The following is a 288,358-nucleotide window of genomic DNA, read 5'->3' as shown; positions in this document are numbered from 1 at the left end:
ACTGTGATCAGCCATATGCCTCCCCCCTCCCCAGGCCAATATCAGACGGGGGCCCATCCTTCAAAGCCTGGCCTAAACATTTAATTTTTGGGGGGAAATGGGCTACAGCCTCCCTCCCCAGGCTGATCACAGCCCTGGGGACACCATCTTCTGAGGCCTTGCCTAAATATTATTTTTTTAGACAATGGGGGCCATGCGGCCCTCCGCTCCAGGCCAATCTTGGCCCTGGGGAACCCCATCCCCCAGGGCCTAGTCATATGACCAGGGTGCCCTCCAGTGCACCCAGTCACAATGATGGGGACCATAGGGGGAGCCTGAAGGCCTCCACGGTCTCAGCTGGCTTCCCACCTCCTGCGGGATCCAGCATTGCTTTCATTGCTGTTTGCCTCAAAACATGGCTATTTGACCAGTAATTTCCACCGCGCCTTGAGACCCTAACGGGTGAGTAGCGCGCTTTATAAATTACGTGATTGTTTGATTGATTGACAGAGAGTGAGCTGCTGCAGCTGCTCCCTCTCTGTGAGTGCAATGTTTCATCTATCTCCCTGCCTGCATTTTTTCAGGCAGGGAGACAGAGATAACCTCTGCTCGCAGCAAGGCAGAGCTGTTTGACAGCTCTCCCTCACTGCGAGCAGACTGTTTGCTTTAACTTGATGGCTGCTGTAAAGCTGCTGCAAAGCCTACTGCTAACCGTGTGCCCCTGGGGCACAGCAGGAGCTGGCCCCGGGGTTGGCAATCCCCAGGGCCATCATTGGCTCCTCGAGGGGGGCCATGCTGCCCCTCTCCAACAAATATCCCTGGGAAGGTGGTGGGTCCCAGGCTGACATGCAGTGAGGTGGGGTTTCCCGGGGCTGCGGGGGCTGCACCGCCCCCCCGCACTGAATTTTAAAAGTGCCTTGGGGAGGTGGTGATCCAGAGGGTTGCAGGGGGCCAGGGAAGGCGGTTGTTCCAGGGGCTGTATGTGCCCCCCCACATTACTTTAGTGTTTGTGCCCCAGGGTGGTGGTTCCTGGGGCTGCAGAGCGCTGGGCCACCCCAGCATATATAAATCAATGCCCCTGGGACCTTGCCCATACCGGGAGCAAGCACTTGTGTTTTTCTTTAATTTTCACAGGATCTGTGGATCTATCATGAATTGTGGCAAATTAAACAATTAAAATGCTCTTTAACTCAGAGGGGGTCCCTCTGAGAACTCATCACCAGAGCTAAGGTGACATAAGGTCTCTAACCTGGACCCTTTTTGTTTTTACATTCTTTTCTGGCACTTAGCTGAAGTCGAGTCCCAATCAAAACTGTGCATTTGCCATGCACAAGCTTCTATTCTTTGCGAAATTGTCACGGCCAGAGATATACAAACTAGTTTTCCCCTAGATATCTCAAAAACTCCTTAACTAAATTTACACCAAATAAGAGGACGCACAATCTGCACACCAGAGGCTACCTTTCTGCCGAAATTGGTGTAATTCAGTCCAATGGTTCAGGTTGTAGATTTGTTAAGGTCCTACGAGAATTAACATGGGAAACTCAAAATGTTTGCCCCCTTTTTTCCGGTTCCCGCTTGACAGATCACCCCAAAACTTTCCATGCGAAAGCAGAATCACCGGGCACTTTTTTCAGAAAATGTTATGAAGATTCATCAAATGATGTCAAAGATATAGGCAAGTTAAAAAAAAAAAAATCTTTGGAAACATGGTCCTAACTATAACTATCTAGCAGTGACTGCCACTAGGTTATATATATGTGTATAGTATAGAGGCTATCGCCTCTAGGTAGTTATTGTTAGGGCCAAAAAAAGGGGCCAGGATAGAGATACCCTCACCCCTTAGCTCTGGTTCCAGGGTCCAGGGTTTTATAAATGGCCCCCAGGTGGGACAGGCCCCAGAGACAATGCTATTTCAATTCTGGGAAGCCATCTGGCCCCTGCAGGGACAGGGACCACCACCTCTCCGGGACTTTCATCAAATAAATACAGGGGGTGCCCGGCCCCTCTGCAGCCCCAGGAACTGCCACTTCCTGGGTCTTTAAACTAATTTGATGCAGGGCTACACAGCCCCCCTGCAGCCCTGTGGACCGCTACATCCCCAGGGCTTTAAACAAATATGATGTGGGGGCTGTGTGGAGCCCCTGAAGGCCATGGGGACCACCACTACCTTGGAATTTAAACTTATACAGTGCAGGGGGCCACACAGCCCCCTACATTCTCAAGGACCACCACCGCCCTGGGGCTACAATAACAAAAGTGAAGAGAGTTCATTGGGGACCTCAGAGCTCCAGGGACCTTCATCTCCCTGTGGAAAAAGTCATTTGAGGGGGGCTGTGTGGCCTACCGTGAGAAGCCAATAAGGGCCCTGGGGACCAACACCTCCCCAGGGCCAGCTACTGCTATGTACCGGGTATCCAGCCCTGGGGCATAACTGTTTTGCTTTTGCTCACCAAGCAAAAGCAAACAAAGTCCGCTTTCTGACAAAACAACTCCTGCTGCCAGAAAGCTGAGTTTTCATCTGTTTCTCTGCATCCAAATATGTGTGCCGGAAAGACTGAGTAAAATATTGCTCCCGTAAGCAGGGAGCTACAATTAAAAGCAGGTCCATGCTTGTGGGAGCAATGCCAGCTCCCACAGAATGTAGGAGCTGGCTAGGACCATGGGGTCTTTGGGGCTCCCCCTGCGGTCCTTTCTCTTTCTCTCTCTCTCTTTCTCTCTCTCTCTCTCTCTTTCTCTCTCTCTCTTTTATCCTATAATGGGGTGGAAGAGAGAGCGAGGGAGAGTCATTGCAGTGGTCACTCCATGCAATGACTTCTAATAAAAACCACAAGAATGAGTCAACTGTGGCATAATGGTTAAGGTCACAGACCCTCACACTGAAAGTTGAGGGTTCAAATGCTAGTACTTTTATGGTAATTTTATTTACTTTAATTCATTTTCTACTTCATAAGTTTATGGTTCATAATAAAAGGTGATTTCACTCTTTTTAATTGACAAATAAATTTTTATATTCAATTTTATCCAGAAATATCTCATTCTAAGGTCATTCTTCAAAGCCTTAAAAACTCTCTCACTCTCTTTCTTTCTCTCTCCTTCAATCTCTATCTCCCACTCACACCTATGCTGAGATACTTATGCACTCACACACAGACCCACTCAGACACTCATGCACCCCTCACAGACCCAGTTAGACCCTTGTGCATCCACTCGCTGCCGCACTCAGGCCTTCATACACTTACTCACAGACCCACTCAGACAACTCAAACATTTGCTTTTTGCCCCTACCAACAATGCTACAGGTCACAACAGGGTTGCGTCTCACCATCTAGCCATCAAGCTTGCTTCCACTTGGTGTGCACCAGTAATGTGACAGTACCAAAAACAAACACTTATGACCACACTTTGCTCAGATGCAACTGTCCTTTATTCTTCCATCGTGACACAGCAACAAACCCAACACGTTTCAGAGAACTTTTCTCTTTGCTCGTGTGTGAAACTTTCACTTGTTTAACTTACATTTTAAATATCCATAGTGTTTTTTTGACAATCAATATAAAATATGGACTACAGTTTGCAGTGACCTGTCACATAGCCAAACCTTGGCAGCTATCTTTGAAAAGGCAAATTATTTAGTAATACAGCATGTTATTGCATTAGTATCATCATTATTTTACCTTAAAATATATTTCCCAATGAAAACAAACTGTGAATCTAAATTCAAAGTCCACCATTCACCTAATTTGGTGTACTGAAACCTGCTTACTTAAAGACATTATCATCATAATGACTTCTTCTTTACCTTTCAACATCTCAGGTTTTAGCCTCATTATATTAAAAAAGAAAATCATAAATATGGCACACAACTGGCGCTCAGGAATGGTGCAAGTAGGTGCTAAACATTTTGATGCAAAACTGCATTAGTGCAGTTTTGGATCACAAAGTCTAAATATGCCCCTCAGACTGAAACATTCAACACCAGCAGCAGAATGCCATTTAACTCCCGGGTGGTGAGCAACTAAAGTGCTTACGTTCTAAATTTATACCAAAAGTGTAGCATATCTGAATGCATTTTGATGGAATCGAAGTGGAAAACTGAAAGCATTTTCTACTGAGAATACCTCAGTAACAGAGGATATTAGGCAACTTCATAATAGATAAACCTCTCAGGATGGCCACCAGAGAAAAAAGAGCCCAAATGTAGCACAGATATTTCCCAAATGTAGCCTAATTATAGTTCAAAGATGAAAAAGTGCAAAACACTTAGGGGCAGATTTATGGAAAATGGTTCTTCACCGAGTGCAGTGCAACTTTCCCTGCGCCCCTTAGGGCCCACCTACCACCACCATGTGGGCACTGTATTTAAAATATGGCACACCATGGCACAGGGTAGGGGGCAATGGCGTCATTCAATGTAACGCTATTGATGTACTCCGCAGGACTAGTGTCAAAATGTTGGTTCTACTTCTGCAGGGTACATAGGGGACATTCTAAATAATGAAAGGCCATTTTGTTAATAAAAAATGACGAGAGGAAAATCTCATAGATTTCCTTACGCCATTTTTTCGCCTCCCTAATGGGGGAGCGCCCTCTTTGCATACATTATTCCTGGGGCAGGCATAATGTAGCGCAAACAGTTACAGAGTGGTGCAATGCATGCATTGTGCCACTCAGTAAATACGACACAGGTATTTCGGCCTTGTTGAGCCACATTAATGTCAAAAATAATTATGCTACTGTGGTGTAAGATGGCACTAGGGGACTATAAATATTCCCCTTACTTTTTCTGTCATTTTGCAGTTTGATATAGAGGAGACTAGACCCAAAGGTGTTGGAGTGCTTTACATGACCATCTGTTACATTACACAAGGACCTATTCATTTTGGTTTTAGGCATGCGTAGATTAAGTGATTTGTTCAGAAACACAGGATGTTGTAATGATGCCGAAACTCCAACTTAGTTCCCCAGTTGCAAAGTCTGCAGCTCTGGCTATAATGCCACATCCTCTCCCCTAAGTGTAACTTATAATCAAGTGACCGACTGGATTAAAACACATAAAAATAGCCAATCATTTAAAAGTGCTTTGTCACTACTTGGGAACTCAGAAGATATGTTCTAATTTAATTTTTTAGACTACAAACCACAATTGCTATGGGAGTAAGACCCTCTCATGTTTATAATTTCTAAATGAAATACTTTCGGTATTACAGTTTCAATAACATCAAGATGATGTAATGCGTGCCCACTTTTATAACACATGCAGAATATAATCATTCCTGTTGTTCATTAGAATACTGTGGGGAGGCAGATGTCAGGGGCACAGATTCAGGTAATTGAGGGCAGGGAGGAGGTTACAGAGGCAACAAATTTAACATGTTGGGCAGGCAAGAGGAGCACTGGCAGTATAACAGACCATGGAGCGCAGTGAATCTGTAATGGACCTGCAGCTGAAGAGCCCTGTTAAAAAAATGCACCCACTCACACACCCACTCACACACCCACTTACACACCCTCAGAACCACTCACACACACATGCAGCCACTCACACACCCACTAACAGACCCACAAAGCCACTTGCACACCCACTCACAGACCCACAAAACCACTTGCACACCCACTCATAGACCCACACAGCCAGTCGTACTCATTCACAAACTCACTCCCAGACTTACAAAACCAATACTACACACAGTTACAGAACCACACAGCACTCGCACACTTGCTCACACACCCACTCACACACTCACAAACCCATTCACACACCCACTCACGCACCCATACAGCCCCTCACCCACCCATTCAGAGACCAACCTCCTGTCATGCTTTGCTGAAGGCTGTGCCCAGCGTGGGATTGGCTGTAAGTAGGGAGTTGGCTATAGGACCTGGCAGTAGGCCAGGCCCTACTGTCAAATCCTCTCTGTGAATGGCTGAAGGCCATATGCATCTTATGTTGAGTGAATGAGGGGGAACTCTGGAAATTCACTAAGAAAATTATTACAAGGACATTACAGTTAGGAAATAGAATTGAAAAATCTTACAAATTCACTAAAAAACACAAAGGTTTCAGGGACCCTATAGCTATGTTTAGGTTTCACATACAGCAGCACACTGAAATTCAGCAGTTATAGTTATACTTATCTAAGCAAGCTGTAACTCATGCCCTAAGGAACTATAACTTCTCCCTCACCATGCACATCTCACAAATTACATGTTATGTAATCTTTTATGACATCATTGAAAATATCACTGCAACATTTGCAGTATAATTATTGATGAGAAAAGTGTACATGATGGGGGTAGAATTGTAGTTACCTTAGGGCATGAGTTATAGTTTCTTGAGCAAGTATAACTATAAGTGCTGAATTTCTGTGGTTTTGTGTATGTAAAATCTGAACCTAACTCTAATGTCCCTGTACCCTTTCCTGTAACCACTGAAAAAGGTTAAACTAGCATTATAGTTAGATGGAATTTTCAGTTTTAAACTCTAAAAAACACTGAAATACACCGGTTATTGTTAGAGTGATCTCAAGTAACTATAGCTAGTGCCCTATGGTAACTATAATGTGTGGGCCACCATCCACAGTTATATTATGGTCATGAGTAATGTAATATACAGGGCAGTTATCAGTGCATGGTGAGGGTGCGAGTTATAGTTACCTTAGGGCATAAGTTAAAGTTACTTGAGATAACTATAACTGACAAAAAGATTGATAGATAGATAGACACAATTAATACACATATGTAGTATACATTTTTAAATAAATAAACACTTTCACATTATATATAAATATATTAAATTTCTATTTACTTACTCGCATCATGAATACTGAATTTCACACTTAAGAGATGTAAAATATAGTGATAAATACAAAAAAATAAAATCGCGTATTACATTTTGACTAAATATATAATCATCATTTTAACTTCACCTACCTGTGATCATGTGCTTGAAAAAAACTAATGTTACAAATTTTAGAAAAAAAGAAAAAAACTCACCAAGCATTGCATCTCAGTCCCCAGCAGGCCGAGCAGATCCTGTCCCTGTCCCTGTACAGGATGTCTCCTCAGGAGTGCATCAGCTGCTGTTAGAGGCCCTGGATTCCAGTGCTGTGGTGCAGACAATGCCACACTTGCCCCCAGAGCACTTGGCACTCCTGCAGGGTGTGACCTTACTGGGCCTGCTGCTAACAGCTTGAAGTGGCGCTGCACCCAGAAGATGAGTGTGGCCACCTCCTTCTCGCTGAAGATGGTGCAGGGCTGCACCTTGCTCATCTGCAATGCCCACGGGGAATGGATAGCGCTGTATGTGTATGTCATGATTCAGGATGGTAGAGAGTCAAGCTGTGATGGTAAAGAATTAGGAAGACAGAGAGGACAGGTCAGGAAAGCAAAACAAAGAACAATGTGCAACAAAGTCACAAATAATACACAGAAATGTAACTATACACATGGAAAGTTAGACAGTAATAAAAGTAAATAAATAAAAGGTGGGATTGTTAAGTGGGTAATCGGATGAGGTGAATTAGGTTGGATTGGAAAGTAGGGAAACAAAAGCAACATGGAGAAAGATGGTCAGGAGCAGGCAAAATAGATGGCCACATGCTTGCACATGGCTTGCTGAAATTCACGCTGTTTTTTTCAGTGGAGAAAACTCTACTGGTGATAAATAGCAGCTCGATGTGCACTTTCTGCAGTTTGGTGGACCACAACAGAATCTTATGGAGTTCTTATGTACTGTTGCAAAATTCTGCGAGTTATGGCCACCCCTAGTTTAGGGAAGTGAGCACAATCACTTTAGCATTGGTTAGCAGTAGTGAAGTCTACAGAGTCCTAAGGCCAACAAAATAAATGTATCAAAAATGGGAGGGGTGAAGACAAACATTTTGGAGGTTACCCAGCAGAGAGGTCCAAGTCTAACAGTGGCTAACAAAGCATGCAAACCTATTTGTCACAACGCATACATGTATATGCATCACAGTGCACACGTTTGCATCAGCTGTCATTTTGCAATAGATTTTATGTGATAGAAAATTCAATATAAGATGTCATCCTGCATGTTTTTGCATGCATTTACCTATGAAAAAAATTGAAAAAAGCAAATAGCTTGCCGTTTCAGAGCGAAGAACTATTAACTATGCAATTTAATTTAGCTGCTCCAGCCGGTGTCTCTTTGGGTGCTCTGTCCCTTCTGTGGAGCACTTACTACTTGCACCTTTGGGCCATGCGGGCACTCATTTTGGGCCATATAGCCCCAAATATGCCACATGTCCAGGCTCTGCCTGGAAAGGAACATGGGAAAGCAACATGGACTGAAATATCATAATTAAATCAAACGTTCAAATTATAATTCTCTGTTTTCCACATTATGCCAATGCAAAACTCTTCAGAATTGGCACCAGATGTGGCATCACCAATCGTGGGGTTATTTTATATTTAGCACTAAAATAAGCTTTATTTTCACAGCAAGAGCCGTAAAAGCACAGCACATACACACAATAAAAGAACCAATGTTTCATCTGCATAACAACAGATTAAAAATACAATAATAAAATACATTGCACTGTGATCAGATCCCAAAACATGAGATCTGCACACAGAGGACTGAAACACCATACACAGATAGCTAAAAAATGTCAGTTAAAAGTTATAAATTTGTGCAAATGTTTTTTTTTCGAAGTGGAAACCAAATACAGTACTGGAAAAAGATCAAGAGCATCAAGAGCTTTACAAGATAAATTAGGGGATCAATTACATAATTTCACAACTTAATCCTTGTTTAATCACCTGAACCACAAAGCCTTTCAAGTCACTACACTCTGTCCCTTCTGGGACTTTTAGAATCCTCAGATTGTTCCTTCTCTGGTGATTCTCCAAAGTGTTCAGCTTGCTCCTAACACTCTCCACTCCAGCTTTCAAGCTTTGGATAACCTCCTTATTTTTCTTCAGAGATAACTTCAAGCCACCTACTTCCTCTTCGAGTACAACCGTCCTACCTGCCAAGTCATCAATTTTTTCCCCCAGATTCTTGCATAGGCCTCTAATCTCTCATTGATTGACACTTGATTTTTCAAATCCCTCCTTAATTTCCAGCACCAAGTTTTTCAGCATTTTTTAAATAGATTGATTTAGAGGGCTATCTGCCTCTGTTTGATGCTGGTTTTCCTTGGTTCCAGCTGAGACCGGAGGCTCGTCCGACAGAGACACTTGCTCTTGAGTTCCCCCCAGATCTGCTAGTTCCTCCTCTGTTAATTCCAGGGAGATATTGTCCGGAGCCCAGCTACTCTCTGACACGGAAGGACTTTCCTCATCCATCTCCATCCTTTCCTTATCAGCCAGAGGTAAAAATCTATTTGAAGTAGATCCAATCAGGGTGTTACCCAGATGCCTAGGATTCTCATCGCCTATAAAGGTACCGACTTCCATGCCAGCAACACTTTGCCCTGCTTGGTCTAGGAGGCCCTGCTCATCCACTTGATTCCTAGGTAGCACCCTGAAATATGTTCTTGGTGAGGGAGTGACTTTTGGCCTATTCAAGCTAATAGGGTGTGCTCTCACACATTTTGACCAAAAGGCATTTCGCCCTTGTCACTATTCTTATCACTAATGCCTTTTGGGACCTCACATGTTTTGCCCAGTGTCTCTTTTACAGGGGGGTCACACCGTTTCCCCTCAACCCCATAAACTTTCTTAACACTCCTCAAAGAGTACATAGGTTTCCTTCCAAACCTCCCCCTTGCCACTACCTCCCCTTTTAATTTTATAGGTGCCAGCCTCCCTGTGGGCCTTGCTGTACTCTGCCCCCCAATAGATTCAGTGTGCCCAAAACACAGCTCCCCAAGACACTCAAGGGGTTGTATAGTACCTTGACCATCCAGCAGAGAGCTTCCAGTCTCTCCAGCCTTCCTCAATCTCACACACGCACTAGAGCTCTTTTTAATTGACAAATACATTTTTATATTCAATTTTATCCAGAAATATCTCATTCTAAGGTCATTCTTCAAAGCCTTAAAAACTCTCTCACTCTCTTTCTTTCTCTCTCCTTCAATCTCTATCTCCCACTCACACCTATGCTGAGATACTTATACACTCACACACAGACCCACTCAGACACTCATGCACCCCTCACAGACCCAGTTAGACCCTTGTGCATCCACTCGCTGCTGCACTCAGGCCTTCATACACTTACTCACAGACCCACTCAGACAACTCAAACATTCGCTTTTTGCCCCTACCAACAATGCTACAGGTCACAACAGGGTTGCGTCTCACCATCTAGCCATCAAGCTTGCTTCCACTTGGTGTGCACCAGTAATGCAACAGTACCAAAAACAAACACTTATGACCACACTTTGCTCAGATGCAACTGTCCTTTATTCTTCCATCGTGACACAGCAACAAACCCAACACGTTTCAGAGAACTTTTCTCTTTGCTCGTGTGTGAAACTTTCACTTGTTTAACTTACATTTTAAATATCCATAGTGTTTTTTTGACAATCAATATAAAATATGGACTACAGTTTGCAGTGACCTGTCACATAGCCAAACCTTGGCAGCTATCTTTGAAAAGGCAAATTATTTAGTAATACAGCATGTTATTGCATTAGTATCATCATTATTTTACCTTAAAATATATTTCCCCATGAAAGCAAACTGTGAATCTAAATTCAAAGTCGACCATTCACCTAATTTGGTGTACTGAAACCTGCTTACTTAAAGACATTATCATCATAATGACTTCTTCTTTACCTTTCAACATCTCAGGTTTTAGCCTCATTATATTAAAAAAGAAAATCATAAATATGGCACACAACTTGCGCTCAGGAATGGTGCAAGTAGGTGCTAAACATTTTGATGCAAAACTGCATTAGTGCAGTTTTGGATCACAAAGTCTAAATATGCCCCTCAGACTGAAACATTCAACACCAGCAGCAGAATGCCATTTAACTCCCGGGTGGTGAGCAACTAAAGTGCTTACATTCTAAATTTATACCAAAAGTGTAGCATATCTGAATGCATTTTGATGGAATCGAAGTGGAAAACTGAAAGCATTTTCTACTGAGAATACCTCAGTAACAGAGGATATTAGGCAACTTCCTAATAGATAAACCTCTCAGGATGGCCACCAGAGAAAAAAGAGCCCAAATGTAGCACAGATATCTCCCAAATGTAGCCTAATTATAGTTCAAAGATGAAAAAGTGCAAAACACTTAGGGGCAGATGTATGGAAAATGGTTCTTCACCGAGTGCAGTGCAACTTTCCCTGCGCCCCTTAGGGCCCACCTACCACCACCATGTGGGCACTGTATTTAAAAGATGGCACACCATGGCACAGGGTAGGGGGCAATGGCGTCATTCAATGTAACGCTATTGATGTACTCCGCAGGACTAGTGTCAAAATGTTGGTTCTACTTCTGCAGGGTACATAGGGGACATTCTAAATAATGAAAGGCCATTTTGTTAATAAAAAATGACGAGAGGAAAATCTCATAGATTTCCTTACGCCATTTTTTTGCCTCCCTAATGGGGGAGCGCCCTCTTTGCATACATTATTCCTGGGGCAGGCATAATGTAGCGCAAACAGTTACAGAGTGGTGCAATGCATGCATTGTGCCACTCAGTAAATACGACACAGGTATTTCGGCCTTGTTGAGCCACATTAATGTCAAAAATAATTATGCTACTGTGGTGTAAGATGGCACTAGGGGACTATAAATATTCCCCTTACTTTTTCTGTCATTTTGCAGTTTGATATAGAGGAGACTTGACCCAAAGGTGTTGGAGTGCTTTACATGACCATCTGTTACATTACACAAGGACCTATTCATTTTGGTTTTAGGCATGCGTAGATTAAGTGATTTGCTCAGAAACACAGGATGTTGTAATGATGCTGAAACTCCAACTTAGTTCCCCAGTTGCAAAGTCTGCAGCTCTGGCTATAATGCCACATCCTCTCCCCTAAGTGTAACTTATAATCAAGTGACCAACTGGATTAAAACACATAAAAATAGCCAATCATTTAAAAGTGCATTGTCACTACTTGGGAACTCAGAAGATATGTTCTAATTTAATTTTTTAGACTACAAACCACAATTGCTATGGGAGTAAGACCCTCTCATGTTTATAATTTCTAAATGAAATACTTTCGGTATTACAGTTTCAATAACATCAAGATGATGTAATGCGTGCCCACTTTTATAACACATGCAGAATATAATCATTCCTGTTGTTCATTAGAATACTGAGGGGAGGCAGATGTCAGGGGCACAGATTCAGGTAATTGAGGGCAGGGAGGAGGTTACAGAGGCAACAAATTTAACATGTTGGGCAGGCAAGAGGAGCACTGGCAGTATAACAGACCATGGAGCGCAGTGAATCTGTAATGGACCTGCAGCTGAAGAGCCCTGTTAAAAAAATGCACCCACTCACACACCCACTCACACACCCACTTACACACCCTCAGAACCACTCACACACACATGCAGCCACTCACACACCCACTAACAGACCCACAAAGCCACTTGCACACCCACTCACAGACCCACAAAACCACTTGCACACCCACTCATAGACCCACACAGCCAGTCGTACTCATTCACAAACTCACTCCCAGACTTACAAAACCAATACTACACACAGTTACAGAACCACACAGCACTCGCACACTTGCTCACACACCCACTCACACACTCACAAACCCATTCACACACCCACTCACGCACCCATACAGCCCCTCACCCACCCATTCAGAGACCAACCTCCTGTCATGCTTTGCTGAAGGCTGTGCCCAGCGTGGGATTGGCTGTAAGTAGGGAGTTGGCTATAGGACCTGGCAGTAGGCCAGGCCCTACTGTCAAATCCTCTCTGTGAATGGCTGAAGGCCATATGCATCTTATGTTGGGTGAATGAGGGGGAACTCTGGTAATTCACTAAGAAAATTATTACAAGGACATTACAGTTAGGAAATAGAATTGAAAAATCTTACAAATTCACTAAAAAACACAAAGGTTTCAGGGACCCTATAGCTATGTTTAGGTTTCACATACAGCAGCACACTGAAATTCAGCAGTTATAGCTATACTTATCTAAGCAAGCTGTAACTCATGCCCTAAGGAACTATAACTTCTCCCTCACCATGCACATCTCACAAATTACATGTTATGTAATCTTTTATGACATCATTGAAAATATCACTGCAACATTTGCAGTATAATTATTGATGAGAAAAGTGTACATGATGGGGGTAGAATTGTAGTTACCTTAGGGCATGAGTTATAGTTTCTTGAGCAAGTATAACTATAAGTGCTGAATTTCTATGGTTTTGTGTATGTAAAATCTGAACCTAACTCTAATGTCCCTGTACCCTTTCCTGTAACCACTGAAAAAGGTTAAACTAGCATTATAGTTAGATGGAATTTTCAGTTTTAAACTCTAAAAAACACTGAAATACACCGGTTATTGTTAGAGTGATCTCAAGTAACTATAGCTAGTGCCCTATGGTAACTATAATGTGTGGGCCACCATCCACAGTTATATTATGGTCATGAGTAATGTAATATACAGGGCAGTTATCAGTGCATGGTGAGGGTGCGAGTTATAGTTACCTTAGGGCATAAGTTAAAGTTACTTGAGATAACTATAACTGACAAAAAGATTGATAGATAGATAGACACAATTAATACACATATGTAGTATACATTTTTAAATAAATAAACACTTTCACATTATATATAAATATATTACATTTCTATTTACTTACTCGCATCATGAATACTGAATTTCACACTTAAGAGATGTAAAATATAGTGATAAATACAAAAAAATAAAATCGCGTATTACATTTTAACTAAATATATAATCATCATTTTAACTTCACCTACCTGTGATCATGTGCTTGAAAAAAACTAATGTTACAAATTTTAGAAAAAAAGAAAAAAACTCACCAAGCATTGCATCTCAGTCCCCAGCAGGCCGAGCAGATCCTGTCCCTGTCCCTGTACAGGATGTCTCCTCAGGAGTGCATCAGCTGCTGTTAGAGGCCCTGGATTCCAGTGCTTTGGTGCAGACAATGCCACACTTGCCCCCAGAGCACTTGGCACTCCTGCAGGGTGTGACCTTACTGGGCCTGCTGCTAACAGCTTGAAGTGGCGCTGCACCCAGAAGATGAGTGTGGCCACCTCCTTCTCGCTGAAGATGGTGCAGGGCTGCACCTTGCTCATCTGCAATGCCCACGGGGAATGGATAGCGCTGTTTGTGTATGTCATGATTCAGGATGGTAGAGAGTCAAGCTGTGATGGTAAAGAATTAGGAAGACAGAGAGGACAGGTCAGGAAAGCAAAACAAAGAACAATGTGCAACAAAGTCACAAATAATACACAGAAATGTAACTATACACATGGAAAGTTAGACAGTAATAAAAGTAAATAAATAAAAGGTGGGATTGTTAAGTGGGTAATCGGATGAGGTGAATTAGGTTGGATTGGAAAGTAGGGAAACAAAAGCAACATGGAGAAAGATGGTCAGGAGCAGGCAAAATAGATGGCCACATGCTTGCACATGGCTTGCTGAAATTCACGCTGTTTTTTTCAGTGGAGAAAACTCTACTGGTGATAAATAGCAGCACGATGTGCACTTTCTGCAGTTTGGTGGACCACAACAGAATCTTATGGAGTTCTTATGTACTGTTGCAAAATTCTGCGAGTTATGGGCACCCCTAGTTTAGGGAAGTGAGCACAATCACTTTAGCATTGGTTAGCAGTAGTAAAGTCTACAGAGTCCTAAGGCCAACAAAATAAATGTATCAAAAATGGGAGGGGTGAAGACAAACATTTTGGAGGTTACCCAGCAGAGAGGTCCAAGTCTAACAGTGGCTAACAAAGCATGCAAACCTATTTGTCACAACGCATACATGTATATGCATCACAGTGCACACGTTTGCATCAGCTGTCATTTTGCAATAGATTTTATGTGATAGAAAATTCAATATAAGATGTCATCCTGCATGTTTTTGCATGCATTTACCTATGAAAAAAATTGAAAAAAGCAAATAGCTTGCCGTTTCAGAGCGAAGAACTATTAACTATGCAATTTAATTTAGCTGCTCCAGCCGGTGTCTCTTTGGGTGCTCTGTCCCTTCTGTGGAGCACTTACTACTTGCACCTTTGGGCCATGCGGGCACTCATTTTGGGCCATATAGCCCCAAATATGCCACATGTCCAGGCTCTGCCTGGAAAGGAACATGGGAAAGCAACATGGACTGAAATATCATAATTAAATCAAACGTTCAAATTATAATTCTCTGTTTTCCACATTATGCTAATGCAAAACTCTTCAGAATTGGCACCAGATGTGGCATCACCAATCGTGGGGTTATTTTATATTTAGCACTCAAATAAGCTTTATTTTCACAGCAAGAGCCGTAAAAGCACAGCACATACACACAATAAAAGAACCAATGTTTCATCTGCATAACAACAGATTAAAAATACAATAATAAAATACATTGCACTGTGATCAGATCCCAAAACATGAGATCTGCACACAGAGGACTGAACACCATACACAGATAGCTAAAAAATGTCAGTTAAAAGTTATAAATTTGTGCAAATGTTTTTTTTTCGAAGTGGAAACCAAATACAGTACTGGAAAAAGATCAAGAGCATCAAGAGCTTTACAAGATAAATTAGGGGATCAATTACATAATTTCACAACTTAATCCTCGTTTAATCACCTGAACCACAAAGCCTTTCAAGTCACTACACTCTGTCCCTTCTGGGACTTTTAGAATCCTCAGATTGTTCCTTCTCTGGTGATTCTCCAAAGTGTTCAGCTTGCTCCTAACACTCTCCACTCCAGCTTTCAAGCTTTGGATAACCTCCTTATTTTTCTTCAGAGATAACTTCAAGCCACCTACTTCCTCTTCGAGTACAACCGTCCTACCTGCCAAGTCATCAATTTTTTCCCCCAGATTCTTGCATAGGCCTCTAATCTCTCATTGATTGACACTTGATTTTTCAAATTCCTCCTTAATTTCCAGCACCAAGTTTTTCAGCATTTTTTAAATAGATTGATTTAGAGGGCTATCTGCCTCTGTTTGATGCTGGTTTTCCTTGGTTCCAGCTGACACCGGAGGCTCGCCCGACAAGGACACTTGCTCTTGCTCTTGAGTTCCCCCCAGATCTGCTAGTTCCTCCTCTGTAATTCCAGGGAGATATTGTCCGGAGCCCAGCTACTCTCTGACACGGAAGGACTTTCCTCATCCATCTCCATCCTTTCCTTATCAGCCAGAGGTAAAAATCTATTTGAAGTAGATCCAATCAGGGTGTTACCCAGATGCCTAGGATTCTCATCGCCTATAAAGGTACCGACTTCCATGCCAGCAACACTTTGCCCTGCTTGGTCTAGGAGGCCCTGCTCATCCACTTGATTCCTAGGTAGCACCCTGAAATATGTTCCTGGTGAGGGAGTGACTTTTGGCCTATTTAAGCTAATAGGGTGTGCTCTCACACATTTTGACCAAAAGGCATTTCGCCCTTGTCACTATTCTTATCACTAATGCCTTTTGGGACCTCACATGTTTTGCCCAGTGTCTCTTTTACAGGGGGGTCACACCGTTTCTCCTCAACCCCATAAACTTTCATAACACTCCTCAAAGAGTACATAGGTTTCCTTCCAAACCTCCCCCTTGCCACTACCTCCCCTTTTAATTTTATAGGTGCCAGCCTCCCTGTGGGCCTTGCTGTACTCTGCCCCCCAATAGATTCAGTGTGCCCAAAACACAGCTCCCCAAGACACTCAAGGGGTTGTATAGTACCTTGACCATCCAGCAGAGAGCTTCCAGTCTCTCCAGCCTTCCTCAATCTCACACACGCACTAGAGCTCTTTTTAATTGACAAATACATTTTTATATTCAATTTTATCCAGAAATATCTCATTCTAAGGTCATTCTTCAAAGCCTTAAAAACTCTCTCACTCTCTTTCTTTCTCTCTCCTTCAATCTCTATCTCCCACTCACACCTATGCTGAGATACTTATACACTCACACACAGACCCACTCAGACACTCATGCACCCCTCACAGACCCAGTTAGACCCTTGTGCATCCACTCGCTGCTGCACTCAGGCCTTCATACACTTACTCACAGACCCACTCAGACAACTCAAACATTTGCTTTTTGCCCCTACCAACAATGCTACAGGTCACAACAGGGTTGCGTCTCACCATCTAGCCATCAAGCTTGCTTCCACTTGGTGTGCACCAGTAATGCAACAGTACCAAAAACAAACACTTATGGCCACACTTTGCTCAGATGCAACTGTCCTTCATTCTTCCATCGTGACACAGCAACAAACCCAACACGTTTCAGAGAACTTTTCTCTTTGCTCGTGTGTGAAACTTTCACTTGTTTAACTTACATTTTAAATATCCATAGTGTTTTTTTGACAATCAATATAAAATATGGACTACAGTTTGCAGTGACCTGTCACATAGCCAAACCTTGGCAGCTATCTTTGAAAAGGCAAATTATTTAGTAATACAGCATGTTATTGCATTAGTATCATCATTATTTTACCTTAAAATATATTTCCCCATGAAAGCAAACTGTGAATCTAAATTCAAAGTCCACCATTCACCTAATTTGGTGTACTGAAACCTGCTTACTTAAAGACATTATCATCATAATGACTTCTTCTTTACCTTTCAACATCTCAGGTTTTAGCCTCATTATATTAAAAAAGAAAATCATAAATATGGCACACAACTTGCGCTCAGGAATGGTGCAAGTAGGTGCTAAACATTTTGATGCAAAACTGCATTAGTGCAGTTTTGGATCACAAAGTCTAAATATGCCCCTCAGACTGAAACATTCAACACCAGCAGCAGAATGCCATTTAACTCCCGGGTGGTGAGCAACTAAAGTGCTTACATTCTAAATTTATACCAAAAGTGTAGCATATCTGAATGCATTTTGATGGAATCGAAGTGGAAAACTGAAAGCATTTTCTACTGAGAATACCTCAGTAACAGAGGATATTAGGCAACTTCCTAATAGATAAACCTCTCAGGATGGCCACCAGAGAAAAAAGAGCCCAAATGTAGCACAGATATCTCCCAAATGTAGCCTAATTATAGTTCAAAGATGAAAAAGTGCAAAACACTTAGGGGCAGATGTATGGAAAATGGTTCTTCACCGAGTGCAGTGCAACTTTCCCTGCGCCCCTTAGGGCCCACCTACCACCACCATGTGGGCACTGTATTTAAAAGATGGCACACCATGGCACAGGGTAGGGGGCAATGGCGTCATTCAATGTAACGCTATTGATGTACTCCGCAGGACTAGTGTCAAAATGTTGGTTCTACTTCTGCAGGGTACATAGGGGACATTCTAAATAATGAAACGCCATTTTGTTAATAAAAAATGACGAGAGGAAAATCTCATAGATTTCCTTACGCCATTTTTTCGCCTCCCTAATGGGGGAGCGCCCTCTTTGCATACATTATTCCTGGGGCAGGCATAATGTAGCGCAAACAGTTACAGAGTGGTGCAATGCATGCATTGTGCCACTCAGTAAATACGACACAGGTATTTCGGCCTTGTTGAGCCACATTAATGTCAAAAATAATTATGCTACTGTGGTGTAAGATGGCACTAGGGGACTATAAATATTCCCCTTACTTTTTCTGTCATTTTGCAGTTTGATATAGAGGAGACTTGACCCAAAGGTGTTGGAGTGCTTTACATGACCATCTGTTACATTACACAAGGACCTATTCATTTTGGTTTTAGGCATGCGTAGATTAAGTGATTTGCTCAGAAACACAGGATGTTGTAATGATGCTGAAACTCCAACTTAGTTCCCCAGTTGCAAAGTCTGCAGCTCTGGCTATAATGCCACATCCTCTCCCCTAAGTGTAACTTATAATCAAGTGACCAACTGGATTAAAACACATAAAAATAGCCAATCATTTAAAAGTGCTTTGTCACTACTTGGGAACTCAGAAGATATGTTCTAATTTAATTTTTTAGACTACAAACCACAATTGCTATGGGAGTAAGACCCTCTCATGTTTATAATTTCTAAATGAAATACTTTCGGTATTACAGTTTCAATAACATCAAGATGATGTAATGCGTGCCCACTTTTATAACACATGCAGAATATAATCATTCCTGTTGTTCATTAGAATACTGAGGGGAGGCAGATGTCAGGGGCACAGATTCAGGTAATTGAGGGCAGGGAGGAGGTTACAGAGGCAACAAATTTAACATGTTGGGCAGGCAAGAGGAGCACTGGCAGTATAACAGACCATGGAGCGCAGTGAATCTGTAATGGACCTGCAGCTGAAGAGCCCTGTTAAAAAAATGCACCCACTCACACACCCACTCACACACCCACTTACACACCCTCAGAACCACTCACACACACATGCAGCCACTCACACACCCACTAACAGACCCACAAAGCCACTTGCACACCCACTCACAGACCCACAAAACCACTTGCACACCCACTCATAGACCCACACAGCCAGTCGTACTCATTCACAAACTCACTCCCAGACTTACAAAACCAATACTACACACAGTTACAGAACCACACAGCACTCGCACACTTGCTCACACACCCACTCACACACTCACAAACCCATTCACACACCCACTCACGCACCCATACAGCCCCTCACCCACCCATTCAGAGACCAACCTCCTGTCATGCTTTGCTGAAGGCTGTGCCCAGCGTGGAATTGGCTGTAAGTAGGGAGTTGGCTATAGGACCTGGCAGTAGGCCAGGCCCTACTGTCAAATCCTCTCTGTGAATGGCTGAAGGCCATATGCATCTTATGTTGGGTGAATGAGGGGGAACTCTGGTAATTCACTAAGAAAATTATTACAAGGACATTACAGTTAGGAAATAGAATTGAAAAATCTTACAAATTCACTAAAAAACACAAAGGTTTCAGGGACCCTATAGCTATGTTTAGGTTTCACATACAGCAGCACACTGAAATTAAGCAGTTATAGCTATACTTATCTAAGCAAGCTGTAACTCATGCCCTAAGGAACTATAACTTCTCCCTCACCATGCACATCTCACAAATTACATGTTATGTAATCTTTTATGACATCATTGAAAATATCACTGCAACATTTGCAGTATAATTATTGATGAGAAAAGTGTACATGATGGGGGTAGAATTGTAGTTACCTTAGGGCATGAGTTATAGTTTATTGAGCAAGTATAACTATAAGTGCTGAATTTCTATGGTTTTGTGTATGTAAAATCTGAACCTAACTCTAATGTCCCTGTACCCTTTCCTGTAACCACTGAAAAAGGTTAAACTAGCATTATAGTTAGATGGAATTTTCAGTTTTAAACTCTAAAAAACACTGAAATACACCGGTTATTGTTAGAGTGATCTCAAGTAACTATAGCTAGTGCCCTATGGTAACTATAATGTGTGGGCCACCATCCACAGTTATATTATGGTCATGAGTAATGTAATATACAGGGCAGTTATCAGTGCATGGTGAGGGTGCGAGTTATAGTTACCTTAGGGCATAAGTTAAAGTTACTTGAGATAACTATAACTGACAAAAAGATTGATAGATAGATAGACACAATTAATACACATATGTAGTATACATTTTTAAATAAATAAACACTTTCACATTATATATAAATATATTACATTTCTATTTACTTACTCGCATCATGAATACTGAATTTCACACTTAAGAGATGTAAAATATAGTGATAAATACAAAAAAATAAAATCGCGTATTACATTTTAACTAAATATATAATCATCATTTTAACTTCACCTACCTGTGATCATGTGCTTGAAAAAAACTAATGTTACAAATTTTAGAAAAAAAGAAAAAAACTCACCAAGCATTGCATCTCAGTCCCCAGCAGGCCGAGCAGATCCTGTCCCTGTCCCTGTACAGGATGTCTCCTCAGGAGTGCATCAGCTGCTGTTAGAGGCCCTGGATTCCAGTGCTGTGGTGCAGACAATGCCACACTTGCCCCCAGAGCACTTGGCACTCCTGCAGGGTGTGACCTTACTGGGCCTGCTGCTAACAGCTTGAAGTGGCGCTGCACCCAGAAGATGAGTGTGGCCACCTCCTTCTCGCTGAAGATGGTGCAGGGCTGCACCTTGCTCATCTGCAATGCCCACGGGGAATGGATAGCGCTGTATGTGTATGTCATGATTCAGGATGGTAGAGAGTCAAGCTGTGATGGTAAAGAATTAGGAAGACAGAGAGGACAGGTCAGGAAAGCAAAACAAAGAACAATGTGCAACAAAGTCACAAATAATACACAGAAATGTAACTATACACATGGAAAGTTAGACAGTAATAAAAGTAAATAAATAAAAGGTGGGATTGTTAAGTGGGTAATCGGATGAGGTGAATTAGGTTGGATTGGAAAGTAGGGAAACAAAAGCAACATGAGAAAGATGGTCAGGAGCAGGCAAAATAGATGGCCACATGCTTGCACATGGCTTGCTGAAATTCACGCTGTTTTTTTCAGTGGAGAAAACTCTACTGGTGATAAATAGCAGCACGATGTGCACTTTCTGCAGTTTGGTGGACCACAACAGAATCTTATGGAGTTCTTATGTACTGTTGCAAAATTCTGCGAGTTATGGCCACCCCTAGTTTAGGGAAGTGAGCACAATCACTTTAGCATTGGTTAGCAGTAGTAAAGTCTACAGAGTCCTAAGGCCAACAAAATAAATGTATCAAAAATGGGAGGGGTGAAGACAAACATTTTGGAGGTTACCCAGCAGAGAGGTCCAAGTCTAACAGTGGCTAACAAAGCATGCAAACCTATTTGTCACAACGCATACATGTATATGCATCACAGTGCACACGTTTGCATCAGCTGTCATTTTGCAATAGATTTTATGTGATAGAAAATTCAATATAAGATGTCATCCTGCATGTTTTTGCATGCATTTACCTATGAAAAAAATTTAAAAAAGCAAATAGCTTGCCGTTTCAGAGCGAAGAACTATTAACTATGCAATTTAATTTAGCTGCTCCAGCCGGTGTCTCTTTGGGTGCTCTGTCCCTTCTGTGGAGCACTTACTACTTGCACCTCTGGGCCATGCGGGCACTCATTTTGGGCCATATAGCCCCAAATATGCCACATGTCCAGGCTCTGCCTGGAAAGGAACATGGGAAAGCAACATGGACTGAAATATCATAATTAAATCAAACGTTCAAATTATAATTCTCTGTTTTCCACATTATGCTAATGCAAAACTCTTCAGAATTGGCACCAGATGTGGCATCACCAATCGTGGGGTTATTTTATATTTAGCACTCAAATAAGCTTTATTTTCACAGCAAGAGCCGTAAAAGCACAGCACATACACACAATAAAAGAACCAATGTTTCATCTGCATAACAACAGATTAAAAATACAATAATAAAATACATTGCACTGTGATCAGATCCCAAAACATGAGATCTGCACACAGAGGACTGAACACCATACACAGATAGCTAAAAAATGTCAGTTAAAAGTTATAAATTTGTGCAAATGTTTTTTTTTCGAAGTGGAAACCAAATACAGTACTGGAAAAAGATCAAGAGCATCAAGAGCTTTACAAGATAAATTAGGGGATCAATTACATAATTTCACAACTTAATCCTCGTTTAATCACCTGAACCACAAAGCCTTTCAAGTCACTACACTCTGTCCCTTCTGGGACTTTTAGAATCCTCAGATTGTTCCTTCTCTGGTGATTCTCCAAAGTGTTCAGCTTGCTCCTAACACTCTCCACTCCAGCTTTCAAGCTTTGGATAACCTCCTTATTTTTCTTCAGAGATAACTTCAAGCCACCTACTTCCTCTTCGAGTACAACCGTCCTACCTGCCAAGTCATCAATTTTTTCCCCCAGATTCTTGCATAGGCCTCTAATCTCTCATTGATTGACACTTGATTTTTCAAATTCCTCCTTAATTTCCAGCACCAAGTTTTTCAGCATTTTTTAAATAGATTGATTTAGAGGGCTATCTGCCTCTGTTTGATGCTGGTTTTCCTTGGTTCCAGCTGACACCGGAGGCTCGCCCGACAAGGACACTTGCTCTTGCTCTTGAGTTCCCCCCAGATCTGCTAGTTCCTCCTCTGTAATTCCAGGGAGATATTGTCCGGAGCCCAGCTACTCTCTGACACGGAAGGACTTTCCTCATCCATCTCCATCCTTTCCTTATCAGCCAGAGGTAAAAATCTATTTGAAGTAGATCCAATCAGGGTGTTACCCAGATGCCTAGGATTCTCATCGCCTATAAAGGTACCGACTTCCATGCCAGCAACACTTTGCCCTGCTTGGTCTAGGAGGCCCTGCTCATCCACTTGATTCCTAGGTAGCACCCTGAAATATGTTCCTGGTGAGGGAGTGACTTTTGGCCTATTTAAGCTAATAGGGTGTGCTCTCACACATTTTGACCAAAAGGCATTTCGCCCTTGTCACTATTCTTATCACTAATGCCTTTTGGGACCTCACATGTTTTGCCCAGTGTCTCTTTTACAGGGGGGTCACACCGTTTCTCCTCAACCCCATAAACTTTCATAACACTCCTCAAAGAGTACATAGGTTTCCTTCCAAACCTCCCCCTTGCCACTACCTCCCCTTTTAATTTTATAGGTGCCAGCCTCCCTGTGGGCCTTGCTGTACTCTGCCCCCCAATAGATTCAGTGTGCCCAAAACACAGCTCCCCAAGACACTCAAGGGGTTGTATAGTACCTTGACCATCCAGCAGAGAGCTTCCAGTCTCTCCAGCCTTCCTCAATCTCACACACGCACTAGAGCTCTTTTTAATTGACAAATACATTTTTATATTCAATTTTATCCAGAAATATCTCATTCTAAGGTCATTCTTCAAAGCCTTAAAAACTCTCTCACTCTCTTTCTTTCTCTCTCCTTCAATCTCTATCTCCCACTCACACCTATGCTGAGATACTTATACACTCACACACAGACCCACTCAGACACTCATGCACCCCTCACAGACCCAGTTAGACCCTTGTGCATCCACTCGCTGCTGCACTCAGGCCTTCATACACTTACTCACAGACCCACTCAGACAACTCAAACATTTGCTTTTTGCCCCTACCAACAATGCTACAGGTCACAACAGGGTTGCGTCTCACCATCTAGCCATCAAGCTTGCTTCCACTTGGTGTGCACCAGTAATGCAACAGTACCAAAAACAAACACTTATGGCCACACTTTGCTCAGATGCAACTGTCCTTCATTCTTCCATCGTGACACAGCAACAAACCCAACACGTTTCAGAGAACTTTTCTCTTTGCTCGTGTGTGAAACTTTCACTTGTTTAACTTACATTTTAAATATCCATAGTGTTTTTTTGACAATCAATATAAAATATGGACTACAGTTTGCAGTGACCTGTCACATAGCCAAACCTTGGCAGCTATCTTTGAAAAGGCAAATTATTTAGTAATACAGCATGTTATTGCATTAGTATCATCATTATTTTACCTTAAAATATATTTCCCCATGAAAGCAAACTGTGAATCTAAATTCAAAGTCCACCATTCACCTAATTTGGTGTACTGAAACCTGCTTACTTAAAGACATTATCATCATAATGACTTCTTCTTTACCTTTCAACATCTCAGGTTTTAGCCTCATTATATTAAAAAAGAAAATCATAAATATGGCACACAATTGGCGCTCAGGAATGGTGCAAGTAGGTGCTAAACATTTTGATGCAAAACTGCATTTGTGCAGTTTTGGATCACAAAGTCTAAATATGCCCCTCAGACTGAAACATTCAACACCAGCAGCAGAATGCCATTTAACTCCCGGGTGGTGAGCAACTAAAGTGCTTACATTCTAAATTTATACCAAAAGTGTAGCATATCTGAATGCATTTTGATGGAATCGAAGTGGAAAACTGAAAGCATTTTCTACTGAGAATACCTCAGTAACAGAGGATATTAGGCAACTTCCTAATAGATAAACCTCTCAGGATGGCCACCAGAGAAAAAAGAGCCCAAATGTAGCACAGATATCTCCCAAATGTAGCCTAATTATAGTTCAAAGATGAAAAAGTGCAAAACACTTAGGGGCAGATTTATGGAAAATGGTTCTTCACCGAGTGCAGTGCAACTTTCCCTGCGCCCCTTAGGGCCCACCTACCACCACCATGTGGGCACTGTATTTAAAAGATGGCACACCATGGCACAGGGTAGGGGGCAATGGCGTCATTCAATGTAACGCTATTGATGTACTCCGCAGGACTAGTGTCAAAATGTTGGTTCTACTTCTGCAGGGTACATAGGGGACATTCTAAATAATGAAAGGCCATTTTGTTAATAAAAAATGACGAGAGGAAAATCTCATAGATTTCCTTACGCCATTTTTTCGCCTCCCTAATGGGGGAGCGCCCTCTTTGCATACATTATTCCTGGGGCAGGCATAATGTAGCGCAAACAGTTACAGAGTGGTGCAATGCATGCATTGTGCCACTCAGTAAATACGACACAGGTATTTCGGCCTTGTTGAGCCACATTAATGTCAAAAATAATTATGCTACTGTGGTGTAAGATGGCACTAGGGGACTATAAACATTCCCCTTACTTTTTCTGTCATTTTGCAGTTTGATATAGAGGAGACTTGACCCAAAGGTGTTGGAGTGCTTTACATGACCATCTGTTACATTACACAAGGACCTATTCATTTTGGTTTTAGGCATGCGTAGATTAAGTGATTTGCTCAGAAACACAGGATGTTGTAATGATGCCGAAACTCCAACTTAGTTCCCCAGTTGCAAAGTCTGCAGCTCTGGCTATAATGCCACATCCTCTCCCCTAAGTGTAACTTATAATCAAGTGACCAACTGGATTAAAACACATAAAAATAGCCAATCATTTAAAAGTGCTTTGTCACTACTTGGGAACTCAGAAGATATGTTCTAATTAAATTTTTTAGACTACAAACCACAATTGCTATGGGAGTAAGACCCTCTCATGTTTATAATTTCTAAATGAAATACTTTCGGTATTACAGTTTCAATAACATCAAGATGATGTAATGCGTGCCCACTTTTATAACACATGCAGAATATAATCATTCCTGTTGTTCATTAGAATACTGTGGGGAGGCAGATGTCAGGGGCACAGATTCAGGTAATTGAGGGCAGGGAGGAGGTTACAGAGGCAACAACTTTAACATGTTGGGCAGGCAAGAGGAGCACTGGCAGTATAACAGACCATGGAGCGCAGTGAATCTGTAATGGACCTGCAGCTGAAGAGCCCTGTTAAAAAAATGCACCCACTCACACACCCACTCACACACCCACTTACACACCCTCAGAACCACTCACACACACATGCAGCCACTCACACACCCACTAACAGACCCACAAAGCCACTTGCACACCCACTCACAGACCCACAAAACCACTTGCACACCCACTCATAGACCGACACAGCTAGTCGTACTCATTCACAAACTCACTCCCAGACTTACAAAACCAATACTACACACAGTTACAGAACCACACAGCACTCGCACACTTGCTCACACACCCACTCACACACTCACAAACCCATTCACACACCCACTCACGCACCCATACAGCCCCTCACCCACCCATTCAGAGACCAACCTCCTGTCATGCTTTGCTGAAGGCTGTGCCCAGCGTGGGATTGGCTGTAAGTAGGGAGTTGGCTATAGGACCTGGCAGTAGGCCAGGCCCTACTGTCAAATCCTCTCTGTGAATGGCTGAAGGCCATATGCATCTTATGTTGAGTGAATGAGGGGGAACTCTGGAAATTCACTAAGAAAATTATTACAAGGACATTACAGTTAGGAAATAGAATTGAAAAATCTTACAAATTCACTAAAAAACACAAAGGTTTCAGGGACCCTATAGCTATGTTTAGGTTTCACATACAGCAGCACACTGAAATTCAGCAGTTATAGTTATACTTATCTAAGCAAGCTGTAACTCATGCCCTAAGGAACTATAACTTCTCCCTCACCATGCACATCTCACAAATTACATGTTATGTAAACTTTTATGACATCATTGAAAATATCACTGCAACATTTGCAGTATAATTATTGATGAGAGAAGTGTACATGATGGGGGTAGACTTGTAGTTACCTTAGGGCATGAGTTATAGTTTCTTGAGCAAGTATAACTATAAGTGCTGAATTTCTATGGTTTTGTGTATGTAAAATCTGAACCTAACTCTAATGTCCCTGTACCCTTTCCTGTAACCACTGAAAAAGGTTAAACTAGCATTATAGTTAGATGGAATTTTCAGTTTTAAACTCTAAAAAACACTGAAATACACCGGTTATTGTTAGAGTGATCTCAAGTAACTATAGCTAGTGCCCTATGGTAACTATAATGTGTGGGCCACCATCCACAGTTATATTATGGTCATGAGTAATGTAATATACAGGGCAGTTATCAGTGCATGGTGAGGGTGCGAGTTATAGTTACCTTAGGGCATAAGTTAAAGTTACTTGAGATAACTATAACTGACAAAAAGATTGATAGATAGATAGACACAATTAATACACATATGTAGTATACATTTTTAAATAAATAAACACTTTCACATTATATATAAATATATTACATTTCTATTTACTTACTCGCATCATGAATACTGAATTTCACACTTAAGAGATGTAAAATATAGTGATAAATACAAAAAAATAAAATTGCGTATTACATTTGAACTAAATATATAATCATCATTTTAACTTCACCTACCTGTGATCATGTGCTTGAAAAAAACTAATGTTACAAATTTTAGAAAAAAAGAAAAAAACTCACCAAGCATTGCATCTCAGTCCCCAGCAGGCCGAGCAGATCCTGTCCCTGTCCCTGTACAGGATGTCTCCTCAGGAGTGCATCAGCTGCTGTTAGAGGCCCTGGATTCCAGTGCTGTGGTGCAGACAATGCCACACTTGCCCCCAGAGCACTTGGCACTCCTGCAGGGTGTGACCTTACTGGGCCTGCTGCTAACAGCTTGAAGTGGCGCTGCACCCAGAAGATGAGTGTGGCCACCTCCTTCTCGCTGAAGATGGTGCAGGGCTGCACCTTGCTCATCTGCAATGCCCACGGGGAATGGATAGCGCTGTATGTGTATGTCATGATTCAGGATGGTAGAGAGTCAAGCTGTGATGGTAAAGAATTAGGAAGACAGAGAGGACAGGTCAGGAAAGCAAAACAAAGAACAATGTGCAACAAAGTCACAAATAATACACAGAAATGTAACTATACACATGGAAAGTTAGACAGTAATAAAAGTAAATAAATAAAAGGTGGGATTGTTAAGTGGGTAATCGGATGAGGTGAATTAGGTTGGATTGGAAAGTAGGGAAACAAAAGCAACATGGAGAAAGATGGTCAGGAGCAGGCAAAATAGATGGCCACATGCTTGCACATGGCTTGCTGAAATTCACGCTGTTTTTTTCAGTGGAGAAAACTCTACTGGTGATAAATAGCAGCACGATGTGCACTTTCTGCAGTTTGGTGGACCACAACAGAATCTTATGGAGTTCTTATGTACTGTTGCAAAATTCTGCGAGTTATGGCCACCCCTAGTTTAGGGAAGTGAGCACAATCACTTTAGCATTGGTTAGCAGTAGTAAAGTCTACAGAGTCCTAAGGCCAATAAAATAAATGTATCAAAAATGGGAGGGGTGAAGACAAACATTTTGGAGGTTACCCAGCAGAGAGGTCCAAGTCTAACAGTGGCTAACAAAGCATGCAAACCTATTTGTCACAACGCATACATGTATATGCATCACAGTGCACACGTTTGCATCAGCTGTCATTTTGCAATAGATTTTATGTGATAGAAAATTCAATATAAGATGTCATCCTGCATGTTTTTGCATGCATTTACCTATGAAAAAAATTGAAAAAAGCAAATAGCTTGCCGTTTCAGAGCGAAGAACTATTAACTATGCAATTTAATTTAGCTGCTCCAGCCGGTGTCTCTTTGGGTGCTCTGTCCCTTCTGTGGAGCACTTACTACTTGCACCTTTGGGCCATGCGGGCACTCATTTTGGGCCATATAGCCCCAAATATGCCACATGTCCAGGCTCTGCCTGGAAAGGAACATGGGAAAGCAACTTGGACTGAAATATCATAATTAAATCAAACGTTCAAATTATAATTCTCTGTTTTCCACATTATGCCAATGCAAAACTCTTCAGAATTGGCACCAGATGTGGCATCACCAATCGTGGGGTTATTTTATATTTAGCACTCAAATAAGCTTTATTTTCACAGCAAGAGCCGTAAAAGCACAGCACATACACACAATAAAAGAACCAATGTTTCATCTGCATAACAACAGATTAAAAATACAATAATAAAATACATTGCACTGTGATCAGATCCCAAAACATGAGATCTGCACACAGAGGACTGAAACACCATACACAGATAGCTAAAAAATGTCAGTTAAAAGTTATAAATTTGTGCAAATGTTTTTTTTTCGAAGTGGAAACCAAATACAGTACTGGAAAAAGATCAAGAGCATCAAGAGCTTTACAAGATAAATTAGGGGATCAATTACATAATTTCACAACTTAATCCTTGTTTAATCACCTGAACCACAAAGCCTTTCAAGTCACTACACTCTGTCCCTTCTGGGACTTTTAGAATCCTCAGATTGTTCCTTCTCTGGTGATTCTCCAAAGTGTTCAGCTTGCTCCTAACACTCTCCACTCCAGCTTTCAAGCTTTGGATAACCTCCTTATTTTTCTTCAGAGATAACTTCAAGCCACCTACTTCCTCTTCGAGTACAACCGTCCTACCTGCCAAGTCATCAATTTTTTCCCCCAGATTCTTGCATAGGCCTCTAATCTCTCATTGATTGACACTTGATTTTTCAAATCCCTCCTTAATTTCCAGCACCAAGTTTTTCAGCATTTTTTAAATAGATTGATTTAGAGGGCTATCTGCCTCTGTTTGATGCTGGTTTTCCTTGGTTCCAGCTGACACCGGAGGCTCGCCCGACAGGGACACTTGCTCTTGCTCTTGAGTTCCCCCCAGATCTGCTAGTTCCTCCTCTGTAATTCCAGGGAGATATTGCCCGGAGCCCAGCTACTCTCTGACACGGAAGGACTTTCCTCATCCATCTCCATCCTTTCCTTATCAGCCAGAGGTAAAAATCTATTTGAAGTAGATCCAATCAGGGTGTTACCCAGATGCCTAGGATTCTCATCGCCTATAAAGGTACCCACTTCCATGCCAGCAACACTTTGCCCTGCTTGGTCTAGGAGGCCCTGCTCATCCACTTGATTCCTAGGTAGCACCCTGAAATATGTTCTTGGTGAGGGAGTGACTTTTGGCCTATTCAAGCTAATAGGGTGTGCTCTCACACATTTTGACCAAAAGGCATTTCGCCCTTGTCACTATTCTTATCACTAATGCCTTTTGGGACCTCACATGTTTTGCCCAGTGTCTCTTTTACAGGGGGGTCACACCGTTTCCCCTCAACCCCATAAACTTTCTTAACACTCCTCAAAGAGTACATAGGTTTCCTTCCAAACCTCCACCTTGCCACTACCTCCCCTTTTAATTTTATAGGTGCCAGCCTCCCTGTGGGCCTTGCTGTACTCTGCCCCCCAATAGATTCAGTGTGCCCAAAACACAGCTCCCCAAGACACTCAAGGGGTTGTATAGTACCTTGACCATCCAGCAGAGAGCTTCCAGTCTCTCCAGCCTTCCTCAATCTCACACACGCACTAGAGCTCTTTTTAATTGACAAATACATTTTTATATTCAATTTTATCCAGAAATATCTCATTCTAAGGTCATTCTTCAAAGCCTTAAAAACTCTCTCACTCTCTTTCTTTCTCTCTCCTTCAATCTCTATCTCCCACTCACACCTATGCTGAGATACTTATACACTCACACACAGACCCACTCAGACACTCATGCACCCCTCACAGACCCAGTTAGACCCTTGTGCATCCACTCGCTGCTGCACTCAGGCCTTCATACACTTACTCACAGACCCACTCAGACAACTCAAACATTCGCTTTTTGCCCCTACCAACAATGCTACAGGTCACAACAGGGTTGCGTCTCACCATCTAGCCATCAAGCTTGCTTCCACTTGGTGTGCACCAGTAATGCAACAGTACCAAAAACAAACACTTATGACCACACTTTGCTCAGATGCAACTGTCCTTTATTCTTCCATCGTGACACAGCAACAAACCCAACACGTTTCAGAGAACTTTTCTCTTTGCTCGTGTGTGAAACTTTCACTTGTTTAACTTACATTTTAAATATCCATAGTGTTTTTTTGACAATCAATATAAAATATGGACTACAGTTTGCAGTGGCCTGTCACATAGCCAAACCTTGGCAGCTATCTTTGAAAAGGCAAATTATTTAGTAATACAGCATGTTATTGCATTAGTATCATCATTATTTTACCTAAAAATATATTTCCCCATGAAAGCAAACTGTGAATCTAAATTCAAAGTCCACCATTCACCTAATTTGGTGTACTGAAACCTGCTTACTTAAAGACATTATCATCATAATGACTTCTTCTTTACCTTTCAACATCTCAGGTTTTAGCCTCATTATATTAAAAAAGAAAATCATAAATATGGCACACAACTGGCGCTCAGGAATGGTGCAAGTAGGTGCTAAACATTTTGATGCAAAACTGCATTTGTGCAGTTTTGGATCACAAAGTCTAAATATGCCCCTCAGACTGAAACATTCAACACCAGCAGCAGAATGCCATTTAACTCCCGGGTGGTGAGCAACTAAAGTGCTTACATTCTAAATTTATACCAAAAGTGTAGCATATCTGAATGCATTTTGATGGAATCGAAGTGGAAAACTGAAAGCATTTTCTACTGAGAATACCTCAGTAACAGAGGATATTAGGCAACTTCATAATAGATAAACCTCTCAGGATGGCCACCAGAGAAAAAAGAGCCCAAATGTAGCACAGATATCTCCCAAATGTAGCCTAATTATAGTTCAAAGATGAAAAAGTGCAAAACACTTAGGGGCAGATTTATGGAAAATGGTTCTTCACCGAGTGCAGTGCAACTTTCCCTGCGCCCCTTAGGGCCCACCTACCACCACCATGTGGGCACTGTATTTAAAATATGGCACACCATGGCACAGGGTAGGGGGCAATGGCGTCATTCAATGTAACGCTATTGATGTACTCCGCAGGACTAGTGTCAAAATGTTGGTTCTACTTCTGCAGGGTACATAGGGGACATTCTAAATAATGAAAGGCCATTTTGTTAATAAAAAATGACGAGAGGAAAATCTCATAGATTTCCTTACGCCATTTTTTCGCCTCCCTAATGGGGGAGCGCCCTCTTTGCATACATTATTCCTGGGGCAGGCATAATGTAGCGCAAACAGTTACAGAGTGGTGCAATGCATGCATTGTGCCACTCAGTAAATACGACACAGGTATTTCGGCCTTGTTGAGCCACATTAATGTCAAAAATAATTATGCTACTGTGGTGTAAGATGGCACTAGGGGACTATAAATATTCCCCTTACTTTTTCTGTCATTTTGCAGTTTGATATAGAGGAGACTTGACCCAAAGGTGTTGGAGTGCTTTACATGACCATCTGATACATTACACAAGGACCTATTCATTTTGGTTTTAGGCATGCGTAGATTAAGTGATTTGCTCAGAAACACAGGATGTTGTAATGATGCCGAAACTCCAACTTAGTTCCCCAGTTGCAAAGTCTGCAGCTCTGGCTATAATGCCACATCCTCTCCCCTAAGTGTAACTTATAATCAAGTGACCAACTGGATTAAAACACATAAAAATAGCCAATCATTTAAAAGTGCTTTGTCACTACTTGGGAACTCAGAAGATATGTTCTAATTAAATTTTTTAGACTACAAACCACAATTGCGATGGGAGTAAGACCCTCTCATGTTTATAATTTCTAAATGAAATACTTTCGGTATTACAGTTTCAATAACATCAAGATGATGTAATGCGTGCCCACTTTTATAACACATGCAGAATATAATCATTCCTGTTGTTCATTAGAATACTGTGGGGAGGCAGATGTCAGGGGCACAGATTCAGGTAATTGAGGGCAGGGAGGAGGTTACAGAGGCAACAACTTTAACATGTTGGGCAGGCAAGAGGAGCACTGGCAGTATAACAGACCATGGAGCGCAGTGAATCTGTAATGGACCTGCAGCTGAAGAGCCCTGTTAAAAAAATGCACCCACTCACACACCCACTCACACACCCACTTACACACCCTCAGAACCACTCACACACACATGCAGCCACTCACACACCCACTAACAGACCCACAAAGCCACTTGCACACCCACTCACAGACCCACAAAACCACTTGCACACCCACTCATAGACCGACACAGCTAGTCGTACTCATTCACAAACTCACTCCCAGACTTACAAAACCAATACTACACACAGTTACAGAACCACACAGCACTCGCACACTTGCTCACACACCCACTCACACACTCACAAACCCATTCACACACCCACTCACGCACCCATACAGCCCCTCACCCACCCATTCAGAGACCAACCTCCTGTCATGCTTTGCTGAAGGCTGTGCCCAGCGTGGGATTGGCTGTAAGTAGGGAGTTGGCTATAGGACCTGGCAGTAGGCCAGGCCCTACTGTCAAATCCTCTCTGTGAATGGCTGAAGGCCATATGCATCTTATGTTGAGTGAATGAGGGGGAACTCTGGAAATTCACTAAGAAAATTATTACAAGGACATTACAGTTAGGAAATAGAATTGAAAAATCTTACAAATTCACTAAAAAACACAAAGGTTTCAGGGACCCTATAGCTATGTTTAGGTTTCACATACAGCAGCACACTGAAATTCAGCAGTTATAGTTATACTTATCTAAGCAAGCTGTAACTCATGCCCTAAGGAACTATAACTTCTCCCTCACCATGCACATCTCACAAATTACATGTTATGTAAACTTTTATGACATCATTGAAAATATCACTGCAACATTTGCAGTATAATTATTGATGAGAGAAGTGTACATGATGGGGGTAGACTTGTAGTTACCTTAGGGCATGAGTTATAGTTTCTTGAGCAAGTATAACTATAAGTGCTGAATTTCTATGGTTTTGTGTATGTAAAATCTGAACCTAACTCTAATGTCCCTGTACCCTTTCCTGTAACCACTGAAAAAGGTTAAACTAGCATTATAGTTAGATGGAATTTTCAGTTTTAAACTCTAAAAAACACTGAAATACACCGGTTATTGTTAGAGTGATCTCAAGTAACTATAGCTAGTGCCCTATGGTAACTATAATGTGTGGGCCACCATCCACAGTTATATTATGGTCATGAGTAATGTAATATACAGGGCAGTTATCAGTGCATGGTGAGGGTGCGAGTTATAGTTACCTTAGGGCATAAGTTAAAGTTACTTGAGATAACTTTAACTGACAAAAAGATTGATAGATAGATAGACACAATTAATACACATATGTAGTATACATTTTTAAATAAATAAACACTTTCACATTATATATAAATATATTACATTTCTATTTACTTACTCGCATCATGAATACTGAATTTCACACTTAAGAGATGTAAAATATAGTGATAAATACAAAAAAATAAAATTGCGTATTACATTTGAACTAAATATATAATCATCATTTTAACTTCACCTACCTGTGATCATGTGCTTGAAAAAAACTAATGTTACAAATTTTAGAAAAAAAGAAAAAAACTCACCAAGCATTGCATCTCAGTCCCCAGCAGGCCGAGCAGATCCTGTCCCTGTCCCTGTACAGGATGTCTCCTCAGGAGTGCATCAGCTGCTGTTAGAGGCCCTGGATTCCAGTGCTGTGGTGCAGACAATGCCACACTTGCCCCCAGAGCACTTGGCACTCCTGCAGGGTGTGACCTTACTGGGCCTGCTGCTAACAGCTTGAAGTGGCGCTGCACCCAGAAGATGAGTGTGGCCACCTCCTTCTCGCTGAAGATGGTGCAGGGCTGCACCTTGCTCATCTGCAATGCCCACGGGGAATGGATAGCGCTGTATGTGTATGTCATGATTCAGGATGGTAGAGAGTCAAGCTGTGATGGTAAAGAATTAGGAAGACAGAGAGGACAGGTCAGGAAAGCAAAACAAAGAACAATGTGCAACAAAGTCACAAATAATACACAGAAATGTAACTATACACATGGAAAGTTAGACAGTAATAAAAGTAAATAAATAAAAGGTGGGATTGTTAAGTGGGTAATCGGATGAGGTGAATTAGGTTGGATTGGAAAGTAGGGAAACAAAAGCAACATGGAGAAAGATGGTCAGGAGCAGGCAAAATAGATGGCCACATGCTTGCACATGGCTTGCTGAAATTCACGCTGTTTTTTTCAGTGGAGAAAACTCTACTGGTGATAAATAGCAGCACGATGTGCACTTTCTGCAGTTTGGTGGACCACAACAGAATCTTATGGAGTTCTTATGTACTGTTGCAAAATTCTGCGAGTTATGGCCACCCCTAGTTTAGGGAAGTGAGCACAATCACTTTAGCATTGGTTAGCAGTAGTAAAGTCTACAGAGTCCTAAGGCCAATAAAATAAATGTATCAAAAATGGGAGGGGTGAAGACAAACATTTTGGAGGTTACCCAGCAGAGAGGTCCAAGTCTAACAGTGGCTAACAAAGCATGCAAACCTATTTGTCACAACGCATACATGTATATGCATCACAGTGCACACGTTTGCATCAGCTGTCATTTTGCAATAGATTTTATGTGATAGAAAATTCAATATAAGATGTCATCCTGCATGTTTTTGCATGCATTTACCTATGAAAAAAATTGAAAAAAGCAAATAGCTTGCCGTTTCAGAGCGAAGAACTATTAACTATGCAATTTAATTTAGCTGCTCCAGCCGGTGTCTCTTTGGGTGCTCTGTCCCTTCTGTGGAGCACTTACTACTTGCACCTTTGGGCCATGCGGGCACTCATTTTGGGCCATATAGCCCCAAATATGCCACATGTCCAGGCTCTGCCTGGAAAGGAACATGGGAAAGCAACTTGGACTGAAATATCATAATTAAATCAAACGTTCAAATTATAATTCTCTGTTTTCCACATTATGCCAATGCAAAACTCTTCAGAATTGGCACCAGATGTGGCATCACCAATCGTGGGGTTATTTTATATTTAGCACTCAAATAAGCTTTATTTTCACAGCAAGAGCCGTAAAAGCACAGCACATACACACAATAAAAGAACCAATGTTTCATCTGCATAACAACAGATTAAAAATACAATAATAAAATACATTGCACTGTGATCAGATCCCAAAACATGAGATCTGCACACAGAGGACTGAAACACCATACACAGATAGCTAAAAAATGTCAGTTAAAAGTTATAAATTTGTGCAAATGTTTTTTTTTCGAAGTGGAAACCAAATACAGTACTGGAAAAAGATCAAGAGCATCAAGAGCTTTACAAGATAAATTAGGGGATCAATTACATAATTTCACAACTTAATCCTTGTTTAATCACCTGAACCACAAAGCCTTTCAAGTCACTACACTCTGTCCCTTCTGGGACTTTTAGAATCCTCAGATTGTTCCTTCTCTGGTGATTCTCCAAAGTGTTCAGCTTGCTCCTAACACTCTCCACTCCAGCTTTCAAGCTTTGGATAACCTCCTTATTTTTCTTCAGAGATAACTTCAAGCCACCTACTTCCTCTTCGAGTACAACCGTCCTACCTGCCAAGTCATCAATTTTTTCCCCCAGATTCTTGCATAGGCCTCTAATCTCTCATTGATTGACACTTGATTTTTCAAATCCCTCCTTAATTTCCAGCACCAAGTTTTTCAGCATTTTTTAAATAGATTGATTTAGAGGGCTATCTGCCTCTGTTTGATGCTGGTTTTCCTTGGTTCCAGCTGACACCGGAGGCTCGCCCGACAGGGACACTTGCTCTTGCTCTTGAGTTCCCCCCAGATCTGCTAGTTCCTCCTCTGTAATTCCAGGGAGATATTGCCCGGAGCCCAGCTACTCTCTGACACGGAAGGACTTTCCTCATCCATCTCCATCCTTTCCTTATCAGCCAGAGGTAAAAATCTATTTGAAGTAGATCCAATCAGGGTGTTACCCAGATGCCTAGGATTCTCATCGCCTATAAAGGTACCCACTTCCATGCCAGCAACACTTTGCCCTGCTTGGTCTAGGAGGCCCTGCTCATCCACTTGATTCCTAGGTAGCACCCTGAAATATGTTCTTGGTGAGGGAGTGACTTTTGGCCTATTCAAGCTAATAGGGTGTGCTCTCACACATTTTGACCAAAAGGCATTTCGCCCTTGTCACTATTCTTATCACTAATGCCTTTTGGGACCTCACATGTTTTGCCCAGTGTCTCTTTTACAGGGGGGTCACACCGTTTCCCCTCAACCCCATAAACTTTCTTAACACTCCTCAAAGAGTACATAGGTTTCCTTCCAAACCTCCCCCTTGCCACTACCTCCCCTTTTAATTTTATAGGTGCCAGCCTCCCTGTGGGCCTTGCTGTACTCTGCCCCCCAATAGATTCAGTGTGCCCAAAACACAGCTCCCCAAGACACTCAAGGGGTTGTATAGTACCTTGACCATCCAGCAGAGAGCTTCCAGTCTCTCCAGCCTTCCTCAATCTCACACACGCACTAGAGCTCTTTTTAATTGACAAATACATTTTTATATTCAATTTTATCCAGAAATATCTCATTCTAAGGTCATTCTTCAAAGCCTTAAAAACTCTCTCACTCTCTTTCTTTCTCTCTCCTTCAATCTCTATCTCCCACTCACACCTATGCTGAGATACTTATACACTCACACACAGACCCACTCAGACACTCATGCACCCCTCACAGACCCAGTTAGACCCTTGTGCATCCACTCGCTGCTGCACTCAGGCCTTCATACACTTACTCACAGACCCACTCAGACAACTCAAACATTCGCTTTTTGCCCCTACCAACAATGCTACAGGTCACAACAGGGTTGCGTCTCACCATCTAGCCATCAAGCTTGCTTCCACTTGGTGTGCACCAGTAATGCAACAGTACCAAAAACAAACACTTATGACCACACTTTGCTCAGATGCAACTGTCCTTTATTCTTCCATCGTGACACAGCAACAAACCCAACACGTTTCAGAGAACTTTTCTCTTTGCTCGTGTGTGAAACTTTCACTTGTTTAACTTACATTTTAAATATCCATAGTGTTTTTTTGACAATCAATATAAAATATGGACTACAGTTTGCAGTGGCCTGTCACATAGCCAAACCTTGGCAGCTATCTTTGAAAAGGCAAATTATTTAGTAATACAGCATGTTATTGCATTAGTATCATCATTATTTTACCTAAAAATATATTTCCCCATGAAAGCAAACTGTGAATCTAAATTCAAAGTCCACCATTCACCTAATTTGGTGTACTGAAACCTGCTTACTTAAAGACATTATCATCATAATGACTTCTTCTTTACCTTTCAACATCTCAGGTTTTAGCCTCATTATATTAAAAAAGAAAATCATAAATATGGCACACAACTGGCGCTCAGGAATGGTGCAAGTAGGTGCTAAACATTTTGATGCAAAACTGCATTTGTGCAGTTTTGGATCACAAAGTCTAAATATGCCCCTCAGACTGAAACATTCAACACCAGCAGCAGAATGCCATTTAACTCCCGGGTGGTGAGCAACTAAAGTGCTTACATTCTAAATTTATACCAAAAGTGTAGCATATCTGAATGCATTTTGATGGAATCGAAGTGGAAAACTGAAAGCATTTTCTACTGAGAATACCTCAGTAACAGAGGATATTAGGCAACTTCATAATAGATAAACCTCTCAGGATGGCCACCAGAGAAAAAAGAGCCCAAATGTAGCACAGATATCTCCCAAATGTAGCCTAATTATAGTTCAAAGATGAAAAAGTGCAAAACACTTAGGGGCAGATTTATGGAAAATGGTTCTTCACCGAGTGCAGTGCAACTTTCCCTGCGCCCCTTAGGGCCCACCTACCACCACCATGTGGGCACTGTATTTAAAATATGGCACACCATGGCACAGGGTAGGGGGCAATGGCGTCATTCAATGTAACGCTATTGATGTACTCCGCAGGACTAGTGTCAAAATGTTGGTTCTACTTCTGCAGGGTACATAGGGGACATTCTAAATAATGAAAGGCCATTTTGTTAATAAAAAATGACGAGAGGAAAATCTCATAGATTTCCTTACGCCATTTTTTCGCCTCCCTAATGGGGGAGCGCCCTCTTTGCATACATTATTCCTGGGGCAGGCATAATGTAGCGCAAACAGTTACAGAGTGGTGCAATGCATGCATTGTGCCACTCAGTAAATACGACACAGGTATTTCGGCCTTGTTGAGCCACATTAATGTCAAAAATAATTATGCTACTGTGGTGTAAGATGGCACTAGGGGACTATAAATATTCCCCTTACTTTTTCTGTCATTTTGCAGTTTGATATAGAGGAGACTTGACCCAAAGGTGTTGGAGTGCTTTACATGACCATCTGATACATTACACAAGGACCTATTCATTTTGGTTTTAGGCATGCGTAGATTAAGTGATTTGCTCAGAAACACAGGATGTTGTAATGATGCCGAAACTCCAACTTAGTTCCCCAGTTGCAAAGTCTGCAGCTCTGGCTATAATGCCACATCCTCTCCCCTAAGTGTAACTTATAATCAAGTGACCAACTGGATTAAAACACATAAAAATAGCCAATCATTTAAAAGTGCTTTGTCACTACTTGGGAACTCAGAAGATATGTTCTAATTTAATTTTTTAGACTACAAACCACAATTGCTATGGGAGTAAGACCCTCTCATGTTTATAATTTCTAAATGAAATACTTTCGGTATTACAGTTTCAATAACATCAAGATGATGTAATGCGTGCCCACTTTTATAACACATGCAGAATATAATCATTCCTGTTGTTCATTAGAATACTGTGGGGAGGCAGATGTCAGGGGCACAGATTCAGGTAATTGAGGGCAGGGAGGAGGTTACAGAGGCAACAACTTTAACATGTTGGGCAGGCAAGAGGAGCACTGGCAGTATTACAGACCATGGAGCGCAGTGAATCTGTAATGGACCTGCAGCTGAAGAGCCCTGTTAAAAAAATGCACCCACTCACACACCCACTCACACACCCACTTACACACCCTCAGAACCACTCACACACACATGCAGCCACTCACACACCCACTAACAGACCCACAAAGCCACTTGCACACCCACTCACAGACCCACAAAACCACTTGCACACCCACTCATAGACCCACACAGCCAGTCGTACTCATTCACAAACTCACTCCCAGACTTACAAAACCAATACTACACACAGTTACAGAACCACACATCACTCGCACACTTGCTCACACACCCACTCACACACTCACAAACCCATTCACACACCCACTCACGCACCCATACAGCCCCTCACCCACCCATTCAGAGACCAACCTCCTGTCATGCTTTGCTGAAGGCTGTGCCCAGCGTGGGATTGGCTGTAAGTAGGGAGTTGGCTATAGGACCTGGCAGTAGGCCAGGCCCTACTGTCAAATCCTCTCTGTGAATGGCTGAAGGCCATATGCATCTTATGTTGAGTGAATGAGGGGGAACTCTGGAAATTCACTAAGAAAATTATTACAAGGACATTACAGTTAGGAAATAGAATTGAAAAATCTTACAAATTCACTAAAAAACACAAAGGTTTCAGGGACCCTATAGCTATGTTTAGGTTTCACATACAGCAGCACACTGAAATTCAGCAGTTATAGTTATACTTATCTAAGCAAGCTGTAACTCATGCCCTAAGGAACTATAACTTCTCCCTCACCATGCACATCTCACAAATTACATGTTATGTAATCTTTTATGACATCATTGAAAATATCACTGCAACATTTGCAGTATAATTATTGATGAGAAAAGTGTACATGATGGGGGTAGAATTGTAGTTACCTTAGGGCATGAGTTATAGTTTCTTGAGCAAGTATAACTATAAGTGCTGAATTTCTATGGTTTTGTGTATGTAAAATCTGAACCTAACTCTAATGTCCCTGTACCCTTTCCTGTAACCACTGAAAAAGGTTAAACTAGCATTATAGTTAGATGGAATTTTCAGTTTTAAACTCTAAAAAACACTGAAATACACCGGTTATTGTTAGAGTGATCTCAAGTAACTATAGCTAGTGCCCTATGGTAACTATAATGTGTGGGCCACCATCCACAGTTATATTATGGTCATGAGTAATGTAATATACAGGGCAGTTATCAGTGCATGGTGAGGGTGCGAGTTATAGTTACCTTAGGGCATAAGTTAAAGTTACTTGAGATAACTATAACTGACAAAAAGATTGATAGATAGATAGACACAATTAATACACATATGTAGTATACATTTTTAAATAAATAAACACTTTCACATTATATATAAATATATTACATTTCTATTTACTTACTCGCATCATGAATACTGAATTTCACACTTAAGAGATGTAAAGTATAGTGATAAATACAAAAAAATAAAATCGCGTATTACATTTTAACTAAATATATAATCATCATTTTAACTTCACCTACCTGTGATCATGTGCTTGAAAAAAACTAATGTTACAAATTTTAGAAAAAAATAAAAAAACTCACCAAGCATTGCATCTCAGTCCCCAGCAGGCCGAGCAGATCCTGTCCCTGTCCCTGTACAGGATGTCTCCTCAGGAGTGCATCAGCTGCTGTTAGAGGCCCTGGATTCCAGTGCTGTGGTGCAGACAATGCCACACTTGCCCCCAGAGCACTTGGCACTCCTGCAGGGTGTGACCTTACTGGGCCTGCTGCTAACAGCTTGAAGTGGCGCTGCACCCAGAAGATGAGTGTGGCCACCTCCTTCTCGCTGAAGATGGTGCAGGGCTGCACCTTGCTCATCTGCAATGCCCACGGGGAATGGATAGCGCTGTATGTGTATGTCATGATTCAGGATGGTAGAGAGTCAAGCTGTGATGGTAAAGAATTAGGAAGACAGAGAGGACAGGTCAGGAAAGCAAAACAAAGAACAATGTGCAACAAAGTTACAAATAATACACAGAAATGTAACTATACACATGGGAAGTTAGACAGTAATAAAAGTAAATAAATAAAAGGTGGGATTGTTAAGTGGGTAATCGGATGAGGTGAATTAGGTTGGATTGGAAAGTAGGGAAACAAAAGCAACATGGAGAAAGATGGTCAGGAGCAGGCAAAATAGATGGCCAAATGCTTGCACATGGCTTGCTGAAATTCACGCTGTTTTTTTCAGTGGAGAAAACTCTACTGGTGATAAATAGCAGCACGATGTGCACTTTCTGCAGTTTGGTGGACCACAACAGAATCTTATGGAGTTCTTATGTACTGTTGCAAAATTCTGCGAGTTATGGCCACCCCTAGTTTAGGGAAGTGAGCACAATCACTTTAGCATTGGTTAGCAGTAGTAAAGTCTACAGAGTCCTAAGGCCAACAAAATAAATGTATCAAAAATGGGAGGGGTGAAGACAAACATTTTGGAGGTTACCCAGCAGAGAGGTCCAAGTCTAACAGTGGCTAACAAAGCATGCAAACCTATTTGTCACAATGCATACATGTATATGCATCACAGTGCACACGTTTGCATCAGCTGTCATTTTGCAATAGATTTTATGTGATAGAAAATTCAATATAAGATGTCATCCTGCATGTTTTTGCATGCATTTACCTATGAAAAAAATTGAAAAAAGCAAATAGCTTGCCGTTTCAGAGCGAAGAACTATTAACTATGCAATTTAATTTAACTGCTCCAGCCGGTGTCTCTTTGGGTGCTCTGTCCCTTCTGTGGAGCACTTACTACTTGCACCTTTGGGCCATGCGGGCACTCATTTTGGGCCATATAGCCCCAAATATGCCACATGTCCAGGCTCTGCCTGGAAAGGAACATGGGAAAGCAACATGGACTGAAATATCATAATTAAATCAAACGTTCAAATTATAATTCTCTGTTTTCCACATTATGCCAATGCAAAACTCTTCAGAATTGGCACCAGATGTGGCATCACCAATCGTGGGGTTATTTTATATTTAGCACTCAAATAAGCTTTATTTTCACAGCAAGAGCCGTAAAAGCACAGCACATACACACAATAAAAGAACCAATGTTTCATCTGCATAACAACAGATTAAAAATACAATAATAAAATACATTGCACTGTGATCAGATCCCAAAACATGAGATCTGCACACAGAGGACTGAAACACCATACACAGATAGCTAAAAAATGTCAGTTAAAAGTTATAAATTTGTGCAAATGTTTTTTTTTCGAAGTGGAAACCAAATACAGTACTGGAAAAAGATCAAGAGCATCAAGAGCTTTACAAGATAAATTAGGGGATCAATTACATAATTTCACAACTTAATCCTTGTTTAATCACCTGAACCACAAAGCCTTTCAAGTCACTACACTCTGTCCCTTCTGGGACTTTTAGAATCCTCAGATTGTTCCTTCTCTGGTGATTCTCCAAAGTGTTCAGCTTGCTCCTAACACTCTCCACTCCAGCTTTCAAGCTTTGGATAACCTCCTTATTTTTCTTCAGAGATAACTTCAAGCCACCTACTTCCTCTTCGAGTACAACCGTCCTACCTGCCAAGTCATCAATTTTTTCCCCCAGATTCTTGCATAGGCCTCTAATCTCTCATTGATTGACACTTGATTTTTCAAATCCCTCCTTAATTTCCAGCACCAAGTTTTTCAGCATTTTTTAAATAGATTGATTTAGAGGGCTATCTGCCTCTGTTTGATGCTGGTTTTCCTTGTTTCCAGCTGACACCGGAGGCTCGCCCGACAGGGACACTTGCTCTTGCTCTTGAGTTCCCCCCAGATCTGCTAGTTCCTCCTCTGTAATTCCAGGGAGATATTGTCCGGAGCCCAGCTACTCTCTGACACGGAAGGACTTTCCTCATCCATCTCCATCCTTTCCTTATCAGCCAGAGGTAAAAATCTATTTGAAGTAGATCCAATCAGGGTGTTACCCAGATGCCTAGGATTCTCATCGCCTATAAAGGTACCCACTTCCATGCCAGCAACACTTTGCCCTGCTTGGTCTAGGAGGCCCTGCTCATCCACTTGATTCCTAGGTAGCACCCTGAAATATGTTCTTGGTGAGGGAGTGACTTTTGGCCTATTCAAGCTAATAGGGTGTGCTCTCACACATTTTGACCAAAAGGCATTTCGCCCTTGTCACTATTCTTATCACTAATGCCTTTTGGGACCTCACATGTTTTGCCCAGTGTCTCTTTTACAGGGGGGTCACACCGTTTCCCCTCAACCCCATAAACTTTCTTAACACTCCTCAAAGAGTACATAGGTTTCCTTCCAAACCTCCCCCTTGCCACTACCTCCCCTTTTAATTTTATAGGTGCCAGCCTCCCTGTGGGCCTTGCTGTACTCTGCCCCCCAATAGATTCAGTGTGCCCAAAACACAGCTCCCCAAGACACTCAAGGGGTTGTATAGTACCTTGACCATCCAGCAGAGAGCTTCCAGTCTCTCCAGCCTTCCTCAATCTCACACACGCACTAGAGCTCTTTTTAATTGACAAATACATTTTTATATTCAATTTTATCCAGAAATATCTCATTCTAAGGTCATTCTTCAAAGCCTTAAAAACTCTCTCACTCTCTTTCTTTCTCTCTCCTTCAATCTCTATCTCCCACTCACACCTATGCTGAGATACTTATACACTCACACACAGACCCACTCAGACACTCATGCACCCCTCACAGACCCAGTTAGACCCTTGCGCATCCACTCGCTGCTGCACTCAGGCCTTCATACACTTACTCACAGACCCACTCAGACAACTCAAACATTTGCTTTTTGCCCCTACCAACAATGCTACAGGTCACAACAGGGTTGCGTCTCACCATCTAGCCATCAAGCTTGCTTCCACTTGGTGTGCACCAGTAATGCAACAGTACCAAAAACAAACACTTATGACCACACTTTGCTCAGATGCAACTGTCCTTTATTCTTCCATCGTGACACAGCAACAAACCCAACACGTTTCAGAGAACTTTTCTCTTTGCTCGTGTGTGAAACTTTCACTTGTTTAACTTACATTTTAAATATCCATAGTGTTTTTTTGACAATCAATATAAAATATGGACTACAGTTTGCAGTGACCTGTCACATAGCCAAACCTTGGCAGCTATCTTTGAAAAGGCAAATTATTTAGTAATACAGCATGTTATTGCATTAGTATCATCATTATTTTACCTTAAAATATATTTCCCCATGAAAGCAAACTGTGAATCTAAATTCAAAGTCCACCATTCACCTAATTTGGTGTACTGAAACCTGCTTACTTAAAGACATTATCATCATAATGACTTCTTCTTTACCTTTCAACATCTCAGGTTTTAGCCTCATTATATTAAAAAAGAAAATCATAAATATGGCACACAACTGGCGCTCAGGAATGGTGCAAGTAGGTGCTAAACATTTTGATGCAAAACTGCATTAGTGCAGTTTTGGATCACAAAGTCTAAATATGCCCCTCAGACTGAAACATTCAACACCAGCAGCAGAATGCCATTTAACTCCCGGGTGGTGAGCAACTAAAGTGCTTACATTCTAAATTTATACCAAAAGTGTAGCATATCTGAATGCATTTTGATGGAATCGAAGTGGAAAACTGAAAGCATTTTCTACTGAGAATACCTCAGTAACAGAGGATATTAGGCAACTTCATAATAGATAAACCTCTCAGGATGGCCACCAGAGAAAAAAGAGCCCAAATGTAGCACAGATATCTCCCAAATGTAGCCTAATTATAGTTCAAAGATGAAAAAGTGCAAAACACTTAGGGGCAGATTTATGGAAAATGGTTCTTCACCGAGTGCAGTGCAACTTTCCCTGCGCCCCTTAGGGCCCACCTACCACCACCATGTGGGCACTGTATTTAAAAGATGGCACACCATGGCACAGGGTAGGGGGCAATGGCGTCATTCAATGTAACGCTATTGATGTACTCCGCAGGACTAGTGTCAAAATGTTGGTTCTACTTCTGCAGGGTACATAGGGGACATTCTAAATAATGAAACGCCATTTTGTTAATAAAAAATGACGAGAGGAAAATCTCATAGATTTCCTTACGCTATTTTTTCGCCTCCCTAATGGGGGAGCGCCCTCTTTGCATACATTATTCCTGGGGCAGGCATAATGTAGCGCAAACAGTTACAGAGTGGTGCAATGCATGCATTGTGCCACTCAGTAAATACGACACAGGTATTTCGGCCTTGTTGAGCCACATTAATGTCAAAAATAATTATGCTACTGTGGTGTAAGATGGCACTAGGGGACTATAAATATTCCCCTTACTTTTTCTGTCATTTTGCAGTTTGATATAGAGGAGACTTGACCCAAAGGTGTTGGAGTGCTTTACATGACCATCTGTTACATTACACAAGGACCTATTCATTTTGGTTTTAGGCATGGGTAGATTAAGTGATTTGCTCAGAAACACAGGATGTTGTAATGATGCCGAAACTGCAACTTAGTTCCCCAGTTGCAAAGTCTGCAGCTCTGGCTATAATGCCACATCCTCTCCCCTAAGTGTAACTTATAATCAAGTGACCAACTGGATTAAAACACATAAAAATAGCCAATCATTTAAAAGTGCATTGTCACTACTTGGGAACTCAGAAGATATGTTCTAATTACATTTTTTAGACTACAAACCACAATTGCTATGGGAGTAAGACCCTCTCATGTTTATAATTTCTAAATGAAATACTTTCGGTATTACAGTTTCAATAACATCAAGATGATGTAATGCGTGCCCACTTTTATAACACATGCAGAATATAATCATTCCTGTTGTTCATTAGAATACTGTGGGGAGGCAGATGTCAGGGGCACAGATTCAGGTAATTGAGGGCAGGGAGGAGGTTACAGAGGCAACAACTTTAACATGTTGGGCAGGCAAGAGGAGCACTGGCAGTATAACAGACCATGGAGCGCAGTGAATCTGTAATGGACCTGCAGCTGAAGAGCCCTGTTAAAAAAATGCACCCACTCACACACCCACTCACACACCCACTTACACACCCTCAGAACCACTCACACACACATGCAGCCACTCACACACCCACTAACAGACCCACAAAGCCACTTGCACACCCACTCACAGACCCACAAAACCACTTGCACACCCACTCATAGACCCACACAGCCAGTCGTACTCGTTCACAAACTCACTCCCAGACTTACAAAACCAATACTACACACAGTTACAGAACCACACAGCACTCGCACACTTGCTCACACACCCACTCACACACTCACAAACTCATTCACACACCCACTCACGCACCCATACAGCCCCTCACCCACCCATTCAGAGACCAACCTCCTGTCATGCTTTGCTGAAGGCTGTGCCCAGCGTGGGATTGGCTGTAAGTAGGGAGTTGGCTATAGGACCTGGCAGTAGGCCAGGCCCTACTGTCAAATCCTCTCTGTGAATGGCTGAAGGCCATATGCATCTTATGTTGAGTGAATGAGGGGGAACTCTGGAAATTCACTAAGAAAATTATTACAAGGACATTACAGTTAGGAAATAGAATTGAAAAATCTTACAAATTCACTAAAAAACACAAAGGTTTCAGGGACCCTATAGCTATGTTTAGGTTTCACATACAGCAGCACACTGAAATTCAGCAGTTATAGTTATACTTATCTAAGCAAGCTGTAACTCATGCCCTAAGGAACTATAACTTCTCCCTCACCATGCACATCTCACAAATTACATGTTATGTAATCTTTTATGACATCATTGAAAATATCACTGCAACATTTGCAGTATAATTATTGATGAGAAAAGTGTACATGATGGGGGTAGAATTGTAGTTACCTTAGGGCATGAGTTATAGTTTCTTGAGCAAGTATAACTATAAGTGCTGAATTTCTATGGTTTTGTGTATGTAAAATCTGAACCTAACTCTAATGTCCCTGTACCCTTTCCTGTAACCACTGAAAAAGGTTAAACTAGCATTATAGTTAGATGGAATTTTCAGTTTTAAACTCTAAAAAACACTGAAATACACCGGTTATTGTTAGAGTGATCTCAAGTAACTATAGCTAGTGCCCTATGGTAACTATAATGTGTGGGCCACCATCCACAGTTATATTATGGTCATGAGTAATGTAATATATAAGCAGTTATCAGTGCATGGTGAGGGTGCGAGTTATAGTTACCTTAGGGCATAAGTTAAAGTTACTTGAGATAACTATAACTGACAAAAAGATTGATAGATAGATAGACACAATTAATACACATATGTAGTATACATTTTTAAATAAATAAACACTTTCACATTATATATAAATATATTACATTTCTATTTACTTACTCGCATCATGAATACTGAATTTCACACTTAAGAGATGTAAAATATAGTGATAAATACAAAAAAATAAAATTGCGTATTACATTTGAACTAAATATATAATCATCATTTTAACTTCACCTACCTGTGATCATGTGCTTGAAAAAAACTAATGTTACAAATTTTAGAAAAAAAGAAAAAAACTCACCAAGCATTGCATCTCAGTCCCCAGCAGGCCGAGCAGATCCTGTCCCTGTCCCTGTACAGGATGTCTCCTCAGGAGTGCATCAGCTGCTGTTAGAGGCCCTGGATTAAAGTGATGTGGTGCAGACAATGCCACACTTGCCCCCAGAGCACTTGGCACTCCTGCAGGGTGTGACCTTACTGGGCCTGCTGCTAACAGCTTGAAGTGGCGCTGCACCCAGAAGATGAGTGTGGCCACCTCCTTCTCGCTGAAGATGGTGCAGGGCTGCACCTTGCTCATCTGCAATGCCCACGGGGAATGATAGCGCTGTATGTGTATGTCATGATTCAGGATGGTAGAGAGTCAAGCTGTGATGGTAAAGAATTAGGAAGACAGAGAGGACAGGTCAGAAAAGCAAAACAAAGAACAATGTGCAACAAAGTCACAAATAATACACAGAAATGTAACTATACACATGGAAAGTTAGACAGTAATAAAAGTAAATAAATAAAAGGTGGGATTGTTAAGTGGGTAATCGGATGAGGTGAATTAGGTTGGATTGGAAAGTAGGGAAACAAAAGCAACATGGAGAAAGATGGTCAGGAGCAGGCAAAATAGATGGCCACATGCTTGCACATGGCTTGCTGAAATTCACACTGTTTTTTTCAGTGGAGAAAACTCTACTGGTGATAAATAGCAGCACGATGTGCACTTTCTGCAGTATGGAGTTCTTATGTACTGTTGCAAAATTCTGCGAGTTATGGCCACCCCTAGTTTAGGAAAGTGAGCACAATCACTTTAGCATTGGTTAGCAGTAGTAAAGTCTACAGAGTACTAAGGCCAACAAAATAAATGTATCAAAAATGGGAGGGGTGAAGACAAACATTTTGGAGGTTACCCAGCAGAGAGGTCCAAGTCTAACAGTGGCTAACAAAGCATGCAAACCTATTTGTCACAACGCATACATGTATATGCATCACAGTGCACACGTTTGCATCAGCTGTCATTTTGCAATAGATTTTATGTGATAGAAAATTCAATATAAGATGTCATCCTGCATGTTTTTGCATGCATTTACCTATGAAAAAAATTGAAAAAAGCAAATAGCTTGCCGTTTCAGAGCGAAGAACTATTAACTATGCAATTTAATTTAGCTGCTCCAGCCGGTGTCTCTTTGGGTGCTCTGTCCCTTCTGTGGAGCACTTACTACTTGCACCTTTGGGCCATGCGGGCACTCATTTTGGGCCATATAGCCCCAAATATGCCACATGTCCAGGCTCTGCCTGGAAAGGAACATGGGAAAGCAACATGGACTGAAATATCATAATTAAATCAAACGTTCAAATTATAATTCTCTGTTTTCCACATTATGCCAATGCAAAACTCTTCAGAATTGGCACCAGATGTGGCATCACCAATCGTGGGGTTATTTTATATTTAGCACTCAAATAAGCTTTATTTTCACAGCAAGAGCCGTAAAAGCACAGCACATACACACAATAAAAGAACCAATGTTTCATCTGCATAACAACAGATTAAAAATACAATAATAAAATACATTGCACTGTGATCAGATCCCAAAACATGAGATCTGCACACAGAGGACTGAACACCATACACAGATAGCTAAAAAATGTCAGTTAAAAGTTATAAATTTGTGCAAATGTTTTTTTTTTCGAAGTGGAAACCAAATACAGTACTGGAAAAAGATCAAGAGCATCAAGAGCTTTACAAGATAAATTAGGGGATCAATTACATAATTTCACAACTTAATCCTTGTTTAATCACCTGAACCACAAAGCCTTTCAAGTCACTACACTCTGTCCCTTCTGGAACTTTTAGAATCCTCAGATTGTTCCTTCTCTGGTGATTCTCCAAAGTGTTCAGCTTGCTCCTAACACTCTCCATTCCAGCTTTCAAGCTTTGGATAACCTCCTTATTTTTCTTCAGAGATAACTTCAAGCCACCTACTTCCTCTTCGAGTACAACCGTCCTACCTGCCAAGTCATCAATTTTTTCCCCCAGATTCTTGCATAGGCCTCTAATCTCTCATTGATTGACACTTGATTTTTCAAATCCCTCCTTAATTTCCAGCACCAAGTTTTTCAGCATTTTTTAAATAGATTGATTTAGAGGGCTATCTGCCTCTGTTTGATGCTGGTTTTCCTTGGTTCCAGCTGACACCGGAGGCTCCCCCGACAGGGACACTTGCTCTTGCTCTTGAGTTCCCCCCAGATCTGCTAGTTCCTCCTCTGTAATTCCAGGGAGATATTGTCCGGAGCCCAGCTACTCTCTGACACGGAAGGACTTTCCTCATCCATCTCCATCCTTTCCTTATCAGCCAGAGGTAAAAATCTATTTGAAGTAGATCCAATCAGGGTGTTACCCAGATGCCTAGGATTCTCATCGCCTATAAAGGTACCCACTTCCATGCCAGCAACACTTTGCCCTGCTTGGTCTAGGAGGCCCTGCTCATCCACTTGATTCCTAGGTAGCACCCTGAAATATGTTCTTGGTGAGGGAGTGACTTTTGGCCTATTCAAGCTAATAGGGTGTGCTCTCACACATTTTGACCAAAAGGCATTTCGCCCTTGTCACTATTCTTATCACTAATGCCTTTTGGGACCTCACATGTTTTGCCCAGTGTCTCTTTTACAGGGGGGTCACACCGTTTCCCCTCAACCCCATAAACTTTCTTAACACTCCTCAAAGAGTACATAGGTTTCCTTCCAAACCTCCCCCTTGCCACTACCTCCCCTTTTAATTTTATAGGTGCCAGCCTCCCTGTGGGCCTTGCTGTACTCTGCCCCCCAATAGATTCAGTGTGCCCAAAACACAGCTCCCCAAGACACTCAAGGGGTTGTATAGTACCTTGACCATCCAGCAGAGAGCTTCCAGTCTCTCCAGCCTTCCTCAATCTCACACACGCACTAGAGCTCTTTTTAATTGACAAATACATTTTTATATTCAATTTTATCCAGAAATATCTCATTCTAAGGTCATTCTTCAAAGCCTTAAAAACTCTCTCACTCTCTTTCTTTCTCTCTCCTTCAATCTCTATCTCCCACTCACACCTATGCTGAGATACTTATACACTCACACACAGACCCACTCAGACACTCATGCACCCCTCACAGACCCAGTTAGACCCTTGTGCATCCACTCGCTGCTGCACTCAGGCCTTCATACACTTACTCACAGACCCACTCAGACAACTCAAACATTCGCTTTTTGCCCCTACCAACAATGCTACAGGTCACAACAGGGTTGCGTCTCACCATCTAGCCATCAAGCTTGCTTCCACTTGGTGTGCACCAGTAATGCAACAGTACCAAAAACAAACACTTATGACCACACTTTGCTCAGATGCAACTGTCCTTTATTCTTCCATCGTGACACAGCAAACAAACCCAACACGTTTCAGAGAACTTTTCTCTTTGCTCGTGTGTGAAACTTTCACTTGTTTAACTTACATTTTAAATATCCATAGTGTTTTTTTGACAATCAATATAAAATATGGACTACAGTTTGCAGTGACCTGTCACATAGCCAAACCTTGGCAGCTATCTTTGAAAAGGCAAATTATTTAGTAATACAGCATGTTATTGCATTAGTATCATCATTATTTTACCTTAAAATATATTTCCCCATGAAAGCAAACTGTGAATCTAAATTCAAAGTCCACCATTCACCTAATTTGGTGTACTGAAACCTGCTTACTTAAAGACATTATCATCATAATGACTTCTTCTTTACCTTTCAACATCTCAGGTTTTAGCCTCATTATATTAAAAAAGAAAATCATAAATATGGCACACAACTGGCGCTCAGGAATGGTGCAAGTAGGTGCTAAACATTTTGATGCAAAACTGCATTAGTGCAGTTTTGGATCACAAAGTCTAAATATGCCCCTCAGACTGAAACATTCAACACCAGCAGCAGAATGCCATTTAACTCCCGGGTGGTGAGCAACTAAAGTGCTTACATTCTAAATTTATACCAAAAGTGTAGCATATCTGAATGCATTTTGATGGAATCGAAGTGGAAAACTGAAAGCATTTTCTACTGAGAATACCTCAGTAACAGAGGATATTAGGCAACTTCATAATAGATAAACCTCTCAGGATGGCCACCAGAGAAAAAAGAGCCCAAATGTAGCACAGATATCTCCCAAATGTAGCCTAATTATAGTTCAAAGATGAAAAAGTGCAAAACACTTAGGGGCAGATTTATGGAAAATGGTTCTTCACCGAGTGCAGTGCAACTTTCCCTGCGCCCCTTAGGGCCCACCTACCACCACCATGTGGGCACTGTATTTAAAATATGGCACACCATGGCACAGGGTAGGGGGCAATGGCGTCATTCAATGTAACGCTATTGATGTACTCCGCAGGACTAGTGTCAAAATGTTGGTTCTACTTCTGCAGGGTACATAGGGGACATTCTAAATAATGAAAGGCCATTTTGTTAATAAAAAATGACGAGAGGAAAATCTCATAGATTTCCTTACGCCATTTTTTCGCCTCCCTAATGGGGGAGCGCCCTCTTTGCATACATTATTCCTGGGGCAGGCATAATGTAGCGCAAACAGTTACAGAGTGGTGCAATGCATGCATTGTGCCACTCAGTAAATACGACACAGGTATTTCGGCCTTGTTGAGCCACATTAATGTCAAAAATAATTATGCTACTGTGGTGTAAGATGGCACTAGGGGACTATAAATATTCCCCTTACTTTTTCTGTCATTTTGCAGTTTGATATAGAGGAGACTTGACCCAAAGGTGTTGGAGTGCTTTACATGACCATCTGTTACATTACACAAGGACCTATTCATTTTGGTTTTAGGCATGGGTAGATTAAGTGATTTGCTCAGAAACACAGGATGTTGTAATGATGCCGAAACTCCAACTTAGTTCCCCAGTTGCAAAGTCTGCAGCTCTGGCTATAATGCCACATCCTCTCCCCTAAGTGTAACTTATAATCAAGTGACCAACTGGATTAAAACACATCAAAATAGCCAACCATTTAAAAGTGCATTGTCACTACTTGGGAACTCAGAAGATATGTTCTAATTTAATTTTTTAGACTACAAACCACAATTGCTATGGGAGTAAGACCCTCTCATGTTTATAATTTCTAAATGAAATACTTTCGGTATTACAGTTTCAATAACATCAAGATGATGTAATGCGTGCCCACTTTTATAACACATGCAGAATATAATCATTCCTGTTGTTCATTAGAATACTGTGGGGAGGCAGATGTCAGGGGCACAGATTCAGGTAATTGAGGGCAGGGAGGAGGTTACAGAGGCAACAACTTTAACATGTTGGGCAGGCAAGAGGAGCACTGGCAGTATAACAGACCATGGAGCGCAGTGAATCTGTAATGGACCTGCAGCTGAAGAGCCCTGTTAAAAAAATGCACCCACTCACACACCCACTCACACACCCACTTACACACCCTCAGAACCACTCACACACACATGCAGCCACTCACACACCCACTAACAGACCCACAAAGCCACTTGCACACCCACTCACAGACCCACAAAACCATTTGCACACCCACTCATAGACCCACACAGCCAGTCGTACTCATTCACAAACTCACTCCCAGACTTACAAAACCAATACTACACACAGTTACAGAACCACACAGCACTCGCACACTTGCTCACACACCCACTCACACACTCACAAACCCATTCACACACCCACTCACGCACCCATACAGCCCCTCACCCACCCATTCAGAGACCAACCTCCTGTCATGCTTTGCTGAAGGCTGTGCCCAGCGTGGGATTGGCTGTAAGTAGGGAGTTGGCTATAGGACCTGGCAGTAGGCCAGGCCCTACTGTCAAATCCTCTCTGTGAATGGCTGAAGGCCATATGCATCTTATGTTGAGTGAATGAGGGGGAACTCTGGAAATTCACTAAGAAAATTATTACAAGGACATTACAGTTAGGAAATAGAATTGAAAAATCTTACAAATTCACTAAAAAACACAAAGGTTTCAGGGACCCTATAGCTATGTTTAGGTTTCACATACAGCAGCACACTGAAATTCAGCAGTTATAGTTATACTTATCTAAGCAAGCTGTAACTCATGCCCTAAGGAACTATAACTTCTCCCTCACCATGCACATCTCACAAATTACATGTTATGTAATCTTTTATGACATCATTGAAAATATCACTGCAACATTTGCAGTATAATTATTGATGAGAAAAGTGTACATGATGGGGGTAGAATTGTAGTTACCTTAGGGCATGAGTTATAGTTTCTTGAGCAAGTATAACTATAAGTGCTGAATTTCTATGGTTTTGTGTATGTAAAATCTGAACCTAACTCTAATGTCCCTGTACCCTTTCCTGTAACCACTGAAAAAGGTTAAACTAGCATTATAGTTAGATGGAATTTTCAGTTTTAAACTCTAAAAAACACTGAAATACACCGGTTATTGTTAGAGTGATCTCAAGTAACTATAGCTAGTGCCCTATGGTAACTATAATGTGTGGGCCACCATCCACAGTTATATTATGGTCATGAGTAATGTAATATACAGGGCAGTTATCAGTGCATGGTGAGGGTGCGAGTTATAGTTACCTTAGGGCATAAGTTAAAGTTACTTGAGATAACTATAACTGACAAAAAGATTGATAGATAGATAGACACAATTAATACACATATGTAGTATACATTTTTAAATAAATAAACACTTTCACATTATATATAAATATATTACATTTCTATTTACTTACTCGCATCATGAATACTGAATTTCACACTTAAGAGATGTAAAATATAGTGATAAATACAAAAAAATAAAATTGCGTATTACATTTGAACTAAATATATAATCATCATTTTAACTTCACCTACCTGTGATCATGTGCTTGAAAAAAACTAATGTTACAAATTTTAGAAAAAAAGAAAAAAACTCACCAAGCATTGCATCTCAGTCCCCAGCAGGCCGAGCAGATCCTGTCCCTGTCCCTGTACAGGATGTCTCCTCAGGAGTGCATCAGCTGCTGTTAGAGGCCCTGGATTCCAGTGATGTGGTGCAGACAATGCCACACTTGCCCCCAGAGCACTTGGCACTCCTGCAGGGTGTGACCTTACTGGGCCTGCTGCTAACAGCTTGAAGTGGCGCTGCACCCAGAAGATGAGTGTGGCCACCTCCTTCTCGCTGAAGTTGGTGCAGGGCTGCACCTTGCTCATCTGCAATGCCCACGGGGAATGGATAGCGCTGTATGTGTATGTCATGATTCAGGATGGTAGAGAGTCAAGCTGTGATGGTAAAGAATTAGGAAGACAGAGAGGACAGGTCAGGAAAGCAAAACAAAGAACAATGTGCAACAAAGTCACAAATAATACACAGAAATGTAACTATACACATGGAAAGTTAGACAGTAATAAAAGTAAATAAATAAAAGGTGGGATTGTTAAGTGGGTAATCGGATGAGGTGAATTAGGTTGGATTGGAAAGTAGGGAAACAAAAGCAACATGGAGAAAGATGGTCAGGAGCAGGCAAAATAGATGGCCACATGCTTGCACATGGCTTGCTGAAATTCACACTGTTTATTTCAGTGGAGAAAACTCTACTGGTGATAAATAGCAGCACGATGTGCACTTTCTGCAGTATGGAGTTCTTATGTACTGTTGCAAAATTCTGCGAGTTATGGCCACCCCTAGTTTAGGAAAGTGAGCACAATCACTTTAGCATTGGTTAGCAGTAGTAAAGTCTACAGAGTCCTAAGGCCAACAAAATAAATGTATCAAAAATGGGAGGGGTGAAGACAAACATTTTGGAGGTTACCCAGCAGAGAGGTCCAAGTCTAACAGTGGCTAACAAAGCATGCAAACCTATTTGTCACAATGCATACATGTATATGCATCACAGTGCACACGTTTGCATCAGCTGTCATTTTGCAATAGATTTTATGTGATAGAAAATTCAATATAAGATGTCATCCTGCATGTTTTTGCATGCATTTACCTATGAAAAAAATTGAAAAAAGCAAATAGCTTGCCGTTTCAGAGCGAAGAACTATTAACTATGCAATTTAATTTAACTGCTCCAGCCGGTGTCTCTTTGGGTGCTCTGTCCCTTCTGTGGAGCACTTACTACTTGCACCTTTGGGCCATGCGGGCACTCATTTTGGGCCATATAGCCCCAAATATGCCACATGTCCAGGCTCTGCCTGGAAAGGAACATGGGAAAGCAACATGGACTGAAATATCATAATTAAATCAAACGTTCAAATTATAATTCTCTGTTTTCCACATTATGCCAATGCAAAACTCTTCAGAATTGGCACCAGATGTGGCATCACCAATCGTGGGGTTATTTTATATTTAGCACTCAAATAAGCTTTATTTTCACAGCAAGAGCCGTAAAAGCACAGCACATACACACAATAAAAGAACCAATGTTTCATCTGCATAACAACAGATTAAAAATACAATAATAAAATACATTGCACTGTGATCAGATCCCAAAACATGAGATCTGCACACAGAGGACTGAACACCATACACAGATAGCTAAAAAATGTCAGTTAAAAGTTATAAATTTGTGCAAATGTTTTTTTTTCGAAGTGGAAACCAAATACAGTACTGGAAAAAGATCAAGAGCATCAAGAGCTTTACAAGATAAATTAGGGGATCAATTACATAATTTCACAACTTAATCCTTGTTTAATCACCTGAACCACAAAGCCTTTCAAGTCACTACACTCTGTCCCTTCTGGGACTTTTAGAATCCTCAGATTGTTCCTTCTCTGGTGATTCTCCAAAGTGTTCAGCTTGCTCCTAACACTCTCCACTCCAGCTTTCAAGCTTTGGATAACCTCCTTATTTTTCTTCAGAGATAACTTCAAGCCACCTACTTCCTCTTCGAGTACAACCATCCTACCTGCCAAGTCATCAATTTTTTCCCCCAGATTCTTGCATAGGCCTCTAATCTCTCATTGATTGACACTTGATTTTTCAAATCCCTCCTTAATTTCCAGCACCAAGTTTTTCAGCATTTTTTCAATAGATTGATTTAGAGGGCTATCTGCCTCCGTTTGATGCTGGTTTTCCTTGGTTCCAGCTGAGACCGGAGGCTCACCCGACAGGGACACTTGCTCTTGCTCTTGAGTTCCCCCCAGATCTGCTAGTTCCTCCTCTGTTAATTCCAGAGAGATATTGTCCGGAGCCCAGCTCGTCTCTGACACGGAAGGACTTTCCTCATCCATCTCCATCCTTTCCTTATCAGCCAGAGGTAAAAATCTATTTGAAGTAGATCCAATCAGGGTGTTACCCAGATGCCTAGGATTCTCATCGCCTATAAAGGTCCCCACTTCCATGCCAGCAACACTTTGCCCTGCTTGGTCTAGGAGGCCCTGCTCATCCACTTGATTACTAGGTAGCACGCTGAAATATGTTCTTGGTGAGGGAGTGACTTTTGGCCTATTCAAGCTAATAGGGTGTGCTCTCACACATTTTGACCAAAAGGCATTTCGCCCTTGTCACTATTCTTATCACTAATGCCTTTTGGGACCTCACATGTTTTGCCCAGTGTCTCTTTTACAGGGGGGTCACACCGTTTCTCCTCAACCCCATAAACTTTCTTAACACTCCTCAAAGAGTACATAGGTTTCCTTCCAAACCTCCCCCTTGCCACTACCTCCCCTTTTAATTTTATAGGTGCCAGCCTCCCTGTGGGCCTTGCTGTACTCTGCTCCCCAATAGATTCAGTGTGCCCTAAACACAGCTCCCCAAGACACTCAAGGGGTTGTATAGTACCTTGACCATCCAGCAGAGAGCTTCCAGTCTCTCCAGCCTTCCTCAATCTCACACACGCACTAGAGCTGCTTGTGCTGGCTCTGCGACTTTTCCTCTCCTAACGTCTGTGGCTGTTCTCCCCAGAGCTCTGCTCGCCCTGGACCTCCATGGCTCCAAGCCCCCTCCACCATGGCTCCTTTACTGGCACCTCCTCGAGTTAAGGCTCCCTCCTGCAGTAACGTCGCTGTCCGGCTCGCTCTCCCTTCTTTCCCTCCCTAGCTCACGTCCATGGCCTGCTAACTAACAACCGTCATGTTCTCCCCTCATTACGCTACAATTATCCCTACAGTTAGAGGAGGCAGAAGTTGACATTATAAAGGATATACAAAGAGTGCACCGAGACCCCTGTAAATAATCACCAAATAGAGAGACTTTGAGGAAAATTCTGGTCTGTTGCCATACATACTCAATTAAAGAAAATATATTGATAACAGCGTTGAAAAAGAAAGTAATCATGGCAGAGGGAGTTTCATTTGAATTCATGTCAGATCTTTCAAGAACATTTTTAAACAGGCAGTGGAAGCTTGGCAAGGGAATTGATGCCCTTAGGAGATTAGGAACTACTGCCCAGTTAAAATTCCCAGCCTTATTGAGAATGATGTCGAACAACAAAATGTATAACTTTAAAGAGGCAAGAGAGGTCAGTGACCTGATAAAAACGTTGGAGGAAACCAGTTAAACTAGGGGTTTTTGTTGCCCACTTTATTCGGCCTTCCCTTCCACACTTGCTCAGTTGATGTTTTTTGTTTGTATGTAGACAGTTTTAAAGTCCCAGCAGAGCCCCCCACCGAGGCATTATGCCTAGAAGAAGTAGTTTGGGGGTTCTCCCAAAAGGGTTTGGGGGGGGAAGTGAGAGGTAGGGAGGGGAGGGAGGAGAACGGGGTACATGGTGGGGAGCATGTGGGAAAAAAAGAAAAAAAATGTCCTCAGAGTGATGATAGTTAGGGAAGCATAAGAGGGATACCTGCTCTTACACTAATAGGGGGGAATGATGGGGTAAAAGGAATTGAGGCTGCTAACTTGGAATGTGTATGTCTTACGGGTGGTAAATAGACAAAGAAAGTTGTTGCAATACTTGAAAGATGTTAGAGCAGATGTAGTAGTGTTGCAAGAGACCCACCTCTCTAGACAGGAGAGTTTTGAGCTGTTCAAGACATGTAGATGGGTGCAACAGATAATATGCTCAGGCAAGACAGGAGGAAGTGAAGGGGTTGTGGTTCTTATCAAAAGTCACCCTAATATCTCCCTTCAGGAGGGACCGGTAGACAGGACTGGAAGATGAGTCATAGGGAGACTGGTTGCATTCAATAGGTCATTTATGGTGGTGAGCTACTATGGGCCTAATAGGGATGATTTTGACGCTTAGTACAATTATTTCAGCATTTATTGCTCATGCCAGATCCTATTATTTGGATGGGGGATTTTCATGTAGTGTTAAATTATGATTAAGATAGGTCATCAGGGAGTAGATCTAGAAATAATGGGGAAATGCGATGCCAGGTACTGTTTATAATGTCCCAGTTGGGAGTATGTGCTATTTGGAGAGAAAGGATGGGGATAACTTGGGGGTACACATTTAACAACAAAAAATACAGGCATCAATCCAGGATCAACTATAATCTAATAGACTTGGCATGAAGTGTGAAAGAGAAACCTCATATGAGAGCTCATTTATCCGATCACTCCACCATCTGGACGATTATTAGTCTAACAGGGTATAGGGATCGGGTTAGGTGGGTGCTCGATAGAACCTTGCTATTAGATGAGGAGGTGGTTGCAGAATTACAATCTGAGGTAAAGAATTTCTTCACCATGAACGTTGGCTCAACCTCCCTGCCTTTAAGGCATTTTTACGTGGAAGACTGATAAGAATGGCCTCATTTAAGAGGCGATTGTATAATGAAGGGATTGATAAGCTAGAAAAACAGATACAACAAAAAGAAGCAAAATTGATACAGTTTGGGCTTAAGGAAGAAGTGAATCAGTTGTATAGGGTAGATTGAAGGTCCCGATCTGAATGCTGTGATTGAGAACAGGATTAAGAAAAGATGTGAGGCAAATAGGCTGGCGCATTTTGAGTATGGTGAGAATTGTGGTAAACTTTGGCCTGGAAATTAAAAGCTAATAAAGAAAGTAACAGGGTGGTTGAGCTATGAGATCTGGTTTCAGGAAGTTTGAATAGAGGTGATGAGGAGGTAGGAGAAGTGTTCTGAGTCTTTTTTTCAAAACAATATGCAGAAGACCTAGAGGTACCCCTAGGAGCGGTTAAGGCTTGGCTAGAAGAGTTAGGCCTCGACTCCTTGAGTGAGGAAGGTTGCAGATGCCTTAAAAAGCAAGTTGGGTTGGAGGAATGGGATCGGGTTTTAAAATCTTGAAAGGCCGGGAAGGCTCCAGGCCCGGGCTGTCTCCCATTGGAAGTATATAAGGCCCTGGGAAGTAGTGTAAATAATTTATTTGTGGGGTTGTGCAATGACATCCTAGAAGGCAGGAGCATGATGCCTCCACCCTGGAAGGAAGCAAGTATTACAGTGATTTTGAAGCCAAGGAAAGACCCGAGAACCTGTGACTCGTACAGACCAATTTCCTTATTAAATAGTGACTACAACATTTTTGCAAAGATTATGGCAGATAGAATAAGTGGGATTCTAGGTAAGCTTATTCATATGGATCAAAAGAGCTTTATGAAGGGCAGACTGATGGAGGAGCTTATGCACATTTTGATTGGCTCTATCGATTTGGCCACTACGTGCCAGGGCCCAATGGTGGTAGTAATGGTAGACACAACTAAAGTATTTGATAGGTTTAATTGAGTTTATTTAAAAGCAGTCTGCGAGTTTCTTAAATTGAGCAGAAATCTTAACATGGTGCTGCAGAAGCTTTACCAAGATCCTGTTGCAAGATTCTTGCTTAATGGTGTGTTAACTCACCCTTTTAAAATTCAAAGTGTAACTAGACAAGGATGTCCATTGTCCCCATTACTTTTTAATATTTATATAGAGCCCCTGGCGTGTAAGCTTAGGAAAGACCAGAGGATACTCCCTTTTCAGTGTGGGAATTAGAGTAAAAAGATTTATGGTTATAGTATGTGGGCGGATGGGATTCCTGTTAAGAAAGAGGTGAAATATTTAGGGATCACAATAACCCAAGATAGAAGCAGAATTGCTGAAATTAATTTCACGAAGGTTTTGAGAGAGTCCACCCAGTTAATGAAGAAATGGGTTAGTCTCCCTCTTACTATGATAAGACGGATTAACTTAGTCAAGATGGTGATCCTGCCAAAGTTTTTATTCATACTTAATGCAATTCCTTTGTGCTTTGGAAAAGAATAGTTGAGCAAACTTCAAGGAGAAATTAGCAGCTTCCTTTGGGCCTCAAATGGGGTTTGCATTACGTGGAAAAAGTTGAGAAGAAAGCGAGAGAAAGGTGTGCTGGCTTTACCAGACATATAGTATTATGCGGGGGCCTTCGTTCTGAAGAATTCAAGGGAGTTAATGAAGGAGCCTTGGGAATCCGAGAAAGGACAAATCTTTAAAGCTATGAAGAAAATAAACAATGTATCCCAGGAAGGCTTTTTATATAATTTTGGTATTCCTAAATTTTTCAAAAAATCAATTTTAATATGCGTTAGGACTCTGTAAAAATCTGGTGGAGTGTGAGCAAAGCCACTAAGTTACCATACTACATCAAGTATGCACCAATGTGGAATTCTCCAGCCTCCCCTGAATGGACGAGGGATAAGTTGGCTCTTCCGTTGAGGGAGGTGGATGGGAGTTTGGTTACTTATCAGTTCCCAGTGGGGAAGTGGGGGGCAATCTTTCAAGCTTTAAATACCTTCAAATAACCAACTGGCTGCAACATGTGAAGGAGAAGGTAGGGGTCTTGAAAGATCTGGAGGAATTTCTACACCTAAGTCCCCCCTCGTCCCCCAGAAAGGAGGTCACACAATTGTACTGGCTGTTCGTAGCAGTTGTATCTGACACTCTTCTATATGACACAGTTCGGCCTGCGTCTTTAAGAAGAAATCATCTGTTTTCAATCCATGGGGCCTATTGGACTCTGGCTAAGTTAATCAAGATGGGGCATGGAACAGCTCAATGGCATAGAAGTGCGGGATGCCTGAAGCAGATGACCTGCACATGTTTTCGAGTTGCTCCCAGATTACCAATTCCAGAGACAGGCTAGAATATCATATGTTAGCATCTTGTGTTTGTTTGAAGGCGTGTGGAAGCTTGGAGCCTGTCTCCAATGATTAGGGATCATTCCTCTATTCTATTACATGTGTATTTTAGATTACAAGTAGAAGGAATAATAGAAAGGGTTATAGAACACTTCAGATAGATTCATTCAGTGTGAGGGAAATGGAAAAGTATATGGGGTTCCCTGGGAGATAAATGAAAGATCTGCACTCCATAGGGATAAATTAGGGTGCTTTCAATGCAGGTTTACGTGCACTGGCAGTAAAATCTACAATAGAAAAAGGCTAGTGGGAGAGCTAAAGTGGATCATAGCACAATGTTTAGTTAAGAACGGTTTAGGAAAAAAATATCAAAATTCAGTGTGACCATGGACTTTGAAACCGTTAATCTTGGAGGTGATTCAGTAGTACAGAAATACTTTGAGGAAAGCATCATGTTTGTACAAGTTCTAGCCTAGCAGGTGAAGCCAGACAAATGATTACGTAACCAAGCTTGCTCATACTAAAAGGGGTAACAGTAGGACTCAGGTAGAAGTGTTTAAAAAAACGCCTTGCACAGTTTTAAGGTTCTAACACGAGATGGCTATCCCAGCACGATGGGAGCTGAAAAGATTATTTGTAAAACCATTTACTCTCAGTCATTACGTCCGTGTGAGAGAAACTAATGGTGGAAATGTCACAGCAAGACGTTAATGAGGCGATCCAAGCTTTACCAAATGGATAGGCGGCAGGCCTTAACATGTCCCTGAATGAGTTGGGCAACAATATCATTTCCAACGTTTGGCAATAGTGTAATAAATAAGACATGTTCATTTCCCTCCATTTCATATGGTAACATGTTTTGTATCCAGGATAAAAGTACCAATACATTCACTTCATATAGATCTACAGGTCTGCTTGTAGCATTGGTATTTATTATTATTTGTATTCATGTATTGTTTGCATTTGCCTGTGCTTATTGCCTCTTTTCTCTTTTACCTTTTGTTAGTATTTAACTCTGTTAGTTCCATTCCGTTCCTTTAATAGAACTCCTATGTTAAGGTTCTGTATTCTGTTGTGGGGCAGTTGGAGGCTGACTTTCATCCGTTTCAGGTCGCTTCTCTGCCTGCCGTGGATCCCTGATTAAACCTTACACTAAACACGCTTCGTTGGTGAAGGATTTGTCTTTCGTTACCCTACATATTTTGGTACCAGGAGTGGGGTAATCCCATGCAAAGTAATTCCAAGGATCAAGTTTTTGTTTCCCGTCATCAGTAAGGATTGGATGTTCCTGATTTATCCTCGTTGGTTGGTCCAGCTGTAGAATCTCTACATACACGCTGCCATAGAATTGTTAAACTTCCGTCGAAATACAGTGATTATTGCTTATATTAGTATATGTATTAGTATATTTATTATTATTTGTATTCATGTATTGTTGCACTTGCCTCTGTTTAGGTATTATTTGTATGTACCTTTGTTTAGCTGCTGTTTCCTTCCATTGTTAATATGTTTTTCTTTTGCATTGTGAAGGAGGAAGATGATGTAGCATTGGTATTTATTATTATTTGTATTCATGTATTGTTTGCATTTGCCTGTGCTTATTGCCTCTTTTCTCTTTTACCTTTTGTTAGTATTTAACTCTGTTAGTTCCATTCCGTTCCTTTAATAGAACTCCTATGTTAAGGTTCTGTATTCTGTTGTGGGGCAGATGGAGGCTGACTTTCATCCGTTTCAGTCGCTTCTCTGCCTGCCGTGGATCCCTGATTAAACCTTACACTAAACACGATTCGTTGGTGAAGGATTTGTCTTTCGTTACCCTACACTGCTACATTCTGACCACAAATTATGAAAAAAATCGAATTGAACCAGATGTCAAACTTGGCTAGCCCCCTTATAATAATGAAGAACACAAACGTTTTATACAGAGGTGACTTTTAGCTACTAAGAATCTCTACATATCAGAAGCTACAGGTTATGCAGTGAACAAAACGTTCCCTGAAAGTTCAATAACTGCATGCAGAAAAGTTATTTAAATTGGTGAAATTACACGTCCTGTGAGGTACACTTCAGTTAATTGGGGTTCCCCCTAACTTATCCGGGTTGCTTTGGTCCTCTGTGAGATGCTAGATTGATGTTGTTTTATATCGGAGAGTATGTGGAAAAATTGCTATTGGAAGCCACAAAAGCATAATACAACCCCATTATTTATTTTTCATATTGGCCCACTGACTAGTAAGAGAGAAGGGTACCCTTTCTAGAACAGTAGCCCACATCTAGCTACTGGTTCAAAAATTAATCTTTACTTTGACAACGTTGCCCATTACTGTTTGAAATTACAGCAAATGTGTCAAGCGTGTCTACATACAGAATAAACAACTGAAAGGCCACTGTGATTCTTCTGAACTCTAGATAGAAAGACCTTTCTGAATGCGTACTTAAGAGGAACCCCAACAAACCTGGAAGATACCTGGATGTGATGCTTAATAAGCAAATGAGAGATTTATACACCCACAGTCAAAACATTAAAGATGGATATGAAGTGGAAATTAAGGCTCTCTTCAATTTGAAAGGTGATATTGTATCTCTAAGTCTTATCTTTGGATAAATTACTGTCTTGCTTAGGATCACTTTTAATTATGGCAAATCAACTTTAGAATACTTCTGAAGTAACTTGGTATGCACGTTATGTATCTATAGGTTTGACACTCTGAGCTAATTACTAAATATAACTGAAAAAATCTTAAAATGCTTCAAATTATGAATTTCAATGGAAGCATTATTGTATTAAGGCAATGTGTAGCAATAAGATAAAATATACTCTTCGTTCTTCTCCCTCATAGGAAGGATAATAATAGTATAACAACAAATAATTCAAGGAAAATCATGAACTGTATTAATCAATTGAAAGAGTACATTTCCGTGACAATATTAAAAAGAACCACCTTTATTCACTGCTCTATTTAGATTCTGGGAAATTGCTGAGATTACATCAACTGACCCTCAGCTGGCTTTGCCATCACAAAAGACTAGCCTATTAGCCCACCCACTACTAGGATGCCAGATCACAGTGACATTCTCCCCATCCCATTTATCCACCCCTACCATCACTTGTTTTTACTACCCAGGACTGCTGTTCAAGGCATGACAGCCCTAGGCAAAGAAGATTCACAATGACCCATACTCACAGGCACAAAATTACCTGCCACTGAGGACCATTTATTTGAATAAATAACTCCAATGTTGGGAGTTTGTTTTCAAATAACGCTAAAACTTTGCTGGTTGAGTAAATGAAATATCTCCATGGAGACACTGTTGGACTTGCCTCCGAGGAAGGGTATGCACACTTAACAATGTATCCCTTTAAATAGAGGTAGGTAGCTAGTGAGCTTGTGGCTTTAATGAAAGGTAAACCTTGAGCAGTTAGCAACTTACCGTCATCAAAGGCGCAGGTTCACGAAGATACACTTTTCTTTAAAACGTTTGGCTCCTTGTTCCAAACGTGCATAATTTGCACTCTTTTTTTGTGTAACTAATAAAATTAGGTGAAAATACACATTTTTAATCAATCTAAACAAAGCACTGTGAAGAACAGATGCCCACATTCTCTTGCTTGCAAGTATTTGTGGTAAACTGTTATGCAGCAAACTATGCAAAGTGGCGTAATGGCATGAATTTTGGAAGTTGGCATAACGAGCATTACTCGAAATTCCCAAATTATATGATTTGTGCTGGCATATTTTAAACAAAATTTCACTCAGGCCTAGTCTGAAACACCAGATGCCTAAAAATTAGATCATCTCACTTTTTGAAACTCAAAAATCATGTATTGTCCACGGATTCCTGGATTCTAGAGGAAACTTCTAGGGTCCAGTTTCTCTCCACTGAAAATTTGCACAACATTCGGTAGGTCCATACCTAGTTCTCTAACACAGATGAGCTCTTCCTCAGCGTCTTGTGCCCTAGAAACAGTAAGTGCAAGCAGCTAGCCAACTATCCAGTTATTAGTGGCCTTCCTTGTGCTAATCACTACAGTAGTAGTTTGCCTTTTTAGCCATATATAGTAAAGTTAGATTTTGTTTTTGTCCTAAAGTTTTTAATTTTTTTACGTTTTTTATATTTCTGTGCTAATATTTTTTTTATATAGAATGTTTTAAAATAAAACAGTTTTGTCCCTTTGAGAAACACAGCACCAATGTTTATAACATCCAGTGCCAGGAATTGCCAAAAGTACACATTCAAGAGAAGGGAATGTCAACATTCCAATTGTTGAAATGTTTGCCTATAATACTATATATAATATATGTCTCAGTTATCAGCATGATTATATCCAAGCCATGTAGCTAATGCCAATTGTTTTGTTTTATTGATAGAAAGGTTATAAATGACCAAATTCACACCCATAAAACGCTTGTAATTTGGGGTAAAGTCAAAAATCATGACCTGCAAGGTATGGCCTATAATTTATTACTATAATTTATTACTCTTTTGCACAATGCTGAAAAGTGTAAGTCAGGCCAACACAGCTGTCAGGGTAGGGGACATGGATGAAATAGAGTAAAATGCGTGAAATTATTAACATTAGCTCCCACGAAAAACAAGAAAATGCAATGGGAAAAAGTAAAAATGTTTTAGACGGGTATGTCAATGTTTTTTTTTGTTTACCAAAATATGACTGTTGTTCTGCCTGCCTTCATCTACATTTCCTTGACCTATCAAAGGGATGTTGGTAGGCACCAGCTTGGGTACACATTTACCACAGCAAGATATAGTAGTGTTCTAGCCGCTGAATTTAGCTCACCGCTATTTTCAGTAGCGCTATCTCCGTGCAAGAGCACCAAATTTACCATAGTTTTCTTGACTGAAATACTTTGCATAGGACTCCGAAGATCTCAGAATGAATCTTATCTGCACATCAGGTACACTTGCAGTGTGGATACTCGATTTGTGAGGAATGCTTGATGATACATATTACTACATTTTGTGGAGCCAAGTCTAGCATTCTGCACATTTTCCACTGAGATGGCTCTTGCCATGTCAGTAGTAGCAACCACTTGAGAAGCTGCAAACTAATTGCGCATTTCAACACCTCAAAAGAGGTTTCAGCCCACTTGCAAAAGAAATTTAGGGGCATATTTATACTCTGTTTGCGCCGGAATTGCGTCGTTTTTTTTTACGCAATTCCGACGCAAAACTAACTCCATATTTATACTTTGGCGTTAGACTCGTCTAGCGCCAAAGTCCATGGAGTTTGCGTAATTTTTTAGCGTGGACACCTACTTTGCGTTAATTATATGCAAGGTAGGCGTTCCCGTCTAAAAAATTGACTCCGCGGCATGTGCGCCGTATTTACACTCCCGGGCAAAATTCACGCCCGGGAGTGGGCGGGTCAAAAAATATTACGTTCGGCCGCTTTTGCGCCGTTTTTTAGCGCCTGTAAAAGGCAGCCGTTAAGGGACCTGTGGGCTCGGAAGGAGCCCAGAGGTGCCCTCCCATGTCCCTAGGGACACCCCCTGTCACCCTTGCCCACCCCAGGAGGACACCCAAGGCTGGAGGGACCCATCCCAGGGACATTAAGGTAAGTTCAGGTAAGTATAATTTTTTTTTTTTTTGTGGCATAGGGGGGCCTGATTTGTGCCCCCCTACATGCCACTATGCCCAATGACCATGCCCAGGGGACAGAAGTCCCCTGGGCATGGCCATTGGGCAAGGGGGCATGACTCCTGTCTTTGCTAAGACAGGAGTCATGTCAATGGGGGTTGGGAGTAAAAAAAAAAGGGCGCAAATCAGGTTGCGGCGCAAATTTTGTCTCAGCCTGACTTGCCCCATTTTTTGGCGCCCAAGCTCCATTTTCCCCTACGCCGGCGCAGCCTGGTGTACGTCATTTTTTTTAACGCACACCAGACAGCGCCGGCGGCTAACGCCGGCTAACGTCATTCAATAAATACGGCGCCCGCATGGCGCTTCAGAATGACGTTAGCCGGCGCTAATTTTTTTGACGCAAAAACTGCGTTAGCGCAGTTTTGCGTCAAAAAGTATAAATATGGCCCTTAGTCCGTAATGGACTCTTTCTTCTTCATGAATGTAAAGTGTAGGTTTGTTGATGGAGATGGGCGTCCAGTGGGACACTGTCTACTTCCAAACAAAGTTGTTGTTTTTTAAACACAGCCCCATTTATTTTACGGAAAATGGACTACAATAAAAATATGTATGTATAAAGTGCTTACAGATATGGTGGTCTGCTGACCCCAGCAGGCCACTATCCCTGTGAAAGCATTGTGCTACCTACCTGATGAATATTGAAGAAGCCATTTGCATTCTTATCACAATTAGTGACCCTTATTTTCAACTAGTATTTCGTACATCTGGACCTAAATGAGAAATGAAAAATCCCGTGGGGCTGGGTGAAGTCATGTATGTTGTTCTTGATAAATTTCATGAAATTCCAGGAAACCTTCATGAAATTACACTTTCCAGGTACCTCACATAATGTTTTAACACAAACATGCATCACAAGATACCAGTAGGAAACAATTTCAAATACAAAACTTCTCTCAGCAAGACATCCTTAGTCTGAAGTAGGTGTCTGAGCCATTAATGTTATTCTCTGGTCTGGAGTCAGGGTTTTACATAGGACTCTCTTTTCAAAGTCATGCTGGTAATCAATTCAATTCAATTCTCTTTATTCGGTAAAAATTTAGACCATTAGAGTACAATCAACCATACATCAGTACATAAAAAAAAGAAAAACGAGAAAGAAATAATAAAAAAGCTCTTAATAAATACTAAAAACAGGAACAACCTTTGGTTTCTTCATAGTCTAAGAGAAATAAATAACAGGAAACCTCCTTCCCTATGTAAAAAATGATTGTCAGCACATTTCAGCAAGCTCCTGCTAGAAGATATTGGATTCCCATTCACAGCTATTTGAAATGAGATGTGCTTTTAACCATTAATACATGTATAAATACATAAAACCAAGACTTCAGTATAAAAATAATTTCAAGACTACTAAAATAAGGTTCACTATACCATTAGCCTAAAAAGGAAAAACACACTTTGTAGCCAAAACTACTCTTATTAAAATAATTCAGATACTAACAGTCTAAAGTGCAATGTACTATCATACGGTAAATAGATTTATGAATTGATGTGACATCTCAGCCGTAAGTCATTAAAACTGTTTTGATCGTAACAATCTAAAGTGCAGTGTGCTATAATACAGTAAATAGATTGACAGATAAGTGTTTTATCTCAGCCATTGACCATGAAAACTAAAAATAGTCAAAACAAATGCTGTTGTTATCATAATAATGTCACTATAAGTTATAGTAAGATTTAATGAGAAAATGTAATCTCCAAAACCATTAAATAGAAACAGGAAAAAGGGGACAAACCATCGAAAAATCATAACCATCTGTTGTTCCACGCTATACCTGCTATAGAGCTCAACATTGGAAGTCAAACACTGAGAGTGGCTGAAGAGACCAAGCTGCTGTCAAAAATTTAGTGACCATGCTCACAACTAATGTAGACGAGTCATATTTACAAATTCTATAGGCGTTAGCTCGGTCATATAATAGCAAAGCTTTACACAATGCAATAATCCATTTTCCCCTAGGACTCTTATTTAGATGGCAAAAAAACAGGACATGTTCAATTGATTCCTCAAATGTATTACATTTTGAGCATTTATTTGCCTCTGAACTGTTCTTCGACCATCGAGCAGTAAAGCTGTTGACTGGTAAAGTTCCATATCTAAACTGGAGGAATAGAGCACGGGCATAAGCTGGTATTGGAAGGTCAAGAAATTGCACAGGCGATGGTTCTTGTTTTACAAGCAGGAACTCAGAAGTTTATCGACCCACCCCGTTACTATGAAGGATCTCCGCATTGGCCCTCTCCCAGTATCTCTGTTTAACTAATGAAATTAGTGGGGATCGACTCAGGTTTCTCCAAGAAATGGGGGAAGGCCAATTCGTCCAAGGCCAATTTCATCTCCCTCAGCCAGCTGACATTCTTCCAGCTATTCTGGGTCTTTATGAGATCTTTTATTGCCTCTCGAAAATATTCCAGTTCTTCAATTTTCCATATGCGGATCCAATATAAGACAGGTCTCGGACCTGCTACATCTTTAATGCTATTTGTTCCGAGATCAAGTCTGAGAGGGATCATCGGTGTACCTTTCCCCAACCTGGTTATATACCTGAGAAAATAGTTCTCTTTAATTTGGAGAACATCCAACTGCCTTTGAGAAATCCATGGCTCTGCCCCATACAGTGCAGCACCTCAGATTTGAACTTTTTATATTTCAAGGATAGGATTCAAGGGCGGTCTGGCTACAGTCCTAGCTTTACATCCTAGGGCCCCCCTCTTTGGCATATTATATGAGCTTCTTTTCTGATAGCTGCGACCCAACTGCCCGAATCCATTAATCTGATCCCCAAGTAATCATACTCAGTGACCCTTTCCAAAGGAATGGAATTCATTATAATGGTTGCTTTAGCTTTTGTTCGCCTGGAGCTACATATCATAAGCTTGGTTTTATTAGCGTTAACTTCCAAACTGAAATCTTTGCAGAACAAACAGAATTGGTTAGCAAGGTTTTGCAATCCCATAGGAGTTTTGGCTAGTAGGATGGTGTCATCCGCATAGAGCAGTCCTGGAATTTTCTTGCCTGCCAACTTGGGTAAATCATTATTACAGTTGGTTAAATATTTAATACAATTGTTTATATATAAAAAGAAGAGGGTGGGTGCTAAGACGCAGCCCTGCCTAACTCTTCTTAGATTGCAACTGGGTCAGATGATTCACCATCCTTACCGCTCCTGATTTGACCAAAGGTACTGTCATGAAGTCGAACTATAAGGTTTAGAAGACCTTTAGGGACACCCATATTAGATAGTGTCAGCCAAAGTTTGTTCCTAGGTACCAGGTCAAAAGCCGCTCTGAGATCAACAAAAGCCACATATAGATTTCCACCTCCAACATCCACGTCATACTGGTACTTAATAATCCACTGAATGGGTTTTTCAACTTTAAATGTAGGTTCTGTGAAACGTGCATCAATGCTCATTTAATCATAATCAATGTTTATTTAATATTTAGGGTAAGAATTTATGTTTTACTGCAAAAAGCCCGGTTCTCTTGCTACTAGACCATATGCTGTAGCTAGTGTCCACCTAATCCAGTGTAATCCCCCAATAACTCTATGTTAAAATGTTTAAAATGAAAGCTCTAATACCAGTCTATTAAAATGAGCTCAGATGTTGTGCAGCTGGAGGTGAGGAGCTCTGTGCAGACGTTTCTTAAACAGGTCCTCACACAAGCAGACACACATGCAGGTCTAGAGAGGACATCTTTTATTTTATTGTCTCAGTCATCTGCAAATATGTATCAGCCTGGCAGGTGGTGACTAAAATTAATATGATTCCGTTGGTGACCAAGCAAGACAGCAGCATCCCGTTTTGGGTATAGTGCAACATGGGTAATATATTTTCTGACCACAGCTTAAATTGTGTTTTATAGTATATCTGGATTGGCTTATAGTATTAAGGTCACAGTTGCAGCCTTGTATATACATTTTTGGGTGCAAAATCCAAATAGGTGGTTTGTTTGGACACATCTTGATTCTGTCCTATAGTTTATGATTTGGAAGATTGTTGTGAGCACGCAGGTATAAGAGATGTGTGCTTTGAGCTGATTGGCTGAGAGATTTAGTTGCTCCCCTGCCGAGTGAGCAGATCAAAACCCTGACCACCATAGGATTAGTCCAGAGGGATTATTCTTCCAAGATGGACTGAGGGGGAGGGGTAGGAAATATTACAATTGTTTGCCTCAACTGTTGCCAATTAGCTTGGATGATATTCAAACAAGGAAAAAAGTGACAGACAAAACATTGGCTTCAGTCGCTACAGGAGTTTTCAGTGTAATCTTGGGGCAAAGACACCAGGTGAGACTGTACAGCACTTGACTAAAAGAAAAACATATATTATTGTTAGACGTATCAGCCTTAGGGTGGTTTTCCTCCAAATTGTTGCCTTCAAACCTCCTATATTTGCTGCTATCATTTTGTGAGCATTGCCTCTCTGTGCACTTTACCACTGCTAACAAATACTAAGGTTCATATGCTTTCTCCAGTAAATAAGGTAGAATTTGCTTGTGCCTGATTTGCGCATTTAACTCAATTGTATGACCATAGTAAAGTGGTACCCTGTGTACCCAGGACCTGTGAATTACATGCTATTAATAGGCCTGCATAACTGATAGTGCCACCCTATTAAGTAGACCTGTAAAACATCTCTCATGCCTGCCATTGCAGCCTGTGTGCACAACTTTAAACTGCCATTTCGATCTGGCAAAATAAGTATTATGCCAGGTCCAAACCTTCCTTCTTAATACATATATGTCACCCCTTGGGTAGGATCTGAACAACTCAGAGAACAGGTGTGCATTGTACTTAATGATATGGGCATGTACCTTTAGGTATTGTATGACCTAACAGTGAAAAACTCTTAAATGTGTTTATCACTACTATTGCAAGTCCCACCTCTCCCATAGGGAGAACACTGATTACATTTTAAAAGCGCTAACGTTCAATAAGTAGCAGGTAGACAGGTCTAGTTTTATGACTAAAGAATTGTAATTAAAATCCCTCTGTAATGGCGAAGTTGTGTTTTAAGTCACAATTCTGAAAATGCCCCTTTTTGAAAGTTGCAGGTTTCCTGTCATGATCATCTGTTGCCTGCAGCCTGTCCCTTGGTCACATGACTTGGTGTACCTGACAGTTGCTCCTTGTATACTGCAACCAGCGAGTGAAAGACAAAGAAAATAGGTGTTGGCAGGAAGGGCCACTTTGTTTTAACGTGGGGGCATAGGTGTCACCTACCATACTTGCACATCACAAAGGCCCTGTCTGAACACATTCACAAATGGCTTGTCACTATTCTTGTGTGTTCCCAGACAAGCTGGAGGCCTAGACAGGGAGGAAAGGGATGCCTGAAACCTCGGCGGTGGAAACCTCCAGAACCTTTAACTACTTCAAAGTTGTCACCAGGTATAAATAATAAACAGGGAGGAGAAGTGAGACTTGGACCAAGTAGGCAAAGAGGAATCATGTTATTCTTGATTAATGTGTGCCTACACGGGCATGTCTCTCCCTTTTTCCCTGAGGCTAGTGGCTATTAGGAAGAGGGAATCCAAGAGGGGAACTTGATCAACAGTAATGGCACTATTATCCTTTGTTTATGCCAGATATGTGTTGTGCTGACAAAGTGAGTTATGTTTAACTGACAAATATTTCGGGGCATATTTATACTCCGTTTGCGCCGAATTAGCGTCGTTTTTTTCGACGCAAATTCGGCGCAAAACTAATGCCATATTTATACTTTGGCGCTAGACGCGTCTAGCGCCAAAGTATGAGTAAAGAGCGTCATTTTTTAGCGTGAACGCCTTCCTTGTGTTAATGAGATGCAAGGTAGGCGTTCCCGTCCAAAAAAATGACTGCGACGCAAATGCGTCGTATTTATACTCCCGGGCAAAAATCACGCCCGGGAGTTGGCGGGGCAGAAAACCCCGCATTTGCGCCACTTTTTAACGCCTGGGTCAGGGCAGGCGTTAAGGGACCTGTGGGCTCAAAATGAGCCCACAGCTGCCCTCCCATGCCCCCAGGGACCCCCCCTGCCACCCTTGCCCACCCCAGGAGGACACCCAAGGATGGAGGGACCCACCCCAGGGACATTCAGGTAAGTTCAGGTAAGTATAAATATTTTTTTTTTATATTTTTTTGTGGCATAGGGGGGCCTGATTTGTGCCCCCCTACATGCCTCAATGCCCAATGACCATGCCCAGGGGACATAAGTCCCCTGGGCATGGCCATTGGGCAAGGGGGCATGACTCCTGTCTTTATTAAGACAGGAGTCATGTAAATGGCGTCTGGGCGTCGTTAAAAATGGCGCAAATCGGGTGGAGGCGATTTTTTGCGTCAACCTGACTTGCACCATTTTTAAGACGCCCTAGCTCCATTTTTCCCTACACCGGCGCTGCCTGGTGTACGTGGTTTTTTTCCACGCACACCAGGCAGCGCCGGTCTGCTTGCGCCGGCTAACGCCATTCAATAAATACGGCGCCCGCATGGCGCTTCAGAATGGCGTTAGCCGGCGCAAAATTTTTTGACGCTAAACTGCGTTAGCGCAGTTTAGCGTCAAAAAGTATAAATACGGGCCTTCATTCCTAAGCACAGTTATTAAGCCCTGATGAAATTCCTGGACCCGATCACCACCTTGACATAGGGCTGAAACATGTTGATGTTTAAAATTAAGATGTAGCACCATTACCTTCATAGACACCCCCTGTTTCAGGTTTTAAATATACTGGGAACACCATGAATAAAAGGAATACATTGGTGTTCTGAAGCATTTTTAACCTAATATCCGGGCAGGATAAATTATCCAAAGTGCTCCCTGGAATATGACTGAGCCAGTCCTGTTTTTTGGGAACAATGATGAGACCTAATGATGAAGCATGACACCAATAGGGTGTGTGTGGAGGTACATAACAAAACAACGTGATGTCCTGGATATGGGTATAAATTTACTCTAGATTGTGATCTGGCATGATTCACAGGAGAATCAGTTAAACATATAGGATACCTTTTTGTGGAGATAAATAATGAATCCTCAGACCCAGTTCTGTAGTACACATCTGGACCTGTGGAAGACTCAGAAGAAGGACTGCTAGGCTGCTTTGCTGCAAGAAGGACTGCCACTCTGCCGTCCTGCTATGCTTCTGTGCTGCCCTACTGCCCTCCTGCCTGAATGAGAAGGAATGGACTTGCATCCTGAATGCATGACCACTAGAGTGACTTTAAGGGCTAATTGGCTGGCCTCCCGATCAGGGCCTCAGGGACACAACAGGCTACAACAGCCTTGAACCTAGCACCTGGACTCTGCAAGCTGTGAGTCCTGCCCTCCCAAGTGGTGCCACCCCAGTCCTGGACTCTTGGAAGTGGGCCTTAGTATGCTCTTCACCCCTAAGAAATCCATGTAGGAACAGCTGTGTGAAGCCTCGGAACTGCTGCTGCATGACACATCCTCAATGCAGATCTTCACACTGCAAGGCCCTCATTGATGGCATCCTCAACAACAACACACAGGACTCTGCATCGCAAGCCCCACAGCCTGTTCGTAACCAGTGGTGTGCAATGCATATTTGAAAGCACAACCTCACATTATAAGCCCTTCTTTGATGACTTCCTCAACAAAGATGCAGGACCTGACATTCAGGCTTCTCAGCTTCTTGAAACCGATGCTGCACATTGCACCTCCACACCAGAACTTCTCACCGACTCAGCTGCACGATGCATCCTAGACGTGGGACCTTGCAACACTGCGCAACCATAATTTAAGGTCCTATTGTTAAGCAGGCCCAACTTGGTCCATGTGTCCGGCTCACAGTCAGCCTGAACTTGTGGCTTTGGTATCCATCACGTTTGTGACAAGGGTAATCCCCTCTGCCAAACTCTAAATCAGGCACATTGTCTTGGTCTGGCACAACCAGTTAAGCACATGTCATATTGCCTGTTACACTGACTGGGCTTTTGTTGGTTTGGCTTTAAATTACATATTCAATTTTCCTCTGTTTTCTAAACTGGTGAGGGGCTTTTGTAGTGTTGTGTTTTACTTTATTACTCTTTGACTCACTATAAAATACTTTAGCCATTGCCTTTAAGTTAAGCCCAACTGCTCTATGCCAAGCTACCAGAGGGTTGAGCACAGATTGATTTGGGGTTTGGTAGTAACTTCACCTTGACAAGGATTGAGGTATGCTGCTTGAACAGGGTTTCACTCTCCCTCAACCAGTAACCCACTTTCTTGCAGCCATAATTGAGTAGAGAGCTGCAGCCATGAGGCCTTTGCGAAGTACATAATTAGAATAGGACAGACCATGGGTTAATACCTATGAGTAACAGTAAGGGTTGGAGGAATTAAGTTGCACCACAAGGTTGTATTAGAACCTCACTGTCCTCAGGAAATTCCATCTTCCTTTTCCAGTTATTTTGCACTGCCAAGAACCTAGGGTCCCTCACTTTACTACTGACTGCTTTGGACTCTCCCCAAGACTGGTTTAATCACACCCCTTGTTCTCTTTCACACCAATGACAGGGTGATTTTTAAAGTTTCATGGACTTCTGTGGATCCTTCCTATTGCAGATGTGCCTGATGATAAAATGGTATACTTTTGCTAGACATACATCCACCCTGCATGTGACTGATGGTCTGGGTAGCTGGTAAGTGCAGAGAAGAAGGATGAACTACTTAGGAATACCTTGGGGGGTGCTGGCATGAATTCTGGTTAATAGGCGACAATCAGGGTTACATCGGAGAGCAGTTCTAAGTCCTGAGAACAAATTTCACCCAAATAAGAAAGATCAACAGTGTCAGAGACTAGTAAAGACAGCAAAGAATTCTCCAGCATATGTCTAGTGATGAGGAGGTTCCAGAAAAATACTCCCAGTGGCTGGAGCACACCCACTCAAGCACAGCAATCATAGCCCCATATAAAACAGAGCAGCAGGGCCCACAATACTTAAACAAAGGCTATCAGCTAATGTGCAGCATTGTGAGGTCTGCCAAGGTCCCCCTGGAGCTGACTGCACATGCAACTACATGAAAGTCAAAGCTTAACCCAGGGATTCCTCATGGAGAGCTTTATTAGTTGGACCATAGTGATAGAGTTCTTATGTTAAAAATTGTCTGTTGATAAATGAGTAGGGCCTTCCTGAAGGCACTGAGCTTCTGCCCACAGGGAGTTTCTGAGCCTCCTCACCCTGGTCCTCCTTTCAAGATCCGTTTGTTTGGGTGGATCTCCTCAGAATCCCTGTACATGCCCCTTCAGATAAGGAGAGGACAGAAGTTCATGTGGTCACAAAGACCTCTACCTAATTGAAAAACAAGCATGTCTATTGCTTCATCAAAAAAGACAAGAAAGAAAGAGTGAAACTACTTTCTGCAAAGGAGCTCCTCATGTCCATTGCAGGTAAAATGTTTGTAATTTTCTCTGGGTGCTCCTTGACGGACAGGAAGCACCAACATTGTAGTGCATCGGTCCTGAATCTCACATCAAATAACTGAGAGCTCCTAATATTCTTAAGGGTCTCAGCAATGGGAATGGAGGGTCCACAAAGAAGCTGTGTTCTTGTTCGTTCATCCCCAGGGCTGAGCATTTGTGAAGTTCCGGTGGGGATTAATGCAGTATTTGGGTACCGATACTGGATACTTGACTTTGTCAGTTCAAAATCAGGAATTATTGCTAAATAATCTGGTGTAAAACAAAGTAAAGTTCATTTTAAAGGCTGTAGGCCTCATTCTGTGATTATAAAGGTGGAATGAAAGATGGTGTGTGTCTCACTTTTTGTGAATGACAAAGGGTATTTCTGCTTTTTAAAACCATGAGTTGTTTTTTATTAATACAATAGACGTTGTCAAAGGGTTTAACCCAGATATTGTAATTTTGATTAACCAAGCAATGCCAGTAGGCTTGAAATGTTAACACTGTGTATTTCTGAATGTTTTGATGTAGGTATATATATAGTGGGATTGTGATTTTAGGGTCTTCGGCCTACTAGTGTATAGCTGGGACAAGATAACTAAAAAACTAATGACTCTAGTTTACTTTTACAAGGTCAGTCTCTTATTCTGACCTTTCTTTAGAGTGTGTAATTGTTATCTCTGTTGTGAAGCTACTATATAAGGAGTTCAATTAGTGTTTCCATGGGCCGTTTTGCTAATATTTGCAAATATAAGTGAATAGCATTCACTTGTCCTTGTATTAAAGTACAATTACTTTTTAAAGAAAGATAACTACCTACATAATGATTTATTGATTGCTATTTTGCGATTACACAAGTTCTGAGTTTTCAGCACATAGTATCTCCTTCAGTCACATTGAAATGCTGTGCCTCACTGCTTTAATACTCATGTACTAAAAGGGGCCTTTGTATCTCAGTTTGAGGATACATTTTAAGGATGTCCCAGGAAACTAGGAATCCTTGTTGGCACATTTTCTAAATTACCTTGGCTCTTCCAAATTGGATTCTTTGTCATATTTGAGTTATTTTGCCTGATTAAATGCCACCAAAACTTTGGTGGGTACTTTTGATATCACCTAAGATGACTGGTTTAGTGGACATGTGGTATGCCCATGATCTAATAGTAAGCCTGCCATATGGGGCAGGAATGATCTTTGGGAGACCTCTATTTTCTGCAAGGACAATCACACTGAGATTTAAAATGGTAGCTGGCATAGCCCATCATCAAAGGGATTTCCTTTTCTTTAATCGGGCTGTGGAGTACTTGAGGCCTGCTGGTGAGCCTGTGGGCTAGAATTCAAATTAAACTTGGCAGACCAATATTCTCTGGGATCCTACAACACCTGAGTCAGCGAAGGGAAACCAACACAAACAATCATCATTGCTGCAAAAATGAAGATTAACTTGACATCATCAGTGACAGAGATGCAAGGATGAAGCAAGCGCCAGGGGCATGCTGGTCCACTGCCCATTGGGGGACAGAAGAAGCCAGATTGGGCTCCTATTTACCTTCGTGATTATTTGTACTTAATACACTGGCCTTTGTCTTTATTCAGTGCCCAATGGACAAAAGAATGGCCCATTCTGACCAAATAAGTAAAAGGCAGTAATTGTGTGTGGTGATTGAATGCTTTCTTTGGTGTGCACTGAAGGCCAATAATGAAAACATCACACTTACTGGGATCTGCATTATTGCTGCATATGCATTTAGGAGCTGGGTGGATATCTGTGTAAATAGTTCCAATAATAATGTGAAATACCAAATTTATCCTGATCTAGTGAGTGTTACTATCCTTGCACATAAGGCCTCCAATGTAATTCAGGCCACTTTGCCTCCACTCTGGTTGCAGGCCCTGCCCCGATAGCACTTCAAGCACATAAGTCTGCACCATGTGTGATTGCTGTGCTAAGCAGAAGGGGTCATTTAAACAATAGTTCTGCTTAAAACATTGTCATTTGTTGCACATATTAATTATGGTATCCTTACAGAACACTCACTGGCATATTAAAAGCTTTATAATACTGCTGAGGATAGACTGTCTGCAATTGAATTCAAGATTTGCTTTGTTACACACTCTGCTGAATGCCTGACTTCAATTCCAACTTGTACCTGAAGAACATGTCTACACGCTCCTTCAATCTGTCAATCGTTTGCCTGTCCTAACAGCAATGGGAAATGGTATATTATTGGTTAATAATGACCAATCATCCTGTGTATATAGTTTCACTCCATCACCACTTCTGCAATTTGAAATTGCCCAGTGAAAACCTAAATGTAAAAACTGATGTTCAGGTCCTCCTCCTGGATGCTTCTCACCCCAGAACTATCTGTGCCCCACCCTTCTCTTATCCTCCTTGCCTTAAAGAATAATCAGTGGTTCAAGTCCTGAATTTTGTCTGTTTCTTCCACACTGCCCAAGAGGGGCCTGCTTTATATAGTTGTCAATTAGTGACGTCCCTCCTCTACCTGATTCTTTCTTACTTATGTTAGAGTTAAACAGTTTATTTTGACAAAACCACTTGTAAATGCTTTCCCTAATGTGTAATTTTCCTATCCCCCTTGCCCTTTCTGTCAGCACCCCTGTCATTTTTTAGAATTGTCTTATTGTCTTATCAGCATCAGGTGTGGCAGGCTGTCAACTGACTTATTCAGCCTCTTAATCTCTGCTCCATACCTTACAGCCCCTGGACTGCAATCCCCAACTCCCACGCAGATTGTGCCATGTTTGTTTAACTCTTGTGCACCCAGTCCCAATACAAGCTCCCTAGGGACTGTAGATCCTACCTGCCTGATTCTCATCTTCTTTTTTGGCAATTTGTCCTGTACCTGCTCCTCCAGTAAAGGTGCATCAGGGCTTTCCACCACCAGTTCTGCTTCTCTCGGGAAGCTTGTCAGCTCCGGCCATCATCTTAGTGGTCTTGTTTTCCTTAGGTTCGTCCTCACATTGTCTACACAGTATACCTATCATTCCATTACATCTTCAGGCCACTAATTTTGTTATGGTCCTGGAAGAGTTCTGAACTTTTTATGGACATTCTGAAGGAAGACTTGGCCCAATTGAATAATAAAACTAAGAATTTGCTGCATGCCAACATGGGAGGGATTAGGATTTGGTTTGAGGCTGACAAAATGGTGAGAAAAATTTAATAGACTTGTAACACACATAAAATTGTGTATCGGCAGCTGACCCTTGTTGGAAAAACATCTGAACACATTTACAGTGGAAAATATACTCCTTGCAAATGTAATGCAGTTGAGTTTGGGTTATTTTATAGTCCCCAATGTCCTTAACTCCTGAACGAATCCATCCATATCACCTTACCATTATTCACTGACCATTTTTTCTTCCGTTGCCCCTATCTAACAGACCTTTCCTTTTATCTTCTGTTGATTCAAACAATTAACTGTTTTCTGATGTGTCTGTTGTGGTAATGACAATCGTTGGGAAATGACACAAGTTTAAATAATCATTAGGTTGCCCTACATGATTCTACATTTTAGTCTGTTCCTGCTGCTGTGGCAAACTTATCATGTGAAAAGATTGTGCATTCTTCTCATAGCATGGTTGCTCCTGCTGTTCTTACAACTAACACCGCTCCTGGGACTATACAATTCTTTCCTGGATTATTGCTGCTATACAAATCAAAAAACTAAACATTAGCTAGATTCATTTAATCATAAAATTATTCCTTTCCAAGAGAGGCGGGGCATTGAGAATGTTACTCGGATGGTTTGACCCCTTTTTGTACTTTAGTCACTCTTTTTTCACTGGGAAGGCAACAATTGGGTTAAATTTGAGGGTGGTGAGTACTCTTAATTGTCATCTAGGAGTAAACAAGACTGGGTGTTTTAATTTAAGTGGCCCAGTATTTAGGGTCTTTCATCAAGATTAAGGACAATCTTACCAGAAGGTTTGTTGACACTAGAGATGTGTTTACTGCTTTTAACTTCTTTGTGTTGCCTATGTATGCTTTTGTATGATCATTTATTTTATGCGTGCATTCTTTTAAACTGTGATAAACTGAGTTCAATATAATTGAAATGATTGACATCCAGCAAGGTCTAAAATGTCTGGATTTTTTTAGGAGGGAGGAATCCCCATCCACAGTAGACCACACTTTTGCTTGGAGTAGTACGCTCTGCCTCTAAACCAAACAGAGCTGCCACGTGTAAGCTCATTTATACTGGACATTCATGTCCTACCCTCTCCTTGAAAATTGGGTTAGCCTGTTTGAACTAATTAGGCTCTTCCACGAGGTAATGCCAATTGGTTCCCTCAGATGGTACTAAAGTTGTAGTGACACTATAGATCCCTAACCTCTGGAATGTATTACTTTGAACTGAAATTAACATTTAAGTGTGGGGAATACATAGCTTGTATTGGTAATTTCATTAAGAGCAATATAAAGGTACTCTGAAGTCATACCTTTCAGAATTTGGAAGCCCCATCTTTACTGAAAAACGAATTAGCTCTAAGTAAAGAGGGCACATAAATGTTTAGTTTTTGGAGTATGTTTGACGGCTGGGAAATGAAACTAGCACCTAAAGTTTGACAAAGGTCTAATACAAAACATATTCATCACAATGCTCAACATCTTGACAGTTTCAGATGGATGCTTCCTCATAAACGATATAACCTCCAATTTATGCTGCTTTTGCCAGTAGTGTCTTTGTTGTCAACCCACCACCATGTCAGTCCAGGGTGAGAAACAAAACATTTGTTGATATTTTCTCTGCTACTCAGGGGTCAAAGCAAACTCTTCTATTTGCCATTTTTTTGTCATGCCACAGATTAGGACGCACCCCATGGTTCTCCACTTCCTCTTTAGTTGCCACAAGAAGCAAAATCATACCCTCAATGTCAAAGCAGAGTTTTTTGTTCTTTTGTTTTAAAAAAAGAACTTGCATACACATTTGGGGTTACTAAGGGGCATTAAATTCAAAGAGAATACTCATATCATTGATTTTCTCTTGTACTGTACAGGGTGTACACCAGTCTGCTTAGTTTGGAGGAATCCATGGAATGCATGTTCGTCTTCAGGTTTGCATATGTCTGGGTGATTTCCTCATCATGTCAGTGCTTCATCAACTTCTGAATGCCTTCCAGGTTCCTGGCAAGGCTTTTCATGTATTGGACTGCTTTGGACCTGAGGCATAGTACACAGTCAAGCATGGAAGATGAAGGTAGGTATGGATTTGTTTGCCATCCTTTTTCCAGAAAACTAAATGCATTTTAGATTGTATGCACAGAGAAGGCATCAGTGCCTTCAGTGGCACATCCCTGTGTGAGGGGAAACATCATGAAGAAGGATATCTCAGTTCCTCTCTGGTGATCTGTTTTAGGTTCTTATTAGAGACCTGTAAGTAAATCAGATCCCATCCATTAAGAAATTCAGTTACACCAGTCTGTTCATCCCTGTATCTGGGAATGGTTCCTTACAAAAACCCACACATGTGCAGAGGGTAATCTGAGTCCAGACTACTACAAACCTAAATAATTTGTTTGCAAAGTTTGAGGGTTCTGTCTACTAGACCAGATGTTTGTTTTTAAGGCCCAATGGATGGTCAATGTCAGTATCTACCCTTTCAAATTGTTTCCATATCACTGTTTGGAATATAAGGGATACCTTAGGGCCTAATTGAGAATTCAAAGGATAGGTTACTCTGTCACAAACATGACAGATGTCCCATCTGGCATATTACAAGTGCTTTATATCTAATGACACTTGTTATTCAGCAGATAGGATATCTGTCATGTTTTTGATGGAGTAACCCACCTGCCAAACTCTTAATCAGGACCTTAGTCACAACACCAATCATCTCTCTGTTTGGAAAGTTAGACAAGAACAGTTGAATTATTTTATTCTATCATCAATCTAGAGCCCCCAAAAAATAGGTACCTGGCAAATCTCAGGGCCAGCATTTTGTATTGCCAAAGAACTTTCAGTTGTCAAATCCAACACAAACCTCTTTACCATTAAGACATTTCCATTGTTCAAGTAGTTCAAACGTGCAGCCATTCATCCATTGTATTCTATAATGAACTTGTGTTTTGCCCTGTAAATAGTGAGGGTTATTCTTCTGAATCCTTCTTTTCTAAAAACTGCCATGTCAACAACAGCCTGGACGGGGAGCCCTCATTACGGCAACTGAGTTGCTTTAGATGTGTCCTACTAGAAAAAAATTATATCTTTAGCCATCAGCAACACTCTTGTAATATAACCCCTGGATTGATTTTACCCAATGAAAGTTCATTTGCCAGCATCTAATTTCTACTGTATGTCTTTATATTATATTATATTATATCATATTATATTATATTATCTATTATATCATATTTCCCTCTCTCCTAAGGAGAAAGCGTCTAATTTTCTCTTGAGTTACAGGTTAGAGCCCCAGAGTCATTCTCTACACATTGAAGTTAAGTAGATCTTTGTCAACAAGGAATCATTAGAAGAATCTAGTCGGTTTTTAAATATCCTTTGACCAATGCCCTTTATATTCCAATTATATGTCAATGTAATATTTTGTGGTCCCCTTAGAGTTGCTTTGAAGGAAGTTAAGTTCCTGGAAAGCTACTTAGGCTTCACCAGATTTACTTGCAACTATCCTAGCATGCATGCCCATGGTAAAGTGGACCTCAGAGATGCCCTGTAGTAAAAGTGTCACTTAGTTATGTAATGATATTAGGAGGGACATTTTCCAGGAAATCATGATTTCCTGCCTCCGGATCATCCCTGCAAACTATAGGAATGTATTTTCCTCCTTCTCCCAATTATCAACAGCTACCTGAAAGCCTACATCATTTGGCTATAAAATATATCTTGTGGGTGAGGTCCTCAAAGTCCCACTGTGGCCCTCGACCCATTTGAAATAGGGTGTTTCCCTTCCCCAGATGCTTGCTTCTTTCCAAAGCAATGCATTTTGACATTACTTTAATCATTAATGTATTTACTTAGCTCTGTATTTCAGGTAAAACTTTAGGATATAACCCATATTTGTGTTGCTCTTTTTCCATCTTCCTATGTGCACTCTTGTTAGCATGACTATGAGCTGTATTAACTGAAGCCCTAGGAATTCTCCACATCATACCAGCCAAACGCTAGTGCAGCTTCACAAAGGACTGGGCCTGGTTTAGAATTTGGTGGGTGGGTTTCTCAGTCATAAATGTGACGGATATCCTGTCTGCCATATTAAGATGTCCACTGGATCATCACATTTGTGACAAAGTAGCCCCATCAGCCAAACTCTAAGACAGGGCCAATGTCTCTTTCTAATGTCTGCAGCAATTAATCCGTACAGGCTTTATGCTTGGTTAACATTAATCAACAATTCACTGATTTCAGTGCATTAGCCAATCATGCATCTCATGTCTGGTTATCCTTCTCTGTACCATCGCCAAGGTTTACCTAAAAAGCTCTACAGCTACACTAAGCTTTCTTCAAAGAACATCCTTCATGTGCTAATAAACTTTTTTTTCTCTCTACAAATCTAAAATACTATATTTTCTCTCTGCAAGAACTATGCAATCATAGTACCATGTTGTTGAAAAGTGGATTACTGGTAAGAGCAGGTAAGTACCTACACATAGCAATAGGCCACTAACCCCCAACTTAGGTCAAGTTAGGTCTCAATAAATGAAACCCAGCTTACCCCTTGGTAGCTTGGCATTGTGCGACAAGGCTTAACTTAGGAGACAAGTGTGTAAAGCATCTAAAAATCACAAAAAAGTGAATAAGTAAAACACAAAACACAATAACAATCCAACACCAATTTATAAAAAATGATTATATTTGTATCTTTAAAATTACACCAAAATGATTAAAATCCGATAAGAGGAACCAGAGATATGAATGATTAAGGAATTAATGTTTTCTAGAACATAGAAGCAACGAGCGCTCAAAAGTTTTAAAAAAAGGGTACACTAGACAGGGACAAAGTCCAGAGTTCGTACCACCCATGAGTTAACACAGTCACACTTACTTTCAGAAGTGTTTCTTGATTCAGGAAAGTGGTCCACAGCACCAGCCAAGGGTTCAGAGGCTCTGGGTTGCCTCTTGGGGTCTGGGACCACAATGCACCTCTTCAACTTTTGGAGTTGCTCCAAACGTCTCCCAACTTCTGGATCTTCTTCCAGAGATCCCTTTTGGTTCCTTGAAGTGTCCACAACTGAATCCAAGGTTCCAGAAGCTCTGAGATGATCCTTGGGAATTGGGACTACAATTCCCAGAATGCACCTAGTCAGGATCCTTGAATGGCCACTGGACACTGGTCAACTGGGCTCTGCTTGCTGGACATGATGCAGGGGACTCTAGGCAGCTCCTTTGTACTTATAGCAAACAGGGAGTCCCTTCTTGAAGTAGAAGACCGGCAAAGACATTTTAGAGGTGAAGCACAAGTATGAAGCAGGTGCAGTCCTTCAGAGTGCAGTGTCCTGAGGCAGGTCAGGGGTCAGCAGGGCAGTCCTTCTTCTTTGTCTTGTTCCTTGTAGGGATCTGACTTGTGGGTGCAGCTCTGCCATATTTATCCTTGCTCCTAGTTGGAAAGCCTGGGGTTTCTGGATATCCAATCCCAGTCAGGCTCCTTCCCCCTTTGATGACCACTTCCTGTGAAGTGTGGCAAAAATCAATCCGAGAGAGCCATATTCCTAAAAAATCCAACATGGCTGAAACTGATTTTTGGAAGTTAGACCTTGCAAAGACCACCCACTGGTGTGGCTAAAAATCCTAAACACCCCCCTCTCCTGCCCTCTCCTAATCTAATGAAGAGGGCACGGGGGCTGCAGGATGTGAGGCAGGTGCCGGGCTGCTCCAAATCTCCTTCCCTGCCTTTGAAGACCGGTTTGGCCGCCCTCCCCTCTTCCTGCTTCCCCATCTGCTGAGGCAGATCTCCTCCCCCAGGCACATCCTTTGTGTTCAGTCCAGGCCACTTCACACCTCATCAAGGCAGCCTGGCCAGGCTGCCAGAGGCTGGCCAATCAGAGACGGGCACTACAGAGCCGAAGCTGGCAACTTTCTAGTAGAGTTTTAAAACTCTTTATCTGAAATAGTTATATTAAATCCAACAATTGTAAAATAAAGTCTGCCCATTTTAGCCTATGGACGACATTCACTATAGTGAGGGAAAAATGAATCTGGCTATTTTACCTCACCAGGGTTTATATAAATATTTTATAAGGCCCCTGCTTATAGTTACATGACACCCAACAGGACACAGCTGAGGGGTGACTTATATGTAAATATAAGGTTTAAGACTTTGGAGGTACTTTTAATTCCAAAAATTCTAATTTGCCCATAGCTTTAATTTAAAAGCAGCCAGCAAGGCAGGCCTGCCTTTAAAATGACTCTAGGCACCTCAGCAGTGCACCTATGGGTGCAAGACCTATGCTGTGGTCCCTAAACCTGCGTGCCCTACCATATAATAGGGACTTTAGGTAGGTTGACATAAGCAATTATAATTAGCCTAATTTGCATACTCATTTTACATAGAGCACAGGCCCTGGGACTGATCAGCAGGAGCCAGGGCACCATTAGAGACAGGAAAACACCAGCAAAAAGTGAAAAATGTGTGCAAAATGTTAGGGGGCCTTTGCAATCAGCCCTGCTTTCTCACACATGTATACATTTTTTACTCACTGTGCTATATAACTCAGTGAAACTGGGCTAACCATGGCTGCTACAAAGATGTCTTGAACAGCTTTGTCAAGGTGGGACCTAAGCTTGGTTAGCTGAAGATACACTTTTCTGTTCTCTGCTTCCTTTTTGTTAGATATTTGACTGTTGACCTTATTTGTTTCATACATAAGGTAGCTCTCTATATAGAATATTTTCTCTCTGGTTATCTGATGTTCAGAATCTCTGATGGTTTGAGGGTCAGGCTACTTTTGCTCTTTCATGTTTAATTCCTTCTACCCTAACTCTTCAGGTGTGATATATTTGAAAGACCCCACAATATTGAATTTAGAGAGTTCTTTTCAGAGTTCTTCTCGGAGATTCCTTGGGAAAAATAATCTTACTTATGAGAACAAGTAGTCAGGTAGGTTGCTGGATTAGGCCTTGTAAAAAAACATACTCTCCAATGTCAAAATGTTGTGTGATATAAGAGGAGTGTCTTTCTGCATGTATTGTCTGACATTTCTGATTTTAGAAATCACACATATATGTACATTTACATCAATTAAATCATGCAGTATTTTGACAGCATTGAGGCAATGGTCTTTCAGTTCACGCAAAAAATGTTTCTTTCACAATGCTGCTATGGATATATGATGAATAAGTGGAAAAAATGATGATAACATTTTGTTAGCTTCTCTGTAAAGTGTATTAAAAGTTATATTGGTAAAGATTTCTACATTCAGACCTAGGGCCTGATTACGATCTTGGCTGATGTGATACTCTGTCACAAATGTGACGGATATCCTGTCTACTGGATAACAAGTTCCATTATACCCTATAAAATGTGTAATGCAGAGGATGGGATACCTGTCACGTTTGTGATAGAGTATCCCATCCACCAAGATCGTGATCAGGCCCTTAGTCTCTTTTATGAAATCATAAAATATCCAGTAGGATGAAGCTGCAGGCTGTAGCCGACAAGGGCTCCATGAGGCCAAACAGTCCTACCGCAATGAACTGTTAAACAGGGTGTGTTGCTGCAAAGAAGAAGTAGCAAGAGCTACTATGAAGTAATTTTTTATCAGTGATGCACCTTGGGTGGGCCATTAAACAGGTGGGTACTGGTCTCCTCTTGGCTCTATGAGCACCTTTTGGCCAATAAAGTCTAACATTTGGGATTTGATCTATCTAGGCACCTTTATCATCACTTCCAATGGTCAAGTACCATAAGGACACTGATTGGAGGGTCAGGACTCACTCAGGTATAATCCAGGTGCGGGTTTAAGATAGGTGGAGCCCTTTTCTGTCCATGAGGCTGTGTGTTCAAGCAGAAATGCAGGTATCAAGCAGCATGATAGACCTCTAAGGGCACAAGGGAGGGTTCAGGCAGCAGGGCAGTCCTCTGAAGTCCACAGTGGGCTACAGGCAGCAGGGTAGTACTCTAGAAGTACTCTTCCATTTCAGAAGTGAACTTAAAATTAAATCTAAGTGTTTACAAGCCCCTAGTGCCACCGGAGCGTCACTTTCAGCGTTGCTCTGGTGGCACTGTGCCCATGTCCACATTTACAAGGTGGTGCTAAGCCACTTTGCATGGCTTAATGCTGCCTTGTAAATATAGCCACCCCCAGCACATTTTTCTACAGCAGAGTGGCATGCAATGGGTTTTGTGGTGGACATTTCCAAGCAACACCCATTGATTTTGTCACTGCCCAGATTTACGTGAAAACATAAACCTGAGGCAGCGCCAAAACTAACGCCACCCCACGGGCAGAATTGGAGTAATGCAAGAGGAAAACTACTTTTATTTCTCCTTATTTGTGCTTTTTCTATGTGTGCTGCATTCTGCAACACACATAGAAGAAGTAAAACCCAATTTATGATTGTTTTTGTGCAGGATGGTGTCCCTTCATGCACATAAACAATCATTGAGTAATGATGATTTGCTGTTTCGAGGGGTTCTGCATTCTGCAGCACACATATGAGTAACACCTTGCCATTAATGACTGTTTATGTGCAGGAAGGAATACCTTCTTACACATAAAGAAATCAATCCTGCAATGTAGGCACCTTTGTACTATGGTGCAAGGGTGCGTGCGTTGGTGCTAGGCAGCGGATTTTAGCTCTAGCGCAGTGGGCAAGGACAGAAATGTGGTGTATCTTGTAGATACAGTGCATTTCTGCCCTTTCCCAGTGGCGCAGGGTGGTGCCGCAAGACACTTGCTGCATCACCCTGCACCACATGGGCTTGTAAATAAGCACCCTAAGAGTCCTCATTTAGGGCCATATGTATGAATACATTTTTCCCATAGACACAGAATGGGCAAATCTGTTTGATACATCTGGCCCTTAATTCCTTGTGTCAGCTTTGAAGTGGAAGACATATCTGGAGTTTACCTCCCACAGAAGGGTTTGGAATTTCATGTCTACTTGCCCTGGCCCCAGGAGGTTTAGGGCACATCAGGCAAGTGTGAAGTTCTTTGTTTGAAGGCTTTGGCAGCTGCTTTGAAGTGTAAGTGGGGCTGTGCACTGTTCTGTCCTCCATCCTACATGTACCCAGTCCCCTTTTGATGTGCCTGTCTGGGAGGAATACACAGAGATCAACTGCCACCTTAACCTTGTCAGGTAACCTATTAATGGGCTACAGACACCAAATGGGTAGGAAAAGAAAGTGCTAACTATCAAGAAGTTTAATTTTCAGAATTGTGAATTAGAATCTGCCTTTACCATTAAAGAGAATTTTAAATTACAATTCCTTAGACACCAAACTTGAACTTTCTACCTGTTCCCAAACAAAGTTATCATGTATTAAATGTAATAAGGTAACCCTATGTCATCCTAAGGGAGAAGTTAGGCCCCACAGTAGTGAAAAACAAGTGTGAGAGTTTCACTACCAGGCATGTAAAATGTAAAAGTCTGTGTCCAACCTGTTAAATGCAATTCACACTGCCTAACGGTCTGTTTAGGGTCTTCCCTAGAGGTGACCTATATCTATTGAAAAGGAAGTTTTAGGCCTGGCAAAATATTTATTTTTTCAAGTGGAATAGGCAGTTTACAACTGTGCACAGGCTGCAATTAGAGGCATGAGAGGTGTTTTAAGGGGCTACTTAGTGGGAGTCACAATAGATGCTGCATGCCCACTAGTAGCATTTAGTTTTACTGGCCCGGGTATATAGTATACTACTTTACCAGGGCCTTATATGTAAATTAAATATTCTAATAAGGTGTAAGCTAATCTTACATTGTTTAGTGGTTTGAGCACCATCATTCTAGCACTGGTTAGAAGTGGTAAAGTGCACAGAGTCCCAAAGCCAACAAAAATTTATTCTGCAAACTAGAAGCAGAGAAAAAAGGTTTAGGGCTATGCTGGAGAGTGGGCCAAAACAAGATAGTGTTACAGTTATTTAACAGCTATATCCATACTGATATCATGTATACATCTATGTTGACTCTGACCTTAATTCTAACCGTAACACTAACTTTCACTCAAATGTAAAGCTTAATCTGTTCTATCCCTTAGTTTAACTCTTACTACAGTATAATACTAACCCTAATTTTAGCTATTTTAATTTTAACTCTGAAAATAAACAGTACCTATAAATTAAGTCTATTCCCATATAACAATTCAATCTCAAGCCTCAGCTTAACAGTAACCACATTTCTAACCCTTAAGGTTACCAAACTCTAGACGTAACCTTGAATTTACCCTTAACCTACCCCAAACCTAAATAAACACAGATTTTAACCTAATTCTAACCCTTAGCTTAATAATATAATTTGCGCACATTCTTTTGAAATAGTAGTATTTCCCATATCTAGGATGAATAGAAGCAGTGTCTCTGATGAAATTATAGACCTTGGTGGTTTTTTCAGTGAATGGATCTGGTTGTTTGGCCAGTACTGGATGGCCTTATGCCTGGGTTGGACCTGAAACCTGGCATCAAGAAATTGGAATTGTTTGGTGATAATCCTGCTATGAAACATGATATTTCCCCTTGAATTCTGTGGATTCCTTGATACAGGCACAATATGCTTCTTGAGATCCCAGTGACATTGTTAAATGTGCATAGCAAGCAAATATATACATGTGATAGTATATTTTTTCTTTTCTCTTAGATCCTAGCTGAGTTGTAGAATGCCATCTTGAAACTGTCCTTGATGGATTGAAGCTGAATATCTTGAGTTTTTGGGGAGTGTGCATACACATGTGTGCGTGTATGTGTGAGCATGAGTGTGTGCATGTGTCCTTGCACCTTAATAGTGTGAAATTTGTGTAGGAGAATGACTCACATGTTCAGCCAAAGGTCCTATATCTGTGTCTTCGCAACACTCTGATCACCACTCTCCTTGAATCCAGGACCAACAAGTTGTCATCTCTCCAAAATCCAAGTAAGTATTTGGAGCCTGCATGGATTTGTATGTCATATCCAATATGTGTTAGGACTTGTATAAAGATTCCAGTTTAAAGTGATATCTCTGTAGCCTCTTGATTGCATAGTGTGTGGAGTTACTTTTAGCTTCTAGGACAATAAGTTACCACTTACATTGTCTCTCTGGAATGTTGTTATTTTTTGCAGTAAATGGTTAATGGTGATATGGTTAGAAATATGGAATTGGTGCACTTCTGTGACTTGGCAAAGTGCAGCATGCAGAGGGATGTAAGATAGCATCACTGAATTAATACATGTTTCTGGGGTTTCACCATAAGTAGTAGTTATTGATGTTGTCCATGACCAGTAAGGATCTGTGCAGATATTTGTGGTATGTATAGTCACTTAGGGCCTGATTTAGATCCCAGTGGAGGGGTTACTCCATCCTAATGGTAATGCATATCCTGTCCACCAAAATCTAAATACAATTGTTGTCCATGGTATTCAGATTTCAACTGATGGGATATGTCACTATTGCAATGAAGTAAATCCTCCGCCGAGATCTAAATCAGGAACTTTGAATTCTTTTTGTAATCTGCTTCTATGGACTCTCCTCCTTATGACCTCTCTGATGAATGTCCACTCTTTTGCCAGCTTAAGAGCATTGCCATAGCCAAATGAAAACAGGTACCGCTCTACTTCAAATATCACAGTTTGTATCTTTTAAGTTGTTTTTGGCATTCAGAGTTTACTTGTTTACACTTCTATTGCCTTCCTTGTTTTGTTGTACATTTTGCAATACACACTTTATTTTGCTTGTATTTGTATGCAACGCTGTTCAATATTCAATATACATTGAGATTTGTGATTTACTTGTTGTGCAATCTTTGGCCCATATTTATACTTTTTGGGGGGATGCATTTGCGCCGCTTTTTGACGCAAAAACGGCACAAACTTACAAAAATACAATTGTATTTTGCAAGTTTGCACTGCTTTTGCATCAAGAAATGACGCAAATGTGGCGCTAAAAAAGTATAAATATGGGCCTTTGTTTTTAATGTACTTCAATTTTTGGCAGTGGAGTATGTAGGTTTTTACTTTTGCAATATTTTGGTATTTGCTTTAGTAAGCCTTTATGGTCATTCAAATTTGTTGGTAATACTAAAACGTAGTGTGTTGTGAATGTTATTTGGCAAAGGTGGATCGTTTGTCATTTTGGCATTTCACGTGTCTGCCGTGCTGGTATTGGGAAAAGTGCCGAATTTAGAGTTCTCCGCCATGGTGTTAGTGGTCCATAACAAGTCCATGGTATGAAAGGAGCCACATTGACTCGAATCTCTTACCGACAATCTGCTAATGCTCTGGTTGTGTGGCAGATTATCTTCTCTTGATCGGGTGGCAAATATGCCATAATTTATGGTTTGTTTTCCTCTATACTTTGGCAGAACCAATTAGGCCTGTAAGAGTCTCCATGAGCAAGATGCCTGCCTCTGCGAATCTCCCAATGTAATGACAAGATCACTCCAGAGGAACATTTTTTCTGGTCAGTGAATCCCCAGTCATATGGTCTGTTATTGTATGGTTAAAAATGTTTTAACAGGAAAAAACTAATCCATTCTCTCTTCCTTCTTATTTCTCTCCTTAGATCATATTGAGTTTCAATCTCTTTAGTGTAAGGGCCAGAGGAAGAACCAAACAATTTTCAGATGTTTTGCAGATTTATCAGACATAAAGAGGCACTTTCTAGGTTGAAAACGTTTACAGACTTACGGTAGTGTGCACTATGCTGCATGGGGATACGGAGGCCCTTATTTATACTCCGTTTGCGCCGAATTAGCGTCGTTTTTTTCGACGCAAATTCGGCGCAAAACTAACGCCATATTTATACTTTGGCGTTAGACGCATCTAGCGCCAAAGTATGAAGAAAGAGCATCATTTTTTAGCATGAACGCCTTCCTTGCGTTAATGAGATGCAAGGAAGGCGTTCCCGTCTAAAAAAATGACGGCGACGCAAATGCGTCGTATTTATACTCCCGGGCAAAAATCACGCCCGGGAGGTGGCGGGTCAAAAAAACCCGAATTTGCGCCTGAATTTAACGCCTGGGTCAGGGTAGGCGTTAAGGGACCTGTGGGCTCAGAATGAGCCCACAGGTGCCCTCCCCTGCCCCCAGGGACCCCCCCTGCCACCCCTGCCCACCCCAGGAGGACACCCAAGGATGGAGGGACCCATCCCAGTGAAGTACAGGTAAGTTCATTTAAGTATAATTTTTTTTAATTTTTTGATTTTTTTTGTGGCATAGGGGGGCCTTATTTGTGCCCCCCTACATGCCACTATGCCCAATGACCATGCCCAGGGGACACAAGTCCCCTGGGCATGGCCATTGGGCAAGGGGGCATGACTCCTGTCTTTACTAAAGACAGGAGTCATGAAATGGCGTCTGGGCGTCGAAAAAATGGCGCAAATCGGGTTAAGACGATTTTTTAGCGTCAACCTGACTTGCGCCATTTTAAGACGCCCTAACGTCATTTTTTCCCAACGCCGGCGCTGCCTGGTCTACGTGGTTTTTTTCCACGCACACCAGGCAGCGCCGGTCTGATTGCGCCGTCTAACGCCATTCCATAAATACGGCGCCCGCATGGTGCTTCAGAATGGCGTTAGACGGCGCAAAATTTTTTGACGCTAAACTGCGTTAGCGCAGTTTAGCGTCAAAAAGTATAAATATGGGCCGGAGTTCTTGCAATGAAGGAAATCTTAAGAGCTGTGAAAAGAAGTGTCTGTCAAGTTTGCAGTCCTATGTGTTAGGGATAGAGAAGGCATAATTAATCTGCACTGCAGAGAAAGCATATTTTTTGTAACCTGGGGCCAATCAGAATTACCTGCAGGGAGAGCAACTTCCATTGGAAATCAAGATTAAGTATCCCTGTGAAGAGAATAATAGAATTTAGAGAGCTGGCATGTCTGCTGTTGCCTTGAGTGGATCAGTGTTTGTGTCGATGTCAAATCGCGTTATTTTGAATGCTTATTAGCTCTGAAGCCCAGGACTTTTAAGTCTAAAATGGTAAGAAATATTTCTAAAACCTGATATACGCTCATTGATTTATTTGTAAAATAGGCTTTTTAAAACTTGAAAAAAATACAGTCTGGAACTCTAAACATTCATGGTCACAAGTCTTGTGAGCCACCCGTTCCACGGTTAATTTAATTAACAAATAGGGTGAGCAAGTAAAGCTGTGGACGTTTAACAAGCTGGCTAGACAGTATGATTTAAAAGAGTCAAATGCAGATCCAACTATTTGATAAAAATATATAAGAGTGGAACAAAAACAACTGCAATGGCCCTGATACAAATACATTGGTGTTAAAATGCTTATCGCAAGCGCGTTTTTGCTGTAGACGTTTAGATGGAGGAACAAAGGTATACTTTGGAATTTTATTCGGAGGTGAATGTTTCTCCCATCAGATTTTCCAGAGACCCAGGTTTTTGAGAAACGTTTTATATAGAAACTTGAGTTTTATTTTCAATAAATGTACATTTTGGACCTTTCAGGAGCCTAAGTTTAACACTCCAAAGCAATACTATTATGTTAATTGATTAGCAGAGACAGTATGCCTATGCCACGTCCAAAGCGCTGTGATACAACTTCTAAGTGACATTCTGAGCGTCTTTCTGCAAACTTTATCAAGCAACATTCTGGCATATGTCTGTTCTTTAGGGACGTTCTTTCCCTCTTTACTTGATAAACTCAGGAAACATTGAATCTCAGGTGTCTTAGGACATGTAATTGGATATAACCCAACATTCCAGTGTTTCACAATATTTCCTTGACTGATTGTGCCCTCGTTTCGAACCTCTGCTGAAGCTTTGGACATTGTTTTTTTCCTAAGACATAATTGGATGTCTCACATAAAGTGAGCAGTCAACGTGCGAATACAAGGTTAGAGGATATATTATATAATTTAAGATGTGGTCTGTGCCAATGGCGTAAATAATTGGTGAGCTTGAGAAATGCTATTTATCCACCTTGGACAATGCTAAAGGGTTCTCTGTCACATGACATTTAAAGGTATATGCGGCTTGTGTCTGGAAATGTGGTACTTATTTACATATTTAAAGTACACAACAGAATAGAACATAACAATTTACACCAGCATAACAGATACAACATCACAAAGTAGTCAAAAGACAATGCAACACGAGATCCACAGTACATCAAAACAACATTACATTTAAATAATGCAGCACAAAAAAACAGGATCATAAAAATAAACAAATACACCCCATCTGAAGGAAAACTAATATACACAAACCTTCTTGTAACACATTACCACCTCCAGGGCCAGGATCATAATAAAGAGGTGAAAGGTGTTTAGAGAAAGTGCTGCCTTAGTAATCAACAGGGACACGAATACCTGTCAGTCAAAAAAGTTTTGAATCGTGGCCCTAGTTCCCCGACATGGTTTTGGATTGACTAGTGTCTTAATTAGTTGAGGACTGGAGCAGAGACAGACTACCACTTTCAAAGTATATAAAGGCTAGATGTCTCTAAAACCACTTTCTTATTTCTTTAAACACATATTAATCTCAACGATGTCACATTGGTACTTGGATGTGATGTATGTCATACAAATAAACGATGTTTCATTTTCAAACATGAATGTCATTAAAAATTAAAATGTGTTCCCTATCTCTAAGCAACTCATACATAGCCTAATCCCATTTAAAATGTACATTAGCACTGTAGCATGAAAGTAAATTGATGCATTTGAATGGAAATGAGGCAGCATTTGCTTGATGTTACTAAAGTAACTACTGTGCTCAGCAGAAACGATAACAAAAGAAAGGAAACCAACAAGATATCGAACAAATAACAAGGTACAACACAAAAAATAGCCACAGCAGTAACAATAAGGGCCAGATGTATCAAGCTCCCAGTTTGCATTTCTTAAATAGCGAATTTTAAGAAATCAATATTTTAGAAATGCAAAATGGGATGTATGAAAACTGCGAGTTGGTAATAACGATTTAATAAAATTCGTCATCGCAATTTGCAAGTTGCAAATACTGAATCACAAAAAATAGCAAATTGCAAAAACGGCAAACCAGAACAGCCTGATGACATCACAACAAGGAAGTGAGTCAGCCCATGCTGCTTCCAGAAGCCCCACCCACAGGAGCAGTCTGAGAGACACAACCCAGCACCAGGGAGGCAGCCTTGGGAGCCAGCCAGGACCAAACAGGAACATGGCTACTGATGGGAATTTGAAGGAGAAAGGTGACAGGACGCGCAAATTCAAATTTAGGGAGCAGGAATTGAAGCTGCTCACTGAGGAGGTGGTCAGGAACCACAACAAACTTTTTGGGAAGAACTCACTCCAGGTAACTGAAAGTGAGAAGAGGAAACTGTGGTCAGACATCCAGACCAAAATATGCGCAGTGGGTGTTGTGTAGCGCTCTGTTGAGGAGATGCGTAAGTGATGGAATGACTTGCGTTCACGTGCCAAGGAGAGGGTAGCCAGCAGACCAAATGAGGCAAGGAGCACCAGAGGAGGACCACTCACCCAGACACTGTCCATACCAATGGAAGGCATGGTGGAGTTGACACTGCTTCCTGAAGCTGTCAGTGGTGTCACTGACATTGACACCTCAGGCACACCCAGCACCAGCAAAGGTAAAGGCAGGAAAGATGTGTCTCCCCTTATGTGCATGTACAAATGCCCCATAGAAAATAGCTATTGGCACTATGCAGTGTGATAAGTAGTCCATGTCACATCTTACATACAACACAACAATGCTTATGGGAGTGGTAGTCCACAACCTCCTAAAGTGCAAATACCACATAAATATCAAGATAGTGTTAAGCCAAATAGAGAAACAACACAAATGACTCTTAGTGATACTATACCAGTGTACATTTAATACTATTATGCAACTATTTGAGTACTAATCAAAAATTACATACATGCTGCACATTGTTGTTGTAGATGTTCTGGGCCCTGATGCAGCAGAAGGTGTGAATGTGGGGGATGGAGAAACTCAGCCACAGTCCAACTCAAACACCAGTGAGTCCTTCATAAATGCACCAACCAGACACAGGGCATGAGTGCTACCTCTCCCAGAGTATAACCTGGACTCTGATGAAATGCCGGATGGAAAACCCACACCACCCCCAGAGGCTAGAAGCACAGTAAGACAGCAGTCCCTGCCCCAGTGTCAGTCCACTCACCTCAGAAGGCGCAGCCAAGCAGGCAGACAGTGCACAGAGGAAGGTGAGGGCCCATCACTCTTTGGCGGCCTTGAGGCTTCCATGGTGAAAGTGCAGTGCCTGCAATGTAAACACATGAGGTCAATGCGCAGGCAGTTGGTGTCAATTGATCATGACATGGGAGCAATACACAGGAATTTTGGGAACAATGCACAAGCAGGTGGATGCACTCAATGAAAACATGGGAAAAATGCACAAGCAGTTCAAGTCTCTTAATGAAAACATGTGCAACCTGCATGAAGGACAGCAAACAGCAGCAGAAAATGCTAGGGAGATGACAAACGCCTTTAGGGAACTCTGCACTGTGATGCAGCAGGAGCATGTCAGCCACCATAGGCGGCATCGCCAATTGAATGGGTTCTGCAGATCTGTCAAGACGCTCACTACCACTACCACTACTGCCTTGATATCACAATGTGATGTGAGCATACAAGTGGAGATGGCACATTGCAGTTGGGACATTGCACAAGGATTGATGCAAAAAACCAATGTTTTGGAGACAATGCAGACAGCACAGAGTGCTACAAACAGCAACATGGGTGGTGGGAATAGTGTGGAGCTCTCCAGCGTCAGCAGTCTCACAGCCCCTGTGATAGATTCTAGGCGTCGCAGTACCAGACACAGTACTGTCTTTGAACCCGCTACAAGAGGTGCCACCGAGGCCATTGAGCACTCAAGTGGAGTGCATGGACATAGGAAGCTACGTTGAGGGGTACAGGGGACTAGCTTAACATGTAGCAAAACAGTTATATTATGATGCCAATAGTGTGACACTGTTACTCGCACCTGTTTGTCCATAGTGCATAGCTTTGTCCTAATCACACATATATTACCTGAAGTCAAGGCAATAAAGATGCTACGTACAGCAATACATAAAATAGACATGGTATTGTCATTACTTACGTCAGAAATAGTTGTGAGTGATCTCAGCACGTCTTTGTCTGCCTTCTGCTGTACTGAAGGGGTGGCAAGGGATCATCATCCTCATCTGATTCCAGCTCGGTGGGTTCTACAGGTATGCCCCTCATTGTAGCAAAGTTGTGCAACATAGCACATATAGCCACGATTTTGCATGTTGTTTCAGGGCTGTATACCATCACTCTTGTGTATGCATCTGAAGCGGCTCTTCAGCAGGCCAAAGGTCATCTCCACAACCCTTCAGGTTGCCCGATGAGCAGCATTATGCCTCCTTTCGGCTGGCATTGCAGGACTCAGGTAGGGAGTCAGTATGAATGACCTCACGGCGTGGGCACTGTCTAGTGGAATGACAGGAGAGTAAAATGAGCAATTGTTATCAGTGATATCACATATGCATTAATGTGACATTGTCAACTATTACATTACCCAGCAGGTATCCTTTGCCAAGCTCCCCAGCAAGTAGTCTTGTGTCAATTCCACTGTGCTGAAAGATGTAGGAGTCATGTGTGCTACCTTGGTATCTGGCCACAAGATTGGTTAGAATGTTGGAGGCATTGCTAATTACTTGTATGTTAATGGAATGTGTACTTTTACGGTTCTGATAAACATACTCTGTGGGCGATGGTGGACAGATAGCTACATGTGTCCCATCGATTGTGCCTATTACATGTCGGATTTGGGCAATCTGGTAGAAATTTTATTTTGTCTGTGGTAATTCCTGTGGGGTGTTGGGGAATCTTATGTACTGTCGAATTTTGCTCAACATGGCATTGAGAAATGCATTGAAAAATCTTGAGAGAGCACTCTGTGAGACCCTTCCAACTGCTGCTATGACCCCTTGATAGCTCCCAGAGGTTAATAGGTGCAGGGAGCATAATACCTGCACATGGGTGGATATTCTATTGGTCCTGTGTGTGTTGTTCTGCAGTATGGGTTGTAGATCAGCTATCAGGTCAAGTATCATGGATGAGCTTAACCTGTACTTTTCATATGTCCCCTCCTCTGTCTCTTCAAAAAGGGTAATGCGCACTCTAAAAATACGCTCCTCTTTCCTCCTCCCTCTCCTCAAACCTGCCATGATCCTCATCCTCCTCACCATCACGTAGAGTGCAGCCATTGTGGAAAAGAGGTTGAGTCATTCTTGGTCTCTTTATATAGGTTGCACCTGTTTACCACCTGATTTCACCTCATGGTAAATTGCATGTGCAAAAGGCCATTCTGCGAATATTCGCTATTTGCGAATTGTTGATGCATTGCATTGCGAGAATGAATTTGCGATTCGCTTTCTGCGTATCGCAAATAGCAATATGATTTTGCAATTCGCATTCTACGATTCGCAAATCCAGGTCGCAATTCTGCATATCGCAAAGTCATTTCACTATTTGCGATTCACAGAATGTGACCCGCAAATTCATGTTGCAGTTACAAGGAATTGCAATTTTTGCGATTCCTTATATTTCTCACTGCGAATGCCTTTCATACATCGTGAAAGGTGATTTTGCATTCCAAATGGTAAATTTACTGATTTGGACCGTTTGCAAATGCAAACTCCTTTGATACATCTGGCCCTAAGCAACATGCCACCGCAAAAAAAATAGAAATACAACTGGGAAATTTACCCCAGCACAACACATATGAATGCTATACAAAAACAGCACAATGGCACACCACAAAACAACACAGTAACATCTTAAAACAGGCCAGTATTAATAGTAAAAGCAGACCATCATAATAAATGCTGCAGCAAAGTGTACTCCCATAACAAAATATCACACTTTTAGAACTGCCCAAGATTGTGTCAAAAAAGAATACACCTCACTTAACTGAACAAAAGCGCAACCACAGCATTTGCTTTTTATAGATATATCTTTTTGCTGCTATGTCTTTTTAAAGAAAATCTGCTCACACACCATTTGGAAGTCTGCAAATATCTATTAACTAAAGAAAAAATCTATCTGAGAATTACAGAAATTGGAAACAAGGGCATCCCTCAGTGCACGAAATGAGCATCAATTGCACAAGCAGAGACACAACATACATTTATAGGTTTCAATATACAGGTTCCTAGTGTGGATTATATGATGAAACTGAAAGAATGGGACAGGATTTAGCACAATGGGAGAGTTTGCAGAAGGCCTCCATACAGCAATTCTTACAGCATTGGAAATGTAATCTTTCTGCCCTGTGCAAGCTAATCAGTAGATCCTCACTTGCTATGCCTGGTACGGAAATATGTGGCTTTACAGGTCCGAAGCATGCACACCTTGAAGGAATGGTCAGCACTGAGCAGAAGATAGCTGCAGTAGTACATTTATGCTAAGGCAAAATTTAAAAATCACACAGCTGGCATGCTGTCCCTTGTACTTGTGTTTTATACTTTTGCAACAATTATGTAACATGATATAGAAGAGCCTTTGTGATTTTTTGGCACATGCACGTATGGCTCACCATGCCAATGATTTGCTTAACCACTTTGCAGCCAAGGACGTAACTTGCGGTCGGGATGTAGCCCTACCTCCTCCCCAAATAAATGGGGCCAAAGTTGTTCTACCCCCGATCCACACCCCGGGGGGGGGGCAGAAAGTTTACTAGATGCCAGGAAAAAAATATATATAGTGGTGTAGTGGATACCAACCAGTATGGGCCTGGTTATGCCCCCACCCCAACTGAAGGGGGTAACAGTTCTCTGCCCCTGCACACTAAAACATCTTATCCCACGGCAAGCAAGAGGACATATGAATGTTTTGGATTTTAGTTTTACATAGGGGCCATGAGAGCTGAGCTAACTCTCAAAATCGTCCCACTTCGAATGGTGAGGATTGCACTTTTTGGACTTTGGGATGCTGCCATGTAGAAAAATCCACAAGACCTAGACACATCTGAAAACTAAACATCTGGGTGAGTCCAGGGTGGTGTGCTTCACATGTACCCCATATCATTTTCTTACCCACAATGCCCTGCAAACCTCCAACTTTATTGGAAATCACACATTTTCCCACATTTTTGTGATGGAACCTTCCGGAATCTGCAGGAGTCCACAAAAATTCTACCACCCAGCATTGTGTCATCTATACCAATACAAATTCTGCTCCACTTGTCAGCCTAAAACAGTTTTTTTCAAACTGCCCTTTTGGACCCGCTTTGGTTCCCCCTCAATTTCAACATGTTTTTGGCTCTTCCCTGTCACAGGCACTTGGCCCACCTATACAAGTGAGGTATCATTTTTACCAGGAGACTGAGGGGGACGTTGGGTGGGAAATTTGTGAAGGTGCGGTGATCCCACAGAGAAATGTGGGAAAAATTAGATTTTTGTACCTGGATTTGAGGTTTGCTGAGGATTCTGGATAAGAAAACATTGGGGGATACACGCAAGTCACACCTCCCTGGACTCCCTTGGGTGTCTAGTTTTTTAGAAATGTCTGAGTTTGGTAGGTTTTTCTAGATGGCTGCTGAGCCCAGGACCAAAAACGCAGGTGCCCCCCCCCAGCAAAAATCAGGTAGTTTTGTACTTGATCATTTTGATGTGTCCACATACTGTTTTGGTGCATTTCCTTTCGCGGGCACTAGGCCTATCCACACAAGTGAGGTACCATTTTTATTGGGAGACTTGGGGAAACACTGGTTGGAAGGAAATTTGTGGCTCCTCTCAGATTCCCGAACTTTCTGTCACCAAAATGTGAGGAAAAAGTGTTTTTTGGCCACATTTTGAGGTTTGCAAAGGATTCTGGGTAGCAGAACCAGGTGAGAGCCACGCAAGTCACCCCATCATGGATTCCCCTAGGTGTTGAGTTTAAAAAAATGCACAGGTTTGGTAGTTTCCCTAGGTGCTGGATGTGCTAGAGGCCAAAATCTACAGCTAGAGACTTTGCAAAAAACACGTCAGATGTCAATGTAAAAATATGATGTGTCCATTTGCATTTTCTGTTGCGAGCATTAGGCCTACACAAGCAAGTGAGGTACCATTTCTTTCTGGAGACTTGGGGGAACACAGTATTGCAAAACAGGTGTTATTGCCCCTTGTCTTTCTCTACATTTTTCCTTCCAAATGTCAGACAGTGTGTAAAAAAGGCATCTATTCGAGAAATGCCCTCTAATTCACATGCTAGTATGGGCACCCCGGGATTCAGAGATGTGCAAATAACCACTGCTTCCCAACACCTTATCTTGTGCCCATTTTGGAAATACAAAGGTTGTCTTGATAACTATTTGCACTCTTTACATTTCAGCAAATGTATTGCTCTATACCCGGTATAGAATGAAAACCCATTGCAAGGTGCAGCTCATTTAATGGATCTGGGTACCAAGGGTTCTTGATGAACCCAAAAGCCCTTTATATCCTCGCAGCCAAAAGAGTCCAGCTGACGTAATGGTATATTGCTTTCAAAAATCTGACATCGCAGGAAAAAGTTACTGAGTAAAACGTGAAGAAAAATGGTTGTTTGTTTCCTCAATTTCAATATTTTGTGTAGGAAAAACTTGCAGGATCTACACAAATTGGCTGAATTACGAATTGTGTCTACTTTTCAGAAATGTTTAGCTTCCTGGGATCCAGTATTGGTTTCACACCCATTTCTGTCACTAACTGGAAGGAGGCTGAAAGCACAAAAAACAGTAAAAATGAGGTATGTTACAGTAAAAAGCCAAAATTGTGTTGAACAATTGGGTTTACTGATTTAAGTCTGCCTGTTCCTGAAAGCTGGAAAGATGATGACTTTAGCACCACAAACCCTTTGTTGATGCCATTTTCAGGGAAAAAAAACACAAGCCTGCTTCTTTAGACCTTTTTTCCCATTTTTTTGAAAATACTAAATTTTTGCTGTATTTTGGCTAATTTCCTGGTCTCCTCCAGGGGAACCCACAAAGTCTGGGTACCTCTAGAATCCCTAGTATGTTGAAAAAAAAGATGCAAATTTGGCGTGGGTAGCTTATGTGGACAAAAAGTCATGAGGGCCTAAGAGTGAACTGCCCCAAACAGCCCAAAAAAGGCTTGGCACCTGAGGGGGAAAAGGCCTGGAGGCGAAGGGGTTCAGTAATAAGTAATTATCCAGGCATTTCCCTCCACATAGTTGGAGATAACGCATATCAGGCATTTAACAATGTCAAAGGCTGTCAGGCTTATTTATTCATTATTTTTAGTTATGTCATCCCTTCAGCACAAATGCATACAACAAAAAATCCATACTATATTATTTAAAGTCTGTTGTAGTTTTGGTAAAGCATAAATGAAACAAAATCTTTTTCAGAGATCAATGAAATCACAGTGACTGCATGAACAAGTGCCTATTCAAGAAGCATTGCAAGCAGTACATCATAATTAGGATCAATAGTTCCAAAAAATAAACTTACAATTATATCTGTACTTCATTTACATTTGTCCAGTTTGCAGGGCTGTATGAAAAACACGGCAGAGTTTTGACTATGTGGTAAAATATGTTATGAGACAATTTGAAAGGGCATTGGAGTTGTGCATTTCTGCTGGTGGACTATCAAAGTTCTAATCTCTTTGCTAAACCTCTCTGATGAGCAATGATAATAGCAAAACACTTTCAGGAATTTATTTTGTTCACTTCTGGTTGGCTTTTATGCCATTATACCAATCAAAATCTATAATACTAAGCTTGAAGTTGTGAAAGGCTTTTGTAATTTTATAGCTCAGGGAGGAAGGCACTGTGCCAATCCTATGCTCAAAGATTTTGCTGTGCAAATGGCAAAAGACTTTGGGGCATATTTATACTTGTTTTGCGACAAATTTGCATCATTTCTTTTTAAACAAATTCAGTACAAAACTAACTTCATATTTATAATTTGGCACTAGACCCGTCTAGCGCCAAATTTCTGGAGTTAAAGGCATTTTTTGACGTGGAAACCTACTTTGCATCAATGCAATGCAAAGTAGGTGTTCCCATGCAAAAAATTACTCTATGGCCTTAGCATCATATTTATCCCCCATGCTAAAATCACGCATGAGAGGGAGAAGGGGTCAAAAAATGGTGCAAAGCTTGCTTTGCACCATTTTTAACACCTGGGTCAGGGCAGGTGTTAGAGGGTTAGAGGACCTGGGGCCTATTTCCATGTTGGAACACCATGGAATAAGCCCAGAGGTGCCCTCCCCAGGCCCAAGGGACACCCCCACCCGCACCGGGACAGCAGCGGATGGGGGACCCCATCCCAGGTAAGTATAGGTAAGAAAAGGTAAGTATTTTATTTATTTAAGTGCCGTTGGGGGCCATGAAATGGGCCCCCCTACATGGCACTGGGTGCAGTGGCCATGCCCAGGGGACCCTGGTCCTCTGTGCTGGCCATTAGGGTGGTGGGCATGACTCCAGTCTTTTCTAAGACAGAAGTCATGTGCTATGGAAGGTTTTGCCTAAGAAAATGACTCTAGGCAGGTTAGAGTCTTTTTTTTTTTTTGCTCTAACCTGCCTAATGTCATTTTTTGGTGCAAATCGCTCTTCTTCCATACCGCCAGCCCCACCTGACTAATGTCATTTTTTCACCTTAGCTCACCCTTTGCATCGGCTTGCACCATTCCATAAATATGGTGCCCAGCTGGTGCACAGAAATGGTGTAAGCCAGTGCTAAACCTGTTGGTGCAAAACTGCGTTAGTGCAGTTTTGCACCAAAAAGTATAAATCAGGGCCTTTGTCCCTTTCTAGATGACCACCACCTCCCTGGGGCTAAATTCTAACAATGTAGAAGGGCTATGGGGCTCTAGTTGTGGAGTCATGGATGGCCCTGGGGGACCCCAGGGCAAGCTCCAGCTGACAGCTTCCACTAAGAAAAAGAAAACATGAGTCTGTATTCTACAAGTGGGAACTGCCAAGTATCTGTTTCCCTGGATGTAAATAAGTGTGCAGAGAAAAGAAACAGATGAAAACATTGCTCCCTACTTGTGGAATCAATGCCTACTCCTGATGGGCTAGGGCTACATGGGCCTTGAGGCTCTCCCCGCGGTCCCCAAAGGCATTTACTTGGTGTTCTTCACTAAGCTGAGGTGTAGGAGATGCATTATATATATATATATATATATATATATATATATATATATATACCCAATTAGGTGACACACACTAGTTAGCCAGTAGGAATTTTTGCAGTTATGTAGACATTTTTCACAAAATTGTGGCTTCTTCATAGATAAAGACTCATTACAAGATTAATTTTGGTACGATGGTCATTTTACACAAATTAAACGTTTGATGTTTAATTTCTGAAAAATGACCTGTATAATAAAGCAGGTGCTCACGTTGAAGCTCCACTTCTGTACTAATTGGCCTAATTTTGTGTGACTGGCCAAGGCAAAGCAATTGTGTTTTCATTGCAATTCCACCTTGAAAAGTTATCTGTAATCCTTGATGGAGGTGCTTGTATCCTTGCCTTTTTCGAGCACAATATTTCCCCTAGTGACTGTGATGAGTGGGTTCTATCTTGTCATTGTCAACTGCTGTTGAGAACCAACCCAGCTTTGCGAACGGCCTTGGACCATGTGCGACGTGAGGCTGGGTGAGGCCATCCCCTGCTGCAGACAAACTTTGGCTGTGCTTACTTGGGGTTGGGTGAAATATTGTATAGTAATCGTATTACGAAGGTCATGCATGGTGGCTGTTGAATTAATGCATAGTAATTTCAATTACTTTATGTTAAATAAAACATTGAAATTCACTGAGAAAAAAAAACTTACAGGGAGATTATAGTTAGGAAACAGAATAAAAAAAGCATTGAAATTCACTTAAAAAACCAAAGGTTTCGGGGAAGTTATGGTTAGGCTCCATTTTAAACATACAAAAGCATAGAAATTCACATGTTATAGTTGTATGTAGTTATAGTTATGACCATGTTTCCATAGCATTTGACATGCCTATATCTTTGGCACCGTTTGACAAATGTGAGAAAACAGGGATTTTGCCCCCATTTTCCACTTTTTGCTGGTGTTTTCCTAAGCAGTCCCAGGGTCTGTGCTCAGTGTAAAATGAATATGCAAATTAGGCTCATTATAATTGAATCACTGAAAAATCCAAAGGTTACAGGGCCTATGCACTGCTAATTAACCCACAAATTACGCCACTCATAACATCTTTGATAATAATATTGATAATAGCAATGCAATATTTGCAGTAAAACTTTTGACGAAAAAACTGTGCCTGACGGGGCTGCGAGTTACAGTTACCTTTGGGCATGAGTGGTGAATTTCTATGGTTTTGTGCATTTAAAATGTGAGCCTAACTATAACATCCCCGTAACCTTTGTTTTCTCAGTGATATATACACATATATATATATAGGACCCAGTTTGCATAGGAGAAGCATTTTTTGTTCTGCATATAATTGTGACGCCATTAGATGATTCTTCACAAAGTTTTCAAAATTGGTTTGCCACTCACTTCAGCTGCTATCTTGAAAGTTTTGGGATAATCTGTCACACAGGGGCCAAAAAAAAAGTGAAGTCTCAAAACACATTTTTCTGATGCAATTTCCTATAGGGTCTTATAACATGACTACAGCCCGAGATCCAGAACAGAATTACACCAGATTTGGGAGGAAGCTACATGTTGATGTGCAGATCGTGCTTTTAGTCATTTGGTGTAAATCCATTAAGTAGTTTTTGAGATATTAAAGGAAAAAGAAATATAGTCATCTGGAGAGTTGGTGTTCAAGCATGCTCGGTTTGGCCAATTTTAAAGAGACTAGTCAGTCCTGATTAGTTGATGAGAACCTGTACAATATATTTGGGGAGCCATTACAGGACTCAGAGACTTGGTCCACGTGCCCTAAAAATGAATAAAAAAATATGTACGTGGGCAGGGTGAACACACTCAGAACCCATTGTGTATATTTGTGGGTCGCAAATGGATCCACCCTTTGTTGTCTGTTGTGACATTTACAGGACTCTGAGGAACAGTCCTATTGAAATGTATTGTAGTGAATGACAGATTTTGAGGGTCACAAAAGGAGAACGTACAAAGGATGATGATAGATTTTAGTTACAATAAAATCATTTGGTGATGGTACCATATTCATTTTAGGAATTGTGGTGTGTTGTCTAAGGTAATTTTACCCAGTGAAAAAGCCTTTTTATGGGATTTCACAAATCATGTTTGAGAGAAAAGTATTTTCTCATGACTTTCCCATAGAGGTAATGGAAGGTGCTCCAGAAGCTAAACTGAGAGCACATATTGTGTAAATTCACATTATCTTTCTCAGGCATATGAGAATTAATTCTGACAAAACCTACTTCCAAAAGAGCAGCATGTCATCCGGTTCCCTTGTTGTCTAATACAGCCTCCCAGACTGTTCTAAACAACAACTAGAGCACTAACAGCCTTTCTTATGACAAAGGTGAAGCCTGAAGCCATCCTGATTGAATTGAACTGGTAAATCTTAAAAATTCATTTTAGAAAGGAACAAAATGAGTGGGTTCATTTTGTCATAGAAATGACGGCTAGTGCTGTAGAAAAAAAATTGGGATACATTCAAAGTGAGTTTTCGAATATCTTCCTCTTCTTTATCATTACAACACCCTGACATGCCGATTGAAACATTTGCTTTCAACATAAGCAGCAGACTACAGTTAACTCCCTTGTAATCATCAGCTTTACTACAGTGTCCTAATGAGCAACTAGAGTGCTAATATTCAGAATTTATGTCAAACGTGTTGCACATCTGAACACCATCTCAATGTAGTGTAGTACAAATATCACCTAAGTGTATCTCAAGTATAATTCAGTGAGAGAAATGTGCAGTTTTATGTAGCACAGACCCTCTCATTTGTATAAGTGCTAAAGGAAATACTCTAGGTATTACAGTTTTGAAAACAGCAAGATGAAATCAAGAATGCCAAACGTTTGTGATAAATATAGAATGTTAGAAATCTAGTTCATTATAGTACTATGGGGAGGCAGATGTCAGGGGCATACACTCTGATAATAGAGTGCAGGAAGGAGGGTGGAGAGGGGGCAAGTTGATCATGCTGAGAAGCAGGGAAGGGCAATGGCAACACAAGAGACCATGAAGGGCAGAGGGACGGGGGCAGGAGCAACAAACAAACGATGCAGGACGGACAAAAGAGGCTGCAGCAATATAACATACCATTGACAGCAGAAGGAAGATGAAGTGGTAGTACAACCGTGCATGCCAAAAGACTCAATTCAAGACTCAAAATCATTTTTAATGTAAGTAATTGGGGAAAATCAATTCCCAGATTTTTTCTTCAAAATCTCTCTTTTACCAATTTCAAAATGTTGACAAGTATGTTACACTGGATCATGGAAGGTAGGAGGAATGGAATAGGGGCATGGACTCAAATAAAAGGGGGAAGGAGGGAGATGGGCAGGTGCTCCAAAGTGACCTTGTAGGTGAAGGGTCAGGGGTTGCAGCGGCACAGTACACATCACAGGTTAAGCAAGATGGCAGTGCAGCACAACGGACAATGGAAAGTAATAGGGTGGGGACAGGGCCATGCACATGGACAACAGAGAGCAGAGGGGAAAGGAGCAAGCGCAATAAGCTGACCATACCGGACAGACAGGAGGGACAGATGCAGCTAAATAGACTATGAAGGTCAGGAGGGAGGGGACAGGGGCACGACAACTGACCAGACAAGGTAGGAGGGAGGGAATAGAGGCATGCCCATGAAAAACAGAGGGCAGGGAGCAAACAGCAGAGCAGGAGCAACAAGCTGAAAATGGAGGGCAGGCAGGATGGTCGCTGGAAGCACAACACACTGTCAATGGCACCAGTGAGATTATAATGCCATAAACACAGACAACGAAGGGAAAGTCGGAGGGTTCAGGGGCAGCAAGCTGACCACACTGGGCAGGTGGGAGGGGCTGTGTCAACAAAGAAAACCATGTGTGGCAAGCAGGAGGGTTAATGGCAGTACAGTGGCCATGGTGGGCAAGAGGGTGAAGCCACGGGCATGCACAAAGGACCATGGATGACAGAAGGGAGAGGAAGGGGTTGAACACAGGCAAGAGATAGCAGGGGAAGGGGCTTCAAAAAAGACCATGCAGGACAGGCAGTAGAACATTTGTGCACAGCAAAGCATGGAGGGCAGAAGGGGTGGCAGCACATGCGCAATGGAGGACAAGAGGGGTGGGATAGGACATAGAACTTGGACAAGCAGGGCGGAGGTGGCAGGGACAGGTGGCAGCCACCTGACCATGCTAGGCAAGTGAAAGGTGGCAGTCACAGTTGAAAGGAATACTCAAGTAGATGGGATTGGCAGTGGAGGGTCCATGGAACACGTAGGGCAAAAAGGAGGGAGCATTGGCATGCATCAGAGGGTAGGATGAAGGAGGGTAAGAGCAAGAAGCTAAGCACAGAGGCTACGCAGGAGGGCAATGATGGGGCATATGATTGGACAATGGAGGGCAGGAATAGTGGGCAGAGACATCAAGATAAATGGACGGCAGTGGTAGCACATTGATGCTGGGCAGGAGGAAGAGGGCTGGTTCATGGACTCTGACAACAGAGGGGAGGGAGGAGCTAGATAGGGCAGTAAGCCTACTGTTCAGGGCAGGCAGAAAAAACAGTGATAGAACAACAGCAGCACAGGGCTGTAATGTGGGAGAAGGAGCATGAAATTGATCAATGGATAACAAGGAGGAGGGGACAGGAGTAGCACGTTTAGGTGGGGGCAGCACAGTGCCAGCCAGGCCTAGAAGTTCACTGAGAACACTAAAGGTTAAAGGGACATTATCATTAGATTCAGATTTTAAACACACAAAACAATTGAAATTCAGCTTTTATCGTAAGAGTTATTTCAAGTAACTATAACTCATGCCCTAAGGTTACTATAACTCCCGGTATGTGGGTACCTCACTTCTGCACCAGGGTACCCACCTGTGACCCTTGAGTATGGTGTCTCCGGGGCCTATAAAGGTCTGGGAAGTGGCCTGCATGGCTTCCCCCACCTTTTAAATTAGGTATGGCCCTGGTGGATGGGTTCTCTGTGGCCTAATGAGGCTCATTGAAGGGGTCCAACTTTTTAAGTGTATTCGCCCCCAGGGTATGGGGTTCCCATAGCCCAAGAAGGTACACACCCTTGGCTGAATAGCCATTCTCAGGCCACCTTCCCTGGACTGGTGGGAAAGAAAGTTGAAGAAGGGTGCTTAAAACCTGTGGCTGTTGCCCCCTACTGTGAGAAATCTCAGAGAACTCTGGATGGTCTGGGTCCTGGCTTGTGTCAATGACAACTGTCAGTGGTATCTTTTGATTACTGTCCTTCTAAGGCAGCAATTTCCTTGGGTTGAGGGCAGAAGTCTGATCCAAGGGTTGGAATTGGCCACATCTGTTTGTTGGCCATAGTGGTGGTGTCTATCTAATGAAAAGTGTTCCCCATTGTTTTGGTATTAACTTTGGCATTATTTTATTGTTTACAGAATCTGCACAACATTCTCCAAAACAAAGGTTCAATCACCTGGGCTTTTCAGGTTGAACTGGCCAAGAAAATGAGGAAGGCCCAAAAGTGCAATTTCCCATGGTAGGTCACATAGAAGGCTTTCTAAAAATGAAAAATCTCCAATCTTATGATTGGTCAGGGGGGTTGTTTCTTCCACTGGCCATTTCAGTCAGTTCTGTTTATATGATACAATCTGATTGAATGCCAATGCAAATCTTGGGACTCAGCCCCAGAGTCCTGAATCAAATTTGAAAAGGCCATATGTGGGCAAACAGGGGTTGACTGACTATGGCAGGTAGGGCTCTAGGCTTACAGCCAACCCTTCACTGGGCACGACCAAAGGCCACTGCAGTAGGGATTGGCCCCGCCTAATGGGTTGGGTGCAGGACCTACCCGTAGACCTGCAGCAGGAAGGCTTGAACAAAACATAAAACAACTCCTTTATAATAAACACAACTTTTTTACAATCTTCAGGTCCTGTAGTAATGCAGCAGGACCCACAAAAAGAACTCAATGCCCTATGGGAGTAATGCTGCACTCTGTCAATAGCACTGTGGATCTTTCATATGCGCAGGGTACTTATAGGTCCTAAAAAAATAAATAAAAATACAGTACAATCAGCCGTCTGAGTGGCTACTCAAGGAGTAATAGTCAACTAAGCCTGCCTGAAATAATTCTCCTTACCAACATTACTGGATCGACAATTTAAAGAGGCAGTATTGTAAATAGAAGTTCATTCCTTCATGGTCTCAGAGAGAACTTAACACCAAGAGACTCCAAACACACCATCCACCAGGTTAAGCTCAGGTGCAGAATCACAAGATGACAGCATTATTGATATTTAAAGCGACTTGATTACAAGATGCAGCTTTTTGTAATGTATTCCAGGTACTGACTGAAGGTGGCAGCCTCTGGAGAAACAAGCTAAATAATATTTTCTGTGGCTATGAACAGACACCTTAACCCCCTCGGTGCCTTGGATGAACTGGTCTCATCCAGGCACACGGTGCTCGTGTGCCCTGGACGAGACCAGCTCGTCCTGCACCCCGCCCACGGGGGGAGCGCTAGCGCTCCCCCCATGGGCCTCCCACCCACACACCCAAGTTGAGGATGGAAGGGGAATCCCTTCCCCTTCAACCCCTGACCCCTTCTAATTTTTGCCCCCCTGGGGCAATATCGGCCATGTTTTTGGCCGATCTCGCCCCCAGGGGTGCCGAAACCCTCTAGTCGTCAGGAATTGTGTGGTGTCTGTGTGTGTTTTGTGTGTTTGGGGGCACCCCTTGGGCAAGGGTCACCCCCCTAAAGGGGGGAACATTAATATTGGCCATTTCTGCCCCCCTTGGGGACAGATCGGCCTATTCTTTTAGGCCCATCTGCCCCGAGGAGGGCAGAAACCAACAACACGCCAGGGTTTTTTTTTTTTTTTTCCTGGTTTTTGTTTTGTGCTGGGGGTTCCCCCTTTTGGCCCCTTTGGCAAGGATCACCCCATAAAGGGGGCATGGAGCTGTTGGCCATTTCTGCCACTAGGGAGCAGTTCGACCAATTATTTTTCCCCCCATCTGCCCCCAAGGGGGGCAGAATCCACTTAGGCACGAGGGATCCTGTGTGTGTGTGCGTCTTGTGTGGGGGGCGGCACCTTTGGCAAGGGTCGCCCCCCAAAGAGGGCACGTTACTGATGGCCATTTATGCCCACCTTGGAGGTAGACTGGCCTATTTTTTTGGCCCATCTGCCCCCAAGGGGTGCAGAAGGCACCAAGATGTCAGGATTTGTTTTTTTTTTGGTTCCCTTTGTTTTTTGTGTGTGCTGGGCTGCCCCCTTTGACAAGGGTCGCCTCCCCCCGAAGGGGGCACAGAGCTGTTGGACATTTCTGCCCCCCTTGGGGGCAGATTCGCCTATTTTTTTAGGCCCATCTGGGCAGAATCCACTTAGGCAACAGGGATCTTGTGAGTGTGTATCTTGTGTGGGTGGGGAGGGCGGCCCCTTTGGCAAGCGTCGCTCCCCAAAGCGGGGCACATTACTGATGACCATTTCTGCTCCCCTTGGGGGCAGATCAGGCTATTTTTTTAGGCCTATCTGCCCCACCAAGACATGAGGGGATTTTTTGTTGTTGTTGCTCCCATTAGTTTTTTTGTCCTGGGGCACCTCCATTTGCTCCCTTTGGCAAGGGTCACCCCCCCCAAAGAGGGGACAGAGCTGTTGGCCATTTACGCCCCCCTTGGGGCAAATCGGCCTATTTTTTTGTAGGCCCATCTGCCCCCAAGTGGGGCAGAAGTCACTTAGGCACCAGGGACAATTTCTAAGTTCTTGGGGAGCAGGTGTTTGTCAACTGGCGAAGTATTTGTATTTGTGATTATAACAGTTTATTTCTTCTTTTTGTTCTAGTTCAAAGCTTTTGCTTCCTTTGCTGTGGATCCTTGCGGTTTTGGCAGTAGTTGTCCAGCGGTTTGCATAGTTGCATGTTTTAGGTAAGTGAAAGCAATTTACTCCAAAGGACTATTGTTGACATGCATGAATGACATGTTCATTGGGTGTGTACTAAATGCAGTATTGTGTGTGGAATTGTTCTTAGATTTGAGCACAATCATATTTGTGTTGTCATATGTCTAATTTGCTTTATTCTTTTTTCTTTTTAGTGGGATATCATTGGTGATTGCTGTGTCTGTGCAGAGTAGTTGCTGGTAAGTAGCTTTTTCAGGTAAGTGAGTGGTATAGTTTTTTAGTACATAACTCTTTGTGATAAAGCTACACTTTGTTTATTACTTATTTTAGTGCTGGTTGTTGTTGGCAATCCATTTATTGTTAGCAAGGATCATGGCTAGCCACAGAGTGACTGCTCAGCAGGTTGTTGGCAGCTTTTTGAGTCGTCTTCAGACCATGATTACAAGACGGACTCTGCATCTGAGGCAGAGGAGGATGTGAGACATTCTGGCAGTATGTTTTTTGTGTCCGAGAGGATTCCTCTGATGAGGAAGCCACTCTCAGTGCAGATGAAGGGCCTGTTTTAGAGGAGGACATTTATGTGCCAAGAGTGCAGCATCCTGGGGTTTCCCATTAGAAGACCTGACACCTGAGTTGCCCCAAACATGGAGCAGCCACAGTTACCTGCATTTACTGGTCTCCCAGGTTGTAGAGTCAATATGGAAAACGTTTTGCCTGTCAATTTCATTCACTTGTTTATGGACAATGTATTTTTGGAAGAGATTGTGGAGCAGACTAATTTGTATGCCAAGCAATATTTGAGGGACAATGCTGCCAGACTTAGGTCTCAGTCTAGAGCTACTCAGTGGGTTCCCACATATCTGGAAGAGATTAAAAAGTTTTTAGGTTTGACTTTTTTGATGGGGTTGATAAGGAAGCCGTCACTGGCTTCTTATTGGTCTACTAGTCCCTTGATGGCAACGGCTATATTTCCTGCAACTATGACACTCAATTGCTATTTGCTTCTTCTTCGTATGCTGCATTTTGTAGACAATGCTTTAGCCTTGCCACAAGATCACCGTGATTGTGACCGTCTTTTTAAGATAAGCCTGTCCTTGATCATTTTGTAGATCGGTTTTCAGAGGTCTATGTTGCAGGCAAAGAGATAAGTGTGGACGAGTCTTTGCTCCTTTTCAAGAGGCGTTTAGTTTTTAAGCAGTACATTCCTAGTAAGAGGGCACTGTATGGGATTAAATTGTATATGCTGGCAGAAAGCAGCACAGGATATATGTATAATTTCTGGGTCTACACTGGTAGGGATTCCAGTATTGACCCTCCTGGTTGTACGGCCACTTTTGGAGTTAGCGAAACAATTGGGTGGGAACTTAGTAGACGACTGTTTAATAAAGGTCACCATTTGTACATAGATAATTTCTAAACTGGAGTGCAGTTGTTCAAGGATTTGTTTAGAGTGGACACTGTTGCTTGTGGCACAATCTGTTCTCATCGGAAAGGCTATCCAAGGGAGCTTGTCTGTAAAAAACTTGAGAGTTGTGCAGTGCCTTGCGGAGTAATGAGCTGCTAGCTCTGAAATTTTCATACAGGAGGGATGTGTACATGCTATCTACTATCCATGATGAGAGTACTTCCCCTGTGACTGTTTAGGGTCAGGTTGCCGAAGTGCGCAAACCTGCATGCATTTTGGAGTTCAATAGGCACATGGGTGGTGTTGAAAGAGTAGATCAGAGGTTGGAACCTTACACTGCTCTTCGCAAGTCTTACGTGTGGTATAAAAAGTTGGCCCTACATTTATTTCATTTTGCAACTTGTAATGCTTTTATTGTGTTCAAGGATTGTTCACCTGAGTCAAAGTTGACATTTGTTAAATTTCAGGAGTCAGTGATAAAGAGCCTTATTGTGGTGGAACAGGCAAGAGTTCCTAGACTAGCAGTGGTGGAGGATGTGGCTAGATTGAAAAATCGCTACTTTCCAGATCACATTCCTCCCAATCCCCCAAAAAACGTACCCACTAAGAAATGTAGAGTATGTGCCCGAAGAGGTATCCAGTGGGAGAGCCGGATGTACTGCCCCGATTGCCTTTCAAAGCCTGGGCTGTGTATGCCCGGCTGTTTCAGAAATTACCACGCAAAGAGAATTTTTGGGGAAATACCGTGAGCGTAAACTGCCTATTCTATATTTTCATATGTTCAGCTTCACGATTGGCATTACTGTCATGTACTTAGTTAGAGCTTTTGTGTTTGTAGTTGTGTGCGTATTTTACAATTAGTTAGCGGTTCCTTTGATGTTTATAAACAAAAAATTGATGGTGGTGTGCATGGGGTGGCGCTTGGCTGGTGGTGTGCTGGGGTGGCACTTGGCTGGCGGTGTGTGTGGGGTGGCACTTGGCTGGCGGTGTGCTTGGGGTGGTGCTTGGTTGGTGGTGTGTGTGGGGTGACCCTTGGCTGGCAGTGCCAGCCAAACGTCAGTCCACACACTCCCATCAGCTAGTGTGACTGCTGTATCAGGTATGTGGACGTATGTAAGTGATGGGCCCTTGAGTGGCGCTGTCTGTCGATGCAAGTGTTGTAATGTGCTTGGCCCGTGGCTGGCGGCGTCAATGGTCTTGTGCATGTCACGTATCAAAGGTGTGTGAATGGACTGCAAAACGGTTGATGCCTTGACGCGGCTTTACAGCTCACGAGCTGTGAGTCATTGGTTCAGTTTTTGGGCCTTTCAGTTATAAACAGTGCATTTCAATTTTGTGAAATCTCTACTGAACCATCACTCACCCTTGTGCCAAATCCAACCCGTATGTGTAGTAAAAATGGCAAAACCTGCTCCGCCGTAATCAGGTGTCGCAGCACACTTGTGACACGCTAGGTGTCTCAGGTGGGACCCCGATGATGAACCATGCCACCAACTTGGTTGGTGGGTGAGGAGTCTTTTTCACATAACCTAAGTGTGTTTCTTTTCACAATTTTAGTGTTTGGCACATCACGGACGTACGTGGACACATCAAAATGATGTATTGCAAAACTACATGTGTTTAGAGGGGAGGGGCACCTATGTCTTTGGTTGTGGGTGCGGCCTTCATCTAGGAAAACCTACCAAACCCAGACATTTTTTTAAACTAGACACCCCAAGGAGTCCAGCGAGGTGTGGCTTGCGTGGATCCCCCAACATTTTCTTACCTAGACTCCTCTGCAAACCTCAAGATTTGCTTAAAAAAGCATATTTTCCGGACTTTTCTTAGTAGGATCACCGCACCAGCACAAATTGCTACTCCCCAGCATTCCTCTCAGTCTCCCAAGTAAAATGACACCTCACTTGTGTGGGTCCCCAAAGCAGAGTTAGCCTAAAGATGTATAAAAGAAGAATATGTCCTTATCAACGCACTGTGCTATCCCCTCTATCTCTACAAGTTTTGGGCCTTTTTCTGTGGCAGGCACCTGGCCCACCCACACAAGTGAGGTATCATTTTTATCGGGAGCCTTGGGGGAACGCTGGGTGAAAGTAAATGTGAGCGAGAAGTGATTTTTTAACCAAACTTTGAGGTTTGCAAAGGATTCTGGGTAACAGAACCTGCTGGGAGCCCCACAAGTCACCCCATCTTGGATTCCCCTAGGTCTCTAGTTTTCAAAAATGCACAGATTTGGTAGGTTTCCCTTGGTGCTGGCTGAGCTAGAGGCCGAAATCCACAGGTAGGCACTTTGCAAAAAACACCTCTGTTTTCTTTGAGAAAATGTGATGTGTCCACTTTGTGTTTTAGGGCATTTCCTGTTGCGGGCACTAGGCCTACCCACACAAGTGAGGTACCATTTTTATCGGGAGACTTGGGGGAACGCTGGGTGGAAGGAAATTTGTGGCTCCTCTCAGATTCCGGAACTATCTGTCACCAAAATGTGTGGGAAAAGTGTTTTTTTAGCCAAATTTTGAGGTTTGCAAAGGATTCTGGGTAAGTGACAAGTGAGGTAAAAATTTTATCGGGAGACTTGGGGGAACATAGAATAGCAAAACAAGTGTTATTGCCCCTTGTCTTTCTCTACATTTTTTCCTTCCAAATACAAGACAGTGTGTAAAAAAGACGTCTATTTGAGAAATGCCCTGAAATTCACATGCTAGTATGGGCACCCTACAATTCAGAGATGTGCAAATAACCACAGCTCCTAAAAACCTCATTTTGTGCCCATTTTGGAAATACAAAGGTGTTCTTGATACCTATTTTTGACTGTTTATTTTTCAGCAAATGAATTGCTGTACACCCGGTATAGAATGAAAACCAACTGCAAGGTCCAGCTCATTTATTGGCTCTGGGTACCTAGGGTTCTTGATGAACCTACAAGCCCTATATATCCTCGCAACCAGAAGAGTCCAGCAGACGTAACGGTATATTGCTTTCAAAAATCTGACATTGCAGGAAAAAGTTACAGAGTAAAACGTAGAGAAAAATTGCTGTTTTTTTCACCTAAATTTCTATATTTTTTTATTTCAGTTGTTATTTTCTGTAGGAAACCCTTGTAGGATCTACACCTATTACCCATTGCCGAATTCAGAATTCTGTCTACTTTTCAGAAATGTTTAGGTTTCTAGGATACAGCATTGGTTTCACATCCATTTCTGTCACTGACTGGAAGGAGGCTAAAAGCACACAAAAAATCGTAAAAATGGGGCATGTTGCAGTAAAATGCCAAAATTGTGTTTAAAAATTGGGTTTTGTGATTCAAGTATGCCTGTTCCTGAAAGCTGGTGATTTTAGCACCGCAAAGCCTTTGTTGATGCCATTTTCAGGGAAAAAACCACAAGCCTTCTTCTGCAGCCCTTTTTTTCCCATTTTTTTAAAAAAAAACGACATTCTTACTGTGTTTTGGCTAATTTCTTAGTTTCATTCAGGGGAACCCACAAAGTCTGGGTACCTCTAGAATCCCTAGGATGTTGGAAAAAAAGGACGCAAATTTGGCGTGGGTAGCTTATGTCGACAAAAATCTATGAGGGCCTAAGCGCGCCCTGCCCCAAATAGCCAAAAAAAGGCCTGGCACATGAGGGGGGAAAGGCCTGGCAGCGAAGGGGTTAACAATGAACACAAAGACTTGTTGAAAAACAAGATGTAAAAATAAGCTGTTAAAATTGTAAAAATTAAAACACTAAAAGAATTACAATAAAGAAATAAGAAAAAACTTGTGGAAAAAACTAACCACAAACACTGTTTTTGAACTCCTCTGTGAAAAAACAAGGGTTATGTACAGAGGGAATCAGGTTTGATGCTTACACAAAATTGGGGGAGTCATCAGACCTACTGCTGAACTCCTTAATGCATATAGACATCCACGAAGCAGAAGGTTAAAGTGGCATTCTAGTTACATGACAAGGTCACACAAATAGCTAACATTTACAAACCAAACAAAATTGAAATTTGTCAGTTATAGTCCAGTGAGCTAGTTATAGTTTACACCCACTGTCATGCTCTTCTTATGATGTTACATATTGCATCACATATGACATGTTGAATGAAATCATTGATTGCATGACTGATATCTCAAATGGCATCATTGATGGTATCACGGAGGACACCATTCACAAGAGTGCTATTCACATTTCACCATAAAACCTTAGACGGTTTCTGATTTGGTAGTAAAGGGTCTACAACAATATCTACAGCATAGATTTACTGTGTGTATATGAATACAGTAGAAACATTATAGCCCTGTATTCCGTTGCTTTTAATTGAACCTAGGATCTGGATCGACTGCAAACAGTGACCTGTGATTGGTGCTTTACTTTTTGCATTGTGCTTTATTACTAAATCTTTAAAAAAATCACACAAATTCACATCTTGTAGCTTGTGGGATTCATGTTGTGTGGTACTTTGACTTTTTAGTTGTTTTTGATACTGCTAAATACTTTGGACACTTTTAATCTACACCCGTCTTATTTATGTCATATCTAAGAGAGGTTTAGTTTATTTATGTATTGAACCTAACAGAGATTTGTGGTTTTGAACGTATACATGGGAAGGACTTACATCTCCTCCTTAACTAGGAACCCATATTTGTATGCATAGAAATGTATATGTGTGTGTGTGTGTGTACACACATAATTATATATATATATATATATATATATATATATGTATATATATATATATATATATATATATATATATATATATATATATATATATATAAACACTTTAAAAAAACAAAGTTTACAGGGATGTTGTAGTTGTGAATAGGAATTCAGCAGTTATAAGTAGAGTAACCTTAAATAACTGTAGTTTGTGCTTTCAGGTAACTATAACTTGGGCAACCTCCATGCACAGTTTTTTCCACAAACATTTACTCCAAATGTTGCATTGATTTTAGCAATGATGTTATCAAAGATGTCATGAGTGCTGTAATGTGTGGGGTATTTAGCAGTACATGGCAAGGGTGCAAATTACAGTTTTCTTAGGGCACTAGTCATAGATATTTGAGATAACTCCAACTGATGAATTTCTATAGTTTTGGTGAGTCAATTATGAACCGCGTTAAAAATCACATAATAAAATGCAAACATATCAATAAAAACTACACTTAACGTCGATTCTTTCACATGCACCACCGCACGACACCCAGAATACCTTAAATTATCATCTAGATGATTTATGACTATGGTTGACCAATCGCGCCATAGTTTATTTACATAACACAGTGAACAATTTAATGGTGGCATGATGAAACCTGAAACCTAAAAATTAAATGACTTTATCCTGGCACTAATCATTCGGGGCCATTTAGTACGACCCTCCAGTTTAATAACGTCCCAGGAAACTATCCCTGTTACACCTCGTCCTGCACCAATTTCCCCAGGCTGATGAAACCTATAGAACACCACAAGTTGTTATTCTTATGCGAAAAACTGCAGGTGCATTGACGATCGTAACTTCCATGCCTCCAAGATGTATGTTGAAACCATCATCACAATGTGTTTTTCATCTGAACACATACATACGACTTCAGCTTCTTTACACTTCCTGACACCGTACATTTTAAAAAGTGGTTGTAAGTACAGTTTACAAAGTTCAAGCGTAAAATGACATAATAAAAGGAAATTAGATAGTGTTTCTTGGCCACCATGAAGGCAAGGGCAGCAATCTAATCTCCCCGGGGGAACAAGCTGCCACTTATTAGTAACCGAGATGACCGGTAGTGTGCCCATGCAAAATTTTAAATAGAGAGCTCTTTTTTTCCTCTGGGTATATGATTCAAGTTCCTCTTTTGTCCAAATGTGAATCCAGTTGGAGTCAATGTAATATAGTCCTCAATTTTCCTCATTTTTAAGTCTATTCTTATCACTTTCATCGGTATGCCGTTGCCTAGACAAAGTAATCAGCGTATGAATTTATTTTCAGTTACTTGTATTGGTGGAGTCTTTTTGAATCCCCAGATCTCTGCACCGTGTACAGCTGCAGCCCTTGCTTACGTTTTATACACAAGCAGTGCAGAACTCACAGAGTGATTGCCTGTGGCTTCTGCAAATCTGAGTAAAGCTCCAGCTTCTTGGGACAGGAAGATGTTACTTTTATAAAGTTGCAGATTCCATGTAAATTTATCATCCAGCCTGCAGCCCAGGTAGTCGTAGGTCGCCGCTTGGTCCAAAGATTATTTATTTACCTTAAAGGTCACTCGCATATTCTGTTTTTGATTGAGAACCATAAACTTTGTTTTACCCTCATTAATCTCCATGTTCCTCAAGGCACAAAATGATTCAAATCTCTTTAGTAGACAATGCATTGATATCTCTGTTCTTGCCAATAGTACAGCGTCATCTGCGAAGAGCAAAATAGGTATGCTTTCGTTAGATAATTTCGGCACATCCACATTTAAATTCCTCAGATTTTGGCCTACTTCATTTATGTAGCAATTAAATAGAGTTGGGGCCAAGACACAACCTTGTTTAACACCTCACTGGATTGGAATCTCTGCTGTATAGTAATTTCTCAAGCTGTATCTGACCCTGGCGGTATTACCTGTATGCAGTAATATTAACATCCTTGAGATCTTTCCTGGGATTCCTATTTCTGACAGTAGCTGCCATAATATTTGGCGATCCATGCTGTCAAATGCTGTTTGAAGATCCACAAATACCAGGTATAGTGGGGATTCCATTAAGGAGACATATTTCGTGCAAATCAAGTTCAGCTTAAGGAGTTGATCTGTTGTACTTTGACCCCTCCTAAAACCAGCTTGATATAGCGATAATAGATCTTCTTCCTCTAACCACTGGTCTAGGCACAACTGAATCAGTTTAGCGGAAAAAATTCCAACACTGTCAAGCAATGAGATTGGCCTGTAATTACACACCATACCCCATGGCCCTTTTTTGTGTATTGGAACAATAGTGATTTTCTCCATGAAATCAGAATTACCTCAAAGTGCCAAACACTATTATATAGGGGAGTTAGAACTGGTAACCATAAGGATAATTAGTTACGATAGACGTCAGAGGGAATACCATCTGGGTCAGCAGCCTTGTACGGCTTTTGGAGAAGGATAGCCTCTTTAATTTCTTTCTGACTGAATTTGAGCACTATCTCCATGGCGTGCAGTACAGCATAGATTATTTGCATAGAGTTTGCACAGAGAGGGATGTTGAGAACTGATTCATCCTGTGTTTCGTGTTCTGACACAATGGGCCACTTTGTTGCTACCACGTAAGTCTCTCTGAGTGATAATGCCTTACTGGGTTTGTAGTTGCTGCCATCTGACCCTTGACTGAGGCTTTTTGAGTTATTATTACTCCCAGGTACGATCTTATCCTCTTCTTGATACAGGGCAGTGAAGTGCTTTACCCAAAGTTGTGGGTTGATGTTCAGCCTTAATTTTTTTGGAGGGCCTTCGCATTCCCACCTGATTATCTCCCAAAACCTTTTAGAGTTTCCAGCTGAGATTACATACAAGAGATCTTTCCAAAGCTTGTGTGGAGAAGTCTTCTTATATCGCAGTAATTCCTTGTATTGTTGCCTGCAATCAAAAAAATGTTGCTCTTTAGAGTTATTCATATGCCGTTTCTTTAATGCTTGTGATAGCGCCTTTTTTAATTTTAAGCACTCGCCATCAAACCAACCCTCAGTCACTTTTGGGTTGATTTTAAAATGCATAGTGATAATAGATTATTGAAATTTTGCAGAAGGAGAGAGGCCTTGTTACCTGGTAGATTCAGGAACATGGAGAGTGATGACAACCAGGTCTCACTGGGTGCACCTAGCTAATGTTAGGCTGTTTCCTTTATATAGAGGAACAGGTTTCCTGGAGCTCGTATCGGGGTGGACCATCTCCATTAGCAGCGGGTCGTGATCACTCTCAATCCTGTGCCCTATTTCCATGTCTATAATGTAGTGCCAGGCTTTGATGTTTATTGCCATATAGTCAATAATACTTTGCCTTTTTCCAACTCGGAAGGTGGATTTTAAATCTTTATCTGAGATTGTTCTTCCATTTAGTGTAAGAATCCCTCCTTCTATTAGAGCTTCAAAAATGAACTCTCTTTTCTTAGAGTCTTGGCAACGTTCAATAGGGAGGATCTGAATATTCCGTGCGTGAACACTTGTTCATCCCCGAGGGTAGAATGGGAATTGGTGTTAAAATCACCACATATTAGTAGGAAGCTTTTACAGAACTGGGGAGGGTGTCCATTCATGTAACCAGTCACAGGATTCCACAAGCTTCCAGATCTTTTATTTAAGATCTGTTCCTTGAACAGCCGCACTCCTGGCTTAACCTGAACCCAACTGATAGGTGGGAAGTACACATTCACTATTTCAAGGGACCACACCTCGTGTTTTACTACTAACATATGAATATCCATGTCTAATACAACGTGGGTTGCTACAGCATTTTCCAGTAGTGAAGTTCTAACCCAGATGGTCAAGTTGGTCTTCCTTTATTGTGTTTAGTTGCTGGTAGATGAAAAGTGGAAAACCCATCTAGGTCGATGGCATTGATTGACCAAGTATCCTGGAAGCAGCTGATATCTTGTTGTTTGATAAATTCTACACAGTCCTTATCCTCGGTTTTAGCTTTTAGGCCTACAATATTCCAGTTTAAGATTTTTAGTGGTGATCTAGTTCTATCTTTTATGCTTAGGCGGTCCATTTTTTGCTACAGGCTTCTGTATGACTGTTCTTCATATGTCTGTGGCAGTGAAGTGTTACCCATGATGTTTCTTGGGGAATTGACTAGCAAGCGGAACCTCATGTTGCTCAAGTTTGTTCGTTCAGGTAGTTGTTGTTTGGAGCTAATTGCTCCCTGCAATATCAAGCCGAAGTTGTCTTTTAGCTCGTACCTGCTTGATGCATTTTGTTTTTGAGCTTTTTCAAGAAATATTTATGAATACAGTTCCTTTTGCAGAATGGCAGTGGTTATTCCCCAGGTCTTCATCAGACTGGACCATTTTAGGATCTGTTTCACTATCCATGACGAAGCCCAGACTGTTTCCGATGGTACTCCACTTTCTGACCCTTTTCTTTGTATGAATCTTACTGAGAGCAAATCTTTAGTCGTTACATTCTGCAGGCCTGGCAAGGAGTTAGGCAGATATAAAATATTACACCTGTTTAGAATACCTTGGCTCCCTCTTGAGGAATACTCAGAGGTAAACATGATCATATCTTCATGCTCTTTATTTCTTTCAGTATGGATCTCGATATGCTCGCAGCCTTCCTGCGACCATCTTCCTTGGAGTCGATTTTCTTCTTTCTCATTACTATTGCTGATAGCTACAGGTCATGTGGATGCTGGCTCTTCCTAATCTTTTATCCTTCAGTTATTTGTTCCTGCATGCTTCATGTATTTGACTTTTTGACTTTTTGAGGGCCAGAATTCCATTTTTACTTTAGTTTCCCAGTCAAGTGCTGGGCGTGATAGAGCAGGCAGGGTGTTAACATATCCCAGCTGGCTACTGTAATTTTCTAGCCTGGCCTGAGAACAATATTTTATTTTTTTCAGAGGTACAGGAGCCGGAGCTATTAAATTGTCATTAGTTTCCACACGTGTGGTTATTTTTATACTTTGTTCGCTTTCTGTGGGGTCAGTACTCTTTGGCCTCCTGATTTCCTTTTTACTATTTACTTGTGGTATGCCATCGATGGTGGTGTTTGGCAATGGATGACAATTTCCATTATAATTACCCACTACGTTTGGGTGATGTACTTGGGCTAGATGTTCTATTTTTGTAACTACGGGATGCTTGTGTTTGCTAGAGCATAACTTTAGTTTTTATGTCTCTGGGCTCCATTTGTATATTCCATTGACTAAGGCATCACTTGCCTCGTTTAACCCTGGACTTACTGCTGGGTCTGTTTCTGAGCTCTTTTTGTTCCCTAAACCATGGCTAAGTACTTTACTAGCCTTAAGTCCAGTGGGTATGCGATTTATGTGAGAATGGTAGGTGCAGCTTTTATCACACAGCAAACCTGAGTTTTTATTAGTAAAGTTGCTATCTTTATCCATTGCTTTTCCAGGGCTCTCTGTCTTGACATTTTGGTCTATATACTGCTGTTGGGCTGGCTGAACATTTTTTTTAATTTGCCCCAGTGGGCTTGACTGCCGCATCGGATATTGTGCCTTTTTTGCTGTAACTTTTTGATTTCCCCTATATTTTTTCCACTTGCTTTTCTGTTTCCTTATTTGTTGAAGCCTTTTATTATGAACCCTCTTTCCTGCTATACTTGAAGCTTCAGCTCCTGATGCAAAGCTTCCGTTCTTTCCCTCTATCTCATCTATGCAAATGTTCACGTCTGGGGAGCCTGCTCCAACTAGGCTTCGCGAGCCTACTCTGTCTGTTGGCATTCTTGGGGTTCTTGACTCTATTTCTGTGGGCTCACTGTTGCACACATATGAGTTTTTGAGGCTATGTTTACAAACTTCAATTATATTTTTAATTATCTTTGGGACTTCCATTAGTTTCTCCAGCAGTGCTCCACAAACTTGCCTATCTGCCTTATCAGCCACTACCTGTTGCTGCAGAATTTCCTCTTACAGCACCCTCTACCAGGGCCATCCTATGATCTAATGTCTTTATTGATGCTGTAAGTTGTTTGGTCAGCTCAAGTTGATTATCAAGTTTAAGGGACTGGGCCATGATCATAGTTGCAATTGAGTCCAATGTTGTGCATATAATTTTCATGATACTAAGAATTGGTTGGTTGATCTAATGAAAAGTCATCTATATTTTCCCAATTTTGCCCATTTTGCTTATTAGTTATTTGGCCTTCCAAGGCCTTGTCATCCTTGTCCCTGATGTCTCTTATTAAATTGCCACCCAAAAAATGTAAGTCCTCCGATGTTATGCTGTCTAATTGGGTTTCTATATTACCTATTAAAGAGTTATCAATTGAGGAGAGCTCTAAACTAAATGAACTAATATCATATCTGCGTAGTGCTGAATTGTTTTTTCCTACTTGGCTTTCAAAATAGGACTGCAGTGCTCAGAGCTTTCGGGACTGCTTTATTGATGGTTGTTCCATTTTGGACCTCTTCTCATTTATATTCTGATGTACTATTGACTCCACTTGGATGCTTTCTGTTGGGGTTGTTTGTAAGGAATTCCCGAGTTTTTGTAATCCTAATTGGACTCGAAAATAATTCCTATATAGTTCATGACTCTTTCTTTGCTCCCTGAGGAATGATCCCATTCTGGTGGCTTGTTTATTTCCAATTCACTGCCCTTTGAGGAGTTATTCATTGGTTGGGATGATTGCAGTTGAGATAGAAGTACTGTATATCCTGCTGCCAAGCCCTTAATTGCTCCAGTTCAGCCCCCATCACATTAGCGTCACCTTTCTCCCGCAGTGACTGTGCTGTGGGATCACTAGTCATGGAACATTGCATCTGCAGCCAGTCAGCGCTTGAGTTAAGATAGTTATAGTAGTTGGTTATAGTGTTTGCTTTTGATTTAGCTTTCCTTGTCTCCTTATTCCCAACTAATTCCAAATGCAGCAATGTGTTCTGTTGTTTCCTAATTGGGGGACTTGTAGGGCCCCACTCAATTTCTCCTGCATTCGATGTTGCTCGCCCAGTACCACAGGTCAAGCCCTGAACCGGCCCCCCACTGGGTCCCTTATCCTCCATATCATCTGAGTCAGCATGGACTGGCAGAGAAGGTTCCAAATCGGACACCCTACCCTTCTTCTCTACTGATTCGCTTTCATCACCGGGGCTTCTGGATTGAAAACCTCCAGCTGCGGCCTCTACTTGTCTTGTGGGTTTCCCTCGGGTTAGCTGTATGGTTCTGGGATCCTGATCTAGCCGTAATCGTGCTCATTATAAGGTTCCTGCTTTGAACATTGGAATTTTGTTGGGCGGGCTAATGCCACCTTAGCCCTCTTTGTTTTTCCCCCTTGTTCTGAACATCTTGGGAGTACGGAACTTCTCCTTAGTTCCTTGCAAGATCTTTGTAAATGACTTTGGTTGGGCTCTCGCCGCCTAGAAAAATTTAAACAGTTTTATTTTACGGAGATATAATGACTCCTTTGCCGTCATTAGCGTATTGCTCCTATTCCTCGCCTCTCCTTTTCCTTCTCCTCTTCTTCTCCTCTCTGTTGTTGCTGTTGTTCTCTCCACAACTTAAATATACATAGTTAAAATATGAGCTTACTTGCGTTTACTTTACTTCACTTGTGTCTACTGCCTGCTGTTCGGCATCTCCTCTCCCCCTCTGGGTACACTTGAAATATCCTTGAATTGCCTTGCACCACACGAGGCTCACAGTCCACATAGACCTCCCGGGAACAGCAGCCAGATGGCAGTCGGGCAATCAGGCTGTCAACAAGCGGTTGGCAGCAGCAGCAGGAAGCAGGCAGTAGCAGACAGCCAGCAGCCGGAACTAGAACTGCTGCTAAATCTCAAGTGGAAACAAGGGGTGGTGAGGAATGGTCGCCCCCCCCCCCCCCGTCTGAGGCTAGTACCGCCAACAGCACCAATGCAGGGGCCAACACAGAGGCCAACACCTGGACTGACCCAGCCCGGACAGCAAAACCAGCAGCAACACCGCCGATGGAATATGACAATGCAGCAACACCGCACAATCTGTGGCACGATCTGCCTCAAATCGCCATCAGCCACCCGGCACCAGCGTCAACGTCAGCATCCAAGACAAAACCAGCTCTTTACTATCCTCAAGTCTCCAGTTACTGGAAAAAACCTAATTATAACATCCCTGCAACGTTTGTTTTTGTCAGTGAACTTTTATAGTTATCCCGTCCACCATATTAAAAGTTCCATAGGCTATAACTGAGCTGTAATACAGCTGATGGGATACCTGTCATGTTTGTGGGAGAGTAACCCCCTCCGCCAAACTCTAAATCAGGGCCCTTGTCTTGTGTGCTTTACATGTACATTTTAAATGCATTTTTTAATTTTGCACATGGATACCACCAAGTCCAACTTGGTGGTAATTAGCGATTCCTAAGGAATCCTTATTTGCGATTTCTAATTTAGAGAGTCGCAATTTACGACTCTCTATACAGGGTCGCAATTTTAAGGAATCGCTATTTTAGTGATTCCTTAAAATTGCGTTCAGAATGTATTTAATACATTCAGAAATGGTATTTTGCATTCGCAAACGGGCATTCGCACCGTTTGCAAATGCAAAATGCTTTCACACATCTGGCCCTTATTTCCCATAGGAAGAAGCACAATATGGCATGTCTAGTATCACATTTAAAGTTATCATAAATCCAACAACTTGCCACTGTTGAATTTAATATAACTTGCACCTAGAAAGATTTATAGAACTCTTTCTAAAAGTTACCAGTTTCAGTTCTATAATGCCCTTCTCTGATTGGCCAGCCTCTGACAGCCTGACCCAGCTGCACTGATGAGGTGTGAAGTGGCCTGGGCTGAACAGAAAGGAAATGCCTGTGGGAGGAGAATTGTCTCAGCAGACGGTGAAACAAAATCGGGGGAGAGCAACCAAGCTGTACTTAAAAGGAGGGAAGGGCATTTGGGCCAGCAAGTGGACATCCCCATTTCCTGCAAAACCTGACAGCCAGGTGCCCTCCCATTAGATTAGGAGTAGGCTGGAAAGGGGTGTGTTAAGGGAAACATAGCCACACCAGTGGGTGGGTGTAATGCTATCTGTATTTCAACACCGGCTCCTTCTTGAGCACTGACTCCATGTTGTGATTATCTTAGCTTCAAACACTGTCACATCAGTGGCACAGGTATTTCTCCATGCACAGCTTGTTTTGTACACAAACTGTGTTTATGCTCTTCTTCCTAGCACAATGTTACACCGTGTTGGAACAAAACATGGGGGTTGTGGAAGGTACATGATAAGAGAAGGCTTCAGACTGGGAATGTTTCCATCAAGGAAAAGTACAGCTTCTCTTTCTTTAGAATACGCATTGGGGCAGTGCCCCTTCCTTTGTGTTTTCGATGCAGAGGAGCACAGCCAGCACTTGAATTTCATAACTTATGCAAAGGGAGAGGGAGGTTGCCAGAACCTTTTTCTTGGGTTTGTTTAAAGTATATAAGGTGGGGAGGCTTGGCACTGACTTGGAAGGAGTTCTGAACGTGGACACCTGGTCCAGGTTAAAATGTCCCATGTTGGAAGGATCTTCTACTGCCTCAGCTATCCTTGGTGTGATGTTGACAAGGATGAAGAAGCCAACCCCCATGGTGATGCATTTTTAATTCTTAATTATCTAGCCTGACTATGCTTATATACTGATTCACTGCACTTATTCATTGTTGATGTATTGCACATTTTTCTGCCTATCATTGTTTAACTGCTATGATTATTTTGGCATCTACACATGTTTTACTACATCCAAGTTAAATGCTCATGTTCATTGTTGTGTGCTTTTGTTTGAGATGTGGGAAGTGTCTTAATAAACTCATTACTCAGAATAAGAGTGCTGAATTCTTTGGTTTTGTTTCCTCTTAGTTTGAAGCTAAGCAGAACAATTTGGAATAGTCATTCGCAGGATACGAAGTGAAAGATTTAAAAATGAAAATGTTTGGCCAAAAGTCAAAGGCAGTTTCCAATGACATACCAGGGTGGGAAAAAGCACTGTGACTTGTAAGTAATAGTTCAGGATACTTCTCCCTTTTTATCTGAATTTCGAATAACTTTTTGCACCAGTATATTAAGGTTCATTGATGTATGTGTTTATTTCTTTTCTCTCTTTCCTTATTTTCTAATCCAAATTTCGGTATATTCTACGGTCTTTCTTTGTCCTTCATTTCTCCTTGCGAGTCTCTCATGTATTTTCCTTCTGTTCTTCTCCCAGGTATGAGATTCAAACGCTCCAGAATCTCGTCCACATCAGGAGAGGGAGAGAAAAAAGAAAACATGAACCCTGTATTAGGTAAGTGGGTGGGTAGCGTAATATTACTTTCTACTTTTCACTTCCCAGAAAGATTTATTTTCCCATCTGTACCTTTTGTGAGTTGTGAATTAATAATTCCTGGTTTCTCCTTGATTTTTGTGTAAGTTGTGTGGCCTGGATTGTTTTCTCTCCTTTTTTTGTCTTTTCTTGTATGATGTGTCTCACCCTTTATTCCCCTTCACCTTGAGCTATTTACCTCTTATAAGTGCTCTAATTCTTTTCTCTCTTTTTTTTTTCAGTCGGTTAGTGCCTAACGCGTCACCCTCCTGCTCCCAGAATTTCTCTTCCCTCCCCTCCGATGGTTTCACCTCCTTCCCCTGCCCATTTTCGTACCTGTATAAGCCACGCACCTCTAGGAACGTGGCTGGATTCCTCGCCTGTTACTCTCTCCCTCGTCTTCCTGTCGGTGGACGAGCTCTGCTCTCTGTGGTGTCTTCATCCCGTTGTCTACTTCTCTTCCTTGTGTGCCGTCATCTCCGGCACAGCTTTCCTAGGAGGAAAGACGCCCTGCTCCTTTGTGACTAGCGACTTCCTCTTTGCTCTCCCCACGTGGCTCCTTCCCTTCTGGGTCCTTGCGCGGCTTCTACCGGCTCCTCTCTGACATCATGCCATTCTGGACGAAGATATACTCTGGCACTCATCAGAATGCCCCAGGGGTACTCAGCATCTGCCCCCATTTCTCCTGTTACTCATGAACGGCCATTAGCTGTTGGGGCTAAGAATTGGTGGGATACCAGGATAAGAAATCAGCATTGGATAGTAAGGAGCCTGGGGAATGATTCACCTGAAACATAAAAGGTTGCAACAATAAGAACCACGTAGTACCCTGATGTTTGTATCCTTATGTCTTGATAACCAATTCAAAGGAGTGTGATCAGTGAGAAGTGTAAAGGGTCTCTCTAACAGGTAATATTGATGGGATTTGATGGCCCATTTTATAGCTAAACATTCTTTCGTCACTGTGGGATAGTGTCTCTCTCTAGGTAATAGTTTCCTACAGATGAACAACACCGGATGGAACTGCACATCCTCCCCTTCCTGTGACAACACAGTCCCTAGTCCCTGTTCGGAAGCATCTGTTTGTAATTAAAAGGGATTCTGAAAGTCAGGGCAATCTAAGATGGGTTCTGTGGTAAGAAGCTTTTTATGGGACATAAATCGTTGATGTTGTAGATCAGACAGTTTGGCTATGTTGTTCTGCTGTCCTTTTTCTAGTAAACCTGTGAGAGGAGCGGCTATGGTAGAAAAATGGGAAATAAATTGTCTATTTTAACCAACCTTTCCTAGTAAGGCTCTTACATCTTTCTTATTCTTTGGGATGGGAATCTGTCTAATAGCGTCCACGTTATCCATTTGTGGTTTGATCAATTCTTTCTCTATCACATAACCCAGGTAATTAATTGAGTTTTCCCTATGTTACATTTTTCTGGGTTAGCGGTTAGTCCGGCTTTTTGTAGGGTCTGTAGGACTTCTAAAAGCTGTTCTAGATGGTTCTCCCAGGTAGTACTGTATATCGCAATATCATCCAGGTATGCGGCTGCAAATTCTTGATGAGGTTTTAAGACACTGTCTATTTGCCTCTGAAATGTAGCAGGGGCCCCGTGTAACCTGAATGGTAAGACTGTGAATTGATATAGACCCAAGGGGGTAGAAAACACAGTTTTTCCCTGTCTGATTCCTGAAGCAGAATCTGGCAATATCCTTTTGTTAAATCCAATGTGGTGAGATACTAGGCTTGTCCTAATCGTTCAGTTAGGTCGTCTATGCGAGACATAGGACAGGTATCAAAATAGGAATTTAATTCTCAAAAATCTATACAAAAACATATAGATTCATTGGGTTTGGGGACCAAAACTACGGGAGAACACCAAGGACTGGAAGAGGATTCAATAATGCCTGCTTTTAACATTTCTGTAACTTCTTTCTCTACTAGTTGTTTTCTAGCTTCGGGTATACGATATGGTCATTGTCGTGCCACCTTTCCATCTATTGTGCGGATGTGATGTTTTATTTGGTGAGACCTACCAGGATTTTTTAGAGAATACTCCTGGTGTGTCTGTACTACCTCTTCTACCTGTTTTCTTTGGGATGTGGTTAGTTCTAAGGCGTAATGAGGTTCCACTACTTGGTCTGATTTGACTAGGGAGTACCAGAATATCCAAGGTTTGGGTTGTAGTAATACATAGGTTCAACCCATTGTCCTTATTAAGTTCATCATTCTCATACCAGGCTTTCAACAAATTAATGTGTTAAATCTGCCTCTTATTGGACCCTGCCGGGACTTCTATCCAATAGGTCACCGGGGTCACCTTCTCTATAATTGTGTACGGTCCCTGCCATCTGGCTAGTAATTTGTTCTCTATCGTGGGTAACAGTATTAACACCTTCTAGCCTATGGGTAAATCATGTATCCTGGTTCCCACGTCATAATGGGACTTCTGGGTCTCTTCCAGCTGGGAGTGCACTTCTTCCCACATTGAATGTGATGTTTCTTTCAGTTCCATAGTGTAGGTAAGAATGTCTTTAGTCTCTTCCTCGGTTTCTTCCCACTGTTCGGCCGCAATGTCTAAAATGGTCCTAGGCTGTCTTCCAAATAGTAGTTCAAAGGTACTATATCAGTGGACGATTGTATATGTGTTCGTATAGCATATAACACCAAGGTCAACTTTATATCCCAGTCTCTCCCAGCTTCGTTTACGGCTTTTCGTAATAAGATCTTGATTGGTTTGTTGTAGCGTTTTACAAGTCCATCAGTTTGTGGATGAAAAACTGATGTTTGTATTTACTGGATGTCCAAAATTTGACATATTTCAGTCATTAATCTTGATATAAAAGGAGTCCCCTGGTCCGTCAGGATTTTTTTGGAAAACCCGACCCGGGATGAAAACCAATCATAGCCTGAGCTACACTTTTAGTCATCATGCTGGACAAAGGTACAGCTTCAGGATATCGGGTAGCATAACCAGTAATAAGATATACTGAGGACCCTTGGAGGAAGGCATTAGCGGACCCACCAAATCCATTCCTACTCATGAGAATGGTGGATCTATGATGGGTAAAGAGAGGAGATGAACTTTGGGTTCTGTTGGAGCGTTTAGGAACTGGCTTTTGGGACATTGCTGACAATGTCTTTGTATGTCCCCATATACCTGTGGCCAGTAAAACCATCTCAATATGTATTCCTCAGTCTTCTCCTGTCCGAGCTGTCCTCCCCCAGCCTGCCCATGTGCTAAATGTAGAACCTGAGCTTGGTATTCCTTAGGTACTACTAACTGTGTTTTCTTGCTCCCTTGTTGGGTAAAAGCTTGGTATAACAAATTGCTTTGGATCAGGAAATAAGGACCTATCGTATGACTTGTATCCATGAGGATAGCATGCCATGCATTTTTCAGGGTAGGGTCATCCCGTTGGCACTGTCAGAATTCTCCCGCGATGGATAATACCCTCTCCATTTGGTTAGTAAGTCCTTCTTCCTTTTTACTATGTTCTATTTAATATGTTTTCTTCTGTGCTCCCTTCTGGACCTTGGTCAGTCGTTTCTTACACAGATTACATTCTATTTCTTCTTCAGAGAACACGGCTTCAGCCCACCAGGATTCTAAATTGTAATTTGATTTTAGGCTATCTAGAAGATCCTGAAATGCCACATAATCAGTCCCTATGATGAGCTCTTCTACTAGATCTGGGATTCCCCTACTACAACTTGCTCTTCTTTTCCCCACCACCTAACCAGTATGGCAGCCACTGGATAGGTTTTACTATCACCGTGTACAGAGGTGATGACTAAATTTTCTCCCTTCAAACACTGATCCGGTTGTACGTATTTTTGGTTTATCACACTTTGACTGCAGCCCGAGTCTACTAATATCCGTCGGACTTGTAGGTTTATGATCAGGTTTGTGGTATACCAAGTAGTTGTATTACCCGACCACAAAACCTTCCCTTTGGCAATCCCTATTTCCATTGGTTCTACCTGGTTCAATTTCTGTGGGCAATAACGTGCAATATGTCCCTACTCCGGGCATTGAAAACACTGGGGTTTGGTCATTGGTTCCTTCAGCGACAGGCGGAAAGGATAGCTTTTGTCAGGATTTGATCCTGTCATGTGTCTTTTAGCGGGTGGATGACAAGTGGGTTTAGGGAGTAGCGGGACTGTTCTTGTCATAGTACCCCTAATTTCTGGAGCCCTATGGTAAGCACAGGATAATTCGATAGCCGATGCGTTGTCCATGCCGGGGTGTTGTCTAACCCAATTACGAGTCGCTGCCGGTAAGTATTGTTCCAGCACTATGGCCTGGAACATCTCGTCTTTAGTGGTCGCGGCAGGAGTCAGCCATTTACAGGATTCATGTTGAACTCAGTAATAGTGTCCGTGGGTTCTCAGCGTTTATCCACTTAATGCATCGGAACCGTAGCCTATAGCTCTCCTGATCTAGTCCTACCCGTTCCAAGATAGCCTTTTTAATGTCAATATATGGGGTTATCCCACCCGAGTTTACTGCTGCCTGTATATTGACCCCCATCGCTCTTGTGGCCAGATAGCCAAACTCAATACCCTCTCACAATCTGTGAAAAATGCATCCTCCTGATACTTCTATAATACGGTGCTAGGGACAGTAAGGTGGACTCGAGTGGTAGCAATGGTATCAGTGAGTTTTCCCAGTGCTGTTTCATGTACAAGCTGATTGTTTTCTATAATTGTAGCCTGGCTTTTTAATACCCTTTGTAGAGCATCTCGGTCTCACCTTGCCTCTTTTCTCTTTTCCTCCCATACTATTTGTAGGTGTCTCTGGCCCTCCACCAATTGGGCTATCATGTCCGCAACGCATGGTTGGTCCTCCATATTATCTTCCTGTCTGGGGTATTTCTTTATCCCACTTCTGACACCACTGTGACAGGTAAGTAATATGTCAGGATACTTCTCCATTTTTATCTGAATTTTGAATACATTTTTGCACCAGTATATTAAGGTTCTTTTATATACTTGTTTATTTTTCTCTCTGTCCTTATTCTCTAATCAAAATATCGGTGTATTCTACAGTCTTTGTTTGTCCTCGGTGTGCTTCTTTTCTCCTTGCGAGTCTTTCACGTATATTTTCCTTCTGTTCTTCTCCCCAGGTAAGTGGTTCAAATGCTCCGGAATCTCATCCACATCAAGAGAGGGAGAGAGAAAAGAAAACATGAAGCCTGTATTAGGTAAGTGGGTGGGTAGCATAATATATTCTTTCTACTTTTCCCTTCCCAGAAAGATTTATTTTCCCCTTCCGTGCCTTTGGTGAGCTGTGAATTAATAATTCCTGGTTTCACCTTGATTTTTATGTTAGTTGTGTGGCATGGGTTGTTTTCTCTCTTTTTTTCTTTTCTTGTAAGATGTGTCTCACCCTTTATTTCCCTTTACCTGGTGCTATTTACCTCTTATAAGTGCTTCATTCGTTTCTTTCTTGTTTTTTTAGCCAGTTAGTGCCTAGCGCGTTGCCCTCCCACTCCCAGAATTTCTCTTCCCTCCTCTCCGATGGTTTCACCTCCTTCCCTTGCCCGTTCTCGTACCTGTATAAGCCACGCTCCTCCAGGAACGTGGCTGGCTTCCTCGTCTGTCACTCTCTCCCTCGTCTTCCTTTCGGTGGATGCTCTCTGCTCCCCGTGGTGTCTTCGTCCCATCGTCTCCTTCTCTACCTCGTCTTTCGTTGTTTCTGGCATGGCTTCCCTCGGAGGAGAGACGCCCTGCTCCTCCGTGACCTACGACTTTCTCCTTGTTTTCTCCACGCCGGCTCCTTACCTTCTGGGTCCTCGTGCGGCTCCTCCCGGCTCCTCTCTGATGTTAGCCCGCTCTTGATGAAGGTATGCTCTGGCACTCATCAGAGTGCCCCATTTCTCCTGTGACTCGTGCCCTGTCACAAGCACCTTATGATGTTCTTGCAGCAGAATGGTCTTGTGGTGCTGGGTTATGTGAAAATTAGCGCAAATGTCTTGTTGATGCTGAACCGAAAACAGTTTTACTCCTTTTACAGAAAGTGACAGTAGATAGGGGACGTGATTTATCTATTTTAGGCATACGGGCTGGATCCTGTTATTTTGTTATAGAAAAATGAATGAGAAATGTGCTCAATTAGAATGAGGAAATCAGCAATTGAAGAGGCAGCTAGCTGAAGATAAAAATAATACAACCATGCTGCTTGTCAGCATAAGTTACTGCAGAAAAGGCAGCCGTTCGCCTTGCCATAAAGATACCATAAATGTAGGGGTAGAGTCAATCAAAAGAAAGGTCATTTAGCCGTTGCCAAATGAGGGTTAAATCGGATCCCAGGCCAATATTTGGGATTCCACTGATTTGTCCGATTCCAGTGATGAGTCAGTTAAGAAAGGTGGTAGCCTGCTTGAGACAGACAAACAGAAAGTGGTTCATGCACGGCCTATATTCAGACAGAAAATCCAGGTCACTCTATAAAACCTGGGCGGGCTGATATGACTCCTTAGAAGATTATTCTAAGCAGGAAATGAATATTATTATGCATAAGTTTTGCCAAAAACATGGGGAAGCATTGCTTATGTGTATGGTGTGGTTGTTTGACACTGGAGCTTCTGGGGTGGCACTGGATGAGGGAGATGCATGGAAGTTTTGCACTCTTAGCACTGACCCCCTCATTCAAGAGCAGTTTAGAGGTTATGGGAATGAACGAGTGACTAACTTGTTGCAATTGGCAGTTGTAGGATGTAGACAGAAATACCATACTGTATCAGACTGGCCATCAAATGATAAGCCTTGGTACACGTTGAGAGATGCTATGTAATGAATTAAAGAAGAAAGTATAGAAAGTGTTATTTTCTTTGATGAGGCTCAAAAGTTTGTTAGATGCACCACTGAACATTTCAGTGTGAAACAAAATCATTATGTTAGCTCCCCCAGCTTACAAGCAGGTATTAATGACTCTCCTAGTTAATCAAACAGTGCAGGCATTAAACGATGTACTGGAGGCAGTTCACGAGGTAGGAGAGCTTCGTGACTGGACAAAACCTGAGAGAGCCTCAAGGTCTGATGGTCGCACACACAATACCAGAGTATCTAGGAGAGATATGTTTATGGAGTTGTTGAAGAATGTTTTTAACAAAGAGCGGATAGATGGAATAGATACTAAGGAGGTCATTACGACTACGGCGGTCTTAAGACCGCCAGGGCTAAGGTGGGAGTCAGACCACCACCAATGTGGCGGAACAACCACCACATTACAACTGTGGCAGTAGCGCCAAGGCTGGACCAACAGCACCGCCAGGTAATGAGATTTGGTTGGTCTGCCGGTGCTGGCAGTTCTAATCCACAATGGGGATTACAAGTCCCTTTTCCGCCACTGATTTCAGGGCGGTAGCACCGCCATGAAAAGGCTGGCAGAGACAGGGTCCAGGGGGCTTCATGGGGGCTTCTGCACTGCCCGTGCACTTGGCATAGGCAATTCAGGGTCCCACATCCAGCCCTGTTGCGATGTTCACTGACTGCTTTGCTGACAGTGAACATCTCAACGGGTGCTAGTGCACCCTAATGCACTACAGCATTGCCACTTGCTCTATTATGAGCCGGAGACAATGCTGTATGCTCTTTTCCAACTGCTAACCCAGTGTGAAACTTGTAATGGGGCCCGCAGAAGGCAGCTGCACTGGTCCTCCTAGAGTATATACTGGAAATTGGCATTCTGAAGGGGATACCTCTATACTTGGATGATGGTTGTTATCAATTTTAATCAAAGCAATACATTTTAGTGGCAGCAGTGAGGGTGGGTCATCTGAAGATACCCCCAGTGAAGGTGCCCTCAGCAACCAAGGTGGTTTGTGTGAAACAATACCAAATTCAGGGAGGGCACAAGGAAATAAGTGAGACTATACAGGAGTTGATGGAGGCAGGAGTGATGGCTCTAGTCATGACTTAGTGGAACAACCCTTTGTGGTCTGTGCGCCGAGCAGATGGGAGCTATATAATGACAATAGATTACCACAAATTGAACAAATATAGGCCCCCTTAGACTGCTGCAGTCCCCAACACCATCACTTTGATTGAGAGGATACAAACACATAAAGGGAGCTGGTATGCAACTACTCATATTACTAATGCTTTCTTTTCCATACCATTGGCCCCTGAGAGTCAGGAGCAATTTAGTTTCTTGTGGAATGGCAGACAATTCAAGATGTTAAGACTCCGCAAAGGTTATGTACATAGCCCCACCATCTGTCACCTGCTTGTAGCAGAACACATGGATGAAGTATTTGTCATTCCAGGGGTACAATTGTTTCATTATATCGATGATGTGATGATTCAGGGAGAGGCACCAAAACAGGTGCAGACTCAGTTGGACAGAGTTGTGGAACTTTTGCAGAGCAAAGAGGGGATAATCCATCCAGATAAGACACAAGGACCTTCTCAAAATGTGAAGTTTCTAGGAATCCAGTTGAATCGGGGACATAGAGAGGTGTTGTGGCACGCAGAACAAAAGATATTAGAATTTGTCAAAGCCTGCAATAAGCAGGAGATTCAGCAAATCATTGGACTTTTTGTTTTTTGGTGACAGCATATCCCTCTCTTGAGTCAGATTTTTGCCCCTTTGTACAGAATGACAAGAAAGAAGTAAGAGTTTGAATGGGGCGAACAGCAGCAGTGTGTGTTTGAATTGGCAAAGGAGGCAATTTAACAGGCTTTAGACTTATGGCCTGTACAGGAAGGAGTAATCCTGAATGTGGATACACAGTTTATGTTAAAATATCCCACGTTGGAAGGATCTCCTACTGCCTGAGCCATCCAGGGCTCCTCGGCTTGATGTTGGCAAGGATGAAGAAATCAGCCCCCATGGTGATTCATTTTAATTGTTAATTATAATGCTTTACTATGCATATATACATATGCACTGAACATTTTCATTGTTGATAGATTGTACATCATTGTTTAATTGCTCTGATTATTTTGGTATCTACATGTGTTTTACTGTATTCAAGTAAAATGCTCATGTTCATATTTTTGTGTGCTTTTGTTTGAGATCTGGGAAGTTCCTTAATAAATTCATAACTCAGACTAAGAGTGTTGCATTCTTTGGGTTTATTTTCTCCTAGTTTAAAGCTAAGCAGACAGAGGCCTTAGCCAGACCTAACCTTTGAGACAGAATTTTTGCCATGTTGTATTTTTGGAGAATGTTGTTCCCTGGGATAAATGTTTGCCACACTTCCAGGGAAGTGGTAACTCAAAAGGGTGGTGGTCTACATGTGATTGGACAAAGGTCCCCCCTGCTTTCCACCCTAGGAGCAGGAATAAAACTGGCAGAGCTGCACCCCACCTCAGATCCCTACAAGGAAAAAGACAAGAAGACGAAGGACTGCCCTACTGGACCCCTGACCTACACCTGGACACTTCACTCTGAAGGACTGCACCAGTTGCACACTTGTGCTTTACCACTGAAAGGACTTTGCCTGTCTTCAACTGCTTTAAGGAAACTCCCAGTTCTCTACAGGTAGAAAATATCTGACCAGAGTCCCCTGCATCAAGCCTAAAGACACTGACTAGCTGACCAATGGTCATTTCTGGATTTGAGCCAGGTGCATTCTGGGAGTTGGACATGTAATACTCAAGGAGCATCTCAGAGCTTCTGTAACCTTGGGGTGAGTTGTGGACTCCTGAAGGACCTTCAAAGATCTTCTAGAAGATGATCCAGAAGTTTGGAGTAGTTTGGAACAACTTTGAAAAAAAACTCCATAAGTGGACAGACCGGACGTCATGAGTCAAGCCAGCTTACGTTGACTGCGACTAGGCCTGACTTGCAGGTTCGTACCACTGAAAAGTTCCAGAGCCTCAAACCTCCATGATTTCAACAGTGGCTCATGGAAAGGCAATCTGATGATGACTTGAAATCAGCTTGCTGTGGAGGATCATCCAACTTCAGAGGCAAAACGCTCCCAAAAAGTTTCCAAGTTGGAGTGTAAAAAGCTGACTGAGGCTTCCTGTGCAGCGTATCTGAAGAGGGCTTCAGAGAGGCTGGCTTCAATTTCAAGTTTATCCCAAACAAAGATTTCCATCATGAAAATTGTCTAATTCCGAAGGTAGAACTTTTCACCGAAATCTCCTGTGACACATATCCATAGAGGGCTCCAGGGAGGACGGATCCAACTTGTGACTTGGTCCTGGTGAAGAAACTCTTCAAGAAAAAGACTAAGTGGCTTCCTTGCACAGTATCTGAGATTCAGTGCACTTTTGGGTGCAGGGTAAGGGGAAATATGTTTCAAAATGTTTAGTGCTATTGCTGTACTGTACAGAGGTCCCCATTGTTAACAATGGTGTGTTCCATTTTAACTTTTGCTCTGAGCAGGCATTAAAATTGCCGAAAAAATTATTCAAAGGAATCTCTTAGATTTCTTTGCACCATTTTTTCAGCCCCCAATGCAGAAACGCCCCCTTTGTATACATCATGCATGGCACATGAATAATGCAACACAATGGTTTACAAAGTTGTGCAATGCATGCATTTGGCACAGGGAAAAGGCCACCTTAGCAATAAAAAATGACACTAAGGTGGCTCTAAACTGGTGCTATGACCTCTTAAATCTGGGCCCAAGTCCGAAGGTAAAACTTTGCCCGAGGCCTCCCGCTCACTATAGCCAAGTAGGGCTCCTTCACAGTTGACCTCAAATTTTGACTTCTCCCAGGTCGAGTGTGACCAGATGTCCAGATTGGCACTTTTAGTTTCTATGCGCTAAAAAATATTAAATTTTAAAAAATTCCTATCTTCAGTTCCCTTTATTGGATTTGTGTTGTTTTAGTGTCATTTACAGATAAAAATATAATCTATTTTTATGAAGTGGTGTTGGTTTTTTATTGTGCTTTGTGTTTTACCTATTTACTGTTTTATGATTTTAAATGCTTTACACAGCAGTCTCCTATATTAAGCATACCTGCTCATTTCAAAGCTACTAAGGGATGAGCTGGGATTAATTTATTGAGACTTAACTGACCCTAATGAGGGTTAGTGGTCTATTGGTAAGTGTAGTTACTTACCTGCCCTTACCAATAATCCACTTTCCAACAAACGGTTTAGTAGACATGTGGAGTGCCCATGGTGTGTTGGTGAGCCTTCTGTCTGGGGAAGAAATTATCTTTGGAAGAAGGAGGATCAGGTATGGCAGACTCTCAACTGACTTATCCAGCCTCTGCCCTACACCTTACACTCCCTGGACTGCAATCCCTATTGTGCTACATTTTCTTGACTCTTGTGCACCATTCCAAAGGCAAGCTTCCTGGGGAGTGTAGATCCTAACTGTGTGCCTCTCAACTTCTCCTGCTTTAAAGGTGCATCAGGGCTTTCTATCCAAACCCACCAGTTCTGCTTCTCTCAGTGCCTCTTGTCATCTTCTGCCATCACCTCAGTGGTCTTGTCTTCCTCAGGTACATCCTCACGCTGCCTACACAGTTCACCTATCATTCCATTATATCTTCAGGCCACTCCTGGGAGAGTTCTGAACTTTTTATGGACTTTCTGAAAGAAGACTTGGCCCAATTGGAAAATGAAACTAAGATTTGGCTGCATGCCAATATTTGAGGCTGACAAAATGGTTAGAAATAGTTCATAGATTGGTAACACACATACATTTGTGTCTAAATGATGGTGTTGTGCCTAATTTTGACAGTTGACCCTTGTTAGAAAAACGTCTGAACACATATACAGTGGAAAATATACTCCTCGCAAAATGAATGCAGTTGAATCGGGGTTCTTTAACAGCCCCCCAATGTGCCTCCTTGCTGAAAGCATTCACTTGTGCCACCTTACCATTATTTATTAACCATTTTATTTCAGTTGCCTCTCACAGACCTTCCCCTTTATCTTCTATTGACTCAAACAATTAACTGTCCTCTGATGTGTCTGTTGTGGCAGTGACAATCGTTGGGTAATGACACACCTTTTATCGAACATTAGGTTGCACTTGGTGATTGTATATTTCACTCTGTTCCTGCTGCTGTGGCAAACTTATCATGTGAAAAGATTATGCATTCTTATCATAGCCTAGTTGCTCCTGCTGTTCTTACAACTAACACCGCTCCTGGAACTGTTAGGATTCTTTCCTGGAATATTGCTGGGATATGAATAAAAAAACTGAACATTTAATAGATTAATTTAATTATAAAATGATCCCTTTCCAAGAGAGGTGGGCACTAACGAAATGTTACTCCAATGGTTTTATCCCTTTTCCTACTTTAGCCACCCTTCTACTGGGAAGGCAACATGTAGTTTATATTTGAGGGTGATGATTACTCTCGAGTGTCACATAGCAGTAATTAGGACTGGGTGTTTCAATTGTGACTTGTTACCCAGTGGCACAGTATTTATGCTTTTTCATTATCATTAAGAACAATGTAGCTTATTGAATGTTTGTTGATACTAGAGATGTGTTTACTGCTTTTAACATCTATCTTAACATAAAAAGTGACGGCCATCTTCGATGGTGTGTGGTTTGAATACACAAAGTGGATTGAGCCTGGTCTCCGAATACGTTTGAACTTGGAAGAAACTTTGAAGAAAAATATCTAAGAAAGTAAAGTTAAGAAGGGCAAGTCAGTCGGCGTCGACTGAGGAGGAGACGTCATTGGGAAGCAGCTGGAAAATGTTGTAGTGAAGATTTCTACATTGAGACTTACAGCCAGACTTATGTGATGATGCACCACTTTTCTTGCACCCCCTTGTGCCCTCTAATGCCACCATGTGTGCACCACATTTATGATATGGCGCACCAGTGCGAACGTTAGGGAACTAGCGTCAAAACTTTTGTTGCTGGTTTGCCGCTTTGCAGGATTGGCGCCAAAGGTTTTTATGCTAATCCTGCAAAGTGAAAGGAGGCCTATTGAAAACCTTAGGCAGGTGTTAAAAATGAAGCTAGAAATGGTGCGGTGGAATCTCATAGATTCCAGTGTGTTATTTTTCTGTGCCTTCTAACACCGGAAGGCCCCCCTTGCATACATTATGCCTAGCTCAGGAATAATGTGAAGCAACGGTTTACATAGTAGCACAATGGTTGCCCCACTTTGTAAATATGGCCCATGGTTTTTGCCAACCTAACACCACATTAACGTAAAAAAATGATTCTAGTGTGGCACAAGACGGCGTTAGGGCCTTTGTGAATCTGGCCCTTAGTCTCTTTCATGAAAGTTTAAAATATCCAGCAGGATAAAGCTGCAGGCTCTAGCTGTCAAGGGCTCCATGAGCCAAATGCCCTTCTGCAATGATCTCCTGAAAAGGATGTATTACTGCAAAGAAGAACATAACAGGAGCTACTATGAAGTCCGCTCAATCAGTAATGCACCTTGGGCGAGCCATTGAGCAGGTGGTACTTGCCTCCTCTTGGATTTCTGAGCACTTTCTGGTCAATAAAGTCCCAAGTTTTGGATTTGGGCTATCTAGGCACCTTTATCATCACTTCCAATAGTCCAGTATTTTAAGGACACCACTTGGAGAGCCAGGACTAACTCAGACTTGGTCCAAGTGTGGGTTTAAAATAGTTGGAGCCCATTTCTGTCCCTGAGGCTATGATGAGGAAGTCAGCTAACTAGCTGTTGAAGTCACTCTGGAAGGCCTTGGTTCAAGTGGAAAAAGCAGGTATCAAGCAGCATGATAGTCCTCTGCGGGCACAAGGGGGGGGTCCATCAGTCCTCTGAAGTCCACAGCCGGCCACGGGAAGCAGAATAGTCCTCTGAGAGTCCTCTTCTGGTTCAGAAAAGAACTGAATATTAGGTCCAAGAGTCCTAATTTAATACCTCATGTAAGCTTTGAAGTGGAAAAAACATCTGGAGTTTTCCTCTCATGGAAGCATCTGGGATTTTGGGTTTACTTGCCCTGGCCCCAGGAGGTCTGGGGCACAAGAGGCTAGTGTGAAGTTTGTTGTGTGAGGGCTGAGGCAGCTGCTCTGAAGTGCAAATGAGGCTGTGCACAGTGCTGCCCCCCCATCCTACCTACACCGAGTCCCCTTATTACATGGCTGTCTGAGAGGAATACACAAAGACCAACTGACAACTACATCTTGTCACATAACCCAGGAATAGGCTGCAGACACCAAATGGCTAGGATTAGAAAGTGCCAACCTTCTAAAAGTGCAATTTTCAGAATTGTGACTTAGAATCTGAATTCACATTAAACATGGTTTTAAATTGTTATTCCTTAGACACCAAAAATGACCTTTCTACCTGTGATCACTTATTAAATGTAATAAGGTGACCTGCTGTTATCCTATGGTTGAAGTTAGGCCCCACTTGAGTGATTTTTTTCACTACCAGGACATGTAGAATGTAAAAGTACATGTCCAAACTTTTAAATGCAATGCACCATGCCTCATGTGCTGTTTAGGTTCTTCCCCAGAGGTGACGTATATGTATTAAGAAGGGAGTTTTAGGCCTGGCAAAATATTTTTTTTCCAAGTCGAATAGGCAGTTTACAACTGCACACAGGCAACAACAGGAGGTCTGAGGAGTGTTTTAAGGGGCTACTTACTGTGTGTCACAATAGGTGCTGCAGCTCCACTAGTAGGAATTAATGTTACTGGCCCTGACTATATGTATTCCACTTTACTATGGGCTCATAAGTAAATTAAATGTGCTAATAAGATAAAAGAAAATCATACTATGTTGAGAGGAGTGAATACAATCATTCTAGCACTGGTTAAAAGTCTTAAAGTGCACAGAGTCCTTAAGCCAACACAAATGTATTCAGCAAAGCAGGAATCAGGAGACAAATAGATTGAGAGTGATCTTGAAGAGAGGGACAGGTCCAACAAGATAGTATTACAGTTATTTAACCACTATACCTATACCAATATAATTTATACATATGTTTTGACTCTAACTATAAGTCTAACTCTAATGCTAACTTTTACTCAATTCTAACCCTGACTCTGTACTACCAATTGCAGTCACCCACATATAAACTTAACCCTGGATTTACCCTGAAACTACCCCAAATCTAAATAGACAAAGACTTAAGTCTAATTCTAACCCTTAGCTTAATAATACCCTTTGTGCACATCCTTTTGATATAGTAGTATTTCCCAGGTGTGGGATGTATAGAAGCAGTGTCTCTGATGTAATTGCAGACCTTGGTGGTGATTTACAGCAATAGGATTGCATCCTCATTAGGTATTCTTCTGTGAATGCATCTCGGTGTTTGGTCAATACTGGATGGCCCTTTGCCTGGGCTGGGCCTGAAATCTGTCATCAAGAAATTAGAGTAGTTTGATTATAATCCTGCTATGAAACAAGATATTTCCCCTCGGCTTCTGTGGATTCCTTGATGCAGACACAGTATGCTGTTTGAGACCGGATTGACATTGTTAAATGTGCATAACAAGCAAATATATGCATGTGATTGCATCTTTTCTCTTAGATCTTAGCCCAGTTGGAGGATGCCGTCTTGAAATTGTCCTTAGTGGACTGAAGCTGGATATCATGAGTGTGCATGGGGAGTCTCTAATATTTGCCTTGAAGCTTTTGAAAAAGAAACTGTCTGGTTCATCCTACAGTCATCTATTAAAAGTGATGGTGGGCTAATTCCTACCTTCTTTGACATACAGTCTTGAACTATGGCATGGCAAGGAAACCACCATTGTAAATCAGCTTCAAACAAAGGCCTATTAACAGTTTTTTTGTGTTCCCAAAGCATTCTCTCCTGTACAGGGATGATCAGAATTAGGCCTCCAACATCAAAAATTCCAACAATTAAATTATTTTGTGAAACTGTATTGGTGACTTTGTGCTACAGAAAGTGGAACATTGAATAGGTTATGTTGGCTCGAGATAAAAGCCCAAATGGAGAAAAAACAAGCCAACTCATGAGATACCTACCTTGAGAAAGAGCTGATAAAACTAGAACTACAAGATGCATGGGTCAGCAAGATGGGTCAGGCGACATTTGCCAAGAACAGGAACTTCTCATCAAAGAAGCAGCCATTCATTTTAGATAGGAGGACTCTTGCAAAGAGGCAGCATGCATGGGCTGTGCTTAACCCCTACACCAGCTTGAAACCTCAAACATATATTGCTATGCACTTGCATCAAGCCACAAAACAGTGATTCATGCATTTTTGATTTAGCTTTTTTGACCCCAAGGACCATCTTCCATCATGGAAGGGCAAGATGATGGAACTAAATTTCCGCTTATGTGAATCACATCAAGTGAATCACTTTGTCATCTAATGTGCATGAGCCCAAGAGTCTTGGATTAATGAAAGCAACTTTTAAAACCAACTTTTTTGGAGCTGAACATACACACTTGTAGGCAAGCTGTTATTACTTGGATTGCCGCCTCATCAATCCCACTGGTGCGCAGACGAGTATAATTTGTCACCATTGTAAATAACCTCCTCCAAAATCCCTCCTTAGTACATCCTTGGCAACATACTCCACAGACACATGCACAGTCAACACTAACAAAGAGGTAAGCCAAGAAAACAAGGTTTGGGAGTCGTCCACCCACAATAACTGCCAACAACTCAGGTTTTAATGTACTCAAGTAATTTTAACTGATTGCCTGTACGACTGATTCAGAATTTTAATGAATAGAGACCCCAAGTTTTAAAGGGTGATCTTAAGATCTTTTTGCTTTTTATTATATGCACTTTCCGGTGGGTCATAAAAAGTGATTTTAAGTTAATCCACGTTTGATCGAAGCACATTAGGGTTGAATGCAATCAATTTTTTTGTAACGATTGTGACATTTATTGTAGTTTTATGTTTAATTACTGCACTTTATGGTGGAAAAAAATTAAACTTTATTTGTATGTTATGTCTAATCTATGCACTTTATGGTTGGAAACAAACAAATAAATTTATATTGACTGTGTGTGACAGTGTGTGTGTATGAGTGTGTGCATGTGTGCACCCACCTAAATAGTGTGAAGTTTGTGTGGGAGCATGACTCACCTGTTCAGTCGAAGGTCCTACATCTGTGCCTTCGCAACACTCTGGCCACCACCCTCCTTGTTTCCAGGACCAAGTTGGAGTCATCTCTCAAAAATCCAAGTAAGTATTTTGAGCCTGAAACTAGAAACCACATCGCATCCAAAAAACATCCGTCAGACTTATCCTGAACATTCCCTGCCGCAAACACATCTTCAACCACATAAGAGACCTCCACTGCCTTCCTATCGAGAAAATAATTAACTTCAAACTCCTTGTCCACAGATACAAGGCCCTCCACTACCTAGTACCTGCCTACCTCAACCACTACATCAGCTTCTACTCCCCTACCAGACCCCTCCGCTCTGATCAACAAGCAGTAGTCACCATACCCGGCATATGGAAGAACTCAGCTGGTAGAAGACCTTTTGCCTACCCTGCGGCAAAAAGCTGGAACACTCGGACCCTGCACCTCAGGAAGACACCATTGCTACCTCATTTCAGGGAGGCCCTTAAAACCTGGAGCTTCAACTGAAGCCCATAGAACAAACCCCCTCAGCGCCTTCATACCCTTATGGGTAAGTAGTTGTGCCCTAGAAATCCTGATTTGATTTGATTTGAGTTACTTGTAGCTTCTAGGACAATAGGTTACCACTTATTTTGTAGAAGTCTCTCCGGAATGTTGTTCTCTTTTGCAGTACATGGTTAATGGTGATGTGGTTAAAAATATGGAATTAGAGCACTTCTGTGACTTGGCAAAATGCAGCATGAAGAGGGATGGTTGTAAGAGAGCATCACTGAATCAATACATTTTGGAGCCTGCATTGATGCATATGTCTTACGTATCTAATATGTGTTAGGGCTCATATAAAGATTCCAGTTTAAAGTGATATCTCTGAGGCTTCTTGATTGCATAGTGTGCAACGCCCTCTATGCCGGCTTCACCCAGAAGAACCTGAAGAAACAACAGCGCATCCAAAACGCCTCTGTCGGACTTATCCTGAACATTCCCAACTGCAAACACATCTCCAACCACCTAAGAGACCTCCACTGCCTTTCTAGCGAATAAATAATTAACTTCAAACTCCTCGTCAACAGATACAAGGCCCTCAATGACCTAGTGTTGTGTAGCCATTTTAGTTATAGCTTCATGCACGTTATTTTAACATACTAGGCCTGCCTCTGTGCACTTTAACCTCGATATAGGTTATTCGGCTTTGCTTTATTATTGTTACAGTAGCCACTTTTACGGTCTTGTTTTATGTTCTCTCTATCTGACTGTTTTTGCCTAGGCCAGCACTCTGTTTTCAAACAAGACATTCTTGGTCAATCTGTGATTCTTCCAAGTCTGCAGTAAGATAGGTTGACGGTGAACGTGGTATGAGTTTAGTCTCTGACATTCATAAAAAATACATCTCCTTACGTAGGGACATTTCCTCAGAACATCAGCTGTTTTATTATAAAAACACTTCCCTGTCACTTACAAATTAGAGGGAGATTCCAGCCAGAGAACCACGACTGTATGCTGATTGCCGAATGCTTCGCTACAGCTGTTTTGCAGACTTCAGGCCTTTGCTCAGGTATGGGGGATAATGTCTTTGCAGGGGAACCTGAAGGGCAGAATTAGAGATCAACATGCTGTGCTCTATCAAAACTTAGGTAGGAATTAGTCTGTTGACTCTAGTGACAATATGTTAGCATTAATTTTACTCTCCTTGTCACAATATTAATCTTGTCATGCTATTCGTCCTTGATATTGCAGTCCATACTTTGCTATCTAAGATGCAGTCGCTTTATTAAAGCACTATTGAAATATATACTGCCTCTGTTTGTCATTGTGCATGTGAGACTAATGTAACTGAGAGAAACGGATGAGACATGAGTGACCACGGCTTCCCTGAGAAACCAGTTAAGTCATGCGCTCGGCTGCTCAATCATCCCTGCCCTGGGGTAGAGATGAGGCACTGCTAGTTAGTCGGAGCAGACCCCGGATTGGAGCAACAGGTGTCAGCTATAGTGGGTTAGACTCAGTCTCCCACATGGCAGGCGGTTCTGCTACTAGAAATCCAGTAGTCTCATTAGAATAATGAGAGCCTATCCAACACGAGTACCTGCCAACCTGTCTACCTCAATCACCACATCACCTTCTACTCCCCTACCAGACCCCTCCGCTCTGGTCAACAAGCAGTAGTCACCATACCCCGCATACAGAAGAACTTGTTTTGGGGAAAACCTTTTGCCTACCTTGCGGCAAAAAGCTGGGACATCCTGCCACTGCACCTCAGGCAGTCACCATCACTACCTCATTTCAGGAAGGACCTTTAATCCTGGCGCTTCAATTGAAGCCCAGAGGACAAACCCCCTCAGTGCCTTGAGACCTTTATGGGTGAGTAGCTGTGCCCTATAAATCCTGATTTGATTTGATTTGAGTTATTTGTAGCTTCTAGGACAATAGGTTATCACTTATTTTGTAGAAGTATCTCCGTTATGTTGTTCTCTTTTGCAGTACATTGTTAATGGTGATATGGCTAAAAATATGGAATTAGTGCACTTTTGTGACTTGGCAAAGTCATGAAGAGGGATGGTTGTAAGAGAGCATCACTGATTCGATATATTTTCATAGGATTTTGCCATAAATAGTAGCTATTGATGCAGTCTATGAACAGTCCGGATCTGTGCACATATTTGCAGTATGTATAGCCACTTAGGGCCTGATTTAGATCTTGGAGGAGGGGTTACTCCGTTGCAATGGTAACAAATATCCGTCCTCCAAAATCGAAATACCATTGTTTTCTATGGTATTTAGGTTTCAACTGACGGGATATCATTCACTGTTGCGATGGAGTAACCCCTCCATTGAGATCTAAATCAGGCCCATAGTGGGTTTTTTGGAATCTGCTCCTATGGACTCTTCTCATTGTGACATCTCTGATGAATGTCCACTCTTTTGCCAGAGAGAGAGCACTATCATAGCCAAAGGCAACCAGGTACTACTCTATCTCTAATGTGACAGTTTATATTTTTTAACCCTTTGTTGATACTCAGAGGTTACTTGTTTACATTTCTATTGCCTTCCTTATGTTGTTGTATATCTTGCAATGCACACTTTATTTGCTACTATTTGTATGTAGCACTGTTAAATATTCAATATAAATTGTGTTGTGGGTTTTTGCTTCCAGAGAAGTTTGATTTGCAATTTTTTGCACTAGTTTGCTATTTGCTTTAGTTACCCGGGATAGTAATTCAAATTTGTTGGTTATAGTAACACTTAGGGGCATATTTATATGGACCTGGTGCAGGGCAGCGCTGCACCAAAATTGGAAGAGCCCACTGTGTCAGTTCTAAAAAGCAGGGATATGCCGTAAATATAAAAATATGGTGCACCTCTGTGTCTCCCCTACCACTGGTGCTAAATTTAGCTGCCAGCATCAACACAGGCATCCTTGCACCACTGTCAAAGAGTATCAGCATTCAAGGGAATGATTGTGTCCCTTCCTGCACATAAACAATCTACAATGGTGATTTGGCACTTCTATGTGTGCTCCAAAGTGCAGGACACATAGAAGTAGCAAATGGTCGATATTGACTGATTGTTGATGTGCAGGAAGAGACACCTTCCTGCACATAAACAATAATTAATGGTGTTTTGTTCTTTCTATGAGTGCTGCAGAATGTTGCACGCATAGAAAAAAGCAAAATGAGGAGAAATAAAATAATTTCTCCTCGTTGCACCATGCTAACACTAGCACTTGGGTGGCTTTATTTTTTGCCACTGCCTCAGATTTACGATTCCTTGTAAACCTGGGGAGGCATCAAAAGCAAGCAATGGGTGATGTGTAGAAACGCTCACAGCAATACCAATTGCATGCCCCTTTTCCTCAGAAAACTGCGTTGGATGGGCCCACATTCACAAGGAGGCGTTAAGCCACAAAGAGTGGCTTAGCGCTGCCCTGTCAAATGGCGCAGTGCACGGAGCCACTGGAGTGGCTCTAAAAGTGATGCTCTGGTGGCGCTTGTAACTCTGCTCCTTAGTGTGTGTTTAGTGTTATTTGCTAAAGATGGATTACCCATTATTTTGGCATTTCACGTATCTGCAATACTGGTATTGGAAAAAGTGATGCATTTAGATCTCTCTGCCATGGTGGTAATGGGTCCATAAAATGCCCATGCTATCCACATTGACTAGAATATCTTGCCCAAAATCTGTTAATGTTCTGGTTGTGTGGCAGATTATCTGCTCTACATCGGGTGGCAAACGTCATTTTTTATAGCTTGCTTTTTTCTAGGCTTTGGCAGACCCAATTATGGACTGTAATAGTCTCCACGAGCAAGATGCCTGCCTCCATGAACCTTCCAATGTAATGACAAGACCACTCGTGAGGAACATAAAGAATAAGTTGCTTTTTGATGCAGTTCCAATAATCCAACGGCCCCCTTTAATTCACGCCTGTCAGAGTTATAAAAAAAAAGTGCCTTCTCAACCACTAGCAATGTCTGGTGGTGTCAAAGGCACTGTTCCATGACAATTTGGTGGATTTTCTGGCCAGTGAGTCCCCAGTCACATATTTCGTTATTGCATGGTTAAAAATGTTTTGACAGGCAAAAATCAAATCCATTCTCTCTTCCTTGTTATTTCTCTCCTTAGATCATATTGAGTTTCAGAGTTTTTAATGTAGGGGCCAGAGGAAGAACCAAACAATTTTGAGCTGTTTTCGGCTTTATAAGATATAAGGAGGCACTTTCTAGGTTAAAAATGTTTACAGAGATACCATAGTGTGCACTGTGTGTGGTGAAGATTGGGAAGGGATGCTGCAGGGAGATACGGAGTTCTTGCAGCGAAAGCAATCTTAATGCCTGTGAAAAGAAAAGTGTCTTCCAAGTGTGTAGTCCGAAGTGTTCGAAATACGGAAGGCATAATTCATCTGCACTGCAGAGAAAGCATATTTTTCGAAGCTTGAGACCAAACAGAGTTAACTGCAGGGAGAGCAACTTCCACTGGAAATCAAAACTAAGAATCCCTTCGGAGAGATTAATTGGATTTGGAGAGCTGGCATGTTTGCTTTTGCCTTGGGTGGGTCACTGTCTTTGTTGATGTCAAATCGAGTTATTTTAAATGTTTATTAGCCCTGACATTCCGGACTTTTATGTCTAAAAAGTTAAGAAATATTTCTAAAACCTGATTAACTCGTATTGATTTATTTGTAAAATAGGCCTTTTAAAACTTGAAAAAACAGATTGGAACTCTAATTATTTATGGTCTCAAGGCTTGTGGGTCGCCCCTTCCACAGTTTATTTAATAATAAAAAAACAAGAATACTGCGAGCAAATAAAGCTGTAGACATTTAACAAGCTGGCTAGACTATATGATTTAAAAGATTCAAATGGAGATCCAACTATCTGATAAGAATATAGGACTGATACAAATATATTGGTGATAAAATGCTTATTGCAAGTGCATTTTTGCGGCAGACATGTTTGGACGGAGGATGAAATGTCTCCTTAGGAATTTTGGCCCATATTTATGGAAGTTAGCGTCGCCTTGGCGTTAAATTAACTCCATATTTATATTTTGATGCTAGACCCATCTAACGTCAAAATATTTGAGTTAGCGACAATTGTAGGGCCAACATACCTTGTGTCTCTTGCGACAAGGTAGCCGTTACCGTCCCAAAAATGACGCTAGCCCTCTATTGCCATATTTACCTCCTGATGCAAAAAACGGTGCATACCAAGGAAGTGGACTACAAATCAGTCTGACCAGGCATTGAAAAGAGGCCTACACACCACCACTGGAGCATTTGCAACTGCCAGGACACATAAAAGTGGGAGTTCTCCAGCTTGGCACACGCCAAAGACGTCAGTGAAGACAGCAGGTCCCAACAGCAGGCCCTAAATTAACTCCATATTTATATTTTGATGCTAGACCCATCCAGCGTCAAAATATTTCAGTTAGCGCCATTTTTAGGGCCAACGTACCTTGCATCTCATTTCGACAATGAGATGCATGGTAGCCATTCCCATCCTAAAAATGACACTAGTCCTCTAGCGCCATATTTACCTTATGATGCAAAAAATGGCACATATCAAGGAAGCGGACTGCAAACCAGTCAGACCAGGTGTTAAATAGCAGTCTACACACCATCACTGGAGCATTTGCAACCTCCAGGACAACATGGAAGTAGTACTGCTCCAGCTTGGCACATGACGCAGACGACGTCAGCGAAGACAGTAGGTCCCTCCACCACCACCGCAGCAAACTGTCCTGGATGCAATCGTACACCATACACCCCCCCACATATACTTACCAAACACCTAGCAACTGCAGCAGGAGACCATGCAAGGTTTCTACCTAATTGTTGGGTTCCCACATGTGCTGGGTCAATCGACTACACCCATGTCCCACCAGTGCCACCTGCAGCAAACAAACATCTATACAGGAACTGCATGCACACCCATTTGATTAATGTGCAGGCCATTGTGGACCACCGTGGGCTTGGGCTCTTCACTAACATCCTAGCAAAATATCCTGGCAGTGTCCATGATGCCTAGGTATGCCGCCATTCCACAATCAACAAGTGGTTCCAGGATGGGCAATATAGCAATGGCCTACTAATAGGTAAGCCACCATACCAATCATCACACACACAATACACCAACCATGTAGGACAAACAAGACGTACACCACACTAAATACTCATGGACAGTTAAACACAGATGTACAGGCAACAACACATATACAACATGCCACACTACACCGTAATCATTGCACATAACAAACACATATACCCACATGTACATAACACAACCACTACCTATAAAAAAGAGGCCTAGCCCCTGAGTGTCTATCACACGTCCACAGGCATTTTTTCATGCACAGTGTGAAAAAAATCGACTTGTGACTATCATGTGTAAAAAAAAAAATAACGTATGACTGGAAACTTGACACACAGGCCCAGAAAGTTATGAAACAGGACATCCTGTCTACGTACATGGTACAGTGAGTCCACTTTGACCTCACAGTCCCATTGTCTGTGACTGTGTGAGGGTGTGTGGAGCTGGTGCTGTTGGAGTTATGGAGTATTTGGAGTGTTTTTGTGCTGTGTCCTGTAGCTGTTGTGTAATTTCTGTCTTTAAATCTGTCTTTTGTATTGTGATTGTTTTGTATCTGTCACTGTATTGTGGGGTGTGTGTCTGGGGTACGATAGTTTGTTGTGTATTTGGGGTAATTGGGCTAGTATTAAGGCATTTTTTTCTGTCAACTGCATTTGCAGTGCATGATCTCAGGGAAAGGGAGGATGGGCAGTATGTCAGCCATGAGCTGGGGGTCTTCACTTGCCTGGAGTTTTTACCACCGGAAGGAATGACCACCAATTGAAACACTGTTGGGCTGACCTCATCACAAGGGAGCTAGATCTGCTGGATCACCTGGGCATCGAGATTGGTGGAGCAATTGGAAGGTGTCCCACTTCCATACCAAGTCCATTATTTACATGAACATGTGCTCCCCACCCGCTGCCCTCCTTTTCACACCCCACCCTTGGAGAACCCCCCTCGAGTGATGGACCAATGGAGGACCATGTTTTGATCCCACAAGGTTCCTGGGCAGGACCAGTCTTATTAATTTCCTATGGCACTGACAAGGGTAGGAGCGATAGGAAGGCCATCTAGCTGTAATAACTCTAGATGCAATGAAGGCCTTCGATAGAGTGAACTGGAAGTTTTTAGGTCAGATTTTGAGCCTGTACAGTTTGGGAGAGAATGTTTGTAGAACAATAGGTCTTACAGACAATGCTTCCATTGCAAGAGTTTTAGTAAACTGTAATCTTACAGAGCCTTTGAAGATAATTAGGAGTACTAGGTGGGGTTGCCCTCTCTTTCCTTTATTGTTTGATCTCTATATAGAACCGTTTGCGAGGAAAATAAGGGAGAACTCGTTTATGGTACCTTTTACTTGCAATGGCTGTGTGAAAAAGTTAGCCTTATATGCGGATGATCTTCTAGTATATACAGCTGATCTATCATCAGCTCTTCCCACAATGTTGGCTTTAACAGAGGACTTTGGTAGAGTGTCCGGTTACTGCGTGAATGCTGGGAAAACAGAGATTATGGCATAAAATCAGAAGGTACAAATGAGGATGGAAATTAGATACTTAGGGATTCTATTAATATAGGAAATTGAGCATCTGGTAACAAGGAATTTAAAGCTTTTGTTAGACAAGTGCTGTAAGTCACTAAGGAGATGGACGTACCCCCCCCTGACAATTGTGGATAGAGTTAATGTGGTTAAGATGATGATCTTGCCTGAATTGAACTTTCTGTATAGCTCCATCCCACTCTCAATGCACAAGTATTACTTAGGAAAACTCCAGCAAGCCATAATCTCCATTTTTTGGGCATCAAAAGGGCCTGGGATCTCCTGGAAAAAATTGAGGAGGAGAGAAAAGGGGGTGCTGTCACTCCCAGATTTAAAATATTACGCTTGTGATTTCAATTTAATAATACAAAAATACTCTTTTCAGCCCCTGATTCTTCGGCAACTGGTGACATGTTTAAAGCTGTGGTTGCTATCGTTAAATGGGCTTCTAAGGGATTTCTTTGTAAATTCATAGACCCAAAATTTTTCAAAAAAATTAAATTGAAGACTTTAGGTGACCTCACAGCAAGTTGGTACCAGTTAAGATTAGCAGCTAGTGTTAGCTATTACAGTCAGCACGCCCCATATGGGATTCACCAGGCACCCCCGAGTTCCCAAAGGATGTTTTAGCATTACCTATTAGGAAGGCTCGCAAATAACTTGAGGATAAGACGAGTGGGGCCTTTTCAATTCTGAAATATTCCCAATTAAAAGGTTGGTTGTTGAAGCCCCCAGCAACTCCCTGGGCGGTACATTTCTTTGAGGATAGTGTACTATCTGAATCCCAAAGACTTAAGATGGTTTTGGGTTGGTATTAAGGAATTTTAGAAGGGTTGGATGGTGAATTTGCATAGGCTGGCACCCTCTGGGGGAATGTTATGACCCAGGATCAGGTGACGATATGGTGGGAGTCATCCAAGAGCACTTTGTTTAAGATAGTAAATCCTGCGTCTCTTCGGAAGAACCATTTCTTCTCTATATATAGAGCTTACCTCTCACCAGAAAGAATCTCGAAAATAAGGATAAGCGAAGTGATAAACTGTCCCAAATGCAATCTACAGGGTGCTTCTGACATTCAAATGTTTCTAGAATGTCCAGAGGTTGTCCCCTACTGGGAAGAAGTGTGTAGATCTCTCTCAAGTATGTTGAGGAGAGAAATTAGGGCAAGTTTACCTTTGATTATATTTGCCAATCTACAGGAACAAGACTTGTGGGGAAGAAATGGTGGGAAAGGTGACAAGAATTTGATTTTTTAATCTATTTTAGTGGCTAGAAGAGAAATATGTTGAAAGTGGATGGCGAAAGATCCCCCCCATTATCTGGAATGGCTCGATGCTCTGTTTTATATTGCAAGAATAGATTTGGAGGCCGGTGGTTCAAACAAGTGGAAGGAGGAAATGTGGAACCCTTTGGTAAAATGGAGAAAGGATCAAGAGAGGTGGTAAAAGCGTAAAAGGACTTCAGGTGTTCATAGTCCAATGATTATAGTCCCTCTCCCCCTTCTTCATCTTTGTCGGTGAAGGTGTCCACCCACCGTGGGATGGCTGAGTGAGAGAAAAAGGGGGCTCCATGACATGGGTCAGATCCATATTTGAGAGGGTGCAAGGTAAGAGATTGGAGTTGATTTAGGAGTTTTAGGTGTATGAAGACAAGAAAAAGTAACCACCAGTATCTGTCCATAAAGCTTGAGAGTGACCAGGGCAAAAAGGTGGACTTTCCTACAAGTAGTATTACGATAGTGTAGGTTAGGCATAGGTGAGATTAAGTATGGTTGGGGGTGGTTTTTTTTACATTTTGTATTGGGGGTATTGGGTGAGTGTTGTGTTACATGTGAAAGATAAGTTTAGAATATGTTATATAGGTGTAGTTGTAAGTTAAGTTAAGTTACTTTAGGTTAGTTTTGTGTAGGGTAGTTTTTCGGTTAGTAGTAGGTATATGGTTGTTAAAATTTTACAATAAATCCTCTTTCTATTAAACTGGGGATTCTCATGGGTGCACTGGCCAAGTTGGAGGAATGGCCAAGGCTATGCTTACAGTTTTGATTTCCAACGATTACCATGTGCATCCTCTATAACCAAGTAGCTGTCAGATTTTCTGCTAAATACCATCAACTAGTCCATACATTTGCCATCCACTGCTCTAGCCATTCACAATGTGGATGTATACTTTATCTTGGACAGGTAAGAATGGAATTTCAACTGTCATTGGTGGGGTCTTGCGGTTTCATTGATGGCAAGTGTGGCACATCTGACAGCAGGCAAAATTGGAACTGTATCCTGCAACCCTGACAGGTGCCCATCACTGATAAGGTTAGCTTTTTCTGTATCACACACATTAGTTATACTGGTACTCCCACCTGGGTAAATTACCATTGACTTGATTCTGAGCCATACACGCCATATGTCAACTTCAGAGGATATCTGCTCAATATTTATATATAATATTCAGTAAGTTGGTTGTAGCCGACAGCACCATCATTCATCTTTCTCATGTTAGGATCCCAGTGTCTGGCTTTGTGTCAGACAGTAATACTCTTATGTACTGATTTTCTGTACATGACATGCATTCACACAATGCAATCTTTTAGCTGAGTAGATGGATCACAGTAAACAGTAAACATAGAAATTATACATGTATTCAAGGTGCTTTATTTACAGGTGCAAGTGTATTTTCAAATGCTATAAAATGTCCAGTTCACAGACCCCATAAGTGAACGTTAGCCATATGTAGCACAATCAGAGTCCAGGGTTGGGGGACATGTCATGAGACATGGTTAGGTGTAGTGTGCATTACTGAAGAGGTTAAAAATTGCCAATTGGTAAGAATGGATACATGACAGTACATAGCAGACAAGTCAACAGCGGTTGGGTGAAGAGAGCACATTTCCTTCTGTCACAATACTGGCATGATCTTAAGGCCAGAAATAAAGAGATACTATCCATGTGGCACAGACTAGTGCCACCGGGTGCCTTTTGTTGTGAATGTTGTTCCTTTCACATCTTCATCCTCTGATGTGGGTTGTGCCTCCTGTGCCATGGCCGGTGCTGTTGTAGAGATAGAGGGGTCCACACACACTTCAGAAGATAGAGATGTGGAGTCAAAGGTCCCGGAAGCTGCCATTTGTGGGAACACATAAGGCATCTCTGCTACAAGGAGAAAATGCTAATTTTTCAACACTGCAGCAGCATCACAGTGGTAGACAGCCATGTTCTCCCCGAGGGAGGCCACTCCCTGCTGTATGGACCCCAGGGTATTCAGCATAGATCCCTGACTGTTTTCTGTTATGCTGCTGCCAGTTTGGATGGGCAATTGTTGTAGCCTCGGTCACATGAAAGCAGCTATGTCAGCCAGGGACTGCTGGAGTCCACGTAGCGGGGCTTGGATGCCTCTGATGACAGCGGAGTTGTCCTTATTTGGACTGAGGCACCTCTGCACTCCCTCTAGGCTACCTGCCATGGTCTCCATCCCCACCTGTACCTGCTTGTCCAGCTCCCGCTGGGTTCCTACCACTGTCCTCTAAAAGGTGATCTGTAGGTCCTCGGAGTCCAGGGCTGTGTCAGTACTGGCTGGTTGATGTGTGCTGGTAGCTGGGTGGTTCATGTGGAGACCCCACAATGCTGTGTGTCCTCCTTGTGACTGGAGGTGGTGTCTGGAGGGATCCTTGCACATCCTGGAGAGTCTGTTCATTGATGGTTATCAGCTAGTCATCCATGTCATCTGTAAAATCCAGGACAGGAAACTCGGCAGGAGGTAAGCCATCATTCTCTGCAATGAGATAGTGTAAGGACAATGTTAGATTGTTGTTTCTGTTGACATGGCACATCATTTATTTGCTACTGGAGGCTCAGTGACATGTTACTGCCCAAGGCTGTACTTGTACATTATGGGCCTGATTCTAACTTTGGAGGACGGTGTTAAACCGTCCCAAAAGTGGAGGATATACCACCTACCGTATTACGAGTTCCATAGGATATAATGGACTCGTAATACGGTAGGTGGTATATCCGCCACTTTTGGGACGGTTTAACACCGTCCTCCAAAGTTAGAATCAGGCCCTATGTGTTGCTTTGTGCATCACAGATGGGTCAAACTCACAAGGTATTTTGGGGCATATTTTGGTGCCCAAAGTGACACCTAAGTATCACTTTTGGTGATGCTCCGGGGGCACAATGCCTTGCGCTGAATTTACAAGGTGGCCTAAATCCACTTTTTGTGGCTTAATACCACCTTGTAAATATGGCCCCTTAACATGCAGCACTTTGCATGGAAGGTGCATGCATTGGGTGTTGCTGTGGATCTGCCATAGCAACACCCATTGCGTTTTGACACTGCCTCAGATTTACAAGTTTTCGTAAACCGGAAGCAGTGCCAAATTCTAAAGGGGTAGCTTTAGCATGGCAAAACAAGGAGAAATGCTTACATTTCTCCACTTTTTTTGCTACTTCTTTGTATGCTGCACACACATAGAAAGAACAAATCGCCATTTAAATTTGTGGGTGCACAACAACTAATTTACTGGTGGTGCAGGGGGAAACAGAGGGGTGTGATGTATTCTTCTAAATACAGTGCATCCCTGCGTTTTGAAAATTATGGTGCATGATGCTGCCAAATTTAGTGCAGCACCATGCACTGTCATTTCCTGCTTCATCTGGGTTTCTATAGTGTCAGATGGTGAGATTGCAGATTCTTGTACAGCTGCACACATGATGTTCACAGGCATGCTCCATGTGTTGTATGTGTTTTATTCTGTGACCATTCCCATACAGGGCATATGGTTGTCTCTTAGTTGTTGTAGGTTCACCCTGTGTGGGTTGTGTTCCACAGGTTACAAACTTTAGAGCAAATTTTTTCTCAAGTGGCATGGCTCAGGACAACAGCAATATGTGTTGCACAACACTGCACCACCTTAGATATGCAGGGATGGGCATTGCTTACTTGAATGCGGTACAGCCCTGCAAATCCGCCTGCACCTGCACAGATGTGTTCGCCCTGCACCAACACAGGCATTGTTACATCATGATGAAGGGGTGCTCGCCTTTAGGGGATGATTTGTTTATGTGCAGGGAGGTGTCCCTTCCTGCACATGTACAAGCTATTTTTGCTAAGGTGGCATTTCAATGTGTGCTGCAAGATGCAGCACACATGAGAAGGACAATGCAACAAGGAGAAAGGAAATCATTTTGGCCAGATTCACCACCTTGACACCACCCCTGGGGTGGCATTGACTTCAGTCCTTGTCTGTGATGTCTAAGTTGTGTAGGTACAGGGGCTTTGACAATATGCAATGGCTGTTGTCATGGCACAGCCATAGCTACACTATTTGCATGTTCTGCATATTTGCATGGTGGAGTATATTCATAGTGAGTGGCCTATATCCACATTGTGCATATGTTAAAAAAGTGCATAGCATAACCAAAGCGTCAGTACAGGAGTGGCTTGGGTGGGAATGGCACATCTTGATTAAGGGCCTATGTGTTATGTTGCAACACTTTAGCATGCATTGAGTGTGTCATATGTGCCTCCACTTTCTGCCATTTGTGGAATTCCAGATATTATTCCCTTGAAAATTACCCTGCATTTGTGGTACTTCTTGGTAGTCTGCACTGTCCTGTCCTGCGATTCCAGTGACCAGCTCCTCGGGGATGACCACTGCAACCATCTCCTCCAGCTCATCCAGGTCCTCCTGTGGTGCAGGACTTCCACTTCAAGTCTGCAGTGCTGCCTTTCGGTTCTAGACAGTTTCTCCTTAATCCTGAGCTTGCAATCGTGACAGTCCTCTTCACCTCTGCCACACTGTTGACTTAGTCCACTATTGCCTGCCATATTGCGTCTCTCCTACCAACTGGCAATTTGGAGTTGACGAAGAGCTGGTGTTGGTGCTCTGTCACCTCTCTGACCAGGATGTCATGCTTCTCCTCACTAAACCAACACATTGGGGCATATTTATACTCCGTTTGCGCCGAATTTGCGTCGTTTTTTTCGATGCAAATTCGGCGCAAAACTAACGCCATATTTATACTTTTGCGTTAGACGCGTCTAGCGCCAAAGTATGAGGAATGAGCGTCATTTTTTTGCGTGAACGCCTTCCTTGCGTTAATGAGATGCAAGGTAGGCGTTCCCGTCTAAAAAAATGACTGTGACGCAAATGCGTCGTATTTATACTCCCGGGCAAAAATCACGCCCGGGAGTGGGCGGGGCAAAAAACCCCGCATTTGCGCCTCGTTTTAACGCCTGGGTCAGGGCAGGCGTTAAGGGACCTGTGGGCTCAAAATGAGCCCACAGCTGCCCTCCCATGCTCCCAGGGACCCCCCCTGCCACCCTTGCCCACCCCAGGAGGACACCCAAGGATGGAGGGACCCATCCCAGGGACATTCAGGTAAGTTCAGGTAAGTATAATTTTTTATTTTTTTTATATATTTTTTGGCATAGGGGGGCCTGATTTGTGCCCCCCACATGCCACAATGCCCAATGACCATGCACAGGGGACATAAGTCCCCTGGGCATGGCTATTGGGCAAGGGGGCATGACTCCTGTCTTTACTAAGACAGGAGTCATGTAAATGGCGTCTGGGCGTTGTTAAAAATGGCGCAAATCGGGTGGAGGCGATTTTTTTGCCTCAGCCTGACTTGCCCCATTTTAAGACGCCCTAACGCCATTTTCCCCAACGCCGGTGCTGCCTGGTGTACGTGTTTTTTTTCCACGCACACCAGGCAGCGCCGGTCTGCTAGCGCCGGCTAACGCCATTCAATAAATACGGCGCCCGCATGGCGCTTCAGAATGGCGTTAGCCGGCGCTAATCTTCTTGGCGCAAAACTGCGGTAGCGCAGTTTTGTGTCAAAAAGTATAAATATGGCCCATTGTCTTTCTATTCTCCTTCTGCTGGGACTTTTCTGGACTCTCCTGGCTGGTACTTGGGTAATTTGGGTCTACCTGGGGTCTCTCCTAAACTGAAAACTCCATCTTCTCTTCAAACTGCAATTTTTCCTGATTGTGTGTTTTGTTTTGATGCTAATGCTATAAAAAATGGCGCTAACCTGTTTTGCGACATATGTATACGTGCCGCAAAATGGTCTAGCGCCACTTTTGCAGCATTAGCGTTATATTTCCTTACGGCATGTCGGAATGGTTTTTAAAAAAAGACTTACGCCAAACATTATTTAGCGTCATCATGCGTAATTTCTTAAATAAAGCGCATGGGTGGTGCTAGGGAATAATGCTATCTTGTGTTAAAAAATAATGCACAACTGCGCTATTTTTCTTAAATATGGGCCTTTATTTAGAGGTGAACGTTTCTCCCGTCAGATTTTCCAGAGACCCATGTCAAAATGTGACAATTCTTAATACAACATGAATATTTTATGAAGAAGGCTCGTTTCGACCCTCTGCTGAAGCTTTAAACATTGTTTTTTTTCTAAGACAAAATGGGATGTCTCATATAAAGTGAGCAATCAACGTGCTAATACTAGGTTAAAGGATATATCATATAATTTAAGATGTGGTATGTGCCAATGGCGTAAATAATTGGTGAGCTGGAGAAATGCTACTTATACACCTTGGACAATGCTAAAGGGTTCTATGTCAAAGGAAATTTAAAGGTACATGCGGATTGGGTCTGGAAATGTGGCACTTGTTGACACATTTAAAGTACACCGCAGAACATAACATAATTACATACACCAAGCGACATAAAAAATAAAAAAAAACTATTAAAGCATAAGAGGCACAACATCACAAAGCAGTCAAAAGAGAATGCAACATGAGATCCACAGTACAGCAAAACAATATCACATGTAGGTAATGCAGCATAAAAACACGGGATCATAAAAACAAACAAACACACCCCTACTGCAGGAAAACTTATATACATAAACCTTATTGTCACACATTACCACCTCCAGGGCCAGGATCATAATAAAGTGGTGAAAGGTGTATAGAGCAAGTGCTACCTTAGTAATCAACAGGGACACGAAAACCTGTCAGTCAAAAACATGTTGAGTGGTGACACAAGAACACCGACATGGTTTTGGATTGACTAGTGTCTTAAATAGTTGAGAACAGGAGCAGAGATAGACTACCACTTTCGAGAGTAGTTAAAGGCTAGTTGTCTCTTAAACCTTTTTCGTTTTTTTTTAAACATATTAACGATGTCATATTGGTACTTGGTTGTGATGCATGTCATACAAAATAAACGATGTTTCATTTTCAAACAATGTATCAGATACTGAATGCCATTAATGACTGAAATGTATTCCCTATCTCTAAGCAACTCATACATTGCCTAATCCCATTTAAATTGTACATTAGCACTGGGACATGAAAGTAAATTGATGTATTTGGATGGAAATGTAGCAGCATTTGTTGATGACACTTAAGTAACTATGGTGCTCGGCAGAAACGATAACAATACAAAGGAAACCAACAGATATAGAAAAAATTACAGAGTATAACACAAAAAACATCCACAGCAGAACACAACACGATCACAGTACAATACAACAATATTACTAAAAACAAGGGCACACAAAAACACATCACAAAAAACAACACAACACATCACCACCTCATTATAATGTAACGCAGTAACACTAAGCAACATTCCACCGCAACAACCCAGAAATACAACCGGGAAATTTACCACGAAACAAGACATAACAATGCAATACAAAAACAGCACAATGGCACAGCACAAAACAACACAATAACATCTTAAAACAGCCCAGAATTAATAGAAAAAAGCAGAGCACTGCAATAAATGCTGCAGCAAAGTATACACTCATAAGAAAATAGCACTTTTAGAGCTGCCCAAGATTGTGTCAAAGATGAATACACCTCACCTAGCTGAACAATAGCCCAACCACAGCATACGCATATGCTGTTGTGGTCTTTTTATAGACATATCTTTCTGTTGCTATGTATTGTTAAAGAAAATCTGCTCACACACCAATTGGAAGTCTTCAAATATCTATTAACTAAAGACAAACTCTATCTGAGAATGGCAGAAATCGGCGACAAGGGCATCCCTCGGTGCACGAAATAAGCATAAACTGCACAAGCAGAGACACAACATACATTTATAGGTTTCTATATACAGGTTTCCAGTTGGATAATGTGATGAAACTTAAAGAATGGGGCAGGATTTGGAGTAATGGTAGAGTTTGCAGTGGCCTTCGTAGAGGAAGTCATACAGCAGTGGAAATGTAATCTGTCTGCGCTATGCAAGCTAATTAGCAGTTCCTCACCTGCTATGCCTGGTACGGAAATATGTGGCTTTACACGTCAGAGGCAGGCACACCTTGAAGGAATGGTCAGCACTGAGCAGAAGATGGCTGCAGTAGTACATTTATGCTAAGGCAAAATTTAAAAATCTCACAACTGGCATGCTGTCTGTTGTACTTGTGTTTTATACTTTTGCAACCATTATGTAACATGATATAGAAGAGCCTTTGTGATTCTTTGGCAAATGCAGGTATAGCTCAACGTGCCAATGAATTGCTAAAGTAATACGTAATTATCCAGGCATTTCCCTCCACATAGTTGGAGATAATGCGTATCGGGCACGTAACAAAGTCAAAGGCTGTCAGCCTTATTTATTTATTGTTGTTAGTTATGTCATCCCTTCACCACAAGTGCATACAACAAAAATCCATGCTAAATTATTTGAAGTCTTTTTTATTTTCAATAAAGCATAAATTAAACAAAATCTTTTTCAGAGACCAATGAAATCGCAGTGACTGCATGAACAAGAAACGTATTTTGATCATCCCTAACTTCCTATTCAAAAAGCGTTGCAAGCAGGACATCATAATTAGGATCAATAGTTCAAAAAAATAAACTTACCTTCATATCTGTACTTCATTTACATTTGTCCAATTTGCAAGGCTGTCTGAAAAACATGGCAGAGTTTTGACTCTGTTGTAAAATATGTTATGAGACAGACAACTTTAAATGGCATTGAAGTTGTGATTTTCTGCTGGCTGGAATATCAAGGTCCTGGTCTCTTCACTAAACCCCTCTGATGAGCTTTAATGAAAGCAAAAGTGGTGAAAGGCTTTTGTCATTTTACAGCTCAGGGAGGAAAGCACCATGCCAATCATATGCTCAAAGATTTTGATGTGCAAATGGCAAAAGGCTTTGCCCCTTTCTAGCTGACCAGCAGGTCACTGGGCCTAAATTCTAACAATGAAAGGGGGTTGTGCAGCCCTCCTTGTGGAGTCATGGATGGCCCTCGAGGCCCCCAGGGCAAGCTCCTGCTACCTGGGGTGATAGCTTCCACCAAGCAAAGGCAAACATAACTCTCAATTCTACAAGCGGGAGCTGTCAACCATCTATTTTCCTGCATGTAAATAAGCGTGCAGGGAAACAGAGGAAAACATTGCTCCCACAAGCAGCTGCTATTTAAAGCAGCTCCCTGCTTGTGGGAGCAATGCCTGCTCCTGGGGAGTCGGGAGCCAGCTGGGACTACGTGGGCCTTTAGGCTCTCCCTGCAGTCTCCAAAGGCATTGACTTGGCATCCTTCACTAAGCTGTGGTGTAGGAATTGCACTATACATATACTCAATGAGGTGACACACACTAGTTAGCCAGTAGGAATTTTTGCAGTTGCGTAGACATTTTGCACAAAATATTGTCTTCTTCATTGGTAAAAACACATGGCAGGATTCATTTTGGTACGAAGGTTATTTTACAGAAATTAAACCTTTGAGGCTACCGATGTTTAATTTATGAAAAATGACCTGTATAACAAAGCAGGTGCCCATGTTGAAGCTCCACTTCTTTCAAATACTAATCTGCCTAATTTTGTGTGACTGGCCAAGGCAAAGCAAGTGTGTTTTCTTTGCATGTTCACCCTGAAAAGATATCTGTAATTCTTGATGGAAGTGCTTGCATCCTTGCCTTTTTCGGCGCAATATTTCCACTAGTGGCTGTGATGAGTGGGTTCTTTCTTGTCAACTGCTGCTGAGAACCAACCCAGTACTGCGAACAGCCTTGGACCATGTGCGACGTGAGACTGGGTGACGCCATCCCCAGGTGCACATGGCCTTTGGATGTGCTCACTTGGGGTTGGGTGAACTATTCTATAGTAATTGTATTAGTAAGGCCATGCACGGTGGCTGTTGAATTAATGTATAGTTGTTAGACCTGCCATCATTGGCATGGTCTCCCCTAACATTTTGCCTCTACTTCCCAGGTTGTTTTTGTTTGCTGTGCTGGACTCTGTTTTCGTTGTTTTTGTTTGCTTTGGATACTTTACCACTGCTGACCGATGCTAAAGTGTAAGTGTTTCCTGTATAAATTATATGTGTACATTGGCTTATCTATGATTGGCATATTTGATTTACTAGTAAGTCCCTAGTAAAGTGCACTAGAGGTTCCCAGGGCCTGTAAATCAAATGCTACTATTGGGCCTGCAGCACTGGTTGTGCCATCCACATTAGTAGCCCTGTAAACATGACTTGGGCCTGCCACTGCAGTGTCTGTGTGTGCAGTTTTAAACTGCCAATTCGACTTGGCAGGTGTACCAACTTACCAGGCCTAAAGCTTTCCTTTTTAGACATGTAAGGCACCGATAAGGTAGGCCCTACGTAGCCCCGTGGGCAGGGTGCAGTGTGTGTTAAAGGTGGGACATGTGCTTATGTGTTTTGCATGCTCTGACAGTGAAATACTGCCAAATTTGTTTTTCACAGTTGAAAAGCCTATCTCTCTCATGAGTTAACATAGGGGCTGCCTTTAAATATTATTAAAGCGCGGATTCCCTTTGGGAGCAGACAGACATGTGGGGTCTCTGAACTCACTATCTAAAAATACATCTTCTAGTGAAGTTGGTTTTTAGATTGTGGTTTGAAAATGCCACTTTTAGAAAGAAGGCATTTTCTTGATTAAACCATTCTGTGACTGTTTTTTTGCGGATTTCCTGTCTGGGTGAATTTGACACTTGGGCTGTTTACATTTCTCCTCTAGACAGTGACACAAAAAGAACTGGGGTGTAGCCTGCATATCATAATGGGCCATGTGGTATGAGGGGATGGGGAGGAGTGGTCACTTACACCTGAAAGGGCTGTGCCTCCCCTCACACAATGCAGTCTCCAACCCCCTGGTGTGTGTCTGGGGCCTAGCCTGGGCATGGCAGGATCTTGAAAACAACAGAGGCTTCTCTTTGAATTAGTTGTACTTCAAAGGCAGGAAGAGGTATAAGAAGAGCACAAAAAAAAACTGAAAATCAGAGTACGTCTGGAACCAAGAGAAACCTCTGCCAAGGAGATGGGCTGGAGAAGCTGGAGGAGGAGTACTGCCCCTTTGCCTGTGACTGCACTTTGATGGGTTGGCCTGCAGTAGCTGCTTCTACCTGAGAGAGGACAAAGACTGACTTCTGTGTGACTTCCCACTGGTGAAGAATCTCCAAAATCTTGAACTGAGCTTGCCTCCTGTTGTTGAAGTCTCAGGGACAACAAAGACTTCTGTCTTAAAACACTTGGGCTTTCTGCTGAGAGTCCTGCCTGCCAAGTGGTGCCCTAACATGTCTTTGGGCCATTGAAAGGTGCAGCCACTGGAAAAGGACAAAAGTCCATGGAAAGACTGGAGTGCAGGGAAACTTTTGATGCACCACCCGGTGAGTGGCTGGCAAAAGACACGCCGCCAGCCTCGTGGCTAAAATCGACACTCCAGCTGCATCACGGCTGGGAGATTGACGCACCGTGGCTGGAGAAACGACATGCAACACCAGCAGCGCCTGCTGTTAACAACGCAAGCCCCAACGCAGCACGGTTTCTTGACACCGTCTGACCTGATTTCAACGCAACATGACGCGCAGAAAATCGACACAAAGCCTGCCTGGACCCGAGGTGCCCGTCTGGGTTGACGCATCGCTGTCTTGCGGAAGAGAAGAAACAATGCAAGCCAACCCAACAGGAGGAGGAATGACACATGTTCTCGCTTGCAGGTGAGAAATCAACACATCGCTATCCTTTTCTAACACATGCTCACATGTGCGGCTTTCATTGATGCTAACAAGGTACTTTGTTTAACAACAGCATTCTCACTATTTTCTTAGGATTAAGACTCCTAATTTTTTGAAAATCCATAACTTGGCTTGTGTATGTTGGATTTTTGTTGTTTTTGTCTTGTTTTGTTTAGATAATTATTAACTGTTTTTCTAAACCTATGCTGTGTCATTTTGTAGTGGTTCAATGTATTACTGGAAGTGTTGGTACAAATACTTTACACATTGCTTCTGAAGTTAAGCCTAGCTGCTCGTGCCAAGCTACCATAGGGGTGAGCGGGGGTTAACTGAGTCAATTCCCCTTTTCTCTGACTAGAGTGAGGGTCCTTGCTTGGACAGTTGGTAACCTGACTGCCAACCAAAGACCTAATTTCTAACAATAGTAATTTCTATTACTTTATGTTAAAAAAAATAGAAATTCACTGAAAAAAGGAAAGGTTATAGGGACACTATAGTTAGGAAATAGAATTAAAAATGCATTGAAATTCACTTAAAAACCATAGGTTACAGTAAAGTTATAGTTAGGCTCCATTTTAAACATACAAAACCATGGAAATTCACGTTATAGTTAGAATTATCTCAAGTAACTATGGGCCAGATGTACGTACCATTTTTCCTGTCACAAATGGCCCGATTCGCAGAATCAGACCTTTTGCGACAGGAAAGAAACATTGTGGTATGTACAGACCCTATTTTGAGATTCGGTAATCTATTTACCGAATCGCAAAATAGGTCTGCGAGTCGCAATTGGGAAGGGGCGTTCCCTTCCTAATTGCGAGTCGCAGTGCGATGTAGGATTGTTTTGTGACAGTGAATAGGGTCACAAAATAACTGCAGTTAGCACCAGTTTCAAACTAACCCCATGGGATCCCTTCCCCTTTGTAAATGGTAGTGAAAATATTTTTTCAGAGCAGGCAGTGGTCCCACCGACAACTGCCTGCTCTGAAAAATGAAAAGAACACTTTTCATTTTTGTTTTTGAAATGCATTTAAAAAAAAAACAAAAAAAAAACTGCTTTATTTAAAAGCAGTAACAGACATGGTGGTCTGCTGTCTCCAGCAGATCACCATCCATGTGAGGGCGGCCAATCCCAATGAGATCGCAAATTGCGACCTACCTCATGAATATTTATGAGGTAGGTCATTTGCGACCTCATTGGGAATTGCAAACATTGTCATTGACACTGTTGTACATCAGGTTTTGTGACTCGCAAATTGCGAGTCGCTATGACTCTCTATTTATACATGTGGCCCACTTACTCTTGCCCTAAGGTAACTATAACTTGCTTCCTCGCCATGCACTGTTAAATATCCCACAAATGACAGCACTTATCTTATCTTTGATACCATCATTGTGATAATATCAATGTAAGTTTTGAAATTAAGTTTTTCACAAAAAAAGGACAAGGTGGGGGTGCTAGTTATATTTACCTTAGGGCAAGAGTTATAGGGCCAGATGTAGGAAGGTACCCTTTTGCGAGTTGCAAATTGCGATTCCCAGCAAATCGCAATTTGCAAATCGCAAAAGGAAATGCAGAAAGGTGTCTCAGACATCTTCTGCGACTCGCTATGGGGTCGCAAAGACCCACCTCATAAATATTTATGAGGTGGGTCGCAGTTTGCGACCCCATAGCGAGTCTAGGCACTCACGGGGATGGTGGCCTGCTGGAGACAGCAGACCACCATGTCTGTGACTGCTTTTAAATAAAGCAGTTTTTTTTTTCTCTTTGCAGCCCGTTTTCCTTAAAGGAAAATGAGCTGCAAATAGAAAAAATACCGAAACCTTTTTGTTTCGTTTTTTTTCTGAAAAAATATTTTTGTGAGCATTCACAAAGGGGAAGGGGTCCCATGGGGACCCCTTCCCTTTTGTGAATAAGTTACCATCCGCTTCAAGTGGATGGTAACTGCGAGTTGATTTGCGACCGCTTTCGCGGTCACAAATCAACTCTACATCGTGATGCGGTCGCAAATAGGAAGGGAACACCCGTTCCTATTTGCGAGTCGGAATCACATTTTGCGAGTCAGTACCGACTCTCAAAATGTGATTCTGCATCGCATAAGGGCTTTTGCCGTTTGCGAGTCGCAAAAGCCTTACTACATCTGGCCCATAGTTACTTGAAATAACTCTAACAGGTGCATTTTGTTGATTTTGTATGCTTAAAAAGTAAGCCTAACTATAACAGCCCTGTAACCTTTGTTTTTTGTAATATATCTATCTATTTATATCTATATAGTTAGGACCATGTTTTTGTAGCATTTGACTTGCCTATATCTTTGGCACCATTTGGCAATTGTGAGAAAACAGGGCTGATTGCAGAGGCCCCCTAAGTTTTTGCTCCCATTTTTCACTTTTTGCTGGTGTTTTCCTGACTGTGTGGTCCCATGAGAATTGCTAAGCAGTCACAGGGCCTGTGCTCAGTGTAAAATGAATAGGCAAATTAGGCTACTTCATTATCTAAGCTCGCTTCATTTTTTATTTTTCTTAATTGTTCTGATCAATTGGTGTCAAAGTTTTTTAAGTGACACAAAACGTAAGAGAGACCTTGGAGTTTGAGCTGGCTAGCCTACCCACACTCACTGCAGCTGAGCTTAGGGTGTTGAGCAGAAAGAGGGGATTACCTGCTGCTAACAACCTTAGGAAGGCTGTGATGGTCAAGTCTCTTGAAGCCTGGGTAGTGCAGATGGAGGCAGAGAAAGCTTCAGAGGTAGGAAGGGAGAGGGAAGATATCTCTCTAACCTCCAAGGGGGGAGGATAATTGCCTAACTGTATTCTCAGCAGCTAGGGCCCCAACCAGAGCTAGTGGGAGGGGAGGGTCTGTGGCATCAGACCAAGAAGAAGCAGACCAGGACCTCAGGGAAAAGGAACTTGAGGCCCAGGTAACCCTCATAGCTTGGCCCTAGAGAAGAAGAAATGGGCAAAGATGAACAGAGAGATGGTGGCAGCGACAGAGAAGCTGAGATGTTCATTGGTGGGGGCTTTTGTCCCAGACTACCCAAGGGGGTCGTTCCTGCGTATGTGGAGGGGGATGATATAGATAAATGGCTAAGGGCCTTTGAGAGGGCCCTCCAGATGAGGAGAGTTAAGCGTCAATACTGGGGTTCACTTCTAATGGAGTTGGTCCCCAAATCTGGGAGGGATAGGCTTCTGACCTTCAGTGGAGTGGAGGCAGATTCATACCCTAGTATGAAGAGGTGCTTCACCAAGAAGTTTGGTCTGACCCCAGATCAGTGCAGGATGAAGTTCACGGACACCCAGAAGGTCAATACCGAGCCTGGGTTGACTTTATAGCCATCTCAGATAAGGCACTAAAGGGCTGGATATTGGGCAACAAGGTAAGTACCTTTGAGGGGTTATACAATTCGATCATGAGAGAGCACATCTTGACCAATTGTATCCAAGAAAGGTTATGCCAGCATCTAGTGGACTCTAAGATGACCAACCCCAGAGAGCTGGGGGAGGCCGCTGATGAGTGGTTGAGAACCAGGGTGGTTTTCAAGTCCCAGGGGGAACATTCCAGGAAGGGGGGGGCCAGGGCCCCAAAAACCTAAGGAGAGAGGTGGTAAGCCCACCACCGAGACTCCCTCTGTACCCCAGAAGCAAGGAAGGAGTGGAATAAATCCCACTCCCACTCTGACAAGCAGAGGCAGGGAGACCCAAGGTTAAAAAAGCTCTTGGACAGTAAAGCTTGCTTTGACTGTCATCAGACAGTTCACTTTAGAGGAGATGCGACCTTTCCAAGGAAGGTGGTTAGCAATGGGCTGTCCAGTGTAGCCATGGAGGAGGACTCTTCAGATGATGAGGTCCTCACAGCATTGGGCTGGGAGACAGGACCAGATGGTAAGCTGGTGATCCCTGAGGGTGGGAAGCAGGGACTTTTACCCCACTCAGGTGAATGGGATCCCTACCAATGGCCCGAGAGACACCTTCTCCAGTCACACTATTGTGAGTGCCTGGTTGGTGACCCAAGACATATATGTCCCAGGAGAGACCAGGAAAGTAAGGATAGCCACAGGTATGGCCACCTCCAAACCTGTAGCCATAGTGCCCCTAGAAAGGTAGGGTATCCTTGACTAGTTTAGGGTGGTGGTCAGTTCTGACCTCCCGCTACATTGTATCCTTGGCAATGACCTCCTAGAGGTGAGTCTGGTCCCAGATGGGGCAGTCACCCTAGGCTCCCCTCAATCAAAAATACTGGGGAGCTAGTCCCTACAGCTAGGAGACAGGGGTCCCCAAGAAAAAGGAAGATGAAAAAGAAGGGTAGGCCACTCGTAAAGAGAGTTCCAGGGAGCCAAAGCCCTTCTGCCTCAGTAGGTGGGAGTCCAGAGTTGGCCCTGGTGAGGCCACACCCGACCCCAAGGAAGTCCTGAGTAGTTAGGCAGCTGCACTGACAGAAGACAGAAGAGAGAGTGGAAGGAGGGTGTCTGCCACAGAAGGTGGGAGCCCCCACTTTAAACAGAAAGAGGGGTGCCAGGACCCCACAGTTGCCCCTAAAACAGCTCACCCACCTGTCAGTGGAGAGCTTAGGGTTTGGTTCTGGGTGCTGGCCTTCTTGGCAGCACTGCACTTGGCCTGGGAGGCAGACCCCAGGGCCAAAATCAAAGTAGGCCCCCTGACCCTGTTGGTCATAGTGGGGCTGCTCAAGTGTTGGATGACCTCTTTGGGTAAGCTAGATGTTGCCTAGCAAAGTTAGGGATAGAGGAGGTGTGCACCACACTACCCAAGTTGGCAGAGAGAGGTGAGGAGGACCCCCCATAGAGCGAAGTTACAGATTAAAGTGGGTCCTTTCACTGTTGGGATCGGTTCACTTCCCAGAGGGAGGGACCATGACAGGAGGATGTTAGGCAGAGTAGGCCCTGCAAAGGGAGAGCCAGTTCTCTTCACTGCCTTCCTCACCTGACAACCAGGAACGCTCTCCCTGGGTTGGGCTGAGTCTCCTGGGGTTGTGGGCTGGGGAAGGGGCTTGTGTGAGAAAACAAGGCTCATTGCAGAGGCCCCTAACGTTTTGCCCCAATTTTTCACTTTTTGCTGGTGTTTTTCTGACTCTTATGGTGCCCTGGGTACTGCTAACCGGTCCCAGGGCCTGTGCACTGTGTAAAATGAATATGCAAATTAGACTAACTATAATTGGCTATGTCAACCTACCTATAGGTTCCTAGTATATGATAGAGCCAGAGGTTTAGAGACTAAAGTAGTGCACCCATAGAAACATTGCTGAGGTGCCCAGTGTCATTTTAAAGACTGGGCTCCCTTGCTGGCTGCTTTTAAACTAAAGTTCTGTGCAAATTCGTCTTTGAAATTAGAAGTACTTCCAAAATCATAAACTACCTTATTTTCACATATAAGGTTGGGTGCCATGTAACTATAAGCAGGAACCTTATAAAAATAGTTTCATAAGCCCTGATGAGGTAAATAGCAACATTCCTTTTCCCTCACTGTAGTGAATGGCCTACATTGGTAAAATGGGGAGGTTTTATTCTAATTGATAAAGTCCCCTTAAGTGTCAGATCCCTTGAGTGTGGTATCAAATGAATTGTTATATTAAATCCCACAACATAGAATTGTTGGATTTATTTTAACTAGTTCAGGTAAAGAGTTTTCAAATTCTATCTGAAAGTTGCCGACTTCAGCTCTGTAGTGCCCTTCTCTGATTGGCCAGCCTCTGGCAGCCAGGCTGCCTTGATAAGGTGTGAAGTGGTCTGGACTGAACATAAAAGATATGCCTGGGGGAAGAGATCTGCCTCAGCAGATGGGGAAGCAGGAAGAGGGGAGGACGGCCAAACTGGTCTTCAAATGCAGGGAAGGACATTTGGAGTGGCGCAGCACCTCCCTCACTTCATGCAAACCCTGACAATTAGGTGCCCTTTTGATTAGATCAGGAGAGGGCAGGAGAGGGGTATGTTTAGGATTTTTACCCACAAAAGTGGGTGGGCTCATCCAAATCTAACCTCTAAAAATGATTTCCAGTCATGTTGGATTTTTGAGCAATGTTGCTCCCTGGGATTGACTTTTGCCACACTTCCCAGGAAGTGGTCATCAAAGGAAGAATGAGCCTGCCTGTGATTAAATCCCCAGGATCCCCCTGATTTTCACACAGGGGCAAGGATAAAATGGCAGAGCTTCACCCATACCTCAGATCCCTACAAGGACAAGACAAAGAAAAAGAAGGACTGCCCTGCTGGACCCCTAACCTGTACCTGAACACTACACTCTGAAGGACTTAACTAGCTGCACACGTGGGCTTCACCACTTAAAGGACTTTGCCTGTCTTCTACTGCTTCAAGAAAAGAACTCCCTGTTTTCAACATGTAAAAAGGAGCTCCCCGTAGTCCCATGCATCAAGTCCTGCAAGCAGAGCCCATCTGACCAGCGTCCAGTGGCCAATTGAGGATTCTGGCAAGGTGTATTCTGGAACCTGTAGTCCCAACTCCCAAGGAGCAACTCAGAGCTTCTGGAAACTTGGATCCAGTTGTGGACTTTTCAAGGACCCAAAAAGGACCTCTGGAAGAAGATCCAGATGTTTGGAGACGTGTGGATCAACTCCATAAGTTGAAGAGGTGCATTGTGGGAGTTGTAGTCCCAGACCCCAAGAGGCAAAGCAGAGCCTCTGAACTCATGGCTGGTGCTGTGGACCACTTTCCTGAATCAAGAAACACTTCTGAAAGTAAGTGTGACAGTGTTACCTCATGGGTGGCCTGAACTCTGGACTTTGTCCCTTTCCAGTGTGACCTTTTCTAACCCTTTCATCGCTAGTTGCTTCTATGTGCTAGAAAACATTAAGGGGCATATTTATACTCCGTTTGCGCCGAATGTGCGTCAAAAATTTTGACGCACTTTCAGCGCAAATGTTGCCCCATATTTAAACCCTGACGCCCGATCCGGCGCACCAGGAAAATGGCGCTATGTGCACCAGTTTTTGGAAGCGGCACCCCGCCCTGCGTTAATGACATGCAGGGTAGGCGTTCCCGTCCAAAAACAGACGCACATAGCGGTGCGTGGTATTTATGCTCCAGGGCAAAAATCACTCCCGCGCGGCAGGCGGCGCAAAAAAATGGCGCAAAGCACGAATATCGTGAAATTTTAACGCCTGGGTCAGGGCAGGCGTTAAAATGGGGCAAACACACCTGTACTTAATCAGAACACACAGAACAAACAACAGAGCAGCAGAGCAGCAGAGCAGCAACAGGGAGACATGGAGGTGCTTTTTCTTCAACGTGCACGTAGACGCAGAGCCCTGCAGCAACAACAGCAGCCACAACAACAACAGCAGGGACCCCAAAGACAGCGCAGAAGGCAGGAGAGGATATTCCGCCCAAGAACAACCCTGCATGGCCTCAGGGAACGAGACATCATCCAGAGGTACCGGTTGAACTGGCAGGCCATTCAGCAGCTGCTGACAAATATTGAACAGCAATTGGCCCCCACTTTAGTGACTCCACGCACTATCCCAACCGAAACAAAGCTGCTTGCCGTACTTCACCTGCTGGCAAGTGGCTCGTTTCAGACAACTGGTGCCCTGGTTGGTGGAATCTCACAACCATCTTTCTCCGCATTCCTGCCTAAAGTACTGGATGCCATCATTGGACTGACACCCCGCCACATCTGCTTCCCTAACACAGTGCAGAAGCAGCAGGAAACAAAACAGGGGTTCTACGCCATCAGTGGCTTTCCGCACGTCCTTGGTGCAATCGACTGCACACACGTACGCCTTGTGCCACCTGCTGCGAGTGAACACCTCTACCGCAACAGGAAGCACACACATTCCATCAACGTGCAGGCCATAGTCGATCACCAAGGACTGATCAGCAACATTGTGGCTAAATATCCTGGGAGTGTACATGACGCATTCATCTTCCGTCACTGCACCATCAACCAACACTTCCAGGATGGACGGTATGGCAATGGACTACTTGTTGGTAAGGATAAAAATCTACTTATATACTCACTGCACAGAAACCCTCTAGGATAAACAACACATACACCACAATAGCAACACCTAGACAGGAACACACTGAGGTACTCACATCACTAGCCATGTGTCACAAGTCACTATTGAACCTCTCACACATTTGAATTTACTCCACAGCTTAGTGTGAAGACATTCATGACTGTGGTTGCCTAAATGTCACCTTGCAAATTGGAAGTCTCACAATAACCTGTACACTAATACAATGCATAACTTTTAAGGGATGGGATGGCCTGGGTATGTTCATATGAACGTTTCTAATACCCTTTCATGTTTCAACTCTGCATGGAACTATTTTCACACCCCAGTGAGGACACACGGACACCTGTGTCACAAGTCACAATGCAAGGGAGGGCACACTGTACTTGAGAAACCAATACATCCTGCTGACAAACAGTTAGACAACAAACACTTGCTCAGCCAAGGAAAAAAAACAATGCCAAAGTTTCCACCAACAACCATAGGTTGTCACATTAGTACACAAAATAGTCACAGACAACACAACACAACTACTGCCATCAAAGATACGTACAACAGTGCCTCCTACATCTAATTGATACCATTCTGTGTTTCTCTTTCAGCTGATCAGGGGTATGGCATCCAGCCTTGGCTAATGACACCATATGGGAACCCAAATACTGCTGCTGATCGGGCATACAATGACGCCCACAAGAGGACACGCAGCATTGTGGAGAGGACCTTTGGGATCCTAAAGTCAAGGTTCCGCTGCCTTGACATCACTGGCGGAAGCCTACTATACTCCCCAGAGATGGTCTGCAAGATCATACTCACTTGTGCCATATTACACAATATTTGTGTAAAAAGGAACATTCCCCTCCTTGAACCGGACCCAGACATGCCTGAGGATGATGATGAGGAGGATGCTGGCCTGCAACAGGAGGGGGAACAACCTAACACCGCAGCAGGAGTGCGTAGGCGCCAACAGCTTGTGAACAATTTTTTTACTTAAGTTATTATAATCACTTGTATTCCACACTTGTAAATAAACACAGATAACAAACACCACATCATGCTTTGGCCTATTCATTTCTGACCACCTTTAGTTTGAAATAGCTGAAGATGAATGTCGTCTCATTGATCAAGAATGCCATTAAAATTCATCACACCAAAAATAAACATCACAACTGTATGCACAGAGGGTAGGATGTGACATGTTACATTACCATACACAGAGCCCAACAAGAGTACAAATGTGACAATTACACATGCCGGATCCAAACAACTGAAACAGTCTCTCATCCAGCCCAAAATTGGAGATCATTTGAAAGTCACATCACACGTGTTCAGAGACAGGGTGGGACCATCCATGTGTACGTGAACATGTCATCAATGGCTTCTCTCAAGTGTATGATGTGAGCAATACACAATTGCAACAACATCAGCTGCCACTAACTCAGGAGGAGACCTTGAAGTTACAGTGACAACATACACACAGACAGGTCATACTGGATCCACATTCCCACACACATGTATACATATGTCATACAACCAACCTAATATTTGAAAGTAGACCATCACAGTTGTGTCACAGTTTGAACCTAGCAGGAAGATTGTAACATGACACTAAACCAGTTTATGCAGAAAGGGACACAGACAAGCAAAAAAATCTTCGCATTATCACATCGTGAACGCTGAGAGTCTTGCAAACTTAGTCATATGAAAATGGTATGCAACTTAGCTCCAAATCATCATTACTGCAAACGTCAAATGGGCTAATGAGATGAATGAATGGTCAACAGTCATTCATACCATATGGCCTTACATTCGCCCGCTGCTGCAGGTTTGCCATGATATGATAAAAATACTCCATGGATACAGTAGCTATTCTGGATGGTCAAATCCTAGGGTGCTGGGGGCCTAACTCCACCTCTACCACCCCCAAAACATACAAGAATCATGTACTTGTGAACTAAACACATGCATAAGGCACATGTGTGGCCTCCATGTCACAAGTCCTACACAAATATGAAACACAAAATCATAATGGGACATGGTCAGCCCCATAAAAACTGAAAGTGACTCTCCCACTCCCTGTTAGGACTACAGATAAAAGCATCCCCATCATAAAGGTGGGCACATTTTGGAGACGGAATACATAATGGTATCAAAAACATAATTTCAAAATAGCCATCAGCAATTACACCAAATATGTTGTCAAATATGGTCAATACATTAGTTAACGTATCCCAAACATTACAGTGTGAAGGCCGTCTATACATAAAAGTACGGACATTTGTCATATACAAACACAAATGTGTCTCACATCGCACCGTTTGACCATGACAAATCACCTTTCCAAAGCTAAACACATGAAGACATTTGGATAAATTTGCTCCATATTCTACGCATACAGCATGGCCGTCATAATTTGTTCACGTACATGAGTGCACACAATGCAGAGTCAGATACAAATGTATCCAAAAGTGCCTTGATATTTCGCCTTCAAAATATTATTTACATCCACAATATTTTTGACTCTGCATCATGTGCACTACTGTACGTGTAAAAAAAAACACGACCATGATGTATGCGTGGTGAATTTGACGCTACATGGACAATATGTTGGTCATTTCATGTACAGTATTAATTATTAATATTCATATAATATTTTTTCACTCCGCATCATGTGCACCACTGTACGTGTAAAAAAAACGACGCCCATGATGTATGCGTGGTGAAATTGATGCTACATGCACAATATGTTGGTCATTTCATGTACAGTATTAATTATTAATATTCATAACATATTTTTTCACTCCGCATCATGTGCACCACTGTACGTGTAAAAAAAACGACGCCCATGATGTATGCGTGGTGAAATTGACGCTACATGCACAATATGTTGGTCATTTCATGTACAGTATTAATTATTAATATTCATAACATATTTTTTCACTCCGCATCATGTGCACCACTGTACGTGTAAAAAAAACGACGCCCATGATGTATGCGTGGTGAAATTGACGCTACATGCACAATATATTGGTCATTTCATGTACAGTATTAATTATTAATATTCATATCATATTTTTTCACTCCGCATCATGTGCACTGTAATGTGTCATAAAAAATTAACGCACAACTGTGTATGCGTGAAAATATGACGCATAACGGGAAAATAAAAACGGCGGCCATTTTATGCAGTAAGTGATGTAATAGGATATCCTGTTTACAAAATCTGTACTGGAAGGTAACTTTCACTTTCACTTTGCAGTCTCAGATTTCTCTAGACTGTGTGGTTGTGTGAAAGGTGTTGTCCTGTGTTTTACTGCTCTAGTGTCCTGTGTGCCTTGTATTTTGTCTTAGTGTCAATCTATTATTGTTGTATCACATTGTCTCAGTCTGTTTAGTGTTATTTTGTCTATACCTGTGATAGTTTGTATTGTCTGTGGGAGTCTGTTGTGGGTAGCATAGTTTGGGGGGTTAGTTGGGCTATTTTTCTACTTCTCCTTTTTCTTTCACACCTCTACCTTTCCCCATTTCCCCCCTTATATTTTATATTTTGTTGGTACATTCTTATCCCTCTCAATATGTCAGGTAGGCCTCGCCTGTCCAGGATGGGGGAAGACGAATTGGGGGGGTTCATATGGCTCGTAAGCCATTTCCTCCCACTAATGCTGGAAGCTGGGGGCCGTGTGATACAGGGGTTTCACACGGAGGCCAGGAAAATCCGGTGGGAGAAGGTGCGCCATCACCTGGTCCGGGTCTATGGGAGTCTCAGGAATGTACACCAACTCAAGCACCGCTGGGCAGATCTGATCACCAGGGAACAGGACCTGCTGGACCACCTGGGACTCCAGATTGGTGGCCATGTTGGTGAGTAAAAAACAATTACATGGGAATGACAGAAATCGGTGTGTGAACATGTGATGATTGTTAGCGAATCTGCAAAATAAGTAGCTGAGTGTGTGTAATGCCAGGGAAACCTAGGCCCATGGTTATACACATTAATCCCCATTCTTGCAACACATGTACATGCAATGACAGCTTTATAAATTCAACATCTATTTGTATTATGCTAAGTCGCCCCCTCTCTGCGTCCCAAAATGTTTCAGATGCTGCGCTACAAAGGTATACATATGTGTCCTAATGTGTATTTGTTGCAGAATGTGTATGAAGACCTATGCTACCAGTCCGATGGATCATTTTTGCAACACATACCAGATGCCTGTAGCTGCATGTAATGTAGTGTTGCCTTTGTGTCAGAAAAGCAACACGTGAACGGCTCTATTTGTACTCCACTGGTCATAATGGCCAGTGAGTACGTCATGTAGAAACAACATACCTACATATGCAGACGCCATAGCTAGACAGAAAATTGGAAACACATGATGATGCTATACATGTGTGTTGCCGTCACGTCACATGAAGTCAGTCATGTTGTTCACACATATGTCACCTGTGTGTCTGTTTGCTGTCTGTTGACCCTGTCCAAATAGCCTGTTTAATTGTGAGTGGTCATGTAGTCCTCATGGAACCAGTTTTGGAATGTCTCTCGGGGATGCACATGCTGAGATGTATGGATAACATTATTGTTGGGGCATACTAATGGAGGATTAACTTGGACGACACCTGACTGTCCTGACCACTGCATGAGTGTAGTAGGGTGTGACACTGGAGCAGGAGACTCATCCAATGTTAATGTTGAATACAAAGTGATCCATGCAGGATGAGCATGTGTGAAAGTCTATCATTACCATGTCATTTTCACACAGTGTCATTGTAACAGAAATCTTTTGTCCGTTCACCCAGTCTGAGTATAATCTTTGTTTCATGCTTTACAGGTGGACCAGCCCCGTACACCGTGGGAGAGGTGGCCCATTTTGACGACCCCGATACCTACAGTGAGTGTCGCCTGAGTGCTATTTACATTGTTTGGTAATGACGCATGATGGATTACTGTGTGTTCAAGAGAATTCATGATTTGATGTGCTGGCCGTTCATTGGCTTTGTTCTTTTAGTGTGATATCAAATTAGAATTATGTTTCTGCAAAGCAATACGTAGTCATCTCTCAGATTGAGGGGCTGTAGCCCATTCAATTATGGCGGCAATTGGGAATGGTATGACTAATTTTGAATAGACTGGTCAATGTTAGACTTGGTCAGGGACTTGCCATGAACTGAGTCTGCATATCAGACTGACAGTCTCCCAGATAGCTTAGGCACATGGCATTGATGACAAGTGCTTCTTCCTAGTTGAGGATGGACTGTGTACACTGTAGGTTGGATCTTCCATGGGCATGTACCTCCACAAGGTGAACTCGAAGTGTGTGTGACTTGAGTGCAATGCCCTAGGTGTTCAGTTGAATCATGTGAATGGGTGTACTACCTCCCCTGTGTGTGTTGTTAAACATGCCTCACTAATAGTATGTTATGTTGGGCTAAGTCATAACATTTTGACATGTGTGGACCTGGGATGTGACAAGGTTGGGCTGACTACAACGTGTTGCTAGCCCTTCATAGGTGTTGTGTGTGAAGGCACATAATTGTTGAACTTTCTGTACACTCCTGGGTGTGCATTGAACATGGGATTGTTGGTTGTTCTTCCCACACCACCCACAAAGACTGGGATGTTACAGTGAAACAGGGTACCTAGGACTGTAGCAACCAGTATGTTACACGTACTTAACACCTTTTGTGACTTGAGTTAGTACCTTGGGCCAGAGTGAGAAAAATGTCTACACGTTGCAAATGGCATAAATATCTGTGTGGGATTTGCAAACGTCTGTTTCCTAATCCAAAATGTCTTTGGTGGTCATGTACATATGAGTAAAATGCTTTTCAAAATTGATATAATGAAGGGTTTTACCAGACCTACTTGCAAATCACAGTGGTAGGCAATCCCATTTGCAACCGAGTACGTGGTTGCAAAGTGAGTAGCTGTTATCATCCACTTGAAGTGGATGGTAACCACCTTGCTGACTGGAAGGGGTCCTCATTGTAAAGCTTCAGCCTTTGTGAGTGGACTAAAAAAATCCTGCGCAAAAAAGCCAGTGGTCTAAGGGACCAATAATTACAGTGAAAATTTCCAAGTACAATTGTTGTGATTTAAAAATAATTGCAGCTCAATTTTCTTTCCGGTAAACGGCCTACACTTGGGGAGAAATAACTTGCTTAATTTAAAAACAGTAACGTCTATGGAGTTCTGCTGGTCCCAGCAGGCCACCATCCCCGTGAGTGCCCATGTTGCTAAGGTGGGGCAACTTGGAACCCACATCATTGATGTTCATGAGGTGGGTTTTAGGGACCCCATAGCGACTCGCAGACGGTGTCAGAGACACCGTTCTGCTTTGCAATTTGCTAGTTGATTTTCCTAAATTCCTACATCTGACACCTAGTGTGGACACATGATTCTGGGCCAGGGGTTCAATCTTAGCACACAACTAATTAAAAATGCTATTGAGTGAGGCGTGTGAGTGTAATCACATAGAATGACATATGTACTGAAGTCAGTATGCGGAAGAGCTGGTGCCATAATGTCAAATGCCTTAGGTATGATTTGGATGAGTAGTTTAGGGTGATGTCATACATCATGTAGAGACATGGATATGCTAGGTGTGATATGACCTTAGGGATGCATGATTCACATGTACTTCCTCTGAGCATTTCCGTGAACTATGTTGTAACAATTGCTGCATACAATATATTTCTAGTAATGGACAAATGAGCCATTGTGGGATTCAACCCACTGTAAATTCAATGCTCAATATTTCCCTTTTCTCTTCACAGCTGCAAACCTGAGTGCCGCAGAGCGCAACCATTTTGAGCACAGGGCAATGAGGTACAGGCACATCCTGCAAGTGCAGTGTGGGTATCGGAGGATGGCCCGCAGATACAATTCCGATCGGGCCTCCGGGGCGTGGTATGCCACACCACAGGCTCCACCAACGGTGCCACCTACAACCACCAGGTCTGCCCAAGGGGACCCAGCGACGGACCAGCCATCTTCCTCAAGACCTGGACCCAGCCGTGTGTTGGGAGCAGGGCTGTCCCGTGGCCACTCCACTCCAGCGACAATCTCCACCTCCACCGGCACGCAGACCAGCAGTGACCCTCCAATTGACCCTGCAACCTTCCAGGCATTGTCTAGGAAACTGGACAGGTTAATTCAAAAGGTGGACAACTTGACGGAGGACATGGCGGAGGTTAAAAAGAAGGTGCGCTCCATCCGGCGCACACTTCAGAGGGCAAATCTTTAGTTATTTTGCCCTCCTGAACTTTTACCCCTCCCCTCTCCCCTCTTTCCTCTTTTCATACTGTTAGTTGGGTTTGGGGGGTTAGTTATAGGATAAGTATAGGTAATTAGCTTAGTTAGTGTTAGGTAAGAGGTTGGGGGGTCCTTATACTTTCTATCTAATATTTTTGTGTGGGTGGGTGGGTGGGGGGCAATGTTGGGATTCCTGTTTAATAAAAAAAAATATATATATATATATATATAAAAAAAAAAAAATACACAAAAATATATGTTTGTTTAGGATAGTATAGTATGTGTGTAGGTTAGTAAGTGTTGTCCTGCTTGTGTCTTGTCTCTTAATGCTGGGTGGGGGGTTGATGTTTAGATCGTTTTGTTACATGTGTAGAGTAAGTTTAGCTTAGGTTAGTTAGGGACAGTTGTGGGTTAGTAGTAGTCAGGTTAGATTAGTGTAGGTTTACCTTTCCCTTAGTTGCCTCTTTTATTACTACTTTTAAATAAAAATTTTGTTAACCCTTTACCTGATGCGTTAGGTGCTACCTTTTCATGGCCTTGACATCAGTGTAGCAGAAATGTTAAGTATGACATTTGTGTTCCATGCTCCCTATCCCCAGGCTTATGAGGTTTAACATGCCAGCTACCCGTGTGCTAACTTGGTAAGTATCCACCATGTTGGAGAGCCACCATTGGTAGTGTGCATTGATCATCAAGGTTTGGGGTTGGTATGTATCCTACTTCACAAAGAGTGCTTCCAGACTTGTTATTGTAGGTAAATAGATAGGTCGGACAGCATTATGAAGTTCAGGGAGAGCTTTATAGATTATGATTTGTTCACACTCTTGTCTTGTTGCTATCATTGCTGACCTACATCATGTGTGTACTGATTCAGCATGACTTTCCTTCATGGAAGTATACGCCGTAAGGGTTATTGATGCAGTGTAATTTGTTTATCATTCCTTTCATTCTACAGCATAATTTCAAATTTTAGTATTGCATGGTGCCTACATTTCTCAGCCACCATTAGTTGTGTAGAATAGCTATAGATGGTGCATCATTCTGTCCAACACAGCATGATTGTGTGTGCTTAGTCCCTTCATCAGTTATTTTCCTCAGTATAGTAAAGCTATGATGCAATCCTGGCCACTGCACAGATGATTCAGTATACATGAAATCAGGACAGTAGTATAGAGAATCGACATGGTTTCCACACAGCCACTTTGGAGTTATCTACTGCACAGTTGAATTTTGAAATGACACAGAGACACAATAGGTGTGCAAGTGATATTTATTTATAAGTGGTGTTGTGCAAAATGTCCATTCACCATGTTTGCTGACTCCTTTCTGGTGCATTATTACATGGTGATCCTACAGAAGGGGTGTGGATGATGCTCCTGACATGCTGGGGTGATGTCACAGACAGTGCAGAGGAACATGAAATGCCAAATGGTAGGAGAGAAACATTCACTGGCAAGGTGGACAAGTCATACAGTGGATTGCCGAACAGTCATTGAGGTTAGTTGTAGTGAGACTGGCATGTGTCAAAACGTAGGACCTTGGTCAGAGTAGGGCATGGTGCAGGGACTAGGGCTTCCGGGTACTCTTACGTGTGAATGTTATCTGTTCCATGTCTTCTTCTTCTGATGTGTGTGTTGCCTGGTGTGTCCTTGTTGTTGTTGGTTGTGAAGGGGCAACACACACCTCAGTGTTAGAAGACATGGAGGCAGACATCCCGGGGGCTGATCCCTGTTGAGTAAGGAAGGGCAGTACTGCAGCAAGGAGGGCCTGCTGGTTTTTCAGAATGGCAGCCACATCCCGATGGTAGGCAGCCAGGTCGGCCCTGAGGGGTTCTATGTTGCATTCGTGCACACGTTGAGTGGCTTGCAGTTTGAGTTGTTGTGTCAACTGGATGACAGCTGTGCCAATTTCCTTCAGTGTTTTTGAAATGTCCTCCAAGAGAAAATTTCTGGCTTGCATTGCAGCTGCCTGATCAGCAGTTGACAACATGCACGAACGCACCCCCTCAAGGCTGGCTGCCATATTTTGCATCCCCACCCGCACCTCCTTGGCCAGCTCCCGCTGGACCCCAACGACAGTTCTTTCGAAGCTGGTGCCAGTGTCGTCAGAGTCCTCAGCTGTGTTGGAGCTGGCAGGTCTTACAATTGGGGTGGCGGGTGGTTCTACTGTGGTGGCTGCTTCTTCTGTGCTCCTCCTTGTGACTGAAGGTGGGGTTTGGAGGCTTTCAAGGACCATGTCAATGGTCTCTTGTGGGAGGTTGATGGTGTCGTCATCCATGTCATCAGGGAACTAATGGACAGGCAGATCAGCAGGAGATCCGTGTTCCTCTGCAATGAAACAGGGTACAATTAGTGTGTCTGTGTTGTGACAATTTTGCAGTAAGATACAAGCCTTTGGATGCTTTAACATTGTACTCTGTGTTTGTCTAGGTATCTGCTGTCCGTCATAGGGCATTGTTGTAGGCCTATGGCCCACCTGTGTGTCACATGTTTGATATGGATCTTTCAGACATGTCTGCCAGGTCGCCTCTAGGTGTTGCTTTGTAATTATTTAGGAATAGGCGTTTTTTTTTCCTACTCCTCACTCGGTGTTTCACTATTGTTATGGAGGGACATTTTGTAGGGTGGGCTCTCCTTATCCAACATGTGATTCTTGGCTTTCTAGGCAGCAGGATAGCTAATGGTGTGGGGGACTAAGTTTGACCCACTTGAAAATAACTCTGTCACCCAGATATTCAATTTAGCTAAGACTAACTAGCAGTGCCTCTGGTCTCCCACAATCAAAGGAATGTTTAGACATCTGAGCGCATGACATCTTTGGAACTTCTCAGGGAAGTGGTGGTCACTCAGGTCCTACACATTTGTATCTTTTCCGGTAGGTTCCCATACACAATTGACATAGACAGTATTAGTTTGATATGAAGTTTCATTGTACAACTGACTTGTAGGAATTTAGGTGTGAGCCCCAATTACACAAACAATACACACTGTTAGAATTGAAATAGTCCGCAGGAGAGTAATACATTAGTACACAGCTTTCATGGTGCCTAACTGTTTCTACTCTCCCCCTGCATGTTCTATGTATAGCACAGCTTGTTAAGTTTGGAGGTTGCCTGTCAGAATCACAGGGGAGACATCATCCCTCATATCAGAGGAATGGGCTAGGATCTGGTTGTGCATCAGCAGCAAGGCAGGCAGCATCTAGTTGTTATTTTCTGTTTGGAAACTCCCCCATGCGTGTCTTGGGACAAGGGAGTGAATGTAAAAGACATATGTCATGGTGATGACAAAGTTTCCCTACGCAGGAATGCAAAACCTTGACCCCTACCACATCTATCAGCAACGTACCAGACGGTATCCTTGACTGGGGCACAGAGTGAATATGTTCTGGCAAACTCCAGTGCAGAAGTAGGCAAAACAGTGTGATTTGACTAATTGACAACACCTTAGGACTGACTATTTGCTACATTAACTGATAGGAAGGGCAATGAGAATCATTTAGTGCAAATTGCTCTGAGGCACTTAGATGTGAGCAAATGAGTATAAGTACATTCAGGGTAAGATGCACAAAGGCCTCCAGCCTGAGGCTAATGCGCAAAGTATACGTTTCACTTGCCACACTACACTTTGACTGACTGTGGGTGTTGTGACTGCCCTGCCAGCACACTTGCCTCTCAGGCCCTGCCCCATACACTTTTTATTCACATTGCATGATCTGTACATGTAACGTGGCATTACCTATGCATGTCAATGTTAGGATGTGGTATGGATGTAAACATTCTTGATGTTTTGAGATGATGTTGGGTGATGTGTTTTGAATTGGATTGGCCTGTTTATCGTATGAAGGTCCTATTTGTTTGTCCGACTTTGCAAGTGTGTTTCAGTGACCAGTTGCCTGTGTCCCCTCCTCAATGTTGTTGTCTGAGCAGTATGACATTAGTGATGTAGCCTTGTTAGCCAGGCACGTGAGGGACCCTGACGTATGCAGCATGTGTGTATCGTTAGTGCTGTGTGGCTCCTATTGCTGTTTACTTAGGCTTATGTATGTGTCAGTTATGGACATTCGGCATTTGAGTGTACTGGTACCTTTGTCTTATTTCTAGGAGTAATTGCAGATGTCACCCTCATCCCCTAATTTAGGTATGTATGTTCCAGGGTGGGGTTTCTGCCATTTGGTGCTATAGCTGCACAGAGATGAGAGGTGTTATTGTCAACTGTGTTTGCAGTTAAGTTACAGTTGTTATATTTGCTACTGCATTACAGATAGGGACCTAGTTGATGTAGAATAGATTTTTCAATACAAGTGCCTGGATGTGGATTTGAGGTAGTGTCCTTCCCACCTGTCACTGCTTTCCCTTGGCTCTCTTGTTGTAATTACAGGATGTCCCCGTGGGACTGTTGTGGTTGCTGTATTTTGTCGTGCCCCAGCTTCGGTCAGTACTGGGCATGCCCCCCTGCCGTGCCCCTTTCCCCATGCCACTTCATATATGTGCTGACTTACATGCATTGTGTAGTAGGTATCCCCCCCCTGCTTTCAGTCCCCATTATTCTATCATGATTCCCCATGCGACTTACCCTGCATGTGCGTAGTGTCGTGGTAGTCTGCGCTGTCCAGTCCTTGAATCCCTGTGACGATCTCCTCCGGGATGACGGCTGCGACCATCTCCTCCATGTGGTCCAGGGCCTCCTGTTGTGCTGGACTCCCCCCTCCAGTCTGCATTGCTGCCTTCCTGTTCCTGGCCATTTTCTCTTTGGTCCTACGTTTGCAGTCATGCCAGCGTTTCTTACACTCGGTGACTGTCCGGCGTTCTTCAGCCACACTGTTAATCTTGTCCACAATTTGTTTCCAGATGGCCTCTCTCCTACTGAGTGGCAATTTGGAGGTGATGAAAAGTTGGTGCTGGTGTTCCATCACCTCTTTCACCAGGATTTCCTGCTCCTCTGCACTGAAGCGACACTTTTTTTCTGTATGCTTCCTCCTGGCTGGTTCCTGGTCTGCTCTCATCCTCCTGGGGTCTGTTGGGGCATCTAGGATCCATTTTGGGTCTCCTCTTCTGAAAGGGCAGTTTTCGCTCAAAAATGTGACGCAATTGCGTGAAAAAAAACGGCGTTTTCACGATTGCGCTGTCGTAAATCGACCCACAGTGATGTGCGTCGCATTTACGTTGGTTTCCTTTACGACAGACCGACGCTGTCTGTGTCACAAAATAATGACTCCCACCTGTTGGTTGCGCCGCCGTACGTCAAAGTATAAATTTGACGCCCGCATGGCGCATCCAAATGGCGTTAGACGGCGCCAATTTTTTTGACGCAAAATTGTGTTAGCGCAATTTTTCGTCAAAAAGTATAAATATGGCCCTAATTCTTTAATCCCTTGGCAGCCAAGGACGTAACGGTTACCTCCTTGGCTACGGTGCTAAGGCACAAAGGACGTAACCGTTATGGCCTTGGACTGGCTCATGAACCTCGCCTCATCACCCCTAGCGCAGGGATGGAAGGGGAGTCGCTTCCCCTTCCACCTCCGTCCCCCCTTGACCCCTCTGTCGCTTCCGATGAGGTCAACGCGCGATCACGCGCTGACCTCATCAGAGGTCTACCCCTCCGCACTGGATGCTCAGCTTCCTGCGCGGAGCGGAGGAGAAATGCAAAAGCATTTCTCCTCTGATCACGTGAAGGGGGCGAGAGAGGCATGAAAGGCCTTTCCTCTCCTTTCATGTCTCTCTCAGAAATGCCCACTAGACACCAGGGAGTTTTTTTTTATATTATTGAATGAGGGGAGCAGTCCCTTGGGCAAGGGCCATTCTACAGGGGGCAAACAATTTTAAGGCCTTATTAGGCCGATCTGCCCCAAGGGAGGCAGAAACCACTAGGCACCAGGGATTTTTTTTTGTGCCACTTTTACACAAGGGGAGCGACCCCTTAGGCAAGGGTCGCTCCCCTGGGGGGCCAAATTATTTTAGGCCATTTCTGCTCTCCTTGGGGGCAGATCTGCCTATTTCTATTAGGCCGATCTGCCCCCGGGGTGGGCAGAAACCACTGAGGCACCAGGGATTGGTGTGTGTATGTGTGTGTTTTGTTTGGGGGGGCAGCTCCTTGGGCAAGGGTCGCTCCCTATGGGGGAATATTACTGTTGGCCATATCTGCCCCCATGAGGGGCAGATCAGCCTATTTTTGGAAGGCACATCTGCCCCCATGGGGGGCAGAAAGCCCACCAGAGATCAAGGAAGATTTTTTTTTCAAAATAAGAGAGTGGGGTTTGGCCATACCCCCACCCCAAATAAATGGGGTCAAAGTTGTTCTGCACACTGGTGGGCAGAGGGGGCAATTACCCCCGATCCACATCCCGAAAGTCTACTAGAGGCCACGGAATTAAAAATAAAATAAAAATAGTGTGGTGGTGGCTACCAACCACTGTGGGCATAGTTATGCCCCCACCTCAACTGAAGGGGGTAACAGTCTTTCAGCTCTCCCCCCACACACTAGAACATCCTATCCCATGGCAAGCAAGAGGACATTTGATTATTTTGGGTTTTGGTTTTACATTTGGGCCATGAGAGCTTGCCTAACTCTCAAAATCGTCCCACTTGGAATGGTGAGGGCTGCACTTTTTGGACTTTGGGACACTGCAATGTAGAAAAATACACAGGACCTGAACACATCTGAAAACTAAACATCTGGGTGAGTCCAGGGTGGTGTGCTTCACATGCACCCGCACCAATTTTGTACCCACAATGCCCTGCAAACCTCCAACTTGGCTGGAAATCACACATGTTTTCCACATTTTTGTGATGGAACCTTCCGGAATCTGCAGGAATCCATAAATGTCCTACCACCCAGCATTGTCATATCTATACCGATGCCCCACTTGTCAGACTAAAAATGTTTTTTTTTCAAACTGCCCTTTTGGACTCGCTTTGGTTCCCCCTCAATTTTGACATGTTTTTGGCTCTTCCCTGTCACAGGCACTTGGCCCACCTACACAAGTGAGGTATCATTTTTACCAGGAGACAGGGGAACGTTGGGTGGTAGGATATTCGTCCCAGGGCTGTGATCGCGTACAGGAATGTGGGAAAAATTAGATTTTTTAGCTAAATTTGAGGTTTGCTGAGGATTCTGGGTAAGAAAACACTGGGGGTCCCACGCAAGTCAAACCTCCCTGGACTCCCTCGGGTATCAAAAATGTCTGGGTTTGGTAGGTTTCCCTGTATGGCTGCTGGTCCCAGGACCAAAAACGTAGGTGCCCCTTCCCCGCAAAAACAGGTTGTTTAGTATTTGATAATTTTGATGTGTCTAGATAGTGTTTTGGGGCATTTCCTGTCACGGACACTAGGCCTACCCACATAAGTGAGGTACCATTTTTATTGGGAGACTGGGTGAGATAACCTGGTGAGAGCCCCACAAGTAACCCCATCCTGGATTCCCCTAGGGGTCACCGTGACAACTTAGCTCTGGTGGTGTGGTCCCAGAGAGACCCCCACAGAGCAAAGAAGCATTTTTTACATTTTTTTGCCCTGTATTCCTTGATATTCGTGAATGTACGCCCAAAGAAAACATTAATATTTTTGAGTGTGGGGGGGCTCTTGGGTCCCCCCACAGCCTTGGTAACCACCACCATTTTCATTAATCGATGGGCCTTCACCACAGTCCCGGGGACCACCACGTCCCGAGGGCTTTAATTATAATAAATACGGGGGTACACAGGTGCCCCACGGCACTGGGGACCACCACCTCCCAGGGGCAAATAGCAGAATATCTGACAGGGGTCTGTTTTGGACCTCCATTAGCCTCGGGGACCACCACCTCCCCAGGGCTATCCTCCCATGGAGGGGGAATGTACAGCCCCAAGCATGGAGCTACTAATAGACTTAGGAACCACCACTAGCCAGGGATGACTCTTGCTATGACCTAGGGTGTCCACTGTCAAGCATATCCTGCTGTCAAAAACTGGAGCTTACATCTCTGTCCCCTGCACGTATACAAGAAACAGAGATGAAAGGTTTGCTTCAGCACGCATGGAGCTGCTGTTAAAAGCAGCTCCTTGATTGTTGAAGCAATGGCACTGCTGGATAGGCCTTGAGGTTTAGCCCATGGTACCAGATAGTCCTTAAACAGCATTTAGTATAATAAAAACAATAAAAAAAAAAAACATGTAGGAAACAAGGGGGAACCCGTGAGGACTCCCCCAGGATCAAAGATAGCCCATAAAGGGTTAAAGAATAAAGGGAACATAATGAAATAGCTCAGCCTGAAGGTCACAAACATTCACAATGAGCACTGAGGGTTCAAGTCCAGCTTTTTTTTAAGTACAAATTTTTAAAGGTAACATAAAAGGTGATCTCATTCACAGTATCTAATACATGAAAGCCTAAACAAGTCTCTATCTTTCTCCTTCTCACTCTCTTTCTTTCTCTCTTTCAATCTTTTTCCCACTCACACACTGACTGAGACACTTATGCACCCAGTCACAAACCCACTCAGACACTCGTTCACCCAGTCACAAACTCACTCACACGCTCATGCACCCACTCACAGACCCATTGAGACCCTTGTGCACCCAGCCACAGCCCCAATCAGACCCTCATTTCACCCACTCAGAGACCCACTTAGACAGTCATGCATCCACTCACAGACCCACTCAGACTCTCACACACCCACTCATAGACCCACTGTCACCATTCACGCCCCCACTGACAGACCCGTGCACACACTGACGCACCAACTAAAACACCAATGTACGCACTCTCATACCCAGACAGGCACTCTCACAGCCACTGTCATCCCCAGATACAACCTCTCTAAACCTATTCTGACACACAGAGAGGCCACAGGCAACTTCCGCCACGTATGGTCAAAGGGCCATGGTCCGCATGGGGTTGGGTGGTTAGGGGGGTTGGCCACAGGGACTGGTTGCAGGCCAGCACTTACGGGCAACCCCTACCTCACAAGGACAAAGGCCGTGAATGGTGAAAGATTAGGGGGTATATTTATACTCTGTTTGCGCCGAATGTGCGTCGAAAACTTTGATGCACATTTGGCGCAAACCGTGCACCATATTTAAACTATGATGCCCGAGCCTGCGGACGTCAAAATTCCTCCATGTGCGTCATTTTTTGGATGCGGTAAACTGCCTTGCATTAATGACATGCAAGGTAGGCATTCCCACCCAAAAAATGACTTTAAGTCCTGTGCGCCTTATTTATACTCCAGCGTCATTTTGACGCACAGGAGGGGGCAGGCCTTAAAAAATGGCGCACAGCCTGATGTGTGCCGTTTTTTAACGTCTGGGTCAGGGCAGGCGTTAAGGGACCTGTGGGCTAACTTCCATAGTCTCTGACCATGGAAGGAGTCCAGAGGTGCCCTTCCCTGCCCCCAGGGACACCTTACAGGTAAGATGAGGTAAGTATTTAAAAAAAAAACAATTTAAGTGGCATGGGGGGCCTAATTTGGGCCCCCCTACATGCCACTGTGCCCAATGACCATGCCCAGGGGATAGAGGTCCCCTGGGCGTGGCCATTGGGCAAGGGTGCATGACTCCTGTCTTTTCTAAGACAGGAGTCATTTGAATGGGGGATGTGCGTCAAAAAATGGCGCAAGTCCGGTTTGAGGCATGATTTTTGCCTCAAACCTGACTTGCACCATTTTTTTACTCACAACCCCTATTTTCCCCTATGCCGGCGCTGCCTGGTTTGAGTAATTTATTTTTTACCCAGACCAGTCCGCAGTGCTTTTAACATCATTCCTTAAATAAGGCACCCACATGGTGCGTAGGAATGGCGTTAGCCAGCGGTAACATTTTTTAGGCAAACCAGCGTCGGCACTGGTTTGCGTCAAAAAGTATAAATATGGGCCTAGGTGCTTAAAGGGGGTTGGCCAAAGGCCATGCGTGCTGGTGGTTAGATTAACGTATAGTAATGAAAGTAACTATACATTAAACAAACAATAGAAATTCACTGAAAAATCTGAAGGTTACAGGGACCATGTACTGCTAATTAACCCACAAATTACGCCACTCATAACATCTTTCATAACATTATTGATAAAATCAGTGCAATATTGGCAGTAACATTTTTGACCAAAAAACTGTGCCTGATGGGATGGAGAGTTATAGTTACCTTAGGGCACGAGGTATAGTTACTTGAGGTAACTCCAATTATAACTGGTGAATTTCTATGGTTTGGTACATTTAAAATATGAGCCTAACTATAACGTCCCTGTAACCTTTGTTTTTTTTTCAGTGAATTTCTACATTTTTTTTACTTCTATTTGCTTACTAAAACGTCCCTCTAACCTTTGTTTTTTTCAGTGAACATATATATTTCAAAAACCTACCTACGAAGGACCTAGTTTGCATAGGAGAAGCATTTTTGTTCTGCATATAACTTTGATGTCGTTAGACAATTCTTCACAAACGTTTCAAAAATTGTTTGCTACTCACTTCAGTTGCTGTCTTGAAAGTTTGAGGGTGATCTGTCAAGCAGGCACCAAGAAAGAGTGGGGTACCAAAATTCATTTTCCTGAAGCATTTTCCTATTCGGTCATTAAACATAACTACAGCCCGAACCACAAAACAGAATTACACTAAATTTGGCAGGACGCTAGATGTTGATGTGCAGGTCATGCTTTTAGTCATTTGGTGTAAATCCATTTAGTAGTTTTTGAGATAGTAAAGGAAAAGGAAATGTAGGCATCTGGAGAGTTGGTGTTCAGACATGCTCAGTTTGGCCAATCTAAAGGAGACTAGTCAATCCTAATTAGTTGATGACAACCTGAACAATACATTTGGGTAGCCATTACAGGACTCAGGGTCTTGATCCCTGTGTCCTGAAAATGAATTAAAAAATATGTACTTGGACAGGTTGAGCACACTCAGATGAGGGTCGCAAATGGATCCCCCCTTTATTGTCTGTTGCAACATTTACAGACACTGAGGCACAGTCCGTCTTGAAATACATTGTAGTGAATTACAGGCTTTGAGGGTCACAAGAAGGAGAACATACAAACGGTAGTGATACATTTTAGTTACAATAAAAATCATTTGTTGATGGTACCATATTAATTTTAGGAATTTTACTGTGTTCTAAGGTGATTTTACACTGTGAAAAAGCCTTCTTATGGGATTTCACAAATCATGTTTGAGAGAAAACTCTCATGACTTTTCCATAGAGGTTATGGATGATGCTCCAGAAGCTAAAATGAAAGCATAATTTCTGTAAAATGACATTATCTTTCTCAGCCATATGAGAAGTAATTCTGACATTTACAGTAAAATGTAATTCCAAAAGAGCAGCACGTGAGCTGATTCCCTTGTGTTCTAATACATCCTCCCAGAGTGTTCTAACAAACAACTAGGGCGCTAACAGCCTTACTTATGACAAAAGTGTGGCACACCTGAAGCCATCCTGATTGAATTAAAATGGTAAAACTTAAAACATTTAGTTTAGAGTAGATTCATTTTGTAATCAAAATTATGGTTAGTGCTGTAGGGAAAAAATCAGGATACGTTTAAAGTGAGTTTGCAAATATCGTCCTCTTATATATCATTACAACATCCTGACATGCAGACTGAAACATGCACTTACAACACAAGCAGCAGACTGCAGTTAACTCCTTTGTAATCATCAGCTTTATTACAGTGTTCTAACAAGCAACTAGAGTGCTAATATTCAGAATTCATGAAAAAAGTGTTGCACATCTGAACACCATCCTAATGTAGTACAAATATCACCAAAGTATAAACCAGTGAGAGAAGTGTGCAAAACACTTAGGCCCTCATTACAACCCTGCAGGTTGGTGAGAAAGTGGTGGTAATACCGCCAACAGGCTGGTGGTAAATACCAATAAATTATGACAGCTCAGACAGACAGCCACTTTAACACACCAACCGCCAGGGCAGAAGCAACAGGCACCATGGCTGTAACCGCCTACAGCCAGGTGGAAGACAATGTTCTGCCCACTGTATTAAGACACACCAATCCGCCAACTTTTCTGGGGCAGTACCAACGACATCGAAAGCCTGGCGGAAACACTGCACAGAATGGAAACAACTCACTTGTGGAGACACAGGGAACAACCACGCTGCCATAGAGCCCGAGCTGCATGTCTCCCCATGCTCTTCTACGTCCCGCTCCACTATGAAGACCAATGAAGGCAAAGACAACAATGGTGAGTATATCTGCCTGGCACACAGGGGAGGGAGGGAGGAAAAAGAGAGTGACACACACATGCAAAACCCCCACTCCAACATCATATACACAAGCAGATGCAGCAACATAACATAATGACACCATACCCCTCAGGAATAATGCAAGGACAACTACAATAGAGTAAAAAGAGTGTAATAAGATAAAATATTAGCAATACGTGCATCCAAACAAAAAATTATATACATATTTACAAATGTCGGTACACTGCCCAGTCCTCAATGTTCGTGGGCCACAGGGCCACATTACAAAGTCCAAGGCCTCACTTTACTACTTGAAAATAGGCAGGCACCTCAGGGGACGGGGAACGGGGAGCACCTCAGCTGGAAGATGCTACAATGCCACTGGTCCTGGAGGGGGCAACATGCCCTGTGCCCTTGGTCCTGGGGAGTGCAAGGCAGCAGTCTCTCAAGTGGGCGACTTGCCCACTGGCTCTGGAGGAGGCATTGTGCCCAGTGAGCTTCATCCTGGGGAGGATGGGGTGAGTGGATGGCATCTCCACTGGTTCTTGAGGGGGCACTGTGCCCTGTGATGCAGATCCTGGGGAGGATGGGGTGAGTGGATGGCATCTCCACTGGTTCTGGAGGGGACATCGCGCCCTGTGATGCAGATCTTGGGGAAGGCAAGGTCACAGTCTCTCAGTTGTTTGTCATACCCACTGGATTTTCAGGGGGAAGGCTGCACAACAGCCCATGGACGCAGGTCTACAGAATGTCCGCCGGTGGTGACGGCTGTCTAGTGGTGGCAGAGGTGGTGCTGCTGCCGGTGGTGGTGGGGAGAGGTTCCATCCCATCCCCTGCAACCTGGGACAGCTCCCCACTGGTGCTGCTGCTGCTGGTGGTGATGGTGGAGCTGGTGGTAGTGGTAGGGGGGCTCCATCCCATCCCGTGCAGCCTTGGACGGCTTCCCACTGGTGCTGCTGCTGCTGGTGGTGCTGCTGGCGGCGGTGCTGCTGGTTGAGCTGGTGGTAGTGGTGGGGGGAGGCTCCATCCCATCTCCTGCAGCCTCAGACGGATGCCCAATGCTGGTGGTGGTGCTGGTTGTGGTGCTGGTGGTGGTGCTGCTGGTGGAGCTGGTGGTAGTGGTGGGGGGAGGCTCCATCCCATCTCCTGCAGCCTCGGACGGCTGCCCACTGCTGGTGGTGGTGCTGGTTGTGGTGCTGGTGGCGGTGCTGCTGGTAGAGCTGGTGGTAGTGGTGGGGGGAGGCTACAGCCTATCCCCTGCAGCCTCGAACGGCTGCACCACCATGATTGGTGGTGGGGTCTCCGACTGAGTCCCAGCACCAGGCCCCTTGTCCTTACTGCCTGCTGGTGCAGGGCCCCTTGCCCTTCCTGCCAGCAGCTGGGGATGGCTCCTTGCCATTCCTTCCTGCAGCACTTGTGGCTGGCTCCTTGCCCTTCCTTCCTGCAGCACTTGGGGCTGGCTCCTTGCCCTTCCTTCCTCCAGCACTTGGGGCAGGCACCCTCTCCGTCTGGTTAGCTGGTGGCCGGGATCCTTTCCAACCTGGAATTGTTGGGGACACCACTGTGCCCGTGAACTGGATGGCTGAGATGCTTGCCTGGGTTTTGACCACCCTGGCCTGACAGGAAGGATGGGGGAGGGGTAGGGAAGATGTCAAGGGTGGAGAGGAAAAGCTTCTTAGGGACATTGGGGCTGGAAGAGGGAGATGGTTTGGGGTGGAGGAAGAGGGAGTGGTTGTAGGAGGTGTCAGTCTGCTGTGTTTGGGTGAAGGTGCATGGGCTGGATGCTGTTGTGAGGTGGATGGCTGTTGGTGTCTGAGTGCTTGCGTTTGTGTACTTTGGGAGGAGAGGCACAGACACAGTGGGAGAGGACACAGGGTACGTGTGCATGGCTGTTGGGGTGGTTACTGCCAATGTGGTGTGTGTACTGATCGGTGTGCTGGTGATGGAGGTAGTGGATGAGGATGTAGTGCATGCAGGTGTGAGTGTAGACGCAACTGGGAGGACGAGGAGGAGGGGGCCACAGTGGAGGCAGTGGATGTTGGCATGTCTGCATCTGGATGGTGTTTGTGTGAGTGCCTGTGGGATGAAGTGTGGTGCTTGTGTTTGCCATGTCCACTCTTGTGTGTTGTCCTGTGTGCATGCTCGTCTGCCTGTGTGCTTGGGATAGGTTGGGGTTGAGGGGAATGGGGTTGGGTAGAGGAAGTTGGATGGGAAAGTGTGGAAACAGGGACAATGGCTGCCATCAGAGAGGAGGCCAGAGCCTGGATTGTTTTCTGTTGGGCCACCAAGCCAGTGTGAATGCCCTCCAGAATGCACTGGACTGTTGCATTTGGACTGCCAGTCCCTGGATGGCATTCATAATGGTTGACTGCCCAACAGAGATGGATCACAGGAGGTCAATAGCCTCCTCACTCAGGGCAGCAGGGCTAACTGGTGCAGGGTCTGAGGTGCCTGGGGTGAAGGAGATGCCCACCTGTTGTAGTTTAGCAGCGATTAGATTAAGCATTAGCAGAAGACATCTTGTATTTAGCAACTATTGTGAACATTTCGCGGAATCCATTTTGTATTCATGGCAGCCATTTTCTCTGCCACATGCTGCAATGTGCTCACCATGTGCTCTGTCCTACCTTTCTGTTAACTACTCTTGAAAATCTGCCTAGTGACAAGTTATATTTAGCATCTCCCACTTTCGCAAATGCCCAGAAAGGTATGCAGCTGTTAGTCCTTGAAAACTGTTAGCCCCTCCTACCTGTCGACTGTGCATTTCCATATGACCTGACATGTATGTAAGTCTTGCTTCTATAATTGTACCACCTCCTTTTAGCCCCTGCTTGGATATAAAACGACCATGCTCTCTCATTTCAGTGTGCTACTTCAAACATTACCGAAGGGTGCTGTTTGAACTGTAGTACCACCTCATGAGGTTTAATAAACTTTGTCTTTTATTTCAGTTTCTGTGCCAACTTCTTCCTATGTGGTCTGAGGACTTTGTGCAGAGAAGGGTAAACCCCTTGCACTAGTAGGCCTTGCTGAGGCTTACTTCAACACACCCACCTGGGTGAGCAGGCACGGGCAACTTACTAAGGGGCTGCCGGGAGGGCGGTGGTGTGACGGGGTGGCGGCTGTACCTGTAGCTGGGGTGGGCACAGAGGTGTCTGCCACCACCAGGGAGCTTCCATCGGAGGAGGTATCTGTGTCCGAACTGTCCCCTCCAGTCTTCGCTGTAGTGCTCCCCTCACCCTCCATCCCACTGGTGATCTCACAGTTGGTGGATTTGGCCTCCTGGGTCCTGTGGGATGCAGCTCCTTCCAGCGCCAGTGCCTCTGCTCCTCCGCCAGATGATGCTAATGCACATAAGGACAGGCGGACGCCATTTCAGGGGGGCAGGCCATGGATCCTAACTGCATCACAGTTCACAATTTCACATTCTGGACATATGCCACCAAAATATTGTAACAATCTCAATATGCATTGAACTGTAGTGGTTACAATGTACAGATAATGACCAGATCCTCACTCCTTTACCCCATAGAATGCAACCGCTGTGGATCAATAGGAGATGGAGACATCACCCAGTGTTGGCTGCCCTGATTAAACACATGTGCAGCTGCATCGTTTTCCCCAGGGGGAGAATTTGGACACAGTGAAGGCTGACAGAACGGGACATATCCCCAACATCATTGGTGCGATTGATGGGAGACAAATTTCATTTGTCCCTCCCAGGCAAAATGAACAGGTCTTCAGAAATCGAAACAGTTATCACTCGATGAATGTTCAGATTGTGTGTTTGGCAGACCAGTACATCTCCTATGTCAGTGCTAAGTATCCAGGCTCGGTGCATGATGCTTTTATACTGAGGAATAGCAGCATCCCAAATGTGATGGCCCAACTCCAGTGGCTAATAGGTGAGCCCTGGTTCCCACCCAGTGGATACTGGTGTATGGGTATGTTATGGGCCATAAGGGTTAGTGTGTGGCTAACAGTTGTCCCTCTGTATTTGCAAGTGACTCTGGTTACCCCAACCTCTCATGGCTAATGACCCCTGTGAGTAATCCCAGGACAAGGGCAATTTACTGCCAATGGTTTACCACCATTGAATGTCCGCCGTGGTGATTCGTTGGTCATAAAGTGGGCAATGTACTGCCAATGGTTTACCGCCATTGAATGTCTGCCATGGTGATTCATTGGTCATAATGTGGTGGGCATTGTTCTATTGGCGTAACGGTGTGGGTTTTGATACTTCCAGTTTATCACTGACCTTTGGGCTGGCGGATTTGTGTGTGTGGCTGAATAGTGAAGGATTGGTGTGTGTGTGTCATAATATGGTTAGCGGATACCCACCGCCGCCGCAGTATGTTGGCTGCAGTCCGCTTGGCGGTAAGTGGAATTTACTGCCAATGTCATAATGAGGGCCTTAATGCTTTTGTGTTTTTTTGCAGTTGTATATAGCACAGACACTCTTATATATATATTCTTGCTAAAGGAAATACTCTAGGTATTACAGTTTTGAAAATAGCAAGATGACGTCAGAGATTCTACACTTTTTTGATAAATATAGAATGTTAGCAATCTAGTTGTTCCTTATAGTACTATGGACAGGCAGATGTCAGGGGCACAAACGTGGATAACAGAGGGCAGGGAGGAGGGTGGAGGGGGGGCAAGCTGATCATGCTGAGAAGCAGAGAGGGGCAGTTGCAGCACAAGAGACCATAGAGGTCATTGGAAAGGGGCCAGGGTAACAAACATACCATGCAGGACAGACAAGAGCGGCTGTGGCAATATGATACACAATTGAGGGCAGAAGAAAGATGCAGTGGTAGTTCAACCATACATGCCGAAAAACCAAATTCAGGTAGGAGACTCGTGATGTTTTTAAGCCCAAAAGGGATTTATTTTACCTGTCTCCTATCTAAAGTCATTTTTAATTTAAGTCATTGGGGAAAATCAATTCTAAGTTTTTTTTAAAAAAATCTCTCTCTTACCAAATTCAGAATATTGACAAGTATGTTACACTGGATCCTGGAAGGCAGGAGGGAGGAATGGAGTAGGGGCATGGACTCAAATAACAGAGGGCAGGAGGGAGATGGGCTGGTGCACCAAACTGACCTTGTAGGTGAAGGGTCAGGGGTTGTAGCAGCACAGTACACCTCACTGGGTAAGCACGATGGCAGTGCAGCACAACGGACCATAGAAAGTAATAGGGAGGGGACAGGGCCATGCACATGGATAACAGAGAGAAAAGGGAAAATAAGCAAGGGCATCAAACTAACCATACCGGACAGACCGGAGCGACAGTTGCAACATAATGGACCATGAAGGGCAGGAGATAGGGGGCAGGGGCACAACAACTGACCAGACAAGGCAGGAGGGAGGGAATGCTCTTGGAAAACAGAGGGCAAGGACCAAACAGCAGGGCAGGAGCAACAAGCTGACAATGGAGGGCAGGTGGTATGGTCACTGGAAGCACAACACACTGTGGATGGCAACAGTGAGCCTATAATGCCATAAACACAGACAACGGAGAGAAGGTGAGAGGGGGTCAGGGACAGCAAGCTGACCACACTGGGTAGGTGGGAGGGGCTGTATCAGCATAGAAAATCATGTGTGGCAAGCAGGAGGGTTAATGGCAGCACAGTGGTCCTGGTGGGCAAGATGGAGGAGCCAGGGGCATGCACAAAGGACCATGAACGACAGAAGGGAGGGGAATGGTCTGAACACAGACAAGAGATAGCAGGGGAAGGAGCTTCAAAGAAGACCATGCAGGACAGGCATGAAGAACATTTGTGCACAACAAAACATGAAGGGCAGAAGGGGTGTGATGCTAATAATTGTGTTTGACCAATGACTTTGTGTTTCACCATTGCACATATTAGTTGCTCAATGTTCACCAGTAGCACATTATGGCCCATATTTATACTTTTTGACGCAAAACTGCGCTAACGCAGTTTTGCGTCGAAAAAATTAGCGCCGGCTAACGCCATTCTGAAGCGCCATGCGGGCGCCGTATTTAAGCAATGACGTTAGCCGGCGTTAGCCGGCGTTAGCCGCCGGCGCTGCCTGGTGTGCGTTGAAAAAAACGACGTACACCAGGCAGCGCCGGCGTAGGGGGATATGGAGCTTGGGCGTGAAAAAATGGGGCAAGTCAGGCTGAGGCAATTTTTTCGCCTCAACCCGATTTGCGCCATTTTTTTCCACTCCCAACCCCCATAGAAATGACTCCTGTCTTAGCAAAGACAGGAGTCATGCCCCCTTGCCCAATGGCCATGCCCAGGGGACTTCTGTCCCCTGGGCATGGTCATTGGGCATAGTGGCATGTAGGGGGGCACGAATCAGACCCCCCTATGCCACAAAAAAATAAAAAATAAAATACTTACCAGAACTTACCTTATTGTCCCTGGGATGGGTCCCTCCAGCCTTGGGTGTCCTCCTGGGGTGGGCAAGGGTGACAGGGGGTGTCCCTGGGGGCATGGGAGGGCACCTCTGGGGTCCTTTCGGGCCCACAGGTCCCTTAACTCCTGCCTTTTGCAGGCGCTAAAAAACGGCGCAAAAGCGGCCGTACGTCATTTTTTTTGACCCGCCCACTCCCAGGCGTGAATTTTGCCCGGGAGTGTAAATACGGCACACATGCCTCGGAGTCAATTTTTTAGACGTGAACGCCTACCTTGCATATCATTAACGCAAAGTAGGTGTCCACGCTAAAAAATGACGCAAACTCCATGGACTTTGGCGCTAGACGCGTCTAACGCCAAAGTATAAATATGGAGTTAGTTTTGCGTCAGAATTGCGTAAAGAAAAACGACGCAATTCCGGCGCAAACGGAGTATAAATATGCCCCTATATGTTTTGTTCAGTTTAGCTGCCTATTGGCTTTGACATGACATTAGCCATTACATTCTGTATTCAGTTTAGCTGCCTATTGGCTTTGACATGACATTAGACATTACATTTGATATTTAGGTTAGATGCCTAGGCCCATATTTATACTTTTTGACGCAAAACTGCGCTAACGCATTTTTGCGCCCAAAAAATTAGCGCCGGCTAACGCCATTCTGAAGCGCCATGCGGGCGCCGTATTTATTGAATGGCGTTAGCCGGCGTTAGCCGACCGGCGCTGCCAGGTGTGCGTGAAAAAAAATGACGTACACCAGGCAGCGCCGGCGTAGGGAAAAATGGCGTTTGGGCGTCCCAAAATGGGGCAAGTCAGGCTGAGGCAAAAAAATTGTCTTAACCCGATTTGCGCCATTTTTTTTGGGCGCCCAGACGCCATTAACATGACTCCTGTCTTAGCAAAGACAGGAGTCATGCCCTCTTGCCCAATGGCCAAGCCCAGGTGACTTCTGTCCCCTGGGCATGGTCATTGGGCATAGTGGCATGTAGGGGGGCACAAATCAGGCCCCCCTATGCCACAAAAAAAAAAATATATAATACTTACCACAACTTACCTTTTCTTCCCTGGGATGGGTCCCTCCATCCTTGGGTGTCCTCCTGGGGTGGGCAAGGGTGGCAGGGGGTGTCCTGGGGGCAGGGGAGGGCACCTCTGGGCTCATTCTGAGCCCACAGGTCCCTTAACGCCTGCCCTGACCCAGGCGTTAAAAAGAGGCGCAAATGCGGGGTTTTTTTTAAGACGGGAACGCCTACCTTGCATCTCATTAACGCAAGGAAGGTGTTCACGCAAAAAAATGACGCTAACTCCATGAACTTTGGCGCTAGACGCGTCTAACGCCAAAGTATAAATATGGAGTTAGTTTTGCTGCGAATTTGCGTCGAAAAAAACGGCGCAAACGGAGTATAAATATGCCCCCTATTGTCTTTAACGTGGGGTTAGACATTGCAGTTGAGACATTGCAGATGAGCTGTGTTTTTCCAAGCTGTGTTTTTCCACATGGTAGACCAAGCAGTGTTTTTTCACACCAGACCTTAGCTGAGAAGAGCACGTAGATTTTGTGTTTACCTCGCAATCCAGTCTGAGAACGAGTGAGCTCAGGAGAATTGGCCACTCTCCAAGTTTCTTCGGTTCTCACACTGAGTTTGCTTTTAAGGATGACTCTGGACTACAGCAGGGGTAGATTGAATGTGCTTGACTTCAGACAGGAACGGAGACGTCAGTTGTCTGTCTCCCGTTTGGGTAGAAAATCTCTTTCTCACTTTTGACCGGAGTCATCAACTTGCAGACCCCAGAAAGATGAAGCTGAATATAGGCCCTACAGCCTTGCCCCTAATGTAATGATTTTTTACTTTTATGCTTTGCTTTGAAGTTATACTGTAATATAATCACATGTATTTGCTGTGTACATTGCAACTGAGAAGTACTTTGATATATTTTGCTTTCATTGCTGCAACTACTTTTGAAAGTGTGCTTCCAATCTACTAATTTCATATCTCAAGAACCTTGTGGTGAAGGATTAATAACAATAAATGTCTTCTTTAAACTCAGAAGTGCATTCCAGAGAGGCTCTGTAAGCTCGGTTATGAGATAAGAGCAGGAAAGAAGAACATTTTGCCGTGAGTCAGCAGTCTGGGGGTCAAATTGGAGATTTTGAAGTGCACGATTCAAAAGTGTAATTGTTTTTTGTTGTTTAGAGAATTACAGAAGCACAGCAGACCATGTTTGAAAATGCATGTGAAGTTAAACTGCCTTTTGGTGCTGTGAGAAAAAAGTTTTCTTGTTTATCAGGACTGTGTGAGTGTTCAGATGAGTGCTGTGATAAAGCATATTTAGAAAATGTGCCTTTTGAAAGAAATGATGTTCCTTTTGTTCTTGACATAAGGGTTTGGATACTTTTGTCCGCTTACAGAAAAACGCAGAAGAGATGTAGGCATTTAGAACATGAAAATAAGAATTTATGTGAGCAAATTAGCCAGAACACATTATTGCAAGATAATGCTGAAATCTATAAAACTGCTGTTTTAGAAGAATCTGGCTTTTCCCATTCCAGTAATGAGGGGGTTAAAACAGCTGTGGGCCAGTCTATCCTCTGTGTGAGCAGAGCTTAGAGCAAAACACCCCTTGGCAGTTGAAGAGCATTCCTTAACAGATAACACTGAGAACAGAGCTCAGAATGTTATTTACAGACCGCTTCTGCAAAGAAAACAATTTTTATTCGGACATGGCAGAAGTACCGTCGCAAAATGTGTAGTTACTGGCACAAGTAAAACAAAATATTTTAGAGTTTCTTACTGTTTGCACTAAGCAAAAGACACCGAGTTTCATGAGCTTGTTTGATTTTTGGAAACAGTATAGCCCTCATATGAGTGAAATCTTAACACCTTGGTATAAAGTAACTAGGAAAAAAAAACATGAGCAGCTGCGCGCTTGTGATTTGGCAAATGAAATAATTCCAACTTTAGGTTTCTGCACAGTGCAAGAGGGAAACACTTATTTACATGTAAATCAGGAACAGGGGAGGACAAGAGTGCCCCTGGAACTTTGGAGTAAGCTTTTGACTTGCTATCAGTGGGTGATGAGTTCACCTAACTCTCACAGTTTAGGACAGGCACAGGAGGCTAGTATCATTATCTGGTACATGCAAGACAGGGCTAGAGTCACTGCAGCCGTAGATGAACAGGTGTCACAAGCCCCTTTTCAGGATGTGGAGAGGGTGCTGGGAGTACCACAGGTAAAAGAGTCACCAGTGAAATTGAGTGCATCGTTTGAATTTGTTTCCCCTGAGGATAAAAAGCATGTTTGATTGACTAATGATTCATTGACTGAAAAGTGGTTTTCTAGCACAGGAGAAGGAACAGCGTTGTAGAATGTGTGTCAGACTTTAAAGCAACAGCTGCTTGAGATGTGTCATTTTTACACTGATTCTTGGTTCACTGCCAATGGTTTAGCCGTTTGGTTTTCCACATGGCTTGTACCTAACTGGTTCAATTTCATTGCAGATGTTAAAGAGGAAAATTCAGAGAGAGAAGTGTCCACCCAGAATTCTGACTTAGTGGGGATGGCTAAGTGGGTGCACCAGAAATGTGGACAGCTGGGAGAAAAAGCCACTTACTGTCACGGTTTCGGGCGGGTCTGATCAGGACTTTGGTTGGGACACCCCTTGAGGTTACCGAATATCCTAAAGAGGTAGTGTACTGGGGCAGAAGAGCAGCTAAAGGCATACACGGAAAGGACAGCTATGGACAGGCACAGGAAACAGGAAAGTAAAAGCAGAGCAACCCTTGTGTGAACAAACAGGAAACGGATTACCAGTGGACAAACACGCTGGGGTTGTACACAGAGTAAGGCGCAGAACCTCCCCAAGGTGACAGGGAATCTCAATGCCTCTGTGCAGTTTGCTCTTATAGATAGTCACCCTGCCAGCCTCATAGAAAGGAGGCAGCAGAAGTGATTCTGTCTCTGGACCCTAGAGCACAAACTAGGATAGTACTTACATACACAGGACACGCTCTTGTGGGTCCAGCTGGAAACACAGTGGCGATTCCTGAGAAAACAGCAATAGCACACTGTCACTGTTAGGCACGAAATACAACGTATAACACTGGACAAGGATGGGGGCTGGAATTGCCTCCTGGAAACCAGGAGCCAACCCCAGTACACAGGAGGACACGTATACACTGGTGAAGACTGATAGAACACTTACCAGACACAAAGAACCAAGAAGAAACAGAAACAGAAGGGAACAAACAAAGAGGCAGAGGCAAGAACTAGGAACAGGCTCAGGCTGAAGCAAAGGCAGGACTAGGACTTGAAAACAGGGCGCAAACTTCTGGCTGGGACAAACAGAGACAGGACTGGGAAACTGAGAACAGGCTGTGGCTGGAACAGGCAAGGACAGGACTGGAATACAGGGAGTAGGAAAAGAGCAGTAAACAGGACTGGGAAACAGAGAGCAGGTTCAGGCTGAAACAAGGCAGGAGCAGGGCAGAGAAACAGGGAGCAGGCTCTGGAAGAAACAAACAGGTACAAGGCTAAGAAGTAGGGAGAAGACTCTGGCGGGAACAATCAGGAGCAGGGCAGAGAAACAGGAAACAGGATCAAGCTGGAACAGGAACAGGAACAGGAACAAAACTGGAACACCACCCGACAAGGGGTCTGTAACACAAAGGAATTGAAGTCCGAAGCACGACGGGGAGCTTGAGGAAATGGCTGCTTATAAGCAGTTCCAAGCTGGGCTGCACAGGAGAGGTTTCAGGTGTGTGTGGTTTCGGACACTTGCAAGTCCTGGAGGAGAGGATCCAGTGAAAAGGAGCAACTGGACTTCTCCCATTGAAAACAATGGGAAACAGAATCCGGGTTTTCCTGACTACCAAGCTGTGCATTATGGGATTTGCAGTCCCAAGAAGCAAATGTAGTCCTACACTAGTGTACCATGGTGAAAAGTGAAACAAACAGGAGTCAGCAAGGGACTCTAGGTAGGTGTTCAAGGTGATTCCCAGGCTTCTGACAGTCCCCTTACAGCACCCCCTGGAAATGGGACGACCGAGTCGTAACACTTACAGGTGGGCAGAGACTAGAGAGATGTACATTCCCCTAGATTTGATAAAAACTGTGATCTTGCAGTTGGGGAGAGGAAAGTTACAGGGACAGATATGGCAAATTGATCAGGTTTTAGGGGGAGTGATTACTGCAGATCATCAAGGAGAAATCAAAATTATGCTGATAACTAGAAAATAATCTGATTCATTCATACAGATTGGAGACACAATTGCCCAACTTGTCAAAAGTGCAGTGAATGGAGGTTTGGTAAAGATAGAGTCTGTCCCAGCCCTTCTGACAGTGCAAGGAAAGGGAAGCTGTGGTGCAGCAGATAAAACCCTCATTGCTGAGGTGTGGGTTGAAGCCCCAAATGACCCTCCAGAACCTGCAGAAATCATAACAAAGGGCCCCAGAAACATCCTGCTGATTATAAAACAAGGAAAGGAAGAGGAAGGGCACATTTCAGATGACAAATGTTATTTGCAAGAAAAGTCATACTTTTTTCTTTTGCAGATCCTACCACGTTTTGCCACTGACCATGAGGGTGCTGTGTGGTCTCCCTTCGGGTGTGTGCATGTGGGGTCGGGGAGGGACAGAACCCCCAACCTGAACCTGATTGAGTAAAGTACAATCACCATGAATCCATTTTGCGCAAATGGCACCTTCAGTTCAAGTTCAACTTGTTTGATTACATTCTTCCACTGGAACTAAGCAACCATAACAGTTAACTGTCTGTGTTTTTTCGTATGGAACTCTGACTTTCGCTTGCATTCCAGCAAACCTTTCAGGTGGACCGTGCACCTTTACATGAGTAGAACTCATGCTACATCAACTTGTTGTTTTAGAGCTGATTTGCTTATAATGTTTTTTTTTGTCGATGTTTTTGTTTGAAATAAGAGGTATGTAAACCAAAATTCATTGGTCATAGGGTGGAATGTGATACTATTAATTGTGTTTGACCAATGACTTTGTGTTTCACCATTGCGCATATTAGTTGCTCAATGTTCACCAGTAGCACATTATGGTGGTCATTACAACCCGGGCGGATGGTGTTAAAGCGGCGGTAAGACCGCCAACATGCCAGCGGTAAAAAAAATGGAATTACGACCATGGCGGAAACCACCAACAAAGACAGCCACTTTAACACTCCGACCGCCACGGCGGTAAAGACAAACAGCTTGGCGGTCACCGCCAACAGACAGGCGGAAGTCAAAGTACCACCCACAGTATCACAACCTACCAATCCACCACCTTTTCCGGGGCGGATTCACCGTGGACTAAAACACGGCGGAAACAGGACTTCAAGGGGAAAACGCTCACCTCTACACACCCCACGAGGAATCCAGACACCATGGAACCAGAGCTGCACATTTTTCCAGCCCTCATCTTCTTGCTCCTCTACCAGGAGCACGAACGCCGGCGGCGAAGACAACGGTGAGTACTGCACCTACGACACAGGGGAGGGGGAAGGGAAAAAACAGGGACACACACACGCGACACCCCCACCTCCACCCTCACCCACTACAACACAAATACTAATACAGCATGACACATTACAGTTACACCCCCCAAACCCCCCGGAAGAATGCATTGTAATATATTAAAATCAAGTACGCAAAAATATATATATACACCATAAACAAAATATACACCAAGCTTAGTAGTCCAGGTAGTGCTCCAATGAAGTCCGTGGAACACTGGGCCCACACGGTATGGGCGAGGCCCACACAAGATCCCCGACCATGACGGAGAGAACACTGAAGGGGCATCAGAGAGCAAGAAAACAGGTACCTCAGGGGAAGGGAAAGGGGGGGCACCTCAGCCGGTTGAGTGCACAACGCCAAATCCACAAGGGGGCCACATGCCCACTGTTCCATCCTGGGGACTGCAAAGCCACAGTCTCTCAAGTCTTTACAGTGGGTGGGCTGCCCACTCTTCCATCCTGGGGAGTGCAAAGCCACAGTCTCTCAAGTCTCTACAGTGGGTGGGTTGCCCACTCTTCCATCCTAGGGAGTGCAAAGCCACAGTCTCTCAAGTCTCTACAGTGGGTGGGTTGCCCACTGCTGCATCCTGGGGAGTACAAAGCCACAGTCTCTCAAGTCTCTACAGTGGGTGGGTTGCCCACTGCTGCATCCTGGGGAGTGCAAAGCTACAGTCTCTCAAGTGGATAACAGTCCGCAATGGTTCTGGAGGGGGGCATGTGCCCAGAGTGCTACATCCTGCTAAGGACAGATGTAGTGGATGTATCTCTCCACTGGTTCTGGAGGGGGCCTGGTTCCCAGAGTGCTTCATCCTGCTAAGGACAGAGGTAGTGGATGTATCTCTCCACTGGTTCTGGAGGGGGCCTGGTGCCCAGAGTGTTTCATCCTGCTAAGGACATAGGTAGTGGATGTATCTCTCTACTGGTTCTGGAGGGGGCCTGGTGCCCAGAGTGCTTCATCCTGCTAAGGACAGAGGTAGTGGATGTATCTTTCCACTGGTTCTGGAGGAGGCCTGGTGCCCAGAGTGCTACATCCTGCTTGTGACTGACTCAGTAACGTCAGTGCCCTTGGCGCTCATGGGCCAGCGGTGCTTGAGGCGGCGGGGCACTGTTCAGTGGTGCTTGAGGCGGGGGTGCCCTGTTCAGTGGTGCTTGAGGCGGCAGGGCCCTGTTCAGCGGTGCTTGAGGCGGCGGTGCCCTGTTCAGCAGTGCTTGAGGTGGCAGTGCCCTGTTCAGCGGTGCTTGAGGCGCCGGAGCCCTGTTCAGCGGTGCTTGAGGCGGCGGGCTGTTTGCAGTGACTCAGCTGCTGGCGGTCCTCTCTGTCCCAGCGGGGCATGTGCTGGTGGTCCTCTCTGTCCCAGCGGGGCTTGTGCTGGCAGTCCTCTCTGTCCCAGCGGGGCTTGTGCTGGTGGTCCTCTCTGTCCCAGCGGGGCATGTGCTGGCGGTCCTCTCTGTCTCAGCGGGGCTTGTGCTGGCGGTGTGCCTCCTGGGCAGCGGGGATGATGATGCCGGTGGCCTCCTGGGCAGCGGGGATGATGATGGTGGTGGCCTCCTGGGCAGCGGGGATGATGGCGGTGGGGCGGTGGCCTCCTGGGCAGCGGGGATGATGGTGGTGGCCTCCTGGGCAGCGGGGATGATGGCAGTGGCCTCCTGGGCAGCGGGGATGATGATGGCAGTGGCCTCCTGGGCAGCGGGTATGATGGCGGTCTCCTCTGCTGCTCTTCCCAGACTTTCCTGGTTTCTTGTGGCCCTTTCCCACCTTGGAAAGTGTCGCAGCTGACTCCACTCTCCCACTGGGACCCCTTGGAGCGGCTTTGGTGTCTGGAGTCTTCCCCCTCTCCCGCCGGGCACTGGCCAACTTCTGATGCTTGACAGGTGAGGCTCCGTGCCACACTGGCTACCCTGGTGGCCGGTGCACTCCAGATTCCGGTGACTATAGGCACCACTGGTCCCGGAAATGTTGTGGCTGAGGTGCTAGGTTGGGACCTGGAGATTCGGGACCTAGGAGACGGACGGGGTGGGGGAGGTATGGGAAAGAGGTCAAGGTTGGACAGGAAAAGTTTTTGGGAGACACTGGGACGGGTAGCTGGAGGGGGTTTGAGAGTGGAGGAAGAGGTTATGTTGTAGGAGGTGTTCGTTTGGTGACTTTGGGTGAAGGTGCATGCGCTGGAGGCTGTTGTGAAGTGGATAGCTATTGGGTGGGTGTGTGCCTGCGTTTGTGTATCCTGGGAGGTGGCGTCACAGACACACTGGGAGAGGACACAGGGGACGTGTGAATGGTAGTGGGGGTGGTGACTGCACGTGAGCGGGGTGTGCTGGTGGGTGTGCTGGTGATGGCTGTAGTGGCTGCAGATGTAGTGCATGCAGGTGTGAGTGTAGACGAGACTGGGAGAGAGGAGGGAGATGAGGAGGAGGGGGACACAGTGGAGGCAGTGGATGTTGGTGTGTCTGCATGTGTGTGATGCTTACGTGAGTGCCTGTGGGATGTGTGGTACTTATGTTTGCCTGAGCTTCCCTTGTGTGTTGATGTGTGTGCATGCTGGTCTGAAGGTGTGCTTGGGATAGGCTGGGGTACAGGGGATTGGGTCTGGGTGGAGGAAGTTGGAGGGGGGAGGCTAGACACAGGGACAATGGCTGCCAACAGTGCTGAGGCCAGAGTCTGAAAAGCTCGCTGAAGGGCCACCTGACCAGAATGAATGCCCTCCAGGAATGCATTGGTTTGTTGCAACTGCCTTTCGACACCCTGGATGGCATTCAAAATGGTAAACTGCCCAACAGTGAGGGACCTGAGGAGGTCAATGGCCTCCTCACTGAGGGCAGCAGGGGTGACTGGGGCAGGGCCTGAGGTGCCTGGGGCGAAGGTGATGCCCACCCTCCTGGGTGAGAGGGCACGGGTCAAAGGCTGAGGGGCTGCTAGGAGGGCGGTGCTGGTAGGGGGGTGGAGACTGTACCTGTAGATGCAGGGGGCACAGATGTTGCTGCCACCACAAGGGAGCTCCCATCAGAGGACGAGTCAGTGTCACTAGCGTCAGCTTCTGTCCCCGCCGTGGAGCTCCCCTCGCCCTCCGTCCCACTGCTGAACTCCGAGTCTGTAGTCTCGCCCTCCATGGACATGTGGGATGCAGCTCCCTCGTGCTCTGGTGCCACTGCTCCTCCGCCTGATGATGCTAATGCACACAAGAACAGGGAGACCACAAAAAGGGGGGGGACGACAGAAGAAAGACATGTTGAGTGCATGTATGACTGCTACCGTTGGCGGACACGACAGACACAGAAGCCCCCTGCACTGCGCCATGCTCTTGGGCTCCACTGTTCAATCCCTGGGAAATGGCCTACTAGGCTATGGACAACACATGGATGACACAGGGGCATGACTAGGTGTACTTGGCACTCTACAGAGGTGGGGTGGGGTGCCACATGGCCTGCCTTACGGAGGGACCTTGCCTACTAAACTCGCCCTGGACTAGGGGAACCCACAGCCCACCTCTCCCACCCAGACCCCTCCACTGCGCGCAAAATCAGCAGGATGAGAGTGTACTCAGCCCCTTGTGGCTGCTGTGATGCCCTCAAACGCCCATCCAACTCCGGGTACGCCACCGCCAGGATCCTGAACATCAGGGGGGTCATGGTGTGACGGGCACCCCTCCCACGTTGGGAGGTCATCCCCAGCTGAGCCTCCGCCGTCTTCTTGCGCCAGCGGCGAATGTCCTCCCATCTTTTCCGGCCGTGGGTGCTCCGTCTGTGGTAGACCCCCAGTGTCTGGACGTCCTTGGCAATGGCACGCCAAATATCTTTTTTTCTGGTGGGCGCTGACCTACATGATTTATACAGGAGGAAGAGAAACTTATTACCAACTGCACCGTCACAGTCAGTGGCCCCCATCCCTACACTTGCCATGGGGCAAATGCACTCACCGTCGTTTCAGGCACGCCACACTCTCCCCCCCCTTCTTACATCCACCCCTCTCCACACAGGCATAGCCCATACAGCATGCTCCTAGTCTACTTACCTGTTTGTCTGGAGGACTGTAGAGTAGCGTGTACTGGGGAAGGACCCCATCCACGAGTTTCTCCAACTCCTCCTATGTGAAGGCAGGGGCCCTTTCCCCAGACACTCGAGCCATTGTCTCCTCCAGACCAAGGTCACAGCAGCACTTGCAGTGTAGGTCCTCCCCTGTCGAAGATCAGGTATTGAGTGATTAAACAGATAGAAAATGGCGGTCACGTCCGCAGCGGTGCGTATCGTCACCGCTGGCGTACTTCGTCATTGGCTCCTGGGACCCGTAGGGTCCAATGTTAACCAATGCAGTATTGTGCCACTGTCTTCGACCGCCTACCGCAACGGTGTACAACGCCAGGGCAGTTACCTCACATCCCATTGTCCCACTTTAGAGGTCAGGCAGCCGCCATTTCAGGGGCCCACATGGCTTCATTTTTAACTGCGTCACACATACCTAGTCCTAGACTCAACACACATAGAGGCCACTTTTTGGATTATGATTCATATTCTGTGAAAGCTGTGGGTACATACCTCTGAGTTGGTTGACTCTGTGCTCGCTGATGTCCTTTATAGGCACCGTCCGCTGGGACATGTGAGGAGATGTTGGCATCCTCCGGTGTACAGACCGCTGGTGGACCTATCGACAATGGAGGAAAGAAATGTGATCATCACATACAAGCTTGACCATGCCACAATCCAGGATCTGTGTACCCAGCTGGAGCCAGACCTGATGTCAGCTATCTGCCATCCCACAGGAATCCCGCCTCAAGTGCAGGTGCTGTCAGTGCTCCATTTCCTTGCAAGTGCGTCATTTCAAACAACAGTGGCCATAGCATCAGGGATGTCCCAGCTTATGTTTTCCAACGTGTTGTCCAGAGTGTTGTCTGCCCTGCTGAAACACATGCACAGCTACATCGTTTTCCCTCAGGTGGAGGATTTGCCTACAGTGAAAGGTGATTTCTATGCCCTGGGACATATCCCCAACATCATAGGTGCCATTGATGGGACACATGTGGCATTGGTCCCCCCCGCAGGAGTGAACAGTTGTACAGAAACCGGAAGAGTTATCATTATATGAATGTGCAGATGATATGTTTGGCAGACCAGTACATCTCCCATGTGAATGCCAAGTTCCCTGGCTCAGTACATGACGCATACATCCTGCGGAATAGCAGCATCCCTTATGTGATGGGTCAACTCCAGACGCACATTGTGTGGCTATTAGGTGAGCACCTGGAAGCAAGTCAGTGGGAAGGGTTGTCTGGGGTTATCCCTACAGGTTAGTGTGTGTCTAACAGTTGTCCCTCTCCATTTGCAGGTGACTCTGGCTACTTCAACCTGTCATGGCTACTGACCCCAGTGAGGAATCCCAGGACAAGGGCAGAGGAACGCTGCAATGAGGCCCATGGGCGAACAAGGCGGATAATTGAGCGGACCTTCGGCCTCCTGAAGGCCAGGTTCCGGTGCCTCCATATGACACGTGGATCCCTATTCTACTCACCAAAGAAGGTGTGCCACATCATCGTGGCCTGCTGTATGCTTCACAAATTAGCTATGCAACGACAGGTGCCTTTTCTGCAGGAGGATGGTCCAGATGGTGGTGTTGTTGCAGCTGTGGAGCCTGTGGACACTGAAGACGAGGAAGCAGAAGAAGAGGACATCGACAACAGTGACTCGGTGATCCTGCAATATTTCCAGTGAGACACATGTAAGAATACAGACCTGCCTACTACATGTATTTTAACACTACTACCTCTCTACTGTCTGTTCTTTTCAGCCAGTGTATGGTCACTGTGTTGTCACTTTCCTTTACGATTTCACAGATGTGGATCCCACTGTGTGACATCTGCTTTGATTCCTCATGGACTAGAGCTGTGTGACATAGGTATGTTGACATTACAATTGAAAGAGCTTTTTGCCACAGTAATTGATAATACACTAATTCGAAATCACAGACTGTCCCCAGATTGTTTTTTGCTTCAAGGGTGTTTATTTAAGTGCTCAATATTGGACGGGGTTGCAAAATGAGGAGGGAGGATGGTGGAGGTATGTCCATGGCAGAGTCCAGTCTATTGGTCTCACAGGTGCATTGCCCAAATGGGCATAGGAAGTGGAGCTGGGGCAGTTTTAGGATGGACAGGGTGACAAAGTGGGACAGAAAGATGACATTCAGGGTGGTCTCATTTCTTGGCAGGTGTCTTGGCATAGTTCTCTGTCTTTGTCCTGGATCTCAGGGACCGTTTGCGGGGTGCTTCTCCCTCTGCAGGGAGTGGGGTGCTGGCGTGGTGGTCCTGTGGCGGTGCCTCCTGTCCACTAGCGCCGGCGGAGGTGGTGGGCATTCATCATCCAGGCTAGTGTCAGGGGCCCCTTGTTGTGCCACAGTGTCCCTCCTGGTGTTGAGTACTTCCTTCAGCACCCCTACGATGGTGCCCAGGGTGGAATTGATGGCTCTGAGTTCCTTCCTGAAGCCCAAATACTGTTCCTCCTGCAAGCGCTGGGTCTCCTGAAATTTGGCCAGTACCGTTGCCATCGTCTCCTGGGAGTGGTGGTAGGCTCCCATGATGTTGGAGAGGGCCTCGTGAAGAGTGGGTTCCCTTGGCCTATCCTCCCCCTGTCGCACAGCAGCCCTCCCAGTTCCCCTGTGTTTCTGGGCCTCCGTCCCCTGGACCGTGTGCCCACTGCCACTGCCCCCAGGTCCCTGTTGTTGTTGGGGTGGTGGGTTAGCCTGGGTTCCCTGTAGTGGTGGACACACTGCTGATTGACATGTCCTGGGGACAGAGGTATGGGCCCGCTGGGTGGGTGCTGTGCTGGTGTTTCCAGAGGGGGGAAGTTCTGTAGTGGCCTGTGACTGTGTGATGGGAACCAACTGTCCTGAGGTCCCCGATGGGCCGGGTCTGGTCATCTAGATCCAGTTGGACAGAGCTGCTGTCATCACTGTGGGCCTCTTCTGATGGTGGTGTGGACATGTCTGGACCCTCCTGTGCGGTGACGTTGGGTAGGGGTCTTGCAGGGGTGTAAAAGCATGATTATTGCATCTGTGTGTGCCATGGTGTGCCCCATTCCTGTGGGGACCTTGTGTGATGATGGTTTAGGGGGGTGTATGTGTTTGTGCAGTGGGCATGCTTTGGTGTTGGTTGTCCATGCTTTGTAGTTGCGTGCAGAGCTTGGTGTTGGGATGTGTGGTTTGTGATATTGGGACATTTGTGAGGAGTTGGAGTGATGGGGGTGAGAGTGAGGGTGTGGGTATATGATGGCATGCAGTTAGGGTGGGGGATGTAATAGTTAGGATTTGACTTACCAGAGTCCATTCCTCCCGCTACTCTTGCGAGGCCCTCAGGATGAAGAATCGGCAAAACCTGCTCCACCCATGTTGTTAGTTGTGGGGGAGGAGGTGGGGGGTCCGCCACCAGTCTGCTGAACCGTAAGATGGTGTCTTGAGACCACGGAACCCACCTTCCCCCGTAGGTCTTTACACCTCTTCATGGTGTCATCCCTAGTTCTTGGGTGCTGTCCACTGCGTTGACCCTGCCCACTATTCTTCGCCATAGCTCCATCTTCCTTGCAATGGAGGTGTGCTGCACCTATGATCCGAATAGCTGTGGCTCTACCCGGATGATTTCCTCCACCATGACCCTGAGCTCGTCCTCCGAGAACCTGGGGTGTCTTTGCCGTGCCATGGGGTGGTGTGGGTGATGTGTGGGGCGTGTGTGTGGTGATAAGTGTGCTGATATGTAGTGGTGTGTTGTGTGAGGTGCGTGGAAGTTATGTGGGTGATGGTCTGGTGTGCCTGTGGATGCTAGTATTGTTGATGGTGGTGTCTCTCTCTGGCCTTCTCTCGGATATTCTGGTCGTAGGGGTTTGTGGGTGATGTGGGTGTGTGTTTTATATTGTTTTGGGGGGGTGGGAGTGGTGTGTATTTTGAATTGTCCAATGTGGCTGTGTTTTGTAAATGTGTGTGTATTTTGAGCGCTTGGATTTGTGTGTCGTGATAGTGTGGGCGTATTTCTGTTGGCGTGATGGTGGAGGTTTTTTTTTCACCAGTTTATCACTGACCTTTGATGTGGCGGACTTGTGTGGGTGTCTGAATTTTGGCGGATTCCGTGCTGTGAGTCATAATAGCTGTGGTGGATTTCCGCGGGCGTGGCGGTGTGTTGGCGGTGTTCTGCACGGCAGTAAGTGGCTTTTACCGCCAATGTTGTAATGACCGCCTATAAGTTTTGTTCAGTTTAGCTGCCTATTGGCTTTGACATGGCATTAGCCATTACATTCTGTATTCAGTTTAGCTGCCTATTGGCTTTGACATGGGGTTAGACATTGCAGTTGAGACATTGCAGATGAGCTGTGTTTTTCCAAGCTGTGTTTTTCCACATGGTAGACCAAGCAGTGCTTTTTTACACCAGAACTTAGCTGATGAAAGCACGTAGATTTTGTGTTTACCTTGCAATCCAGTCTGAGAATGAGTGAGCTCGGGAGAATTGGCCACTCTCCAAGTTTCTTCGGTTCTCACACTGAGTTTGCTTTTAAGGATGACTCTGGACTACAGCAGGGGTAGATTGAATCTGCTTGACTTCAGACAGGAACAGAGACGTCAGTTGCCTGTCTCCCGTTTGGGTAAAAAATCTCTTTCTCGCAGTTGACCGGAGTCATCAACTTGCAGACCCCAGAAAGATGAAGCTGAATATAGGCCCTACAGCCTTGCCCCTACGGTGATTAATTTTGACTTTTGTGCTTTGCTTTGAAGTTATGCTGTAATATAATCACATGTATTTGCTGTGTACATTGCAACTGAGAAGCACTTTGATATATTTTGCTTTCGTTGCTGCAACTACTTTTGAACGTGTGCTTCCAATCTACAAATGTAATCTCTCAAGAACCTCGTGGTGAAGGATTAATAACAATAAATGTCTTCTTTAAACTCAGAAGTGCATTCCAGAGAGGTTCTTTAATCTCGGTTATGAGATAAGAGCAGGGAAGCAGAACAAGGGGTGGCAGCACAATGTGCCATGGAGGAAAAGAGGGGGGGATAGGGACATAGAACTTGAACAAGCAGGGTGGAGCTGGCAGTGACAGGTGGCAGCCATTTGACCATGCTAGGCAAGTGAAAGGTGGCATTCACAGTTCAAAAGAAGACTCAAGTAGATAGGATTGGCAGGTCCATTAAGCATTGTGGGCATAAAGTAGGGAGCCTAGGCAGGCACACAGACATCAGAGGGAAGGGTTAAGGAGGGCAATAGCAGGAAGCTAAGCACAGAGGCTAAGCAGGATTCAATGATGGGGCATAGAATTGGGCCATGGAGGGCAACAGTAATGGGCAGAGGCATCAAGAGAAATGGAGGGCAGTGGCAGCACATTGATGCTGGCCACGAGGGAGAGTGCTGTTTCATGGACTTGAACAACATAGGGTAGGGAGGAGATAGATGGAGCAGCCAGCGTACTGTTTAGGGCAGGCAGGAAAATCTGTGATAGAACAACAGCCGCACAGGGCTGTAATGTGGGAGAAGGGGCATGAAATTGATCAATGGATGACAATAGATGACAAGGAGGAGGGGACCGGAGTAGCACTTTTGGGTGGGGGCAGCACAATGCCAGCCAGGTCCTCCATTTTACCCCCCACACACACGCTATGCATTGCGATGGGCATCTCAACTTTTTTTAAAAAACTAGAAGTTCACTGAAAACACCAAAGGTTATACTGACATTATAGTTAGGAAATCGAAATAAAACATTTTAGAAATTCACTGAAAAAACAAAGGTTAAAGGGACTTTACAGTTAGATTCAGATTTTATTCACACACAACCATATAAATTCAGCTTTTATAGTAAGAGTTTTTTCAGGTAACTATAACTTGTGCCCTAAGGCTACTATAACTTGCGGTATGTGGGTGCCTCACTTTAGCACCAAGGTACCTACCTGTGGCCCTTGAGAATGGTGTCTGCGGGGCCTCAAAAGGTCTGGGAATGGAGCTGCATGGCTTCCCTCCCCTTTTAAATTAGATATGGCCCTGGTGGATGGGGTCTCCATGACATAATGAGGATCATTGAAGAGGGGTTCAGCTTTTAAAGTTTATTCGGCCCCACGGTATGGGGATCCCAGGGCCCAAGAAGTTACTCACCCTACGCTGAATAGCCACTCTCAGACCACCACCCCTGGACTAGTGGAAAAGAAAATTGTAGGAGGGTGCTTATAACCATGGCTGTTGCCCCCTACTGTGAAAAACCTCATAATTCAGAGAACTCTGGATGCCTTGTTGCCTGGCTCTTGCCAATTATAACTGTCAGTGGTGTCTTTTGGTTACCGTCCTTATGTGCCGAATTTCTTAGGTTGGGAACAGAAGTCTGATCCAAGGGTTGGAATGAGTCACATCACTTTGTTGGCCATAATGGTACTGTCTGTTTAATTTCTGTCGAATTGAATGCGTCTGAGAGCAAATTAAGATTAGGTGCTACACAAATAAGGAGAAGGGTTCCCCATTGTTTTGGTATTAACTTTGGCATTATATTATTGTTTGGCAAATATGCCTAACATTTTCCAAAACAAAAGTTCACTCACCTTGACCTCTTCAGGTGAAACTGGCCAAGAAAATGAGGAAGGCCCAAAAGTGCACTTTCCCATGGTAATTCACATAGAAGGTTTTTCTAAACTGAAAAATCTCCAATCTTATGATTGTTCAGGGGTGTTGTTTCTTCCACTGGCTATTTTAGTCAGTTCTGTTTATATGATACAATCAGCTTGGCTGCCAATGCAAGTCCCGGGACTCAGCCCCAGAGTCCTGAATCAAATTTGAAAAGGCCAGATGTGGGCACACAGGGGTTGTCTGTCCTGTGGCAGGTAGGGCTATGGGCCTACAGCCAACACTTCACTGTGCCTATCTGATTTGTGTCATAGCTATGAGAGGTTGAGGCCAAGTTTATTAATGTGTTGAACCAAACAGAGATTTGGAGTTTTTAACTTATACATGGGAGGGACTTACACTTGAAAGGGCTGTGCCTGCCCTCACACAATGCAGTCTCCAACCCCTTGGTGTGTGTCTGGGGCCTGGCCGAGGAAATATCTTGAATACAACAAAGACTTCTCTTTGAAGTAGGTCCACTTCAAAGGCAGAAAGGGTTATAAGAAGATCACCGAAATCCCCTGAAAATTAGTTCAATTTTGGAATCAAGAGGAACCTCTGCCAAGGAGAAGAGTTGAAGAGCTGAGGAGAAGTGCTGCCCCTGCCTGTGACTGAGCTTTGTTGGGCTATCCTGCAGTTGCTGCTTCTGCCTGTGAAAGGGGACAAACACTGGACTTTGTTGTGCATTCCTGCTTGAGTAGAATCTCCAAGGGCTTGAACTGAGCTTGCCTCCTATTGTTGAAGACACAGGGTATAAAAGACTTCCCCTGCCACCACCTGGACTCTCTGCTGAGAATCCTGACCTGCCAAGTGGTGCCCTACCCAGTTCATGGTCCCTTGAAAGGTGAAATTGGAAAACAAGAGCTGAAACTCCACGCACAGACCACCGTGCGGGGAAATATTAGACGCACCTTCCGTGACGCAGCTGATAAATGACATATCGCTGGCTTCGTGACTGAAATCAACATTCAATCTGCATCTCGACTGAAACATCAACACAACATGGCTGGAGAAATGATGCACAACACCCTCTAACGGAGGCTGATAATGACGCAAACCCCATGCAGTGCGGTTTTGTGATACCGTGCCACTGGATTTTCAATGCAACACCTGCCCGGACCTGAGGTGACCGTCCAGATTGATGCATCGCTCTCTTCCAGGAAAGAAAAAAAAACACACGCTGACCCTACAGGAGGAGGAACAACGCACGGTCTCGCTTGCGAGTGAGAAATCGATGCATCGCTGGCCTTTTTTGATGCACACTCGCCTGAGGGTGTTTATTGTGACGCTACCCAAGTACTTTTGTGAAATAACAACATTCTCACAGTTTCCTAAAGATTAATACTATTTTCCTTTGAAAATTCATAACTTGAGGGTTCTTGCTTAGACAGGGGGTAACCCGACTGCCAACCAAAGACCCCATTTCCAACATTGGTGATCAGCGGTGAGGATTGGACTTGTATTTATACTTGACATACAGTGTGCACTACTGTTATCAGTGCGGACCATTACGTTACCACATACAGCTTGCTTTTGCTTTTTTTCTTTTTGACTGTTTTTCCTACTTCCATATTTTTTCTGATCTTTTGGTTGACTTTTGAACTTCATTGGGGAATGTTGTTTCTGCCTTTTGAACTTCAACTTTTGTTGATTCTTCATCATGTCTCAATCTGGAGATGCATCAGCTGGAGCTGCTTTTGATTTAGGGAAACTGGAGAGCTATACAGTTGTCCAGTTGAGGCAGTTCTGCAAAAACCTTGTTGGTACCATTAAGGGCTCCACCAGGAAGGAGAAGCTGCAGAAGGCACTGAGGGCCTGGGTGATAGCCAAGGAATCTGAGGGGCACACAGAGGACGAGGAGGGTGAGGAGGTGCAGTCCTTAAAATGGTTTAGTGGGTCGTCCTGTTATCCAGAGAGGAGTCTCCAGGGCAAGTAGCAGTGTGTCATCCAAGGGTCTGACACCTGAAGAGTTACAGGATAGACAGGCTGAGAGGGCTCACCAGCTGCAGTTGGAAAGGTTTAGGATGGAAAGGGAGATGGAAGAAAGGAGGATGGCCATAGAGGAGAAGAAAATACTGCTGGCCTATGAGCTCAGCTTGAGGGAGCTGGATCAGAGGAGCCAGTCCAGTGGGGAATGTGGCAGCAATAACACAGTGCAGCCTGAGAGGAAGGCGCACATTCCTAAAGACCTTGTGAAAGAATGCAACAGGGAGGATGGCATATTCTTGTGGTTCAAGGGGATGCTTTCCATATGAATCTGGCACCTGAAGCTCATTGGTGGGTGGGTCTGTGGAAGCACTTTGAGGTAAAGAGAAGGGATACTATGACATGCTTAGGGGATCCTCAGGGGCTCACCTAATCCATCATGAAGGATGCCCTTCTCACAAGGTATGGTCTCACTCCTGAACAGTATAAGGACACATTCAGGTCCTATAAGAGGAAGGAATCCCAGACATGGTTGGAATGTGTTGATTCTTTTTTCAGGTCGCTGAATGGTTGGGTGAAGGGCAGTAAGGTGACAACGTATGAGGGGCTTTACAATTTGAGTGCTTGGGAGAACTTATACAGCCTGTTTTCCAGAGCTGCGCCAGCATCAAATTGACAACAAACTGACTGACCCCAGGAAGCTTGTGCAGGAAGCAGACCACTGGGAGAGCACCAGGGTCCAGAAGAGGTATGGAGGAGACCACACCAAGGGTGGGCAGGGTCCCTCTCAGAAGAAAGGGGGGCTGGAGGGTAAATAGAGGAAGCTCTCTAAAGGGCCCCAAAAATGTTCCCAGGGTAAGGATTCCCAGCCCCCCCCAGTGAAAAGAATCCATGATTCTCCAAAGGGAAACCTGTGGGAGAAGGTCACCCACATAAGTGTTATGCATGTGACCATCTGGGTCATGTGAGAGGGGACCCCAAATGCCCCAAGAGTACACTGGCACTCACTGGTGCTCAGTCCCAGGGTTTGGCTATTGTAGGACTTGGGGAGGAGTTGCTTTCAGGTGGATGGGAGCCAGCTGAAATTACCCTTTTCTCACTAGAGGACAGTGAGATGGTCCAGAGAACCCTAGTGCCTGAGAACACTAAAAAGTACAGGGAGTGGGTGACCATTAATGGACAGAAGGTGGAGGTTCTGAGAGACACAGGAGCACGTGTGATTACAGTGAGGAGTCACATGGTGTCTGAAGGGCAGATAGATCCCCATGTACCTCACTAAGTAGTTGCAGTGGACAACTCAGAGTGCCTGTGCAGAGTGGTGCAGGTTCCCTTTGAATGGGGAGGGGTCTCAGGTTCCTTGAAGGTAGCTGTTAGTCCAATCTTGCCTGTGGATTGTTTGCTTGGCAATGACCTGGAGGATTTCCCTTGGAAGGAGGTGGAACACAGGTCCCACTTGGTGATGTTGGGTCTGCCTGGGTGATTATGCATATCCACCAGGTCAATGGCAGCCCGTCAGGGTGGTCAGGAGCCCCTGGAGCCAGAAAGAATGGCCCAGGGGACCGCTAAAAAGAGGAAGGGCAAGGGGTTCAGGAAACTGGCCCCAGAAGTTTCCATGGTCCAGGAGGAGACGGAACCTGAGGGTGACACCCCGGACCATAAAGTGGAACAGGTGGCTGAACTGGAGGAGGTTCCTAAGCTGTCGCAGTGGCAGCAGGAAGAGGGACCCACCAGGGAGGACATGCCCTACTCTAGTGGGTTTGCGGCAGCAGACTGCAGACCAGGGAGCTGGTAAGGAGCCAGGATCTCACCTCATTTGTGGGAGGACGGCCTCCTGTATAGTGAGCCTAAGGTTGCTGAACCTCGGTCAGCACGTGTGCTGGTGGTACCCCAGTGCTTCAGGGCCTTCCTTCTGGGTCTGTCTCATGATGTACCTTTAACTGGACATTTGGGGCAGGACAAGACCTTTGAACAACTTGTCACCCACTTTTACTGGCCCCTAATGCGCAGGCACTCAGATTCTCAACGCAGGTCTTGCGAGACTTGTCAGGCAAGTGGCAAGAGTGGGGGAAATGTAAGGCTCCCCTCCAACCTTTTCCAGTGGTCAGTACCCCCTTTGACAGGGTCGGTATTGACATTGTGGGGCCTCTGGATCCCAGCCAGCCATGGGCAACAAGTTCATGCTGGTCTTGGTGGACCATGCCACCAGGTACCCAGGAGCCATTCCTCTGAGGTCAATCACTTCCCTGGTGGTGGTTTCTGCATTGATGGGGGGTTTTACCCGCATGGGGTTCCCCAAGGAAGTGGTATCTGATAGGGGTACCAACTTCATATCTACAGATATGAAGTCTATGTGGCAGGAGAGTGGGGTAACTGATAAGTTCACCACTCTTACCACCCCCAAAGCAAAGGTCTGGTTGAGAGATTCAACTGCATCTTAAAAGGCATGATCATGGGCCTGTCAGACCCCTTGAGGTGGAAGTGGGACGTCCTCTTGCCATGCCTTTCGTACGCCTACAGGGAGGTGCCTCAAAAAGGGCTTTGATTTAGTCCTTTTGAGTTGCTGTATGGCCACTCTGTTAGAGGACCTTGGAGTATGGTGAAGGAGGGCTTAGAAAAAGCCCCCAGTAAATCTCCCCAGGATGTATTTAGCTACATGCTGGCCTTCACAAACCAGACTGCCCGCTTCTGGGCTCTTGCACAGCAGAACCTGGAAGCAAGTCAGGCAGACGTGAAACGGTGGTATGACCAAAAAGCCACTCTGGTCGAGTTTCAGCTTGGGCAAAAAGTGTGGGTGATTGTGCCAGTGGAGCCTAGGGCGCTGCAGGACAAGTGGACTGGGCCATTTGATGTGGTGGAGCGCAAGAGTGAAGTCACCTACCTGGTAGACTTGTGGACTCCCAGGGACCCCTTAAGGGTCCTGCATGTGAACCGTCTCAAACCACACTTTCAGCAAACTGAATTGTCCATGCTCCTAGCAAAAGATGATGGGGTGGAGAAAGAGGGTGAGCCTCTTCCTGACCTCCTGTCTGCTGGAGCAAAAGATGGGTCTGTGGAAGGAGTGAACCTTTCCCCCTCCCTGACCTCAGAACAGCAGAGGGACTGTTGCCAGGTATTGAGTCAGTTTGCCTCCCTGTTCTCCCTGATCCCAGGGGTCACACACTTGTGTGCACATTAAACAGAGGGTTTACGGGGTGACTGATAAGGTCAGGGCTGGCATCAAAGATGAGGTGTCTAAGATGTTAGCCCTAGGGGTGATTGAGTTTTCTAGCAGTCCTTGGGCCATCCCTGTGGTCTTAGTCCCAAAACCTGCTGCTCCTGGTGCCACCCCAGAACTCCGGTTCTGTGTGGTCTACCGGGGTCTCAATGCAGTCACTAAAACTGACGTGCTCCCCATCCTCCCTAGCTGATGAGCTCATACATTGGTTGGGAGCTGCCAAATACCTCAGCAAGTTTGATTTGACATCTGGGTACTGGCAGATTGCCTTAACTGAGCGGGCCAAGGAGAGGTCAGCATTTTCAACCCCAGATGGACACTTCCAGTTTAAAGTGATGCCATTTGGGATGAAGAATGCCCCTGCCACATTGCAGAGATTGGTCAACCATGTGTTGACTAGGCTGGATGACTTCAGCGCAGCATATCTGGATGACATTGCAGTGTTCAGTACCACTTTTGAGGAAAACTTGCAGCACATCTGCAGAGTGTTGGAGGCCCTGCAAAAGGCAGATCTCACCATTAAGGCAAGTAAGTGTCAAATAGGGCAGGGTTCAGAGGTGTATTTGGGATACCAGTTAGGGTGTGGCAGTTGGCACCCCTACACCAAAATAATTTACCTCATTCTGGCTTGGGAGCCTCCCAAGACCCTGACTGAGGTGAAAGCCTTTTTAGGCCTCATTGGCTATTGCGGGAGGTTTGTCAAGTGACATGGCACAATTGTTGCCCCCTTGAATATGTTGACTTCCAAGAAGCAACCAAAGAAGGTGATCTGGACAGAGGCTTGCCAGACTGCTTTTGATGTCCTGAGGGGTGCCATGTGCACAGCACGTGTGCTGAAGGCAACTGACTATTCCAAGGAGTTTGTTGTGCAAACAGACTCCTCAGAGCATGGTATAGGGGCAGTACTCTCTCAGCTTAATGAAGAGGGCCTAGATCAACCTGTAGCCTTCATTAGCAGGAGGTTATTTCCCAGGGAACGTAGGTGGAGTGCGATTGAACATGAAGCTTTTGCTGTGGTCTGGGTGCTGAAGAAGCTAAAACCCTACCTGTTTAGGACTCACTTCTAGGTTCAGACTGACCACAGGCCCCTCAGATTGTTAATACAGATGAGGGATGAGAATCCAAAACTGTTGAGGTGGTCCATTTCCCTACAGGGGACGGACTTCACGGTGGAACACCACCCTGGTACAGCACACGCTAATGCTGATGGTCTATCCAGATTCTTCCGTCTTAGTGATGAGAACTCCCATGAGGTTGGGTAGTTGCTCCCCACTTTCAACTGGGCGGGGGGACAAGTGTTACACTTGGCATCTTTGCTGTGGTCTCCCCTAACTTTTTTGCCTCTGTTTCCCAAGTGTTTGATGTATGCTGGACTCTGTTTTTGTTGTTTGTATGTGTTGGTACAAATACTTTACACATTGCTTCTGAAGTTAAGCCTGCCTGCTCATGCCAAGTTACTAAGGGGGTGAATGTGGGTTAACTGAGGTTGATTTTCCTTTACCCTGACTAGAGCGAGGGTCCTTGCTTGGACAGGGGGTAACCTGGCTGCCAACCAAAGACCCCATTTATTACAGCCATTAATTAAGAAATCACATGTACTGAGATTTGCATTATTGTGTCATAAGCAATTAGGAGCTGGGTGGATAGCTGTGTTAGTAGTTCCAATAATAGAATGGGTGTTGCTATCCTTGTACATAAGGCCTCCAATGTAATTCAAGAAACTTTGTTTCCACTCTAACTGTGGGCCCTGCCCTAATAGCACTTCAGGTACTTAATTCTAAATTATGTGTGACTGCTGTGCCAAGCAGAAGAGGTCATGTAAACAATAGCGCTGCTTGAAAACAAATTCCTCTGCTGCACGTATTAATTATAGTATTCTTACACAACCCTTGATAGCACATTTAAAGCTTTATAATGCTGCTCTTTAGCAATCTTGAAGATAGACTTCAATTGAATACAATATTTGCTTACTTATAAACTCTGCTGACTATCTGACTTCAATTCCTTGAACTTGTAACTGAGGAACATGTTAAAAAGTTATTTCTCTTCACTTCAGCCTCTAACAAGTTTAATCTTCTGGCTGTTTCTAATAGCAATGGCATATCATCGGTTAATAAGGACCCAGAGCTGGGCAATACCTGTCTACAAGAATAATATCAGGCCACTTTAACTGGTTGAATTCAAAACATAAAGGATTGTATTCATGTATTTCTTGTATGATATTACTTACTATGCTATTCCCATGCCACTTTTCCACAAATCCCAATCATCCAGTGCATATGATTTCACTCCTTTACCACTTCTTCACTTCATCCCAAATTTTTTTTATCCCAATCAGGCATCTTGAAATTGACCAGTGAAAACCTGAATGTAAAACTGATGTCCTGGTCCTCCTCCTGTATGCTTCTCCTCCCAGAACTATCTGTGGTACACCCTCCAGCTGTCCAACTTGCCGGAAAGAATAAGAAGAGGTTCAAGTCCTCATTTCTGCCTGTTCCTCCCACACTGCACAAGAGGGGCCTGCTTCTTATAGTTGTCAATTAGTGCTGTCCCTCCTCTACCTAATTCTTACTTATTTATATTTGGGCAAAACAGTTTCTTTTGACAAACCTCTTTGTAAATCCTTTCCCCCACTTTTTATTGTTTTATTATCTTCTCTCCTTTTTCTCTTTATGTTTCCATGTCATCTTTTTAGAATTGTTTTTTCCCATTGTTTTATCAGCATCATGTGTGGCAAACTCTCAAATGACTTATCCAGCCTTTCAATGTGCGCCCTATACCTTACAGTCCCTGGAGTGCAATCCCCACTGTACCACATTTGTTTAACTCTTGTGGACCATTCCCAAAGCAAGCTTCCTGGGGAGCGTAGATCCTAAATGCCTGCCTCTCATCTTCCCCTGCAGTGAAGAGGCATCAGGGCTTTCCATCCAAACCCACCAGTTCTGCTTCTCTCAGGGCTGCTTGTCAGCTCCTGTCATCACCTCAGTGGTTTTTTCTTCCTCAGGTACATCCTTACATCATTGTCTACACAGTTCACCTATCATTCATTACATCTTCAGGCCACTACATGACTTATGGTCCTGGAAGAGTTCTGAACTTTTAATGGACATTCTGAAGGAAGAATTTGCCCAATTGAAAGAATGAAACTAAGAATGATCTGCATGCCAATATTAGAGGCATTAGAATTTGGTTTGAGGCTAACAAAATGGTTAGAAATGTTTCATAGATTGGTAACACATATACAATTGTGTCTAAATGATTGTGTTATGCCTAATTTTGACAGTTGATCCTTGTTAGAAATGTGAATATGAAAAGATGATGCATTCTTATCATAGCCTGGTTGATCCTGCTATTCTTACAACTAACACCACTCCTGGGACTAATAGGATTCGTTCCTGGAATATTGCTGGGATACGAATTAAGAAAACGAACATTAGCTAGATTGATTTAATTATAAAATGATTCCTTTCAAAGAGAGGTGGGCACTAAAAGAATGTTACTCCAACGGTTTTATCCCTTTTTCTACTTTAGCAACCCTTCTACTGGAAAGGCAACAAGTAGTTCATATTAGAGGGGGATGATTACTCTTGATTGTCACATAGAAATAATTAGGACTGGGTATTTCAATATTGACTTGTTAACTAGTGGCCCAGTATTTATGCTTTTTCATTAAGATTAAGGACAATCTTAGCTTATTGAATGTTTGTTGATGCTAGAGATGTGTTTACTGCTTTGAACATCATTTATGTTGCTTATGTATGCTTTTGTATAGAGATTGTCTTTATGCTTGCATTTTTTTTACTGTACTAAACATAATTCAGTATAATTGAACTGATTGCCATCCAGCATGGTCTACAAATCTCCTACCAATATCTAGATATTGAGGAGGGAGTTTTCCCTATTAAGTAGGTCACACTTTTGCTTGGAGTGGTAAGCTCTGGCTCTAAACCAAACAGAGCTGGTACCTGCTAGCTTACTTATACTGAACGCCTTGTAAAGCAGGTTAGATTGTTTAAAAGAATTAGGGGTATATTTAAGAAGTGTGGCGCTCCACACAGTGCTAGGACACTTTTCTTGCATTCCTTAGCACCCCCTAATGCTACCATGTGTGCGTCGTATTTAAAATTCGGTACACCATGGCAGTAGTTAGGGGACTTGCATCAACATTTTTGACTCTAGTCCAGTTTTTTGCAGGATTAGCTTCAAATGTTTTGAATCTAATCCTGCAAAGCACCCAGAGGCCCATTGTAACCAATGGAAGCCTCCTTTTAACGCCTGCTTTGAGCAGGCATCAAAAGTGCTGAAAAAATGGCGCAAGGAAATTTCTTAGATGTCCTTGTGGCATTTTTTTGCCCCTCTCCCCTTTACAGGGGAACTCTCCCTTTGCATACATTTTGCCTGGCGCAGGCATAATGTAGAGCAAAGGGTTACAAAGTGGCGCAATGCTTACATTAAACCACTTTGTAAATATGGCACACAGGTTTTGGCCTTTTATCACCACACTAGCATAAGAAAATGACACCAATTTGGCATTGGAATGGCGCTAAGTCTCTTCCACAAGGTATTCCACCAGCGGCAGGTTTGCGTATTTTTTTTTACCGCAGGCTAACGCCATTTCAACGCGCCAGGCGGGTGCCTTATTTATGGATTGACTTTAGCCGCCACTGCGGCCCGGTTAGAGGAAAAAATAATGACTCTAACCGGGCAACGCAGTCTTAGGGAAGAATGGGGGTTGTGCATCAAAAAATGGTGCAAGTCAGGTTAGATAAAAAAATCATGGCTCCAACCGGACTTGCACCATTTTTGACGCACAACCCCCATTGAAATGACTCCTGTCTTAGGAAAGACAGGAGTCATGCCCCCCTGCCCAATGGCCAAGCCCAGGGGACTTCTGTCCCCTGGGCATGGTCATTGGGCCCAGTGGCATGTAGGGGGCCCCAAGTAAGGCCCCCCCATGCCACTTAAAAAAATATATATATATATATATATTTACCTCTACTTACCTGTACTTACCTGGGATGGATCCCCCCATCCATGGGTGTCCTCCAGGGGTGGGGCGAGGGTGGCAGGGGGTGTCCCTGGGGGCAGGGAAGGGCACCTATGGACTGCTTCCATGGTCAGAGGCCATGGAAATTAGCTCACAGGTCCCTTAACGCCTGCCCACCCAAAACAGTGTAAATCAGGCTGGGGCCATTTTTTAAGGCCTGCCTCCTTCTGTGAGTCAAAATGACGCCAGAGTATAAATAAGGCGCACATGCCTTAAAGTCATTTTTTGGACGGGAACTCCTAACTTGCATGTCATTAACGCAAGGCGGTTTCAGGCATCCAGAAAGTGATGCACACCACTGCTGAATTTTGACGTTCGCGAGGTTGGGCGTCAAAGTATAAAATATGGTGTTAGGTTTGCGCCGAGTCTGCGTCAAAAATTTTGACGCAAATTCGGTGCAAACAGAGTACAAATATGTCCCTAAATACTTTTTACATTGCATGTGCACAGGAGGTATGAGTGTCTAATTTTTATTCAGTAGCCATCCCTGTATGAGAAGAAACATCACGAAGAAAGATATCTCAGTCTCTCTTCAGTGATCTATTTTTAGGTTCTTATTGAGCACCTGTAAGTAAATCAGGTCTCATCCATCAAGGAATGAAGTTTCACCAATGTGATGGCCACCTCTATATCTGGTAATGGTTCTTCACAAAAACCCACAACTGTGAAAAGGGTAATCAGAGTCCAGGTTCCCATAAAGCTAAATACTTTTTATGCAAAGTTTGAGCTTTTCTGTCAACTAACACCAGGTGTCTGCTCTTAAGGTCCAACGGATGCTCAATGTCACTCTCTGCTTGTTCAAATTGTTTCCACATCACTGTTAAGAATGTAAGGGACACTTTAGGGTCAAATTTAGAGTTTGATGAATAGGTTACTCTGTCACAAACATGACAGATATCCCATTTGGCATATTACAAGTGCATTATATCCAATGGCACTCGTAATATAGCAGACAGGATATCCAACATATTTGTAATAGAGTGATACCCCCCTGCCAAACTCTAAAATAGGTACCCGACATATCTTAGGGCCAACATTTTCTATTGCCAAAGAACCTTCACTTGTCAAATACAACACAAACCTCTTTAACATTAAGGCATTTCTATTCTCAAGTATTTCCAATGCACAGCTATTCATCTACTATATCCTATAATGAAGAGGATTTTGGTAAGTGTTTCTCTCCTGAATCCTTCATTAATGTCCTACTGCTTCTGTACCATGTCAACACCAGCCTGGATGAGGGGTCCTGATTACGGAAACTGAGTTGTCCTTAAAAAAAGAGATCTTTAGTCCTCAGAAACACCCTCGTAATACAAGGCAGGCATGCCTACAACCCCTGAATTGATTTTAACCAGTCAAAGTTCACTTACCATCATCTCATTCCTATTTTATGATGTAATATTATATTATATTATATTATATTATATTATATTATATTATATTATATTATATTATATGATATTATATTATATTATATTACATTATATTATATTATATTATATTATATTATATTATATTATATTATGTTAGACTTCTCTCTCTTCTAAGGAAAAAAAGTTTAATTTTTCTCTTGAGTTACAGTTTAGAACCCCATATTCATTATTTCCATATTGATGTTAAGTAGCTCTTTGTCAACAAGTAAGCATTAGAAGAATCTTGTCAGTTGTTAAATATCCTTTGACCAATGCCCTTTACATTCCAGTTATATGTCAGTGTATTATTTTGTGGTCCCCTTCGAGTTGCTATGAAGGAAGTTAAGTTCCTGAAAAACTACTCGGGCTTCACCGGATGTACTTGCAGTTATTCTAGAGTGCATACCCTTGCTAAAGTAGACCTCAGAGATGCCCTGCAGTAGAAGTGTCACTTAGGTATGTAATGGTATTAGGAGGGACATTTGCCAGGACGTCATGATTATCCTGTCTCTGGCTCAATCCTACAAACTATGGGGACCTCTATTTCTCTTTCTCCCAATTATCAGTAGTTACCTAGTAGACTAAATCATTAGGCTATAAGCTCTGTCTTGTGAGTGAAGTCCTTAAAGTCCTGCTGTGGAAACTGAACCATTTGAAATGGGCTGTTTCCCTCACTCAGATGCTCACTTCTTTTCAAGCATTGGACTTTGACAATACCTTAATTGTTTGGACACTTTATTAACTCTGCATTTCGGGTAGCTCTTTAGAATGTAACCCATACCTGTGTTGCTCTTTTTACATCTTCCTATGTACACTCTTGTAAGTATGTCTATGAGTTGCATTAACTGAAGCCTTTGGATTTTTCCATATTACAACTTCCATTTCATTGTCACGTTTGTGGCAAAGTAACCCCATCCACCAAACTGTAAACCAGGCCCAATGTCTCTTTATAATATCTGCAGCAATTAATCTGTACATGCTTTATGCTTGGTTAACATTAATCAACAATTCACTGGTTTCAGTGAGTTAGCCAATCATGCATCTCATGTCTGGATTTCTTGGTAGGTACTATTGCCAAGGTTTACCAAAACATGCTCTACAGCTACACTATGATTTATTGAAAGAACATTCTTTATGAGCTTATAAACTTGCTTTTCTCTCTACAAATCTAATTTTTTTTTCCCTCTCTGCAGGAACTATGCAATCATAGTACCATGTGTAAATGTTTTACTCACTGTACTATTTTAATAAACTATTTGTCTCAAATGGCAAAAATCCAATCAGTAGAACAGGAGGTGTGAATTTTGAAATTTTTAAAAGAAAAAGTCTCTAAAAGATCAAAGCGCCAATCACAGACATCTAGTCTGGCAAGACCAGGTCAAAGTCAAAAATTATGGCCAACTTCGATGGTGTGTGGTTTGAAAACACAAAGTGGTTTAGGCCTGGTCACCGCTTACTTTTGAACTTGGAAGAAACTTTTAAGAAAAATGTCTAAGAAAGTAAAGATCAGAAGGGCAAGGCAGTCAGCGGTGACTGAAGTGGAGACGTTGTCATCAGGAGCAGCTGGAAAATGTTGTAATGAAGATTTCTACATTCAGACTTAAAGCCAGACTTATGAAAAGTGGGACATCATGTGATAATGTGCCATTTTTCTTGCACCCTGTTGCGTGCCTAATGCCACCATGTGTGTGCCACATTTATGATACAGCGCACCAGGGAGCACGTTATGGAACTAGCGCCAAACTTTTGATGCTGGTTTGCGGCTTTGCAAGACTGGCATCACAAAATTTGATGTTAATCCTGCAAAGTGAAAGGAGGCCCTTTGAAAACAATGGGAGCCTCATATATTTTTAACATCTGCCTTAGGCAGGCATTAAAAATGACGCTAGAAATGATGCAGTGGAATCTCATAGATTCGACTGTGCCATTTTTCTGGGCCTTCTAACACCGGAAGGTCCCCCCTTGCATAAATTATGCCTGGATCAGGCATAATGTGAAGCAAGGGTTTACAAAGTAGTACATGCATTGTGCCACATTGTTTGTGCCACATTAGTGTAAAATTATGCTGATGTGGCGCAATATGGCATTAGGACCTTTGTAAATCTGACCCTTAGTATCTTTCATGAAAGTTGAAAATCTCCAGCAGGATGAAGCTGCAGGCTCTAGCTGTCAAGAGCTCCATGAGGCCAAATGCCCTTCTGCAATGAGTTCCTGAACAGAAAGTGTTGTTGCAAAGAAGAGCGTAACAGGAGCTACTATGAAGTCAGCTAAATCGGTGATGCACCTTGGGTGGGCCAGTGAGCAGGTGGCACTGGCCTCCTCTTGGATCTCTGAGCACTTTCTGGACATTAAAGTCCCAATTGTGGGATTTGGGCTATCTAGGCACCTTTACAATCACTTCCAATGGCCCAGTACTTTAAGGGCACTACTTGGAGGGTCAGGACTAACTCAGAAATGGTCCAGGTGCAGGTTTAAGATGGTTGGAGCCCATTTCTTTCCCTGAGGCTATGATCAGGAGGTCAGCTAACTAGCTGTTGAAGTCACTCTGGAAGACCCTGGTTCAAGTGGAAAATCAGATATCAAACAGCATAATAGTCCTCTGAGGGCACAAGGGAGGGTTCAGGCAGTCCTCTGAAGTCCACAGCAGGCCACACACAGCAGGGTAGTCCTCTGAGAGTCCTCTTCCGGTTCATAAGTGAATTGAAAATTAGGTCTAAGAGTCCTAATTTAATACCTCATGTCAGCTTTGAAGTTGAAAAAACATCTGGAATTTTCCTCACGTAGAATTATCTTGAATTTGGGATTTTCTTGCCCTGGCCCTAAGAGGTCTGGGGCACAAGAGGCTAGTGTGAAGTTTGTTGTGTAAGGGCTGATGCAGCTGCTTTGAAGTGCAAGTGAGGCTGTGCACAGTTCTGTTCCCCCAACCTATCTACACCCAGTCCCGTTATTACTGTATGTGGCTGTCTGAGAGGAATACACAAAGACCAACTGCCAACTACAGCTTGTCATGTCACCCAGGAATAGGCTGCAGACACCAAATGGCTAGGACAAGAAAGTGCCAACTTTCTAAAAGTATAATTTTCAGAATTGTGGCATAGAATCTGACTTTACCATTAAAGATGGTTTTAAATTGCATTTCCTTAGACACCAAGCATGACCTTTCTACCTGTTATCACTTATTAAATGTAATAAGGTAACCTGGTGTTATCCTATGGGAGAAGTTAGGCCCCACAATAGTGAGTTTTTCACTACCAGGACATGTAAAATGTAAAAGTACATGTCTAATCTTTTAAATGCAATGCACCATGCCTTATGGGCTGTTTAGGGTCTCCCCCGGAGGTGACTTATAAGTTTTAGGCCTGGCAAAAGATTTTATTTTTTCAAGTCAAATAGGTAGGTTACAACTGCACACAGGCAACAATGGGAGGCCTGAGGGGTGTTTTAAGGGGCTATTTAGTGGGTGTCACAATAGGTGCTGCAAGATCTATTACTCAAATCTAACCCTAACTCTGTCTACCACTTGCATTCACCCATAGTGTTACCCATTAGTTTAACTCTTACTATAAATCTAACTCCAGTTTTAACTGTTTAAACCTTAACTCTGGAAATAAACAGTACCTATAAATTAAGTATATTCCTATATACAATTTCAAGCTTAACCCTTAACTTAACAGTAACCACATGTCTAACCCTAAAGAGTACCAAACTCTAAACCTAACCCTGAATTACCCTGAACCTATCCCAAATCTAAATAAACACAGACTTTAACCTAATTCTAACCCTTATCTTAATAATACCCTTTGTGCAACTCTGTTTGATATAGTAGTATTTCCCAGGTGTGGGATGCATAGAAGCATTGTCTCTGATGTGATTGTAGACCTTGGTGGTGATTCCCAGCGATAGGGTTGCATCCTCATTAGATGTTTTTCCGTAATTGGATCTGGGTGTTTGGCCAACAGTGGATGGCCCTTTGCCTGGGTTGGGCCTGACATCTGTCATGAAGAAATTAGAGTTATAATCCTGCTATGAAATAAGATGTTTCACCTCAGCTTCTGTGGATTCCTTGATGCAGGCACATTATGCTGCTTGAGACCCCATTGACGTTGCTAAGTGTGCATAGAAAGTGAATATAAGCATGTGATTTTATGTTTTATCTAAGATCTTAGCCAAGTTGTATAATGCCATCTTGAAATTGTCCTTTGTGCATTGAAGTTGGATATCATGAGGGTTTGGGGAGTGTGCGTGTGCATGTGCAGTCTCTAATATTTGACTTGAAGCTTTTGAAAAAGAAACTGTCTGGATCATCTCATAGTCAACTACTAAAAGTGATGGCGGTCCAATTCCTACCTTCTTTGACATACAGTCTTGAACTATGGCATGGCAAGGAAACCGCCATTGTAAATCAGCTTCAAACAAAGGCCTATAAACAGTTTTTTGTCTACCCAAAGCATCCTCTCCTGCACAGGTGTGATTGGAATTAGGCCTCCAACACCAAAAATTCCAACAGTTAAGTTCTTTTGTGAAACTGTATTGGGGACTTGATACAACAGAAATGAAACATTGAATAGTTTATGTTGGCTTGAAATAAAAGCCCAAATGGAGGAAAAAAACTCATGGGGCACCTAACTTGAGAAAGTGCTGATAAAACTAGAGCTACAAGATGCATGGGTCTACAAAATGGGTTGGGCCTCATTTGCCAAGAGTGACAACCTCTCATCAAAAAAGCAGTCATTCATTTTAGATAGGAGGACTCTTGCAAAGAGGTAGGATGCACCAGCTTGAAACCTCAAACGTACATTGCTATGCACTTGCATCAAGCCACAAAACAGTGATTTAAGCTTTATTGATTTGGCTTTTTTGACTCCAAGGATCTTCTTCCATCATGGAAGGGCAAGATGACGGAACCAAATTGCCGCTTATGTGGATACAAACGTGAACCACTTTGTCATCTAAGGTGCATATGCCCAGGAGTCTTGGATTAATGTAAACAACTTTTAAAAAACAACTGTTTTGGAGATGAACATATGCACTTGTAGACAAGCTGATATTAGTTGGTTTGCAGGTCGTCAATCTTGGCAACATACTGTACAGGTATATACACACTCAACACTAACAAAGAGCTAAGCCAAGAAACCAAGAGTTGGGCGTCGTCCACCCACAATAACTGCCAACAACTCAGGTTTTAATGTACTCAAGTAATCTTAATTGATCACATGTACGGCTGTTTCAGAATTGTAATGAATAGCCACCCCAAGTTTTAAATGGTGATCTTAAGATCATTTTGCTTTTTATTATATGCACTTTCCGATGGGTCCTAAAAACTGATTTTAACTTTATCCACGTTTGATCAAAGCACTTTAGGTTTGAATGCAATCCATTTTTTGTCACAGTCATGACATTTAATGTAGTTTTATGTTTAATTGCTGCACTTTATGGTGGAAAAAGTGTTAACTTTGTTTGTATGTTATGTCAAATCTGTGCACTTTATAGTTGGAAACAACCAAATAAAGTTATATTGACTGTGTTTAAGAGTGTGTGTGTGTTTGTGTGTGTTTATGTGTGTATGAGTGTGTGCATGTGTGCATGCACCTAAATAGTGTGAAGTTTGTGTGGGAACATGACTCACCTGTTCAGTCAAAGGTCCTATATCTGTGCCTTCGCCATACTCTGGCCACCACCCTCTTTTTGTCCAGGACCAAGTTGGAGTCATGTCTCAAAAATCCAAGTAAGTATTTGGAACCTGAAACTAGAAACCATAGCGCATCCAAAACGCCTCAGTCAGACTTATCCTGAACATTCCCTGCTGCAAACACATCTCCAACCACCTAAGAGACCTCCACAGCCTTTCTATCAAGAAAATAATTAACTTCAAACTCCTTGTCCACAGATACAAGGCCCTCCATGACCTAGTGTGTTGCTTCACTATTCAGAATAACAGAACAATTCACTGCAGGATAGTTTAGGGCACAATGTGAAACAATCACTCTCAAAAACCTTAGTAAGTAGAATACCAAGTTTATTTATGGGGCAAGTTCTCATATAGCAAAACTGGCCACACTAATATATCATGAAAAATAACATGAGAATAACTGTGGGAATATAAACACTCTGTGATATCATGAAAAATAACACGAAAATAACTGCAAGAATAAGTGCATATTACATACGCACACACAATATGCTTCAAGGCTTATAAATTGAAAGGCTTCACCGAAAAGAGATTCTGCATCCCTCCGCCACACACAAAGCCGGGGAACACAAATCGACTGGCACATGGAGTCTCCTTCGGGACAATCAGTCCTCCTGGCGTTGCGTCCAACCCAGAAGAGAGTTCCTAAACCAGTCCATCAAGGCTCCTGACCTTTATAGTATTTACTAACGCCCAGGAGTCTTTTCTAGAAAAAGACCCCCTCCTTTACAAATTGTGCAATCAGCGGTACCTTGTTCACCCTTCGAGGCGTCTCCTCGGAACGGGCCAGGTTCCCAGAAGAGGGCTCCAAAGTGAAGCTTGCATTCCTCCTTGAGTACAGGCGCATCCCCCTGTTGTCCTAACTGATAGCTCGTGGAATGTAAATAGCGCTCTTCTTATCAGGCAGATGGAGTGAAGTTGAGCAGAAAAACACCCCACCCTGCAGCTTGCAGAAGCTTGTGGAAAAACACAGAACAGTGCTTTACGCACAGAACCAGACTCAACAAAATGGAGTTGTGAACCAATGTAAAATGGAAGCAGAGGCCAATGGTCCATAGTATATTTCATTGTTCTTACCCTGCACCACTTTTCACCTTGCACGTAGTGCACTTGCACATAGTGCATGTAGCAATACATTCCACCCTTGGACCATTTGGCCATCTTACAACTAAGTATATCCTATAAGCTGAAATGGCAATGCTCTTGGGCGACACTGAGATAGAAGGTTAGGTACACATTGAATACAACAACATAACAAAATAAAAATAACTATCATGATAATGATTACACCAAGTATATCACGCAGTTGGCCTAAATTAGGCAGCCATCCAAAAACCCAGTCCCACCCCCCCTTGTCAACATCCTGCTGCACCCCCTTTACTAACTTATGCAGGGCCTCTATGTGGGAGTTGATTGATATGGAGTGGTCTGATAAATTAAAACAACACAACCCTTCAAAATCGCTGCAGCCATGGTTGTGTTTGAGCAGTAAATAATCAATAGCTGCACGATTCTGCAAAGCAGCTTTTCTAGTTCCCTGTACATCTAGTAACAGCTCAGCTAAAGCAGCTGATTTATAATTAATATTCTTAACTACTAAACATGCAAGTTTATTAATAACTCTGGTATTATACACTGCGAGCCCTGGCACCCCTATGATAGAACCAGCTAAACTGACATATTCCGTTTTGGAAAACAATGAAATTTCAGAATCACAGTCTGTAGGCAATTGAATAGTGTCTCTGGTATAGCGAGGGTGTAGAGCAGTATCCATAGGAAACATGAGAAAGCCTAAGCGTGTCCAGGCACAAGGCCCTCCAGTTAGAATGGCTGTGATATAGGTAAAAGAGATGTTATCACATGAACAGAGCCAACCTTTAGGCAACTTAACGTTTCAAATGTGTCTGGCAGCAGGCACCACATTCTGGCACAACATCAAATTATTTACATTCAAACAGGTCAGGTCATTTCTTGAGTGGCACAATGTCTGTTGTGCAGCAGTTAAGTTTTTGTCTCTTTTCTCCAGTTTAAGCTGAGCACATTTATCTATTTGTATAGGATCACAGGTCAATGAATAGCACACATCCCCATTTGAGATGTTAAACGTGAGTATGGATGTCATGTTCCCCCACAACCGCCTGCCCATCTCTGGGCAATGACGGCAGTACTCATAGAGTGACAGATGGGAGCATCCACCATTCCATCCTGGTTTGTATTGTTAAAGATGTGCAACAATACCGCAGCAGGAGTGGGCACCGCCACTAGACAAGTGGTAATCAGATCTTGAACACTTCTCATGTTACTCATACAGAAGTGAGATACGTTCAGCACTTCCTGCGCCAGATGAATCCAAACATTGTTCGGTTGATGCAGTAGCGCTGGCATCTGTGGCTGATGATTGAATTTTTGGGCTATGAGCCCCTCCCCCACCCCGGTGGAGCCTCCCAAAAGGGCTCCATACACCACACTCATCGCACAAGCACCCCACAGGATGATCTGAAAAGAACAAAAGACAAAACACGTATTATCATTCTTGCAAATAGCATCTGTCAGCGGGAACATGTTCCTATTTGTCTTGACCAGGTTGCATAACTACCAGGACATTGTCTGGTCCAGTGGCAATGACATCAGTGGGTTGAGGAGGGTTATTTGGGGATTCAATCCACAGTTTGGCCCCTTGGTTCTTGTCAGTAGATCTGAACTCTCCTTTGTCTCCTACAGTGAGAAGGGCTGGGGCACTCCCCTTTTTGACAACATCTCCATAGACAGGCATGATGACAATTTGGGCATCGCGATCACCGGGTTGCACCACCAGGTCTGTGTCACCACTGTTCAAGAGAATGACTTTCAACTCGCCCTGGTAGTCTGCATCTATCACGCCTCCTAAAATTTGGATGCCTCTCAGGGCAAGCCCAGACCGCTGGGCGATTAGACCATAATGCTAAGGGGAAATCTAAATTCCAACCCCTGTTTCAATCAGAGTGATGTCTCTAGGCTTCAATCGATGCATGTGTAAAGCATGCAGATCAAGTCCTGCAGATTCTGGTGTAGCTCGATATGGGGCCAAAGCTCCTGGAGCTGTTTCCCAATACACAATGGTATTGCTTGCTGTAAATGGATTAATCTGTAAAGCAGGTGTGAGCATTCTCATGAGAGGTGTCTCAGCATTCGTAAGGGGTCGGTTGTTCAAAATTTGCAAAGCATCATAAAAATTATCCCTCCACCCCTTCAGTGTACCATCAGACAGTTTGCACAATTGTTCTTTCAACAACACATTCATCCTCTCAATCAGTCCCGCTGCTTGTGGGTAGTAAGGTATGTGAAAAATCCACTCGATGTTGTGTTGTGCACAATAGTCCTGCACTAGTCTGCCCTTGAAGTGGCTGGCGTTATCACTTTGAATTTGGAGCGGCACTCCATAGTACAGAATCAACAGATCTAATGTTTTGAGGGTGCTCTGCTGAGTTGCGCGCTTGCAGGGAAAGGCTATGAGATAACCAGAGTAAGTATCCACCACTGTGCAGGCATACAGACACCCGCTGCTCACTGGCATTGGTCCAATGTAATCAATCGGCCATATCTGTCCTGGCAATTTACCTCTGCCTAGCTGGCTTCTCACCACCTGTGGGACCGGTCTGTGCTGTGTATGCTGACAAATGGGACATTCAATTATTGCTGTTTTAATTAAATCTAGGGGAAGGTGCATCCCTCTAATCTCTGCCCACCTGTGAGTAGCTTTTTCTCCAAGATGTCCGCATTTCTGGTGTTCCCATTTAGCCATTCCCAACAAGTCAGAATTCTGTGTCTCCACTTCAGCCTCTTGAATCTTGGCTCGATCGTCTGCAAGACAATTGAACCATCAGTCTCATGAATCCGTTGGACAGTGAGCGTCCACATGATAGACAGTCACGGTGCTTTGAGGTAACATTTCCCAGATCTCCTGCCATAACTCCTTCCCCCATACCTCTTTGGTATGGATTTTGTACTGATGTGCATGCCACGTAGGAAGCCAAGTAGCTAACCCATTGGCGGTAGACCAGGAATCTGTATAAATGTGACATTTTCCGGGTAGTTCTTGTTTCAAAGCTTGATACACAGTGTAAAGCTCTGCAAACTGGCTACTTCTTCCCTGTCCTGTAGTTGTTAAAAGTTTCTTTGTAACAGGATTATAGGACACTGCTTTCCAGTGCCTTTTCGCTCCAACATATTTTGCTGAGCCATCTGTGAACCACACATGTTTTTTATCATCTGCAGACAAGTCTGCGAACGGCTGGCCCCACCGTACCGGAGATTCACACACCGGAGGTACATCGTGCAGCATTTCTGAATTCTACACAGGAGCCTGCGCTACCTGCTCATTCAAAATGGCGGTTCCTTTTGAACCCGCTCGTGCCCTGTTCTGGACATACCATTTCCATTTTATAATGCTGGCTTCCTGCGCATGCCCAGTTCTGTGAGTCTTAGGAGAACTCATCACCCACTGCATGATGGGGATTTCAGGTCTTAAAATCACATTATGTCCCAATGTAATTTGCTCGGTATCAACCAGAGCCCAATAGCAAGCCAGCAGCTGCTTCTCAAAGGGACTGTACCGCTCTCCTGCCTCGGGTAACTTCTTTGTCCAAAATCCCAGGGGCACCCTCTTTCTTCCTTGTTTTTGCCATAAACTCCAATTAGCATGCTGCCCCTGGACTGTCACATTCAGCTCGATGTCTCCCTCCAGAGTCGGCCACAAATCCAAAGCATGCTGAATGGCGTCTTTCCCAATTCAAACGCGTGCTGCTCCTGCTCTCCCCATTCAAACGCATTCGTCTTTCGTGTAACTTTGTACAATGGGGCCAAGATCTGATACAAATGGGGTATGTGCTGTCTCCAATACCCGAATAGTCCAATACAACTCTGGGCTTCCTTCCGATTTTGCAGCACTCTAAATTCTTTAATCTTTTGTTTCACTTTTGGCAACACTTCTCTGTGTCCCTGATTCCACTGAATGCCGAAAAATGTCACGATTTGAGACGGTCCCTGCACTTTCTCTGGGGTTAATCTCCCACCCTTTATTCTGCAAATGTTCCACCACCCTGTCTAGCTGAATCTGTACCTGTTCTTGTCTCTCTCCCTGCATCATCACGTCATCTATGTAGTGGGAAATTTGCACTCCGGGAATCACTGGTACTTCATCCAAATGCTATGCCACCAGCCGATGATAGATAGTGGGGCTATGTAAATACCCCATGGGCAATCTACAGAAGGTGTACTGGCACCACGCCCACTGGAATGCCAGCTGGGGCTGGCTCTCAGTGGCTATTGGTATGGTGAAGAACGCATTGGCAATGTCAATTGTGGCGTACCAGGTCCCACTGTGCTTCTGTATGTTTTCAATCAAAGTAATGGTGCCTGGGACTGCCACAGTCAGAGGAGGGGTATGTTTATTCAACTGACGATAATCAGTGCAAATCCTCCAACTGTTATCACTTTTGCGAACAGGCCAAAGGGCATTATTCCATGCAGTGGTGATGGGAATTATTACCCCGGCCTCCAGTAAGTCATGTATAGTCTGGCTAATCTCTTCATGTCCTCCCGGTATTCTGTACTGTTTCATTTGAATCACCTTGGTGGCTTGGGGAAGTTTACTGGAGGAATCTTCAACAGCCCCACCCTTGCGGCGGCTATTGATATAAATCTTTTGGACCCAAATTGATAACATCCATCTTCCAAATGTAGGGTCATCCCTTTTAAAATGACAATCCCAATAATGTACTCGGGAATGGGCACAATCAAGATAGTGTATTCTCTCTTTGGGAGTGCCCCTATTTTCATGGGAACCACTATCTGCACTGCTGGGGTTTCTTTTCCGCCCAATCCCGTAATGGTGAAGTACTGTCCCTTGAATTTTCTTGGGTTTCCATGAATTAAAGAGGCCTCCGTTTCGGTGCCAACAAGGGCTTGAACTTTCTGAACATTTCAGCGTTTCCCAAAAATTCCTACTTTAACATGTGGTCTGTTATCTTTGCAAGCCCATCCCTGCTCCGGGGTTTGACCTATTTCCTAGTCTATTTTCACAAGTCAGATCTGGATACAGTCTGCGGTAATTCTCAGGGAGCTCCTCCTCCCTGTCTCTGCCTCGCAATCTCTCTGAGCTTACTAGCTCCCTCTCCCACTCTCTTCCTCGAGTTCTCTCGGGACCTGTCAGTTCCCAGTCTCTCTCCCTACTCCGGGTTCCCTCTGAGCCTCGGTGCTCTTGATCCCAATCTCCATCATCTGGGGATCTCTCTCTACTGCGGGGCTCTCTATTTCTCTCTCCCTCTTCATCCTCGCGCTCCTCCCATCCTGCCTTTCTCTGGTTCACCACTTTGTTATATTTCTTGTTCCCTTTCCTGCTTCCCTCCTTCTTATCCAAACCGCGTTTGCGGTACATCTCCCACATGTCCTTGGTGGTTATCCCATCAATGTCATCCCTGGCCACCCCATCTTTTAGCAAGGCCAGAAACATGTCTCGCCTTCACACCCTGTTGTTATCAGTACGATTCTCAGACCGTGAATTCCTCTCTGGCTTAGCCCACTCCCCTAAATCACTTAACTCACACACGGCTTCTACCACCTGAGACAGTGGGTTACCAGTCTGATTAATTAACAAAGTCATGATGACATGCTTATATGCAGGAGGAGCGGACCTAATCAGCCGGTTTCGCACAGACACATTTAAAATTCCATTCATCAAATTATGAGCATTACCTAGAAAGATAGCTGTTTTCATCCCTTCCTCCTTCAATCTCTGTACTGCATCTTTCAAAGTATACCAAGGTTTATCATTAGGCGGCCAGTCTGACTCTGTTGAATACTTCTGAGCACACCCTTGCGCTGCTAACTCCAACAGATTGGTCATGGGACCATTCCCTGTATAAGTTCTAAACTCATTTTGGATAACTGGGTCCGTACTTAAGATACAAAGCCTCGGGGCGTCACCGTGATCTAATTGGACCCCCTGACCCCCCCATTTCATGAACTCGCACCATCCACGTAAGCAATGTTTCCCCAGACCTCTGTCGAAATCTGTCTATCACATCACTTAGTTCTTGCTGTGTGTAATCCTCCAGAGCATCCAGCATCACCCCTCCAGGGTTAGCTGGGCTATGCTGTAACTTTCGCCGATATGTTGGCTGCGCACGGACCACATTCCTGCGCTCTGTCTTTTCCTGACTAACATCTTGACAGTTTTCACGCCCGGACTCATCTGAAAAATCAGACGTATCCCAGATGTTTCCATCCCAAAATTCAGGGTCAAAGGCTAATCCTTTCTGAGAGATAGCTAAATGTACCTTCTTTTTATTAACTTTCCCTCTTCGTTTTTTGTGTTTATATTGAGCGACCCTAACTGCTGTCCTCTCTGCAACCAGCTGTTACATTTCAAGCTTATCACATAACAATTTATTTTGACAAGCTAACATGGTAGAGGAATTTCGGCCTTCTACTAACTCCTTCTCCAGCTGCTCGTGGTCTTTCTGTAACTGTATACATTTTTCATGCAACTTTCTGTACGTAGAGAGCAAGATCCAGCCTCTCCTCCGTAACGTACAAATCCCTTTTCCCTTGTCAATTGACACTTTTTGTAAACATGTAAAAATATCTTCAGGTTCTGCATTTAACATACACGCATTCCAATTTTCACACAAACCAGCACAACGTGACCATTCCTGAGCTAAAAGTTTATACAGGGCAGTTTCCCACCCGGTATTTCTATGTCCGGATTTGATGCATGAGAACTTGCTTTTGAACTCGCTTTGATCTTATTAAACATTTTCTTTTTTTTTTTATCCTGCAAACGACTACGCCCAATTGTGTTGCTTCACTCTTCAGAATAACAGAACTATGCACTTCAGGACAGTTTAGGGCACAATGTGAAACAATCACTCTCAAACACCTTAGTAAGTAGAATAATCAAGTTTATTTATGGGGCAAGTTCTCAAACTGACCACACTAATATATCATGAAAAATAACATGAGAATAACTGTGGGAATATAAACACTCTGTAATATCATGAAAAATAACACTAAAATAACTGCAAGAATAAGTGCATATTACACACGCACACACAATATGCTTCAAGGCTTATAAATTGAAAAGCTTCACCGAAAAGAGATTCTGCATCCCTCCGCCACACACAAAGCCGGGGAACCCAAATCGACTGGCACAGGGAGTCTCCTTCGGGACAATCTGTCCTCCTGGCTTGCATCCAACCTAAAAGAGAGTTCCTAAACCAGTCCTTTCAGTTTCCTGACCTTTATAGTATTTACTAACGCCCAGGAGTCTTTTCTAGAAAAAGACCCCCTCCTTTACAAATTGTGCAATCGGCGGTACCTTGTTCACCCTTCGAGACGTCTCCTCGGAATGGGCCAGGTTCCAAGAAGAGGGCTCCAAGGTGAAGCTTGCATTCCTCCGTGAGTACAAGCGCATCCCCCTGTTGTCCTAACTGATAGCTCATGGAATGTAAATAGCGCCCTTCGTATCAGGCAGATGGAGCAAAGTTAAGCAGAAAAACACCCCACCCTGCAGCTTGTAGAACCTTGTGGAAAAACACAGAACAGTGCTTTACGCACAGAACCAGACTCGACAAAATGGAGTCGTGAACCAATGTAAAATGGAAGCAGAGGCCAATAGTCCATAGTATATTTCATTGTTCTTATCCTGCACCACTTTTCACCTTGCACGTAGTGCACTTGAACATAGTGCATGTAGCAATACACCTAGTATCTGCCTACCTCAACCACTACATCACCTTCTACTCCCCTACCAGACCCCTCCGCTCTGATCAACAAGCAGTAGTCACCATACCTGGCATATGGAAGAACTCAGCAGGTGGAAGACCTTTTCCCTACCTCGCAGCAAAAAGGTGGAACACCCGGACCCTGCATCTCAGGCAGTCACCATTGCTACCTCATTTCAGGGAGGCCCTTAAAACCTGGCGCTTCAACTGAAGCCCAGAGAACAAACCCCCTCAGCACCTTCAGACCCTTATGGGTGAGTAGTTGTGCTTCATAAATCCTGATTTGATTTGATTTGAGTTACTTGTAGCTTCTAGGACAATGGGTTACCACTTATTTTGTCGAAGTCTCTCCGGAATGTTATTCTCTTTTGCAGCACATGGTTAATGGTGATATGGTTAAAAATATGGAATTAGTGCCCTTCTGTGACTTGGCAAAATGCAGCATGAAGAGGGATGGTTGTAAGAGAGCATCACTGAATCAATACATTTTTGTAGGGTTTTACCAAAAATAGTAGCTATTGATTCTGTCCATGAACAGCCAGGATCTGTGCAGATATTTGCAGTATGTATAGCCCCTTAGGGCCTGATTAAGATTTTGGAGTAGGGGTTATTCTGTTGCAATGGTAATGGATATCCTGTCCTCCAAAATCTAAATACCATTGTTTTCTATGGTATTTACGTTTAAACTGATGGGATATCTCTCACTGTTGCAATGGAGTAATCCCTCCGTCGAGATCTAAATCAGGACCATAGTGTTTTTTTGGAATCTGCTCCTATGGACTCTTCTCATTGTGACATCTCTGATGAACGTCCGCTCTTTTGCCAGAGAGAGACAACTGTCATAGCCAAAGGCAACCAGGTACCTTTCTACTTCTAATGTCACAGTTTATCTTTTTTAACTTTTTGTTAGTATCCAGAGGTTACTTATTTACACTTGTATTGCCTTCCTTATGTTGTTGTATATCTTGCAGTGCACACTTTATTTACTACTATTTGTATGTAGCACTGTTCAATATTCAATATAAATTGCGTTGAGGGTTTTTGCTTCTGGAGAAGTTTGATTTGTGATTTACTTTTGCAATCTTTTGCACTATTTTGGTATTTGCTTTACTTACCCAGTATAGTAATTCAAATTTGTTAGTTACAGTAACACTTAGGGTCATATGTTTCTGAAAAGTGCAGCACACATAGAAGAAGCAAATCATCATTATTGAATGATTGTTTAGGTGCAGGAAGAGACACCTTCCTGCACATAAACAATCATTAATTGTGCTTTTTTCTTTCTATGTGTGCTGCAGAATGTTGCACGCATAGAAAAAAAGCAAAAATGAGGAGAAATAAAAGTATTTCTCCTCGTTACACAATGCTAACACCAGCACTGGGGTGGCTTTAGATTTTGGCACTACCTCAGATTGATGATTCCTTGTCAGAGCATCAGAAGCAATGGGTGATGTGTTAAAATGCTCACAGCAATACCAATTGCACGCCCTCTGCCGCAGAAAACTGCGTTGGATGGGCCCATATTCACAAGGCGGCACTAATCCACAAAGAATGGCTTAGTGCTGCCTTGTAAAATGGTGCAGTGCAGAGAGCCACTGGAGTGTCACTAAAAGTGACAATCTGGTGGCGCTAGGTGCTTGTAAGTATGCACCTTAGTGTTTGTTTAGTGTTATTTGCCAAAGATGGATTATCCATTATTTGGCATTTCACGTATCTGCCATGCTGGTACTGGAAGAAAGTGCTGCCTTTAGAGATCTCTGCCATTGTGGTAGAGGGTCCAAAACATGTTCATGCTCTATGAATCTTCCAATGTAATGACAAGAACACTCGTGAGGAACATAAAAAATAAGTTGCTTTTTCATGCAGTTCCAATAATCCAACGGCCTCCTTTAATTCACGCCCATCAGAGTTATACAAAAACGTGTCTTCTCAAACACTAGCAATGTCTGCGTGGTGTCAAAGGCACTGTTCAATAGCAATTTGATGGATTTTCTGGCAAGTGAGTCCCTAATCACATACTTGGTTATTGTATGGTTAAGATATTTTAAATGGCAAACAACGAATCAATTCTGTCTTCCTTATTATGTCTCTCCTTAGATCACATTGAGTTTCAGTGTCTTTAATGTAAGAGCCAGAGGAAGAACCAAACAATTTTGAGTCGTTTTGCGGTTTAATAAGAAATAAGGAGGAACTTTCTAGATTGAAAATGCTTACAGAGATACCATAGTGTGCACTGTGTGGTGATGATTGGGAAGGCATGCTGCAGGGAGATACGGAGTTCTTGCAGCGAAAGCAATCTTAAATCCTGTGAACAGTAAAGTGTCTTCCAAGTGTTTAGTCCTGTGTGTTAAAAATACAGAAGGCATATTTCATCTGCACTGCAGAGAAAGCATATTGTTCGTAACCTGGGACCAAACAGAATTACCTGCAGGGAGAGCAAATTCCACTGGAAATCAAAACTAAGAATCCCTTCGGAGACATTAATTGGATTTTGAGAGCTGGCATGTTTGCTGTTGCCTTGGGTGGGTCATTGTTTGTGTTGAAGTAAAATAGCGTTATTTGAAATGCTTATTAGCCCTGAAGTTCCTGACTTTTACGTCTAAAAAGTTAAGAAATATTTCTAAAACCTGATTTACGCTCATTGATTTATTTGTAAAATAGACCTTCTAAAACTTGAAACATTCGGGAACTCTAATAATTTATGGTCTCAAGTCTTGTGGTTCGCCAGTTCCACAGTTAATTTAATAATAACAAAAACAAGAATACTGCGAGCAAGTAAAGCTGTATAAATTTAACTAGCTGGCTAGACCGTATGATTTAAAAGATTCAAATGCAGATCCCACTATTTGGTAAGACTGCAACAAAAACAACTGTAATGGCCTTGATACAAAAATGCTTATCGCAAGCGCATTTTTGCTGTAGAAGTGTTTGGATGGAGAATCAAAGGTCTCCTTAGGAATTTTGGCCCATATTTATGGAAAGATAGCATCGTCTTGGCATATATATATATATATATATATATATGGAAAACAAAAAGGCTCAGAAAAGGCACCGCGCTCCAATTACCGGTGCTACTGCTGAGGCGAGCCAACCCACAACAATGTTATTAATCAAAAATTAGCAGTGCACTCCATTAGGGGTGATAATTCTCACGTTTATTTCAAGTTCAAGCTGGAAAAATAAAACGAACTACGCGTTTCGACCGTCTGGTCTTTTTCGAGTTCAAAGAATCTCATTACTCTTGCAGCTTCTATTTATAGAAACGAACAGTGCTTTACAGTGCATGTTGGGACTCGTGGTTCCAAACCACTTAACCCTTCGACAAATATAACAAACAAACAAAAGTAATGTGTGTAAATATTATTACATTTCAAAAAGAGGACATGGGTCAATTTATTTAAACACTAATGTTTTAAATTAAAAAAACTGTAGTACCACCATATATTGACAATTGATTATGCATGTAGTCAAAAATAAATTATTGAAAATGTATCAATTTAATTCTCAAATAAATTCTTTGATTTTTGTAACCATTATTGTCGTACTACCAGAAATAATGCAAAATTTCCTCCAAAATTGGTTAATTCATTGATATAAATCTGTGTAACTAATGTAGCTATTGAATTGTAAGAAAGAAGGAAAAAGGAAAAAGGAAAAAGGGGGGGGAGAGGAGAGATCCAAAGGAGTCAAATTCAATGATTTTCAAAATAATGTATCTTATCTTATGTTATACAGGTGATAAGAGCAAATGTTATTGTGGTAGAATTTATAACTCCACATTAACATTAAATATTCTTTTAAATTAAGGCTAGAACTACAAATGAACAAATAATTCTTCATCATTGTTCATCCCAAAAGGGACCTTAGTTTTCATCTGTATTATGAATCTTGATTCAAGACGCCTTAACTTTTTGACTCTATCACCTCCTCTCTCATGCTCAGGAATGTGATCAATACCATAGTATCTCAGTGTTCTCCAGTCATTCTGTGTGTGAGTTTGTAAGTGTCTAGCTGTGGCATATGTGAAATCCTTATGATTGATTGCTCTTATGTGTTCCAAAATTCTTTTCTTTAAAGCACAAATTGTGCTCCCAATATACTTGGAGCCACAATGACATTCAATTACATACACCACAAATTTTGTGTCACATGAGATCTTATGCTTAATTACCAACTCTTGTCCATTTGGAAATGTGACCTTTTTCAAAGATTTTCCAATTTTACAAGCTTTACAATGATTACATTTAAAGAACCCCTTTTGGGTTTCCCCCAGCCAAGTGTGTTCCTTCTCCAGGCAAAAATGACTTTTAATAATCATATCCTTTATACTGGGTGCTTTCCTGTATGAAAATAAAGGCATAGGGTCCACTAGGGATCCTAAATCCGAATCTCGTTTTATAATTTGCCAATGTTTGCATAAAATGTTTTTAATAGAATTACTTTCTTTGGTAAACTGCATTATCATTCTTATTGGCTCTTTTGAGGTTTTCTCCTTGTTTTGAAACAGGAGGACTTCTCGTTTTTTTGACTGAATTAAATTGAGATTTTTCTTGAGAATGTTCTCATTATAACCTCGAGTTTTGAACCTCTCATAGGTTTGATAACATTTTGATAATGACTCACTTTCACTGGAGCAATTTCTCCTCATTCTAATGAATTCACCCAAGGGTATACTGTTAATCAGAGATTTGGGGTGAAAACTTTTACCATGTAGTATGCTGTTGCATGCAGTCTCTTTACGAAAAACCGTGGTTTCTATTTTGTCATTCTCAATATAAATCGTAATGTCTAGAAAATTAATTGTTGTATTACTTATATCACAAGTGAATTTAAGACCCACTTCATTGTTATTCAGAATACCAAAATATTCCATAAATTCCTGCCTTGATCCATTCCAAATGATAAAAAGATCATCTATGTAGCGAACCCAAAGTAATGCTTTATCAGCATAGTGTTCATTGTTTTTACTCCACGCTATCTCCCTTTCCCACCAACCCATTACCAGGTTTGCATAATTTGGGGAAAATGAAATTCCCATAGCAGTGCCACATAATTGATGATAAATTTCATGTCTGACCTCATCACAAGGGAGCAAGATCTGCTGGATCACCTGGGCATTGAGATTGGTGGAGCAGTAGGTAGGTATCCCACTTTCATACCAAGCTCATTATTTGCATGTGCATGACAGGTGCTGATACCGTTGAGTGCAGCATGTCATGTTTAAGGATCTGGACATGTTCGTATGCTGCTTGTATGAAGAGCCCCAGTGCCACCATAGGGCTGCCATTCTAATGTACAATAATGAACCAAAAGCAGGGCAGATGATCCATCTTTCCTGCACAACCATTACAAAGTGTTGTAATGCATGCATAGAGCAACTCGCTTTTGAGCAGCACAATATAAGGCCTGCGCCATCCATTGTGTATGTGAGGGGGCTCGAAACTTGTTTGGGGGGCAAATGTACAAGGCTCTGGGAAAAATTAGGAATACCGAAATCCAATTTTTTATGCACTTTGAACAGCTGCTGAGAGCAGGTGTTATACGGGGACATATAAATGTATCTGATGGGCCCCTATGTACTCAGAAGAAGTCATGATGATCTGTTTTGCTGCAACTCCTGCTGAGTACACCATTCTCCTCCATATAAATAGATACAGTTAGACACTACCTGCATTATGATGTGCCTTAATTCTCATTAGGCGCACACATGCCGGGGGTAAGGGGTGCACTGGGGGCTACAAGGACTGTGGTGATGCACTTGGTGCTGCACCACTGTTGTTCAAGCTGCCTTTGTGTCATTGGCCAAGGCCTTGTAAGGGAGCTTGACTATGCATTGGGTCCAGTATTCTAGCACTTTCCCCTTCCTGTACATAGTGTATAACATACATCCCAAACTATGTCTATTACCACACACACATGTGCTGAATTAGTACCACAGGCCTGCAGCATCTTACTGACAGTATGGGGCTGGCCTGGAACTGCTCCATCACTGGCACATTACATAGAAACCTGCACCCTCACGTGCATCCTTGGACCAAAGAGCACGTGTTTCTATGTTGAGGCATATGTCTATGCACATGTTTCTATCCTTCCCTGGACAAATAATGATATACCATGCCAACAATGGCTGGCCACACAGTACTGGCAATACATCTGTAACTTCAATCAGTCATTATGCAGGTAGGTACAACTACTTAAACATAAGTAAACTCCCATGGCATTATTGCTTGTTTGTGTGCCTTGTGATGGCACACACATATTAGTAACTACAAACAAGGTTGTATCACAACATTCATCACCCACACAACCCCTGAGTAGTTATTTGTCCATTTGCAGTGAAAATGAGGTAGGTGTTTTCAACATATGGGGAGGGGGTAAAATGCTATGAGTGTCACAGTAGGATGGCCACTGCGACAACCATCACATGCCCCTCAGATGCACTATACAGTGTCATGCAGTCGCATATGGTCATGGTGGTATAAAGCTTAAAACATCTGCATATCAATGCCATGTAAATATGGTGCACTGAAAAGCATCAGAGGAGTGTCTGGGAGAGTGATGGTTTGTAGTTGCCTGTGTCTCCATTATCTGATACTATGTGTGAGATTATGTGTGATTGACTGACCATAGTTGTTCGTCAGTTGCTCTGATCTACCACTAGGTTGACTTGCTCACTCAGCCTAACAAGTTGATAGTAAACAATGTCGTCCATTAACTGATATGTACAAATATCACTTAGCAATGTTTTCCATTCATGTCTTGCATGTGGACCTCCACCCTACACCGTTGGTGAGGTCACCAGATTTGAAGACCCCGATGCAGCAGTAAGTGTCACCTTGTGGGTCATGTGTGCCAGTGAAGGGTTTGGTGTGAGGAATGCTTTGAATAATGGTTTTGCCTGACCAATGACATGATATATTTGGAGTTAGGATGGTGACATCATGTCTGTTGTAATGTTGACCATTGAGAATGGCTTGGTTGCAGCACGAGGGACAACGTGTGCTGGCATGGAATTGCAGGTACTAAGAAATGGAATGGCTGGCCACATGTTCATTAATGTCTATCATGATAGGTGTCAGAGCTGCTGTTTATGAAAATAGCATGCTTGGTGACAACAAGTTTGTCACAGCACTATTGACAGCACTGTGTGCCACCCATAGCTTACACTTACTCACAAGATGTACGTTATATATATAGTAGTCTCTAGGGGGCTTATGTAGGAGACACTTGCATCACAGGTGCCTCAGTAACCTTCAGATATATATTGACTTGTTGGGGAACGTGATCCTCACAAGTTTGATAACATAAATGTTGATCAAGGACAAATTAGTCCACTCACTTCTGGGCCCTAATGGTCAACAATAGATAGCTGTCATCCCTATCACATGTACATGATAGCTTAGTTGGCTGTTATGAAATAGTCATAGATGAGGCATAAGTCATTGTTGAGAAATATGTGGTGGACTGCATGTGTCATCTGCAGATGCGGTGTACATTATATGTCTGTTCATTCTCGACCCAATCCTGTATGTGATACTTGATTCTACTGATTTTCAGCGGTCAATATGACACCTGACCAACGGCATGCATTCCACAAAAGGGCTGAAAGGTACAGGCACACCATGGAAGTGGATGCCTGATGCTACAGGATGGGACGGAGGTTTCTCAAGGAAAAGACCACTGACTCAAGATCAGCGGTAAATGCAGCCAACCAGCCAATGTCATAAAGTGGCGGTATGTACGGCCAGCCTGTTGGCGGTATAACTGCCACATTATCACTGACCATCGGGGTAATAATAACCCCCGAAGTGTGCAAAGCATTCAAGTGTCACAAAACCATAATTAAATAAAACACAGGAAACAGTTTAAAAATCCAAAACCAATTTATAAAAATAGGAAATGTAGTTTTATCTTCGGTTTGACACCAAAACAAATAAAATCAGATAAGGGGAACCGGAGATATGATTTTTTAAAGAATTAGGCCCTCATTACAACCAGGGCGGTCGGAGATAAAGCGGCAGTAAGACCGCAAACAGGCTGGCGGACAAAAAAATGGGATCACAACCGCGGCTTAAACCGCCATCATAGACAGCCACTTTAACACTCTGACTGCCAGGGCGGTAGCAACAAACACCGCGGCGGTCACCGCCAACAGACAGGCGGAAGACAATGTACCACCCACTGTATTATGAGAGGCCAATCCGCCAGGTTTTCCGGGGCCGTAACAATGACATCAAAAGCACAACAGAAACAGTACACTGAAGGGGAACCACTCACTTTTCGACACTCAACGAAGAAGCAGGACGCCATGGTGCCCGAACTGCAGGTCCTCCCCATGCTGGTGTATCTACTAGTACACCAGGATTTTGAAAGAAGGCACCGTCGACGACGACGATGAGTACTGCACCTAGCACACAGAGAAGGGGGAGGGAAAAGAGAGTGACACACACATGCTACATGCAACACCCCCACCCCCACCCTCACCCATACCACCATACACACAAACACATGCAACAGCAGTACATGTATCCCCCATAACCCTCTGGAAGAACACAAAGACAAAAGGAATGGAGTCAAATCTTTCATATATTAGAAATAGGCAGATAAAGTAAACAATTTGAAAAAACAGTATTTACAAATATTTACAATATGTACAGAAGGCCGTACAATGTCCTTTTCAAAAGAATGTCCTTTGCAAAAAAATCATGGGCGAAGCCCACACTTGACTGCTGCCTCAAAACGGAGAGAACACTGCAGGGGCATCAGGACGAAAACACACAGGCACCTCAGGAGAAAGGGGAGGGGGGGCACCTCAGCCGGAAGATGGTACTACGCCACTGTTAATCGAGGGGGCAACATGCCCACAGCGATGTCCTGGGGAGTGCAAAGCCACAGTCTCTCAAGTGGGTGGTTTGCAAACTGCTTGGTCCTGGGGAGTGCAAAGCCACAGTCTCTCAAGTCTTTCAAGTGGGTGGTTTGCCCACTGTATGGTCCTGGGGAGTGCAAAGCCACAGTTACTCAAGTCTCTCAAGTGGGTGGTTTGCCCACTGCTTGGTCCTGGGGAGTACAAAGCCACAGTCTCGCAAGTCTCTCAAGTGGGTGATTTTCCCACTGCTTGGTCCTGGGGAGTGCAAAGCCACAGTCTTTCTAGTGGGTGATATTGTTCCACTGGTTCTGGCGGGGGCCTTGTGCCCAGTCAGCTTCATCGTGCCAATGATTGTGTAAGTGGATGCATTTCTCCACTGGTTCTGGAGGGGGCCTTGTGCCCAGTCAGCTTCATCCTGCCAAGTATTGGGTGAGTGGATGCATTTCTCCACTAGTTCTGGAGGGGACCTTGTGCCCAGTGACGCTGCACCTGGGGTGGAAGTACACATTCCCTCACTTGGGTGTCTGAGGCACAAGATGTGCAGGGAACAGGTAGCATGATACTCCATGGAGGCAAAGCCACATTCCATCCTGCTGCGACTTAGGCTCCAAACTGCTGGTATTGCCCGTGCTGGTGGTGGTGCCTCAAGTGGTGGGTGCAGGGTCCAGGACGTCTCCTGCAGCCTCGGATGGCTGCCCACTGGGGATGCTGCTGATGTCCGATGTAGTGGCACTGGCTGGGCATGTGGCGGTGCAGGTGGCGGTGTCTGCGGCAGAGATGCTGCTGGTGCTGCCAGTGGTGAAGGTGTTTGCAGTAGTGGAGCGAGACACCAGGCCGTCTCCAGCAGCTTCGGACGGCTGCCCACTGGGGATGATGCTGGTGACTGTCGTTGTGGCAGCGGTGGTGCAGGGGGTGGTGCAGATGGCAGGGCAGGTAGTGGTGCAGGTGTCGGTCTTTGTGGCAGTGCTCACCGTGGTACAGGTTACTGGCCTGTCAGGACAAATGGTGGTCACCAGTCCCTCACCTGGAGGCTACGAGCCCTGAAGTGACTTGCCCTTGCCTTTGTGTCCCTTCCCCACCTTGGTAGATGCTGCTGGGACCTTGGAACTGTCCTCTTTTGTTTTGGATGAGGCCTTGCTGGGTGGGTGTTGCATCTTGTCCGTGCTGCATGGTGGCCCCTTATTAACCTTGGCATGTGGCGGAATTGGGTGTTCTTTAGCATCTGTATGTGGCACACTGCCAGTCCTGACGGGTGCCCCCTTCGATCCTCTCAGACTTGCAGGGACCACATCGGACGCCGAGTTGGTGGCTGAGGTGCTGGCCTTGGATCAAGAAATCCTGGCCCTAGGGGAAGGATGGGGGTAGGCGTAGGGAAGAGGTCAACGTTATCCAGGAAAAGATTTTTGATACACTTGGACGAGAAGATGGAGAGGGTGTGGTAGTGGAGGAAGAGGTAGTGGTTGTAGGAGGTGCACGTCTGCTGAGTTCGGGTGAAGGTGCATGGGCTAGAGGCTGTTGTGAGGTGGATGGCTGTTGAGTGGGTGTGTGCCTGCATTTGTGTACTTTGGGAGGAGGGCTCACAGACACACTGGGAGAGGACACAGGGGATGTGTGCATGGTTGTGGGGGTGGTGATTGCTCGTGAGGGGTGTGTTGTGATGGGCGTGCTGGGGATAGAGTCAATGGGTGATGATGTAGTGCATGCAGGTGTGAGTGAGTGGATACACTACTGGGAGGGAGGTGGACGAAGAGGAGGAGGGGGACACAGTGGAGGAAGTGGATGTTGGTATGTGTGCATGGGTATTGTGCTTGTGTAAGTGCCCGTGTGATGATCTGTGGAGCTCATGTTTTCCTGAGCCACTTTTGTGTGTTGATGTGTGTGCATGCTGGTCTGAAGGTGTGCTTTGGATAGGCTGAGGCAGAGGGGATTGGGGCTGGGTAGTGGAAGTTGGAGGGTGGAGGCTGGACACAGGGACAATGGCTGCCATCAGTGCTGAGGCCAGAGCCTGAAATGCTCTCTGTTAGGCCGCTACGCCAGAATGGATGCCCTCCAGGTATGCATTTGTTTGTTGCAAATGCCTCTCGACACCCTGGATGGCATTCAGAATGGTTGACTGCCCAACAGTGAGGGATCTGAGGAGGTCAATAGCCTCCTCGCTGAGGGCAGAGGGCTCACTGGGGCAGGGCCGGAGGTGCCTGGGGCGAAAGAGATGCCCACCCTCCTGGGTGAGCGGGCACGGGAATCATGCTGAGGGACTGCTGGGAGGGCAGTGCTGGTACAGGGGTGGCGGCTGTTCCTGTTGTTGGGGTGGGCACAGAAGTGTCCACCACCAACAGTGAGATTCCATCGAAGGAGGAGTCTCTGTCACTGGTATCCCCTCCTGTCCCCATCATGGAGGGTCCCTCACCCTCCGTCTCCTTCACCCTCAGTGGATTCGCCCTCCAGGTCCATGTGGGATGCAGCTCCCTCCATCGCCGGTGCCTCTGCTCTTCCACCAGATGATGCTAATGCACATAAGGACAGGGTGACAAAATAAGAAGGGGGGGATAGACGGAGGATACACATGGTCAATGCCTGCAACACTACTACCGTTGGCGTACACAACACACACTCAGCTGCGCTATGCACTAGGCCATGCCCAACCACTCACCAAGGTAGTCAGCAGCCCATCAGGTGCAATACCTAATGCCAGCATCTGCACACATGACACCCACAGGACCCTGCCCAGTAGTAGTTGGCCACTTGTACCGTATGGATAGGCATACTTCAGAGCCTGCAAACAAGGGACCTACCCTGCCATGATCGCCCTGGCCTAGGGGTACCCACAGACCACATACCCCACCCAGCTAGTTCCTAAAGCGCACAAAGTTAGCTTTCTGAAACTGTACTCACCTCCTTGTGGCTGCTGTGATGCCCTCAAGCGCCCATCCAACTCCAGATAGGCATCTGCCAGGATCCGGAACATCAGAAGGGTCATGGTGCGACAGGCACCCCTTCCACGTTGGGAGGCCAGCCCCAGCTGGGCCTCCGCCGTCTTCTTGGTCCAGCGGCGCAGGTCCTCCCATCTCTTGTAGCAGTGGGTGCTCCGCCTGTGATAGACCCCCAGGGTCCGCACCTCCTTGGTGATGGCATGCCAAATACCCTTCTTCTGGTGGATACAGATCTAGAGGGAAAAGACAGTGGAAATTGTAATTACTCACTCGTCCGGACCATCATACTCATTGTCCACCAATTCCCACCCATGCCCTGACGCACATACAGTGACAACCTCTCATGCACCATTCAGGCCAGGTCACCTTAGCACCCCCCAACACGTGGCTTACATAAACACCACTCCAAACAGGCATTGTCAACACATCATGCTCACAATTTACTGACCTGTTTGTCTGGAGTACTGTAGAGTAATGTGTACTGGGGGAGGACCGCATTCACCAGTTTCTCCAACTCCTCCACAGTGAAGGCAGGGGCCCTTTCCCCAGACACTCTTGCCATTGTCGCTTCCAGACTCAGGTCGCAGCAGCACTTGCAGTGTAGGTCCTCTCCTGTTGATGGTCAGGTGGCAAGTGAGTGAATAGGTAGAAAATGGCGGTGATGTCCATGTCAGTGCATCCCGTCACCGCCGGCGTACATCGCCATTGGCTCCTGGGACCCATAGGTCCCAAGGATAACCAATGCGGAGTTGCGCAGCAGTCATCGACCACCTACCGTGACGCAGCACAACGCCAATGCAGTTACCTCATTTCCTCTTGTCCCTCCTCCCAGGTCAGGCAGCGGCCATTTCAGGGGGGCACATGGCATGGCACCTAACTGCATTACAGCACATATTGGCACATATACTGACTCTCAAATTCAAACACACCTTCTGTGACATTAATTCAAACACAGTTTTGCTATCTATGTTGAAATATCACCTTCTGCTCACCGTTCTCCCTCATAGGCTACAACCGCTGAGGCAGATGATGAGATGGTGGCATCTTCCGGTGTACAGACCCCTGGTGGACCTGTAGACAATGGAGGACAGACACATTATCATCACATACAGACTTGATCGTGCAACAATCCAAGAACTGTTTTCCCAATTGGAGCCAGACCTGATGTCAACTATCCGCCAGCCCACCAGATTACCCCTTCTAGTGCAGGTCCTGTCAGTGCTCCATTTCCTGGCAAGTGGCTCCTTTCAAGCAACAGTGGCCATTGCATCAGGGATGTCTCAGCCAACGTGTTGACCAGAGTGTTGTCTGTCTTGCTGAAACACATTCGCAGCTACATTGTGTTCCCCCAGGTGGAGGATTTGGCCACAGTGAAAGCTGACGTCTATGCCCTGGGACATATCCCCAACATCATTGGTGCCATTGATGGTACACATGTGGCATTTGTTCCCCCTCAGAAATGAACAGGTGTACAGATATTGAAAAAGCTATCATTTGGTGAATGTGCAAATGGTGTGTTTGGCGGACCAGTACATCTCCCATGTGAATGCTGAATTTCCTGACTCAGTGCATGACGCCTATATCCTGAGGAATAGCAGTATCCCTTATGTGATAGGCCAACTCCAGAGGCACCGGGTGTGGCTAATAGGTGAGCTCAAGGTCCCCACACAGTATAAGTAGGTGTCTGGGTATGGGGTTGTCCCTAATGGTTAGTGTGTGTCTAACATTTTTCCCTCGATATTTGCAGGTGATTGGTTACCCCAACCTCTTATGGCTACTGACCCAAGTGAGGAATCCCAGAACAGGGGCAGAGGAATGTTACAATGAGGCACATGGACGAACAAGGAGGATTATTGAGAGGACCTTCGGCCTCTCCTGAAGGCCAGGTTCTGATACCTCCATCTGACTGGTGGATCCCTGTACTACTCACGCAAGAAGGTGTGCCAGATCATCGTGGCATACTGTATGTTGCACAACCTGGCCTTGAGACGCCAGGTGCCTTTTCTGCTGGAGGATGAGCCTGGTGATGGTCTTGTGGCAAGGGTGGAGCCTGTGGACAGTGAGGAAGAGGAGACAGATGAAGAAGATGTGGACAACAGAACAAACATTGTCCAGAAGTGCTTCCAGTGACAGACAGGTAAGAGACTGTAACTCCTCTTCACATTTCAGCATACTTTCGGACATTGTACATGGCAGCCTCTTACCCTCTGTCTAGGGCCACTGACAGTTCCCTTTTGATTTCCTTTTTTCAGATCTGTGTACCCCATTCTGGCTCCTGCTTTGTATGCTGCTGCCTACCAACTGTCATACATTGGTATAACTCAATGAATATAGAGGTTACAATACTTTGAGAATGTTGTAAGAATACATCTTTCCAATCATTACACTGACTCCAGTATGGTTTATATTTAAATGGTGTTTATTTTTTGTAATAAATAGTATAGGGAACGGGCAAGGGGCTGGGGTGATGGTGGAGGAAGGTCCATGGTAGAGTTCAGTCTCTTGGTATCACAGGTGCATTTTCCAATGGGGCATAGGAAGGGGAGTAATGGCAGTTCAAGATGGACAGGGTGACATAGTGGGACAGAAGGGGGACAATCAGGAGAGTCTTATTTCCTGGCGGGAGTCTTGGCAATATTCTTTGTCTTCTGCCTGGATCACAGGGACCGTTTGTGGGGTGGGGTGCTCTTGGCCTGTTGGTCCTGTGGCAGGGCCTCCTGTCCACTAGCGCCAGCGGAGGTGGAAGGCTGTTCCTCGGTTTGGCTAGTGTCCGGGGCCCTTTGTTGTGACACTGCCTCCCTCATGGTCTTGCCCATGTCAGCCAGCACCCCTGCTACCGTGACCAGGATGGTGTAGATTTTTGTGACGTCCTCCCTGATACCCAGGTACAGCCTCTGGGTCTCCTGTAACTTGGCCAGCACTGTGCCCATGGTCTCCTGGGAATTGTGGTATGCTCCCATGATGTTGGAGAGTGCCTTGAGGAGGGTCGGTTCCCTGGGCCTGTCCTCCCCCTGTCACACAGCAGTCCTCCCAGCTTCCCTGTTGTCCTGTGCCTCTGTCCTCTGAACCATGTGCCCAATACAACTGACCCCAGGTCCTTGATCGTCCCGGATTTGTGGGGTTGCCTGGGGTCCCTGTAGTGGTGGACACATTGCTGATTGACGTGTCCTAGGAACAGTGGCATGGGCCCGCTGGGCGGGTGCTGTGCTGTGCTGTGCGGGTATTTCCTGAGGGTGGAGGCTCTGTGGTGGGTTTGAACTGTGGCAGGAGAACCAACTGTCCAGAGGTCCCGGATGGGCCAGGTTGGTCATCGTGATCCAGGCGTGCAGAGCTGCTGTCATCACTGTGGGCCTCTTCTGGAGGGGACTGGATGTTGGTGGCACCTCCTCTCCGGTGACACTGGGTAGGGGTCCTGTTGGGATGCAAATGCATTGTTATTGTGTCTGTGTGTGCCATCTTGTGCAATGGGTGTGTTTCCCTGTATAATTGTGCTTTCCCTGTCACCTTGGCCTTGTGTGATTGCTGATTGTGTGGGGTGGGTGATTCTCTCTACTGGGCATGCTGTGGTGATGGGTGTCCATGCAGGGCTGTTTTGGGTGTCCATGCATTGTTGTTGCATGCAGGGCTTGGTATTGGGATGGGTGGATTATGATAGTCGGTTATATGTGAGGTGGTGGAGTGATGGGGGAGGGTAGGAGTTGGCATACAGGTAGGTGGGGGGATAAAGTAGTAAAGATTTGACTAGCAGAATCCAGTCCTTCTGCTACTCCTGTGAAGCCCTCAGGATGCATGTTGCCAAGACTTGATCCTCCCTTGTTATTAGTTGTAGGGTTGGAGGTGGGGATCCACCGCCAGTCCTCTGTACAGCAATCTGGTGTCTTCAAACAACGGAACGCACCTTCCCTCGTAGGTCTTCCTGATGTCATCCCTGGCTCCTGGATGCTGTCCCACGGCGTTGACCCTGTCCACGATTCTCCGCCACATCTCCATCTTCCTTGCAATGGACGTCTGCTGCATCTGTGATCCGAATAGCTGTGGCTCTGCCCTGATAATTTCCTCCACCATGATCCATAGCTCCTCTTCAGAAAACCTGGGGTGTCTTTAGGGTGCCATGGATGTGGTGTGAGTGATATGTGTGAGGTGATGTGTGGGGTGATGTGTTGGGGTGTATACTGTGATGTGCGTGGATGGTGTATGTGTGATGGTGTTCTGTGCCTCTGATTGAGTGTGTGCTCTTTGCTTGTCTCTCTGTGCTTGCTCTCTTTTTTTGTTGTTGGAAGGGGTTGTGGGTAGTGTGGGTGGGTGTTTTATTGTGGTGTGAGTGTGTGGGTGTGGTGTGTGTATATGTGTCAGGTGTGTGTATTTTGAATTGTCCAATGTGGTGGTGTTTTGTAAGTGTGTGTGTATTTTGTGCGTGGAGGTGTGTACCGCCAATGGTTTGCCGCGGTTGAAAGAACACTGCGTTGATTTGTGGGTCGTGATACTGTGGGTGTATTCCTGTTGACGTGACGTGTGGGTTTTGCTATTGCCAGTTTATCACTGACCTTTGGTCTGGCGGACTTGTGTGGGTGTCTGTAGTGTGGCAGTATTCTCTGTGTGGGTCATAATACCCGTGGCGGATTACCGCCGCGGTCACATTATGTTGGTGGCTGTTGGCACGGTGGTAAGCGGCATTTACCGCCAGGGTTGTAATGAGGGCCTTAATGTTTTCTAGCGCATAGAAACAAAAAGCGCCAATCTGGTCATCTGGTTGCACCTCGACTTGGACAAAGCCAATGTTTCAGGTGGACCACAATGGATCCCTGCTCGGACGCAGCAAGCAGGATGCCGCGGTCAAAAGTTTACTTTCAGACTTAGTCGTTTTCTTGAAGATTTTCTTCAGTGGGACAAAGTCACAAATCCAATCCTACCTCCATGGAGCCCACAACCCTTCACAGCTAGCCGATTTCGAGTCAATGGATTGCCTTTCCAGGAGCCACCGGTGCAATCCTGGAAGTCCAGGACTCCGAAGCATTTCAGCAGGACGAACCTGCAAGTCACACCGGGTCGCGGTCAACGTAAGCTGGATCTTCTTCCAGAAGGTCTTTGAAGGTCCTTTAAGAGTCCACAGTTCACCCCAAGGTTCCAGAAGCTCTGAGTTGCTCCTTGAGGGTTAGGACTCCAACTCCCAAAATGCACCTGGTTCAAATCCAAAAATTGGTCAGCTGGTCCGTTCCTTCAGGTTTTAATGGGGCGACTCTGGTTAGCTATTTTTCACCTGTAGCAAGCAGGGAGTCCCTTCTGCAGTGCAGTGTCCAGGTGCAGCCCATGGGTCCAGTAGGGCAATCCTTCTTCTTCTGATGTTGTTCCTTGTACGGATCTGAGGTGTGGGTGCAGCTCTGCCAAATTTATCCTTGCTCCTGGGGTGAAAAGTGTGGAGGAGGCAACTGTCCAATCAAAGGCAGAACACCACCCTCTTGGATGACCACTTCCTGGGAAGTGTGGCAAAAAACAATACTAGTGAACAACATTCATTAAAAATCCAAAGAAGCTGAAACTGAGTTTTGGAGGTTAGGTCTGGCTGATCCCACCCACTAGTGTGGCTCAAAATCCTTAGCATACCCCTCTGCTGCCGTCACATAATTTAATCAAGAGGGCACCTGGTTGTCTGGTTTTCCATGAAATGGGGGTGGTCCTGAGCTGATCCAAATGTTTTTCCCTCCTTTGAAGTCCAGGTTGGATGCTCTTCCCCTCATCCTGTTTACTCCATCTGCTGAGGCATATCCATCCCCCCCAGGCACATTCTTTGTCTTCAGCCTAGGCCACTTCACACCTCATTAAGACAGCCTGGCAAGGCTGACAGAGGCTGGCCAATCAGAAAAAGGCACTATAGAGCTGAAACTGGTAACTTTTAGGAAGAGTTCTAAAACTGAACTAGGTTTATTAAATCCAACAATGGCAAGTTGTTGCATTTCTTACATCAATCGGTTTGAGACCAAACTTGCCATATCTAGATTATTTGGAGACTTTATAAATTAAAAGAAAGTCTCCTCATTTTAGCCTATGGAGCCTATTCAGTACAATGAGGGAACTACAAATTTGGCTATTTTTGCTCACCACGGCTTATAAAACATATTTTATAAGGTGACTGCTTACAGTTACCCTTCCCCCCACCCAGGGGGCACCCAGGGCACACCATAGGGGTGACTTATATGTAAAAATAAGGTAGTTTAAGACTTTGGAAGTACTTTTAATTCCAAAGTCGAATTTGCATGTAACTTTAATTTAAAAGCAGCCAGAAAGGCAGGCCTGCCTTTGAAATGACCCTGGGGATCTCAGCAGTCTACCTATGGGTGCACCACTTATACTGGGGTACCTAAACCTTCATCCCCTACCTTAGACTAGGGGCTGATAGGTAGGTTGACATAGCAAATTATAATTTGCCTAACTTGTATACTCATTTTACACAGAACACATGCCCTGGGACTGGTTAGTAGTACCTGGGCACCATCACAGTCAGGAAAACAACAGCAACAAGTGAAAAATGGGGACTAAAAGTTAGGGGGCCTCTGCAATCATCCCAGTTTTCTCAAGAGCCCAATAGACCACACAGGGCAAACAGGAGGGCAGTGCAGCACAACAGACCATGGAAAGTAATAGAAAGGGTGCAGGGCCATGTACAAGTACAGCAGAGAGCAGAGGGGAAAGTGACAAGTGCAGCAAGCTGACCATACGGATAGACGGGGGCATTGTAGCAGCATAATGAACCATGAAGGGCAGGAGGGAGGGGGCAGGGGCACAACAATGGACAAAACAAGGGAGGAGGTAGGGGACAGGGGCCTGCACATGGAAAAGGAGGGCATGGGCAAAGGGGCAGGTCTGGAGCAGCAAGCTGCCCATGGAGGGCGGGTGGAATGGTCACTGTAAGCAAGCAAGGCACACTATGGACAGCAACAGTGAGACTATAATGGCACAACAGAGGGAAGGTGGGAGGTGGCCAGGGGCAGCAAGCTGACCACATTGGGCAGGTAGGAGGGGCTGTGGAAGCACAGAAAAACATGCTTGGCAAGTAGAAGGGTAAAGGCAGCAAAATAGCAATAGTGGGCAAGAGGGAGGAGCCAGGGTCATTAACAAAGGACCATGGAGGACAGAAGGGAGTGGTAGGGGCTGGATAGAGACAGGAGATAGCAGGGCAAGGAGCTTCACAACAGACTATGCAGGGCAGGCAGGTGGAGCATTTGGTCACCACAGAGCATGGAGGGCAGAAGAGAGTGCCAGCACACTGGGCCATCGAGGACAAGAGGGAGAGGATAGGGAAAAGGAACTTGGACAGGCAGGGTGGAGGTGGCAGGAACAAGTGGCAGCCATATGACCATGCTAAGCAGGTGGGAGGTAGCTGTCACAGTTTAACAGAACGCTCAAAGTAGATAGGATGGGCAGTGGAAATTCCATGGAACATGGTGGGCAAAAAGAAGGGAGTCTGGGTATGCATACATACATCAGAAGACAGGGGGAAGGAGTGAAGGGGCAGCAACCTAAGCACAGAGGCTAAGCAGGAAGGCAATGATGGAGCATAGAATTGGACAGCGGAGGGCAAGAAGAGTGAGCAGGGACCTCAAGCTAAATGAAGGGCAGTGGCAGCACATCAATGCAGGACAGAAGGGAGGGGGCCGATGAATTGACTCGGACAATGGAGAGTAGGGAGGATGTAGATAGGGCAGCAAGCTAACTGCTCCGGGCAGGCAGGAATGGCAGTGACAGAACAACAGCCACACAGAACTGTAATGTGGGAGCAGCGGCATGGACTTGATAAATAGATGGCAAGGAGGAAGGGGCAGGAGTAGCAAGTTTGGGCGAGGGCAGCACATTGCCAGGGCCTGCATGCAACCTCTACCCACACCCCCCACTGTGCATTGCGATTTGCGATGGGCATCTTAACATTGAAAAACCCTAGAAGTTCACTGAAAAACACAACAGTTACTGGGATGTCATAGTTAGGATATAGAATAAAAAAAACTTAGAAATTCACTGAAAAACCAAAGGTTAAACAGAAGTTATAGTTAGGTTCAGATTTTATATGTACAAAACAATACATATTTAGTTTTTATAGTTAGAGTTTTTTCAAATAACTATAAACATGTCCTAAGGTAACTATAACTTGCGGTATGTGGATGCCCCACTTCAGCACCAAGGTGGCCCTTGAGGATGGGTTCTCCATGGGCCAAAAAAGCTCTAGGAAGGGGGCTGCACAGCTTTTCTCCCCTTTTAAATTAGATATCGCCCTGGTGGATAGGGTCTCCATGGCCTAATGAGGCTCACATAGGGAGTCCAAAGGATATGGTTCCAGGAGCCCAAGAGGGTACACACCCTGGGCTGAATAGCCACTCTCAGGCCACCACCCCTGGACTAGTGGGAAAGAGAATTGAAGAAGGATGCCTAAAACCCAAGGTTGTTGTTTCCCACTCCGAGAAGCCTCAGAGGTCAGAGAACTCAGGATCGCCTAGGGCTTTGCTCTGGACAATGACAACTGTCAGTGACATCAATTGGTTACTGTCCTTTTGGGCAGAATTTTCCTTGGGTTGTGGACAGAACTCTGATCCAAGAGTTAGAATGGGCCAGATCACTTTGTTGGCCATAGTGGTACTGTCTGTCTAATTTGATGCATCTGTGAGCAAGTTAAAGTTAGATGTTGCACAGATGTGGAGAAGGGGTCCCTATTGTTTTGGTAATAACTCTGGCATTATTTTATGGTTTGGTGAATCTACACAACATTTTCTGAAGCAAAAGGTAATTCACCTTAACAGCTTCAGATTGAACAGTCTAAGAAAATGAGGAGGGCCCAAAAGTGCAATTTTCCATGGTAACTCACATAGAAATTTCTTCTAAAATCAAAAATCTCCAATCTTATGATTGGCCAAGGAAGTGTCTTCTTCCATTGGCTATTTCAGACAGTTCCATGTATATTAATCAATCTAAGTGGCTGCCAATACAAGACTTGGAACTCAGCCCCAGATTCCTGAATTAAATTTGAAAAGGGGATATTTGGGCACACAGGTGCTTGGCTGTCCTGCAGCAGGTAGGGTCCCGGGCCTGCCGCCACCCCATCAAAGGCTTGTGGAAAAACAAGTTATGAAAATACACTGTTAAAAATAATAAACATTAAGGGCCAGATGTAGCAAAGTCCGATTTTGCGAATCAGAAATTGCGAGTTGGTGCGACTCGCAATTTCCGCTTCGCAAAATCGGATCCAGTACGGTGTCTCAGACACCGACTGCGAGTCACTATGGGGTCGCAAAGACCGACCTCATTAATATTGCATTTTGCGACCCCCATAGGGAGTCCTTGCACTCACAGGGATAGTGGCCTGCTGAAGTCAGCAGACCTCCATGTCTGTGACTGCTTTTTAAATAAAGCAGTTTTTTATTTTTTATTTTGCAGCCCGTTTTCCTTAAAGGAAAACGAGTTGCAAAATAAAAAAAATAACAAAACCATTTGGTTTCGGTTTTTCAGAGTAGGCAGTGGTCCATTGGACCACAGCCTGCTCTGAAAAACCCTTTTTGGCAACATTCACAAAGGGGAAGGGGTCCCATGGTGACCCCTTCCCTTTTGCGAATGGGTTACCACCAGTGTGACACTGGTGGTAACTGCGAATCGCTTTGCGACGGCATTCGCGGTCTCAAAGCAATTTAGCATAGCAAAGCGAGTCGCAAATAGGAAGGGAACACCCCTTCCTATTTGCGAGTCGCATTCACAATTTGCGAGTCGGTACCGACTCGCAAATTGTGAATGTGCATCGCAAAAGGCATTTTGCATGGCGCAAACTGCGATTTTCGCAGGTTGCACCATGCAAAATGCTTTCTACATCTGGCCCTAAAACAAAAAAAATTACAAAAGAACAAAGAATAAACATAAATGTATGGGAAAAACACACCACAAAAACAGTTTTTAGCATTACCTGTGAAAAACACAGGTTATGTACAGAGTGGATCAGGTTGGATGCTTGCACAGAATTGGGGCACCGATCAAGCCTACTGCTGAACCCCTTAATGCATATGGCCATTCAATATGTGCAGTGAGGTTCCTCACCAGAAGAAGACGGCACACATGCCACATGTAGAATTTTATAAACAAGCAGAAGGTTAAAATGTGTCAGTTATAGTCAAGTGAGCTAATTATAGTTTGCACCTACTGTCCTGCACTTCTTATGACGTTACATATTGCAACACATATGACATGTTAAATTGAATCATTGATCATATCACTGATGACATCTCAAATGATATCATTGATGGCATCACTGATGAGAATAGTACTATTCACATAAATACCTAGATGATTTCAGATTTGGTAGTAACGAGCCTACAGCAATATCTACAGCATAGAATTGTTATGTGTATATGAATACAGTAGAAATAGTATAGGCTTGTATTTCATTGCTTGAACATAGGATCTGGATCGACTGCAAACAGTGACCTGTGATTAGTGCTTTACTTTTTCATTGTCCTTTTATTCCAAAATCTTTAACATTTAACAGAAATGTACATCTTATAGCTTGTGGGATTCCTATTGTGTTGTATTTTGACTTTTTAATTGTTTTGATATTGCTAATACTTTATACACTTTTCCTTAATGTAAGTCTGTCTGCTCTGTGTCATAGCTATATGGGAATGAGGCCAAGTGTATTCATGTATTAAAACTAACAAAGTTTTGAAGTTATATATGGGGAGGAATTACATCCTTCTCAACTAGTAACCCATATGTATATACTGTGCTTTGTGTTATTTGGTGTCACTCTATTCAGTAGTTGTTGGGAAATTTAGATAAATATAAATTTGTATTTATGGGGCCGTGAGTACTCCCCAGCTACTTTGCAAATTATAACAAGCTTGTGCAGAGATCTGCAGAGCTCTGCATGGCTGGCAAAACTTCAACCAGGAAGTATTGGCAGCCATCTTGGGACTCACCTTCAGCTGACTTCCACCAAAAAAAGAAAACAAAAGGGGGGACAGGATGCGCAACCCGCTTCCCCTACATAACATGGTTCTCCCTTTAAATTGATAAGAATATGCAAATGTGCTGTGCCCACTTGGCCCTGCACTGTCTACCTTAGTACTATTCATAAGTCTTCCTACCTTTTGCCAGGATCATGATCAGCTTTCCAAAGGCCCCCCGGTGCATTTCCAGCCAATTTTGATGGCATGTTCTTGATGACAAGGAATTGGAGAACATCACAAAACAAACAAAGCGCTTACTTCATATTGATAAGAGTAAGGAACCTGGTTTGTGGAGATTTAAATCTTTGAAGTCTCATTGGCCTCTCTATAGGAGGACTCATGTCATCACAGAATTCTAGAGAAACATGCAACAGGAGCAATCATGTTGAAAAATGCACACACGGTCACTGGTGACACTTGCATGTGCTCCATTACACATCTGTAGTGTAGGATATAGGATGTTGTATAGATATTTCATGCAAGGCTGTGGACTCATGTTGGATAAAAGGGCAGATAAGGTTCCTTGGTGATGGAGTCACACAGCTACTGACACACCACACAGACACTCAAACACCAACTCACTGACATATTCAGACACTCACTCAGGCACTCATACACCCACTTACAGACCCACTCAGAGACTCATACACCCACTCAGAGGACCACTCAGTCACTCATACACCCACTCAGAGACCCACTCAGACACTCACGCACCCACTCACAGTCCCACTCAGACGTCACACACCCACTCACAGACCCACTCAGACTCACACACTCACTTACAGATCCACTTAGACACTCATGCACCCACTCACAGACCCACTCAGACATTCACGCAGCCACTCACAGACCTACTCAGACTTTCAGAATATACTCACAGACCCACACATACACTTTCACACACACTCACAAAGACAGTCTCACAACTAATGTCACACCCAGAGACACCATCTTTTACCTACTCTAACACCCAGACAGACACCCTTTCACACCAATTCTCACACCGAGATAAACAGGCCCTGCGGGCAACTCCCAATGCACATGTCCAAAGGTTGTGTGCAGCACGAGGTTGGGTGTTTAGGGGAGATGGCCGCAGGGACTGGTCACAGGACATACCCTGCAGTCAACTCTAGTTGCGCTTGGCCGAAGGCACAGCTAATTCCTCCAGATATTACGGCAGTCATGACAAATTCTATAACATTCATAAAACTCTAAATTAAACATTAGTAGTCACATTTTTGAAGTAAAAGCTGTTCATGGAGAGACCGCGAGTTATGGTTACTTTAGGGCATGAGTTATAGTTACTTGAAAGAACTCTAACTGCTGAGTTTCTTTGGTTTTGTACATGTAAATTCAGAAACTAACAATGATGTCCCTGTAACCTTTGGTTTCTTCAAGGAATTCATATGTATCTATATATATAATAATAATAATTCACTGAAAAAAACAAAGGTTACAGGGACGTTATAGTTAGGTTCTGAATTTACTCGTACAAAGCCTTAGAAATTCGCCAGGTATAGGTAGAGTTATCTCAAATAACTATAACTCATGCCCTAACATAACTACTACTCGCACCCCTGCCATGGACAATTTTTCATCAAAAAGTTTATTGCAAATATTTCATTGGTATTATCAATTATGTTATCAAAAATGTCATGAGTGCTGTAATTTGGGGGGGGTGATTTGAAGTGCATGGCAAGGGCGTGAGTCAAGGTTACCTTAGAGCACATGTTATAATTACTTGAGGTTTTTGTAAATTTAAAATGTGAGCCTAACTATAACATTTCTGTAACTTTTGTGAATTTCTATGTTTTTTTGCAACTCTATTTTTCAACTACGAAGTCCCTGTAACCTTTGCTTTTTTAATATATAGTAATTTTAATTGCTATAAATTAATCCAACCACCACCGTACATGGCCGATACACATGTGCTGCTGCAGTTGGCCACAGGGTGTGGCTTGGGCCTGGACCTGAGACCAACCCAGTATAAGCACCCAATCCTTGCACCATACACGGCCTTCATCTGTGTGCAGAAGAGGTTACCCGCAAGACAAGACTTGCACCCAGACCCTGCAGCCAACCCCCCTAACCACCCAAACTCACGCTGATGCACATCCCTTGGTTGTGCATGGCAGGCGTTGGTTAAGGCCCCTCTGGGTATGAGGCAGGTTTGAGAGGGTGCATCTGGAGGTGAGAGTGGCTGTGAGAGTGTCTGTCTGGATGTCAGAGTGTGTACATCAGTGTTTGAATGGGTGGGACAGTGTATGCACAGGAATGTGACTGGGTGCATGCGTGTGTTAGTGGGTCTGTGAGTGGGTGCGTGAGAGTCTGACTGGGGCTGTGAGTGGGTGCACGAGGATCTGAGCATGTTTGTGAGTGGGTGCATGAGTGTCTGAGTGGTTGTCTGAGTGGGAGAAAGAGATTGAAAGCGAGAGAAAGAAAGAGAGTTAGAGGGAGTGCGATAGAGAGTTGTGTAGGCTTTGATGTATGATATACTTAGAATGGGCTGTTTCTGCACAATTTGAAAAGAAAATGTATTTGCATTTAAAAAGAGTAAAATCACCTTTCAATATGAGCCTTAAACATTTGTACTGAAAAAACAAAATGAAGGAAATGACCAGGGATACACCTTCACTCTTGAGTTATTGTTTTTTTTTTTTTTTAATATATATTTTTAGCTGTTTATGGGCTATCTGGGACTGTGAGGGGAAGCTTCAAGGCCTTCCCCATGGTCCATGATGATTTTTTAAATTTATTTTAATCCATTCCCTTTATGGGCTATCTGGTACCACAGTGAAAGCCTCAATGTCTTCCCTGCAGTCCCATTGCTCCAGCAAGCAGGCAGCTGCTTTAAGTAACAACTTCCTGCTTGCTGTATGCAGGGAACAGAGATGAAAAGTCCACATTCTGACAGTGGAACCTGTTTGTGCGTTCACGCTGTCACAAGGCAGAGTGTTTGCTGCGACATGGCTTCAGCTGTCAAAGCTGCAGACAAGCCCCAGCAAACAGGTATGTCCCAGGAGTGGGAACACCAGGACTGGGGGTGGTGGTTCCCAGAGCCACCAGTGGCTCCTTGATAGGGGCCATGCAGCCCCCCTCTGAAGTAGAAGTACCCCAGGGGGTCCAAAACAGACCCTCTTTCTAATTTTTTAACATACGCCGAGGGGAGGTGATGGTCCCCGGGGCTACGGGGAGCTACGTGGCCCCCTGCACACAATTAAACAAATGTCAGGGGGAAGTGGTGGTCTCTGGGGCTGCAGGGGACCTAGTGGCCACCCCACACACAATTGCAACAATGCCCTGGGGTGGTGGCAGTCCCCAGGGTGCAGGGGGCCTGGCAACCCCCGCACTCCAATAAAAGAATACCCCGGGACTTGGCCCACCAGGGTGCTTAAAAAAAAAAAGAAGGGCAGGAGCCCATGCTTCATTTTTGAAAATTGTTGCTGGATCCACGGATCCACTACAAATTATGGTGGTGAATTAAAAAAAAAATGCTTTTTAGCACCAGAGCTAATGGGTCAGGGTGTCTGTACCCTGGCCCCTTTTCTTTTCATTTTTACAATTTCTTCTGGGACTCTACTGATGAGTCCCAAGATGGCTGCCAACACTTCCTATTAGATTTTAGCATGAGATATATACAGTCACCAATAGGTAGTTATAGTTAGGTTCTATTTTCTGTTTAAAAAGCAATTTTTTACTTGCATATATCTTTGGTGCCGCCTGGCACCACTTGATGAACGTTCATGAAACTTTCCCCCAAAAAATTCCAATCATGCCAGCTACTGTCTGGAAAGTTTTTGGGTGATCTATCCAGGTGGGTGCAGAGAAAAAGTAGGGTCCCAAAACATGTTTTCCCCATTAATTTTTCTATAGGGTTTTTAAACAGCTAAGGTCCCAAAATTACTGGGCGGAATTATATAAAATTTGGCAGAAAGGTAGGTCATAGTCCAGAAAGCTACCTATTATTGTTTGTTGTAATTCTGTTTAGTAGTTTTAGAAAAATTAAAGAAAATACATAGGGATGGAAAGGTTTTGTGACCCCTCCTGCTCTTGTGCTGAGATCTGATTGGCTGACAACACTTAAACAATGGAATCCGTGAAGTGTTTTCAGTCATCTTGGAACTTGGCTGAAGTTGAGTCCCAAAAAATAGTTAAAAATAAAGAAAAGGGGCCAGATTGCAAACACACTGACCCCTTAGCTCTAGTGGAGGGTCCCAAAGGGACCCCCATGGCTAAAAAGCATTGTTTTTTAATTTTACTTCCGGAACCACAAAAACAAAAAACTAAGCGCAGGCTCCCATGCTTTTTTATTATAAAGCCTCTGGGTCGGCCAAGTCCTGGAGGCATTTGTTTAAAAATGCAGGGGAGCCTCATGGTCCCATCCTCTGCCCCAGGGACCCTCACCTCTTCTGGGCTTATGATCCATATACGGGGTGGGCTGCATGCCCCCGGCTGGCCTGAGGAACATCACCTCCCCAGTGCTGTGAATAAATATGTGAGGGGGCTCCCTGGAGCATAACAGTAATAATACTCAGGGCCTGCCTCCTCCCACTGATGGCCCTGGGGACCGCCACCCCCCAGAGATGGCTCCTGCTATGTCCTGGGGTGCCCACCCCCAGGACATATTTGTTTGCTGTGGCTTGGCTGCAACTCTGCAGCTGCAGTCAAGCTACAGCAAAAACATTGGTGGGACCTGTCAAAAAATCCCGCTGTCAAAAACTGAAGCTTTCATCTCGGTGATGAAATGCTTCTGCAAGCACGGAGCTGCTGTCAAAGCACCTCAGTGTTTGCTGAAGCAATGGGACCACGAGGGAAACCTTACGGCTTTTCTCAGAGTGCCAGATAGCACATAAAGGGCATGTTAAAAAAATAAAAAAATATTTAGGGACCATGGGGCTAAAAATAAATAGTAAAAAAAGAAACAAATAGCTCAGTGTGAAGGTCAGGTTGCAGACCTACGTACTGAGCTCTAAGGTTTTGAGTCCAGAAGGACTCGCTTCCCTATTTGTTTTTTAACCCCTTCGCTGCCAGGCCTTTTCCCCCTGAGGCCAGGCCTTTTTTTGGCTATTTGGGGCAGTTTGCGCTTAGGCCCTCATAACTTTTTGTCCACATAAGCTAGCCAAGCCAAATTTGTGTCCTTTTTTCCAACGTCCTAGGGATTCTAGAGGTACCCAGACTTTGTGGGTTCTCCTGAAGGAGGCCAAGAAATCAGCCAAAATACAGTGAAAATTTTGTGTTTTTCAAAACAATGGGAAAAGTGGCTGCAGAAGAAGGCTTGTGGTTTTTCCCCTGAAAATGGCATCAACAAAGGGTTTGCGGTGCTAAAATCACCAGCTTCCCAGCTTTCAGGAACAGGCAGACTTGAATCAGAAAACCCAATTTTTCAACACAAATTTGGCATTTTACTGGGACATACCACATTTTTACAATTTTTTGTACTTTCAGCCTCCTTCCAGTCAGGGACAGAAATGGGTGTGAAACCAGTGCTGGATCCCAGAAACCTAAACATTTCTGAAAAGTAGACACAATTCTGAATTCAGCAAAGGGTCATTTGTGTAGATCCTACAAGGGTTTCCTACAGAAAATAACAACTGAAAAAGAAAAATATTGAAACTGAGCTGAACAAAACAGCAATTTTTCTCTAAGTTTTACTCTGTAACTTTGTCCTGCAATGTCAGATTTTCGAAAGCAATATACCGTTACGTCTGCCGGACTCCTCTGATTGCGGGGATATATAGGGCTTGTAGGTTCATCAAGAACCCTGCAGTGCGCTTTCATTCTATACCGGGTATACAGCAATTCATTTGCTGAAATATAAAGTCAAAAATAGCTATCAAGAAAACCTTTGTATTTTCAAAATGGGCACCAGATAAGGTGTTGAGGAGCAGTGGTTATTTGCACATCTCTGAATTCCGGGGTGACCATACTAGCATGTGAATTACAGGGCATTTCTCAAATAGATGTCTTTTTTACACACTCTCTTATATTTGGAAGGAAAAAATGTAGAGACAAGAGGCAATAACACTTGTTTTGCTAATCTATGTTCCCCCAAGTCTCCCGATAAAAATGATACCTCACTTGTGTGGGTAGGCCTAGCGCCCGCGTCGGGAAATGCCCCAAAACGCAACGTGGACACATCACATTTTTTGAATGGAAACAGAGGTGTTTTTTGCAAAGTGCCTACCAGTAGATTTTGGCCTCTAGCTCAGCCGGCACCTAGGGAAACCTACCAAACCAGCGCATTTTTGAAAACTAGAAACCCAGGGGAATCCAAAATGGGGTGACTTGCGGGGCTCTGACCAGGTTCTGTTACCCAGAATCCTTTGCAAACATCAAAATTTGGCCCAAAAAACACTTTTTCCTCTCATTTCGGTGACAGAAAGTTCTGGAATCTGAGAGGAGCCACAAATTTCCTTCCACCCAGCATTCCCCTAAGTCTCTCGATAACACATTTTTTCACAGAAAACAGAGGTGTTTTTTGCAAAGTGCCTACCTGTGGATTTTGGCCTCTAGCTAAGCCGGCCCGGGGGGGGGGGTAGAAATGGTCTAAAATAAATTTGACCCCCCACCCCGCAAACCACCCCACCAGAGAGCGACCCTTTCCTATGGGGTCGCTCCCCATGCGTGACATTGGTGCCAAAAAACAAATCCAAGGGGGGCAGAAATGGTCTAGATACAATTTGCCCCCCAGGGGAGCGACCCTTGCCTAATGGGTCGCTCCCCATCTCTAAAAAAACAAACAAACAAAAAAAATACAAAAAAAAATTGCCCTGGCGCCTAGAGGTTTCTGCCCCCCCCCCCGGGGGCAGAAATGGCCTAAAATAAATTTGACCCCCACCACCACCCAGGAGCGACCCTTGCCTACGGGGTCACTCCCCCTGCGTGACATTGGCACCGAAAAAAAAATCCCCGGTGCCTAGTGGTTTCTGCCCCCTTGGGGGCAGATTGACCTAAAATCTTCCAATCTGCCCCCAAGTGGGGCAGAAATGGTCTAAATACAATTTGCCCCCCAGGGGAGCGACCCTTGCCTAATGGGTTGCTCCCCATCTCTAAAAAAAAAAAATAAAAAAAAAAATGCCCTGGCGCCTAGAGGTTTCTTCCCCCCCCCCGGGGGCAGAAATGGCCTAAAATAAATTTGCCTCCCCACCTCCCCGGGAGCGTCCCTTGCCTACGGGGTCGCTCCCCCTGCGTGACATTGGGACCAAAAAAAAAATCCCCGGCGCCTATTGGTTTCTGCCCCCTTGGGGGCAGATTGACCTAAAATCTTCCAATCTGCCCCCAAGTGGGGCAGAAATGGTCTAAATACAATTTACTCCCCAGGGGAGCGACCCTTGCCTAATGGGTCGCTCCCCATCTCTAAAAAAACAAACAAACAAAAAAATAAACACAAAAAAATATTTGCCCTGGCGCCTAGAGGTTTCTGCCCCCTTGGGGGCAGATCGGCCTAATAACAATAGGCAGAAATGGCCTAAAATAAATTTACCCCCCCACCACCCCTCCCGAGCGACCCTTGCATACAGAGTCGCACCCCCTGCGTGACATTGGCACCAAGAAAAAAATCCCCGGTGCCTAGTGGTTGAATGGCGTAGCAAAAAACGGGAAGCTGCCCCCAAAGGGGGCAGAAATGGCCTAAATACAATTTTCCCCTCCAGGGGAGCGACCCATGTCCAAGGGATCGCTCCCCATCTGTAAAAGAAATAAAAAGAAAAAATCCCCGGTGCCTAGTGGTTTCTGCCTCCCTTGGGGGCAGATCGGCCTTATCAAAATAGGCTTATCTGCCCCCCAGGGGGGCAGAAATGGCCTAAAATTAATCCCCCCCCCCCAGGGGAGCGACCCTTGCCTAAGGGGTCGCTCCCCTTGCATGAAATTCAAGTAAACAAAAAAAAACTCCCTGGTGTCTAGTGGTTTCTGCCCCCCTTGGAGGCAGATTGACCTCATCAAAATAGGCCAATCTGCCCCCAAGGGGGGCAGAAATGGCCTAAATATAATTTGCCCCCTAGGGGAGCGACCCTTGCGAACCTAGCGACCCGCTCCCCACCTAAAAAAAACAACAACAAAAAAAAAAAGAAAAAAAAAAAAAGGTCCCTGGTGCCCTAGAGGTTTCTGCCCCCAGGGGGGGCAGAAAAGGCCTTCCTAAAAAATGCCCCCCATTGGGAGCGACCCCTGCCCAAGTGGTCGCTCCCTCATGTCTATTTCACACAAAAAAGACATCCCTGGTGTCTAGTGGGCGTTTCAAAAGCCGGATTGCAAGCAATCCGGCTTTTGAAACGCTTGGAGAAACTTCAAAGGGAAGGAAATAAATTTCCTTCCCTTTGAAGCCTCTCCTTGCCTCCCCCACGTGATCGAAAGAGAAATGCAAAGCATTTCTCTTTCAATCGGGCTGGAAGCTGTGCTTCCAGCGTGATGGGGGAGGCTCTGTGACAAATCAGCGGGCGCTCGCGCGCTGACCTCATAGGGGGGGTGGGAGGGTTCGGGGGTGGAAGGGGAAGGGCTTCCCCTTCCATCCTTGCCTTGGGGGGAGGGTGGGGAGCACAGGGGGAGAGCGCTAGCGCTCCCCCAAGTTCCTGTGACTTGGACGAGGTGACCTCGTCCAAGGCACATGGGAACTGTAGCCTTGGACGAGGTGACCTCGTCCAAGGCACAGAACTGGTTAAATTACAAATTATTTTAATTTGTAAACATGACAGATACATTTTTTTTTTCCGACTGTACAGAAATTCTAAGTAGATCATACAACAAAACCTAAACAAATCTCAAGCTCTCTCCCTCTGGCTCTTTTTTTCTCTCTCTCTCTCTCTTTCAATCTTTTTCTCCTACTCACACACTCACACACACACACACACTCACACACACTTAGACACTTATGCACCCACTCAAAGACCTACGCAGACACTAATGCACCCACTCACAGACTCACTTAGTCCCTCGTGCGCACACACACACACAGCCCCAGTCAGACCTTCATTCAACCAGTCACAGACCCACTCAGACAAATATGCACCCACTTACAGACCCACTCTGACTTTCATCTAACCACTCAAAGTCTCCCTAACAGCCTCATGCACCCACTCACAGACCCGCACACACAGTGGCACAACCTCTAAAACACTAATGTACGCACTCTAACACCCAGACAGACACTCACAGATACACTCTCTCACACCTAGTCTGACAGCCAGAGAGGCCAAATTACGCTGTGCATGGCCAAAGGGCTGTGCACAGCATGGTGTTGTGTGGTTAGGGGGGTTGGCTGCAGGGTCTGGCTATAGGCCAGGTCTTGCAGGCAACCCACACTGCGCACATGCAAAGTCCATACGTGATGCAAGGTTGAGTGTTTATAGTGCTAATAACTGTTGTTTGGCAGTGATTTTTGTTGCACATTGGAATTTTCAAGGTGATCTTTCAAGTAGGGGATGAGAAAATGGCAGTGGGATTAAAAAAAGTGTGCTTCCTCTGTTTACTCCCTTAGGAGTTTGAAACATGACTACTGGCCAAACCGCTAAACGGAATTGTACCAAATTTGGCAGAAAGCTAGATTTCTTTCCCTAAATTGTGATTTTTGTAATTAGGTATAAATCCAATCAGTAGTTGTTGAGAAATTTAAGGAAATAAAATTTGTATATCTAGGGCCACAGTTTCCCTGTGGTGACTTTGCAAAGAATAACAAGCTCATACAGGGGAATGCAGAGCTCTGATTGGCCAACAACACTTCAACCAAGAAGTGTTGGCAGCCATCATTGGACTCGGTTTCAGCCAAATTCCACCAAAAAATCAAAACAAATTAAAGGGGGCAGGGCAGTTATACCCTGACCCCCCCAAGCTTTGTTCTTGGGCTGCCAGGAAGACCACAGCAGGGCGAAAAAGCGTTTGAATAAAATGTTTTGCAAATTTGATTTTTTTTTATTTTTGTTAAAAAACTTGCTTGTTTTTATTGTAGACAGAGGGTGGAAGGTAAACAGGGCCCCCCTCCAAGGACTAAAATATGTCCCAGGGATCACTATCTCTTCAGGGTTAATTTTAATAGTAATCATGGGCTGCACAGACTCCTGGGCCCGGGGTCCAATACCTCCCTGGGAGATAGCAGGAACTGGCCCCTGTGGGGTGGCAGTCCCCAGGGCCATCTGTGGCTCAACGAGAGGGACCACGTGGCCTCCCTACAATGAGAATAGCCCAGAAATGGTTGTTCCTGAGGCTTTAGGATCCCAAAGGGACCCCCTTTTTGTTTTTCTATACTTGCCTTGGTGGGTGGTGGTCCCCAGGGTGCAGGAGCCGTGGGCCCCCCACATGTATTTAATAAGAAACTCTAGGGGGTGATGGTCCCCAGTGCATGGGGGGCTGTGGGTCTCCCGGATCTATTCAATAAGAAGTGTTGGGTAGGTGGCAGTTTCCAGGGCTGTGGAGGTCCAGGGGCTCCCCTGCATATTCATAAACGAAAGTCCTAGGGAGGTGGCAGTGGCCAAGAGGCCCCCCACACTAAATTTTTCATGCCCGGGGGACCAGTCTCACTTGTTCTTTTTTAATCTTTTGCTGAAAATTTGAAAATATAGTGCATTCAAAATAATGTTTTTTCGATCTGGGGGTGTCCCTCTGCTCCCCCCCCCCACCAATGCTAAGTGGTCACAGTGTCTCTGCCCTGGCCCCTTTTTCTAATTTTTTCTTTTTTCTGTGACTCAGCTCAAGATAAGTCCCAAGACGTCTGCCAACACTTCCTGGTTTGAAGTGTTGGCAGCCAATCAGAGCTGTGCTTTTCCCTACACAAGCTCATCTTTGTTCATGAATACTTTGCGGCCATATATATACACATTTGAATTTTCCAATATGTTTAAAAAACTATTGAATGGATTTACTCTAAATAAGTGTGAGTGTAATCTGCATTTGGTGTAATTCTGTTCAGTTGTTAGGCCTGTAGTCATGTCTAAAGAATCCTATGAAGTTTACATGGGAAACACAAAAAAATTTTAGACCCCTTTTTCTCAGCCCCCGTTGACGAATCACCCTGAAACTTTCCATGCACAACAAGAATCGCTGCATCTTTATTTTTTTACATTCCATGTAGATTGGTCAAACAGTGTGAAGGATATAGTCAAAAAATGATTTTTCTATGGAAACATGGTCCTAGCTATAGCTACCTACTGGCAACTGCCAGTAGGTTATGTGTGTGTGTGTGTGTATATATATATTTATATATATATATATATATATATATATATATATATATATATATATATATATATATATATATATATATATATTTCTTTTTGTAAATACTTTATTGGGTTAGATAGATCCAACCATAAAGCAAATAAATACATATCATATTTATAAAGCTTAAAATACATACAAAGTATAATTTCCCATACAAAATTAAATAGATAAAAAGCTATAAAATAGATTAAAAGGGATTTGCACTATTCAGCCAGGTTATGGCTCCCTTTAAAAAGGAACCTACCTCCCAGCACACCAGCACATCAGAAGCCATGCGCAGCCACAGATAAGCTGGGCGATACTGGACAAACCCCCTTTCCCTCAACAGGGGCAGTAAAAATGGATGCCTAAATGGTGCATAAAAATCACAAGTAAAGTAAAGTGGATCAAGGATTGTGGGGGCACTCCATCACATGGACAGATTTGAATGGAGCGTGGATCAAACTGTCCCAGCGGAAAACACAAATTGCTTCTGATTATTCCTAGCTGAAAACACGGGATGAGTGTCCTTTCCCAGACATTATTTATCACTGAAAGATACATCTCTGGTCCCTTCAAAGTTTTTAACATTAGGAAATCCCTCACTGATTTCTTCCTTAGTTTCTCTGCCTCCCTCTTGGCTCCTAAGATGTTGAGAAAATTCTCCTTTACCCAGCGGTTATATCAGAACATGTCAAGCCCTCTGGGGCAGTAAACATACTGACAACGGGACATTGCTACTTCTTTTATGTATGAGAGCCAGGGAATATCCATTGTGTGGTCACATATCATACAGTCACGCAGGATTTCCCTGTTTAAGGAGGCAGCCTCATTAGACCAGATGGATATCCATAACAAAAAAGGAGCAATCTTAATAGCATCCTATGTAAAGTCCAGATCCAATTCTACATGCATGCAAAAACCAAGGTGTTTTGTCCCACACCTAACAGCCTTCTACAAAAGCGATTTTCCTCTATCATATGGGCCTCGTGGCTGAGTAGCCCCAGAGTGGTGCCCATACATTAAGACTGGGAGACATTTATGCTTATACACTTCAAGAGGGGCTCACTCTTGCGGCAACCTCAAAGGTAGCTCCTACCATGGCATTAAACACACACATTTCCTGGCGATACAGGGTTTCCAGGTACCCTTGTGATCAAAGGTTACCCCTAAAAAAACATAAAGTGTGATTTACTACTATTCATCTCTAAGTCTAAACTAGACATAAAATTTCCTTAAGCTTTAACCACCTTGAGGAGGCCATTTATGCAGCGGGCCATAAGACCCACGTCATCCGCATAAATCAGAACCGGGACACTCTTTACATTTATTACAGGAACATTCTCACAACTTCCCACTAAAAAATTAAAGGGCCGATTTGCATATAAAAGAAAGAGGGTGGGGGCCAAAACACACCCCTGTCTCACACCCCTGCTGAGCCTGAATGATTCCGTGCATTCCCCCTTCGCCCACACCTCACAATTGCATTTGTTCCTGAGTGGAGATAGCGAAGCAAGTCCCCAATTTGGGGATCCAAACCCATCAGAGTTAGCTTATCCCATAACTTGCTTCAATTCACTTTGTCGAAGGCGCATCTGAGATCCATAAAAACAAGATACAGTATACCCTTCTTTGCCGGCGTATATTTACCAATCAGCATGAACAGATTTAAACCTTGCTCTTGAGTTCCAAGCCCTTTCCTAAAACCATACTGTGCCTACTTGGTATCTCATTTTCACTCACCCAATATTCAATACGCCTTAACACAATTTATCCCAGAATTTTCACTGAGGAATCAAAGAGTGAGGTTGGGCAGTAGGATTTTGGATCACTATAATTTCCCTTTTTATAAACGGGTCAGGAAAAGGCCACCGCCAGCCCCATCGTCACTGCCCAGGACGAGGCAACCGTCAGCCCCATCGTCACTGCCCAGGAGGGCCCCGCAAGCCACAGCCCAGCTGAACCATGAAGGACCGCCAGCCACAGGCCAGCTGGGCAATGATGGACCGCCATGGCAAGCACCGCTGAACAGGGCAAAGACCGCCATGGCAAGCACCGCTGAACAGGGCAAGGACCACTGAACAGGGCAAAGACCGCCATGGCAAGCACCGCTGAACAGGGCAAGCACCGCTGAACAGGTCAGAAACTGCCAACTCAAGCACCGCTGAACAGGGCAAGCACCGCTAAACAGGTCAGAAACTGGCAACTCAAGCACCGCTGAACAGGGCAAGGACCGCTGAACAGGGCAAAGATCGCCATGGCAAGCATCGCTGAACAGGGCATGGACCCGCTGAACAGGGCAAAGACCGCCATGGCAAGCACCGCTGAAAAGGGCAAGCACCGCTGAACAGGTCAGAAACTGCCAACTCAAGCACCACTGAACAGGGCAAGGACCGCTGAACAGGACAAAGACCGCCATGGAAAACACCGCTAGCCCATTTGCGGCAGGGGCAGTGATGCAACTGGGACCGTCACAGGGTGAGTGCTGCACTCTGGGCACCAGTCCCCCTCCAGAACCAGTGGAGGCATGCATCGACTTGAGAGACTGTGGCTTTGAACTCCCCAGGATGGTACAGTGGGCAAACCAACCACTGTAGAGACTCGAGAGACTGTGGCTTTGCACTCCCCAGGATGGTACAGTGGGCAAACCAACCCCTGTAGAGACTTGAGAGACTGTGGCTTTGCACTCCACAGGATGGTACAGTGGGCAAACCACCCACTGTAGAGACTTGAGAGACTGTGGCTTTGCACTCCCCAGGATGGTACAGTGGGCAAACCACCCACTGTAGAGACTTGAGAGACTGTGGCTTTGCACTTCCCAGGATGGTACAGTGGGCAAACCAACCACTGTAGAGACTTGAGAGACTGTGGCTTTGCACTCCCCAGGATTGATCAATGGGCATGGAGCCCCCTCGTGGATCTGGCATTGTGCACTCATCCGGCTGATGTGCCCCCCCCCTTCCCTTCCCCCTGAGGTGCCTGTTGTCATGTTCAGGTATCTTGTGTGGGCCTCGCCCATGCATTTTGGGCCCAGTGGTCCACGGACTATGAATGATGCATAACCTGCACTAATAATCGTGGTGTATATTTTGTTTATAGTGTATATATACAGTATATATATATATATATATATATATATATATATACATAAATATATATATATATATATGTATATTTTTGCTTACTGATTTTTGATATATTACAATAATTACACTAATTTCCTTTTGTCTTTGCATTCTTCCGGGGGGGGGTTGGGGGGTGTTACTGTAATGTATAGATAAGCTTTGGTGTGTGTGTTGTAGTGGTTGAGGGTCAGGGTGGGGGTTGGGGTGTTGAGTGTGTGTGTCCCTGTTTTTTTGCCTCCCCTATGTCGTAGGTGCAGTACTCACCGTGCTCTTTGCCACCGGCGTTGGTGATCCTCATAGAAGAGCAGGAAGACTAGCGCTGGAAGAATTTGAAGTTCCGGCTCCATGCTGTCCTCCTTCCTCATGGAGTGTGTAGAGGTGAGCGTTTTTCATTCGAAATGCCTGTTTCCGCATGTTTTTATCTGCATTTTATCCACCCCGGAAAAGGTGGCGGATTGGCCTGTCATAATAGTGTGGGCGGTACATTGTCTCCCGCCTGTCTGTTGGCGGTGACCGCCAAGCTGTTGGTCTGTACCGCTGTGGCGTCTGAGTGTTAAAACTAGCTGTGTTTGATGGCGGTTTCCGCCACGGTTGAAATTGCAACATTTTTACCGCAGGCCTGTTGACGGTCTTACCGCCACTTTAACACTGTCTGCCAGGGTTGTAACGACCCCCTTAATCTCCCATGCCTAAAGCCCATGCAAAGCACTCCAATACCTTTGGGTCAAGTCTGACCTATGTAAAAATGCAAAAAAAAAAAAGAAATAAGGCCCATATTTATATTTTTTTAATCAAACCAGTGATGGCTTGCGTCAAAAAAGTTACCACCGGCTAACGCCATTCCCACGCGCCAGGTGGGTGCCTTATTTGAGGATTGACATTAGCTGGCGCTGCGGGCCCATCAGAGTAAAAAAAAATGACTCAAACAAGGCAGCGCTGGTGTAGGGAAAAATGGGGGTTGTGCGTCAAAAAATGGTGCACGTCAGGTTTGAGTCAAAAACCATGGCTCAAACCGGACTTGGGACATTTTTTGACGCACAACCCCTGCCCCCTTGCCCAATGGTCATGCCCAGGGGACTTATGTCCCCTGGGCATGCCCATTGGGCACAGTGGCATGTAGGGGGGCAAAGTTAGGCCCCCCTATGCCACTTAAAAAAAATAAAACAATTATACTTACCCCAACTTGCCTGCACCTAACTGGGATGGGTCCCCCCCATCCATGGGTGTCCTCCAGGGGTGGGCGAGGATGGCAGGGGGTGTCCCTTGGGGCAGGGGAGGGCACCTGTGGACCGCTTCCATGGTCAGTGACCATGAAGTGTGCCCACATGTCCTTTAATGCCTGCCCTCACCCAGGTTTAAGGCCCGCCACCTCCTGTGCGTCAAAATGGCGCTGGAGAATAAATAAGGCGCACATGCCTTTAACGTCATTATTTGGACGGGAATGGCTCCCTTGCATGGCATTAACTCAAGGCAGTTTCCTGCATCCAGAAAATGACGCACACAGAGGGATTTTGACGTTCTCAGAGTCAGGCGTCATTGTATAAATATGGGGCAAGGTTTGCGCTGAATGTTCGTCAAACTTTTTGACGCACATTTGGCGCAGACAGAGTATAAATATGCCCCTAATTGTTTTGTACACTTATGTCATTGGGCTATATTTGTGCTACATTTTGGTGATATTTGTGCTACTTTTAGACTCTTTTTTTCTCTGGTGGCCATCTTGGGAGACTCCTCTGTTATGAAGCTCCCTAATCTCCTCATTTACTTCAGCACCCTCAGTAGAAAATACTTTCAGTTTTCCACTATGATTCCATAAAGATGAAGGTCAGATGTGCCACACTTTTGGCTTAAATTCAGAATGTGCATGTTTCAGTCTACGTGTCAGAATGTTTTAATGAAATAGAAAAGGTAGATATTCGAGAAGTAACTGAGAACATGCCCTAATTTTTCTTTCTACAGCATTAACCATGATTTCTATGAGAAATAAAAAACTCATTTTGTTGCATTCTAAATTAGATGTTTTAGGTTTTACCAGTATGATTCGATCAAGATGGCTTCAGGTGTGCCACACTTCTGTCATAAGTAAGACTGCTAGCACTGTAGTTGTTCTTTAGAACACCTTGAAAGTCTTCAGTATACCACAAGGGAATCAATTGACATGTTGCTCCTGTTGAAGTACAACAGGGAGATATTTGAGAACTCCGTGTCCTAGATTTTCTTTCTCCAGCACTAACCATATTTTTTATGACAAAATGAACTCTCCAATTTTGTTCCTTTCTAAATTAAATGTTTTCAGTTTTACCAGTGTGAATCAATCAAGATGGCTTCAGGTGCACATACTTTTATAATAAGTAAGACTGTTAGTGCTCTAGTTGCTCTTTAGAACAATCTGGAAGACTGCAATAGAACACAAGGGAATCGGCTGACAGGCTGCTCCTGCTGGAAGTACACATTTTACTCAGAATGTCAAACTTAGTTCTCATATAGTTGAGAAAAATAGTGTGAACTTACAGAAAATAAGCCCTTCATTTTAGCTTCTGGAGCACCTTTCATAACCTCTACGGGAAATCATAAGAAAACAGTTTTCTCTCAAACAGGAATCATAAAATCCCAGTAGAAGGCTTTTTCACAAGGTAACATAACCTTATTAACAAAAAAATTATATTGGAACTAAAATCTGTTATCACCCTTTATATGTTCTCCTTTTCATGACTCTCAAAAGCACCATTCACTACAATGCATTTCAATGGGTGCTATCATGTATATTGGTCCCAATATGGCTGCCATCACTTTCTGGTTGAAGTGCTGATAGCCAAGCTCATCTCACCATGCGATCTGTGTTTAGGCTCTGCCCAGATATACAAGTATGGATTTGCTTTAATGCCTCAAAAATTACTGAACATATTTACATTGAATAAAAAAGATTGATCTGCAGACCAAAAGCTAACATTTTGACATTTTGTGTGTAATTCCATCCAGGGGCTCAGGCTGCAGGTATGCCTAAAGAGTTTACGGGAATTAACATGGGAAAAACACTATTTTTGACCCCCATTTTTCTTAGCCCCTGCTTGACAGGTCATCCTGAAACTTCCCATGCACAACAAGACTCTAGGGCACACTTTGTGTGCAACATTTCATGACAATTTATCAAACGGTGCCAAAGATTTAGGCAAGACAAAAAAACTTTCTATGGAAACTAGGTCCTAGCTATTACTACTTACTGGCGACCACCAATCTCTCTATATATAGCTGGTAGTCACTCTGTAGTTATAGATTTTTGATTGTTGATAACGTTGTAGCCGTTTGACGAATCTGTACATAACTTTGCTGACATATTCCTTTTTATACATTTGCATACAAGAGAAAGTAGGTTGTTAGTAGAGTGGGATGGGAGCCTTGGTCAAGCAACAGCCACAATCCCTTAGAGAGTAAGCCACAAAACGTTACAAAATTAACCTGTGCTTAACTTTGGCTAGCTTGACACAAAAAGCAATCATGCTTAACTTAGAGGCAATTTGTAAATTACTAATGTGAGTTTTGGCAATCTGGTCACATTTAGTACCATATCCAAGGATTAAGTACTAATGGGTCAGGAATCCCTCAGGGTGGGTTCATGTGTAGGTCAAAGGTGTAGTGAGCCTTTTGTGTCTCTGAGGCTCACAATAGGAAGGCCAGCAATCTAGTTGAAGTTGCAAGCCCAGTTCTTCTTCCCCAGGCAAGAGAGCAGCAGGGCAGAAAGGCAGCAGATTCACAAGGCAGCAGCAGGTCAGCAGTTCAGCAGAGTGGCAGTCTTTCCAGCAGCACAGCAGAATGTCTCCTGGTAGAGTATTCACAAGTTCAGAAGTGTACTGAAGAGCAAAGTCTGAGGTCTCACTCTTAGACCCCAGAGTCCTAGTTCTGGAAGGTGGGAGAAAGTTCTAGATAGTGGCTTTGAAGAACATGGAATTTCGTGACTCCCCTGTACTGGTTCCAAGCTGGCTGCAATGACAATGTGGGGTATTTAAGTCCTTGGTTCGAAGTCAGACCACATCCTATCCAGTAACAAATAGGGCTTGCTCATCTCCACCCCACCCCCACCTGCCACCAGATGGCCCATACCTAGTCCCTCTATTGTGTGACTGTCTGGAAGGACTTCACAATGTTTAACTGTCAGTTACCTCCAGTCATGTGACCCAAGACAGACTGCAGGCACCAAAGGGCTATGGGCAGGAAAATGCCAACTTTCTAAAAGTACCACAAAAGAGATGGGCAACTTCATAACCCCTCTGGAGGTATTAATAATCAAAAAAGTAACATGCTAGCAAGGGGATCATTTGCAAAATATTTGTGCACAAATTAGTTAGTTGTCAAATGGAATTAATCCAACATACATGAGAACATGATTTAACAATTCAGTTTGTCAAGAAAAAGAAAAAGGGTAAAGCAGGCATACACAAAGAGATTCAATCAAAATATTTATATTGTTGGGTGCATCAACCCAAAACGCAGCATACATTAATCATTTACATTCAATCAGAAGTCCATTATCATAGATTAAATCATGTAAACATCTGCTGTAATATTAACTGGACTAAGTCCTTTGTGTAAATCCATCAGTCCAGGGCTTCATTCTGCTAACACAAGAGAAGAGGCACAGCATTGAAGTGGCACAAGTCTGTGAGACCATCATCAGGACCATGAGCATTAATGGACTTTCTTGACAATCCACAGTAAAGGGTAGCTAATAACAGGGTAAATCGAAGGAGAAACAGTTATCAAAAGTATGCCTGTGCATGGATATAAGGGCCTATGTGAAATAGTGAAGAAGACACGCGTTGTGCTATAAGTACACAGTGAAACTGTGAAAAAGTGAATACCTATATCAACCAATCTATTCTCAACTACAAATAAAGGAATACCAATATTTAAGGTGTAGTCACAAATAGCTGGTGTTAGATCACCTACACAATCAATTCAAAGTGAGTTTGAAACATGAATAAGTATTCAGATAATCTACTTCAAGTGCATAATAGAATAATATAGAGCATCGAGGCATTGAAATCACTTTTAGGAGCCCGCTTACCAAATTAAGTGAATTAGGTCGGTACAAATTTAGTCAAAGATCATGCTTAGTACAGTAGGAGAGGCAAGTAAAATGTCACCAGTTGTTAGGCTAGTCCTAAAAAGAAGTAGGCACTCATAATAATAAAAGACCAAGTAATTCTTCTTACCTCAGTTGAAATATATAGCAGTAGCATTACTCTGTACCTTCTGTACTATGAAACAGAGTGCAAGCAAGGAGATTATGTGATTTACAAATGCGTAAAGGGCACCAACCTCAGTGTGACGCGACTAGACTGGCAACAATGGGGCCATATTAGATGAAGACAGAAATTCTGCCTGATTGAGCCTAAGTGTGTATCTAGTCCTTTTGCAAACGCTTAGCGCCAACAAGATAAAACTGTAACAACTGGACAGTCAACAATTGTCAGCCATTTTAGATGAGTGTAAAAAGGTTATTGAAAAGAACAGATATGTGACAATCAATGATTATAGTAATGTAAGCCACTAATTAAGAAACTAATAGGCATAATGGTTTTCTTGAAATTCAAAGGGCCCAATATAGAACTAAGGCCTAGATAAGTTATTGGAGTATGTAACCCTTGCCCCAGGCATGTTCTTTCATGCGCAATGCAATACTTACGTCACAATTAAAAAGCAACACATGGCCAGCATACTTGGCCCTGAGTTGCATGGTAAATATGGAGAAACATAAGGCAGCGCTAAACAATGTATTTTGTTAGTCTGAACACCATATTGTACATTTTGCCAAATTTCATACACACCCGTATACCACTCCAGTATAAGCCACCCACCCTCTGGTATTCCATTGTACACTCTCCAGTGGCCATCACTCCACTCTATGCCACTCCACTCTGTTCCACTCTACTATATGCTATTCTAATGTATGCCACTCCACTCTATGCCACTCCTCTCTATAAATAATTGTTTTACCCATTTGGACACTGCAAAACTGGTGGAGGAAACCTTGGCATCCTGAGGCTTCATAGATGGATTATTATCCAGCAGAAAATCAAGATTTTTAAATTGGGATGATGGATTGGAAAGATCCCCTAAGGATATAGGCCAATGCTTTGGATCCCAAAGAAGCTGGATCATAACCTCTGTCTTATCACTGTTGAGCTTGACTAGGTTGTTATTCATCCATAGTGAGATTTGGATCACGTCCTGCCACTATATGCCACTCCA

The sequence above is a fragment of the Pleurodeles waltl genome, chromosome 3_1 (assembly GCF_031143425.1).
Source record: "Pleurodeles waltl isolate 20211129_DDA chromosome 3_1, aPleWal1.hap1.20221129, whole genome shotgun sequence".
In the NCBI taxonomy this organism is placed as follows: Eukaryota; Metazoa; Chordata; class Amphibia; order Caudata; family Salamandridae; genus Pleurodeles; species Pleurodeles waltl.
Note: the sequence above shows the minus strand (reverse complement) of the source record.